Source organism: Dermacentor silvarum, chromosome 4 (assembly GCF_013339745.2).
Source record: "Dermacentor silvarum isolate Dsil-2018 chromosome 4, BIME_Dsil_1.4, whole genome shotgun sequence".
NCBI lineage: Eukaryota > Metazoa > Arthropoda > Arachnida > Ixodida > Ixodidae > Dermacentor > Dermacentor silvarum.
The window spans coordinates 83,755,426-83,963,388 of NC_051157.2; the positions used below are offsets into that span (position 1 = coordinate 83,755,426).

General features: G+C 47.9%; 1 protein-coding gene and 1 non-coding gene across 2 annotated transcripts; both read right to left on the bottom strand.

Annotated features, from left to right (window-relative positions):
- Positions 1-10,421: 10,421 nt before the first annotated feature.
- On the bottom strand, positions 10,422-10,503 carry Trnas-gcu (transfer RNA serine (anticodon GCU)). The gene has a single exon. It is a non-coding gene; the product is annotated as a tRNA-Ser (tRNA).
- Positions 10,504-23,228: 12,725 nt separating this feature from the next.
- Positions 23,229-142,425, bottom strand: LOC119450321 (histone-lysine N-methyltransferase SETDB1-like). The gene is given in 19 exon segments (XM_049665796.1): positions 23,229-23,609; positions 29,560-29,648; positions 31,669-31,835; positions 32,442-32,510; positions 35,323-35,561; positions 36,064-36,129; positions 38,889-39,016; positions 45,893-46,210; positions 46,923-47,066; positions 47,537-47,587; positions 47,589-47,763; positions 53,200-54,291; positions 55,088-55,212; positions 55,415-55,485; positions 56,828-56,889; positions 62,062-62,134; positions 67,710-68,032; positions 117,019-117,060; positions 142,392-142,425. Coding segments are annotated over 17 exon segments (3,252 nt in total). The 5' UTR covers positions 67,975-68,032; positions 117,019-117,060; positions 142,392-142,425; the 3' UTR covers positions 23,229-23,491.
- Positions 142,426-207,963: the final 65,538 nt, after the last annotated feature.

Consider the following 207,963-nt stretch of genomic DNA (forward strand, 5'->3'; position numbering starts at 1 on the left):
CGACGGCGCCGCTAATATAAGCGTGTTTTCTTCTTCGTGTACAATTATTGCGAATGCGAAGAGCGGTAACAACGGTAAGAAAATATTGCGGCTTGTGAGAGACGTGTAATTTCATTCCGAAGCGTCGTCCATTTTAGGTTTTAAGTGAGCCGGAAAAGGCCTAGAGACTAATCAGACCGCTAAGCACGACTGTGTTGGAACGGGAAACGATTTGGCACTTTCGTTGCGGCTGTAATTACCTATTCGCAAGGGCGCACACACGAGCAACACGACGAGAAGAGCAGAAAGCGCGCGTTGCCTGCTAGCAGACTAACCGGAGTCGTAGGTTCTTGTTCGACCAATGGGCATCGCCCGACGCTGACATCACCAGATTCCCCTGCTGACAATCGGTGATGACCGCTGGGCCATGCCGCTGGGGGATACCGGAAAGGGGAGGGGGAGGAGGATGGCATTGTTTTTTGTTGTTTTGTGGCGCTCCCCCGGCGGCCTAGCCGCTGCAGCGTTTGGCAGCGTTGATCGTGACCGCATTCTGAACTCGATGCGCGTGTTTACTTGAATGTTCAAAAAATATCTTAGGTGGTTTAGGGGCCCTTTAATGTTCAATTTTAAACTTTAATTTTAAATGCACGGTTGCACAGTTTACACCAGACTGTGGCGCATGCAAAGTAATCAGAAGATACCGACAAGTGAAAGAGCGGAAGATAGCTGAAGCGCAATTCACAAACCACTATAGATTCCTTTCGAAGAAGCAAACCGCGGGTTTTCTTTTGTTATTATTATTATTATTATTATTATTATTATTATTATTATTATTATTATTATTATTATTATTATTATTATTATTATTATTATTATTATTATTATTATTTCTATCGAATTGACACATTTTGTCATTGACGCTTTATCATTCGTTCACGATGAGATTGCACGCATGCGTTGGGCTGTGATCGCCGCTAGTTGTGGCAAGTGTTAGTTAGCGCTCGTGTTGTCTTCTGCCTGTCAGTCTTTGTCTCGTCAGTCTTGCTGCGCTGTCTCGCGCTTCACAAGACTGGAAGCTATTGTGCAGAAGTGAGTTTCTTCATAGGCTCTCTCGGAAACTATAGTGCGTTTACGTCACAATCGCGGTTGTCGTACAGCTGAATTATTCGCAAGAGACTCGACTTGCATCGTGTGGTGGTGGTGGTGGTGGTTTGTAGACAGGTGGGTTTAGCCCGGCGATCAAGGCCGGCAGTTGCTCCTCCCGATGCGTCAGTTACAACGTCACTTGCATCGCTCTTTCTCCCTGTATAGTGCAACTGCTGTCGCCACAACTGCAGCAACAATCATTTACAGTATTCGAACGGAAATGGATATCCGACAACTTCGAATAATGAATTAACGAATCGAATATACGAATTGAACAGCAAAGACTATTTTCCAGTGGCATTAGAAATTTCGAATAGCCGTGGCCCTTACGGATTTTAGCTGCTTTTATACCATGTGATCACGCTCCAGGACTACCAACTGCAGTAAACATGTCTTTTTTTTTTAACGACAGTATTTAGGTTGGGTTCCTTTAACAAATTTCTTGGGTCCAAAAAGTATTTACCGGGTAACTGTTTACCTGACTTGAAGGTAAATAAACTTTCAACTTAAGAAAAATGGCCGCAGTGTTCTACTCATGCACCTACAGCGCGTGCTAATGAAGTTATCATTCAGTTATCCCTGATAATAATCTAACAATCAATCAATGAATTTTGTTAACGTGACCAGGAACAACCTAGTGGTCCTAGTGCTGGCGCACGTGAGAAATGGCATAAGATACATACACATATATATACTATATACATCAACTAATAAGAATAAAAAGTGCACAATACATAACACATATAATATAGCACAACTAGCATAACATACCATAGCATAACAAAGCATAACATAGAACCTTAAAGAAAACAAGATTTCTAGAAGTCTGGACACCAAGCAGACGGTAATCGTCACATGGAACAAGGCGAGCACATACACCATCAAACAGGAATAAAGAATACAGATGCCACGCACCAACATTCCAGCACATAACATACAAAAAGAACTTAGGTATTTCTGGAAATAGGTCATGAAATGGATTCGAATGCTACTTGGAAAGTGGGCAAATGTCTGTGGAACATGTCAATTTCGTGTGAGTGTTTGTTGCAGGGCCGCAGAATCCCGACCAAGGGATCCCTTGAGGTGCCAGAAGTAGATAAACGAAAAGGCATTGAAAAGTGAGTTCATCATACAACATGATTATCTACAAATATAACAAACACAGAGGATGAACTCTGAAATATGTCAATGCAGGCAGAATACTTATTACATGTTTTTGTTGTCGAGTCATAGGACAGTCTCTAATGCAGCAAGGCAGCTCAGAAAACGCGGAATGCTGCTTGGTAAACCTTTGCGGCACGAGAAATTCTACAGAATCAAGAAGCTATGAGCAATGTATAATGCAATGGATCACCTTATAGAGCAGCAATGGTTCTGATTTATTGCATCTTAATTTATAGAGGTGTAGGTTGAGGCATAATTGAAAGGGCTGGACTATGGTCGTCAGAACGGCAAAAGTAGTGCTTGAAAATAGATATCAATTTATTCTGGACGCCTTCAATAAGGTCATAATTAGATTTACACGTTCCGCCCCAACTACAACTTAAAATCATAGTTTTTTAAGCATTTAAGAGTAGCTTATTGTCTCTGCACCAGTTTGAGAGTGAAAAAAAAATGTCTTTTTGGAGGTCAATGCAGTTGTGAACACAGTTCACCGACTTAAATAGCTTTATGTCGGCAGCATATATAAGGAATGAAGATTGCTAAATATCTCGTGAAATGTGATTTATAAACAGTAGGAAAAGAAGAGGGCCAAGAACGGATCATTGAGGAACTCCGCTAGTGCCATCATAACAGTGATCTGTCCATTAACGTCAACGAAGCGCGATTGGTAATTGATAACGGTAACGGTATTAACTGGTAACGAAGCTCAGGTAATTAGATACCAGGGCAGATATGGAAGAATTTGTGTCCATTTGCGTGAGCTTTGTAATGCGGAGCTCATGGCAAATTACATCAAGGGCTTTACTTAGGTCAAAGTAAACAGCGTCTAATTGACCCCTATACTGTGCATCACACTGGAAGCATGAGTCATAAATGTTATAAAGTTCATTGTTGTGGAGCGCCTTGATACAAAGCCACGCTGTTCATCTATCAAAATTTTCTTTGCACTAACAGAAAGCAGAGAAGGCAGTACAGATTCAAGCACTTCTGACACAACGCAGAGGATAGATATACTATACCGGTAGTTAGTAACTGTACTTCTATATCAACTGATTTGTATACGGGCATTGCCCATGCTACGTTCCAAGAGCTAGGAAACGTACTAGACATTAGAGAACTCTGGAAGATACGTGTGAGAAGAGAGGCAAGTATGTCTCCATACGTATTAAGCAGTGCGGGAGAGATACCATCAGCGCCACAAGAACGGGAAGGTTTGAGGCGCTTCATAAACTTGAAAACAAGATCTTCATTGGCTGAAAGCGTGCACACCGTACCAGACTGAGAAGGAAGGTTACCTGGAGGTAGAAGCACCTTTCGCACCAAATATAAAACAAATGTTCTGCAGAGGCCTCAGCATGCTGATGCAGTGTTCGAGACAACATCGCCATTTTCATGAACAGGACATACATCTTTGCCGCTCTTTTTAGAAGAGTGAAAGCGCACGTATAGCTCTAGAAATGTTGTGAATAATAATCAATCAATCAGTCTAATATTTATTTACCACTCTCAGGAGCAACCGTAAGGTACTGTGCAAGCATACATTTAAAAAAAAAACTGCAGGGGAATATAAGTGTAAGAAAACAATGAATAATAAGAAGAATTTTGAATAGAAGAGTGTACATACAACAAGGCGCAAGGTGAATACAGAAGAAAAAGGAGAAGGGCAGTTGAACAATGTGTGAAACTATGACACAACAGTGCAAAGCTCGGAAAAGAACAATGACAGCGAGTTATGAAAAATATCGTGATCATGAAAATAAGCGTTATAAAGACTCGGTATTCTGTGGACGGTTGAGGGTTGGTGATGACAGGCAGGAACATGGAAAGGTCTAGTTCTCTGGTGATCTTGCGTGGAATACGAGACATGATACAATTGAGTAGTTCGGGGCAGGTGAGGATATGTATACCGTGAAGGAGTTTGAAAAGAAACAGATCGAAGGACAGCGCGGTTACGTCGGCAACGAGGTAAGGACAATGAAAATAATCCAACAGTTCCAGAGCAAGGTCCAGTGTCCGTCTTAGCAAAGCGGTGATTATATATGCTAGGAATCTTTTTCTGGGCCCGATAATAATGATAACAATAATAAGAAGTAAAAGGAGAATAGTAAACAGTTTTATTCGCGACATTAAGAATCTTCATAATTCTGGATGACCGCAAGAAAAGCTTTCAGATCAAATGCTTGACAAAGCAACAAATAAAGAATGCGCGAATGCGTGCGCAATTTACAATAAACTCATACCAGGTGTCTTGAGTAAACATTGTATGAGTGCGTACAACAGCTTAGGCCTACACTATATACTGAAAGAAAATTCGACGCTCTCGTGAATAAAGAGATAAAAGCAATTATGCAGGCCCAACGCACATCTTGGAATCTATGTGAAGCGAAGCTTTCGTGAAGCGGTTAATCGAATGCTATAAATTTGCCCATATTTCATTCCTGAGTCTTCGGCGTAAAGGAAACTGGCGCGCGCGCATGCGTACTCGCGCACCCATGCTACGCATCTGCGGTGGACACACGCAGCGCTCATCTCCAACAGCCAGTTGGCATAACACGATAGAAGCCAGCCGCGCGACTGTCCGCTTGAGGCACTTTGCGTGTATTCGCGGCCTTCTTTCACGCTCGAAAAAAAAAAAAAACGCTTTTATGTATAGCACGTATATTGAGCAACAGGAAGCTGTATCGGGAGTTTTTTCATTTTGCTCTACATTTCTTTCATTTACACTTTTCATCTAACTATAATAATTGAGAATTTGATTAATGAATTAAGACTAATTATGTAATTAGGCGGAATGCAAAAAATAATCTGAGTATCTCCAAGCGACGGCAAGCAACATTACATTTGGTTCTTTCCACCTAGTGGCGGGGTTGCCAGGTTGGGCTATAAATAGCCAAATTGGGCTACATTTTTTGGAGCTAGCCGGATTTTTTGAAGTTGGCTATTTGGCTACCTTTGGGCTATTTCCTACCTTCGGTTACAGTGTACTACAGTGTATAGAAGGGGCAGTGCAGCGCGCGGAGCCAGCGACCCATAGGGCGCCTGACGCCGCCGGTGGCGAAAGAAGCGGCAGCGCTGCAATCGCCCACTCTTGAATGCGGTTGCTTGCTTCGTGGCTTGGAAGCGCTTGCTATGGCGCTTGTTACAGTGGCGCACCGACGGAGGGGGGGGGGGGGTTCGGGGGTTGTAACCCCCCCCCCCCCCCCCCCCCCGCTGAGGCCGACTTAACCCCCCTCTTGTTTAACCCTTTTTCTTTCCTAGCGCATTTGAGTACTGCAACTTGTAAGACGCGCAATCGTCTGCACAATCGCAAAAAGCTCATATTTTGACAATTTCTCCTGAATAAATTGAAATTAGTGCTGTTTAGATGGTATTGGCAAACTGTCAACCCCCCCCCCCCCCCCCCCCCCCCCGGGAGAGATCCTGCGCTACTGGCTTGTTAGGTGCTGTTTCTCCCGCTTTTCTCTAAATGTGTGGTGCTAAAGCGCGCGAATGGCTCCTAAGTAACGCTTAAACCATTGTTTCGCCACTGGATGCAGAGCAGGGTACTCGCGAAGCAAAGAAACGGCGAAGTTTTCACTGTTTAAAGCGTCCGCAGACCCGGAGCGAAGAAGCGTTTCGGAACGTAATTGGCACAGATGCGATAAGAGGCTTACACATGATTCCGCAGTGTGTGAGCTACATTTTGAGCATTGCTTCATCGTTAGAGGTTCTTTATTCTATGGTTAGAGACTATGTGCATTGGTCAATGGCGCGGAGATACGGATTCTGCGGGGGACGCCAACGATCACTCGGATGCTGTTCCCACCATCTTGCCTATATAACGTTGCCCCACATTTAAGCAAGCGCTTGCCTCCAAAGAGAAACGTGAGCAAGAGGAGGTCCGAAGGTGTGTTTACCAACTGCTTCAGTGGGAGCAAATTTCACAGCGAATATATGATGGATGTTTTGCACATGATACATCATGCTTCCCCCTTGCAGGTCGGTTGCGAAGACCATGAAAAGAGCCTAACCTATGGCCGGGTTTTATGTTATCATGAGACTGCACTTATTTGTGAAAGGCGAAAACAAATCCAAACTGCTGAGGAAGCGTAATTCAGCCAAACACCTTAAGCTAAGCAGGTTAAACTAGGTGCAGTGTAACTATCATATCGCGTGTTTTATTTTTGTCTCCCTAACCTGCTCTGTTATTTTTTTTTTTTTTTTTGCACTTCACCTTGCTAATTGTGCGGATTTGCTGAAGCAAAGCAAGCAGCTGCACATTTGTAGTTCATTTGCTTCCCATTACCACGGCAATGCTGTCACTGCATTAGTGTGGAAAGCTATTCCAGATATCAGTGTTCTGTGCCCTACCTCGTATATGTGTTCTCATACTCTGTGATGCCTCATTGTTAGCATTTAGTTGCAGATTGCACAGACCATGAGCTTGCGCCCCTTTTGTGAAATTCTGTAGCTCGTTTAGCTGCTTTGCCATTTCACTGAAATTGCCATTTGGCTTCCTGCATCATTGCTGTGCTAGTCTTCTTCTGTTAATTTGTGTTTACTTTGCCGGTGGGACATGGTTTAACAGCTGAACTTCAGTGATTTTTTCAGAATAAATTGCTTCTGTGGATGTATATGAGTTTTTCAATTCGTGCATGAATGCTTCCAGTGTAGCTTTTTAATTCGTGAAAATTTCAGCTCGCGTCAACAGCAACGAGTCCAGCTGATTCTGCGCGACGTTATTCATTGGCGTAGTTTTTTTTTTTTTTTCTCTTTTTCCAGAACGTCACCTAACGTGTCATTGAAAGATGTAGCCAAGGAGATAACGAGTGTACAATGTACCTGCTTAATTTAAACTTACTTTTGTTGTTGCGGGGACTAGCTACGTTTAATTCCCCTGTCACGCGGCCAGCCGATTGCGATTATGTACAGTCCGAATCTGCTCGCTCGCGATCGTAGACTCGTCTATGCCCTCAAGCTCTGTAAGCTTAACAAACTCGATCCTGATTGCTGAACGTGTTGAAAAAGTTCGTTTGGATGGGACTCAAATGCGATCGACACTGCCCGTATTCTCAAGAGCGTGCCAAGATTCAAGCGGCGAGGATATAGATGCGCTGTAGTCATTTCAGAGACCGCTTTGTTTCTGTGGAAAAAAAAAAGAGACTAAAAAGCAGTACGCATTGTATTTTCTGATAATAAGCAGACAATACAGACTAAATAAACTAAGTGCTTACGGGCAAAAATCTGAACAATGTTTCCAGCGTGCGCCAAGCATATACGAGCGTCGCAGTAGATGCGGGTGTGTCGTCTGCTTCTCTTCAAGAGTGGTCGATCGCAGCGCCGCCGCTACTGACGAAGCCGCCGGAGCACACTGTACTTCGGTTCAAAAGTCTGTTTTCCAGCGCCTTTTCTCCCCCGTAGTGGTAGTTCTATCTCAATGTCGTTGTGAATAAAATGCATACATATGTAAACAGTTCTTTACTATATCCTCTCTGCCTGTCTTTTTACATGATTTTACTCATACGATGCACTGTTAACTACGGTTCATGTGTCAGCAGCTTGTGCTAGACAGTTACGGCAGTCAGTAATAACGAATTCCTTCCCTTCCTATTAAAACGAAACTTTCATTATCTACTTTGCCGGGTTTCGCATGGCTGCTGAGTCGGTGCCTGTCTTGGCAAGTAAATTTGTGGATTTAAATGCAAAGGATAAATGAAAGTACCCGCAATGTGGCTTAATAAGCCTTGTATGCTACCCAAGTATATGCATAACACCTGCACATATAACGTTGGCTAAAGCACATCGATCTGGTAATGGAATTATGAATTACATTTCAGATCCTTTGAGTTACTTTACTGTCCTTGTTTTAAAATGTATATGTGACATTGGGGTTGTGCCCGTTCTCGGCCAGTCTTCCAGAACAGATATGTCCCCCTGTCGCAAACAGCTAGGTTCAGTATTCCTAAAGGCTGATTCACACTACGCCTTAAATGTTGCTTTATACGTGTCGTACTTATTTTTCTGCGCCTACGCCTGTCATTACCAAATTGTACGCATCGCCGTTAGTTGTAAAGCATTTAGTCTACCGCTTCACTTAAGTCTCGCTTGACATAGATTCCGACATGTGCAATTTAATCTTGCTTGATTTGTTCATTTGCATCGTCTTGTATCATCTTGCATGGTCTTTTCATGTCGTTCATGCCGCGCGACAAATTTGTACATGTAACCACGTTATTAGGTCATCCAATTGTTTTGGTTGTACTTGTTTTAATATTGTTTGATTTCTTTGTTAATGCATCGCATTCTCATTTCTTTCGTGTATAAACTTTAATAAATAATAAATAAAAAGTTTTTTTTTCTCTCGATTTATTGTCTTTGACTATTTTGGGCTATTTTCATGGGTTGCGTTTGGCTACTTTTGGGCTATTAGTGAGCCAAAATTTGGTGGGTCGTTCTGCGAACACCTGGCAACCCTATTACGTGGCATTTCCATATTTTTAAATCTTGGTTAGGGTGGCTAGAATCTTGGTGCATGATAGTTGGGACACCTTGTACACGCGCGATTATGGCCTAATGGCCTTTTTAGCGTTCGTTGTAGCAGGTAAAAGAAGGCCCATTAGGCCACAATCGAGTGCACGTACTACATACACTATGGTATATAGTGCACTATATTCCATATTTAATTATTTTCTGTGGTTTCCGCTCTATAAGGTTCGATCTTTTTCGGCGTTAATGAGGTGTTCTAACATATGTCGCTCCTAATCTACAAATTCTCAGAAAACTTTATTTCCTGGTTCGTATTGTTTGCAGAAGCGATAACCGTAAGTTCTGGCCGTGACACGTTGTACTTTGGAAATATATACTATTCAGAGCGATGGCGATAGGGGACGTTGATGAGGGCTCACAGAAACGTTTTTGTTGTGGAAAATTTTTACTGATGTACTCTCGTTTAGTAGAGGTCCCGACTATAAATGAAATGGATATAATGTACGTGTTATGCATACACTAACATATTATAACATTGATATAATGATGTTACCATATACGAGGCCAAAGACTTCAGGCAGCTTGCTTAATAGTTATTGATGTATGAATACTAAATGGTTTTCTAGAATAGAGGTCGTAGAATAGGCTGGGTTGTAGTGTTAGGGTGTATCGTGAAATAAAACTGATTTTGTCTTTAATGCATCTATGATTAAAACATTTTCGTTAAGTAGACTTTTTAGAACCGAGCGATCGAGCCATCGAGCGTCAAAATTAAACGAACGATCCGGGACGGCATGTTTCATTATAGTGTACTAGATTAGGGGCTATAGTTTCATCGCTCAAATTAAGTCACTCGTCGCTGTCGCGCACAAAATTGTTCACATATGGCGTTACATTTAAAAATCTGACATATTTTAAGTAAAGTAAACCTCACATCGCAAATTTTGCGGCAATTTTCAATCATGTTTGAAGATTCCACTTTGTTTTTATCTTTCGAAAACCGTGTCGGTGTTCTGAGACGATTATACTCGATCACTGAAAAGGTAAAATATTCCCTCCAAATCAAAGGCAACCATCACTGTCCGAATAAATAGTATACTACTAGGGTGGATAGTAGTACGCATCAGACGTTCGTTTCCAAATGCATGCTTAAATTTGCAGTCGAAATTATTATCGCTCACACACACTCGCACGCACACGTTTGTTTAAGGGGCCGTGTTTGCATCACAGCGTCTAAACAAGGCACCAGCGTATTGTCAAAATTTTAAAGGACTATATTCAGGGGGCTCCACAGCATCTGATGTTCTGTAGAATTCACAGGTGGCTAGCCGTGATAGGTAAGGAGCTTTTTAACATGAGCTATAGGCAAGGTACCGATCGAGGAGCATGTGGAAATAGTGTCGAAGTTTAAAAGAAGTAATATGACCCTAAATGAAATACGGAATATAAGTATAAAAATATATCGGCAAATAATCCTGTAAATGCTACCCACTTCCGCGATCTTTTCTCTGTATCATCGTCATTGGAGCCTCGTCCGGTTTGGTGCGCTTTAACACTGGTAGCCTGTGTTCGGTGGCACCATTTTCCGAGGCAATAATAAAGGATACTTTCCAACCGCCAACGATCTTTAAAAAAAAAAAAAGTAGGAAAGAAAAAAAAATTAATTGCGACGAGGATGGGATTCGAACCCACGCGGGCAGAGCCCAATGGATTAGCAGTCCATCGCCTTAACCACTCGGCCACCTCGTCTAACGAAAGTGGGTGATAATATAAGGCAATATAATGCTTTGGTAGCCAATAAATTGCTCGGAGGAAAATTTTGCATTTGGTTGATAAGTTGAAACTTTTAATGCTACGACCTGTACAGCTTTTACACTCGTTAATTTCTAAGTGCGACTGACAGGCATTCGACAGCAAGAAGCGTCGGTACGTTGAAATAAAGATGTCACGACAACGGCGATGCGTTTCGCTTTCGTAAAAACATGTATAAGAGGTTAAAATTATAATGGCAAAATTACTTTTGTCAATATCTTTTGCCGTATTTCACATGTCCCATGTCATTTGGGACAAGTACCATAAGGTCAAACCACGGGCGTACACGGTACAAGTAAAAGAAACAAGAACAAAAATGAGTGACATTGCTGGGTTTATTTGAATCTTCCTGGGGTGTCAGAACCACTAGTCAGAACTCTAGTCAGAACCACGGTGGTGGTCACAACATAACAGTGCGCAAACACAAGGAACGAAACCACCAAACACTGACACAGCTTTGGTTTGTAGTTGCGTCTTTCTTCTTTTAGTCACACAAAGGGTATGTCTTATTCCCGTTTCTATGCGAATGAAGTGTTTTCAAGTATGTTCAGATTATAAGCTGAAGCTGTTCCACCTGTAGTTCATGTGCGCATTATCCTTTGCTATACATTCATAAAATCGTCTTCAAAACCTTTAGTTATAGGAACATTCCCTTTGTACTACGTGGAACGTCAAGACGAATCGAGTTAGTCCACCCTACCATTTGCTTCATTCCATGTACAGCGTCCTGGGGTTGCTGTACTTTGCGTAGTGTTTTTGATCGCCTGTTGCTGAAGTTATACCTGTTATACAGCAAGTGCACCTACGTGAAGGTTGGCGTGCTGGTAACGAAGCAGACAAAAATGAGTGGTCATTTAGCGGTAAATGCGACATTGGCAACATTACGCTGATCCACGATTTAAACCGCATTCACCGCACTGCTGTTGTTAAGGAGCTCACTCGACCCACTTCCTAGCTGCCTCTTCGAGGAGCTAAGTGCAACTATGGCATCTGGCCACCATAGTGCAACTGTCGGTGGCTGATCATAGTTGACGGTGGTCCGGTGCAGATAAGTGTCAGTTGCACTATGTATATATAGGCACTTGTAGGTTGAGGATGCACGTACTTTCAAGAAACGATGCTTTATCGTTTCTTTCGTACGTGCGTCCTCAACCTACAAATGCCTATTCAATTACGGGGTCGCGGCAGACTCTCACTCACTTTATATACACACACACACACACACACACACACACACACACACACACGCGCGCGCGCTCTTCTAAGCTCTCCAATCCCCTCTCTACCTCTACCTGACCGGCAGTGGCGCACCGACGGGGGGGGGGGGGGGGGGTTGTTGTAACCCCCCTCCTCGCGCCCAACCCCACCAGTCCAACGTATACCTTCACCGCTTTGTTGACTTTGTCATCACAATTCAGGAGGTGGCTTGCTCGAGGTCGAATTTTCCTGATTAACAAAAGCACTCTATCACTGTCTTGTATTTATTCATTCACTCTTAAATTACTTTGAGTAAAACGCTGAAGAAATAAACATTGTCATCGTCCTTGGTGTCATTATTATAATTATTAGGCATTTTATTTGCTGTTGGATTCCTCGTGCTAAAGCAAGGAAATTGCATATTATGCAAAGTGATTCCCCCACCCCCATACACAAAAATATAACCCCCCCGGCAGAGATCCTGGGTGCGCTAGTGCTGACCGGCTACCCACACTTCACACAGCACAGTCGGCGCACAGTCGCCGTAGTAGTCTAGCTGTAATCATTGAAATGTAATAATCAGTGGTTATGACCCGTAATTTGTTTCTCGTGTCGCATTTTACCGGATCAACCTTGGAGATCAGCTACGAGGGGCCAAATTAAATCGACCAAGTGGTTGGCAGATACTGCGAGTATTTAGTCTGCGCTAAGTCTGGGCCCTGTTTATGTTATCGACCTGGTGTAATTGTGCCACCTATGTGACTCGGTGTTCGTATCGTCTTTTATTGAAATAAACATTTTCTAAACAAAATCATGCGTAGATTTCAAGCAATGGCGGAGAACCTCGCAGGCACCTGAAGTGAACGGACGTTGAGAACGTTAAAGTGTCGGCGGCGCGCTACGAAACCATCTGGCGAATCACCGGAGCGTGCCAAGGCACAGTAGCCGGCTTCCTGCCTTTTCACCATGCCTCCACGCTGTGTGATAGACAACGAAGGGTGGTCTATGGCGGCTCCTCGACGACCAAGATGTAAGCCAACGGAAATTTGCCTAATTCTACACCCCTCTCCCAGTCTGCAACTTGCCACAATGTATGGCCCCATGTGCTCCACTCTGCCGCGAGTCATGCGGCTCGCCTTACGGACACTGAAACCCTACTGCAATTCAGGCCCCAACGAAACTCTTAACCCTCCACATCACGGACTTGAACATCCTCCTTAAGCTATCTGTCATCCAATCAGTAAACATTTCCAATCAACTCTTCTCTATTAAGATATACAAGCTGCCTCCCCATGACTCCACAAGGGTGTCATAAATCAGGTTGGACCCCACACCTCAAGGATGATACCTGCGACATCTTGTCTGCTCGCATGATGGGCAAGACCAGCACAGCCCTCATTACATTTCCCGACTCCCATGTCCTGTACACAGTCTACTTGCAAGAACAGAGCGCAGCAATGGGCACAGTTCTGTCACACATTTCTGGCCATCAGTTATCACCAAGACGTTTGTCCATGCCATGATCTACCCACTGCAAAATTTGTGGCACTGACATCCCATATCCTGAAATACCGCACGAGTGCAAGCCAGCTGTCCAAATTGCAGCAAAAATCACACCGCGATGACCCCAGGTGCGAAGTTCGTCATAAGGCTGATCTTACCATCTGCAAGGCCTACTATCTCAAACAGCTCAGCCTACACGAAGACCGATCAACCGTCCGCTTCTCTGACAACATCACCTCCACTCTGCATTCTCAACAGCCCTTTCAGGACTCTGCTGCACCGTCCAAACTGAAGAAACAAGCCCTCTTGTTACGTAATGCCTCTAGAACAACCAGACACACTATTAAATGCAGCCGCAGCAGCCCCCCCCCCCCCCCCAACTCCGCTCCCAGCCTTCAAGGACTCGCTGGTAAATAAACCACCCCTCCCTATCTTCTCTCATCTACCTCTCTGCCTACTCTAGTAAACAACCCCATCTTGATGATAGCTCTTCTTCCTTCCTCAAACAGACTCCCGATCCCCCAGGCCATTAATTCCAATTCTGGCGCTCCTTGGCCAGAACTGGCTTTTGCGCCAATAAAGCCCATTAATTAGTTCCAACGCTGACGATGCGCATATCGAAGCTGGTATCACTGCCACCGAAACCTGCTTCGATAGCAAGTTTGCAACTATTACTTCATCCTTTAACGCCAAATTCGAAGTTAGCATAACCTCACTCACTTCCAAATCCAAAACATCGCTTGAAGCAAAACTGGCCCGCACACTTGATCAAGTAGTTGACACCTTGAGTTCCAACATGGCATCACTCGTAGCGAAGTTAAATTCCTCTCCCTCCACTTCGCTATAATTGAAGAAGCTCACATGGCTCCACAAACCATCTGGGAGCGCTCGCGCCCCTGCAGCACTGTCAGTTCACCATCGTGAGTGATACACCACACGTTTGGCAGTGGAACTGCATAGGTCTCGCCTGCAAGTGTGGCCTCTAGACAAAGTACATTGCCACTCAGCCAGACAAACCAGACTCCATTCTCATACAAGAACCCGGCTCGCCAATCTCCATCCCCGGATACAATACGCACCACACCAGAATCTGAACACACTCTCCTTACTCTCACACGAAAGGGTCTCACCATCCACCCTATCCAACACACATCGTACAGCCACACTGTTAAACTCTCTCCCTTTTGCAAAGTATTCCGCTCGTCAATCAAGTCTGCATAACAAACGTGCACAGTCTACCATAACAGTCCCTCCAATTCCTCGAATCAATGGCACGTCTCCGATCCTCGCGAATCTTCACTCATCTCATAGCCGGAGATTTCAGTGCACCTCACACAGCATGGGAATACAAAAAATAGTGCTCAAGGCACCAAACTCCTAACTATTACCCAGCAGGAATGTCTCACCCTTCCTAACAATCCTGACTTGCCCACCCATCACAGGAACTCTGTGGAACAGGACACTACACCAGATTTCCCCCTCCTCAATGGTCCAACGAAGTAGCGATCACATTCAGTAGCGATCACACACTCATCAAGATCACCCTCCAGGCGCCCAACTATAGAAGATCTTCCCACCTTCATTCACTTACTGACTGAAATAACTTTCGTAAGGACTCTGATTCAGACAATCTTTCCACCCCTGCTGACTATGACAATTGGATGCAACAAATTCATCATCGCACTTAGCTTCATACCCATGTCTTAAAACAATCAGAGGATGTGCCGGCGGACACACATCTTCTTTACCATTGGGAGGCTCATCACGGCCTTATTCACAGGTGGAAGGGAAACAAGTGTAACTGCTGCCTGCACAAACGCATCTATCTGCTCAATGATGAAATTGCCACTTATTCAGACTCTCTTACATGAGAGTACTGGTACAGCATTTGCAATAAACTCGGCATAACCCTGTGCCTTGCGTCTATGTGGCGTCTAGTCTGTGGACTACTTAATCCTTCTCAAACTAAAGCCGCCACACACCCAACTCTAAGCAAATTCTGGACGAATACACATCACCCGACCACCTTTATCGTGCCATACAGGAAAAGTATATTGCCACTCCTAAGCAACCCACGTATAAAGGCTACACCGGGCATGAACCTAACAACACCTCCCGGGCTGCGGACATCACATTAACTGAAACCAAACAGGCTGCGGCAGAAACCCTTCTAAGTACGGCGTCGGACCGCGACAATCTCACTGTGCGCCGACTTCGCAACCTAGCAGACCAGGATTATGAGCACATACTTGAACTTATGAATAGTGCTTGGCATTCTGGCACACTACTGAGAGAGTGGAAGACAGCCACAATCACTTTCGTCCATTTCCCTCACTTCTTGTGTGGGAAAACTTGAAGAGCGAGTAATCGTCCACCAACTGCACACACACCTGGACGCTACACAACACCTCCCACACTCCCTCATTGGGTACCGACGACACATTTCAACTCGGGATGTGCTCCTCCAGCTCTAGGAAGCAATATTCACCACTCCCAGCACCGCTCAGCTGAAGGCCATTCTTACAGTTGCACTCAAAAAGGCTTTTGACAACATCCGTCATGACAGCATGTTAGAGGAGGTCCAAGCAAAGAACTGTGGAGCCAGGCTATATAACTATGTCCACTGTGTTCTTCGCAGCCATACATAATGTCTCCGCTTGGGTGGCGTCACATCCCCAAACTACGGCCATCCCCCAACGTGGCATTTCACAGGGGTCCGTACTATCGCAAACTCTTTTTAACTTCGCCAGCGCTGGTCACCATGCCAACATTTACACTACACTATATACACTGATGATATCATCTTTTGGATGAATCACGGCTCAGCAAGACACATACAAGGCACTCTGCAGCACACTCTAAATAACATACACCATGCTGCTACCGACATCGGTTTGAGAAGTTCCTCCACCAAATCAGTACTGCTACTGGTCCAAAACCAGCGATGCCAATCACCACATATAAAACTCGGACATAATGGCTTCCCTATACCACAGCCTAAAAACGTTTCGCCTCTTGGGACTCCACATCCAGTAAGATTGCGGTGGCTCTACCACTGTTAATCATATCCCAAAACAGGGCGAGCAGGTTCTCCGGCATGCTCCGTCGTATTTTCAGTTCGTCACGTGGGCTGAAGGAAATGGATATTTTCAGACTGTGATGGCCCTGTTAATATCCCGCCTCTGCTACCATCTCCCATACGCTCGACTTACACAGCAGCAGAAAAGTAAGTTGGACAGGCTGATATATAAAGGCGCCAAGGTGGCTATGGGCCTTCCCCTCAATGCCAGAACTAGCGCCTGCTTGAAATGTGGTGTCACAACACAGTTGATGAACTAGTGGCCATCCACAGACGTTGTCGGGAAATCCGCCTTCTCACTCGATAGGGACGAACATTCTCATGCAACTTTCAATATGCAAAGCCGTTAAACTGGTGAACAGTGCTCTAATATTACACATATTAGCTTCTTCAATGAATGCAATATTCGTAAGTGCATGCAGTGACATGCAGTTCCTTTGTTTCATTACTTTCATTGTCATGGTGCACCAGATTTTATTACATTTCAGTTGTTTCTCATTTACAAGTTCCTCAGTTGACCGGACGTCTAGCTGTGAATGGATTGAATTTATCAAATAATATAAATAAACCTATCCTTTTGTATTGTGAAATGCACCCTACGAAACAGTTATATTCCACTTCATTCGAAATTAGAAAATATTCATTATTTGATTTGATATTAAAAAATTGTTTTTCTCAAAAGTTCGTTTCAAATTGCGAAATTTCACTATCTGAACACGCCCATTGTTACAATATGTTACAATGTTACAATGGCTGAGCGAGTACAGCAAGCTCCCTATTCTTGTGTGAATTCTTGCTACAGGCACATGAGCCTTTATTACTTCACTCCCTTGAGTATTCAAATTTTCAGCACCCGTTGCACAAATCATGGCAGCAGTCAGGCAGGGCAAACTGTACAACTTGGCTGTGTAGGCTGTTCTTTAGCAGGTGGAGTCAGGTGGTCACATTATGTACTGCATAGTGGCTGCAATCACAATGAGCGTCCCTTTAGAATGCACGAAATATTGCATGCTGATACGAGGCCCTGTATGGGTCTATGGTCATACTGTAAAAGAACCAAAACCTGGTGAATTCGGTATAGTACATTCATCTTCAGAACAAAGTGCCAACAGACAAGAGACAAAGTGAAGGTTTTTTAATGTGATAGTATTAATAGTGTCAAAGTGGAAAAAAAGTGTGTGTGTGAAGTGTCGGAAGCCGGTCACCTAGTAGAGGTACCTGGGGTGCGATCAGAGATCTTTGTTCGAAACGCGTTCTGTTCAGTTGCTGCAGCGTCACGAAGTGGCAGTATACAAAATTTGTGAGAACGGGAGGGATGGAGCAGCAAATTGGCAAGTGGTGAACTCCCTGGACGACGAACGTCCGGGGAGTTCATCGTTTTTGGTGACGTCAAAATGACGACACGCTCCTGTCAATCCTTTTGATTATGAGCACGTCGTCTGCTAGGAGCAGAATGCGACGAGATGTGAAGTCCGAGCAGTCATCCGCTCGCTACTAGGCCGGCTTCGCATGGCACGTCTGGTGGATTGGTATGGATCCAAATGGCGGCTGTGGCTACTAAATGGTTCACTGCTTGCTGAGTGGCTGCTCTCTCCCTCTCGTTCTCGCAAATTTTGCATAGTGCCATATATATATATATATATTTATATGTATACATGCAAATTGGAATCAGCTAGCGCAAGACAGGGGTAATTGGAGATTGCAGGGAGGGCTTCGTCCTGCAGTGGACATAAATATAGGCTGATGATGACACATACACACTCTTCTAAGCTCGCCCATCCTCTAACTCTACTAGGTGACAGGCTTCATATATATATAGTGTAACTGATGGTGGTCTGCTCCGGACCGCCGTCAGTTGCACTTCGCTCCTCGAAGAGGCAGGACACATGTTGAGTGAACTCGTGAACAGTTTGGAATAGGGTGAACACGGTTTAAATCATGGCTCTGAGAATTCAAAGAGGTGTGACATAAGGCTCATGCATTTCTCTCACATTTACTGCTAAATTGGCACCGAATTTTTATTTTAAGCTTACCTTTCTTTGCCTCTTTCCCCCACTTTACAGGCGCTGCTGTCTCGCCGAGTAAACTTGAGCCAATGGTTGTGTGCCCTCGAGTATGTGAGCAAATAGGCAACTTGGTGGATGGCCGACATCCCGCAGAGTAGAAGGTGCAACTTGGGCCCCTGGGCATGCGCCCATTCTTTGCCGATCCCCCATCCTTCCTTCACCAACCTCCTAGAATTGGTATGTGTCACTATGACATAAAGGGGATAGAAGCCTTAAATTTATCTACATGTTTGTTGCGCTGCTTTCTGCATACACCTCTCATCAACATTCTTCCCGCGGTGGGCATCATAGATTCCCTTCATCCTCACGACAGAGAAAGTTAACAGCTACAGGTGATGAGGCTGTGCTCGTCTCTGCTACTGCTGCTACCTCGGTAACTCAAACTTCAATCATATAAATTTCAACATTGCATTGGCTCAGAGTTATTTTTTTAAGTTTGTCCTGAATGCACACCTTTTGTGGTATACACGTCCACTTTATCATCAACAATGATTTACCTTTAGACGCAACACACAAGCAGCGGAAAACTTGCAGCAGCCAAGACTGACAAGCAACACGTTTTTAGATCAGCGATCTTTTCAGTGGTTTTTCCGTTGCCAATTTTTCCAGCTATAGGAACTTGTCTGACTAAACTTACTTGAAGCAGGTGCTCAAGCTCACCATCGAAAGATTTTAATTTAAAGAGTATATAGTCGTAGACCAAAGAGCAAATCTTTTTCACAAACAGAATGTTTCGTACAGGTTCGCACATTTGTAAAATCGTAGAACGAGCCCAAATTTGTAAATATTACGAAAAATTCAGGCCCAAAATATTATCAACTACAAGATTGCCTGTATGACTGCTTGAACCTTTTATTGCAATAGCAATTATATGGACACTCCAAGCAGATTTCTGCCGTCGTTGTCGTCGCCGCCGTGAGGTTCCGTATAAAGTTCAAGGGCGATAAAATCGTGGCCATATGCTGTATGTGGGAGTGAAAGTGCTAGAGGGACCCACACTTTCACGGACAGCACACGCACGGCTGAGAGGGGCAATTAAATCGTAGCCACACATGGTATGTGCGAGTGAAAGCGAGCGAGGGATGCACGCTTTCATGGAGAGCAAACGCACGGCGGAGAGCACACACGATGTCTTCCATCGTGCAAAAGGTCGTGGGGGGATGGGAGGTGACGTTTAGCTGCGGCACCAAATGCGTATCTTGCGACCGGGCGCAAGGGGAACTGGCGACGCGGAAGGAGGAAAGCGGGACGGGAGGGGGTGTTGCTTCTACTTTGCCAGCAACTGCGTACTTGTACTTTGCGCGGCTTCGGGCTGTTCCGCGCACCGCATCTTGAAAGCGATCTCCACACGGCTCTGACCTTTGTATGCGCCGAGCCCCCCTCCCTTTTGGCGCTCAGCTTTCCGTTGAAGCGATAATCCGCACGAACCTTCGCTCGCTGCAGCCACGCTTGCTCACGCCAGCATTTTGACAGTGGTTGTCTGCGGTCATCAAGTGTGATTTATTGAAGTTCGCTTGTGCGCGCTGACACCATGCTAGTTAATTCAGTTAGTAAGCGAATGTGCCCAATTCTATGCAGCCGATAAAACTACTATACTTACTCCGTATAGCTCTACTAATTTGCTATCGCAATTGATGCTTCTCCGTTCGGGTGAAACTGAGACTTTTTTGACAGACGCCCTATGACTGAGCAAAGTGCTTTAACCGAGGCTGTGCCTTGTTAAGCAGAGGCGTGCTGTCAACTTCCTAGCGGACACCTATCTCATGGACTCATCATATCATATTGGCGAAGCAGCGCACTGACCAGGACAAAGTGCTGCTTTTAACATTGCTGAATCTCATGGAATGTCTCCGAGTGCCAATTCCATGCGAGGTTTGGTGTTGAGTACAAAGTTTCTGGCATTTGAAATGTCTTCGGGCAACACTGAATGGTGCAGCAAGCATGATTTCTTGGTTTATAGGAGGAACACAGGACAAGGTAGAAGTTTGGCATGCAACTTGCTTTCTCTTGAAGGCATGGTCAAAGGAGACAGACCGATGCAAGATCTCCAGCTGCAATGGTGTCACACACGATGTTAACACATGAAAGGGACACCTATGGTTCACATATGAAGAGAGCTGTCCGAATAAATTCCAAACGAAGCATTAGGTGGCTTGAAGTGAAGCCCACTTCCAGTTTTTTGCCTGGGGTTTCCCCCCTATTGCTGAAAAAGTTCCCACAAAAGTTCAGTTAAAAAAAGTACAGAGAGCAATGTAAAGAAAGGATCACCAGACATGTCTTGATTTGTTTTGTTAACGTGGTTTCTTTTAAAGAAAAAATATATTTTCGTCTGTATCAGTAAGTTACCCTTTATAATATCAAAAATACCATTCTTACAACATAAGACGCTTGGTAAGCCAGAAAAAGCGAGATAAAATATTGCAGCCCAAGCACTCCGTACAGATGGTTAACCAGCGAAGCTGAAACACACAGCCCCGGTGTTTATCACTGGGTTAATCCAGACGGTTCATTGAAGTCTTTCTGAATTATAGGTTACGTCTGCGCATTTCTTAATGAGGTTACACGTTCTGCTGTAGCCTCTAATAGTTCTGCTGCGACGGAGAGAATGACATCACTGACGGTATGCCCGCAGTCCGCCGTTGTCGCTTGCGTTCGATGTCTCCAGTTTGCTCAGCAGCGCGGTTAGCAGCATTCGCCCGCCATTGCCGCTTGCGATTCTTCAAAATTACATGTCCGTCACGTAAGACAATGAATGGCTCATACACCCGTAAACGTGGCCTCCCCAATACGACGACAGAAAAGTGAAATTCTATGCTGGAATGATGAGCAGCAACGAAGCCAGCTGTGCAAGATGACTATGAAAGCAAGAGTAGTGGCACGAGTGCTGTTGTGATGAGGGACGCCAATGAGCCAGCTGTAGAAGATGCCGCCGCTTGAGCCATTGCTGATGATAATTTCTGCGCACATCGGACGACCGGATTTCGGTTTCGCCTAGCGATATACAGCTTCGCTGTTCGAGACTGGTGGCAACGCCTCAAAAGTTCCCACAACCAGCTCGCTACGACGTCGTGGATTTTGACAGCAGCTCCTAGGGCATAGTTAATTCTTTAGCGGTAAAAATGGACTACATTGTGCTTTAAAGGAGCCAAAGATTGAGCATGGAGAGTTTCAAGAACTTTTGCCGAGCCAACACATCCTAAATACACACAAAAAAAAATACTTTGAAATCCGCAACGTCACGGTGACATACTACTAGTGTTGGGGATTCAGCGCGAAATTCAAAAGCTGAAACTTCGGCCATGTTCTAATAATGAACCTGCTCTTTTGAAATCAATGACAATGGAGTTTTCCAAGACAACACTTTACACCCGTCTAAACTGATTTAGTGTTTTGCTTTAGTGTCTCTCTAAATGTATTAATAATGCCTGAAGAGGTTTGTAGAGATGAATTATTTGTGATTACATCTTCTGTGAGGGTTTTCGCTTGTTAATATATGTTTAGAATATTGCTCGTGTGTGTTATTAGCTTGCAACAGTTACCAGAAAAATTCCAAACTTTTGGCTGCCCGACAACAAATCCCCAATTTTATCCCTTGTTTTCATGCCAGACCACAAAGTCCCAAATTTCTCACCGGTATTTTGAATTATAGTAGCACCCTATTTTTACCCCTGAATTTCAAATATCTATAACCAAAGAACGAAGGACCCTAAATATGCAACAAATTGACAGCTATATTTACACTTCTGCAAGGGATTGAGGTTGCTGCATGGAATCGCAAGGTCTTCAGAGTGCAGTTTTGCAGCTGGAGCTGAACACTGCTGCTATGTAGCGTGTATAGTTGCATCCCACGACAGCCATGTCATCATATTAAAAAAGATCACATTAGAGAGTTTTAGTTTCACGTACGTGGAAGAGTTCGCGTATGTGGAGCTCCTACGTGACTGAAATGCGCAGAACGTGGAGGCCGCCCGCGCGTCTTGCGGACGCGCGTGAAAACTTCGCGCTTGCGTTGCGTGCTCTATGTACGTGGCGGTCCGACGGGGCGCTCTCGCGAGTTACGAAACTATCGAGAGAACAGGTTTCAAGATGGCGGCAGACCAAGCGAACGCTCCGAGCAGTGCTCCGCGCCTAAGATTTTCAAAAAGTGACGACTTAGATCTACTTCATGATGTTCGAGAGTGCAACCCATTCGAAGACATGATGCAGCATCTAATGAGATGGACTGAAATCGCCGTGCGGCTGTCGGCGGCCAGGGGAAAAGTGTTCAGTGCTCGAACTGTGCACGATCACGCAGACCTCCTGCTCACGCAGTACGCTGACAAGGACAGCAAAAGCCTCTGCACCTTGCTGCTTCAGTTGTGTGTAGCGCAAATAGATAGACGGTAAAGGTCAGTATATTTTTCGCATGCGGAAGCATCCATCGTATGTATGCGAGGGCTCCACGCAGGGACTTCTGGTGCTGCTTCTGCGTACGTGAAACTATAAACGTAGCGGACGCATGCTGCGGAACATACGCAGAGTTCTCACGTTTGCGTACGCAAAGCATCCACGTACGTGAAACTAAAACTCTCTATTATCCCAATAGGAGCGTGACAATTAAAGCACTGAGTTTTTCGCTTGTAGGCCATTTAAAAATACCATTGAGATTAGGCATTACTGCCATGTTTATTGTGAGGCACTTCAATATAATACTTGTCATAGTCATCACAGAAATGTTTGCTGCAGCTGCAGAAATATCTGCTTGCAAACGGTCCATGCCATGCAAAGTCCATGCAAACGGTAAGCAGACGAATGAAGCACCACATTGTACATGAAAATGTTGAATTTATTTATGTACAACACATTTCCTTCTTGGAACTCAAAGTCAAATACACTTAACAATGATGAATGAAAGCCTCAGGACAAGAAACATAATGGCAGTTGAACGAGGTGCAAACAACAACAAAGTCATGTGCAAACGTAGTGTTGTACACACGCACCCACCCACACACACACACACCCACACACACGCACCAGAACACCGGCGGCCACACTGCTGTCTTTTCACATAGGTCGCCGGCAGTTTGTGTGAACACTTGGCTCATATCAACCGTCCTCGGCATTCGTCTGACCCACACTGGCAGTACATCACACGTTCAGGCACACTTCCAACATCATAGTTGTAGTCCCAGGTAAGTTCCACACCAGCTCTGATGTACCTGCAAACAAATATAAAAAAAAATTAAATGCTGTTGCAGCTTCCCGTAGTACGGTAGGTAGACTTCCATCAATTCAACTCCTGTTAATTCAATTTTTCGGTTAATTCAATCCCGACCAAAGGTCCCCGCCGGTGCCCATAAATTTATATGGGCCTACACTTCCGTTATTTCGATCTCAATATTGGCCTTCGCCGGATGATTCAAACTTAACTGGTCTGCTTTGCCGCGATACAGCCATATTATGCGGTGAAGCATATGCAAATTATTGCGGAAAAGCAAATTAAGAATGGAAAGGGGCCACAGTCACGGGGCATTGTACGTGTTTCTAAATTATGCAGGTGTGCACACGCCATCTGCAGTCACAGAACAAACACCTAGATGCTTAATAAGCACACTGGCAGCCATTCAGAGCTGTTTCTGGGATTGCTGCGGCAATTTGAGCCCTTGTTTCGCCTGCCACGCACGCGTGTCTTGTATATGAGATCGTTAACAGCGCCTAGTACGCATTCCTTAATTATACACGTGCGCATGCGCCGTGCGTCGAGAAGCAGAGAAAAACCAGCTGTGTTTTGGGAAAGCTAGCGAAAAGCAAGGCGGTAAGATTAAAAAACTCGTTGAGGCGATGTTTAAAGCCAACAAATGGTTGGTGGTCTATCTAAAGCACTGAAGGCTTGCCAGTAAACTTATTAGGCATCTTGGTGCATGTGCTTGTCTAAATTAGGGACACGTGCTGTGGTCCTGTAACAGTGGCAGTGTTCCCGAGCTTTGTATGCTTCACACCATAACATGACTGTGTTGACAACACTATCAAGTGAATCAACGTGTTTCGGCATTCTTTCTGCCTTATAATTTCACCAACTTCATTGATATAACGAAGAAGGGTATAACAAGTTAACAGATACAGCCGAGCGCCTCTACAATGAACGCCTCTATAGCGAAGCCTGTATAACGAAGGAATAATTCTGTCACGATTCAACTGCGAGTGGTGCTGTGTGTGACCTTTACAATGAAGTGACCTGTATAACGAATGATTTCGGAAGCTCCAAGTGCTCTCGAAGTAAACCTACATGTTTCGTGGCAATATCAGGGTGTAACCAATATAGCACTGTGCTTATAATGAAAATTGGATATACACATATTTTCAAGTCAGATGCAACATCATTATAAACAGAGTTCAGCTGTATATGATTTGCTCAATGCAGTCGACTTCTGTTAATTTGACCCGGACGACACCCAACGAAATGTACCTAATTATTTGGTGATCGTTTTAAACAATATGCAGAAAATACACCAATACACTGCTTATTCATTTGGAAGTATTTGCCTGAATTTAACATGCACCAGACGTTTTAGCTAGAAAATGGTGACAAGAATATGTGTTGCACAATTGCGGCCGTATTTTTAATGTCAGCTTTGCCGCACAGATTTTTAAGGCTTGTTCATAGTCTGGCGCAGCCTGCACGCCAGGGAGCATCAGTCGAAGTCAGCCACATGACGCGCTGCTCTGCATGCTGTTCAAATGCGCCGTTTTTATAGTCTAGTGTTACTTGACAGCAATGAACATCGAGTGTCAGAATACGGCAGCAGTAAATGAACAGATGCAAGGCGCGCTCCTGTGAATACTAAAGCCCCTCCATACGCGTTTTCGCAGACCGGTTAAGTACCGCCAACCTACCCTCCTCCTCCACGCTCCTCCCTCGGTCACCCCCTCAGTTTCCGGAGTCAAGCGGAACTTACGTAGTCCCAGCTTCCATTTTTAACGGAAGCGACGTCACTGCTGCGTAGAGGTGCGAGCGTGCAACAAGCGAAAATTCAGGAACCAGAAATCACGGAAGAAGAAAAACCGGAAACGGAAACCCCGGAAGCGGAAACTGCGGAAGCGGAACTGGTTTGAGTGACGAATCAGGGAACAGCGGCGCACATGAAAGGTTGGCGCTACTTAGCAAAAGCAGCGGCAGCGCGTGGATGGAGGGGCTTTAGTGAATACGTGTGTCTGTGCCACGCGTAACCATGATGCGCAAGCTCACCTATCTAGCCTGTTTTGCCCACAATCGTGCTTTGCGCTCACTGCTGCTGCCTTCGCTGCCGTGACTCCGATCCCGCCGATACAAAAGGCTTCTGCTCATACACGCAGAGAATTCTGGGTAAAGTGAGCATCGGACTCCCCGAGATAAAGCATGTTGTATCTCAATGTCAGCGCCGATGGACACCAGTTACGACAACCACCATTAGTGTGCCGGACTATAAAGAGTTCACCTCTTCCCAACGTAATGCCATGTCCGTGCACGCGCACCAACGTTACGCCGGACTAAAGCTGGCCTTTAAAATCATCTTTGCCACAATACCCCATGTTATGCAGTTAAGCATACAAACATCACAGAAAACAGCTTTAGTTTTGCATTGGATTATACCGCACAGAAAATTTACGGCTCAATTTTCCTGAGAAAAAAAAAAGGAGCGCATGAGATTCTGGCAAATACTGTGATCCGACACTCTGAACTATTGTCTTGACACTCTGAATAGAATTATGCAGCAAAGCAAATTCTAGGATCAAAATAAGGAAAGTTTGGGCCCATAGAAATGCATGGGTACCAGCTGGGACCTTTGGTAGGGATCAAATTAAGCAAAAAGTCGAATGACCTGGAGTCGAATAAACAGAAGTTTACCGTACAAGCATGACTAAGCATTGCATGTGCACTGCAGAAAAACAGCAGCGATTTACTATATTTGGACACAGTCTCTAGTAACAAAACTGATTTTGTGGGTCCCAATCTTCTTATTCTCTAGTTTGACAATGGCTCTCCCTTCCACATGACTCTCCCATGGCATTACTTAACTTCAAATGCGAGTTTGTGAGTCCAAAGAGAAGATAGTGCACTTGACAACTGTCCCCTTACAGAAAGTAAAATCCTTCAACCTTGGTCCCAGCTGACATCGGACTGAGTTGCTGCCAATGCCACTGGCTGCCAATGCCAGCGAATCGCCAGGCATAAAAACGAGTGCCATGTCCTCAAAGCCAATGATTCGCCAGGAAGGAGGTACTGTTGGTTTAAAAAGCTATTCATAGATGCTGCACCAGCCAATATACACTGGACAAGAGCTCAGAAATGTTGTCCCTATGTGACCCTATGTGTCTACTTCAGGGGTGAGTTGTTTTAATTTCTTTTTTTATTGATAATTGTAGAATGTTTACGCGCACATTCAGACATCTAAATGCTTTGAGCAGAGCAGTGGGTGCATTTCCAACATCAGATTGTGCCGAACCCTGGCAAACAAAATCCGTCACGACAGTGCAAAAAAAAAAAAAAAAAGGTACAGCCAACAAGAGTAAAAAGTGCAGCACTGCTCTCTACATGCCCGAATGCTTCAACCTTTTCCACAGAGAAATCAGTAACGGGCAGTTAAGGCTCTGAACTGAAGAGTGCTGCTTCATATTGTATATAAAACTTGTTTGCATGATTTTTTTTTAGTATTTATTACTGCAGGGAATTATGTAACAAAACGCAACAGTGGAAGTTTGCTTAGGGCACGTAGGAGGCAAAAATAAATGTATCGGAGGGCCAAGTGGTGCACATACAATTTTGACAGCCAATGGAATAAAAGTAATTTTCTTATTAGGCGTGCATAGTCATGACAGACTAATCGTTGTCGGGCGCATTGTCAGGGGTGAAACTGTCCAAAGTCATTTTGGTGCAATTTCTGGAGCAGATCAAAATACGTTTTAGAGCAGACAAAATAGCATATTGGAGCAATTTGGAGGAAATAAAATTTCATTTTGAAGCAGTTTGGAGCACGTCAATCTGAATTTTGGTGGAATAATGTAATACGGCAGTGTACTTCGAAACCACGACGAGACACAGAATAAACAAACGTGAAGCGAGTAGTAGAAGCGCGCTTTGTATACTTTAGCTGTACTAGAATATGGAATGGTGGGTCGAGCGGCGGCTCGGCGCATGCTTTCCTCTAAAGCCGGAAACATCGGTTGCACAACGATCAAACTATATATTCCCGCGCTTACGCTCAAGACGATAGCGGAAAATGTTCTCAAATTATGCGGTCCAATCGATGCTGTAACATAACTTCTAGGTCAACAAATGTCACCGCAGACCAAGAGAGCCTCAATCAACCCTGGGCTGGTATAATGTAAAACTACTGCAGTCTGTTTTGTTCCGATAGCAATTATATGGACACTACAAGCGCATTTCTGGTGTCGCCGTCGCCATATGGTTCCATACAAAGTCCAGAGGCGATAACATCATCACCACGTGCCGTATACTGCATGTGCGAGTGAAAGCATGAGGGTGAGCCGACGATGGCGGCTCAATCTCGCGCATGCGAGGGACGAAGCACACCGTCTTCCATCGCGTGCACGACACTGGGGGGAACGGTCGTTCTACTCCGGCGGCTGCTGCGTATGGTGCGGCCGCGCGGGCTCTATCTAGAAAGCGATATACGATAGGGACCTAGGGCGAGTGCTGATAGCTTTGTGTGCGCTGTTTTTCGTCGCTTAGTTCACGTTGAAGCGAGGCAGCAAGCACAAAGGTGAATTCGCTGACTGCTGCAGTCACGCTTGCTCACTCAGAGTTTTCACAGAGAGTTTCTACGGTAATCGAGTGAGATGTGTTCATGTTTGCTTGTGCGCGCGTGACACCATGCTTGCTAATTTAGTTAGTGTGCCAATGCTTACAAGTTTATACGGCCGACAAAACTATTATTCTTACTTTGTATAGCTGTCCACTAATTTGCTTTCGCAATCGATGCTTCGCCTTTCGGGCGATACTGCGACTTTTTATTCCAAATCCACCTTTAGCCCTTCGTGATAGGCCAAAATGGCTCACGTCTCACCCATATGGGCATAAAAACAGATTGGAATAGTTTTATGTTATACCGGCCTTGGGGGACAGAGACGCCCGCCAGCTTCACCCGCTGCAGTGCATGCATCCAAAAAATCTAGTTCGCTCGCAGCGCTCTCAGCCTGCTTTTTTGTTGTCTTGCACCTCAACTAGGGAGCGCTAGCTGCGCCGCTCAGCCCACTCAACCGTACCCTAGTACTTTCTAAACACAGCTGCCCTAGCCGTCCCGACAGCATCAACAACAGCCGGCAGTGGCCGCGCGCGCGCTAGCCGAAAGCGCCGAAAAGTCCATTGTTATAAGCGCGAAAATTACGAGAAATTCTGCGGGAGGTGCCATCACACGGTGTGCGTAATGTGAATGGCTGCGCTCTTCTTCGGAGAACGAATCCGCTCGCTGTTCGCGGCCACTGACGAAGCCGTTCTGGCGCAGCAAGGCACAATTTTGGTCAATTTTCTGTGTTTGGCGCAGGATTATGCGTCTGTATCAAAAATGCGCAATTGGCACAGGAGTCCCACCCCTGATTGTGTATGCCCATTGTATGCGCTAAGTCATTTTCATATGCTCACATCTCCTTATTTTTTTCTACGATTTCCGCTTTCGTACAGTGTAGAGTATACAACCAGACAGGAACCGGACAATTACTCTGGTTAACCTCAGCCTTTCGTCGCATATATTTCTCCTCTACGAACATTTTATTGCATCCATATCTTCGTGGGCACAATACAGTTTAATCAAAAATAAGAATGCTATACACACAATACAGAAATACAGGACACTGCTTCCAGAGGAATACTTCTTTGAGTATAAAAGGAAGTTCATCAGATTCAAGTTTTTTACAATTTGAGCACTTCAGTTAACAGTGTCAACGTTTCAACATGCTATTTTCAGCTCGAAAACATGGCAAGAAAAGTTGAGATGATGCACAATGTGCATGCTTTCACTTCGTTTTACTTCATTAAATCCACAATTCTTAGCATCAGGAAACATCTCTACGTAAAAATGACACTTGACAGTGATAGTGTCCCATAGTAATATGTAATTGGAGCCATCTGTAGTGGGCTGAAAGTTTGAATGGAATGTACATGCTTGTGCTTACCTGGCAGCAAAGAATGCAACCCAGGGGAACCTCAAGTCATGGGTGTCAACAAACACATTCTGGACATAGACGTTTGGGGAGCAGCTATGCTGTAAAAAAGAAAAAAGAGAGTAACTGAAGTAGACCCACAGCCACTCACTTGAACGCAAGCTTTCTAATGAAATAACACTTGTCATCTACGTGCACATATCAATCACCCAGATGTATGCGAATGCATCAGAATTCAGAATTTCAATCGCAGAATAGTTAAACATGCTCACATGGCCATCAACTTCATATATGCTTGGAATGCAAATCTCTGAGGTTTAATGTTAAACTGAGTTGATATGTTTACCTGAACTACATATTTCTTTCACATGAACACTGGCTATGTGGAGCATGTTTCTCTGCCAAGGCAGAAACAGACAGTTCAGAAACTCGCCTTTTCAAAGACACACCGTTACAGTGGGCACGGATCAGGAATTGCGCAAGCATGCCCAGAGTGTTCGCCTATTTGCATTGAGAGTCAACTAGACAGACACAGCTTGATTTGGCCGTGGTTGTCACCTTGCAGAACCTCCAATTTATTTGCCGTCATTCATTCCATACGCCTGCCACAAGCAAATGAAACATGCCCTATGCAGGCATTTATGTGTGTCCACATATAGCACAGCTATGCATCTTTCATGTCGATTCTGCATGGGTCTTCCTCACCAAGACTGTCAAAATACACGGCTTCTTTTCTTCCAAACTGTAGTATGTAAATTTAATTATTTAAATTGCAAAAGTGCAGAAATTGAGGTGGAGAAGGGGTTTACATTCAGTGTGGCTGCATGTGTAACCCCTGGGAAGACAGTTTGGGAGTGCCTGAGTAGACGTTGACACCTCTTTGGACTGACAGGCATTCGCAATGCAACGAAAATCTATGCAACATGGAATGAGCACTGACAGAATGCACTGTTCCTTTTGCTGCATCTGCTTCTGCTGAATTGAAGGTGGACCAATAAAGGTGGATTGAAGTGATATCCCCAAAAGTGATCAGTCAATGCTTCTGGCACTGATAATTTTGACAGTAGGCAGTTGGAAAGGTATTTTGTATTGTTAGTCTATACAGCCACTGAGCAATTTTTCTGGACAGCACTATCACTTGCCACACCAGTACAGTTTCCAATCAACCAATCAACCATATAACGGCAACCGAAATTTCAAATGCTGTACAATGCCTTGGTTCATTTTTCAGACATGATCCCTGCAAAAGGCGTTGCAAACATATGGCTGTCAACAAAGTTGCCTCCGTATTAGGGCTGTCAGCCATACCCTTGCTCTTGTTGGCAAGGCAGTTTATCAGCTTTACAGGAGCTGTTCAGCCACTGCCAAGAGATCGAAACTGTCTCTGCCGAAAACAGCAACTTTCAGTCATTTAATTATAAATTACTACTAGGGGTGTGCGAATATAAAAATTTCAATTTCGAAGTAAATTTGAATAACGAAAACCAAGTGCAAATCAAATCAAATATTTCTCGAATGTGAATACCATTTGTTTTTCAAAAATGCAATTTTTTTCACCAACCAGACTGGCATCACAATTATATGTGACGAACAAACATGGAATACCCCTTCGGCCTTGGCTATCATGAAACTTAAAGTATATATTTCACTAAAGCACAACACTGCGAATAAGTCTGTTAGCAATTCTTCTTTCTGGCACTGTACAAAGCAACAGAATTATTTCTTCCCTTGAAACATTCTTTTTAAACTGCCAGATTATTTAAAACATTTTCACAATCTCCTCCATGCCTGAAGAATTGGTCAGCAACAGTATAAATTTTCTTGCTTGCATAGTTTGAACAAGGATACCGCAGCAGTGCTGACTGGCAATCTAAATAATAATGTAATAGCCAGCAGCTCATTTTTTATCAGTTTCATGCAGGAACCCCTTTTGTGGAACATCCATTGAAATTGCCACATCAAGCATGTGGTCAGGATGGGCAGCAGAAATGCTACAAGATGTGAACACAGAGCTGACAGCAAGTGTGGCAGCCTGCCCGTTTTATTTTTTCATCATGTTCAGAGCCAGGATGTTATTGATCAAGAATGCAATTCAAGGCAAGAAGCTTTCATTCGACTCACGTTTAGGTAGCGGCCTATGTTGCCACAGTTCTTTGCATCCATGATGTAGCAGAACTCCTCATTGAAAAAGCTACGTGTTGATGGGAGTTTTGGAGGCTGAGAATCTCCCCCGCTGCTAGGGCCGTCTAGAGGTCCCGCAGTAGGCTTGGCAATGACGCCTTTGTTGCCTGATGTCAAGATAAAAGACAACAAAACCAAGTAAGACAATTGGAAGGAATTTAAATGAAGTGAAGCACATCATAGAGAAGTACTGACACAAAATTTTTGTCTTGCTTTTTTTTTTAGCTTTATTGGATAGCTGTCGACTCCAGCTGCTAGGCTAGGTCTAGGCATAAACATTCTCTATCAATGTTACTCCCACGTTACACAGTTGTTGAATACATAAAGTATCAACAGGACAGACAGCAGGGAAGTTGTGGTACCAAACAATGCTGTTCTTGCTTGAAAGTGCCATGTTTGACATTGCATTGCACAAAAGCAAGAGTACTGCCAAAAGTGCCATCTGAGGACATTAGTAGTGCCTCACGTATACTGCCTCTCTGCATATACGCTAAGATGCTTTTAGCAAATCCATGCGCACGATAAAGTAGCAAACATACAGCGGAATAGCAATCGTAAGCTATGATAATCTATACATAATTCATTTATTGCTAAACGTTTCATGAATTATTTGATGAATGTAATGTAATGGTAGATATGTCAAATAAAAAACCCCCAAGTCCTTAAACCAGCATGTATGTTACTGTTCTACATTTGCTGCCATAAAAACTCACCTGTCTGTTTCTTTTGCTTCTTTGTAGGCTTTCCGTTTTCAGACTTTGTGCTGGACTGACTTTCCTCACCTGGAGAAAATTAAACAGTGATGTGGTTCAGTCAATACTTGCATACCCTACAAGAGAAACTCAACATAAAGAAACATTGTATGTAATGATGTAAGTGTAAATAAATCAAAATGCTTCAATATTTTCCACAATATAGACGCATGTGCTTATAACGAATATCGAATATTGTAATCACATTCGATGGCGTATGGCAACAGCACAAAAACTCCTGGACATCTCAAGCCCTGAAGAACTAACGAACAAGCACATTTATGCTTCTTCACACATGGGTGAACTGACGGTACCTTAGAGCAGGGAGGACACGCACTTAATACCTAGCTTGGCAAGCATGCTGGAAGTGTAATTTAGCTTATCAGATCGTCTAATGTACTTTAAGAAGTTTCCAAAGTGTGCATCAGCAGCACCGACCTTGCTTGTATGAAACAATCAAAATACTGATACAGATAACTTGCATTAATTCGACCCTGATGAGACTAACAAAATTGATAGAATTATCTGGCAAGTTGGATTAAACAACAGCCAGAAAAAAACGCCAATGCACGCTGCTGATTCATTTGGCAATATCTTCTCAATTCTAAGATGCCCCTCAGTTGAAGCAGCACCCACTTTCTTTCTGTTCAAAGTAGAAAAATAGAGTAGAAATTACATTAAAGCTCGTAAACAAAGTAAAAATTTAACGCGCACACATTTTTTATCAAGAAAAGTGTTGAATGCTCTGATTCTGGCACTAACAAAAGGGTGAAACCAGCTAACTTTACCTTCATGATCATCATCATCAGCCTATATTTTATGTCCACTGCAGGACGAAGGCCTCTCCCTGCGATCTCCAATTACCCCTGTCTTGCGCTAGCGTATTCCAACTTGTGCCTGCAAATTTCCTAACTTCATCATCCCATCTGGTTTTCTGCCGACCTCGACTGCGCTTCCCTTCTCTTGGTATCCATTCTGTAACCCTAATGGTCCACCGGTTATCCATCCTACGCATTACATGGCCTGCCCAGCTCCATTTCTTCCGCTTAATGTCAACTAGAATATTGGCTATCCCCGTTTGTTCTCTGATCCACACCGCTCTCTTCCCGTCTCTTAACGTTAGTCCTAAGATTTTTCGTTCCATCGCTCTTTGTGCGGTCCTTAACTTGTTCTCGAGCTTCTTTGTTAACCTCCAAGTTTCTGCCCCATATGTAAGCGCCGGTAGAATGCAATGATTGTACACTTTTCTTTTCAACGACAGTGGTAAGCTCCCAGTCAGGATTTGGTAATGCCTGCCGTATGCACTCAACCCAATTTTATTCTTCTGTAAATTTCTTTCTCGTGATCAGGGTCCCCTGTGAGTAATTGACCTAGATAAACATACTCCTTTACAGACTCTAGAGGCTGACTGGCGATCCTGAATTCTTGTTCCCTTGCCAGGCTATTGAACATTATCTTTGTCTTCTGCATATTCATCTTCAACCCAATTCTTACACTTTCTTGATTAAGGTCCTCAATCATTTCTTGTAATTCGTCTCCATTGTTGCTCAATAGAACAATGTCATCTGCAAACCGAAGGTTGCTGAGATATTCGCCGTTTATCCTCACTCCTAAGCCTTCCCAGTCTAAGGGCTTGAATACTTCTTCTAAGCATGCAGTGAATAGCATTGGAGAGATTGTGTCTCCTTGCCTGACCCCTTTCTTGATAAGCAACTTTCTACTTTTCTTGTGGAGAAACTTTACCTTCACAAAATCGATATTGGCATTTGATGTCCATCGACACCTCTCAAAGAGCACTTTATTGCTGTATATGAACCACAACATGTTCTCTGTACGCTCCATTGCATTTTTAATATTTTGATATTCTGGATTTATCAAAGGACTTTGCAACAGTCTTAAACGAGATGGTGGCCTACGCCTAGACTAACCACTCAGTTAGTTCATCCTGTGACTCATGACAGTTCTCTGAAATGCCAGAAACGTGATGCAATTTGTTGTCGCTAGCACAACATGTAAAATAACTTATCGTTTGAATGAGCTCTTCTAAGCGAAGACTGAAAGCGTTGCGTCGTCATCATTGCACTACACGAGAACTACTTCTGCTGCCATTTTGTGATGGTAATGGTGATGGCACTGGCTATGCTGGCTTTGGTGATAGGCTGTTGCGAATGCAGTTTTGGTTTCCTATACAGCTGCACTGTGCAGGCAATTTTCTGACTGATGTCCTGGGGGAAAAAAGCGTGCATTAGTATCGGGTAAATACTGTGATCCTTCATTCGAAACTTTGGTCCCATAGGCACTGGCCAGGAACTTTGGTTGGAATCGAATTAACTGTAGACGAGTTATTGGCAGTCTACTGCAGCATTGCTCAAATATTTCTGCAGAAGTTTACTGACTGATTGGTTTCAATGTCAAAACCTAACACAGGGGCTACGAGAGATATTGCAGTGGAGGGCTTCTGGTTAACTGAAACCACCCAGAGTTCATTCATAATGTGCACATAAATTTAAGTAGTGCACGAGTGCCTTTGCGTTCCAGGTCTATCGGAATGCAGCCAGTAGGGTGAACCAAACCTGTTACCGGGTGCTCGACAGGAGAATGGAATAGTCAATGAGTTACCACGGTGACTGCAAATTTTTTTTCCTCTCCCCCTTTTCCTTCTATAAAATGTTTCATGAGACTTACCCCGAAGCAGTTCAGAACATTTTTGAGAAAACACAACCCTGCACATTATCACACTGATTACTGGTAATACAAATTCACTGAAAATGACCACACACAGGTACCATTTGTCATTTTGCACAAAGAGCATGTGCGTTCAAAGAATGATTTGCGCACAAACCTGCTGCATCAGATGGCTTGTCTTCTGTGCTCTTCGAGTCACTTGACTCGTCATCTCCAGACTTCTCAGGTGAGTTTTGCCGACTTGTTTTTCTCTTTGCATCCTCCTCTTTCTCGGTGCCATTAACTTTCTGCGCTTCATCATTACTTGTGCTGTCTTCATCATCATTCGCCTTGCTGTCAGAGGAGTCCTCAGCCAGCGGTGGCACCCTCTGCTTTCGTACCCTTGTACTTCGTTTCCTGGAGTGACACAAAACAAATGGAGCACACATGGAACAATGTATAAAGAAATACCGACTACAAAGATGTGTCACATTGGTACTGATTGATTAATTGATTGACTGATTGGATTTAGCATCTCAAAGTGGCATGAGGGCAATGCGAGTGGCAGCTGAGAAATGAACTCTGAACTTCGTACTCGGCAGGAGAAGACCATTACAACCGTTCATCATTTCTAGCCACCAATGCTTGTTTACAAGATGCTAGCTAAGAACTGTTTTACAATGACCCAGAGAACGCCACAAGAGATACAATTTAGCTTTTCAGAAACACATAAAGCCACAGTCTGAACAGTGTGAACTGGTAGCTCAACAATGCTGGCAATTTTAACAATTGTTTCTTTGTAAAGGAATATTTCTTCCAATCAACACTCACCCTATGTTGCAATTCAAAGAGTAATACCACCTGCATGCTTAAGACACGAGATAATTAAGATGATACTGCATGAGGTCACAACACTTACCTAGGAATGTCAGCACCACCAGAGTCGTAGTCAGAATCAGATAAGCCTTCAAGGGCCTCTTCCTCACTGAAAGTATAGGAGGTAAAGTTATAAAGAATGTAAGAAATGTTCAACCAACAAGCACAGCAATAAATAAGCAGCTGTGCTGACCCATTTCGCAATGAAAGCAAAGAGCTGAGACAATGTTTTAAGATGACTTAAGCTGCAGGCGCCAACCGATATTTTGGACAACTTTGCAGCACCATCACTCTCACCCAATGGAGTGTGTATAAGGATGACAGATATTTCGGATGCCTTACAGCAAGTCATTCTATATTTTGGACTCCGCTTTCACGACTGCATGCTAATTCGGCCACTAAGATGTGCAAAATGTTTACATTTTTGCCGTAGCCTACTGACTCCATGTTTATGAGAAGCAAACGCCTTTGCAAATTCTTGCTGTTAACCCTTTGAGGTCCGAAACTTTTACCCAATTTCCGGCCGTTCCAGTCCAAAACTATATCACTAGTTTTGGGAACCACCGTGCAAGAAAAACTTGTAGGATCTATATTATTGCAGTTGCTTTCTGTGCCCAAGACTCTCAGCAATATTTGGGCAGCGTGTGGAAGCGTTCAAAGCACTTTCCTGGGTGCAGTCCTTGATTATTGTAGCAAATTTTGCAGAAAAAAACTTTCTTTCCTGCCCCCTTTGGTTTTGTGGTCACTGCAAACAGCGCAGTCTTTGCCGCTTCGGCCGGGGATCTTGTAGATGAAATGGGGCTTTCCATCCAGCCTTTCTTCGCAGTCCAAACATGCAGATGGGCCCCGCTTCTTAGCGCAAGCCCTTACATCACCCACCAGATGCTCGATCAGGTTCCGGCGGTACTGAAGGTGTCGCTGCTCTTTCTGTCCCTGCTTCAGCTGCTGGATCCTCATCAAAATTAAACTGTGTACAATTGAAACTTCAAGAAGCCAAAAAAAAAAAAAAAAGATTTCTCCACTATTTCATCAACTTGCGGAAAAATGCATAGCTTGCACAGTAGTGATCAGCCCTGTCAACTGCACCCATACTTTCGGTGTATAGTCCCATATCACCACGAGCTTCTTCATTGCCGATGTCTTTCTTCCCACTTGCTTCTTTCGTAGACTGATACTTGTTCAACCAGGCAAGCGTCACGTACGAGATTCCTTGTCGATAAGCAGCCACATCACCTTTTTTTTTTTTTTTTAGCTTTTTCTTGAGCTGCTGTAGCATTTGTTTTCTATTCGTTATCCCGGTCCTAGCTAGCAATACCCACTGCGATAGAACTCTTCAGCAAGCACTGGGAACGTGTAAAATCTGTCCGCATAAAGATGATAGCCACTACCCCGCACAGCTTGCTGCACTTTCTGCAGCAGGTGAAGAACAATCCTGCATGTGAAAGGGGGCTCGGGACGGCAGAGGCTATCAGTCGTTGTGTTACCGTAATAAGGCTCAAATGCAGAAATGTAGCCTGTTAGGCAGTCAGCAAGTGCATAAACGTGCATGCCCCATTTTGTTACCTTCTGAGGATTGAACACTCGAATGAGACTCTGGCCTTGAAGCCTACGGCGCTTTCACCTATGCAAATTTTGGGGCCAGCGATGAAATGCTCTCCGATTTTTGCATCAATGTAAAGCACAACATCCCTGACCTTGTTTCCACGAGTTGGCCGACCTGAAGAGGCATCTGAACTTGGAGCAACGTGTAGCATCCATAAGATTTGAAGAAACATATTCTGTTGGATAACGTGCTGGCAGAAATGAGTCTTCTTGAGGAGGTCCTTGCTGAAGTACTTCTTCAGTTCAGGCTTGGGATTCAAGGCCATGCTGATGATTACCCCTAGGAAGGCTTTGAATTCTTCTAAAGACAACTTCCCAGTCCTTCCAAATCGAGCACTTTGGAACGATGCCAGCACTCGAGATTTTTTCACATGTATAGCGGTTTGTTCCACGCTCTATTTCCTCAATCAACTGGTCTGTGAAGAACAGCTGAAAGTAGTCCAACTCACAGTTTAGATTGGAAGCGCTTGCTTGAGATCCCAGGTTCCTGACAGTGAAGAAAAGAAGGGCAAAGTCTGGAAAATTATCCATGTAGGCTTGCCAGCCTGTTGCACGTGGTCGTGTGTTACGAGAGCCGCCGTCTCCAGCGTAGTCTTCTTTGTTGCTGGCTTCTGTAGAATCACTATCTCCATCACCTGACGGAGGCACATAGTTCTCTTCCTCACTAAAATTGTCTTCACTTTAGCTAAAAGCTTTGGAATTATCGCCGTAGAAGACACTCGGCTAAAAGGCGGCCATGATTTGCTGCAAGCGGCGCGAAAACAGAGCCACTGAGCACTCGAATAATCCAAGGCTCTGAACTGCGTAAGCACTGCCATCTAGGTAAAAAAAAAGCGAAGCTCAAGTAAAAGAAGTTCACCTACTCTTTAAGAGATGGTGCATCATGCATAGTGAGAGAAAACATGGGCAATTCAACCACAGAAAAAAGCTTGTCGGGCAGTGCCAGACAGCAGGCCGGTACGGCCGTGTTGCATTGTCCGGAGGGGCTTGACAATGGACCGCAAAGGGTTAAGTTTTAGCAGCAGATGCTGCAAGTGATTGTATGCAGTGCCACTCCACAGCCCCTCGAAAAACAAAAATAAATGCAGCGACTTAATATCAGACAAGCAAGTACACAAGCTATACAACTATAATGACGAGATAACATTTACAGCACCAAAGTTTACAGGCCGCACACTTGCAACAAGTAGGGTAGTGCTGCTCACTTACAAGTGTCAACATAATAAACCAAGGAGATAACCTGCACTGCAAGTGCCTCAGACTTACTCTACACTCTTGTCGGAGTCATCATCTGAAGCTGGGACGACATCGCTTTCGTAGCCCTCCTTCTGCTTTTCCACAACTTCAATGTGGTCTAGTTCAGCCAGGTACTCATCTCCATACTGGTTGCCATCCTGCACAAGGCATCCAAACATACATGATTATCTAGTGCCTAACCTCAAATGGGGTCCACACACCCTTTCCTGTCTAAGAGAACCATGGGGCCACATTTAGTAACCCTCTCTGTTGCAGCTGAGTGATTGGAAGGCCAGGTAAATACATCTGCTCCAAATACGCTGTGAAGCATGCCTCTCTAGGAATTGTTTTAAAAATTTCCCGATGCATTATAACAGCTGCAAACACTGATGACCTAAAGAAATGCAGTAATGCCACGCTGTTTTTAGTTCACATTTAAAATCGGTTCCAATTCAGTTTGCCTGTTAACCTATGCAGAAATACTTTAAGGGCTCCTCAGAATGTCCTGTGAAAAATTTTATTCTGTACATTGGAAGGCATAACCATCCTCTTTGCATTCTAATGAAAGAATTTTTCAAAAAGTTTTAATAATAGCAGCGTTAGAAGAAGCAAATGAAGTGTTGCAAGGTGATGGTTCAAGAAAGCGAGCTACCCTCTCTGCAGCAAAAGCTCTAACTGCCTTGACCAGAGAGAGAGAAACGAGAAGGGAAAGGTAGGGAGGTTAACCAAGGACGTGCCCGGTTGGCCACCCTACGCTTGGGGAGAGGGAAGGGGGAAGAATACATAAGGAGCGAGAATATAAATAATCATAAAGAGTCAGTCATTCACACAGTCAGTCGCAGAGGAGGGTTCACTGTCACAAGCGTTCACACAGTCCAGTGTCCTTCAAGAAGTGAAGAAGAGCTTTTGTGGCCTTTCGCATGCAAGAATGCATTCCTCTGACAGCACTCTGCTATCTAACATGCTGAGTTGAGCTTGAAGAATCCGTCGTTGGGTGTCAAAAGCTGGGCAATGACACAGAAGGTGCTCCAGCGTCTCATTGCACCCACATGAATTGCATGCCACAATGTTAGCCATTCCTATTAGGAATGAATAGGAATCTGTAAACGCGACGCCCAACCACATGCGACACAGTAAAGTTGCTTCGCTACAGGAGAGTCCATGTGGCAGGCGAAGTTGCAATTTAGGGTCAAGAGAATGCAAGTGTGAGTTGCTGAAACCTGGTGAATTCCATCTTAGAAGTGTAATGTGGCGAGCAAGTGATTGAAGTTGCCGCGCAGCATCCATCCTTGAGAGTGGTATAGGCACTCGCTGATGTTTTTGATGAGCCGAGCGAGCGGCTTCATCGGCGCTGTCGTTGCCACCAATTCCGCAGTGGCTCGGCAACCACTGAAATACGATGTCGTGTCCTTTCTCGATCGCGTGGTGATGAGCTTGCCGTATTTCGTACACTAGCTGTTCGTGTAACTCGTGACGTAGGGCAAACTGCAGAATTTGTAGGGCTGCTTTCGAATTGCAGAAAATGGCCCAACGATTTGGTGGTTGCTGGAGCACGTAATGGATTGCACCTTGAAGAGCCGCAAGTTCTGCTGCTGTCGACGTGGTGTTGTGAGAGTATTTAAATTGCAAAGAGACGGCGTCCGATGGAACAACCACTGCTCCGGTAGAGCTGTTGGAATTGGTGGAACCGTCCGTGTAAATATGTATTCGGTCAAGATAAGACTCGTGTAGGCAAAGCAGGGACAACTGCTTCAGGGGTAAGGGTGACAGGTCTGATTTCTTTGCAATCTCAGGAACAGAGAGGCACACGTGAATTTGCCGGAGACACGACAATGCCGATGTTGGGTGTTTTACAGGCTTGAAGCCAGAAGGTATCGACTCGTGTTGCCTCGTCACAATACTACAGTACGTTGCCTGTGGTCGTTGCGCTGGCAAACCGGCTAAATGGTGGGATAGCAGTCGTGAAAGGTGTCGAATGTGCGTTCTTAGCGTCTCTGCGACGATATGGGTGGTGATCGGGTGCGCCCGTGCAATGACAATGTCCCGAGATGTTCTTCGACAGCTGCGACATCTCGGGAGGCCAAGACATGTCCGAAGTGCTTGGGCTTGTACGCTCTGTAGTGCAAGGAGATTAGTCTTGCATGTGTTCGACAAGACTGGAAGACTGTAGCGAAGAAATCCGGGAAATAGTGCCGTGTATAGCTGTAACATAGAGCGCACGGATGGTCCCCACGATTTTCCAGCTATGAGCTCAAACATATTCTCAATACAAATGAGTTTTTTCTTCATGTAGGAGACATGGGGACTCCAGGTGAGGTTTCGATCCACAATAACGCCTAAAAATCTGTGAGTTTTCTTATATGCAATTGAGCGGCCCTCGATGTACACCGGGTAGAAATACATCGGTTTTCGTGTAAATGCCACTAGTGCACATTTTTCCGTAGATATTGTCAGACCTTTTCGGCGAAGGTATGCCACTGTCAGGGTTGCTGCTTTCTGTATTCTAGCGCGCACTTGTGGTTGTGTCACGCCGGACGCCCAGATGCAAATATCGTCTGCGTAGAGCGAGATATTTGCGGTCTGTGGTAGCGTTTCGGTAAGCCCCACTAGAACGAGGTTGAAAAGAGTCGGACTCAACACTCCGCCTTGTGGGACACCACGACTGGAAATATATCTATTTGTCGGGCCATCTTCTGTAAGAACAAACACCGATCTCCTTGAGAGATAGCTCCTAATCCATCTGAAAACGTGGCCTCCAAGTTCTGCAGCCTCAAGAGCTTGTAGAATGACTTCGTGGGTTACGTTGTCGTAGGCACTTTTTACGTCTAAGAAGAGTGCCACAGAGAGACGCTTCATAGCTTTTTGTTGCTGCACGGAGGTCACAAGATCAATGACGTCTATTGAAGACCGTCCACGTCGAAAACCAGCCATAGCATCAGGGTAGATGTTATAGTATTCAAGGTACCACTCCAGACCTATCAGCAACATCCTCTCCATGACTTTACCGATGCAACTCGCAAGTGCAATCGGTCGGTGCCTTGACCAGCACCCCCAATGATCCTTCATCCTATCTTCTTCCACGTCAGAGCAGACCAACACCCCCAATGATCATTCTTCCCATCTTCCACGTCAGAGCAGAGAGCCAGCGTCACAATAGCGCAGCTCTTAGGCGGCCGTTGCTGCAGCGAGTGTGGGCGGCATCCCTCGGCGTGAAGGATAAAGAGCGTACAAGGAGTGCAGCAGGGATGAAAGACGGCGATAGCGAAGAGAGCGCGAGGAGGAAAGCGAAGAAGGAGAGTGCAGCGGAACCATGAGGTAGGTAGCGGAAGAGGAGGGCATGGCGAAAGCGTGAGAAGAAAAACGTAGTGCCACACAAGACTGGCTCTGTGGCGACGACCGCTACGAGATAGATGGTGCCAGAGTAGTGCACCGTCGTCTGTTCACCGATGGCATGCGGCGAGCACGTCTACCGATAACATATATGAAACAAAAGCGCTACATAAGCGGAGTCTGTCTGTGGCAGCTGCTGTGAACCGCGCCCATGCATCACCCCCACGCTGCCTCTCGCGACCTCTCGATTAGCGAAGCAGTCGCGCCACACTTTGCTCTGTCTGCAATGTGCTGCACGAGACAAGATTGTCCACGCCAGCCAATATATCACCAAATGAAGACGCGTATATAGCTGCACTGAAATTTCACATTAGGAGGTATCGTAATCATCGCCGAATTTTTTTTATTGTGTGCTTTGCATTTCATGAGAAACCAGAGTAGATGCACCCAGATCTCTGATGATCTGCAACATGGTAGATGAGAACTGCTACATTGTTTTAGTAAGCAAAGAGATTAGCTGCTTTAAGAAAAAGGATGTGCAGGTACTAATTTGAATTTTCAGCTGTCTTTACAGAGCATGTATGTGCAATGTGTTGAAGTCACAATAGTCACTGCAAGATGTCGATGGCATTCATGCTGACCTCAAGGAGCTACGCACGGACATTGCATTGATTCCTGGGGGTCTGACGTCACTGCTACAGCCTCTCGACGTGTCACTGAACAAACCATTCAAGGACAATGTCCAAAAACTGTACACAGAGTGCATGGCGGCAGGCCAACATGATTTGACGCCGAGCGGCAAAATCAGAAGACAGTTTGTGGAGGTGCTTTGCTCCTGGATCATCGAAGCTTGGAGCGGTATCTCCGACGAGGTAGTGGCCAAGAGCTTTAAGCAGACCGGCATATCCAACACACTGGACAGGACAGAAGATGACTTTCTGTGGGACTGCGAAAATGCCCCCATCAATGAGACAGCCAGTTCCGACAAGGAATCTTGCAGTGATGACAGCGAAGATTCAGACTCGGAATAATTCAAAGTGAGGGGTCCTTAATGTGCAATTCATGTAGTGCCTACGTAATATGTTTGTTATTATGAAGGTAAGCCTTAATGAACTTTTATTTATGGTTATGTTCATGATAGCTATCGTAAGAATTTTGACCCACAACTTGTTTGTGCTTTTGGTGCTCAATATTATTTATCTGTGAAAAGCTTATCCTGTGTAATTATTGCACCCCTAAATTTGCATCAATTTTTCTGACAAAAAATGCTATCATTATGCGTGTAAATACGGTAGTTACAATTCAGCAGCACCTTGGTCCGAAAACCAGATTTTCAGTATCATTTTTGTTCCCGATGCATTCCCACACCTAGCTGTAGATTTCCGTTTGAAACGTCCATATGAAGAATGAAATGTGGCATTGTATAGCCGTCTTAAAATGGCACCCGATTCCGATCACCTGTAATTTCGAAACTTCAAGCGCAGCGAGCATTTTTTATTCGGGAAGTTGTGATATATTTTAATGCCAGCGGGACATGACCGTATTTTGCATAAGAGGTTGAGGCATTCTAGTTGGCCGGAAGCATAACTTTGGAAACTACTGCGACAGGCGGCGATGCTGTGAAGGTCTCGAACATCGTGATATCAGCTTACGACTGTGCGTCAGCCACACAAGAGCTGTAAAATGACGTTATCTATGTCACTTTGGACAAAAAAAAAAATAAATTTATGTTCGAACGGTATAATGTTACCGCTAACCATTACCAGCAATTGGCAACGCATAAATGATGCACTGCCGAACTGTGATCTCCTGATTACAGCGTAGTAACCGCCGATCATTGCGTGGCAGCTATGTGCCGACTCGGTCCGCGTCAATATCGACAGTAATGACACGAACACTAGAGCGACCGTTGTTCCTATGGTGGAAGGACATAGATGGTCGTTCCAAATTGCTGAAACAGGCGTAAATCAAGTGATGCCGCACGGACAATTGTGAGTGCCGTCGTTGTGACATCCGTTATCGCACCGGCACATGCGCTAGTGCAAATCCCGCGCCATGTTGTTTATGCTTTACGCGTCCTCCTCCTCCCGGAGGCATGCCTAAAAGCGAGTGACCTTTTTGGTTGCTCGCTCATCTTGAAGGCCGTATCATTGTAGCGATTTGAATGGAGCAGGGCGTGCACTGCTGTGCACCAATTGGTTGGGCTTCCGCACTTAGGTAATACGCGTACGCCCTCTTTTTACCACGACCGAGTTCAAAGTGTTCGCTGTAGAAGTACAGCGATTTAAATAAAAATGTCTGTCATATCTGGAAGCAGTTTCAAAAGGCAGGGTCAGAAAATCGTAAATGCACTGAAATGTGGTCGTTATAACCAATAGATCGTTATATCTGGGATCGTTATAAGTGGTTTCGACTGTACCCATAAAATGGTGCGTTTTGTGAGTGCATTCAGTTTTTCAGACTGTCCTATTTTACAGACGTAGACTGTCACAATTTCTAGCAAAATCCTGGTATTATACCTTGGAGGCTCATCCAGAGCCACAGCACAAGTGCTTGAGAGGCCAATTCAGTATGGCATTCAAACATGAAATGTGCCACAAATGGCATGTGGGTTACCAAGATTGATTTGTGCTGGATCCTCAAAACAACGGAACCTATGCTCAACACCGATTGCCTGAGTGCACATCAAATGTGAGCAATGGCTGCTTCATGGTATATCACAACTCGTACCGTATTCACAAAACTTTTCGGTGTGTTGCCCATAATTGGCCACGCCTGTTGCAATGTTCTTGGTATCATGCAAACTATTGCCGTGATTAATGGGCACTCAAACGGCAGTACATTCAAACCTCAATATAATGAACACGAATATAGCGAAATATCAGATATATAATGAATCTAAAATGTTGCTGTACATTCTCGTTTTGGTGTGTGGTTTAGAACCTGAAAAAAAGACGGAGCACAGACAGTGAAGACCCTCACTTCACTGTGCTTCACTGTCCCTCTTCTGTCCTTTTTTCTCGTTCTAAACCACACGCCAAGACAACAATGTACAGCCCACCTAAGCACCCAAGTTCTTTTGGTAAATTCAAAATGTTTTTCTAACGATATCAGCATGTAACAAATGCATGCTTATAACAGAGATTAGATAAATAAAAGTATTTTCGTGTTGGATGAGACTTTGTTATAGCAAGGTTCGACTGTTCTTTTTTTCTTTCTGGGGTTTTACATGCCAAAACCAGTTCTGATTATGAGGCACGCTGTAGTGGAGGGCTCCGGATTAATTTTGACCACCTGGGGTTCTTTAACGTGCACTACAACGCAAGCACACGGGCATTTTTGCATTTTCGCCTCCTCGAAATGTGGCCGCCGTGGCCGGGATTTGATCCCGTGACCAAGCGCCCAGCAGCACAACGCCTTAGCCACCGAGCCACCGCGGCGGGTAAGGTTTGACTGTGCTCATTGAAAGATACCAATGAAAGAGTGCATGTAGCATCAAGCTAGGCAAAAAGATGCTTTGGGTTTTCACCAGAAACTTTTCTGACACCTGAGCTAACGTATTGGCACAGCAACCAGCCTGATATCAAGCACTGATATCAAGGAACACTTATCTTGCATCAACTGGACAAGCGGACTATTTGCACCATGCCTAAGTGCTACTCCCGCCTGGCAGCCTTCGACCAACATAATGAAATACTACACACCTCGTTGGCGGCCTGCTCATTCAGTAGCTGGCCGGAATAGACACAGATGAAGCTTCCCTGGGGCAAGTCATCGAGGCACCGGATGCCCCAGCCACGCTTCTCCGTCTTGAAGATTTGCAGACGGGCGCGCAGGCCATTCTGCACCACGCGGTTGTAGCAGCGGCGTGAGCAGTGGCACTGCGAGTTGCACTCATACACGCCAGTAATTAGTGGCTCCTGCAGCCGGCGGTAGTGGTAGCCCGCAGTTGGGTTCCTGCCACTTGGCAGAGCCTCAGTCGCTGCAACGGTGAGCTGCTGGCAGCTGCATTTCTCCCGGTCCTGCATGCAGTGCATTGTGGTACATGTGCATTCTGTCCAAATAGCACAGCTAAGAAGAAAAAAGGTCTTTATTGTGACACCAACACTATTTTTCCAACTTTGGCCGTAGTCCCACCTTGCACCATGGGACTGCCATTTCTGTGTTCCTGATAAGTTACTTGCTTAATTAGTTGCAAGTGGTTGTTACAAATTTTAGTCACTCTTTTGCAGCTGTAGCTCTCTGGCTCGCTTAATTAAGCATGAAAATCATCTTAGCCCCTCCTTGAAAACCGTGGAGCAGTTTTCAGAGTTTTCCAATATGGCCCTCACCCAAATCTTGAGCACATTCAAGGGGCAATGCAAGGTCTGCAGGAAATTTAACAGAATAGCTGCAAACCTGGCGTTGACCAGCAAAATCACAGATGCCCAGGACTTGTACACGTTCCAAATAAAAAATTCAAGGACTTTTCAAGGCCCTTTTAAGGAATCTTCAAGAATACTATGGCATACAACCCGACATAGTTTATTGCACTTCTCCAAGAAATTCTCCAATTATCCAAAGAATTCAAGAGCTTTTGGGAGAGGGGGATTCCAGGACTTTGACGGCCTTGACAATGCAATTTTCAATTTTAATTCAAGGGCTTCCAAGGACCTGTTTGCCAAGTGCCGTTGGGTAAGTAAGTACTATTGGGTAATGTTTACAAGGCATTGTCTACCAGAAAATAGCACTCACCTGGCAGTCATCTTCGCAGTCACAGCCACAAAGGAAATTGGGGTCCAAGTTGAGCTGCACGCCTTTCCCAGGGTATCGTTTAGACGAATACTCAACAAATGTAGGATACACATCATCAACACTATTTACACTCGTCACAGGCACCTGCAAGAGTGAAAAAAACAACAAAAAAAAAACATTTTACTGTGGTTTTAACATTGAAGCAGTGTAGTGACACGCCATATTGCCAATGCCAAAACGCACCCCTTTCCAGTTTATGAATGCATACAACCAATCAAATAGCATGGACAAGCGTGTGCAGCGACAGCACTTAGACTACCACACGAACAACACCTCAATTGTACAGCAACACTGATTTACAGCGCATTTTTCATGGATGCTGTTTATCACTTGTAGTGATGCACAAAGTGAATGCACCTCACTATAAGCAGAAGCCGAGTGCAGGATCTGTGTTGTGCGACAGCACTGCAATGCAGTCTGGTTGCTGCAGTAGTTGCCGATTTTGAAAATTGAACAATGCATCTGTTTTGCAAATGAATAGACTTTCTACACCATGCAACTGCTCCGCTATAATTTATCAGTTATAGTCGATAACAAGTGTGATGGAAACGTACCTGCTCCTTGCCATAGGTGATGTCTTCAACATAGGTCCTCACTGTCTCAGGGCACAAATTCACAAAAAACATTGACAAGGCTGTCAAAGCAGAAGAGATCAACAGTGAGGAGGGACTTGCACAGGTTCAAGTAGTGAGCAACTTCAGTGATGTCCCTTAACCGCCTCCCGCAGGGTGCAACGTAGGCAACTCTCCGCTTGCTTTTCTTGCTCTGCTTCACGATTTGCCTGTGGTGGACAAAATTAACATATATTAATAGCCATGCCATCAAGGCAGAGTTGATGGCATAGTGACCATCTACAGCCTTAACTTTTCTTAACCCCTTCAGGGATCCGGATGACCTCAGCCATCACAAGCGACTGCCACTTTTTGGGCTACGACAAGCTCACCTTGTCATGGGTATTTCACCACTTTCTGAATGGCTCCCGATGAAAAGAGGCCATCATAAGGAGTTTTTTATACTTCAACATAGATGGCAGTAGCTGCATTATTGTCAGCACTTTTACTGAAAAGGGTTTTTCACACTATTTTTTGCTCTATTTTTTGACATAATCGACATCTTTTTCTATGCATTTTTGTAGACAGTGCTCCAATTTCAGTATTCCAATGTTGTAGAACTCCGCCGCCAACCCATTGAGGAAGCGTTTCACCTCTTCTTTGACTTCGTCGCTCTAGAAGCGTTGGCCACTCAAGTGTTCGTTCCTTTAACTTGGGGAACAAGTGATAATCGCTAGGCGCGAAGTCTGGACTGCACACGGTAGGTGGGGCATGACAGTCCACTCAAAGTTTGTCAAAAGGTCCTGGGTTTGATGGGAGATGTGAGGTCGGGCATTGTCGTGAAGCAGCATTATACCGGCTGTCAGTTGTCCTCGTCGGCAGTTCTAGATAGCTCGCCTGAGTTTTCTTATTGTTGCACAATAACTGTCCGAGTTGATTGTTGTCCCAGGTTCCATGAAATCGATTAGCAGTATCTCCTTGCGATCCCAAAACACGCTGGCCATGACATTGCCAGCAGATGGAGTTTGTTTGAACTTCTTTGTGACTGGTGACCCGGAGTGACGCCATTGTTTGGACTTTTGCTTAGTTTCGGGAGTGAAATGAAACACCCACGCTTCGTCTCCCGTAACAATGAAGTACAACAATCCTTCCTTATCTTCTTGACACTGTTGAAGAAACTGGCCAGCACAGGCAAGGCGTTTCTCCTTGTGTTCTGCTGTCAACAGACGCGGTACCTATTGAGCACAACACTTGTGATACCCCAATTTTTCAGTCAAAGCTCTTTCCACTGTACCGTAAGAACTCCCAGGAATCCGCGCAATAAGTTCACGGACGGTGATCCTCCTGTTTTGAAGCACTTCGTGTTGGACCATCTCGATAATCGCTTCCAAAACTGAGGGTCTTCCACACCGTTCTTTCATCGTGGACGTCCTTCCGACCGGCACTAAACTCCCTGCAAAACTTTCGGAGGTGTTGAACGGACATATACTTGTCGCCATACATCTCTGTCAACTGACAATGAATATCCATGGGTGAAGTACCTTTGGCGTGCAAAAAGCGAATTACGGAACAAATCTCGCACTTGGCGGGAGCAACAATGGGCACCTCCATCTCGGACGGCTGCTGAGCCAAGACTGAGCGGCGCAGGAAAGCGCGGCCGTGCGAAATCGAGAGTGGGGGAGCAGCCGCGCACAGCAGTGTTGCCGGATTTTGCCTCGCACCTTCCTGTGCGGCTGGAGTTCTTTGGGAACCTCATTTCTCGATCGACCCTCGTAGTTCCGAGCTCAACTGTCCGATTACTGGCAGAATTAGGGAGCTTTGTTTTAGCTTAGTACGTGATACGTTACAGCGATACGTCACATGTTAGGACTTTTGTGCATGCGCATCGCATACCACACATTCAGCAGCCGCTGAGCAGACGGCGCGCCGCCGATGAAGACATCTCGATAAGCATTCGGCCTTCTTATTGGCTGAGGGATACTGCAGCTTCCACAGTGCGTTAGCTAGTGAGATGGAATATAGTGACCCCATTTCACCATTGTGTCTACTATCATGTGTAACACTTCCTTTTGATGCTGTAAGGCAAACTAACACAATAAAAAAATAAAAGGAAAAAAAAAAGGAAAAGCAACAGGAAGAACATTTGCAAGGAAATCAGAATATGCTGTAGGTGATGTGAGAAAGCCCTACGGAGAGTGGAATGTGTTGAGTGCTATAATACAGCTGGTAGTGTGCAGTAGTTTACATAGCACCAGCTTTGCAACGAAAGTGTTACCGTGTTCGTCAAAGATATGACGCACCTCTTCAGACGAGCAGGCCCTGGAATGACCGAGGACAAGAAGTTGCGTCACCTGATGCGAGGGGTGAAGGAGCAGCTCTTCGCTGGTCTGATGCGCAATCCTCTGGAATTTCTATCCGAGCCTGTCAGTATGGAGAAGATGCTTCAGCAGCGCAACTTTTACGAGCGGCAAGTGAACGCGACAACGGACATGTCCACGGCCATCGGAAGCCTCAATGACAACCTTCGAGACCTCATCCGCACCGTTGTGCGCGAAGAGATCCTGAAGGTTTACGGTAGCCCACAAGCCACAGTGAGCTCCATTGAGAGTGTTATAAGAGATGAAGTGCACCAAGTGCTCCAGCCCACCGTTCGTTCCTTTTGAGACAGCCTGCTTCGTCCCCGCCGCTGTTTGTTCAGGCCGCTCATGCGGTTGCACTCCCACCAGCCCAACCGGTGCCGTACATCGAGGAACGATGCACGCCTCCACCATTTCCCCATGCTGCTCCTCCGGTTGTGCTTACGCAAGAGCAACCGGTACATTACGCCGACGATCGACGCATGTCCCCTCGGAAGTCAGACGTTTGGCGCACTCCGGATCGTCGTCCTCTGTGCTTCCACTGTGGTGAGGCAGATCATTTGTACTGCCAGTCCCCATACCGACGCCTCGGGTTGCAGGGCTTTTCCGCCTACTCGCCGCCACCCCGACTGGGCCAACGCCCTCGCAACATTGAAGATTATCTTGCTCGGCAAAGCATGCCACCGCCTACCGGGCGGCAGTCGCACTCGCCGTCGCCAAGGCGATTTTCACCATCGCCCCGCTCGACAGTTCGCTCTCGCCGCCGTTTTCTCCAGAGCCCCGCTGCTCTCAATAAACGTCGTCAGCCCCCCTTTGAAGGCGCGTGACAATATTTGTATCTGCAATAGATCTTTTTTTGAGCGCACGATAAAGAAGAGTGGTATTTTTTGTTGTTTCTTTGATTATGTTATAACCAAGTAGACGAACACCATGACAATACGGTTAGTTTGTGAAACAAGTCAGATTGAAAAAAACAAATGGCATTCATTTGCTAGAGCTGCGAACACTAGTATCATCAAAGGCAGTGATTAAAACATTTCAAGCAGTTGGCATTTTTGAAACTTTCATGCAAGCATGTATGTGTTTGTGTGTTGGTAAGTGGGCATATCAAATGCAGTGAAATCAGAAGCTGAAAGAAGCAATAGCATCAAAATGGTACCTCCGACTTCAAGGACGTCAAAGACATGCCAACCATAATGCCATTGTGCTGCTCAATACAAACATTTTGAGCAAATGCACTGTCATAACAAATGTTCAAAGTGGATATAAGGGCTAATGAATTAGGAACTTAATGTGGCACCAATATAAAGGAACTTATAGCAAAATGTAATACAGATTGCAGAATTTAAATTCACTTGTGAAAAGAGCATTCATAGTGGGAGCTGCAAGCCTGTTTTTTTTTTATGTTTATAAGTAGGGTTATAAGTATTGAACAGTATTTTATTTCTAAAAACAGTGAACTATAAGAGTTGTCTTGTTTAAAAAAAAAGAGGCTTATTAACATTAATAACATGTTTTTTGTTTTGCATATTTAAATGCATGTAAAGCCGCTCGCAAAGAAACATCTGGTCAACATATGAGCTTGTAAATGAGAAACCACTTCTTTAAATTATCTGGTGCACTATGACAATGACAGTAATGAAAAGAAAAAAGAATAGCCTTTCACCAAATGCACGTATAGTGTTGAGTTAGTTCAAGGAGAGACTTGATATTACAGCACCTGACATTGTTTTAAAGGGTTTGAAACATGGTGTGAATGGCCAAACAATAAATTGCTTTTCCTAAATTGAGACAACCAATTTGCATAGCCTAAAAAGTGAGGCATTCATAATGAATGATTGAACATTACTGAGTAGATGCTATCAACCCTATGCGTTATCTCAGGACCTGGTGCCCATGTGCATCAACAGCAACAGAATCATTTGGAACAGTCCGCATTTCCCTTATTTTCTCTTCTCAGAGACTCCAATGTGTGTTGTTATCCCTTAAATATTCTAAAGAAACCAATGTTCAACAATATAAAATTACAGTGAATTCTCAAATCAAATACAAATTGAAGAGCAAATATTCGATTTGTATTAAAAAAATTGAACATTTGCACAACCCTAGTATAAAGGTGTGGATATTCAATTACATGTGCAGTGTACAAGCAGTGATAAAATTGTAAAACGAGACTGTTTTCTCCATGTAACTTGAAACTTCATGGCATGCAAAAACCAGTTTACTTATATGAATAAGACCACAAATACAAAGCAGAAGCCCAGTTTTTAGCCTACAAAAATTAGAAATCGGAGATTATTAGTACCATAATGCGATCTGACATTACACACAGGTTCGACCATGAGTTCAGAAAAACTCTGAAAAAGACTCAAGTGTCATGAAAAATTTTTAATTAAATTCTTGGGTTATATATGCTAAAACCAGGATATCATTATGAGGCATGCCATGGTGGGGAACTCTGGAATAACTTTTACCACCTGGGGTTCTTTCAAAGTGCACTCAATGCATGGCACAGGCATTTTCGCATTTCGCCCCCCTCGAAATGCGGTCGCCGCGGCAGGTATCTCATGCCACACCCTCAGGCTTAGCAGCGCAACGCCAAATCCACTAGGCTACCACAGCAGGTCAACGTTTTTCAAACGAGTGCCTACGAACTTTGTATTAAAAATATACATCGTCTCTGCTTAGCTCCTCTTGATCACCAGTAAGTATTGCCACTAAGGCACCATGCTGCACCACATTGCACCCAAGGTGCGTGGGGAAGTAAAGTTGTGAAAACACTGCTTAAGGCCTATATATGGCTACCTCCCATAGGTTATCAGCTTGGCGGCGCAAGGTGCAGTGCATAAAAAAGTGTGTGTGCATGTGTGCATGCATGCGATAGGGTTTCCATCTTGCAGCAGCTTTTTTTTTTTTTTTTTTTTTAGTGCAGGCTGCCTGCTCAACCCACACCACAGCATGTCATTTGCTGGTATTGCAGTTCTTAATAAATTTGCGCATTATGGGCTTCATCGCAAACACTCTCTCGGGCAATCATACATACCAGACAACTGATATGTTGCTACACACACACGCGCTCACGCACACACTTTGGTGCCCCTCTCTCTCTCAATTTTTCTCTCGGCCAAGGTGGTAGACCTACTAAGCCTGCGTATGTGTATATCCACTGTGCCTGGGTGCATTCTTTAATTATAATGTAAGGCTCGTATTTTACGTCGGAAATTATGAATTAAGAAAAAAGGAGCTCACAACATATTCATGCAAATGCGGCAACTACAGAGCACTCGCTCAGATATTAGGGACACACACCTTTGCCAGCCAAGCAAGCATGGGATGGAGAAGGGATTCTTTCCTAGGTAGGCTTCCGGATCATCTTCCTTCAGGCAACCCGGTGCACACTGGTGTGTTTTGTACAATTTGGGCTTGTACACGGCACCATCCTTGGCATTCGGTAGGCGTAACTCTCGCGTGCCAGCCTGAGACAAGAGAACACCGAATGCATTCCTCACGGCATCGTCCTCCTCACCGACCTTGCGGTCATGGGTAGTTGACTTGCGCGCAACATTGCGCGCCGACACCTTCTTGGACGAGTCCTCTCCGCTGTCATTGCCGCCGCTCTTAGCTGGCTCATCCTCCAGCGTACTCCACTGGACGAACGGTCGGTGCTGCTTGTTTGCGACTGGAACAAGGTTGTGGCGGCGCACGCGGCCCCCTGCGGCAGCAGTGTTCTGCACTGGCTGGTTGAGCGCTGTGTAGAGAGGCGCAAACCTTGTTGAGCCACGGTAGATCCATTCAGTGCGGTTATCTGCCTCGAACGACATCTTAACCAAACTGGAATCCACCGTGAGCACTCGCGCCATCCACCAGCTGCCATTCCACTCAGTCTTGACCGTCTGGCCCTTGCGCAGCCGGAGCATCGGTCTCTCTGGGTACTTCTCGAGGTAGCTACGCACAAAGTCGCGCACATCGCGGTACATGTCCTCCCACACGTCCCGAGAGGAACCACACATTACAAAAACCTTGTCGATATCCACGTACTGTGCGTAGCCATCGTCGAAGAACACAAGGTACCGGTACCGGTTCAAAGGTTTCGGCGGCTCTGCAATCAGTCCTGCATACAAAGACTGCCGAGGAGGCACTGATTCATCAGAGTAAGTGGCCACCACTCGCGTTCCCACAGGCAGAATGACAGCGGCTCGCTCGGCGTATGCCATTTCTCGCCTAGGGTACCACTTGAGGGCACGTGCACTCGCATTTGCCTTGCGGGTTTCAAACTTCACCCGATATGTCGGCTCAGAGCCGGCTTCTTTGGTGTCCTGAATCTGGATGATGCGTGCCTTGTAAAAGACTCCAAGTGGAAAATTGCGCGTGGCCAGGACCTTCGATGAGATATCCAGTTCCCTAGAAGTAACCAAATGACAAGAAACATAAGCAAGTCTTCAGCTTGTTTTTCGCAAACCACTCTTTACAGTATTGCTCTCTCCAAGGAAGGCACAAACTCACACGAACTCGCAGCACAAAAAGCCGCACACATCCATTTGCAGATCGTGTGGGGCTCAGTGCCACCCACGTGGTCAAGCAGCAATTTCGCAATTTCCTATTCCGGCCTCCTCAGTTGTCATAAGCTTGGTTATCAACCAACAAAGCCACAGTTCAAAATACACAGAAAAATCATCACTGTATGAACCAAATATTATGCTGCTATAAGAAGCTGAGATAACGAAAACAGAATGTTGGACATTCATGACTGGTGTGGTGGTGTTCAGCAATGAGTGCACCTGGCCTCCCTCAACATACATGCACAGGCATAGTCATCCTTTCCTGTTATTTTTACAATATATGCCTGTCACAACAAAACAGTAAAGTCGCTTAGAAGGCACCACTTTCCCAGATGTTGATCAGTTTGCAGAGCCACACAGCACTGACGCCCCCTTAATTTCAACATGTCACCACTTCTCATAGTGCTACACGTGTAAGTGAAGAGTGGCAGCAGTGTACAGCCAATGTTTACACACTCAGGTGACAACAGGCATAACACGCTTGTGAAGTTGGCACGGCCACATGGACCCTTGATTCCCACACATTCCGAAGCAACTGAGCAGGCATACTAAATGATACAGAAGGCTACGGTACAGCACATGCAGGTCACGTCACAGTAAAAGCCTCTATACACACAAATTAATGATCAAGGACATACTTGCGAACAATTGGACCCTCTGGAGGTAGGTTGTGGGGTGCTGGTGTGTACTTGCCAACAGGACCAACAGAAATTATCTCATCCGAACTAGTGGGAGTCCTAGATGTGGTAGCAGAATTCCTTGGCTAGAATTAAATATAGAATGAGGGCATGTCACGATGATGCTGGATGGGAAAGTCTCACAATACACACGAGAACAAGTTAGGCACACAATCAATTGAGACACTATATTAAGCTGGACTTGCTGCCATACCTTGACTATGCCTGACTATACACAATGGCCAAAAAGAATTTCACTCCATTGTCAAATGATAACACCATCCTCACCGAATGAGTTGTCAAAGATGGAGCTGGCCTCCTGGGAGACGTGGCGTCTGGCTTCTTGAAGCTGCGGTCAGCTAAGAAGTAAAGAAAAACTCATCTAAGACATTGTTACCGCTAATTTAAAACACTCTCGAGAACAAAAAACTAAAAGTATTTTGAGACAGTGCAGGTGAGGCTACAGCAGGCAGTTTGAATTTAAATAAATTAGTCTGATGCATGCACTAAAGGTTTGACTGCGTTTCCTTGGTTCAGGATACTCAATATGCAGCCACAAATTGAAAATCGCATCAAGAAATCCATCAATGCAGAATGATGAAATGACAGGGCTAACCGGTTAGCGGTCTACATCACTAACAGCACACTCAAATGCACTAGGAAAACAAACAGGACATGTGCCCAGTATGTCTCTCTTTCATCCCATCGTCCGCACTGTTCGCCATGTTGGATGGACACCAGCCAACTAGGTCAATTTCATACTCTCCTGTAGTACAATTCGTAGCACACAGCATTACATGGCTGCAATAATGTTAAAACACTTAACATGCTGCAACATTGCAAATGCTATGTCAATAACCAACAAAATGATGGTGGAACATACACTTTATAACAGCCACTTTATAACAGCCATTATTTGCATAAATGTAGCAGGAGATGGAAGTTCTGGCCTTCCAACACAATATGACATAAATTGTATAGTATCTATCATTTCAAAGTTAACTTAAGGCCATGCCTCAGAGAAGACATGTACAAAACGTGACCTCTAATTTAATCGTCATTTACAGTCTTGCTTAAATAAAGTATACTGTGCTAGCTGAACCTAAACATATTTATTTATTTATTCAAAGATACCTTACAGGCCCCTAGAGGCATTGTGTAAGGGGGGAGAGTACAATAAAGAATTATTACTTATACAATAGTTAATACATATGTGAATACATATGCAAAACATATAGGGTGAGAAATGTGCTGATACTAATACAGTGTTACAATATGACCTAGGAAACAAACCGAATGCTTTGGACGCGACAGCTCATTTAACAATAAGATATCACACAGTAAAACATAGTCAACAGAATTACAGAGCAGGCGCGACACAATTAGGCTATAACAGAACAGTATGAAGGCGTAGTTGCACATTAATAACGGGAAAGGCAATGACAAAGAATTATATGTCAGGTTATGTAGAGTTATTTGAAAAATGCGTTGTTAGAAGAAGCCGGAAATTTTCTTGGTCACTTTCATAAACTATGATGTCAGGAAGTTCGTTCCAAAGACGAATGGCTCTAGGAAGAGCGGAGTAGTTAAATGAATTAGTCCTTCCGTAGATGCGCATGAAATTGAACCGATTGTACAACCGCTGTGACCTGTAATGAGGAGTTTCAAGAGGCATATGTTGCCTGAGGCAAGAGTGCTTACCATTGACAAACACATCAAAAAAGTGAAGTTCAGGAGGGGACAACATTGCTTTTTCTTCAAGACTGAAAAAAACAAAACCCATAAGAACATCGACACCTCATTTAAAATTAACATTTATTCACAAGCTCTGATACTTGTAGAGAGGATCACACACAGCTTTTTGATGGCTTACAGCTTATTGCAACAGCGCTGTCCCTAAATGTGATCTGAACCTTAGATTACCATCTTGAACTTGGTGCCAGCACGAAATCTGATTGTCTCCATCCTCTTTCCTTGTCCGTTGTGTTCTCTGATGCTGTTTGCCACTGAGAGCCATGATGATTAATAGCATATGCAATAATGAATGCTTGCAGCTTGAATCTCCTTCAGCACTGTTATTCGGGCAAGCTGTACATTTTCGTTGTTGCTGATTAAGGTGAACAAACTCAAAAGAAAATGCAGCCAGAATGCCATTACATTTCTATGTAATGGCATTTGTATGTAATGTTCCCCTTTAATGGCACATCACTGTCAATCTGAAGTTAGGCTTTACATAGACCATTTTGCTGTTTGGGAGCTGAGACCTTAAACAGGTTCCGGTATTGCCCACAGAAATAGCCCACTAAATTTAACAGGTAAGACAATAAGCCAGTGTCGTACGCCAGAAAAGAAGCTAGGACAATTTCAGCACTTTTATAGCTAATCACAATTTCACAAATCTTGTTGCAAGTTACAAAAAAATTACCTATTTGCTCTTCAGGCATGTTGCACATCAACTTAATTTGAATATGTAAAAAGTGATGTCTCGTACATTGAACCAATTTAAAAATATAGTTGCTTTTCTAGCATAGTAAATTGACAGGACACACCACCAGTCCTTGGGGCACAGGCTCACTACTGCTCTGGCATTCGCAACAACATCTATACACTGCTTGCCTGGCATGTCTGATATAAAATAAGCACAGCCCAATGCACTGCTTTCATGTCACTTCAAGAACATGGGGAAGAACTCAACACATACATACTATCATTGTCACCAGAGGGTCCAGAAGTGTATTTTGAGTGTGAGGACATGAGCTGAGGCTCATTTTACCTCCACAATCTTTTTTTCCTTGTTTCTTTTAAAGTGTAAAACCAAGGTTCAATTTACCACAGTAGAGAATGGTCGGCTCTTAGGCTAGCGGGGCAGTGACCCTCTGCAATGGAACTTGTGGGGGCACTCGCCGTTCACAGCTTGCCCTTCACAGTAGCATAGTCTCGCCTAATGCCACGGACTATTTAATGGACATATCAGCATGATGCAAGTGTACAAACTTGTTCACTACTAGTGTCTTGAACACAATATCACCCAAAGTGCCGTCATATCAACTGCTACAGCACTGATTTGCTTATTGCGAACTTTTAAAGCACACACTCGTAAATTTGTATCCCAATTTAGAAATTTATAAAGTGTGCTGGCGTCCAAAAAAAAAAAAATAATTGGGACAGAAGCACCAAAGCACTCTCTTTATGTACTATAGACTGGTTTCATCCAGCGCCACCGCGCTCTGGCAACGCTGTGCGCCGGCATCCGGCGCCCTTAGGAAACTTCCAGTAGCCATTCCTTTTGCTCGTTTTTGGTGGTATTTATTCGCTCGCGCGCTCGTCCTGCGCATAATCTGTGTTATTTTTCGGGTATATCGATATAAGTGCGACTTGTGGCATTCAGCGTGTTGCGTGACGGCAAGTAGCTCTTGGAGCATCGACTGTTTTCACTACGTTTACTCGTCAACGGTGTTTTCAAATCGGGGAGCCTACCAAGAGCTCCCAGATTTGCTCTGCTCACTTCATCCAAGGTACGTTTCTACTGTGGAGTAGCCGGACTGCTATAATGCTGAATAATAAAAGCGCTACTGCATGATTGTTCTGGCCGTATGTCGTTTAACTCACGCGAGAGCAGCTCGACTCTCGCCCCGAGTTTGCCCGCTCGTCCAGTTTCTTGCCTCGGCATGGATCGCCATGCTACGAACATGAGTTAGAATTATTGTTTAGCGGGTGCCATGCTGCCGCCGTTTTATTTTAATGTTTTTCGTATCTGGGGCACAAGTGCACTTCTGCAGCTTTACTACCCTAGATACATGTGCGCATTGGTTTGTCATGTTTAACATCCCAAAGCGACTCGGGCTATGACGGACACCGCAGTGGAGGGCTCCAGATAATTTTGACCACCTGTGGTTCTTTAACGTGCACTGACATCGCACAGTACGCAGACCTCTAGCATTTCGCCTCGATCGAAATGCGACAGCCGGGGCCCAAACGGCATCCTTTCGGGTCAGCGACCGGGCACCGTAACCACTGAGCCACCGCGGCGGCATGTGAGCATTCGTATCGGTATCGCAGAGCAGAATCGCAGAAAAGTTAGCGATTTCCGTGCATGCATGTGGGAAGTTTCGCGACTAAAAGCATTTACAAATTTACGGAGGCCAATTATGGATTGCAATCTCGTGCTCAACACTACAGGTTTCATTTTGTTAGAAGTCTGGTAAATTCGTGAGCATTTAAGTTAGTCGCATTTCAGTCGACCTAGGCTTCTTGCACTAAATTACTTTTGAGAATGTACAGTTATTTGTGAATGCATATTGAAAACAGAAACAAGGCATATGACGCAGAAAACATGTGCATGTACTGCATGCACAGCTTACCACTTCATCCTCCATCTTGCAGCAATAAAAGTTCCATTGCGAAATGCAAGAACGCCCGTGTGCTTGTGTTGTAGGGCACATTAACGAACCCCAGGTGGTCAAAATTAATCCGGAACCCTCCACTACAGCGAGCCTCATAATCAGAACTGGTTTTGGCACGTAAAACCCCAGAAAGAAGAAAAAAGTGCTATTAAAGTTTTTCTAGTTTTCGGCAGTCCCATTACCTGCCTTGAAGACAACAGTCTGCATTCATTGCATGTCCTCACTAAGATGCTCCGCTTGTTGCTCCGGGGTTGTAACTGAGGGAAGGTGTTTGGAGTCTGGCGAAAACGAAAATTGCACGACATCATCGTCCGGCGGATCGGGCAGCTCTCTGCCTCTAAACATCAGCTTTTGGCGATACTGATCTTTTGCTTCGGTGCTAAGCGCCTTAAAGTAGTCGCTCGTCATATCGACAATATTCACGATGTAGAATCAGCTCATTACAGATTCCACCAAGCAGTGCAAACATTGACACGCCGGCCTCACGTCGCGCATGCCTTCAAACAACATAGCCGGAAGTGCTTCTAGCTCTCCTGCCGGAAGTTCCGATGGGGCAACCAATCATCGGCAAGCGAGGTTTGTTTGTAAACACTGAAACCGTCTATACTTGTCAACCATTCACTCTGGCATTAACTTCTGCAACCTTATGCTACTTCCAAATCTGCAATCTTACTGCCAAGTACCAAAGACACATGAGTGAGTGCAACCAGGGGCTTTTGACAGGAGCCTAATAAGTGTCGAAGGTATTCATCAACATGAGAGCTATAGGCCTTTTCCTTACCAGCTTTGTAAAGTAAGCCTGAGCTTATTTAAGTGTGTTAGTGACACAATGGGTAACACAAGCACTTTTATATTAAGTGCTTCTGCTGTCTGGCGTAATCGTGGCTCGTACGCTAGCCCGATAAATACTCACAGCCCCGGCAGGAGAGGGCCACACAATTAACTCAGGAACTGTCTCAATCTTGCTAATGCAGAAGCACAGAGATTGGAAGTTTAAAAGCTCATCAGTGTGAAGCAAGTGCCCAACATGCTAGCTCCAGTGTTGCAGGAAACTAGCTGTTTTTGTCAGCTCCACAGTCCTAAATGTCAGACACAGAGCATTCCTTCCAGTGGTCGTCAGTCAAAACAATATGACGAACATCATTACAGCACGAAAAACTGCTCAGCCTAACAAGATTGCCTGCTCATTTTTAATGTTGTCGTCATTGGTGTCGGGCCAATGCCACGACGCGGCTGTACCAGCCAGAGTTGGCGTGCAAATAGAAAAGTGTAAGCAGTTTTGCTAAAAGTGCAAAGCATTGAAAGCTAGACTGCAACGCCAGAGAACCAGCACTCGTGGTGGTTCTTCTTGAATTTTTTTATTTCGCTTTCTTCCTCAAGACACACTGTTGAAACAGTGCACCATGCCAGGGTTTTGCCCACTTCCTCTTCATGCTTCTGATTGCAGCAGCCTTCTCATTCTTTCTTGTCAACAGACATTTTTCCACACAGCCCAATTAAAATGCAATTTTTTTGCCAGAGAGGTGCTTGGACAGCACAATTGTGAGACTTGACAAGGCATTATTTCTAGCTTTGTAACATGGCATACAAAGACGCAGTTTTTGTAACACAACTTGACTCTGTGGTAGTGGTGATGAATTGATGATGATGCTTGCGGCCGCATCTCTTTGAAGGAGGAGATTAACAGTGTAATGCAGGGCGGCCAAAAAGTAAATCAAGAAAAAAAAAAAGAAAGAAATTCAAAAGAGTTGAAATCCTTCTAAAATACAAAGAGGTGGCTAGAACATTGGTGGAGAGAACAAGCCCTGCGGTGGCCATAGTCTGAAAAAACGTAAAGTCTACAGCAAATCTTTAGTGCCCATGGTCAAATCTTGAGGTAGAGTGGAATTTTTTTTTTTTTTTTTCAACCTGCACCTTATACTCATTATGTGCACAGTCCATTCATCAGTTTGGGTCTGGAGAGAGCTCATTGAAGCTAAAGCTGTATAAACGCAATGCTTGTCCATCAAGTGTCGCTGCATTTTCTGGTGTTGCTCTAGTAACATGATGGCCACTTATGCTCTTGGCAATCCAAAGGAAAATTGGTCACAAGTGATTATTTCTATGTGACATGCTGAAGCTACACAGCTGCATACCAGACCGTTGGATCGCCGACTGATTGTAAAAGCAGACACGCAGCACGAAACATTCACCCCAGCATCCCTTTATCCTCTGAAGTGTTTTGGATGAACTCAGCTTGTCAACAAGGTCCTGCTTAATTTTGCACTGGACAAGCTCAGCTCATTAATGGCAAAAATCCTGTTGGATGAACTCAGCACGTCCACAGCATGTCCAAAACGTGAAGCAAATTGGTTGAAGAAGCTTTAGAAGGGTTTTCGATGGACTGAAGTTTGAAAATAAGCCATGACAAAAAAAAAAAAAGCAGAATAAGTGCACTTTTGGTCAAAATAAATAAACACTTAAGGGGTTAATTCACCCACACACACCAATATCGCAGTGACAGAATGGCAGGATCACACTTGGGCATTATACCTTTTTTTTTCCTTTAACTTCTGCAGGTCGCGCTCCATCTTGTCGAATGCAATGTCTACGTGAATGAAGTCACCTAGATGGAAAGAATAAAACATGCGCCCATTACTGGCAATAACAGAATGTGGATTCAAGCGAGGGCATTAGACAGACTACTGCAGTAAAGAAATACATAATGTAGTAATGGTTAACGGTGGTAAATTACTTCATTATTACACTCCCCGGTCGACAGTAGGACATTTAGAAGTGGACTCTTGCATTTCTTAACAAAACTACAGCTTTGTTCAGCTTCCACAAAAGTGAGATATATGCAAATGTCATACCTACCAACCTGTGAACTTTAAAATTCATAAAATCCCACTGGCCAAAAGGTGTGAAGGTTAGGTGCCCTTAGCACACACCTTTTCTGGGATACATAATAGCTTCATTGTGGATGATTTAACTTTAGATACACCACTCAAGTAGCAACAATCTTGGCACATCAAATAGTGACACACCTTTCCTGGGATACATAATAACTTCATTGTGGATGATATGATTTAACTTTAGATACACCACGCAAGTAGCAACAATCTCACATCAAATAGCGACAAGCAACACATTGCTTTTAGATCACAGCGACTGCTTCAGGAACTTGTCTGTATAAGCTTGCTCAAGGCAAATAAAACAAATACCCCTGTATTTGTGTGTGTGTGTCACGTGTGTATGTGTGTGTGTAACAAAACGTGATGAAATGTATCCCGATTTTTTTTTAAATTGACCATATGATCAGTGGCGATGGGAGAGACACCTAAGAGGAAGGTTTAGCTCGGATGCTCCTATCTAAATACATGTAAAAGGAGAATTCGTTTTTCTCAGCAACCACTGCATCAATTTTGACGAGGTTTGTTGCATTTAAAAGAAAAACTTAAAATCTGGTGACTGTTGGTTTCTTATTTTTGATTTAGATCATCAATTATTTTAATTAAAAATTGGCATGAATCGCAAATTTTCAGAAAACGAAACTATCAAGTTTACAACTCTGGAAGTAATGAAAAATGGCATCACAATTCTGTGCATATAATAGTACATCTAAAGCGGACAAATTTTAATATGTTACACATGAATTTAAACAAATCTAATAATATGTAAATACAGCTTTTGCATCACAACATAACAATACCCTTGTAGAAAAAATAACAAATTCACACAAGATATAAATTGATGTATCGAATTTGGCTTTGAATGGTCTAATGGATGCCGTTTACAGAACCACGACATCTCTTCTTGATGCAGAGATATTAATTTGTAACTTCGTGCTATTTTTTCCGAACTTTTGAATTTTTGAAAATTCTTGTTAAATAATTCAGGCCCTAAATCGAAATTCCACTTCCAACCGTCACTAGAATTTAACTTTCTCTCTCAAATGCAACAAATTTAATTAAAATCGGTCTAGGGGTTATCTCAGAAAAGCGTTTCTGTGTTTTACATGTATTTGAATAGGCCGCGTCGCAGTTGGGCACGAGCTACTAAAGCTTCCTCTTTATGGTGCAGGACATTTGTGACAGCGTATTGCCACACATACAGCCTTAAAGGATGTGTAAGCACATACAAGATTTATGATAAATATTGTTACGCCAACAAAAGGCGTTTATTCATAAGCCAAGCAGAGTGAGTCGCGACGGCCTTGATCAGCTGAGTGCAGATTGATATTCAGCTAGCTAGCCGCACGTCGTCCTCTTCCTCCACCCTTCTTGGATGCCCCACATACTGTTGAGGCGTAAACCCAGAACGCATGTAAGAGTGTCACATTTCCCTCCACGCAGAAGAAGCCCACTGGGCAAATCAAACAGGTTGTCTAGAGATAAAGGGCTTCAAACGGGCGACATGCAAAAGTTCAGTCTTTGCTGACCGACGGCCATATGATGTGAGGCGTGCTATGCAGTAGGTCAATTCACTGATACGATCAGTAATAACATAGGGTCCAACATAGTGGGCCAGCAGTTTTTCACATAAACCACTTTTTCTTGTTGGTTTCCACAGCCACACTAAGTCACCGGGGTCATGCATCACGTGTCGGCGTCGGCGGTCGTAGCGTTCCTTCGAGCGTTCTTGGGAAACAAGAGTGCGTAAAGAAGCAAGTCGTCGGGCCTCTTCAGCAAGAGAGACGGTCTCAGATATACAAAGATTATCGTGGCTTGAAAACGGCAAGATAGTGCCTAGCGTGTAATGAGGCGGACGAGCGTATAGAAGAAAGAAGGGACTGGAGCCCGTAGTTTCGTGCCGTGAGGTATTAAATGCATAAGTAATGAAAGGTAGCACGCTGTCCCAGTTCTTATGATCTGACGCAGCATACATGGACAGCATGTTAGTAAGCGTTCTGTTGGTGCGTTCCGTCAGGCCATTTGTTTGGGGATGATACGGCGTGGAATATCGAAAATCCGAAGCACATAGACGAAGCATCTCTTCGACCACGTCTGCAGTGAACTGCCGTCCACGATCGCTGATGATGACTCTGGGAGGCCCGTGTCGGAGAATGAGGAAACGCAGCAGGAAAATACACACTTCGGTTGCAGTAGCCGATGGTATAGCAGCTGTCTCACAGTAGCGCGTCAAGTGATCGGCACACACAACAATACAGCGATTCCCATCAGATGACTGCGGGAAAAGGACCGAGAAGGTCAATGCCGACTTGCTCGAACGGAGTGCTTGGGGGTGGCACTGGATGTAGTCGGGAAGGAGGACGCTTGTGGTGTTGATGCTCGTTGCAGCTAGACACGTACTGGTCGGTCGTCTGACGCAGTTTAGGCCAGTAGAACCTTTCTTGTACACCGGTAGAGTGTTCGCACAGATCCCAAATGACCAGACGTAGGGTCGTCATGCATAGCGCGCAAGATGGATACACGGAGGCTCTCCGGGACCACCAGGAGATATCGTGGGCCTGTAGTATAATAGTTCTTTTTGTACAGAACCCCATCACGAACACAGAAACGAGAGGATGGTGCCAATTTCCTTGCGGCAACGAGCAGTGGCTCTAAAGTTCTGTCTTTTTGTTGCTCGATCTTGAAGGTATGAATATCACAAAATCCTGGCTCCAGTGATGCGATATAGCGATCAAAGTTGTCCGCGTCGCAGTCCGTCGTTGGAAGCGGCATGCGCGAGAGGCAGTCAACGTCGGCGTGCCGTCGGCCGCTTTTATAAAAAACGGTAAAATCATACTCCTGTAAGCGAAGTGTCCAACGTGCAAGCCGGCCTGATGGATCACAGAGGTTAACCAGCCAGCATAAAGAATGATGGTCTGTCACCACAGTGAAGAGGCGCCCATGCAGGTAACACTGGAAGCGTTGTACTGCGAAAATCACTGCACGGCATTCTTGCTCTGCGACTGTGTAGTTGCGCTCAGACTTGCTTAAGGAGTGACTCGCAAAGGTGACGACGTGTTCTTTGGTGTCGACGCGTTGAATAAGGACTGCACCGATGCCAATACCGCTAGCGTCCGTATGAACTTCTGTGGGAGCCGCATGGTCGAAGTGTCGGAGAATGGGATGGGAGTCATGGGACGTCAGACGAAACTTCAGCTCACGAAAACTGGCTTCACATTCAGGGGTCCATTCGAAGGGAACACCCTTTTGGAGGAGGCATGTCATTGGATACGCGATGTTGGCAAACCCATGAATAAACCGGTGGAAGTATGAGCAAAGGCCCAGGAAACTGCATAGCTCTGTTACAGAGCGAGGTTGTTTGAAGGCTTCAACAGCAGCAGTCTTCACTAGATCGGGTCGTATGCCGTCCTTGTCCACTAGATGGCCCAGAACCAGCGTTTGGCACTCTCCAAAATGGCATTTCTTCAAGTTGAGCACCAAGCCCGCTTTTTCCAAGCAGTCTAACACAAGGTCGAGACAGGCGTTGTGCTCACTGAACGTGCGCCCGAAAATCACTACATCGTCTAGATAGCACATGCACACTTCCCACTTCAGACCACGCAGGATGTTGTCCATGAAGCGCTCGAAAGTCGCAGGCGCATTACATAGCCCCCCAAACGGCATCACATTAAATTCAAAAAGTCCGTCTGGTGTTACAAATGCCATTTTCTCCTTGTCTGCCTTGTGCACAGGAATCTACCAGTACCCCGACCTCAAGTCAACAGACGAAAAGTAAGATGCTGATGAAAGGCAGTCGATGGCATCATGAATACGTGGAAGTGGATACACGTCCTTTTTGGTGATGGTGTTGAGGCGACGGTAGTCAACACAAAATCGCCATGTACCATCTTTCTTTTTAACTAGGATCACTGGCGCTGCCCACAGACTACAAGATTCTTGGATAACATTCTTATTTAGCATTTCGCGGACTTGATCGTTGATCACCTTGCGTTCTGACGGTGAGACTCTGTATGGCTTCTGTCGCAGTGGTTGGGCAGATCCCGTATCTATGCGATGGTGTATCCGAGAAGGGGGAAACGATGGTGGCCCCTGTTGCTGTGAAAAGTCAAGCAGTCCGGCGTGTTTTACCAGAATATTCGCCACTTCTTGACGCAGGTTAGTGCCGAGTGACTTGTTCACCATAGTTAGAATGGAAGAGTCCGCTGCAGGGCATGCTATAACGAAATGGCGTTCATCCGAAGAATCAGGGGCTTCTGTAAGAATGGCGAGTGACAGCACTTGATCTTCATGGTAGGTGGCAAGTTTCAGACCCTGTGGTAGTATTGCAGGTTCACTGGAACAGTTTACGGTCCATAAGCCTGTGCGTCCGTGAACAACTGACAGCATGCAATACGGTATCAGCACATTTATCTTGATGCAGCTCAGATGAATGGGCTCCACGGTAGCGTCAAACGTTCCGTCGGTGGTAGGGAAACAGGTGACTGAAACACACGCTGCACATAACGGAGGCACTACTGCATCACTGGATACACAAAGCACACTTTCGTGATTCGGTGGGCCTTCCGTAAACGCAGCCGAAAAGCTCGTATCTACACTAATTTCTCCCATTCTGCAGTCGACAGTGGCACCACACAGTTTCAAAAAATCAAGGCCCAGGATTATGTAATGCGTAGAAGAGGCAGAACTGCGAACTCTGCGTTAAATATTTGACCCACCCAAGATAACGTCCACATTGCAAACCCCGACAGGATGTAACAACTCCCCACTCACTCCACGAAACGTATCAGCACGGTCCCAGTGAAACATCACTTTTCGTCCGAGGAGGCCCTCTTCCTCCAAGAGGGGTGGAGGAAGAAGACGACGTGCGGCTAGCTAGCTGAATCTTGATCAGCTGAGTGCAGAACGAGAGTCATCTAGCTAGCCCACACACCGTCTTCTTCCTCCACCCCTCTTGGATGCCCCACATCCTGTTGAGGCGTAAACCCAGAACGCACATTAAGAGTGTCACAATATTGTTGTCTGGCAACATTACACCCTCAAGAGTGCACAATAAGGCTTGCTACACAGCCGCCAGGTGCTTAAAAAAAATGGGTGCCGAAAAACAAACAATAAGAGTTCCCTACTTAGTAATGTACTGTTAGCTACAAATAACACCAGACCTACAGCCAGCTTTACATATAAGCCTTGCATATCTGTGTATTTGGCCACTCTTGAGAGACTCTCTTGCATTCCTACTCATTAGAGTATTGTGATGGAAAGGGGGGCAAGCAGACAGAATGGCACACTCACGCTCTAGTTTGTCGATGTTGCACAGGCCATTGGAGAATTTTCGGACCTCCTCCTTCCAAACGTCCTCCTTGAACATCTGCTCAACATTAAGTGCGCTCACAACACTATCAATGGTGCCCAGGATGTCGCAGTCACACACAAAGTACTGCTCATTGTCGTCCAAGCGCATGCGCTTAGCCTCAGGGAGTCCATCACCATTGATGTCCTCAGCACGGTGGCCACCAGCCACCTCCTTCTCCTCGCAGTTCTGCATGGCAAGTGTCATGCTGCCGCCACAGCAGCTTGTTCTTGCCAGCACCTCAACGGTGTTATGAAGACTCTTCCTGCACCAAGAAAGACAGAAAAAGTCATGGTGAGAAAAAAAAAATACAGATCCCATGTGCTGCGAGAATTGATGCCCCACAAAGCGTATTACAGGTCTTAAAGCGTAATGGTACAATCGCCTTGCGGGACGCAAGGTGACAATATTTAGGAGATTTAGCACGCATCAACGGCCTACGCACAATCGAAGCAGGTAATATACAACTGTCCCTGTAAATAATAGTGTACACAAATGCCACATACAAGGAAAGACGTTGAGTGTCGCTGCACTGTGAAAAGTAATTCACGGGAACGGGATAACACAGCAGAGCAGCATATAATGAAAAAAAAAAAAAAAACGTCAGTAGAACATCACAAAAAATCCATCTGATAAACACCATCAAGAATGTTAGTAGAACACAGGGGAGGGCAGACAACAATCAACACCTTGCACGTTAGCTCGATCGCAGAATGAGGCAGATGGCCCCGACTTAAATGTGGCAGTGACCTCAGTAGGTGCTGAAGCTACGCAGCTAGAGTACACTCTTTAAACAAATTCGTCAGCCATTCCACTCTGTGAAAGTGGTTGACCAGCGCAGCTGTATACAATCACCGTAGGTTATATTTAGAGAGACACTTTATATATTTTGACCCCTTTAGCAGCGATCCCATGGGCGCTGCCATGTATTATCATGTGGCGACGCGTCCATTGCTTGCCTCAGCTGCCTCCGTTGCCTTTGTGTTTACAATAGGTGTACATGGTGCCCTGTGCGGCTCAAGAAATCTTTTTTGGGAGATATCGTAGATCCTGACTGGGTGGACGACACGAATCTTTGGCCACAGCTTCAGAGGACATGTAAAAGGGCTTTCGGAGCTCATTAAGAGAGAGAGAGAAAAGTCATAAGAGAAAGGCAGGGAGGTTAACCAGGCTGAGCCCGGTAGGCTACCCTGCACTGGGGAAGGGGGAGAAGGGATCGAAAGAGGAGAAGGAAGAGAGAAGTTCACAGTTCACACCTTGCACATTTACAGTCAAGCGTTCATCGCTAAGTTTCGTCACAGGCGGTCGTACAGGCTTGTGCACTTCAAAAAGCGCAGCAGCGCCTTTGTAGCCCTGTACATAGAAGACGCACGAGGCCACGGGCCCAAGATCTTCTCCTCCGTAAAAGGCCTGGCTTTTGGTGCCTATATGGATCTTCTCCTATATATAGCAGCCTATATGGTGCTTGTGTTTTCCAAGCTATCCAAACTTTCCACTTATGAATTGAATTGGGATCAGCGTGTATTGCTCTTCCTTCTTTATTTGGCAAATGCTTTGAAGCAGCGGCTTGTCACATTTTTGAATCAGTGAAGTTTGTCTGTGCGGTCACTATCTGAATGTTTTCTGCCTAATCACTCGCGGGTGTGCTCAGTTGCAATAGATTTGTTTTTGCTGCACACAAGGCTTCGAACGTAGCCATTCTGTACTTTCTAATATCTTGTAATAGTAACTCGGTTACTCCTGTGAACCGTCACAAAATGTTCAGCTTCGACCATTCGTGTACTGACGGTGTAGTCCCTTTCACCCATGCTTTGGCGCACTGAGTCAAGTGTGCGCCCATTCACATATTCTTAATACATTGGCGATAGAGTGTGCGTAAGATTGCATGCAGTTTGGGTAGATGTGTGTAGATAACATGCACGCAACTTACTATGCCAGGAAGCGGCGCTACTCCCTTTGTCATTGTTCTACGAGCGATACTCACTCTTGCCGACGTTCGGGGTTGAAGTCAATTCTTTGGAGGTTAGCGAAACAACGCTCACAGATAAGTGGAATTGTTTGTTTTTTTTTTTATCAACGAGGAAAGTCGTGCATCGGGAGCAACACAGGCTCTCCATATGCAGCAACGGTCCGTGAACTTGGTCCCACCTATTTATTTCATTCCTTAATATGCCAGTCACTATTTTTGCAGCCAACTACTGCACACGTCTACAGTCCACCGCTCCACATTTTGCAGCGGGAATAGAGTACACTGTGTGAGCGGAAGCCCAGCTGCATTTCCGACAGTTGATTGCACAGAAACAGGACAAAAGCAGTAATGGTTTCGCATTCGTGCGTTTTCATTGAGGCAACGTGTGGCGAAAGCGCCATCTCATTTCTCAAGAATAATGCTCCGCAAGAAGGGTCAATATAACATAGTTTTCTCTCTTGACATCTCTTTTTTTTTTCGTAACACACGTGACGATGTCTTTATGGTCACTTTGATATCCGGCCATAGGCTCTGCGACTACACTAGACACTAGAAACGACACTGGTGAGGTCGTTATCAAGCCACAGTCTGTCGCACAAGCTGCAGCTCGAGCCGAAATGACAATCAAGAAAGTCTCTTTGGAAACTGGCGTATGCGCCCTTGAAATCTTCCCAGTTTGCACCTTGGCACCGAAGGTGCTTTGCGGCATTCTCCGACTCACGATATGCATTGTTGGTTCTCGCTCGTCGCTTACGTGAGCAGTGGCATGAGCGTGTTCGCGCGGTTGCGTCACGGTGGCACCAACCTTTTCCCCTTGGTTACCTTATCGGGCCGCACACTATGTCATACATTCACAGACACACATCATTTTAGGCACAGGTAGCCATTAAACCGAGCTCCAAAGCAAGCAGCGATATGCGTTTGCTTTTGTTGTTGGCCCTTTCACGTTCACTTTTTAGGGGAGATATTTGGGGGAGAGGTTTTCCACACAGACGGTTACTTTTTCTGTGCGGACGCCATAGAAATCCATTATCCTACCCATAGACAGTTTAGCTGTAAAGGTTTGCACCCTTTGAGGCTTATCTTGTCACAAAATAATAATCGTCATCTGCATTGCTTGTGTTTCCTTTCTTAAAAAGTCTGCACTTGCTACTTTCCTGTCAAGAATGCTATGTCACGCGGACGACGCGCATGCTGTTCATGGCCGGGAAGTACCGAGCGTGCAGCGTTAAGGAAAGGCGCGCAAGATATATGACGATTACTGTTGCAGGACAAGATAAGCCATAAAGGGTGCAAACTTTTTATTGCGAAAGCATTTATATGGACACTCCAGGCGGATTTCTGTCGTCGGCATCGCCGTGAGGTTCCGTATAAAGTCCACGGTCGATAATCGTCGCCGCGCGCCGTATGCTGATGTGCGAGTGTGAGTCGGCGATCACAGCTCACGCGCCCACACAAGAGAGGGAAGCTGACAGAAAACGCGCGTCTTCTGTGTGCGAAAGGCCGTGGGGAATGGGAGGGAGGACGGGGCGTCGTTGTTCGCCCACAGCAACTGTGCATTTCGCGACCGCGCGCATTGGGAACCGCCGATCGCGGCTCACTCTCGCACGCGCAGGGGGGGGGGGGGGGGGGGAGTTGACGCCGGCACCAACTGCGTCCTTGGCACAGTCGCGCGCACCTTATCTTGAAAGCAATCTGAGGCGGATCATACCTTTATGCGTGCGGTGTTCTCGTCGCTCAGTTTGCATTGAAGCGATACACAGCACGGTCACTTCGCTTGCTGCTGTTGCCACGCTTCCTGACGGCAGCGTTTTGACAGCGAGTGTCCGCGGTCAGCGAGTGTGATGTGTTCATGTTTGCCAATGCGCGCTGACACCATGCTTGTTAATTTCGTTAGTAACCCAATATTTACAACTTTACACGGCCGATAGAACTACTATTCTTACTTCGTATATATGTCTACTAATTTGCTATCGCAATCGATGCGTCTTGACTGAATTATTCCTCAGAAGTTTTGAGAATTGCAGCGCGCAAACAAAAGTAATAAGATATTTTATTCGCAAAGCGTGCCTATTGTAAGTATTCCCAGTCTATTAAAAAGTGCAAAACAATATTCGTGCTCACAATCTCGAAGCCACGGTGCTGCTCTTTCCAGGCAGCGCCGTGGCGCATGTGCGACGCAACTAAAGGCCTACATTGCGTGTTAAAAACTTTCCACGTTTTGGCACCACCCGCGTACGTTGTATCCTCATGTAGTCGCACCTGCACGTAGAGTTACCGCTGTCCGTGATTGGCTCTTCGAGCGAGACTTCCAATCGATCGAGTGTGGAGTTTAAGGGGCTAGATAGCAGACAGTAGCAGCACATACTAAAGTGGGTGACGTAGGATAAGCATGCTTTAATCGCATTAAAATTGGCAGTTACACCCGAAGGGCGAAGCATTCTCAGCGATAGAAGCAATACTTTTCATCGCGTTGCGTTTGAACTCCTCGGACGATGTTCTAACCATACGTGGTTAATGTGGGTGCTACACGTTGGTACGACGCAGTACGCAAGGCAGCTGCTGCTGGGCAGAACGAACAGCGCCCTGGCAGCTAACAGGCGTCTCACAACGCTGATGTTATGAGGAGCGTCGTCAGTGGCGTGCATTGCAGCCGTCGCACCTCGATAGTGCACGAGGTGAGTCTGGAGGCACTAGTCTGACGCGCTCGGTACACTGTGGTCAGACGGGAAACCGTTAGTGTCGGTCAACGCCCAGTGGAACGCCAGCTGGAACGCTATCCTCCTAGCCATCGAGCAGATTGGGTGGTGCGCTGACTGCGTGCACTCCGCCGCTTCTGCAGCCAAACGCACCTCTAGAATGCGCGCGAGCGACGCAGGCGCCGTCGATAGCGGGACAGCCTGACAACGCCGACGACGGCAGAGCGTCCGTATGTATAATTGCTATAACTTCTTTTTAGGGGCGAAGCTCCTTAGGGTGTGGGTCGTTCCCTCCTCTGTAGTAGTAGTAGTAGTAGTAGTAGTAGTAGTAGTAGTAGTAGTAGTAGTAGTAGTAGTAGTAGTATGTAGCCACCTCTAGTTTATGAATTGCTCAATAGATGGCGTTGTGTGTCCGTACGCGAAAGAGACGCCGCATGTAGTTTTATGAAGTGTTCACTAGAAGTCCGTAGCTCTGGTTGGTATGGAGACCGCTATGTATGTATGTATGTATACGCATATATACATATATATGTATAGTATAACCAGAAGCCGACTTCCACTTCCGGTTCCGCTTCCGGTTCCGGAAGCCAGCTTCCGGCTTCCGGAGAACGCTTCCGGCGTTTTTCTCTCTCGTCCGTAGCTAGGTGCGCTGCGGTGCACAAGGGCGTTCGCTCCCGACGCGCGCTCTCTTTCTTTCTCGTCCGTAGCTAGGGGCGCTGCGGTGCACAAGGGCGTTCATTCCCGACGCGCGCTCTCTTTCTCGTCCGTAGCTAGGGGCGCTGCATTTCACAAGGGCGTTCGTTCCCGATGTGCGCTCTCTTTCTCTCTCGTTCCCGATGCGCGCTCTCTTTATCTCTCGTCCGTAGCTGTGGTTTACCCCGAATGATCCCCCGGTGCTTCGCCCACTGATCATCATTCACTTCGTGGATATGCTGTGATTTTTTTTCTTTTTGCTAGAGCTAGCATCTGTCAGAAACACCTTGCCAGAATCAATGCCGTCAATGCTATTCTGAGCCAGGCCAGCCTTGATGAGCCCCTGGTAACGCTCAAGCATTGCTTTAGACACCAGGTGCTTTTCAATAGTCTGCTTTTCCTCGTAAACCTGAAGCCTCTGCTCAGCAATTGGCTGATTCACAACTCGGTGTTGCGCTGCTAAGCACGAGGTCGCGGGATCAAATCCCGGCCGCGGTGGCCGCATTTCTATGGGGGCGAAATGCAAAAAAAAAGCCCGAGTCCCGCGCAATGGGGGCACGTTAAAGATCCCCTGGTGGTCAAAATTATTCCGGAGAATTATTTACCCACTACGCCTTCTAATCAAATCACGTTTTTATTATATGCGAAGCAGCTTATGGTCGGGGCTATGTCACTCCCTCCCTCCATCCATCCGCCGTGCGTCCACACCCGCTCTGCGCATCCTCCTCCCCCTCCTCCTCTCGGCATTCCTCCTCTCCTCTCCGGATTGCGCAACGAATGGCAACACCTGCGGCTCCGCGCGCGATAATGCGAAGCAGCTTAGGTTAGAGGCGCGACGGAAGGCGCTGCATACTCCGCTGGGGGGCGCCACAACGCGCAGAACTCTCTCGAGTGAAGCCGAACAGGACGGTCGTGGCCGAGTGGAGCTCAGTGCAGCAGGAGTAGCATACCAATGAACAAGTTCAATTTTTGTTTATTTTTATTTGGTTGATAGAAGTGTTAGGGTACCCGAGCTATCTATATATATTCTTTTTCATGCTTTTTTAGTTTCTTGGTTAGTTTGGTAGGACGTTAGTAGGTAGCGAATAGTTCTATTTTTTTATTTTTTTTGGAAGCGGGTTGTGGCGCACGTGTGTCATGGTGAAAGCAGTGTAAAGCGGCAGTTTTAAACCGCGTTAGGGAAGCTAGCGGAGGTAGCCGGATAGCGAGTTTGCCGTACGGCTTACCGTGGAGCTTTGTTCAGGTATTTTGGTGGGCTTTCTCGTTAGGTGGTCGGGTGGACAATGGTGCGGCAGGCTAGGAAGGACAGGGGGGATGACGAGCTGGTGCAGTGCGAGGAGTGCAAACGTTGGTGTTATTTGGACGAGACGCACTTCGCCAGTTTAGCCGACGCTGAGGAGGCTAGCTTCGCGTGCAGGTCGTGTGAAGGATTTAAGGGGGCTGTGCGGCGGATGGAAGGGGAATGGGCAGCCAGTGTGGAAGAGCTCAAAGGGAAGCTGAAGGTGGAGCGAGAGCGGCGAATTGAGCTCGAAACTCGGATCGGCGAGTTGGTTCACAGGGAGGGGGCCGAGGCCGTCCTGGTAAAGCGAATAGCTGGCGAGCTACAAGAAGAACGGGAAAAGCGGGCCGTGCTGGAAGAGCGGGTGGAGGCGCTAATGGCACATGCGGCGCGTAATCCCGGGTCAGCTCAGGCGGACGGCGGGGACAGCGCGGAGACTCAGGCAGAGGCATGCCATGAGAGCAGGGAGGGACGCCTAGGGGCCGTTGAACAGCAGGCGAAAGCCGGCGGCAACACGGCGGTTCCACAACTCTACAGCGAGGTAGTGCGGCAGGCTTCGGGTGGGAAGGGACGAACGGCAGAGAGCACATCGTCACGTGTCAGTGGCGCACGGCGGGTGGAGAACCAGCCAGCGCGAACTGAAGGACGACAATCGCAGGCGGGAGGCAAACGCGTAGAGCGAAGGGTCCTAGTGGTGGGGGACTCCAACGTAGCTAGGGTTGAGGAGGGCGTCCTTACAACAGTGAAGGCAGACGGGCGGGTGAGGGTGGAGGCCCAGTCAGGGAAGTGCATGGTTGACGCAATGGCAAAAGCTCAGAAGGTGGTATCGGACAACCTGGAGCATGAACATCTGGTCGTTATCCATGCTGGTCTCAACGATGTGCTGAAGGGAAGGAGCCAGAACCTAAACAGACAGTTAGAGGTTGGGTTGCGTAAACTCAGAGAAATTACTGCGAATGTGCATGTGACCATATGCACAATCCCACAGGTCCGGGGCCAGGCTAGCGGGATGGAACGGAGTGTGCTTGAGGCTGACCGGGTCATTAGAGTTCTGAGCCGACCACTTGGGTACGGCATAATGGAGGTAAACCGGGAAGTGTACGAGTCTGGCTCCCACCCTTTTGCACAGGATGGCATTCACTACAGTGGTGCCACGGGCAGGAGGGTAGGTAGGTAGTAGGATAGGGCGCCAAGCTACGGCTTTTTTGGGGGGACCCAGAGCCCTAAGACCACCAGTGTAGACGAAGACGCACCCAGAGAGGCCCCAAGATTCAAGAAACGTAGAATCGGTAGCAGAAGAAATAGACGTAAGCACCAGAGGCAAGGTCATTCTGACATAGGGTACATTAACATGCAAGGTGGCAGGAATAGGTTGAAGTGGGAGGAGATAGACGAGCAACTAAGGCAGGAAAAGCTGATGGTATACGGGTTTGTGGAGACACATCTTAGGGACATGGAGCAACCTCCCTGTAATCCAGACTATGGATGGGAATATTGCAATAGAACAGAGGGCAGTAGAAAAGGGGGTGGAATTGGTGAATTCATTCATGAAAGTATGAATTGGCAAAGGGTCAAACAGGAATGCAAGGAGCATTTATGGCTAAAAGGGAAAGTTGCAGGGGAGCAGACACTCCTTGGCTTTGTATACCTGTGGACAGGAGCAAATGCCAAAGAGGAAAACAAAAAATGCTGGAATGCATATCAAGTGACATTAATGAGCTAGGAGAAGGGTGCGAGATTATTATACTAGGAGATATGAACGCACACATAGAAGACATGGACGGGTACACAGACTCAACAGGCAACATGATGCTGGATATGTGTGAAATGCATGACTTAGTTGTATGCAACAGTACTGAGAAGTGTGAAGGGCACATAACATGGGAGGTAGGGAGCCTGCAGTCGACGATAGATTATGCACTAATGTCACATAGGATGCACGATAGGCTAAATGTAATGAGCATAGATGAATATGGCTCCAGAAGTCTAGGTAGTGATCACAAACGTATTAAGGTGAGTTTTAGAAGGGAAATGAAAGTAGGTAGGAGGCAAGATGAACAACCAGGTGGAATATTTTACTCGGAAAAGCAGCTTGAAATAGCAACCCAGCAAATTGAGGAAGTAATTTCAGAGGATACAAAAACAGAATGGACATATGCAAATTTAACAGGACTATTTGAGCTAGAGCTTACTAAGGTACGAGTCAGGACAAAAGGGAACAGAAGACGTAAACCCAAGAGCTGGTGGGATGAGGAGGTTAAGAAGGCCATAGAGAAACGTCAGGAAGCATCCAGGGAACACAGATATTCAAAGCAGAGGGGTGAACCAGAAGCTGATGTAGGCAGAAAATCGAATAACTTCTTAAACTGTAGAAGGGAAGCATCCAATTTGATCAATGAGAAGATCAGAAGAAAGGGGAGCCAATGGTTGTCAGAAGTAAACAAAAAGGATAGAAAAGCAGCAAAGAAATTTTGGAAACATCTCAACTCCTTGAGTAATAAGACTAGCCTAGAGCAGAGGTTTATAGTTACAGCTCAAGGTGTTCGACTAGAGGGAGATGAGGCAATGGAGCATATAAGAACAATGATGACAGAAAAATTTAAAGAACGAAACATAGCATGTGCTCAATCAGGTGAGGATAGACTAGTCAGTGCAGTGGCTCCACTGGCACAAAGCGAGTGGGAAAGGGCAGAGAAGAAGGTTCCTAGTAGCACGTCGACAGGTCCTGATGGCATCCCAATTATGTTGATAAAGACATTGGGCCCAAAATCTAAGGAAGCATTAAGAGAGGCAGTGAGCAAAATGATAATGGACGGTAAAGCCCCCGACGGGTGGAGACTGAGCAGGATGAGCATGATATATAAGGGAAAGGGGGACAAAGCCGACATAAACAACTACCGTCCCATAACAGTGACGTCAGTGGTTTACAGGGTGGTGATGCAGATTATAAAGGACAGACTGCAGGCATGGGTGGAGAGCGAGGAGGTGCTGGGGAACCACAAAATGGCTTCCGGAAACAAAGAAGGTTAGAAGATAATCTGTTCTCATTGACACAGTGTATTGAAATAGCAGAAAAGGAACACAGGCCCCTATGGCTTGCATTTCTGGATATCAAGGGAGCCTATGACAGTGTAATCCAAAAGGATTTGTGGGACATACTGGGCACTCTAGATGTGGAAGATGGAGTAAGAAATCTTTTAAAAGATATCTATAAAAGTAACAAGGTGCTTATAAAATGGGAAAACAAGGTATCTGGGCCTATAGAGATACAGCAGGGGCTTAGGCAGGGGTGCCCTCTGTCACCTCTGTTGCTCATGCTGTATGCAAGACCCCTCCTAAACTTGCTGCCGGTCCCTTGCAGCCTTTACCATGCCCCGCTCGAGCGTTCGACCGCGTCGGCGTTGACCTATACGGTCCGCTTCCCAGCACTCCCAGCGGCAACCGCTGGGTTATTGTTGCTATCGACCACCTTACGCGGTACGCTGAAACTTCAGCCCTGTCATCTGCCACGGCAAAAGACGTTGCTCGTTTTATCCTTCAGAACCTGGTATTACGGCATGGAGCACCTCGAGAATTACTGAGCGACCGCGGTCGCGTTTTCCTCTCTGACGCCATTACAGCGTTGCTAAAGGAGTGTCGCATCATTCACCGCACTACCACGGCATACCATCCCCAAACTAATGGCATGACAGAGCGTTTTAATCGCACCCTTGGCGACATGTTGGCCATGTATGTTTCCTCTGACCACTCGAATTGGGATCGGATTCTGCCTTTCGTAACGTACGCATATAATACTGCAACGCAAAGCACCACTGGATTTTCACCTTTCTTTCTTCTTTACGGACACGAACCTTCCTGCACAATGGACACAATTCTACCCTACCGGCCGGATGCTTCGGAGTCGACGACTGTTTCACGAGCGGCTGCATACGCGGAAGAATGTCGCCAGCTCGCTCGCTCGTTCACATCCCAGGACCAGTGGCGCCAAAAGCATCGCCACGACACGTCCACTACAGCTACGTCCTTTACTCCCGGCTAGCTGGTCTGGTTGTGGGTGCCGTCTACTCCACCGGGCCTTTCCTCCAAACTGCATTCCAAGTACCATGGTCCCTATCGGGTACTGCGACAAACATCCGCAGTCAACTACCTCATCGAGCCGAAGGACGCGTCTTCCGACCAGCGTCGTCGCGGCCAGGAAATTGTCCACGTCTCCCGCCTAAAGCAGTGCCACGACCCCCCTGTCTTCTCCTGCCCCTAGGTCGCCAGGATGGCTCCTCTTTTGGTGGGGAGTGATTGTACTGAAGGGACTGGGCCATGGTGCTGGTGAAGGAAGAAGAAGACAAGCAACGCTTGCTCGCCCGCTTCGCCATAGTTGTTCATGCTGTATTTACAAGGATTAGAGAAAAAATTAGAGAGGAGCGGACTTGGCTTCAACCTTTCCTATTTCAAGCCAGGAGAATGGATTTAAACGGTCATTGCCAGGACTGATGTATGCGGATGACATTGTACTTATGGCTGACAGCAAGGAAGACTTCCAGAGATTAATGGACATCTGTGGTAAAGAGGGAGATAGCTTAGGTTTGAAGTTTAGTAAAGAAAAATCGGCATTCATGACTTTTAATGATAATCAGGGCAGCGAGCATAGGATACAGGAGGTTACGCTGGAGGTGGTGGATAAGTACAAATATCTTGGAGTGTGGATAAACAATGGGGCTGAGTACCTAACGGAACATGAAAAATATGTAACGGCTAAAGGTAGCAGAAATGCAGCTGTGATGAAAAATAGGGCACTGTGGAATTACAATAGGTACGAAGTGGTGAGAGGGATTTGGAAAGGGGTGATGGTCCCTAGTTTGACTTTCGGCAATGCGGTCCTGTGCATGAGATCAGAGGTTCGAACAAGGTTGGAAGTTAAGCAGCGAGGGGTAGGTAGACTGGCTCTGGGAGCACACGGAAATACACCTAATCAGGGGGTACAGGGTGACATGGGATGGACGTCATTCGAGGGCAGGGAAGCCAGCAGCAAGATAGAATTTGAGGAGCGATTGAGAGAAATGGCAGAAAAGCGGTGGGCAAGCAGAGTTTTCAGTTATTTGTACATGAGGAATGTTGATACAAAATGGAGGAAGCTGACCAGAAAACTTTCAATCGAATATTTGGACTGCAGGAGGGGTGCAAACCAGGAAACAGCGGTTAAGGAAACAGAGAGGGGTCTGTGGAAACAGTTTCGCCCTAAGGGCGAAGCAATGAATACGATAGCAACACAGCAATGTCATACGAAGTAAGGTGAGCGGCTTTGGTAGCAATATGAATTGTAGTAAACATGAGCTGATTAAGTAAGCAGGTGTCCTGCGGCGTAAGTAGACCGACATGAAGCGAGACTCGATGACCACGAGAAGGCGCGTGTGAAACGGTGGTGTTGATGAGAAGCGCTGCCCGTGGGCAGCGCGTGCGAAGGGACACACCTGTAGCGCTGCACTGCCGATCCGGGCAGCATTGCATGTGTAGCGTGCGTTGGAAAATGTGGCCCGACTATTACTAACTGTGGTGTGAGCGCGCACAAACAAACATGAATAGATCACACTGAATGACTGCAGACAACACTGTCAAAACGCTGGCAGCAAGCGCATATACGCCGCAGCGGGCGAAGGTACGTGCGGTCTATCGCTTCAACGGAAACTGAGCGGCGAATGCACAGCCGGTCAGAGCCGTGTGGAGATAAGAGACGGTGCGAGCGAGCGACGAGCGCGGTTGTTGGCAGAGTAGAAATGCGCCCCCCCCCCCCCCCCTGCTCCCTCCGGCGCTCGCTCTCCGTGACAGCGTGCGTCCCCGCACGCTTCCGCTCGGGCATACGGCGCGCGGCAAACATTTTATCTATACGGAACCTCACGGCGACGACGACGGCAGAAATACGGTGGAAGTTTCCATATAATTGCTATCGCAATAAAACAGGGATGCAGACGAAATCAGCACTGGGAACATACCGAACTTTCAAGAAAGAAATTGCCAAAGAAAATATCTACGATAATTCTAGGGGAAGCTCTTTGTTGTTTGAAGCCAGGACGGGAGTATTGCGGACTAAGATGTACCGAGTCAAGTACCAAGGTATAGACACGTTGTGCTGTGCGTGTGGAGAAGAAGAGGAAACGGCTGAACACCTCATACTTTTCTGTAAAGGGCTTAACCCTACAGTGCAAAGCAACGGGGCTGATTTTTCCAAAGCATTGGGGTTTAGGGACAGTGAAGGCAAAATAGACTTTAAGCGGGTAGAAATAACCAAACAGAGGTTATCTGATTGGTGGATAAAATCAAGGCAGGGGTGAAATTTCACCCACCACAAAGTACAAAATATGTTAATAGTCATGGCTAGGTGGCGTATGCCGCGGCCCGGTTTAAAGGGTTCAGCCTCATCCATCCATCCTGTTGTCGACGCCGTCGGCGTTTTATCCGCGTTCGCACCGAATGTGCGTGGCGTTCGTGATTGTTGCCGGTGCCTCTGGGGGCGGCTCAGAGGTTTTCGACGAGATCAGCCATTCTCGTCGAGCAGCGTCGGAAATCTTACCTACGCAACGCCGCGATGAGTGCCACGGACAGCGCCAACGCGTGTCAGCGCCGTGGTCGACCCCATGGCTGCTTCGCATACTACTCAGGGTTCCCCTACGGGAAGATGGTGTAATTTTTATTGCGACAGCAATTATATGGACACTGAAAAGCAGATTTCTGCCGTCGGCGTCGCCGTCGCCGTGAGGTTCCGTATGACGTCAATGGAGATGAAATCGTCGCCGCGCGCCGAACGCTGTATGTGCGAGTGAAAGGGCGCGAGGGACGCGCGCTTTCACGGGGAGTGAACGCACGGCGGAGAATAAACGCGCGTTCTGCGCCGTGCTCCCTTCAGATGATAAGTGGTTCTTGAGGGAAAGGGAAAGGTTGGCGCTATCTTCTGCAGCCCTTGAGGGAGCACGGCTCAGCGCCAAAAGGGGCTGCAGAACTAGGCGTCTCTTTCCTCCTTTACAATCACTATATATGTAGAGCAAACGCGCCTTCTTCCGACGCGTGAAAGGCCGTGGGGGAGGGAAGGGAGGCGATGTTTAGCTGCGGCACCAAGTGCCTATTTATATCAGAGGCTCCGGCAACAGTCACCAACGCCGCACGCATTTTGAGCGAACGCGGGCAAAACGCCGACGGCGTCGACAACAGTTCTGCGTGTTGCCGGTGCTGCTGCATGTCCAAGTTTATACAGCTGATAAAGCTGCTATCATTACTCCGTATAGCTCTCTTCAAATTTGCTATCGCAATTGATGCTTCACCTTTCAGGTGAAACTGCGACAACTTTTTTTATCAGGATGGCGCAGGAAATCTTGTTTGGCGTAATTCGGCGCAGTAGTAAGAACACTGCGCGTGTGTGATAATATCCGGCGTCCTTTAGATGCATCAACACACAACACACCACCATGTACTCGTTAATGAAGACGCAGTGTGCTAATACCATGACATATCGTCCAACGCAGAAAAATACACTGACCCTCAAGCGGTGCGACACGTAACATATGCGGCAAATCAAGCAGTTTGACAACACCCGTTCTATAGCACCCAATAAGCAGTAAAGCCATCGCCTTCCCTTTCCTTCAGGGTGATGTGTAATGTGACAGACGGCTAAACTGTATACCCCATTAGCGAGCAAAATTAAGGTTGCCTTCCAATCTTCGAGTTGCTAGCCTTGAAGAGCCGATACAACAGTCGGTGACTCGAAACACTGTCAAGCAATTTATAACATCAGAAACTATAAACGCCAATAAGAACATTGCATGACATAAATGGTTGAGATGACCATGTGCGGTGTACAAACCCTGCATGACGTTACATGAATAAAATTGCACGCATCGCATTTAGTTGCACATATTTTAACAGATTCAGGAAAACTTCGCTTCACATAGCTTCCAACATGTGCATTGGATCCGCCTAACTTTTGTGAACCACAACTACCAACAACAATTTGCTGTCGATATATGTAGCCAAACTAATGGCCGATACCTGAATCGGATAAGAGTTTGTTACGTGAGAACAACGTCTAAGTCCAGCGTCGGAAACACGCGAGTAATTCTACACACACGGCAGTCTCGTATCTTGTGTGCCAAAAGGGATTAAATATGCTACCAAAGATACTGGTAAACTTGACCGACTCGGCATTTGACGGTGAAGCAACTAGAGCGAGGACTCGGAAACGGCGAATTCAGTTCGCTGCATTCCGCAAGTTGACTGACTGAACGCGATGTGTAACAGTGCTGTTCCCTCTTAAAAGAACACTAACGTGCGGCTCTAATTTTGCTAGCGCTCTAGCCCAAGTGTCCGCTGATGTCATGTACAGCACAGGCGTGTAAAACGGAGCTAGTACCGCCAACCTTCTGCGGCACTGCCGTTCGCTTTAACAGTGAACCGCACTGTACAAATGCCCCCTGTGCAGTCGCCACGTAACACGTACAAAGACCGGAGAAAGCAAGGCCCAAAGTCCCTCCATTACATGTGGCTCCTACAATTTTACAAAATTCGATCAAAAGAGGGGCAACATCGTGCTAACAATGCAGCCCTCTATGGCATACGTTAATAAGCGCGAATAATTTTTAGAAACGTGACAAAATGGCTCCTCTCGTAACGTCAATCCGTGCTTCAAACTGAATGTTCCAACGTCACGGTGGTGGAGTGCTAGTATGTCACAATGCGATATATCGGCCAGAGATAATGCAGCCCACCGGCCAAAGTGAGTGTGAAACGCGGACAACACCATGGATATATCGTTATCAAAAGAGTCACGTCAGCGTCACATTTACAGCGGAAGTCATCTTCAGGCGTAAAGATCCCAGACCTATCTCAGCGTCACCTTTACAGCGGGAGTCACGTTTAGGCGTAAATATCACAAGTGACGAAGTTGAAAGCTTCGCAAACCATGGTTCGAGCACAGCCGAATTCCGTCCAACTGGGCGACAGACAAAAAGGTCACACGAGAAACGCGAGGAGTGTGTACTCTTTCCTCATGTGCACTTTCCCAGCGACCAATATTCTATAGTAGGTATAGAAACAGAAGACTGAAATAAATAAATAAAACGTTTTCCAGCGTGTACCACTTCCCATACTGCCACTCCAACGCGTGAGCGATAAGGCGCAACCTCGGCTACCTTGTCAGCATTTTCAAAGCTAAAACTGCCTCAGTAAAATAATAATGGAGTACATCAACTTTCCCCTATTTCTGCCAACGCGTCGCACATGCGCAAGTTTCTACAACCAAACGCTCAATAACAACGCGAAAACCACATGGCAAAGCAAGCAGTGACAATTGCTTCACAGGCACAATAGCGTATGAGGCAGTACTAATGTCGAAATGGCGGGACATTATCAATAAGGACAAGAACGGAACAACAACAACGTGTAGGAGAGTTATCAACTTCCGCTCAAGGACTCCGCCCATAAGGCAGAGGAGGAGAGGGCGCGAGAGGAAACCCCGAACGAAGCGGATCAAGCCGGTTTCTCGCCCATGCGGTTCTCCTCACCGTCCAAAGATGGCGTCACGAGCGTCGACTCGGCGGCGGTGGCCTGTCGTCACCCGCACACTCCCGGCCGCTGCTTGCTGCCGCTACACTGCCGCGTCATGTAGCACGAGCCGTTTTTCTCAACCGAAGGCGGGCAAGTAGAAGCACTCCGGAATCGTTAATAAGTTCAAATAAGAAACGCCAGTTCAATTCACATACACCCCTGCGCACATGATAACTGCGCACCAATGGCTGCCGCCATGGCTCAGCATCGCGGGTTGAATGAGCTACACGGTGCGCCGTCCGCGCTACCCTCCCTCCCTCGCGTGGACGCGCCTGGTCGGACTATTTTCTTTCGCGCATGCAGCCCGCGCGATGTAGCTCAGCAGCTGGCAACACTCGGGCGCATGTACGTGCCTTCGTGGATCTTCGCTAGTTAGCCTGCAAGCAATTGGTGCCGTATTTTTTTGTTCTTTCATGAACGATCATTATGAACCTACCTCACACACCAAACAAAAGTAATGTTTTTAGCTTGGACTACAATTACCCGACTCAAGCAACCTTCAGTTGCAATAGACGGTCACCAACACAGCGTCGGCAGTGTTCCCACTGGAATCATGGCGACAATTACAAGTTAAGGTTTTAATATAACTACGGCGGCGGTAGCATAGTCGCGCAACAACATCTCAGACGACGCTGCGTCCTGATTAAGGAAGTGCCTATGCAACATCGTGTCGTCTCGTGTCCCAACACCGACGCGTCATGGCAACAAATGTGACGCTTAATAATGAGGTGAAAGTGAATACACACGTTTGTGAAGATTACACGTTGACCAGTTCGCGCGATAAGACTGCAGATGTTAAATAAGTAGCTTCGGTAAGCTACGTCGAATTCCTCCACGCAGTCGCCGATTTCGCCGTTCCATGCACTTCGCTCCAACCCGCTCCTGCTTCTAGATGTTGGAACCTTTATCAATTTACATGTCATCGCTGGGTTATAACTCGCAGATATCAGATGTCACTACTTACAGAGCAAGTGCATTGCTTAAGAAAAAAAGTTTTAAAAAAACTTACCAGTACACAACTTTGCAGAACCGTTCATTAAAGCCTAGCGATGTCGATTAGATAACGCGTACGTGGGCAGGTTCGCCGTAAGTTCACTAAATTGAGCACCTCGATCGGCGGCTCTTTGATCGACTGCCTTGCACGAGCTTCACGCACGCCAAGTGGAGTTTTCGAGCAGGGCTCGTGCCAACCCTCCACCCCCCCCCCCCCCCCCAAAAAAAAAAATTAGTATGCGGCCTGCCCAGCCTCTCTCTCCCCTCCCCTACCCCGAAAGAAATTTCTAGATAAGCCACTGGTTTTGAAATGAAATGTCCTTTCATCAACTTGCGCTGCTTTTGCACTAAGTAGCTTTCCTCTCAGCTTGATAGGACTTCGTGCGCGCTGTACGTCATGCGAAGTGCATCTCGAGCTCCTCCTTCATCGAAGTCGTGTATGCTTCATTAGCCGAACTGTACTACGCGTATCCTCCATGTAGGGAGCCTACATGCAACGCAAACAGCGCTTGAATGTAGGCTCCCTACCTACATGGCGCCTTTCGCGCCCTCCCTGAGCATCGGCAGTGACGGCATCGGAGGAACGCAGCGCTTCTTTTAGCCTCGGCGATCCTACGTCACAATTTCCCGCCACGCAGGATCACGCCACCGTGGCGCGCCGCGCTTTGTGCTACCGCGACACGCGCGCTACTCACGTGACCTCTCCGCCGCCAGTGCTCGGTGCATCTATAGTTCCAACTAAAGAGGGTGTCATTTTAGTCTCCATGATTTGAAAAGGAAGCTGTGAAGTAGTGCAACCTCTATATATCCTTCAGTATTTTCTACAAATACAAATTCTTACTTCAATTCTTCATTGCGATCAGACGCAGCAACAGTTTAAAACGTCCTCGGTGGGTCTTATTCGCAATTACCGAGAATTTAATGACGTCCCGTAGCCCCCACGACAACGCAGGTTTTTACACTTGACCTACAGGGGAAATTGTGATGTCCCCCTTCTCCGCGACCCCGATCAGACTTTCAGGACCCTTCCAATAGGGTGATTCTAGTAACATTAACAGCTAGCTTCGTCATAATACATAGATTAGGTGCGACAAGGAAGGGGAACCGAGGAACCCAGTTTTCTTAAGTCACAGTTGTCGCTTTATGCGTTTATAGATTAAGTGCGGCACAATTCCAATCTCCGCCAATTGCTAGCCAGGAAGAGCCGATACAACTGTCGGTGACCCTAAACAACGTCAAACAATGCTACAACACCAGAAACTATAGACGCCAACAAGAACTCTGGATGATATAAATGGTTGTGATGCCCCTCTGCGGTGTACAAATACATGACATTACATTTTGCACAGGGCGTATATCAATAAAATTCTACGCATCGCATTTAGTTGCACAGATTTTAATTAACAGCTTCAGGAAAACTTCGCTTCATATAGCTTCCAACATGTGCGTTAGATCAGCTTAACTTTTGTAAACGACAACTACCAACAATTTGCTGTCGATATACGCAGCCTAACTAATGGCCGATACCTGAATCGGATAAGAGTTTGTTACGTGAGAACAACATCTAGGTCCAGCGTCGGAAACAAGCGAGTAATTCTACACACACGGCAGTCTGTTACATTGTTGTGTGCCACAAGGGATTAAATAAGCTACCAAAGATACCAGTAAACTTGACCGACTCGGCGTTTGACGGTGAAGCAACTAGTTAGTGCGAAGACTCCACGGACAAGGCGATTTAGTTCGCTGCGTAACGCGAGTTGACTGAACGCGATGTACACAGTGCTGTTCACTCTTAAAGAACACTAACGTGCGGCTCTAATTTTGCTAGCGCTCTAGCCCAAGTGCCCGCTGAAGTCATGTACAGCACAGGCGTGTAAAACGGAGCTAGTACGGCCAACCTTCTGCAGCACTGCCGTTCGCTTTAACAGTGAACCGCACTGTACAAATGCCCCCTGTGCAGTCGCCACGTAACACGTACAAAGACCGGAGAAAGCAAGGCCCAAAGCCCCTCAATTACATGTGGCTCCTACATATTTACAAAATTCGATCAGATGAGGGGCAACATCGTGCCAGCAATGCAGCCCTCTATGGCATACGTTAATAAGCGCGAATAATCTTTAGAAACGTGACAAAATGGCTCCTCTCGAAACGTCAATCCGTGCTTCAAATTTAACGTTCCAACGTCACAGGTGGAGTGCTAGTATGTCACACTGCGGTATCTCAGCCAGAGACAATGCCAAAGTGAGTCCGAAACGCGGACGACACCATGGAGATACATTATCAAAAGAGCCACGTCAGCGTCACATTTACAGCGGAAGTTTAGGCGTAAAGATCACAAGTGACGAAGTTAAAAGCTTCGCAAATCATGGTTCGAGCACCGCCAAATTCCGTCTAACTGGGCGCCAGACAAAAACGTCACACGAGAAACTCGAGGAGTGTGTACTCTTTCCCCATGTGCACTTTCCAAGCGACCAATATTATAGAAACAGTGAAGACTGAAATAAACAAATAAAATGTTTTCCAGCGCCTACCACTTCCCATACTGCCACTCCAGCGTTTGAGCGATAAGGCACAACCTCGACTACCCTGTCAGCATTTTCAAGCGAAAACTGCCTCAGTAAAATAATTCCCCTATTTGTGCTATCGTCGCATATACGCAAGTTTCTACAGCCAAACGCTCAATGACAACGCGAAAACCACATGGCAAAGCAAGCAGTGACAATTGCTTCACAGGCACAATAGCGTATGAGGCAGTACTAATGTCGAAATGGCGGGACATTATCAATAAGGACAAGAACGGAACAACAACGTGTAGGAGAGTTATCAACTTCCGCTCAAGGACTCCGCCCACATGACAGAGGAGGAGAGGGCGCGAGAGGAAAACCCGAACGAAGCGGATCAAGCCGGTTTCTCGCCCATGCAGTTCTCCTCACCGTCCAAAGATGGCGTCACGAGCGTCGACTTGGCGGCGGCGGCGGCCTGTCGTCACCCGCGCACTCCCGGCCGCTGCTTGCTGCCGCTACACTGCCGCTTTATGTAGCACAAGCCGTTTTTCTCAACCGAAGGCGGGCAAGTAGAAGCACCCGGAAATAAGTTCAAAAAGAAACTCCAGTTCAATTCACATACACCCCTGCGCACTTGATAACTGCGCACCAATGGCTGCCGCCATGGCTCAGCATCGCGGGTTGAATGAGCTACACGTTGCGCCGTCCGCACTACCCTCCCTCGTGTGGACGCGTCCGGTCGGACTATTTTATTTCGCGCATGTAGCCCGCGCGATGTGGCTCAGCAGCTGGCAACGCTCGGGCGCATGTACGTGCCTTCGTGGATTTAGCCTGCCAGCAATCGGTGCCGTATTTTTTGTTCTTTCATGAACGATTATTATGACCCTACCTCACACACCAAACAAAAGTTCTGTAATGTTTTTAGCTTGGACTAGAATTACACGACTGAAGAAACCTTCAGTTGCAACAGACGGTCACCAACACAGCGTCGACAGTGTTTCCAGTGGAAGCATGGCGACGATTGCAAGGTTTTGATATAACTACGGCGGCGGTAGCATAGTCGCGCAACCCCATCTCAGACGACGCTGCATCCTGATTAAGGAAGTCCCTATGCAACATCGTGTCGTCTCGTGTCCCAACACCGACGCGTCATGGCAACAAATGTGACGCTTCATCATGAGGTGAAAGTGAATACACAGGTTTGTGAAGTTTACACGTTGACCAGTTCACGCGATAAGACTGCAGATGTTAACTAAGTAGCTTTGGTAAGCTATGTCGAATTCCTCCACGCAGTCGCCGATTTCGCCGTTCCATGCACTTCGCTCCAACCCGCTCCTGCTTCTAGATGTTGGAACCTCTATCAATTGACATGTCATCGCTGGGTTTTAGCTCGCAGATCTATCCGATGTCACACCACTTACACAGCAGGTGCTTTGCTTAAGCAAGAAAAAATTGGCAGTACACAACTTTGCAGAATCATTTATCAAAGCCCAGCGATGTCGATTAGATAACGCGTACTTTAAGTTCTGAGCAAGTTACCCGTAAGGTCACCAAATTGAGCAGCTCGGTCGGCGGCGCTTTGATAGACTTTCTTGCACGAGCTCCACGCACACCAAGTAGTGTTCTTAGCAGGGCTCGTGCCATTCCCCCCCCCCCCCCCCCACAGAAAAAAAGTAACAAACTGTGTTAGTATACAGCCTCCTCCTCCCCCCCCCCCTCTCCCCCGCAAGAAATTTCTAGATAAGCCACTGGTTCCGATATATCCTTTCGGTAACTTGCGCTGCTTTTGCAGTAAGTAGCTTTCAGCTTAATAGGACTTCGTACGCGCTGTACGCATGCCAAGGGCGTGTCGAGCTCCTCTTTCCTCGAGTCGAGTCCGCTTCGTCAGCCGAGCAGTACGCGTAGCCTCCGTGCCCTCCTTCGCGTCTTCCTTGGGCATCGGAAGTGACGGCTCTCCGCGTAGCGCTTCTTTTAGCCTCGGCGCTCCTACGTCACCATTTCCCGCCACGCAGGATCACGCCACCGTGGCGCGCCGCGCCTTGTGCCATTTCGTTCCCGCGCTGCTCACGTGATCTCTCCGCCGCCAGCGCTATAGATGCCAGGAAGGTAATAAAACAATTTGCCGGTTCGGGCTAGTTGGTACTTCATTGTAACATATTAACAGTCCTATTGCTTTCTTTGTCCTCGTCTTTTACATGCACTGCCAATTCGTTATTTTGCAATGTTCCCCGTAATCCTGCCAAGTTCCATTCCGATTCGACTAATAGTTATTAGCAAGGCTGTCGTTTTAGTCTCCGTGATTCGTGCGAGATGCTGTGAAGTAGTGCAACCCTTGATATGTCCTTAAGTATTTTCAGCAAAACACAAATTCTTATAAAAGTTCAATTGCGATCAAACGCAGCCATCGTCTAAAACGTCTCGGTGGGTCTTCTTTGCAATTAGAGAAATTTAATAACGCCGCGTAGCCTCCACGATAACGTACATCTTTACAATAGCTCCTGTAGATCACATGTAATGTCCCCCTATTTCTGCAAACCCGATCCGACCTTTAGGTCCCTTCCAATAGGGGGATGATAGTAACATTAACACCTAGCGTCGTTATAATACATAAAGTGCAAGAACAAAGGGGGACCGAGGAACCCGGTTTTCTAAGTCAAGTTTGCGCTTTATGTGTTTAGAGAATCAGTTCTATATTTTGCAGCGAAGCTGCTACTATTCGCACTGCAATATGCGGTCCATCACAGGCAAACAACCTTGTTTACTGAAGAACAAATATATACACCACTCTGAATTATTCCGAGAATCGGTATCGATCAATCCTGTTCTCACATTAACTTTCTCCGGTAAGAATATACAATGTGAAGGCTTCTAGCTTTTCAAAATGACGTGCCTTCTCAACATTTCGGTGTGCAGCCCCACTCTATGTAACCAGTAACTATAACATTAAAAGCTCAGAGATTGCCGGCAATCTTGAATGGCAGCCATTCTATTTGCAAACAAATATTCAGCGATTAAAATTGTCACACGAAATATACAATAACGAAAATGTCATCGATAAAGACATGTATTTAAAATCACCTTAGTATGTATCAGTAAGGAAAGAACGAGCCGAAAGGGTAAGGCCTTATTTATGCCGCATTAACATTTTTAAATGCTCTTTCCTAATACAATAGAAGACGGGAATAAGCTGCCAATTGATCTTGTTCGTTCACAGGATTTTCTAAATGTTGCTAAAAACTGCCTTCTAATGAACTATTTGCCTTGTGCCGATTATATACAGTGTCGCTTGTGGTACGAAAAACTGTACACAACGAACGTTTCCTTTTATAAGTGCTTGTTGATTATTATTTTTATGGGTGTTGAACGGTTACTTAATATTTATTCCTCTTTGTATTACTATTTTAACAATGTGCCAATTTCATGTAGTAACTAAACCCGCCTACAATAGCGCTTTATGGCCGATGTAGGTATGTATAATAAATCAATACATGAAGTTAGTGTAATAAATATCACCACGTCATTGCCTCTAGCTTGAGTAGACATACCAAGAGCATGGCACGCGATTGGCAACGTCACGGCATACAGAAAACAAGGGCTCGCGCTCCGGCTTCGTCCCCTCGACGCTGACGGCGCAGTACAATATCACCAGGGGGCGCGACGGCTAAACTTGCGCTGGATCGATTTGAAAGGCGTTCCAGTGCGGTTTCCTGGCAAACACCACCGGCAGTTCTTTGTGCAGTACTTTAAAGGTGTACGAATGGATCGTGACTAGCATTATGATGAAAAACAAACGCGCCAGTTGGCGCTTTCATCCTCATGTACCGAGCTATTGGGACACAGACATGACTTATGAAGTTCGGCAAACTTGGAGAACATTATACACCTGCTACCTTAACAGCAGTAGCCAAACGCAGGGGTGACGGGGAAAAAAAAAACGCCGAACTGCGTCTGCTTTACGAGCAGCTTGCACGACGCGTGTGCAACCGACACTTATTGGAACACAGCGCAGTGGCACATTGCGCATCGCTAGCGCTATACAGCGATTCTAAAACGTTTACGTCACTTTCAGAGATACGACGGAGGAAACCTATTTGCTAATACAAAAGTAATGTCTATCAACTTAGACTACACTCGTTTAAAAAAGAAAGAGAGAACACGCCATAGAGTTTCTCACAATATTACCTAGAGGGAAACCTGGCGCCACCGTCTATCTATGGGTGTTTCCTAACGGTCGCTGTACCGCCATGGGAATTACGGTATATGCTTGTATTAGCTGGTGTTGAGCAGCTAGAGTGCGCTAGATAGGGGAGTGGGTCCGGCGCTGGCACACGTGTGTGTGTGTGTGTGTGTGTGTGTGTGTGTGTGTGTGTGTGTGTGTGTGTGTGTGTGTGTGTGTGTGTGTGTGTGCGTGCGTGTGTGCGTGCGTGTGTGCGCGCGTGTGTGTGCGCGCGTGTGTGTGCGCGTGCGTGTGTGCGAGCGTGCGAGCGTGCGTGTGTGCGTGCGTGCGTGCGTGCGTGCGTGCGTGCGTGCGTGCGAGCGAGCGTGCGTGCGTGCGAGCGTGCGTGCGTGCGAGCGTGGGTGGCGCCACCGTCGCCTTCACCTGAATGAGTGGCCCCACGCTCAAGCATGGAGCGTGGACACGCGTTCCACTCTATCTAGTTCTGATACTCGGTGGCGGAAACAGTGATTTTATTCACTACCGACTTGCTGGCAAAGAAAATGGAGGTAGTGCCACGGTAGCGACGCAAGAACGACGGTGCGTCGAGCAGACGACAGCGACCCAGCCGAAACAGCTGCAGCTTCAAGACAAGGCTATGGCAGCGCCGCCGCAATTTCAGCATATTTTGCATCACTCTCGCCGCTTGCCATGGCGTCCCCTGGACCCCATTTCCCATTCTACTACACTCTAATACGGCTGCACAAATAATTCGGATTTCATTCACCCGTATTACATTTTTAGGGGCGAAGCTCCTTATAGCGGCACCCGTTCCGTCCCCGTCGTCGTAGTAGTAGTGTGTAACCAGTCTGAGAAAAATGAGAAAAAAAATTCCGAAGTTGTGTCCGTAGCGCGGAATCGAACCAGGGACCCCTCGCTTCCGAGCGTGCGGCGTTAGCCCACTACGCCACGAAGCGGACATGGACACACGCACCACGATGGCAATAAATACCCAACATTAACGAAAGGCCGCGTTTCTAGCGCGTTTCTAACGCGTTTGTGCTAGCGCGTTACGGCCCGTGTAAGAAGCTGGTGTAAGACGCTGTGGCCTCTCCGCCTTACCTTCAACGCGTTTCGAACGCGCTGCCCAAAGCGGTGGCAAGTCAAGTCGAGGAGCGTTTATGAATACGGGGGAGGGGGGGGGGGGTATACTCTCTCAGCAGTCATGTGATGGCGTCGGCAAACGCGGTGCACGTTCCGGCATGTGTAAATGGCTGCGTAAGACGCTGTGGCCGCTCCCCCTTACTAGAGAGTACTGCACGTTTATAACGCGTTTGTGCTAGCGTCCCCTTAAGCGCGAGATCCTGATTCCCTCCGGAGCTTCGCCCACTCATCATCATTCACCCCGTGGATATGCTGTGATTTTTTTCAATGAAGTTCACTCACCTGCAGTGCATAACCAAGCGAAGAAAAGCAAGAACAGACAACAAACAGTCGCAAAGCGAGCACGGTCCTTGTCGTGTGTCCTAACTCTAGCGGGCCGCCGACACTTTTTACATTTCACATATAATTATACATACAAGCATATAAGTCGTCATAATTAATATGTTTTTTGTGAAATAATGAAGTTAGAACAGCTCGGTTACGTGCTGCTTTAGTAGGAAATTGATCATTGTGACAGACGGAACGGTGCTAGCCAAGCGAGTCTTCAATGTTTTCTTGTCCAGTCCTGGCTCTCCAAGAACGATGCCAATCCGAAACCACCATATCCCGGCATTCCCATGCATATAACAGCGCAGCAGTGTGAGATTTTCCTTTACGTGATATAGCAAAAAAACTCTATGGTACACGCCATGTATACTTACATGCATTTCCTTTCTTCAGAAGACTTGCCCTCGCTAGTTTCCAGTCAGTAACGCTACGGGACACTGATACGCGCCTCAAGGTACACTCTAAAAACATTTGCACCCTTTGGGGTGCATTTTTGCCGCACAACAATATCGTCATCTGTCTTGCTTGCGTTTCCTATCTTGAAAACTCTGCACTTGCTACTTTCCTGTCGAGAACGCTTGTCACGCTGATAACGCTTTTGTCGTTCGTGACCGAGAAGTGCCGGGCGCACAGCGTTAAAGAAAGGAAAGCCACGCAAGTCAGATGACGATTATTGTTCTGTGGCAAAAATACGCCCCAAAGGGTGCAACTGTTCTTAGAGTGTACGTACAGTGTACTAGAATGCACTGTAAGTGTACGGTAGCGCAGTTATTAAATGCACCACATAGGTGGCTATTGTTTGAGGACAAGATAAGCACCAAAGGGTAGAACTTTTTTTTTTTAGAGTGTAGCAATTTTTTTTTTTTTTTTTGCTTTAGTGTCTCTTCCTAGAATTTCCTTTGACCTCACCGACAGTTGGTGCAATTTTCATCGGCTCATTTCTCCCGAGTTTCTTGACACAATTCGAAGGAGCAGCATCAGTTCCCCCCTCTTTTTTTTTTCTTATTTTTTCCTACGTTCTGCTTACCTCTGAGAAAGGACGGACTCCCTCCTAGAACAGAGGGCGCTCTCGTCGTCGACTAGAGCGCTCACACTTTCTCGCTCTGGGGTGCTCGGCGTAGACGTTTGCCTTGGCATCGCCCAGATGGTCGCACCCGAACCGACACGCTACTGCAACCTGTGGGAAGCAGAAAGGCGACGCAAATGAGCTAGACCAGAGGTCTCTAAGCGCTGAGCGATAGCAGCTCGGAACACCTACGTTCCTGTTATCTAATTATTGCAGGTCTAACGTGCGTGCAGAGGCCAACTACACGCTTACTCGCAGCGCATCATGGCGTTGCGCGCGGGCAACGCGTAGGCTCCCAGCGACGTGCAACTGTCTCGTCGCGTAGGGGTTGTACTGCGCGACCTTTGTCGCAAGTTCAAACTCAGCGCGTTTCCTTAAAATCAACAAAAATGGCACAGTTTCAACCGAAAGGCGAAGCATCAATTGCGATAGCAAATTAGGAGAGAGCTATAAGGAGTAAGGATAGTAGTTTTATCAGCTGTATAAACTTGGACATGTAGCAGCACCAGCAACGCGCAGAACCGTTGCCGACGCCGTCGGCGTTTTGCCCGCGTTCGCGCCGAACGCGCGCGGCGTTGGTGACTGTTGCCGGTGCCTCTGGCGGCAGATCGGAGGTTTTCGACGAGATCAGAACGGGACACTCGTCGAGCAGCGTCGGAACTCTTCACCACATTCTCGCCTCGCAAAGTTTTTATATAAGTACGCATTTGGTGCCACAGCTAAACGTCGCCTCCCCCCCGTCCCCCACGGCCTTTCGCGCGACGTAAGAAGCCGCGTTTGCTCTCCGCCGTGCGTTCGCTCCCCGTGAAAGCGCGCGTTCCTCGCGCGCTTTCACTCGCACATACGGCGCACGGCGACGATTTCATCGCTGTTGGACTTCATACGGAACCTCACGGCGACGGCGGCGGCAGAAATCCGCTTGGAGTGTCCATATATAATTGCTATCGCAATAAAAACCCAACCGCACCCACCTTCTCAACGCAAATGCCCGCTACGTGTGCGCATTTGTTTCTAGAATGCGTGAACCTTGCCGGCGCAGCACATGCAACGCGATGCGAACGCTGGTGGACCAAAGGACGCGCTACAGTGCACGTGAAATCAACGCTCCGGGCACCGCGTCCCATACATATGTCATACATTGTCAATTTTTTGTCTGTATTGGATGATACAGACAAAAAATTGACAGTCACTTTAGCATACGCCAAAGAGGGTGAAGGCGATAGCCTGCGCGCTCGAGACATTAATTAAATTACTTGGTATTCCCATTCAAATGCGTTGTTACTTATTACTTGCTTTTTCCGACCAAAGGTCGCGGGTTGACGATACATTTGTTATTATTTGTTTATTTGATATATTTGTGACGACACAATTGACGATACCTTAATTAACTTCGCCCTAATTAACACCAAAGGTTGTGGGTCCGAGTGTGTTAATTAACTCTATATTAATTAACTGCGCCTTAACTTCGCCCTAACGCCATAGGTCGTGGGTTCGACTCCTACCGAAGGTCGTGGGTTCGAGTGCCTGAATTAACTCAATCTTAACACGACGACGACGGTGACCCGCGCACCATCAAAACCCATCTGACCTATATGCACGCGTGAGCGTTTGCATATAGGTCAGACACGATGCCGGGTTGGTGCAGTAACTTACTACACCGAGTCGGCATCGTGTACGATTTCGCGTCGACGCGGTCTTCGCTCAAGGACGTTGAAGGTCGACCCAACGATAAGACATGTCAGACTTTCGCCTTAAAAAAGTGACAGTGACGATTCACTTCGTGAACACGGGTTAGGCACAAGCGTATAGACGTCGCGAACATGCACAGCGAACACCGCGGCGCCATCGAAGCACAAACGGAAAGGGCGCGAACGCGGCGATTCTCTTCGCCACCTCCAGGCGCCGTCCTCCGGCGCTCGCTTCCTTCGCGGCGACAAACATAATTTCGCCGATTTCACAGACGGTGGGCACCTACGCTTGCGCGTAAAAATTGGCTATCGCCCGAAATTGGCTATCGCCCGAAATTGGCTATCGCCCGAAGGGCGAAGCACTGACAGCAAGCTACATCGCTATAGCATTGCGCTTACAAGTCCTTGGAGGGTAGAAGCACGGCCGCTGGATAAAAAAAAATGTCACAGTTTCGCCCTAAGGGCGAAGCAATGAATGCGATAGCAACACAGCAATGTCATACGAAGTAAGGTGAGTGGCTTTGATAGCAATATGAATTGTAGTAAACATGAGCTGATTAAGTAAGCAGGTGTGCTGCGGCGTAAGTAGACCGACATGAAGAGAGACTCGATGACCACGAGAAGGCGCGTGTGAAACAGTGGTGTTGATGAGAAACGCTTCCCGTGGGCAGCGCGTGCGAAGGGACACACCTGTAGTGCTGCACTGCCGATCTGGGCAGCATTGCATGTGTAGCGTGCGTTGGAAAATGTGGCCCGACTATTACTAACTGAATGAACAAGCGTGGTGTGAGCGCGCACAAACAAACATGAATAGATCACACTGAATTACTGCAGCCAACGACTGTCAAAACGCTGGCAGCGAGCGCATACGCCGCGCAGCGGGCGAAGGTACGTGCGGTCTATCGCTTCAACGGAAACTGAGCGGCGAATGCACGGCGCATAAAGGTCAGAGCCGTGTGGAGATAAGAGACTATGCGGGCGAGCGAACGACGAGTGCGGTTGTTGGCAGAGTAGAAGTGCGCCCCCCCCCCCCCCCCGCGCTCCCTCCGGCGCTGGCTTCCCGCTTCCTTGCTTGCGCGTGGGTGATTGAGTGCGTTCGCTCTCCGTGATAGCGCGCGTACCTGCACGCTTCCGCTCGGGCATACGGCGCGCGGCGAAGATTTTATCTATAGGGAACCTCACGGCGACGGCGACGGCAGAAATCCGGTTGAAGTGTCCATATAATTGCTATCGCAATAAAAGGTGCGGCCTGTCGCGTCGGGCGCGTTGCAATGTGAGCGAATGTGACAGCCGTAGTTGCATTGTCCTCCGCTTGGCTGGGCCGAACGGCGCTAGTCATCGGCGATGGAACGCGCCGTCGGCTGGCAGGCGCGACGGCGTTCCAAGCGCGTTCCTGACGCATTTGCTATGCCGATGCCAGACAACAGGCCCCGACGTGTGGCGCCGCGGCGGATCACGCCGTTTTCGATGCACGCGGCAGGCCGCACCTTTTTTTTTTTTTTTTTTATCCAGCGGCACAGTGCCCTGGCAGCCACCAGGCGTCTCACAATGCTAGTGGGATGAGGAGCGCCGTCAGTGACGTTGCAAGCGTCGCCCCTCGTGCGATGGTGCACGAGATGAGTCTGACGGGTCGGCGTTAGTCAAGGGCCATGTGAAATACCAGCAAAATGGAGACAATTTCGAAGGGGCTACTCCGGTGGTGTGGACAGCCAGCCGCCCGGGCATTGAACACTTGTTGTGGGAGTGTTAAGGCCTCGACAGAATCCGGGATCAATACAAGCCAGAGACAGCGCGGACCCTTAAGGACTGGCTATACCCTGCAGTCGACATACACGAAGCGTTTCCCGAAGCTACCTACCACGAGGAAATGCGCGTGTGTAGGACTTACCGCGAGTCTCTGCTCAGATGGAAACTGCCATAGTTCAGCACGACTAACCCCAACATGCCTGCATCGCTTCCTCGACTGCCGCCGCGACGGCGGCAGAACTCTCGTTGACTCAGTGGCTAGCACATGTAGCCTTGACATGGGACGACCAAAGAAGATCCGGGCACCCGAAGAAGAAGCCGCTTTCTTGAAGCGCGTCGCGCGGCCAAGCGAGAATCTGCGCGTCGACGGCGAGCCGATTCGGACGGAATACCGTGCCTAGCAGCACTTAGCATTTCCTAGCAAAACTTCTAAACCTAGTAAAACCTGGAAGCGGAAGCAGCTAGATCGATCACCAGCTCCGCTATTTACTCCTGCCTTGCACCACTAGTGCAAGCTGCCCACGTAGTTTTTTTGTTTCCTTTTTCTCTACCCCCCCCCCCCCTTTTTTTTTTCCAGTCAAACGCACCCCGCGTCGCTTGAGACCCTCTGCGCGTGTGCCGCGAATGCGCCGTCGCGCGATAAGGGAACGTATAAAGTGATTGGCGCTATCGCATCATAAGATCGCCGACGTTCCCGGCGATGGAAAAGCATTCGCAACAAGAAAAACAAAGTAACCGAGAAATAGCGTTGCAAAGTATTAGCAGCCAACAAATCGCGTTGTCCTCACTGAACATGCTCCGTACGCTATTGAGTGTATGGCTTACATAACTAACGTTGCGTTAACTAACTTACTCGGCGAAGTTAACGTACGCAGTGTTTGCATATGCCAAGAATTTACAGCGTTGCCATACATCGCGCCACTCGTGACTCTCGCTACAGTGCGAGCTATCACAACGGCAGCGCTCTCACTATCGTTGATCGCCAATAAATGGTGAGAAAAACATTCACTTCCATTCAACTCACCTGAAACACTAGTTTATGGGCGCCAGAGCATCCACTTTGTGATATCTTTCGGCCACTCTGGCGTCCGTAGACCTGATGAGACGCGTCTATACACAAGGAGCATCGGAGTCGACTACGTACACCGCTACGACAGCTTCGATCGTAAGTAGTGGAACGCGTATGGAACTATCCGAAATACGACGATGATAATTCATTGGCATCCCCTTTAATACGGGGCGGTGACAAATAGTCACCTAACCTGCTTGTGAACACGTCTCCGCGATGCGACGCCACCTCGCATCGACAAGAAAAAAAAATAATATATATTGCAGGGTTTTACGTGCCAAAGCCACAATATGATGACACACGCCGTAGTTGGGGCCTCCGGATTATTTTTGGCCACCTGGCGTTCTTTAACACGCACCCATTGCATGTACAGGAGCATTTTCGCATTTCGCCCCCATCGGAATGCGGCCATCGCGGCCGGAAATCGAACCCACGACCTGGTGCTTGGCAGCGCAACGCCATAGCTAAAGCAGAAAAAACACACATGATCTCTGTATTTTAATTCTTTGCATGTGCGAACCTATAAAAAACTGTGGCTCCAATCCACGCTGTGAAGGTGGGTGGACAGCGAAGCTGTAAAGGACACCCACAACGATTACCCATTGTGACGTCACTTGAATTCACACACGTGGCTCTACAGAAAGTGAAACCAGAGACAAGTGAAATGTACTTAAGCACACCCTTTATTCACAACATTATATTCACGCTGTTCTTCTGGCGTCTTTACTTTCCGTTGTCTACCCATGGTAGCCGGGTATGAACTGAATGAGTTGCTAGACCGTGGTGGCGTCACTACGTGATTTATATGCTGTTGGGTACTTTTCCACTCGGAGTAGCTTACGCAACCGTAATCTTTACCGGGAAACACAGGCGGGAGAAAGAAAGCTGTAAACGACACCCACAACGATTACCCATTGTGATGTCACTTGAATTCACACAAGTGGCTCTACAAAGAGTGAAACCAGAGGCACTGGTTTCACGAGGGTTTTGAATGGCGTCAACCCCTTAGAAAGCAGCTGCAAACCTAATCTTTACCAGAACGCGTCGGAGGGTGTTCCCATTGTTCACAAGCACCTTATCATCTATCATGTAGTTTTGATGCTTGTTTTGTGGTTTTTCTTTTGAAAACGAGTGCTGAGCTGTATGCTTGATTTCAAAGGAGATATGCTGTTTGTATTAAATTTTTAGCCTGGCGTTTTTTTATTACGCCGACACGAAAATTTCCTCGGCTGGTAGAGGTATACAGCTTCGCTGTACAACACAACGTATAGCGTTGTTGCGATCGGGCGTTGACCGGCGGAACCAGTCGTTCACGGCCGGAGAACGCGACAATGGTAAACGAGCGAACGCCCTCGTCAGAGCCAGTTCCAACTGTTGTGATTCATGGCAACCAGTTGGTCACCGCCAAACGGGCTTGGGCGATTTGCGAAGTCACACACGACTTCGAAGTCACACATTCCTTCAAACGACCTCGTGGCACCCTTCTCTCCCGTAGATGGCATGTGTGCCTTTGTCGTTTACCTCCCACCCCGGGGCGACTAATGGTATCTTCGACTGGTCACCTCCATCCCCCAAAGCAGAGTCGGGCAGATCCGGCGAACTCAGAGGTAGAGCACAAGTATAGTGCCTAGAATATATTCTAGGCACTATAGCACAAGCGCGCAAGCCGAACGTGCGACTCGCTCTCGGAGGAGGAAATGGCAAAACCACGTGACTACTGCCAACGTCCGATGTTTCGCCTATCCAAAGGTCCTGGCGCTGCCGCGAAACCGGCGGACGCGCCGGTGGGATGAGCGTTCGTTGAGACGCCAGCATGCAGTGGCTTAGGTTGCCTAGGTTACGGTGGACCGTCGCCAACAGCGGCGACGCTGTCTTGCGATGACGTTACTGGCACGGCCACTGGATAAAAAAAAAAAGGCCGCACGGCCGCTGGATAAAAAAAAAAGTTGTCGCAGTTTCACCTGAAAGGCGAAGCATCAATTGCGATAGCAAGTTTGTAGAGAGCTATACGGAGTAATGATAGTAGCTTTGTCAGCTGTATAAACTTGGACATGCAGCAGCACCGGCAACACGCAGAACTGTTGTCGACGCCATCGGCGTTTTGCCCGCGTTCGCACAAAATGCGTGCGGCGTTGGTGACTGTTGCCGGAGCCTCTGATATAAATAGGCACTTGGTGATGATAAGTGGTTCTTGAGGGAAAGGGAAAGGTTGGCGCTATCTTCTGCAGCCCTTGAAGCACTTGGTGCCGCAGCTAAACATCCCCTCCCGTCCCCCCCCCTCCCCCCCCCCCCCCCACGGCCTTTCGTGCGTCAGAAGAAGGCGCGTTTGCTCTACATATATGGTGATTGTAAAGGAGGAAAGAAACGCCTACTTCTGCAGCCCTTAAGGGAGCACGGCACAGAACGCGCGTTTGTTCTCCGCCGTGCGTTCATTCCCCGTGAAAGCGCGCGTCCCTCGCACCCTTTCACTCGCACATACAGCGTTCGGCGGCGCGCGGCGATGATTTCATCTCCATTGACGTCATACGGAACCTCACGGCGACGGCGACGCCGACGGCAGAAATCTGCTTTGGAGTGTCCATATAATTGCTATCGCAATAAAAAGTGCGGCCTGCCACGTGCATCGAAAACGGTGTGATCCGTCGCGGCGCCACACATCGGGGGCTGTTGTCTGGCATCGGCATAGCAAATGCGTGCGGAACGCGCTTGGAACGCCGTCGCACGTGCCAGCCGACGGCGCGTTCCATCGCCGATGACTAGCTACTTGGAACGCCGTCGCAGGTGCCAGCCGACGGCGCGTTCCATCGCCGATGACTAGCGCCGTTCGGCCCAGCCAAGCGGCCGACAATGCAACTACGGCTGTCACATTCGCTCCCATTGCAACGCGCGCGACGCGGCGGGCCGCACCTTTTTTTATCCAGCGGCCGTGTTACTGGAAACGCTCTCAATTTCGACGACTGCTCCGACGACAGGGGTCGGAGCGCCTCAGAGCACTCGAAGATAGAGGAGAGCGATCGAAAAGAACCAGCGGAACGCAAGGCGCGCACCCTCTTTCAACTTGCCCAAGACAACGCCGCTCGCGAGAGCGCGCCGAAACGGCCACCCGAAGATGCCATAAGCATAGAGCGAACCGGATGCACACGCCCTTCTGGAATACCAACGGACCCAAACTGCCACGTCAGTGTCGGAGAGGGGGTCATTGTGTTTTCAGGTGCAAAGCACCTTATCCGCTCGGGCTGTCGGCGTCTCCTGTCGTCGCCGTCACGGCAAGCAAGCGACACGCGCTCGGGCTGTCGGCGTCTCCTGTCGTCGTCATCACGGTAAGCAAGCGGCACGCGCTCGGCGCGTGCCGAGAGTCCCGCGTGCCACTGCTCCCGCGTTCGTCGTCGTTGTCTTCCACAACTGTCTGCGTTGCCGCGCATCATCGCAGCGTAGAATTTCACTTCTGTCGTCGTAATCAGTGCTTTAGGTAAGGGGGGAGGGGGGGGGGGGGGCGGCCCCACCTTCATGTTTTAAGGAGGGGCCCGGCCACTCCTTGGCAGGTCAACTGTAGCACTGCGGCACCCATTCAGCACGCGCTGGTGGTGATTGTATTATCGGTAGTGCCTTGCGCGAGGCAATTCTAATTCTCCACTTAAATTTTTCGATTAATGATTTAATCGAAATAATCTGTTGATGTGGCATAACCAAAAAAAGTTGTCGCAGTTTCACCCGAAAGGCGAAGCATCAATTGCGATAGCAAATTTGTAGAGAGCTATACGGAGTAAGCATAGTAGTTTTATCAGCTGTACAAACTTGGACATGCAGCAGCACCGGCAACACACAGAACTGTTGTCGACGCCGTCGGCGTTTTGCCCGCGTTCGCACAAAACGCGCGCGGCGTTGGTGACTGTTGCCGGAGCCTCTGGGGGCGGCTCGGAGGTTTTCGACGACATCAGAACGGGACACTCGTCGAGCAGCGTCGGAAGTCTTTACCACCTTCTCGCCTCACAACGTTTTAATATAAATAGGCATTTTGTGCCGCAGCTAAACGTCGCCTCCCTTTCCTCCCCCCCCCCCCCCCCCCCACGGCCTTTCGCCTGTCTGAAGTCGCGTTTGCTCACATATACGGTAATTGTAAAGGAGGAAGGAGACGCTTAATTCTAGAAGCAGCCCTTAAGGGAGCACGGCGCAGAACACGCGTTTGTTCTCCGCCGTGCGTTCACTCCCCGTGAAAGCGCGCGTCCCTCGCACCCTTTCACTTGCACATACAGCGTTCGGCGCGTGGCGAAAATTTCATCGCCTATGACGTCATACGGAACCTTACGGAGACGACGACGCCGACGGCAGAAATCTGCTTTGGAGTGTCCATATAATTGCTATCGCAATAAAACCAGGAAAGCAGGTATTGTACTGCTGTATGCATTTCCCAGAGGCACTGCACGTGACGGTCACCACCCTTGTCCAACTAAGATTATTGGCACAGCGTACTGTTTCACGAGTCAACTGAGCGGGAGGCTACTGGTCGTGAATCACTGAAAGTTCACATTGGCTTCTTTAGTTTACCAGTTAATTTTCACTTGTTTAGTTATGCATTATGGGTGCTGTGTTATGCCAAAGACGCATACATTTCGTCAACTTGTGTAGGTAAGTAGGTGTGAAAGCGTAAATTGCTGCATACTGCCTGACGTTGTCGATGAAGCAAGGCAACTAATATCCTATGGTGCAGCTAGACTTACTGTGAGTTCACATACCTTTTAACCCTTTACCTCCCGAGTCATTACGGAAAAAAAAGGAAAGAAAACGTTTCCAAAATGCAAATTTGTTCCTAGTGCTTGACTGAATCGGCTCATTAAATAAATGCCCGAAACATACCCAGAATAATATGTATATTTGCAGACACCCATAAATATTTAATTCCAGAGAAAGTTGGCTACAGTACACTACATTGTCGGAAGTTGGCGTTTTCCGTGCCACTTAAGTAAAAAAAAAAAAAACATTACACGCAGAATCTCCTGCGGGAGTAATGTAAATTATGCCTAAGTATTTGCATTCTACCGGTGCTAACATATGGGGCAGAAACTTGGAGGTTAACAAAGAAGCTCGAGAACAAGTTAAGGACCGCACAAAGAGCGATGGAACGAAAAATCTTAGGAGTAACGTTAAGAGACAGGAAGAGAGCAGTGCGGATCAGAGAACAAACGGGGATAGCCGATATTCTAGTTGACATAAAGTGGAAGAAATGGAGCTGGGCAGGCCATGTAATGCGTAGGATGGATAACCGATGGACCATTAGGGTTACAGAATGGATACCAAGAGAAAGGAAGCGCAGTCGAGGTCGGCAGAAAACCAGATGGGATGATGAAGTTAGGAAATTTGCAGGCGCAAGTTGGAATACGCTAGCGCAAGACAGGGGTAATTGGAGATCGCAGGGAGAGGCCTTCGTCCTGCAGTGGACATAATATATAGGCTGATGATGATGATGATGATGATGATGATGATGATTTGCTACTCATGCCCTGCTGCTTCGTCGTCGTATACTCCATGACGACGAAACAGCGTGAGACAAGAGGCAAGTTCTAGCAATGTCCACTCATGATATATGATGATGCATTTCGATGATGCCGCTTCTTCGTGTAAAGTGAGCACTGGTCGATGCGTGCTGTTGTAGTAGGTGATGTAATATAACAGTGTCACGTTTGGTAGACCTCGTACGTAGGCGTGGTCGATGACGCTGCCTCCTCTCGATGCGGACTATTACCAACCGTACTCCGGCATCCGCCGCGGTGGCTTAGCGGCTATGGTGTTGCGCTACTAAGCACGAGGTTGCGGGATCGAATCCCGGCCCCGGCGGCCGCATTTCGATGGAGGCGAAATGCAAAAACGCCCGTGTGCTTGCGTTGTAGTGCACGTTAAAGAACCCCAGGTGGTCGAAATTAATCCGGAGCCCTCCACTACGGCGTGCCTCATAATCAGAACTGGTTTTGGCACGTAAAACCCCAGAAAGAAGAAGAAGAACCGTACTCCGGCGGCGGCTGCGTATGGCACGGCCGCGCGGACCCTATCTTGATAGCGATCTGCGATGAGGACAGAGCGCCGAGTGCTGATAGCTTCGTATGCGCTGTGCTCTCTGATCAAGCGTACTCCGGCGGCGGCTGCGTACGGCGCGGCCGCGCGGGCCATATCTTGAAAGCGATCTGCGATGAGGACAGAGCGCCGAGTGCTGATAGCTTTGTTATGGCATCTTCGGCTGGTCGTGTTAGAGCGCTCTGGTAGCGCTACAAAGGCCGTGTAAAACGGTTACGAAGCGTTACCGTTTGCAGAAACGGGTCCCACTGATGATTACGAAGCAGGAGCATCACTTCCATACCAGGTTATTGTCGTAATACAGCTTTAAAGTCGTTTTTCACCACTTTTGTAGCACGGCCAGAGCGCTCAGAAACGACCACTCGAAGATGCCATTAGAGTACGTGGCACACGGAACAGCCGACAAAAGCTCGAGACTCAGACAGGCGTTTATTAGCGTCCACCTCAGCCCAGAACGTCCAAGATGGCAGCTAGTCCCTTCGAACGCGTTCACGCGCTCCCTGGCCCGATCCTCGTCCTCTTATTTCTTGTAGGAAGGACGCGGGAAATTCAACACATTCCCGGCCGCGAAGTGTGGTCATGCCTGTAGTTCAAGCGGAAACAGTCTTTGGATGGCCCTTGTCACGAGGCCGTCTTGTCGCTTTATCTTGCAAGAGCAAACGTGTCCATCTTCTCCTGCGTAGACTTCAATCACCCTTGCATATTGCTCAATGATGACTTGTTGCTTTAGTTGCTCCACTGCATGCTCAAACTCTGACAGCTTGCTTCTGAGAAAACTGTCCTCTTCATTTTGGGCTGCCCTGCTCGTGGCTCCTGCTTGCACCTCCTGCTTCATGTTTTCCATCTCGGTAGAGAGCCTTTCGAGGGCAATGTCTGTCTGGCAGCGCTGCTACCAAGATGTGGCAAGCAAGCGCTCCAGACTGGTTGCGTCGGAGCGAGCCGCAGCTGTTTCGGTACGTGCCAGAGAAATATCCTCTAGGCGCCTCAAGTGCTCAGTTTGTTCTTTGGCGAGCTGGTCCTGAAGCGATTCCACGTGCTCGACGAGCCTTGCGCGCATGTCTGAGCTCTTCTGAAGTTCCTCCTTCAGCCGACTTCCCTCGGCAGCGCTGCGCTGCAGGGACTCTTGCAAGGCTGCCATAGTTGCTCCCAGTGAAGCCAGCTTCTGCTCCTGCTCTGTCGTCACACTCATGTGTCGTGCAAGCTGCTGACGCAGGCTATTGAGTGTGGCATCACTGCTGTCTTGTTCTTTCTGGCTCTGCTCGGCCTGAGTCAGCAGATCAGCGTTGGCCGAGATAAGGGACCGGTACTGGTCCAAAAGATATTCTTTCTCTCGGTCCCTTGTACGCAGCAGCTCTTCCATTTTGGCCACTTTAATCACATACTCCTGGATTTGAAGTTCAAAGTATATCTTCTGTTGTACAGCATTCTCCAAGTCAGATACCATGTTCTTGTGCACTTTCGCCACAACTGTAAAGTTCTCATGAAGCCTCTGGTTTTCTTGCAGGAGGTGGTGGGAATGGGACTCGGCTACTGATGCAGCTTCTGCTTCCAACTCTCTCACTCGACATGTGAGCCTCACAACATCACTCTCCTCTCCTTGCTGTTTAGGTTGTCTTGCAGCTTGTCAATGTGTGATTCTGTAGCTCGGCATGTGAAGTGGGCAGTCTGTGTATCTTTATCCTTTTCCTTGAGTTTTTCAGTGAGCAGGGCAAGCTGGCGAGCCTGGCTGTACCTCTCCACAAGCAAGTGATCATGCTGCTTGGACAGGTTCTCCACTGTGGCTGTCAGCTTGTCGACTTCCCTCTGGAGCAACTCCAGCCGACTCAACAACTGCTCATCTTCTGCAGACGGCTGGCTTGCTTGCAGATTCATGACTCGTGAGTTGATTGGCTTTGACGACAAGTGCTCGGTGCTCCCTTGAAAGATCCATCCGAACTTTGAGTTCATAGCGATGAGTGTTTCCTCGTTTCCCGGTCTGGAGAGTTCACCTGTCATCACCGCCCACATCTGGTCTGAGCCAATTAGTACACTTACTCCGTTTTCTCTTTCAATGGACGGGTGGATCAGTTCATCTGCGATATCGTGCCAGGGTTTTTTTTAATGATGTGACGAACGAAGGAGTCATCGTGTTGGCTGATATGTCTCGGCAAATGTGGGGTCTCTCGATGGCTCTCAATGCAACTTCAACGTCGGAATGCTGACTTCGGAGGTGAAGCTCGACGATGCGAAATCTTTTCGGTGTGCAACTGCTCACACTGGCGAAAGTGTTTATTGCTATGGTATCAAAAACAAGACAACTCAACTTTAACCGCCTTGAGAGAGCTTCTGTTACGAACGTACGTTCACTTCCTCCGTCGAACACGCCTCTGATGTAACGGCATGAATAATCTGTCACTGTCCATGCTCGGAAAGTCTGTAGGAGCACGCACGTGAAAGTGTCACTTCTTTCGTTGCTCTTAGTTGTAGCTGCGCATACAGTCGTACTGCTGCCTTTCACGTCTTCATGGGCCTTTCGGTTTAGTTTATCTGGGTCGCAAATACTTAACGCATGACGACCTCTGCAGCCGGAGCACGCAATTCTCCGTCTGCAATACCTTGCACGGTGGCCTTTAATGGTGCATCGAAAGCACCGCATGACAGCGGCGAGAAGTTTCTTCTCTGACAGCGATAGGTCTGTACGGCAAGACTCCGTCAAATGCTGCGTTGACTTGCAGAAAATGCAGCCCGTATCCGGAGGTGTTTTTGAAGCTTGGTTATGAAGCACTGATGACGTTGGGATCGCACTGTCAAACCGGCGGTTCTCATTGTCTCTAGGATGAGTCGCCTCGTCGTATACCTTTTGCTCCCCAAAGTCACTCTTTTCTAGGCTTTCCAGTTCAATAGAGACGAAACTGCAGCTCCGTGGCTTGCTGAACGTTGACATTGGCGGAACTTGCAGCTTGTGTAGCGCAAGATCTGTGATACGCTAAGACAATATCATGTGGCAGTGCCCTGAGCAGAACGTCGCATAGCATCGACGAGAAAGACGACTTGCTCACGCCAAGCGCCTCCAGTCCCCGCGTGTTAATGAGCACCTGGTCGTACAACTTGCGAAGTTTTGTTACTTCATTAGAAGAACGCACAGGAGTGAGCCTTCGAAGCATTGAGAAATACTCCTGCTCCAATCGCTTCTTGTCCCCGAAACGTCTTTTTAGCATGTCCAGGGCGTCAACGTAACACGCTTCGGTGGTAGGCAGCCCCGCTATAGCTGTCGCCGCGTCTCCTTTCAAAAATAACCTCAGGTAGTTGAATTTGTCGGTAGCTGTAAGAGTTCCGTTCTGGTTGATGATCTGGTCGAATTGCTCCTAGAACGCGTTCCACTTGCACAGATCACCATCGAAAGCATTAATTACCAGCTTCGGCAACTTGACTCCTGGCCTTTCAGAATGCCCCGTGGCCACCGGCATGTCGCGAACATCGACTGGCGATGACAATGAAGTGGTTTCGGACTGCTGGCGGCGTTTGCTCTGGAGCTAGGCTAAGATGCGGGTCGCCTTGTTCTCATACTCAATTACGGTTGCGTAATCCGCCTCGAATGCCTCTTCACTTATGTGGCTTTCTAATTCATCATTAATCTTCAATTCATCGTTATTGTTCTTGAGCCGCTCGTAAATACAGTCGATCTGCCGCAATGTCGCGGCATTGTTTTCTAGCACCACACTTGCCTCTTGAATGATCCTGGTGTTTTGGGCCCTTCTTGTGGCTCGCTTCAACTTGAGCTTATCCATGGCGGTCAGCTGATCCGTCTACCTCCGTGGTTCGTGGCAGTGGTTCCAGTCGGTAGCCACCAGCGAAGTCCCTTGACGGTAGCATCCCAGCTGTCGCCTCCCGGGTTCTTCGGCACCAAATATTAGAGTACGTGGCACACGGAACAGCCGACAAAAACTGGAGACTCAGAGAGGCGTTTATTAGCGTCCACCTCAGCCCAGAACACCCAAGATGTCAGCTAGTCCCTTCGAACGCGCTCACGCGCTCCCTGGCCCGATCCTCGTCCTCTTCTTTCTTGTAGGAAGGACGCGGGAAATTCAACAGCTTCGTATGCGCTGTGTTCTCTGATCAAGCGTACTCCGGCGGCGGCTGCGTACGCCATATCTTGAAAGCGATCTGCGATGACGACAGAGCGCCGAGTGCTGATAGCTTCGTATGCGCTGTGTTCTCTGATCAAGCGTACTCCGGCGGCGGCTGCGGTACGCGCCGACGTACACTTTACTGCGTTGTTTGCCTTAGCGGCCGCGCGGGCCATATCTTGAAAGCGATCTGCGATGAGGACAGAGCGCCGAGTGCTGATAGCTTCGTATTCGCTGTGTTCTCTGATCAGGCGTACTCTGGCGGCGGCTGCGTAGCGGGCCATATCTTGAAAGCGATCTGCGATGAGCGCCGTACACTTTTGCAATATTGAATTCCGCACAGACACCTTACGTACACTTTACTGCGTTGTTTGCCTTAGCGGCCGCGCGGGCCATATCTTGAAAGCGATCTGCGATGAGGACAGAGCGCCGAGTGCTGATAGCTTCGTATTCGCTGTGTTCTCTGATCAGGCGTACTCTGGCGGCGGCTGCGTACGGCGCGGCCGCGCGGGCCATATCTTGAAAGCGATCTGCGATGAAGACACGGAGCGCCGAGGTACACTTTTGCAATATTGAATTCCGCACAGACACCTTACGTACACTTTACTGCGTTGTTTGCCTTAGCGGCCGCGCGGGCCAGGCCGCGCGGGCCATATCTTGAAAGCGATCTGCGATGATGACACGGAGCACCGAGGTACACTTTTGCAATATTGAATTCCGCACAGACACCTTACGTACACTTTACTGCGTTGTTTGCCTTAGCAAAAACAGCAGGTGCTGAAAGCGCTTTAGTCCAAAGCCCTTCTACAATGGCACTTTACGACGGCAAAGGCGCGTCGATCAAAGGGCTTGACTCATAACTACGCGGAAACGACCGTCACATATCCGCACATAGGCAGCACACATGACGAAAACCGGTTTTACAGGCAGCTTACAGGAAGCGCCGCCGTCGGTGCTTTCGACCACGTCGCACCGCGGATAGGCATGTCGAGTTACGTGAAGCGCTGCAGAGGGGTTGTCGCTTTCGCTACTACTTAAACTCGGGCATCTCCTGTTGCTGCGTCATCTATAATCACGTCATTCACATCTACTGTACGAAATATAGAGTGCGTCGCAATGAAATTATTTTCCCTAAGACAAACAATTAACGACCAAATTCCGTAGTTCATACGCCCAATTCTCACCACCAACCCGTTTATAGGAAGGCACCGCCTTTTATCGACGTCAACTAGAGGTTGAATAGCCTTACAACTGTTTTGTTTTCTAAGCTGATTACTTACAATAACACCACCTCAACTCTCGGACCCAAGACAATTTCTTACAACTGTCGCCATCGTGAACCTTCCATATGAGAATCCACACACAATGCGGCAGCACCTTCGTATACTGCTTTATGGTGGAGGCAGCTGCACAGTAGTTTGTTTATCCAAGAAACTCAGTGGCGTTGATCATTTCCCCCACACGAAGGTCACGTGATCCTGGAAGCGATCCACAACGAAAAGGTGCAACGGACATTCGGTGAAGTTGGCGAGCAGCACGCTGGGAAAGACGGGGGCCGATCCCTCACTTCGCTCGTATGCTACAACAAACACGCACGTGACCATGCTAAAAGAAAGGCACATCAGAAAGCAAGGTGAAATACTACTCTGCACATTTGTTACGCTGAAGTTGCCGAGGCCTACGGGACTATACATAATAGACTTAAGAACGCAGCCCGGTGCCGCAGGATAGTGTACGCGGTTAACTTCAATTGGTGCTTCTCTCTCTCTCTTTATTCCCTTACCCACTTCCCCGGCCCCGTGCAGGGCAACCAACTAGAACTACCTCTGGTGAATCTCTTGGCCTTTCTATAACACCAGTCCGTTCTTTTCCGCCCATTTTTACTCAAGCGGATAAGATGTGATAGCTATACGGCAATAGCGAAGGAGCAACAATAAAAATGCAACGCAACACAGGCAATACAAAACCATCACGTCCAAATGCACACACACACACACACACACACACACACACACCACACACCACACACACACACACCACACACACACACACACACACACACATATATATATATATATATATATATATATATATATATCGGCTGCAATTTTCTGCAGTTCCGGATTTGGCGAGCAGGAAATCGACCAAATAGTCGCGTAAGTACGATGGCATGCTGCTACAATTTCGCGCATAAGTTGCATCACTCTGGTCCTCCTACGGCGTCACCGGCACTGGGACATGAAAAGTGTGATGAGGAGGAGCACAAATTTAACCATCTTACAGTATTTATTCTTGCATTCGAAATGACCGTGGGCTGCTTAAATTTGTTATGATTTCAAGGTCAGAGTGCAATCAAGGTCCATTCTAGTGATGATGTCGCTTCGGCAATTTCGGTCCTTTAGTGGCCAACGCCACTGGTGAGCTCTACATATAGCTGCGTGGCATTTCAGACAAGGTCGAACAATGAGAAGGCCGTAGCCGACAACCGCAGGTAACTAGCATATCAGCTGGTCCTCTCACACGACGCCACAGTGGCCGGCCGACAGCGTCGCGAGATACCGCCAGACGTGTTTCTCGATAAGGCTGGACGCGCGTCAAGCGCGCCTCCTACGATATAACCAAGGGGTTTCTGAAGCGCTTATCGCAAGAGGAACATCGACGAGTGATAGCGCGTAGCTCAGATAAGCGAGAGAGAAGACAAGCCAGCGCTGTTCTTTCACTCGCCTCGCACCTCGGATAACAGTGGGTACATTGCCCGGTCAGAAGACTCAGATTCTGCAAGCAAGGTCACTCAGTCATAGATTAAAATTTATAGTGCTGCAACATGTGATCTGATATTTAAGGGACACTAGAGGCAAATGTTAAGTCATGCTAAAGCGATAGATTAATGGTCGAGAAAGTCAGAGCTTTGGTAATCGAAAAATTAAGGTAAATGCAGGACACGGTTAGACTCCCCCGGGACATTATCAAGTACTAGACCGGTGACGAAGGCACTCATAATTCTGTCACTAGTACTCAACCACTCCTAATAAAAAGATCACTGTATGGTATTATAAGACGAAATAACGATATAGATATGCATTTGTCTAGTTAGATATTTTTTTAGAAAGAACTCATTCACGTTACCCTTGGCAACGATGTGGGCGGTCGAAAGACTTCCATTTTTTCCATCATGCACCGCCCGCGCTTTCGCGTTTCGGTAGTTTCGTTATCGCGCAGTGCTGGGCTGGTTTTGCTTGCTCGCGAAACTTGCACAAACTGCAAGTAGCAGAGAATGCCACGTGCATGTGATTTCGCGCGTTTGCGTTTTGAGCAGAAAACCGTAGCGCCATCTGTCGGGCGCCGTTTTACTTACCGACTGCAGTAAAGGGCGGTGGTGGTGTATGCAACGTCACCACTCCCAGCTCGGGGCGGGTGATTTGAATTCCGCTTAAGGTATGCGTATTCTTCAGGCGCAATTTTCTCGTAAAATAAGTGCATTCTTTGCACGAAACAAACGCTGCGACGTTTCTGGAATGGTATTTTAACAGTCCACGCCGACTTAGTGTTCGCGTTTAGTGTCCCCTTTAAGAAGTGATGCACATTGTCATTACAAAAAGAGGGATCTTCAAACTCTTTGGCGCATACTTCGCAGTTTGTCTACTCTGCCGTGTGTTTATCTTTCTAGCTTATGAGTAACACGAGAACAAGGTGAGAGCAGGAGCTTATGTAAGACAGCAAAAAACAGCTCCTTATCTAACAACTGCAGTAGTACACACATTGCTTATATTATACTCTATGCCAAAATGTACGCAGAGGGAAATGTTGATAGTATGTGCAGCACCGGAAGCGTTCGACAGAGCGTTTGTCACTAACGCTACAAAGGTATAAGTTCTAATCATAAGGACTACCCGGCATAAAATTCGGATCACTGAACCGTCTGGCCAAGGCATTAGCCTGCCGTCACGCGATGCACTCCTCCTGCAATACTCCGTGGCCCGAAAGGAGAGCGTGCCTAGTCTTAGGCTCTTCTGTTGTGCTGTGATGCAGATCCGTGAACTACTAGCTACCTAATTAGTAATTTTCTTCGCCACCACAACAGGAAAAGCCACGGGAAAATCCAAGCATTCCAACACGCTATGCAGCGCCAGTATACTATATGCGGTGTTAGTTGCGGAGAAAACTCGCCCAACAGACGCCAAACGCGCGCTGTGCACTGGGGTGTCCCTACGCGTGGCCTTTGAGATCGCAACGGCACAACGTTGGTCAGTCGGTGTGATCTCGGGAGGCCGCACCCCACGCATTCTTTGATTGACCCTCTGAGAAGCATAAACGGCGCGTTCTCTTCAGCACTGCCGGCTAACACGCACAGCATGTTGTGCACATGAACTGGAGAAATGATAACGTTGGCTTATCACATCACATCTAAGATAACACCCGATTCTTTCTCATGGAAATTGAAAGTTCGACCAAGCCTCTGGTGGGTAGCAATGATAATTACCACACCGCAGTCACACAGTCAGGCAACGAAAAGCGGTCGGTGAAACATCTTGCTGCTTTCGCCGTAAAATACAAGAACAAAAGTCATGAGCGTCGCCACCGTGAGCTGTAGGAACCCAGCAGAGAGGGTGCTTGGCACTGGAATTTTGATAATTCTTCAGGACCGGAGTACGCGAGAATGCTGTCAGCATATGCAGGGTCGGAAAAGCAGATCCGCACATACATTATGGAAACACTGCTCACTACACATACACGACGAGGCGCGCATTCAAATCCCACCGCTGCCACCAGGTTGTAACGAAGGCAGGGGCTGCGAACTTGGTGAAGGTTACAAATGGGTCTTTATTTCACTAATGTAGCTTAACAACGATGGTACAAAGGTCCTTTGAAGATGACCGCGGTTTCCTTCGTGCTGCTTGCCTCGTCTGCTGCCAGAGGAAGACTCCCCTGCCCGTCGGCTTGCTGCCTCTGTGTCGGACCCCTCGGTGATCACGGTGCCCGAGCCAGCTACCTCTAATAAGCGAGCTGTGGTTGTGTTCGAAGCCCAGCGACGGGAAGTCGAATGCGAGAGGCGCTGTGACAGCCGTGCCTCTCGCACACCGTTGTTGTGATCGGCCGTTCAACCTTCAAAACAGTCGCTCACGGAGATAATGAATGAGCCACCGTGAACGAGCCGACGACCCCGTCCGAGCCATCCTGACCATGACGAATCATGGCCGGCAGTTGGGCTCTGCCGGGAGGGGACCTTCCTTCAGGTCCCTCGTCATCCGCCCGCACTGCCGCGCCGGAGACGGGGTCAGTGTGTCTCCCTCATCCTCCGTTCGGGCCGTGAGGCGCCCGTGTTGGTCATAAAGCTCTCTTCGGAGAAAACGTGCAACCCACCTCCGGATTGGCGGGACATGGTGACATCCGTCTACTGACGCCGGATTGGGGGAAGGCGACGGGATAAAGAGAACGAAGGTGTTATTAGAGCTTGGAGAACTTCTTCGACAGCTGGAACTTGAACGAAAACCTCATATCTTCAGCATTTCTTGAAATACTCTTGTAAATATGTAATATAAACGTGTGTATTTAAACGGCTTGGATGTCGGGCCCAGCACCACATTTCCTTACTCCGCCCTGCTGAAGGGAAAACCCAAATCCTCGGACCCCCGGTCGCAACACCGTACACATCGTTTCCTCCACGCGAGAAGAGCGGCGCGTGCACTTCTAAGTTAACACATAGGCTCCATTTCGGGAGCGAGCCTATACAGTAACTCTATGCACTGCTAAACCTCAACGACCTCTGCGGTGGTTCCCGACCCGAGTTGCGCACGGAACCCGGGAGAGAGACCGATTGGAAAATGGAGTCCGCGATGATGATGTCACGCAACAACGATTCCTGCGTCACTTTCCTACAGAGGAACCAAACTCGAACGAACGGTGCAGAGGAAGACTGGCTGATTGATTCACGAGTGAAAATCTAGAAGCAACACTGATGCTATAACTACGACCACCTGGAGTCGTTGACGTGCACCTATATAATGTAAATACAGGAGCGCTGTTCCGTTTTGCTCCCATCGAAATGCGATTGCCGCGGCAACGAATCCAACATGCGAACCCGTGCGCAACAGCAGAACGCCACGCAGGTCCAAATAGAAGATAACGAACACGTCATTCGTCCTTTTCCTTTCTTCTGGGGTGTGCGCGCGAGTTTGCGCACTTCCTTGCAATGCGAAGTATTCACTAACTAGGCCCTCGGCAAGTCTTTCTTGGCGCCGTACTACTTACTACTTTTGGTGCCGTAAAGTATACGGGGCCTCCGTGTAAACGGGGTGGATGCAGATGGTTCACTCTGCTCGACACAGCCTTGAAGCTTTTATTCAAGGCCGTTTTCTTGCCTCGGGTCTCAACCAGCTCTTATGTGTTGCGGTAAGCGGCCGAGCCGCAAAAGCAACATAAAAGAGAAAAGGCGGGGGACCTCGAAAAAACGAGCCGCACCACGGAGTCGGAGCAGCGCGGCCACCTGCACAGCCGTCCCGCGCGCCGTCCGAGAGGTGGTGGTAGAAATGGACCACCTATAAAGAGGAGACGCGCGCCAGGAAGCAAGGGACGCGAGACGAACGGACGCGTTGTGTGATGTGCGTGTGTAGTGTACCGAAGAAATTACTGTTAACCCTGACCAGTTTTACTTGGTTAACAACATCGATAAATACGACTGGAATTATCGCGCCGGACGACTACATTTAGTGCATATATTTTCCTTTTATTGTTCCTCTGTGAACACTTCCCTAACGCCCAGCCGGACACGGGAGACGCCTGTGCAAAGAGTACAAGATTTTTGCCGAAAATAAGTACTGAAAAGCAAACGGCCCACAACGCAGAAGAAAGCGCGAAACCGGTTCTGGGTCAGGCTGAGCGCGGTCACAAGCGGAGAACCGTTCTGCGCCAGATACCGATCGGGCGTCCCTGTATAGACAAATGTCGGCACGGACGTTTTTCTCGGCCGACGGCAACCTCCAGTTCTTTTCATTACTACATAGCTAGCACGAAAAAAAAAAAGAAAGAAAGAAGCAAGGGGGGGAAAAGGTGGGGAGGGCAACAAAAGCGTCAAAAAGGTGTAAGCTAAGATGAAAATTTTAGGCCTGGGCCGGTACGCTTCTCTTAATGCACAGAACATGCGACAAAAGAGGTCGCATGTTCAAGACTGCGGAGATGACTTGTCCACCGAAGCGAATAAGAGAGGAAACGTGCATGTAATCACCCTAACGAGCGGATGGGTTGTGGAGGGGAGACAAGGCTTAGGAAAATACCTTCTTGGTATCTCGTCGCGGCGGTTCTGCTTTCACTGAAAGTAATTAAGCTCGTCTTGTCAATGACCTGTCGTACTTCCAGTCCCTGCCAAGGTCGCGGAAACCAAATACCGCGAAGATGGCAGGAAGTACGGTAGAAGCTACAACGAGCCCGAGATAGGGTAGCTAGAGATTACACTGAAGTGTGCGGACCGTTAGACAGAAGCGAGCGAGCCTGTGGAGAAGTGACCCCACCACTTCCGCTTCCGACAGTTGGTCAGTCGCGGGCTCCTTCGACGGTTCAAAGGCCGTTTAACTATTGATGCAGAAGGGCGGAGAATCAGAAACTTTTGAACTTAGATGTTTCTGTGAAGTTCTGTGTGGGCGTGTAGTAGGAGTTTAGTGGAGCAACGGCAGCTGCGGCCCAAACTGTGAAGTTGCTGCAAATACCGCAAACTTCTCACTGCTGGTCCCTCCGTCCGTCCTGTCGGCTATAGACACTGTGGCCAAAATTCTCCCCACTCCTCCTTTCGTTCATCTGCCGAGCATAAATACGATATTACCGAGAAGGCGCTTGTACGTTGGTTACATTGCCGCGCGCCCTCACTACGTGCGAAAACCGGGGAGAGCCCGACTCCTGAGAAGCTTCCCCGATATGCGAGAAGACTGGGGAAACCCACCAAGTTCTCCGGCCTAAGCCCAAAAAGAAAAGAGGCGAGACGTAAAATAAACACGTAAGCAGGGATGCGCCCGAGGGAGAGCAATTAAGTCGCCGAGCAGACGCCGCGATACCTGAAGCATCATCAGAAATGTGCAAATTCGTTCTCGCGTAATTCAAACCCGTTAGGCAGTTGCCTTCGGGCCGGATGACAAAATGGCTGCCTTACTCACGTGGTACCCGCAAGAACAATCGTCGTAGCAGCGCTTCCAAGCCTACAGAGAAAGGGCGGGTGACTGTGTTGAGCCACTTTCATTCACTACAAAAAAAAAAGAAATTAAATTATGGGGTTTTATGTGCCAAAACCACGATCTGATTATGAGGCACGCCGTAGTGGGGGACTCCGGAAATTTGGACCACCTAGGGTTCTTTGACGTGCACCTAAATATAAGTACACGGGTGTTTTCACTACAGCTGTTTACAGCCGGACATCGACAGTTCCGACTGAACAGCGCTATATCCGAGCACATGTTACATAAGCCCGCCTACACTGAAGGACCGCTCCCCGCCCTCCCGGTAAAAAAAAGAAAAATAATAAAAAACTCAGCAATGATAAATGATATCACAATTCCGTTAATTGCGTCGACACAGTACATCTAAAGTGGACAAGGTTGATGTTTTATACGTGGCTCTTAAGTACACCACTAATATGTGAGTAGGATATTTCGCAAACCCATTGTAAACATTGTAACAAACGGACGTAAGATATCAATTAATATAGCAAACTTGTCCGATCCGGATGTTCTAACGCATGCAGTTTATGCAGAACTGCGATATCTCTTCTTGGTGCAGAGTTAAGAATTTCTGAACCTTGTAATTTTTTTTTAATTAGCAATTTCCTAGAATTTTCCGAATAAGTTCTAGAACTGAAGTGAAATTCCGCTTGGTACGTTCACTAGAGCGTAACATTCTCTCTCAAATGAAACATATATTATTCAAATCGGTCAAGCGGTTATCTCGGAAAAGCCTTCTGCGTTTTACATGTATTTGAATAGGCGAACATGAATGGGCCCCTCAAGAGGGCCCCTCAAGAGGAAGATTTAGCTCGGGCGCTGCCTATCTAAATACATATATGGGAACAGAGAAATCGATTTTCTCGGCAACCGCAACACAAACCCCATCGAGGAAGTTTGTTACATTTAAAAGAAAAGGTTAAAATCTATAGTGACTCTTGGAAGCCAAATTCAGACTTAGGCTGTCAATATTTTAAATCAAAATTGTTGCGCAAACCTTCAAAAAACAAAACTATCACTTTTACAGCTCTAACTCTGCAATGAAAAACGATATCACAATTCTGTAAATTTCGTATATTAGTACATCTAGAACGGACAAAATTGATGTTTTATCACCGTTATTAAATGTACCATTACTATTTGAGTCGGACTCTTCCAAGACCCTCGTAAACATTCTAACCAATTCACGTAAGCAGCAAGTTATAACAAATTTGTCCGCTTTAGATGCTCTAACGAATTCACTTTACAGAACTGCGAAACCTGCTTTTGGTGCAGTTACAGATTGGTAAATTTTGTGCATCTATTTCTTTTACCTTAACAAATTTCTGAAATTTTTCGAAATTCGATGCCTAAATTGAAATTCCGCTTCCTACATTCACTAGAATCTAACATTTCTCTCTCAAATTCAACACTTAATGCAAATAGCTCGAGGGTTTCTTTCATAAAAGCACTTCTGCGCTTTATTGCGATAGCAATAATTATATGGATACTCCAAGCTATCTCTTGGCGCCGTCGGCGTCGCCGTGAGGTTCCGCATATATTTAGGCATATGTATGCTACATGCCGCCCCATGCTATATGACGTGCGGTATATCCGGGTTATATTGCCACACCTTTCTATCACTAAAATTGCTCCTACCAGGTCTTAGTTTGGCAGAAGTATTCCTCAGAATTTTGAGCTTGGCAGCCAACAAGGAAATGTCGTGAAACAAAACACCGACAGCGCATGTCTTTTACCTTAAATCTTTTCAGACTTAAATATTAAAAGTGCGAAAAAGAACAGCTCAAACCTAAAAATGATGTAATTTTATTGGCGCAGCTGTGCACTACCTCTGGGATTGGCCCAGGATAGAGGTTTGAAACATACCCGATACAGAAAAGTGGTGGTAAAGTCGCTAAGAAAGACGTTGGCTTTAATTATTAATCTTAATTTAATGTTATGCTTATTAACTGAAACACCACAGTGAAACACGCAAATGTCAGGAAAAAAGATAAGGCTGTAACAGCACGCGCTTAAAACGGCTTGCTCCAAATTCTGTTTTGCAACATAATTTACATGTTTTATCATTGACTGCTTTTTGAAAAAAAAAAGCTACAGTTATTTCCAGCACCATTTTACACATCAGTGCTATGCTACAAGTAGTTTACAAGGTGACTATAGTTCTGACCGTCGCCCTAACCTGTCGCTCGGGTCTGTCTCTCAGACGCTTCAGGACCTCCATGTAGAAAGCTGTGTTGACAGTTTGACCTTCGAGTACAAATTCGCAGTGCACAATTTCATGGTAGCCTAAAAAACACGATCAACGTAACTTATTTCCGCTTTATTAATTCCTTCCGCGTACTCTTTTCATTCTCTCTCTCGTTGTTTGTTTATGGATCGTCCTTCGTTTCTCACTTCTTGCTCCTGCGACTTCAGCTCGATGTCGTATTCGTAAATCATGTTTCGTCGCCGGTGACGACCCTTTGCAAGGATTTATCGCTGTCGTCCGAAGGTTTCTGATCAATGAAACATCCTTTTCGACGAAACTTTTGCTCAGGAGTCAGCAGTTTCGGCTCCATCTTAACTCAAGGCTTCTCATTTTCAACATTTCAAACAAAATACGATGAATAGACGAATTTCCCAAACTAAGTGTTTTTGATATCACCGTCATTCGGCGGACGCAAGAGAACGCACACGATCGACGTTTCTTTTTTCTTTTTATCCTCGCACGAGATGGAGGGGCATCCTGATCTTGCATAGGCCCCCTGAATAAAATAAAGGTAGCGACATTCCTCTAATTCCTGGCCTCTACTTCTCCTGGTACCCTCACCACACGCGCCTTCCCTCCGTCGCTCGCCCTCTCAGTTCACTCGTGATGGCAGCGATCACGGTGCGAACAACAAGAGCAAGTGCCATGGCGCCGGCGTAAGCAAACACAAAAACAACAAAACTAAAGCCCCGCTGGGTTGGCAGCGCGCGTTACGTTCGCGCGCTAAAGGCGGTCGCACAGAAACGGTGCGAGCGCAACCACGTGACTCCGCTCCACCAGCAGGGAGGCGCGAAAAAAGCGCGGGGCTCTTCGCGTGCCCTCGCTCGCCGGCTCCGGCGGCAAGATAAAAGAGGGTCGCTACAATCTTCAATTTTCCTTGTGGTCTTCACGCTCTTCCCGAAAACGCTGCTCGACCCACTTGAACACATCAGCATTCCTTGTCATACTCCCGGCACTGAATCTATCTATCTATCTATCTATCTATCTATCTATCTATCTATCTATCTATCTATCTATCTATCTATCTAATCTAGATTCTGCCGCCGAGCCAGTTACCCAAGTTGACTAATCACTCGGGCCACTCACTAGGTGTGTGCTCGTGGTAGTCACTATGCGCGTATATGCGCGTAATCATCCAAGCTTAGTCATCCGGTTCTTGTGATACAGCTCGTCCTCCCGCTGTCGTACCATCGTCTCATTTCAGAAACGTCCAATTGTCGTCATACCGCCTTCGTTGATCCATCGATGTCATCCCTTCTTCGTCATTGCAGATCGCAATCGTGCTGTCGTCATCAATAGTAATTGTGCCGCCGTTGTCATGTCATGGTAGTTATTGCGTCGTGGTCGTTTGATCGCCGTCATTCCAGATTTGCCATCCGATTCTCGCGTTACCATCGCCGTCACGCCATCGTCACGCCATCGCCGTCTTCCATCCATCGTCATGCCATCGCCATCATACAGCCTTAGTCGTTTCATCACCACCATGGTCAAGGCTGATCCTGGCGAGCGAGTGTTTCAGCAATGTGGACCGATCCCGGAGACAAAGTATGTAGCATGTAGTCGAAGCAAGGGAAATCTTAGAATGACTACTACAGATTGTAAATAAAGGCATCTTCAGCACTGCGATGTGTCAATCGCTACATTGCTCGAAAGTTGATCGCACTAACGAGAGTCATCGTGAGATGGGTTCTGCAGGATTTTTTTTTTTCCTAAAGGCGTTCTTTCCATACGCCTTTTGCAACATTTGATGAACTTGTGCACTATTTTTGCCCAATTTCGCAAGAAATGCGATATTGATTGCTTGCGCTATTCGTTGATCTCCATTTCGACAAAGACTAAAGATAGGTTGCAGAAAAGTGCACGCATAGAGGTTTGTTTGTCTTGTCATACAGAAGAGGTCAACAGGATCCTTTCGAGTGGAAAACAAGAGCGGCGCCGCCACATCCTCTCCCACGTTTTTTGCTGACTCACGGCATGAAATTTTGGGATATAACGCGTGTATATACACAAATTATGTTGCCTTCTAAGGCTAGTACAGTGCAAGTCGCTACTGGTTTCCATTTAATTTCTTTATTCCTTGTTAAATCGCGCTGAATAAGGTGCAGCAGCTATAAAGCCTATAGTTACTCCAACATAGTTGAACTTTCACTTACAAGTGTTAAAAGATAAATAATTCAAAGCAACGCGGATGCTACCAAAAAGGGAAATGATGTGTCAAGTAAAACCAATATAGAAAAAAATAATTTCTCAATTCCATCTTTGTTAATGAAATTTTGACATGGTTAATAGCACGGCCCTGGTGTTCTCATGGCGTAGTATTCATTTTCTGGCACAACGCAGGTTCGCTAGGAATAGCGTGATTAAAGTATGAGTCCTGAACTCCACGGAAAAAAATAAAACCACCTTGTCCAAGCTGTACACTGGCTGTGCTTAACACTCTGCATAATAAAACAAAAGTACACAGAGCCGGAATTCACTCAGATTACGAAATGCGAATAAGTACTTGAATTACTGACGCAAAAATTTACATTTACCAGATAAAGCAACAAAGATGCCTTGTTGAATGTGACAATATGGCCGCATGTGAGCATTAATTTGCGTGTAACCTGTTTGTATATAACTACAAGAGCTACCAGCGGCGGCGTATTACTTAATTCTAAAAGCTCACGGAACAGCGTAATTAAACTTAGGTTCCCGCCAATTTTGTTGGCTCGAATTTTAGCTTTGTACACAACAGAGGTTTTTCAAGATTCAAGAGAAACTGTGAAATGGAATAGCGGTGTGTACATTAGCAGTCACCTATGCTTTCGCTTTATGTTGTCGCCAACCATTCGGCAAATGTAGCACTTGCGTTCATATGTAACCACTGTTAGGATTCACTTAGAGCGGCTATGCCCGGACCACGTGCAAACGCATGGGAAACGGCGTGCCTAACCAGCCTAACGATCTCGCTCGTCAACATGAAAAGACGTGTCCGTCGCGAGGGTCAGATACACGTCAGAGACGAAACCTGCCGAGCCACCTTGAGACCATCTCACCCCCGCTGGGGACGTTCACCCCGCTACAGTCACCCACCCTCACTACTTCGTCTGGTTTGCCCTCTCCTGCAGTGGGGGCAGGAGGGAGGAAGAGTGCCCGGATGGTGGAGGGTATAAGAAAGCCAGCAAGCAGCCACGTGGAGAACAAACACTTTTGCCCCAGAGTGCAGGTGCATGCACGCTGAACGTTTTTTTTTTTAAATGTTTTCTTTGGAGGACACCGCTCACTCGAAACCATGTACGTAATAAACTTGTGTTATTTGTTTTTACGTCGCCTCGTCTTCCCTGCCGCACCCTCGCCGATGGTCAACCTGGTTCGAGCTCCAAGCAGACGCTGTTGAAGGTTTACCAAACCCCGGCTCGTAACACCACTCTAACACACGAGCATAATGAACAGAGGATGTAATTTCTTGTTACTTTTACCAGCTCATTTGTCAGTAGCTACTCCACTGGAAAACCTGAAACAGTCATATCTGTCCCTAGCAAGGAATCCTTGTGCGGCTTGTATCTTCATAACAACCGAGAACTGGACTATGTTTCGTTCAGGCTCAAGTGTTAGTGGGCTGAACCGGGACGGGCCTGCATCAATCGGGCCTGGGCCGGATAGGGGCGAGTCTTGAAGCCACCCAGCCGGGCTCGAGCGAGCCAGCGCATGACACTTTCAGGGTAGGGCCGGTACCTGGCCAGAAAAACTTGGATGTATCACTTCATCCTCATACTGTTCGGTTTCATGGCCCTGTAGTGAAAATTACTAGGAGTCCCTTTTGCTACAACCAAGATGACTTGAAGGCGAAAGCCCTAGCGACGCTAATTCAATGACACGACGACCACTTTTTACGCTTTGCGAAATTTCTTTTGACATTTTCTTTCGTTTCTTTATCCGCCTTTTTTTACACATTTTGCAGTCATTTTTGCAAGTTATCCTTACTTCACCAAGCTCGGACCGTGACTCATCACCTTTTCTTGCTAAGTCATCACTGTGAAACCACAATTTAAAGTAATTTTTGCGTCATCATGTTTTTTTGCAAGTCATCCTTCCTACGATTCCCCAAACTCGAACTGTGACTCAGCACTTTTTTGCTGAGTCACTTTCACATGCACCCTCAAATCTCACATATTTTTTCAAGTCACTACCCCACTCCATAAATCCTTGATTCACTCTTGATTCCCCCTATCACTACTTGGTTCACCTTCATTCACTCTATCCCCCCCCCCCATCTTGGTTTTACTTCCATCACACTTGGTTTGCTCTATTACTCCCAATTTCCAATTTTCATCACTCTTGATTCACCCTATCACCGCTTGATTCACCTTCATTCACTCTTATTTATTGTTCATTGTGTTAGCTCATTCGATCTCATTACCTTACGTTTGGCTCCCATCACAGAAATAAACCCCTTTAATTCACCATGAATTCACTCTTAATTCGTCACTATGTATACCCAATATAACTTCACTTGCTTTATCATTCTTCCGCGCTTAATAGCGGTTTTGTGCGCAAAGTCACCCCTTGTCCTAAGAGGACCATTTCGTGTCGACAACGCGGTTTTGAAACGGAGACCTCACCATGAGACATATAAGGCTTTCGCCTTTAAACCGGCCGGGAATTGCCCGCGTCCAAGTCCACAGCAAGCGCAAAACAACCCGGCGAATCGCGGCAAAAGCAGCAGCATAGTAAAAAGCAGCGCAAGGCGACACAGCCGGCGAGAAGGGTAGCAAGGGCAGCCGCGCCGTGCGGAAAGGCGGCGCATGCGCGTCGATCCGGTCGGGTCACGTGGCGTCGGGACATGTCGAGCGAGGCGCGACCACACCCCAAACCGAGCTACGCCGGTGCCGCCTGGCGCGCACCTGCGGCATCGCTCTAGAAGCCGATGCAATCGACAACTCATCTGGCCGCCACTAAAATCGAGCTCAAAAGTAAAAAACCCGCGCCAACCGTAGCGAGCAGCGTTCACAGTAAGCTTGAAGCCACGATTCTTGAAGACAGAAGAGAGAAAACATTTCTAACACCTGCCGCCTGAATACCCGATCACAACGAAGGTGCTGCGACGAGATCAGACAGAGCAATTACCAAACCAGAAGATCGATTAGTCACGCGTACTTGTGGATTGCGTCGATGTCTTACAAATTCGGCAAGAATGAGCCACGTGTGCACCAGACTTATTTATTTTTATTTTATTTTCCTGTCTGGCTCGGCTCCACTTCTTGACCACTGCTCCTCTTCTTGAAACAGCTATCAACATATGAGGGGCCATATTTTCTAACGCTGGAAATTCCATTTTCCATTCGTTTCGCCCTTCGTCATTGGAAAGTTTTCGGTTAAGGGACGCAGTCCGCACCCATCGTTGCGGGACACAAACCGCCGGGTGTACAAATGAACCCAAAGCGAGCACAAAAGAGGGCGAAGGGCCCACCACGGAGTTTGCGTCCCCCAACGCTTGGGTGTGGCTTGCGCCCCCTAACCTAAATCTCTCTAACGGATCGGACATGGCCCTGACACAGTCGCGCAGTTATCGTTGGGATCAACCAATCGGCGTGCCGCGTGATAAGAAAAGAAAATACAATGGAACGTTACAAAATAGGGGCCCAAGACACCTTGCGAGAGTAGACCGGAATGGTCAATTCTTCACGACGTTGCGATGGCACGCCATGCCGTTATCGCATTCCCTGTTCTGCTTATCTCAGCAAAACATGTTTAGCCGGACAAAATGCGCAATGAAGCAGCGATGAAAGCATGCGTCGGCAAAGTCTAGCAAAAAAAAAAAGAAAAATAGACCAGGCTTCAAAAGTAATCTTGGAAATGACTCCAGCTCGATTACTATACGGTATGGCTACTACGCCAAAACTGTTCACGTCAAAGCTCCCGCATCACGCGAGACATGCAAACATGTAAATACCAAAAGCGGACCCACTCAGGAGCAGTTCACAATACCAAGTACTGCTTAAATAAGTGCTTAAAACTGCCGTGTCACCAAAACTTACTCATAAACCCCATAATTGTAATTCTTGCGGCATTAAGCACCTATATATAGCCGAGGAAAACTACGAGGTTGTCTGAGCGCTTCAGTACAAGTTAACATCGTGTTCTACAACGTTAAGTATAACGCAGTCGCGAAACCCACGAGAACAGTGGCTACCCAAAGATAAAGTCATTACAGTGATTGCGCGGGACAATGATATCGCCAAAGTGGGGACAAGACTATCGAGAACGCATCGGTGGAACGCTGCTTTCGTAGATTACGTCACGATTCACCGAACACAGCTGCTCTCGGATGCGTGGATGAGAACCGAGTTACCTCAGCGACAAAGCGTCGGAAGCAAGCAGCACTGAATAGCTTTGTTACGCTTACGTCGCGCTTTTCTCATGCGGCCGTTCTAATGCTCAGACGGTGTCTGGAGAGGAGTCATCCACAACACGCCTTTCGAGGCCTTCCGTAACGATTGCAACACGTCCATTTAGCGCCTGGCGCTGGCAAGGTTTATCGAAAGCGCGACGTGACCTCATTTCCGGAATGGATGCCGCAGGCCGCCTTCCTACTCTGAGAGTTAAATGGCACGTCATAAAACTTAATCTGTCAATATGGCTGCCCTTTCCCGTGAGAGTGCATCTGCCGAACAGCAAACGAAGCTTTATGTATTAATCCACAAGTATACCACTGGCGTAAGAAGCGCAACCATAACCACGGCACAGCTGTCGACGCACACAGACAAAAGTATTATATTAGGGAACGCAAGAGGGTTGCGTTTCGCTTTCCTACGGAAGCCGAGTGGGTCCTAGCAAAACCCAATCAAACTTTGGGTTCTTGGGCTCGCACGCGGTTCGAGTCCCCTAACCTAAAGCTTAACCGAGGCGTACGTAGTAGGTGCTAGGCTGTGTGTTGTCAGCCATCCTCGAGCGCAATTGGGATTCGATGTGCGCCTCCACATCGAACCCCAACTGCGCTCGAGGATGCGGCTGACAACACACAATACTGAAAGCTGCACATAGCCAAGGTCAATGAACTTATTCACCGACAGATGCTATTTCCATACGTACACCTGTTCGAACACAATTTCCGCAATGCTCGAAACATACGGCCAATGACTTTCGGTGCGTGCCGATTGGCTAACTAGCAGAAGCGAACGTGATGAACAAAATCGCCGGACAGGCGAAGTTCGTGTCACGTTCAGGAATCGCCATTACTCGAATGCAGTGAGCAAGAACTTCAGTGACACATCGCGTTGCATATCACGCCGTGCCAGTGAAAACTGAAAAGGATTCACCATATTAGAGGGCATCAAGTATAAAATTTGTATTTGAGCTGAGAAAAGTCTCACGCTCTTACAGCGTACGTAGTGAGTAGCAGGAAATAAAGAAAGTTATACAGAAATGTACTATTCACCCTATAGGTATAATCTCATTGCTCAGACTTTCGGATCCACTGAATTGCGAAGACTACTAAATCTACCGGACATTTAATACAAAGAGATAATGTATTGCCATGTGCACGGGGTTAGACGGTGAAAATATACAATATTACTGACAACTCCACTGACGAAGTATATCGCATAAAAGCTGGCAGCTTGTTGTAGATAATTTTAACATCCGACATGTCGTGAGCATGTTATCCACCGCTACTCTAAACTAGAATGACAAGTGCAACTAAAAAAATAAAGCATTCCGGATAGCTGAACGTTTCCTTTTTTTATTTTATTTCATTCCAAGTTAGCAACAATACCCGTATACGTATTCTGCGAGCATCAACCAGCTAAACATGAGCATCATACGCTGACGCGCGCCATACAACAGCGCAAGCGCGGTCCATTACAGCGCCAGAGGGGCGCGAACGCGATACGCTTTCACAGCGCGCACAAAATGGCCGCCAACAGGCTACCAGCGAGTCGGCCTCCCTCCCCAGCGTCGAAAGAGCCGGACTACTTTTCTGCCGTCACGTGAGACGCAGGCGCCGCTCCAAGCGAGCGTCACCGGCGGCTGCGGAGACGATCCGCCCTTTACGCTCGCCAGTGCCTTTCCGGGTGCACAAAGCCCGTTTGACGACATGATTGCGGCCCTGAAAGCCAAGCCGCAAAGTAAAATAAATTTTACCAGTTGTTTTAATGACTGGCGTGTATCACCTGCTTACGCTGTTGACAGTCTACAATGACACTGGTTGGTGACAACGTTTCTAGAAATATGTACTTCAGTTAATGTAAGTGTTGATGCCATTTTCGGCACATTCTGCTTGTAAAAGCTGTACACGCTCAAATACGAGCAGATACATCTTGCGCTGGAAAGAAACATGTGGTGGCACAAACAGCCAAACCGAGTTTCAAAACTGTTCAGTGGACGGATTATGCAATAACTACTCCAAATACATAAACCAGCAGTTGTACCCCACAGTCTCTATTCATGGCTGAACAAAAAATTCGCAAACTAGCCAGCCCCTCAAAACAAATTGCAGTGGGAAACACCGCAAAGGTCGTGGAGTTTTCCCAACAGCTGACGCCTGCGCCTCGAAAACTGGCGCCATCTGTCGGTCTCTACCCTAACGACGAGCACCTCGCAACATTCCACTCGCCTCGTCTTTTCGCGCCAGTTAAGCAGCGCCGCAGCGGTCGGGTCAGACCAGTCGACAGCGGTGGTGAGGCGAGGCCGCGTGCAAACTCGTGTGCGAGATACGCGGCGGGAGAACCTCGTCCAAAACCGCGCTGTGTACGAAATGTCAAGTAGGCCAGTTTCATTTCAGCGACGTTGGTTCAACACTAAAGGTGCGTTTCATGCCCTGATTCGCCGTCTACGGTTTCACTGAATGTTTTGTCCATGCTGTACTACCGTAAAGAAAAGCACTTTGCCGGATGGTAGCTATTTCCGTCCGGCAAAAACGGAGACAACGGGTTACCTACCGTTCAGCCATCCGAGTGTCTCTGCGATAATACGTTACTGCTAAACCTACACAGACACCAAAACGTCCTTTCCCTTTGATTACAACGTGACGGAGTACGCCACATTAGCGTGAAACTTTACGGATATTGAAAGCGTCACGCAACAAGTAAGGCTTGAAACAGAGCATAGTACGCCAGATTAGCGCGGAGCTTTACCAATGTTCAAAGCGCCACGCATAACGATAAGGCCTGAAAAAGCAGTAATATGGGACGTGTGGGTTACTGACCTTTTTTTGCACGTGGTGGCGAAGGTTGCGGCGTGCGGTGGGGAGAGAGCGGCGAGGAGCATTCAGCGTCTCCCCATGACGACAGTACAACACACGAGAAAAAACTATCCACAAGAGCGAACGAACGCAGACGACTCCGCGTGCCGCTCCACTCACTACCGGTACGTCGCTTCACAGAAATGGGGGAGAGGAAAGCGAGAGACCGCGGAGCGACACGGAACGGGGGAGCTGCGGTGGTTGTTCTCGCGCGCAATAAAGTAGTGCCTCACGGTGACGCTTTCCTGTTTCGCCACAGAAGATTTTGTTGTCGTGCAAATAAAAACATTGCTTGTTTCCACATCTACATTACTTGACTACATTTATTACTAGACCTGCTGCGATATCGTTATGGTAATGGATCATACGCATTCCGACGTCGCACGTGGAAAGCATAAATACAAACCCAACGAAAAACAACCCAAGTCTTAGCGTAAAAGGCAAAAATGATGCGTGACTAGACTACTAAAAACAATAAATGACAGACTACAAGCAAACCTCACAGGTTGCCATGTAGGCTTCAACCGCCGGAACCGCAAACAAACTTTATCTACAGACCTTACTGCCCTGTAATTCAATAAATAAAAGCACCAATACAAAGATCTGCGCTATATTTGATACGTGAGCTTATAGAGATTAAACATCGTACTAGCACCAGAGGTGGAAAGCCCAGTAAGCCGTGTAATCGCCTCTCAAACAGCACCCCTGTTGGCACGCTTCCCCACATTGTCACAACGCTCATAGCGGTTAGAAGGAAACGAAAGACACGGCAACTCCACCTGAACTGCTCTTCACAGAGGGTACCGAGGACGGATCACATGTGACAACATTAGTTATGATGAATCCAGCTCGCTGCACAAAACTTCCACCGCGTTTCCCTTAGACCAGGGGTCTCTAAACTACCATCCGAAGAGGCCTGCAGACCGGCCCACGGGAGGGCCGTTTTTTCCCCAAACAGGTTTTTTTCTTTCAAAGCCTCCTCTGCGCTTCCGACCGAGTGACGGGCTTCCCAGTAAAACCTTCCGCTATTGCGTTTCAGCCTGGCAGCCAGCTTGACTGCAGTCGCGCGACCACGCCACCTCATCGGACGCAGCGCCGACGAATCAAAAGCCGCATGTGACCATCACGTGGGAAGCGCGCGACGCTATGATTGGCCGGCCCCGGCCACCACGCCAGGACGCGCCGAAGCTTGCTCGATAAGCCTGGACGCGCTGGTTATTTCTATCATTTTTCTAAATGGACACGCAAGCAGCGAACGTAATTAAAATTATAGTTTGATAAAGCACCTCCATTAATTGGAATAAAATGGTCAGTCCTACGCCCAGTCCCCATAGTTGTGTTTACTAATATCTTGCACTGTTCACAACGAAACCACAATAAATGTTTCCAAGTAATACTTGCCAGAAAATGCATTTACGGTTGTCGCTTATTTCACCCTTGAAGAGAGTAAGCACAATGCCCTGTTTCAAAGAGCGCAAACATATCAACATACTTCATTCATTTAGGAAAGCAATGTTTGTAGCATTTTCACATCAGCGTAGAGTACATGCCCTGCATTCAGGCCACGTGTGCGCGCGAAGTGACTGCTACATCGTCAAATGTCAATGACAAAGAAAAAAAAAAAAGATCACCTGAAACTAGGTGCAGTTGTAATCTCTACTTTGGTAACTCGTAAAACCCCAGTTCTCACTAGGAAAAAAAAGTTCTTGGTATGACGTTGGTGGTACACCCAATTTAGCTGCTGGAAACCACTCCATGACTCTTTGTCCACCTCACAATATTCCGCTAATGTGTCCATTACGACTGAGATCAATATTAAAGTAGATTTTCCTGTGCAAGTAAATTGAATGCATCGATTTACAAACATCAATATCGGACCTTCATTGCGCGGTGGATTGAAGCGCTTTGCGATCCGTACAGCGACTCTGAAGTATTTTCCACGATATTTCGCCGCAACCTTGAACCTTGCTCTGTCTCGTTGCACATTGACAAAATAGGAGACACCAGTTTAGTGCCAATAATATGGCGTAAATCACGTGATTTAGCACGTGATTTAGGGACATTACACCGCAGCCCCTTAAGCCTCAGGAAGATCTTAGGTCCTTGGCCAACATATTCGTTGGAAAGACGAGCGTTATGGGCACTCCAAAGATTTCTAGAAGCGAGCAATATTCTATGAAACTATTGAGTGTTAATTTGTGATAAACACACTCTATGTTTTTTTTTTTAATCTGAATTTGGTCAATTCAACACCTGGGTTCAATCTTATGTGCCGTGATTTTAGTACAGTTACGTGACCGGACTTTGTGTCTACTTTAGTGCACTTATGTGACTGAACTTTGTGTTGTGTTTCTGAGTTGACTTTAAGTATTAGTGTGGTATTAGTGTACTTATGTGACTGGACTTTGTGTGAGTTCTCAGGGTGAGTTTTAGTTGTAAAACATAAATACCCCAGAAAGTGGATGGGAAAACGGCTCCGCGGTAGCTCAATGGTGAGAGCATCGCACGCGCAATGCGAAGACGTGGGTTCGTTCTCTACCTGCGGACAGTTGTTTTTTCATCCACTTCAACTTCTGTTAATCTATCATTTTTTTCCTATGTTGTCCTTGGTGTCATTGTTTATTGGATTCTTATGATATGATTAATAAAAATCGGGCCCCTCGGTTCCCTTTCTTCTCGTTCATTACATAACGAGGTCTCGAATCCGCCAACATTGATGCCTTCAGGTAGCATATGTGGGTTTATTGACCAGTTGCCATCACCCAAAAAGATCACGTGCTCTTGACGCCTGTGGCAGAAAGGATGTTCCACATCCGCCCCTCGGTTTGTGAGTGGTGCGCTGGCTAACACTCCCAGGGTGAGTTCTAGTTGTAAAACATAAATACCCCAGAAAGTGGATGGGAAAACGGCTCCGCGGTAGCTCCATGGTGAGAGCATCGCACGCGTAATGCGAAGACGTGGGTTCGTTCCCCACCTGCAGACAGTTGTTATTACATCCACTTTAATTTCTGGTAATTGATCGTTTTCTTTTATTGAATTAGTAAGTACAAGTGATTTCCCCTATGTTGTCCTTGATGTCATTGTTTGTTGGCTTCTTATGATATGATTAATAAAAATCGGGCCCCTCGGTTCCCTTTTTTCTCGTTCATTACATAACGAGGGCTCGAATCCGCCAACATTGATGCCTTGAGGTAGCGTATGTGGGTTTATTGACCAGTTGCCATCACCCAAAAAGATCACGTGCTCGTGACGCCTGTGGCAGAAAGGATGCTCCACATCCGCCCCTCGGTTTGTGAGTGGTGCGCTGGCTAACACTCCCAGGGTGAGTTCTAGTTGTAAAACATAAATACCCCAGAAAGTGGATGGGAAAACGGCTCCGCGGTAGCTCAATGGTGAGAGCATCGCACGCGTAATGCGAAGACGTGGGTTCGTTCCCCACCTGCAGACAGTTGTTTTTACATCCACTTTAATTTCTGGTAATTTATCGTTTTCTTTTATTGAATTAGTAAGTACAAGTGATTTCCCCTATGTTGTCCTTGGTGTCATTGTTTGTTGGCTTCTTATGATATGATTAATAAAAATCTGGCCCCTCGGTTCCCTTTCTTCTCGTGGACTTTGTGCTATTGTGATTTGGAGTCGACATTTGATTTTAATGTGTAGGTTTTTTTTTTCTTCCATATCTCTATATGAAAAGGTGTAGCCGGCGCCAATTGAAGGCAAAAACATCTCCTAAATACCATATAATAACAAAAAATATGGCATATTCTAAACACACAGTCTGCAAAGGTTCGCATTGCTAACCACGCAAATATAAACGGCCAATATCACGCTGTTTCCTTGCCCCCAATATATCGCATATCCTTTTTATCACTGGTTCCGTATGTCAGTTTTGGCGATGGTTACCGCTGGCTTCGCTTTCTCAAACTAAACCGGAGTACGCCGCGATTTCGAGTAATATAGCCCAAGCTACCAATCTAATTTGCAAGGATACATAATGCAGATCGAAACTTACGCATACACGACGGTTGCGGATGTGCCTAGTTTGTGCACGACCGTCCTTTTCATTCCTATTGCAGCATTTCATACTATTCCATACTGGGGCCCGCTTACTTTATTTCACTCACGGGCAACACACTTCCCGTGAGTGACACACAATAAGTGGCTGCGTGATAGAGGCAGAAAGAAACTCCCTGTCCCTTCGTCATTAGACAGTTTTCAATACGACAATGAACTGTCGCAGAAATACGTTTATCAATGGTGCAAACGTTTACCCATGGTAAAATGCATACTGCAAGCGGCCCCAGATGCCGCTTCACACGATACAGTGTGTTTGAACTGGCAGAGTTTGCTTCATCCCTAAAAACACCACCCTGCCGACAGCTTTGAAAACAGCTCAGAAACGTCGTAAGACAATACGTAGTTCTCCCCTGCCGTTGGCTCTGAAAACTACTCGGGAACAGGATTTCCGTAGCACAACCCACTAAGCAACGACGCATGGAAATCACGGGGAATAAGTCCCACAAGGATGGCTTGGTGGGCTAGTTGGTAATTAAGAGTGAAGTTAACAGGACATAGCGCAAGACTACAATTCATCAGTTGTAGTCTAGCGATGTGTCCTCTTGTTTCTTCACTCTGTCCCCGTCTGGGTGCGCCGTTACATCCTTAAGAATAAATCCCGCCAGGTGAGCAGCATTTCGTAATGCACAGATTCCACTAGAAATCGCCTAGGCGCACTTCAAGGAACGACCCGCACGGAGTATCACGCAGCCACGTTATCACGCGAACCGGCGCATGACCGTCAAGATTACGCCGTTACTGGCACTAAAAGCGCCACCTACAACTGCCGCCACAACGTAGATCGGGCGCGGTATTATATAACCCGAGCATCCGTTGCAGCGCGTCCCTTACGAGGGCGAGTACAAGCGAGTGAAAGGAGACAGCTCTTAAAGGAATCGCAATTCAGCAAAATTCAACGCGCTTGATCTGTACAGATAAAACACCTGCCAACTCAACTGACCTTAGCGACATTAGACGCAGGCCTTGCTCACGGCATGCCACGGAGCGACGAATGTTGTCGGCCCCTCGACGACCCCCAGTAGGCGGCGCGACGCAAATCTCGCCGAGAAACCATGTGGAGGAAAGAACGACCGGCGAACGAGAGCTGCAGCCGCACACGCGTGCCAAGCGGTTTCGCTCCCTACGCGCCGGTAGAGAGAGAAAGATTGAGAGCACGAACAAAAAAGAAAACAAAGATACGACGGCTGCGCTGCGCCCGCGACACAAAGTAGTTCGCGCTTCGGGCGCCTCTCGGGGTAAAAAAATACAATACCCTGACCGTAAGCGTACGCCGCGGGGTACCAAGTTGGCAAGACAGACATGAAGAAGCTCGACGCCATGTTTTGCTACTACTTCACTGACAGTGATATAATGGTCCGACTTTCTCACGTTCCGTGCAACAGCGGGTGCCGCACGAAACGCCTACACACAAAAAAAAAAAAAAAAAAAAAAAAAAAATAGTTATCTGTGTGGTCAGGCAGAACGTCTTGTGCGCACGCAACAAAGCGTCTTGCACACCTCACCGATTCATGTTACGTATTCACTCAAGTTGCTCACAGACCGAACGGTAATCAATGCAAAAGAAAGGCGTCCTTTCACAGCGAATAAGAGGCAGCAATAAGACTGTCCTGCAGGCGGAAAGCTGCCTTCTCAAACTGCCGAGAGAGAGCGACACTGCAAGGTGGACGTCCTTCGCACTTCTCATACGTTGCATTATCGATCGTTTTTCATTTGTTTGGCTTTGTCAATATTGAATACCTTCTGTAATCACCATGTGAAACGTACGCTTTATTTCATTCCCTTGGAGCAGTAAGTTACAATGCCTAAATTACAGCGGCTACATCAGCACGAAATGAGCCGGGCGAAAAGGTGCTCTAGACACTAACAAAGAACCGGGTAGTGATAAGGGGAGGGAGCGTAATCACGCGTCGCTTAAACACCAGTTCAGGTAAGCATTCACCGAACAAAGCTCTCCCATAATCACTGACTGGTTACCGGGCGACACTTATGTGCGCCTTATACAAGAGTGCGTACTCGCAAGCACTAAATGAGACTGCACATACGGCATCAAATTTTCTGTAGGCGGTCATTAATACGCCAAACGAATCGCGTAGTCTATTAAATGTTCAAAAACGGTCATTAGCAAGCAAGAAAGCACGCAACGCAAGCGTTTTGGAAGAATGAATCAATGGATTCTAGAAAATCGATGAGTCTTTGACACGGCAGAGGCGAGGCAGCACTCGCCACACTTGCACCGGCAGATGCGTGGAACCGTCCCAAAAAGACGCCGCCAGCGTCAGGTAAGTGTCAAGTAAGCCTATCACTGAAACAAAATTCTACAACCTTTGGTTGAAACTGCCGTCAAAGGACGCCGCTACCAGCTCTGTCGCTAGCGTCTACGCCTGCCGGTATTCGTTGTGCCACTTCCGCAGTGCTAAACCAGCGCGCTTGCCAGCGAGGTATGCACACTTGAACAGGTTTGAAATGCTCCGGCCACGCGGTTCCCACTATTGTCTGATATGCCATGAAGTAAACATGCCTTTGCATTTGTGTATTGATATCACCCTGCCTCTCAGTGTTGTTATTTAACTCCTACCCTCACACCCGTACCACTCCGTATTACTCGCTGACTGGCCCGCGCTTCGGTGCTGTTCTTCGGCTACCGCTTCGACCCGCCACTCCGAGTAGCCGACCTCTAACCTTTTCACCTGCATGTCGATTGGCCCACTGAGCGTAACAGATTATGAGCAGACATCAAAGGAGAAATAAAGTCGTTAAGGAATCCAGCCCCTGGACTTGGAAAAGACTCGTACACCTCAGCAGACAGAAGGGTAACTTGGAAAGCACTGACAATACTGCATCTTTAGCCTTAATTGATGAGCCGATTCCGCCGTTAAGGCACCAAATATTCGTAATCGCAAACGCTTCGACGAAAATTTTTAGCCGCCGCCTACTTCAAGTTACAAAAGAAAATTTTCCTAAGCTTTCGTCATAATCGGCATCAACCATGCCCACTGCAGGTCGATGGCCTCTCTCCCAGCGGCCTCCATTTACCATGCACTATGGTATTAGATAGACCCAAACAGCGCTACAATTCGCCTCACACATAGTGCACACTGCGGGGTACTCATAAAATAGCATGACCGACTACTTTCTCGTGCCGCCACAAGTGTATACGGTAAACCGCCAAAGAGCGACGGTATACGGTGCATCGTACGAAAAGCAGCTAGAGCTGAATTTTCAACGCTGGTATACACCGGTATTGTGGCGTATACGGTATTGGCATCACCCGACGCCTGCGTAACCGTAACGCGTGATTCGCAGATCAGTGAGCACGTGCTCAGCTGCGGTAGTCCACAAGCACGTAAACAGTTGGCCCACGACAATGCAACCTTTCTGCAGTATTTCTCTATCCATCGGATTGAAATAGCGTGCAATAATTTCAGTCCGCGTCTTTGAGCAACAAAATTCCATTAGCTTATAACTCTACATATAAGCGCTCACTGTAGTCACAAAGCGTGACCTGCTGTGACGGTGATTCTTATCGCGTTGCTTTTACATGCGTGGGCCTCCATACATATGAGCAATGTTCCCAATTTCTTTTTGAACGTGTCGCTTAAGTCAGACAAAAAATCCGCCAAACTTTCCCTAAATTTTGCTGCAAGGTCACTGAAATGGCCGCTAAAGGTGTTGAGTCAATTTTAGGTTACGTATAGGCATTTTGGAACACTTTAATATAAGTTAACGTGGCGTAAGAATCATCTACAACAACATTGTAAAATTGTTTATACCTTTAATATGAGTATTTGCTTGTCCCATGCATGGGTTAGGACTTTAAAATTTTGATAGCGCACGACAAAGAGCTCTAACTAGATGCGCAATGAGAAAAAGCGCGGTTGAAAACTTGAATTCTGACAGCCTTAGGCGCACAAAAATATCCGACAGAAAATTTTGACAGCGATAGCTTTGAAAGTTTATTTAATGCACTTTTCCTGTCATCTGTCATCATTTTTGCTTGGCAGAAAGAGTCGACAAACAAGACACCTTCATTGGTCCCCACCAACGATTCAATCTTACCCCTTAAACGTGAGGGTGTTAGCCATGGGACAACCGAACACTCCTTATACACTCATAAATGTGTAAAAATGCTTTAGAGTTCAAGGTCTGTGCGGGTGTGGAATAAAAAGTGCAATTACTAGCGGGCTTTCTTTTACTTTACTAATATACTTACATAAACGAACGATCACAGCTGCAATTCGGTGTTTACCTCCACACGTTAAGGTTTCAAACGCAGCATGATTCGAAAGAACACGAGTAATCAGATTTTTCTAGCACGCAAAGGCTTTTGTAAATTCGACCTGTCAGTATTCACCTATCCCGTTCTAAATTCCACCATAAAATTTGCTACAGGTATGGTAAATTTATTTACTGCTACTCTTGCAAATGTCCACCAATCGAACGCATTAAACGAAAGTGCAGAACTGCATTTTGTGGTCACACTGTGAAGCACAGTGTAAAGACCGCCGATGCGAAGGCAACCTTTGCTTCATCATGGTCACAAACAAAGCTCAGGCGCCGTCAGCCACTTTCGGTCGCTTACGTGTAGCTTTTGAATAATAAAGTGCGCTGTAGAAGGCCATTTTCGAAGCAAAGTTTCTATAACGTATCTTGTAGTTCCTTGCAGCACTGTGGACGCTACACAAATTCTTAGCCAATAGGAAGGCCGAATGCCCCTCGAGATGTGCTCATCCGCGCCGCGTCGTCTGCTCAGCGTCTGCTTGCCATCCTGTTACAAGTCCATGGTTGGTGGATAGAAGCAAAAAAATGTTTTGACGCCGTAACCGTGCATAATCTGCGTTTACATGCATGCAACAGCGGGGTGTCCCTTCACTTGTACGCTTTCCCAGTAGTTAACCTTGCAGCCTCCTTAACAAGTAGTAAGGGCGAACGCCCTGTTAGGATTGACATGTCACGCCCCGTGTCAAAAAGGATTACGATTGACGTATGACAGCCCCGTTGTTACGATTAACATGTGATGCCCCGTGCAGGGGGAATTATCGGAGGCCCATGCCTAAACCAACAGAGGGTGAATTCCTGATTTGCTATGGTTGTCTCGAGTGGTCCTCAATCTGGCGGGCGAGTAGCAGTGATTAATGGCCCCCTTTGTGTGTGTGCGCCCTGCAGGCGAGGGGTTCCGCCTTCCCCGAACTGTGTACCACCAGGGCCTCGTGTCGCATTGCTTACCAGGCACTTTGCGTACGTGCCCAGAGAGCGAACGATGCACGAAAGAAGTAGTAAGTGGTTCGTTGGGAAAGGGAAAGGTTGACGCTATCTTCTGCAGCCCTTGTGGGAGCAAGGCTCAGCGCCAAACACGAAAGAAGCCTCAAGTCACCGCTATCGGAGGCAAGCCCCCGAAACGTCGCCTATGAGAGAGGGAACAGCTGCCGCACCCCCGACTGGACTCAGTACCTGTCACGTGACGTTGACGTGAGCGAAATCCCGCCTACGATGTTGGCGGGCCTATTTAAGCGGCCCCACCATGTATTTATCATTCATTCTCTTCTTTTTATCCTTCATCAACCATGAAATAAACTGTGCAAGTTTCGCACTAAGAATCGTCTTGCCCCTGCCTGGTCGCTATGGTCTACCGAACGCCTGCAGCCTGCCGAGAACGCCACGCTACCCAGACGTAACGCCGGTCGAGCTTGAAGCCCAAACCGCATTCACGCGATTTTGTGCGCGACGGCGACGAGCGACGGCTTCGAGCGACGAAACGGGCCGTCGCGCGAACAGATCGCTTGGTCTTTTCGCTCAATCGCTCGGTTCTAGAAATCTAGAATTCGTCGCTCGTCGCCCGGAAGTGCTATGAGCGACTAGCCAATAGCGCGAAGCCGGAACTGGATATACATCAGTCAAGTACTACCGATTGTCGCACGGAACGAGCAAACGACTAGATTTTGATACGTGCAAGGATAATAACGTAGTGCAAGACCTTTAGAAATATTTATGCTGCTCTTTACACAACACATCAACTTAAATTAATAAAGCAAGCGTCACGCCAGTTTCGGCGAGTATTTGCTGCCCTCATACCGGCAACACCGGGGAGACGTCGCTCGCATGCGGTGCGACTTGTAGGCGACGAGCGACCGCGACAGCCATCTGCATCGCGTCGCTTGTCGCTGTCGCGCGCAAGATCGCGTGAATGCGGTTTATACTTGAAAGAACCGGCGTCGCAACAGCCCTCATAAATGTTCATATGCGCCACAGCGGCTGCTCGGTGTCTACTTGGCATTTGCTCGCTACCGTCATCACGTACAATGCTTGAGCGGGGTAGTAAATTAATGATGTATTGAACAATTAAGCCTTTATAGCGTTCCACAACGTCTACGCATCACCAATGCTAATCTGCTAACTAGAAATCAAACCAGTTTTAAGGCTCGGCGCGTGTCTGTAGTCCTATGCTGCAGCGTGAAAAGAAACAGCCGATCTCAATAATTACGACAAAACATACCTAATGGATTTGACCTCAGCTTGAGATGAGGATTATCGGTGACGGATTTTGCCGCTTGTTCCTTGCTGACAGGGCGGAGAGCCTATAACAAGCGTGAATTCGAAGCGAAGCGGGTGGTCGCGGCGCTGTATGGGCGCTGCCATGATGCTGTGATCACGGTTAAGGCGGTTAAAGCCCCTCCATCAGCTCACGACTTACGACGGTAGTACTATGGAGGGGCTATGGACGGTTACCGGCCGTAAGTGCCACAGTAATTCTTGGTATAACACGTGCATGCGCAAAGGTCCTAACATGTCACGTATCGCTGTACCGTGTCCATGCAGCGAGCAAAAATAAAACCCTGCAGCCAATAATCAGCCAGTTACGCCGGGAACCATATATTCCGCTGCGCAAGGATATTGCCTGTGTACGCCTCGTACATGCTACAAGGTACTTGTGAGATGGAGTATATGCTTCGAAGTGGCTAAAATGCCGCCAACTGTTCTGTCACACCGGTAAATAACGTCACCGGTCGCTAAAGTGAATTAATCGTAGCATTCGGGGCAATGCATAGACCGAACAGGCAGGAAAGGGAGGCATATAGTCCGTGACATTTTTCTGGCTTGAACTTTGCATAGGCTTTATTTTAAAAACGTGGGGGGGGGGGGGGGGGGATTGCAAAAGGATCGGGGGAGAGTTTATCCATGACATATAGCGTTCGGCCATCTTCCTTTTCATTTGGCTAGGTCCTCAGTCGGCTGCATCTCAGTGTGTTGCGACGCGAGCACACTTCTTCGCGTGCAACTTCGATGAGTTGGTCATCAGCTTTAGCTTGCGGCCAGTTCAAAACTGTTCAGTCTTCATGCCAGCACATGTTCGTTAAGCGAATGTCCCTCAGCGCTTCTCGACGATGATTTTCTGCACACGTGCGACATTCCACTGCAGTGACCCCGGTCCGACGAAACATTACCGTGCGATTCGTTTAACACTGCTTCTCGTTCTGATAAAACCAACCGCACCACGTGTGCGTTTTTTTAACATTGCTTATCCAAGCCTGCAACCCTCGCAAAAATTTAGGCTGTTTCGAGTTTGCCAGAGATATCGAAACTCACGTTCGAAATCATATATTACAGCGAAGCTGTTAGCCTCTACTTGTTCGGGATTTTGTGTCCGCGTGCGCGATCTTTACTCGCACAAAAATGTGGGCCGATACCGACGACTGTGCAAAGAAGCGGAAAGCGCACAATGTGCTGCTTCTCCAAGAGGCATCACATGACGTCACCGGACATCACTTGACGATGACGTCATCGCGTGACGTTACGCTTGACGTGTAACGTCATCAGGCGATATCGTGACGACGCCGTTATCTCGTAACGTTTGACGTGATGATGTCATCATGCAACCTTTGGTGTGGTGACGTCATCACGCGAAGTTAAGGTGATGACGTAATCACGCTTCATCATGTCAAACGTGACGTCACCACTTGGTCACATGGGTTTTGGTACCATCGGATGTCAACGCCGGATATTTCGCATCATTGCATAACGATTTCTTATTTACAAATACCTCCATCATCAGCAGCTGCAGTGGCGGTTTTCCACAGCTTCACTGGACACCCGCTTTCGCAGGGCCAGGATGGCGAGTCATTTATGTGTGTGTATGTAGCGAAATATATATATATATATATATATATATATATATATATATATATATATATGCTTTCGATCCAACTTTATGTAAAGGCATTTTCGTCATCATCATCACACTGCACCACGCCATCAATTTCTACGTGACTTCCCCAAGGCTTTCATCATTGCACTGTTTTTCACAGCCGTTTTGATTCTCTCTCTAAGGACAACCGAGACGACCTTGAACGACCTCGTTATTCTTCCGGAGGAGTACTGAATTGAAGACGCACAGAGGTACAACAACTACCTCAGCAACAAATTTTCGTTCGCCACTTCAGCTTCAAACCAACGGACGTGACGTCACGCGTCACCCGTCTCCAGTTGTGGACTCTAACTGCGGGAAGAACTCTCGCGCCCGCTCGCGCTTGAAAGAGGAAACTGACAAAGGCCTATTTTCTTCGGGCGTATCGCCGCCTCGACCCGTTTGCGTTCGGCAGGCGACGCTGGCTGCCGCATGAGTGGAGCGAAAAGAGGAGGAGGAGGAAGCTCTTCGTGTACTCTCGCCACTCCGGAAGGCGTTGGCACAACGCCGCAGCAAGAGTGAAAGAACCCGCTCCCCCGCTCCTTAGGTGACTTCCCAACAGACGAAGGGTGCCAGCGCAGATACGGGGAAATAGCCGCACCAGCAAGCCGGTGCCGGGCAGCTTCTCATAGATTGCCAGAAAAATGCCTGGTGCGTACAGCGAGATTTTGCTTTTTCTGATCCGCCATGTTCTGGGCCATGCCCCCGAAATTGGATAAAGTTTCTTTCAACTGTCTGTAAGTGGTACGCGAACATAAATGCAAAATCAGAAGGTATCGGAATCTAATCCTCTAATGCAAAAAACTGTCGGACAGGCCGATATCAACGATTTTAGGTGCAACAGTGACGCAAGCTAAGGGATGCGCCATCCCAGCAATCAACGAAAGCGTTCATTCAATGCACCAAAACAAGGATATCGCAGTGTACCTAGATACGCGCCACTTTTCAGCTCTATGGAACGACCAGAAAGACCCGCAGCACAACGCGCGTGCGTCGATTATCATGTGACCACACGGAGCGGCTTGTTCGCTAAAACCACTCCGTACTTACGAATGTGAACTTGCATGATCGACCGTACGGTGGAGCCACCCACTGCCACGTTCGGGCGCCACAAATAGGTAATATAGGCTTTAATTATTGTTTTTCTTTGTAGCTGTCTTGTGCCAAGAGGAGTGGTAGCAGTTCACCCAACTGACTTGAGGACTTACAAGCGCCAAACGATCAACGAGCGCTAAGTTATAACGATTATCCCTAACATATTGGGATGGCCTCCATGAATTCAGGAACAACATATTCCAAGCTCTCGAGGTGAACCTGGCTGATGCACAAAAAAATGATTCGCTGCCGGCAACTGCTGCGCCACCTAGACCGCGTGACGGTTCTGCAGGAAGCTAAGCGCGAAACTCGAACTTCCAGGCATATAACGTTAGCGCAAAACCTTACTGCATTTCACATCAGCGGTCGCACCCCCGCGATCCGAGGTCGACGACCAAGCTTAACCTCATTTAATCAAACAAACAGCCTTACCGAGACGTAACGACTACTTTCAAGACAGCGACGTAGCAAATATGACGCGCTCTACTAACCTGGGCGTGTTCAGCGCACCGTCCCCGAGATAACGTCACGAGCACAGAAATGAGCGTATGGGTAGGCGGTCCGGACCGCCAGCGTGCTTGCTTGCACGCCGCACCACTTCCGGCCAAAGCGCCGCACTATAGGCGAACTGCGGGCTCAACGTCCTTCCACTCACACTCGGTCGATGGGGGAAACCGACGCCACTGGTTTCTAGCCAGCTGCCGGAGCCGCCACCGCCGCCGGCGGAGGTACACCGACACGCGCGCTCGTGTGCGGCCCCTCGCAGTCGAGCGCTCCACAATATAGTCCCCAAGATTTCACGTACCAAAACCGCGGATGGCTTAAGCAAATCCTGAAGACGTGCACAGTTGTGTATAGGCAGCTCTCCGAAGAAAACAACGGGGCTGGCACATTCAACAGAAGCGCGATTTATGAACGACGACGACAGAGCTGACTGGTCGCCGCATTGTTCGGTGCATTTCCGTCACTCATCCTGACTCCTATGCGTTTGCTGCACGGAGAAAGGGGGGAAATTTTCGAAGAATGAAGGAACAGGACCGATGCGAAACGACAACACCTTCATGATAATGCTTTTGTGTTAAGACCTTGTGTTAAGCACGCTAGAAAACCGCGATATACATGCAGTAAAGAACGCCAGACTGATCTATGTGTCGACTTCCAGTACATTTTGCACAGCGGAACTTTAACAGGAGGCCCTCGTGATGTGCCCAAGGAACGACCACACAGTGTGCGCGGTCGTATTTGATCAAATGATCAAACATGACAAAATATTGGCCCAACAGGCCATCAAGTAGATATGTAGTTCCTAAAAACATGTCACGACGCTGTCAGTTCGCAGATGATGCGCACTCAAGCTTTAAAGGCACTTTAAAAGCTAAAAGGTAGGTAAGCTACAATTCTTTTTTTTTTTTTCTTTTTTGATCCCATTCAATTCTACATTTTGCACTTATTCTCTGTCGTTTAATGAACAAAAACCTTGCAGCTTTCTTTTGTCTGCATGACTAACAAGTACATCGATTTCACACTTTACGAGTGAAAATGGTGGCAATGGTGACAACGCGTGCAGAAATCACCGTAACGAATTTCCGCCGACTGAATTACTTCAGATGCTTGGAACACTCGCTTCAACGATATTGTTAGACAGCCAATAGTTCATTCGGCTGCTATAGGAATAAACCAAGTATGTCAGCCAAGCCAAGTTCTTACGGGCACTGAAGCCAAGCAATCAGCCAAGCGCTTCTGGGCAGTGAGAACACGGTGCTATGGTGGCTAGCGGTGTTTTGAAAGTGTGTAGCGTCTTGGGAGTGGAAGTGGATAAATGTTCTCGTTATCACTTCTCCGACTTCGCGTTTAGAACCTCTTCGACCGTCGCTCACTCTACAACTTCAAAATTTCTGCCATATAGTTTCGTGATCAAGCACTGAGATGGGGAGAGAGACAGCAAGGAGAAGAAGGGCGGGGAGGTCAACCAGACGAGCGTCCGGTTTGCTACCCTACACTGGGGGCAAGGAAATGGGGAGGAACGTTTCTTGAGCAGCTCCTGATACGAGCTGGCCATATGTATTGTAATGTGACGCGAAGGAGCTCGTCATTTTCGGCAGGTTCAGTCGCCTGTTGCAGAATTCGTGTGCTAGCCACAAGCGTGCTACATCATGCCGTCTGAATCGTGGTCATCCTCACCAAGAGAATGACTGAGTATAGTAGAGACCATGGATAGCGCAAGCCATTTTGACTAGCTGCATGTCAGAAAGTAACATTGCAAGCAGCGAAGAAGGTGGACATCAACGTCTGGATTAGCCACGCAGGATGGCCATGTTATTCCACACGTCTCTCCGAAAGATTCGCTCGTCCTGACACGTTCGGAACTTCTTAGTGTGACCATTCCGCCTTTCCACCCTGGAACAGGTAACAAACCACAGCAAAATGAGGTACATGTAACAGGCCCCTGCATCCAGTCCTTGCACCCGATGTTGTGAAGGGACTCGAGCAGCAGTTGTCGTTAGCCTCCTCCGTGGGGACAAAGAACGAAATGCAATGGTTTCTAAGGCGAATATCCCTTTGCTCCGATGGACACAGTTGTACCGCGTACCGGTGCTCCGTCACAGCATTGTTTTCAGACGGCTACCTAAACGCGAAAAACTGTCAGTCTGTCACTCGATTCAACATCCCGGGGCAAAACCAAGCAAGAGGAGGTGCAGAGATAGAAAGAGAGCCAGACAGAGAGCGAGAGTAATAAATAAATAAAATTTCTTGGCGAGGCGGGATTCGAGCCCGGGTGCCCACGGTCCGAAGGCGAGCGTCATAACCACTAGGCTATACACCCACGCTTGAAGAATGTACTTTTATGGGAAACATATGATTGCGTTGTACCAACGATTGTAACAGAACTTGCTATGGGCGAGAGAGAGAAAATGAGAGTGCGCGCGCGAGAGAGAGAGAGAGAGGAAGAGGGAGGGAGGGGCGAGAGAGAGAGATTTAAAGAAATAGAGATATAACTAAAGAGAAACACGGACAGAGAGAAAGAGAGAAACATAAAGAAATGAAAAATGAAACGCTGCAAATGAAAAAAAAAAAATCAACGCGTTAGCAATTGTGCCGAAGAGACGCAGCGCGTTGAAAACAATCCGACTGAAGCCGCGGCTCTGTAGCCGGCTTTAAGCCAACAGTAATAAAAGGTCCCAACAGATGGTACAGTGGCCCATTCTAGCCACTGTACAGATGGCACGAGAGCAGGGCGAACGCGGGAAATTTGAATTGAATTCAGCAAAACCTCCATTACATCCATCATGGGAGGAGTGAGAAGGGAGGGGAAGAACGTGAGGGTCGGGAGGGGGGAGAAGAGAGGGTGTTACGTATCAGGGGCGGCAAAAGACTATCGTCTTTCGACGTCATTTGCAGCGAAGCAAGCAGATATGCGGCCAATTTTTACTTGCGGCGCACACGGGATACCGAAGAGCTGACGCAAGGAGGCGAGCGTCCCGGTAGAGAATAGCGTCTTTTCCCGTCGTACACCGCGCAAGCAACCTTATCAGTAACGCCAACAGTCTTCGCTTAACTGTAATAACAGAACGCTTCATGTTGATGCCAATGTCGCTAGGTGCTGCACCTTGTAATCAGTAGCCCGCATGGTCATTGAATTCATATTAGAGAGTCTTGGCGATGCTGTATTACCGGTAGTACAGAAAAAACGCTTTGCAGCATGGTAGGTCCGGCAATACGAATCAGTCGTTTGACAGAAGACTACCGTATTACCGTATACTGCTTACACGGAAACGCGAAAAAACTAAAGCTCACTACTAAAATATGCTTTCCGGAACGTTCGCCATTATTAATCGGTCAGAGATATCCATATGCACAGAAGTATCTAACAGCACGAACACCTCAGACTTGAAAATGTTTGCCAGTACACAGCCACAACGGGAACAACGCAAGAATCACAGGTTCGAAACTTTGTGCCAGTACTCCGCTTAAAATATCTTATCGGCCCTGCCACTTTTTCACGTATCGAATCAATTAAATGCTAAAGTTCAGTCGTACTGAAATCTAATACGGTGTTTCTCCTTAGGTGAGGAGGCGCAAAAACACACAGAGAGAGAGAAACAACTTTATTTAAGTGAAAAAAAAAAAAAAAACACAGAGACAGCGACGCCTGCAGCAAGCGGCCATCCCACGAGCCCTCACGCGTACACGGTACGGACGCCGATGCCCGCCGTGCGCGACAACAGCGGCAAGCGGGTGCCTACGTCAACCACTCGCGGCACATGCGCAGCGCGGCCGTCGCGAAGCATCACCAAGGGCGGCGTGGCCTGCTGCCGCCGGACAGAATCGAGTGAAAGAGAGCGAAAGGGGGAGGGGGAAGCGCAAAGCCAGGCTAGACCGCGCTGCCACGCAGGAGTCGTCGCCGCTGCTGTTGCGCGTGCGGGATTCTGCAACGACGAGCGGCGCTTGTAATGCCTTTTGCAAATATTTTCGGGATAGCTATAGCTATCGCTCTGAACACACGTCGCTCTGAACCTGCCTCTTTCTATGGTTTTATTGTGTTCCTCAACAGTAGCAGCGACACCGCTTGTTCCGAGGCATATCTAATCGAATATGTCGCAATTCTGCACCACTCTGCGAGTTAACTTTTTGCTGCCGTGTCGAGACGCAGGCCGTCACATTGCCGTCTCCGAAGGACTCGCGCAAGTGATGCATTCTGTGTCCTCCAATCGCCTCACGGTTGGACTTTGCCGCTTCTCTGTGCGTGGCGAATTCCGGCCCAGGCTGGTCATCAAAACGGCCACTGTGGACGCGGCACCACAGCAGCACTATATGTCGCGCCGCGATGTTCGTGACGCATTTCGGCGCGCCTGGGCTTTTGTTACAGTTATCCCTTCAACAACGGAAAGCCTCCGTGGAAACACTGAATACTCCTGGACGCAGCGCACTCGGAAGTAGGGCCGATACGAAAACATGTCCACCATTCCGTGCCACAGACAAAGATCCTCACTGCTATTGCCAATGTCTGTAGAACTATCTGCTGAACAACATCCGCTTCTATTCTCATTTTCTTTAATTAAGCCAAGCTTTCTTCGCATCTTCCTTCGATTTTCCCGCTGCTGCCGCCCTGCCCATTGGCCGGTACCGGATACGTGCAAACAAACACCGGATATAGTACAAACAGAGGTGACCCGTGGGGCAGGTGCGGCACTTAAACGTGCACGTGAGCTTTAACACAAACAGCCGTCGTCATTACGTCTTCGTTATTTCATCACCTTCAATCCATTAGGATCGCTCCTTTCATGCCGTCGTCAGTGCGTTGTCACGAAGTAGTCAGAAAGCAGCCCGTCACAAACATTCTGTCCTCATTCCGCAGCCATCATTCTGTCGTCGCCGCGCCATCCTGGTCATGCACTCGTCGCTATTCCGCAGCCATATTATACTGTCACCGTCATCACGCCGTTGTCATTCTATCGTTATCATCATTCCGTCTTCGCCATGCGATCGTCGTCAATGCGTGCTCATGCATGTGTGGCCGTCATGGTCGTATACCACCATCAGTTCACTTCGTCACGGCATCGTCGTCATGCCGCCGTGGTCGTTTTATTGTCACCATCCCATTTTCATCGTGTCGTCATTGTAACTCCACTGTCAACATGCTGGCGTCGTCACGCCGTCATCAACACTCCATCGTCATCGTACCTTCCTTGTCACTGTGCTGTCGTCATACATTCGTCGACATTGTTGCGAACGGTCAGCGGGGACAGCGACCTTCAACCCTCTCCCCTGCTTTCCTGCGACGAATCGCCTCGTGGAGTTGAAAATACGGCCCACGGGAAAGACCTGCGGCGACACCGTGGTACAGTGTACTAGTACACTGTAACCGTGGCGAGACACGTTTCGACGAATACATGGCTGCTGGATGCCCCTTCCTCGCCGACCTTGACCCTGGGACCGAGAAACTCTCGGGAAAGTGTGCGTTCTACGCCGAATGGTTATGCCCGCTGCTGCTAGCCACCATGGCAGTCGACAGACGAAGCGGCCATCCTAGGAGCCAAGACGCGCCAGATTGGGTCAAGCGTGACACCTCCCGTCTACGAGCGTCCCCTGTGACAGTGAGCCGTGTGCGCCCGAGGCTATACTTTTCCAGGTGCGTTCAGGGAACAATGGCGCCCGAATGTTTATGCGCACCCTTTCCCTCGAGGCACAGCCTTCGGCGACTTTGGACGCTCCGGTTGGAGGAAGGTGTGTCCTAGGGAGGCCAGGAGGCTTTTAAGCGGACGTTTGCGGTTCATCCAGAGTGCTCTCCCATCTGTTCTGAGATGTAGCTGGTGCTCTGCGAGAACGATGTAGTCTGCTCAGGTGTAGTAGCGCTGACATGCCACGATGCACTGCGCTCCGTACTCCGGCCAGTACGATGGTCCCTTGTTCTGTAAGTAAGTTTGCCTTTCCGATGTAAATAAACCCCCTGTTCTGTTTACCCTACCTCTCGACCTCGTAATCTTCACGAAAGAAACAATCCTCGTCAAGTCTGCTCGGACGACGGCGTGGGCCCGCTAAGCCTCCGTATGACACCCCGGTATGCGTAGGCCAGCTACTCGTTACGAGACGCACCGGCGGCGTAGGCTAGAGAGCGACCCTCTGTTTGACGTCAGACGCCGAGGCCACGACTCCCGACTCCTACAACATATGTTGTTATGGTTATTCCGTCGTTGTCATCGTTGCCACTGCTTCGTCACGCAGTCATCGTGTCATCGTAGTATTTCCGTCGTCGACATTCCAGTGCTACCATCCCACTGTCAGGCTGTCATTCAGTCATCGTCATGCGTGGGATCCGCATGTTCGAGCGCCATAAGTGTAGGGTGACCGAAGCGCTTATCTGCGAAAAGGTGCCCAACTTGGTAGTCTGCTTTATATGACAAATGACCGCAATAAACAGCGTTCTTCGCTAATCAGCAACGTCAGCTTCGCTTAAACCGATTCCCAAAGCGCATGGGATGCCCAATTTTAAAAGGAAGCGTTCTTGCATACCCGGCTGGGTTTGGCGTGGCTGCTATCTGGGTCGCTCATAATCTCGGCGAATATATTTGTGTAGGTACATACATACAAAGGTTACAGTGTAGTGAACAAAAAAAAAAAAGGTACAGCGTTCGTGCAGAACATTCGATTCAAAATTCAAGATCAATTAAAGCATTTCGAGGATGTCAAAAAATTCAAGGAGGGGGAAACAAGCCTTATTCGTACACAAACACTGGAAAAAAAGTTAATTATTTTCCTTAGCTGTAATTTCTTGCAGCTAAGCAGCTGCTGAGTTGTACGGAAGCTTCAAGTTACTCAGGTGCCTTTTCAAAGTTGACTTTCCCATTGTAACGATGCCAATCGCCTCCTAGCATGATAATTATAGTAGTGTGCGGCTTCAGCCAAAGATACTCGTCGCGTTAAAGCGAAATGACCGAAACTTAAGTTGCGCTAGGCATTTATAGAACCTAAGGCTCGAAAATGGAGCCACGATGGCTGCTGCCTGAACCAACTCACAAAACAACAAAAATAGTGGTACGGCTTGGTCGCTTGATCTGGCTTCGTCTAGCTCCACGCGACGACAATGGTAATTAGACAAGCCTGTCGTCGGTGGCTGTGGACACGTAACATTGCATCGCTTACGCGCGACACTCTAAGAATAACAAGGATTGTTACCCGATAGACAGTGTCCATGGCATATATAGCTTTGTTTGAATGTTCGAAGGTCGCCCCCAACCCCAGTTTTAAAGGAATTGAAGGAGCACATTTATTTTTAAGGAGTCAGGCTGCTAGCCCAGGGCAATAATCTCTTGAACACGCCCTGCCATCGTACTTTATTCACACCGCATAGCTCATCCACCGTTTACATAATTTGCGTATTCCAAGAGTGTATCACACGGAAACTGTAATATCAAATTGTAATTGAAAATCCAAGCGTGCTGGTGAGAAAACAATTAACGATGGGTGGGGAGGTCAGCCGAGAAAATCGTATCGCATGCTGCCACGGGTTTAAGATAGAGTATAACAAGAGACCAATGACGAGAAAGAAATAAAGAAAAATGCTCGCGTTATCCACTCGGACAAAAACTCGGAAAGGGACGCAAGCACCATGAAAAGAACAAAGTGGAAAGTGGAGCTTTATTGGGCCGTAAATGCTATCCATCTCGGTCCTTTTGACTGCACCATGTAGATGGATTAACATAGAGGTCGGGTGGAGAGACTATCACTACCCTGCAACACCGCACTGGTATATATATAACGAAAGAGAGCATGGTCTATTGAGACGTTTCCTCCCTCGACGTTTCGGCCTTTATTGCGGATATCTTGGTAAAGGCCGATCCTCTGGCCGAAACATCGAGTAAGTTCACGGCCCAATTGAGCATGCTCTTTCTTTAAATATAAGTTGTGCAGCAAACAAGGACCCGTTGAATTTATGACTATATTGGGCGCTCATTTTTAAGTTCTGTGGAAGTAAAGAAAAAAGTAACAGTTTCGAAACACAACGTAGGGCGGACTCTGTCCCCACCGCAGATGGCTTTCAAGACAGCGGCCCGAGCGGGCGCGCCACGCAGCCCGGAGTAGAACGCCAACCCCCCTCGGAACCTCGAACGCGATAGCAGACGATGTGCTTCCCCCCCCGTATCCCACTCTCGCACAAACAGCAAATGGCGCGGCGTCGATTTTATCGCCCCTGGACTTTCTACGGAACCTCACGGCGACTGCAGAAAGGCGCATGGAGTGTCTATAGTAAATGGCCTGTAGCAAACAGCGTATTTCTAGTCCTTCAGCTGGATTATTCAGAGAGGCGGACATGCACGAGAAATCCGAACACATATTCAACTAATTAACAAACATACACTAATTATCTTTTGAATTTTACTTTATGAATTGTAGCAGGTGAGCTTCCAAGGCGTTTCCACTTGGAATGAATTTACAGAATAACGCCAGCTTGGATATATATATATATATATATATATATATATATATATATATATATATATATATGCGCCATCAAACTTGCCCTAAGAATGCACGCACTGTATGTTCCACGTACTTTTTACAGCGAAGCTGTTGGCCTCTAGTTGGTCGGGATTTTTCGTCGGCTCGTGCTCACCCAAAAACTGTACCGCCACCTAACGGCCGCGGCCACTCAGTCAAGACCTCAAACGGCAGCTGGAAAAGGGCTTTGTCTTTGATTTCCCGCGTAACAGAGCTTTGCTTTCTCGTATATTCGAATCACAACCCGGAGCTATCATATCTGCAGCTTGTGTGGGAGTCGTACTCTACGAATTTGCTGACGCAATTTACTTTGAAAAAATTCCATTAGTTCAATAAGGCACTTCGCACATATGCGTGCGCGCTTAACGTACGTGTGCCCACAAGGTATCTGCGCTCTGCCAACACCACCTACATAGCACAGGCCTACGCTCTCCGATCTATGACGTCATGCTACCTGGCCAGAAAATTTCCATTGCCAAGGCTGGCGTGACGAAAGCGGTGACGTCAAAATCACTGTTGCTTACGCGGGAGCATCCCCGTTAGATTCTATGGCAGTCGGGCCAGGTAGCATGACGTCATGATCGGAGTGCGTAGGCTTGCGCTGTCTATATCTAGGTGGTGGTGGCTCTGCCTGTTGCACCAGTCGCACAGCGTGGGCTGCGACCGTAATCGACATTATGCCAAACAATGTCCAAATAAAGGTATATTACATCAGCAGTCTGTGGTTGTCCAACGTCGGTTGTGGTGGTGGTACTTGTCTAACGTCGGCAACAGTTTCGCTGTACATACACTTCCACAGAATGGAATGGAAGCGGATGTAAAAAAAAAAAAAAAAACGCTTTTTTTATGCATTGAAGCACAAAAGTAACAGGAGCGCCCATGTATTCCGTTGCACACTTTGGGAAATATTATTTCGAAACTGGTGTCATCCTATAAATTCATGAAGAACTTAATTAGGTGAACATGTGTTTCGATGTCTCGTGCTTGTAATGTCCGCCACTTCGAAAAATCCAGCTCAAGGACAAGAATTACGCCATCTGCCACGGGCGATTTTTAAAAATTACATGAAACTTTAAAATGATGACTCTGTATATATATATATATATATATATATATATATATGTGTGTGTGTGTGTGTGTGTGTGTGTGTGTGTGTGTGTGTGTGTGTGTGTGTGTGTGTGTGTGTGTGTGTGTGTGTTAGAACAAGGTTTGAGGCGAACATTGCAGCAAGTACGAAACCGCTGGATGACACTAATCGAGGACTGATCACACCACATACAGCAAGAGCAACTACTAGCAGTGAGCACCTCAAGTGGAAGTGGGTTGGACATGCTGTTGTAGGAACCATTTCCAGCGCTGGATTTATGTTTTCATATGCGTCTAGTAAGCTCTCTTTTCTTTTTAAGAGATTAATCTACCCCAAGATTCGCGACTCCACACATTTTAATGCTTCCAAAACTTGAAGGAAAACTATATGTTTACATTTAGATTGCACGGCACGAGCTAACTTCCACCTCGAACGTCTGAAGAACTTATGTTCCAACGGTGGTTTCAGTAGGCGAAAAATGAACATCTGCATGCATCAGTACTAACGAGCGCGCAGCCGCGGTCGCTAAAAAGAAACACAAGCAAGAAATTATGCGGAAAACATGTACATCGACGATGATTGTCAATGTTCTTCTACTTCTTCTTTCTGGGGTTTTACGTGCCAAAAACCAATTCTGATTATGAGGCACGCAGTAGTGGAGGGCTCCGGATTAATTTCGACCACCTGGGGTTCTTCAACGTGCACTACAACGCAAGCACACGGGCGTTTTTGGATTTAGATGGAGGCGAAATGCGGCCGCCGGGGCCGGGATTCGATCCCACGACCTCGTGCTCAGCAGCGCAACGCCTTAGCTGACTGAGCCACCACGGCGTGTATGATTGTCAATGTTGGAGATTAGCCCAAGAACGCACGAACGAACAAAGGAGCGAGCAAGCGAACGACCGAACGTTTTCATTGCAGAGTCCGACCACCGACCAACCACGAAAGCGGCCGAAAGAGCCAAAGAAAAACATTCCCTTAAAAAAAATGTGTTGCAACTATACGGTTTGCTTCCTCGTCACTGGGCTGCCATTATGAAAAAAACGAACGAAACAGGAGAATTCGAGGCGTTCGTAAAGCTGCGATGCAAGCGCGCGCTTGAGAACAGCGCGAGAAATACGCAGCGCGGAGGCCGCCTAGACTGCGTAAACACGATCCGCATTCGCGGGGTACACAAGATGGCCGCCAAAGGCTGCCAACATGCCGCCCTCCCACCCCAACGCCGAGGAGCCAGCGGCGGCCGGACTACTTTTTTTACTGTCACGTGCGCGGCCGCCGCGCCGCCCCAAGCGCTATCGCTGATTGCAGAGATGCGCTCAGTGACCGCTATCTGCAACTACGCCAGAGCTTTTGTGCGTACACCAGAAACGTTCCCCACAAAGGTTTTCGTTCCATAAAAACGGCAATTGAAACAAGGCATTTTAAAAAAAAGTTTAGCAAGAAATAAAGCTTCTTCTTTTTTTTTCTTTTTTTTTTTTTTTTGCACGCTGATTTTGAAGCCTGGCTGCTCGTTGTTCAGAGGTGATCATGTACAGTACTTTCAAAGAGCCCGCTTTGAGCAAGAATTCTCGTTGCTGTGCCTCCGATTTCTTAACGTTTTAACTTCCTCAGCTTAAAACGGTAGCCCCAAGGGCGTAAGAAAAATAGCTCAGTTGGCGCACTGCTGCGCCGGCCGGGTAGGTTAGTCTGTTCGTTCCGCCCCGAGAAAGCGAAAGAATCTAGTTACAAAAATGCCAACGAAAAAAATTCGAAAGACAGCACAATAATTTAACCAGCAGCTTCACCCCCCCCCCCCCCCCCTCCCCCTACACTCAAGTAGACGTCTCAGGCGCCCGAACAACGCTTCAGCTGGCATTGCGGAAAAGGAATTTTCACGCCCAGGTCAACTTTAAACGCACAAACCTACCTATGGATACAACAGTGTGAGTACTGCGATTAAACATAACTCCACCGTCAGGTATTTGCTAATAAAACCAACTTAAAGAAAACATAATAATACCTCGAAGGACAACGCAAAGGTCAAGGACGTTGCGTGCTGCAGGCAAAGCGACAGCATCTGACACCAAACCAGCGCTCCGATGGCTGGCGCCATCTCTCGGGCTCACCGCTAAGTACTACATTCCTGCGCTGCGTTTCCCCAAAGGAGTGAGCAGCCAGTCGACAAACGTCAGGCGGCGGCCCTGGCGTTCGCGGGCGTGCGCGAAACTCTCGATAAAAACGCGTAGTTTGTGAACGATCTTCGTCCAAAACCGTGCGGCGAGGCATCAGTAATCTCAGCGAGTAAACAACTAAAAAGTGTGTAATTCTTTTAACATCAAAGGTGCAACAAAGGGTTGAAAAGAGGTTGTCTGGGCTTGCTGACCTCCTTTACATGTGACATGTGACGAAGGCTCTCTCTCTCTCTCTCTCTCTCTCTGGTAACGTAGTCCTACGGCGGGCGGAGAGATAACGGCGAGGCTACGCGAGCGTCTCACGTGACAACCGGCACAGGACGTCAGAAGTGCTTTCGCGAAGGAACGAGCGAACGGCCAACCACGACTACGCGTGCACCCACTTTGCCGAAAAAAAAAAGAAAAAAAAAAGTAGACGGAGAAAGAGGGAAATGCGGCAGCGGAACGGTACACCTAAAGCCCCTTGATACACCATGAGCGCAGGGGTGCTGGAACATCCGTTGGCACGCACAATTAAATAGTCCCAGAAAACGATACATTCGCTCGCTCTCGTATTGCGCGATTGAAATCCGCCCCCATCCTCATCGAATAAATAATGTGCATCCTTGTTTGCTAGTGTCTGGCGTGGATACACTTTCGGCGACTTGTCCGCGTTTATGCAAGAGAAAAGGCATGCCAGCTGCCCTGATGAAGCTGCTCTCAACTCCGCTTTTCGAACGCGTATAAGTTAGTGGCCCTTCGAAGATCACTTTTCGTCATGACTAAAGCCCCTCCACATGCGTACTGACACGACCTGGGCCGCGATTTTGTAGCGATGCCTTATGACTTATTTTACACTGGTCTTATCATCCACCGCTAACGGCCGGCTGATCCCGTTGATAACGCTGACAAAGCGCGATAAGCGCGAAAAGGCATTATTACCGGAAAGGCATCGCTACAAAATACCGGCCCTGGTGATGCGGGCTTCACCGCAGGATTCATGAGACGACGACAAAGGCGTCATCACGAGAAAGAAACAGAAATATGTTGAAATGTTATTTACATGGAAAGAGTCTCTCGAGTCATTCTGATCTAACAGTTGGACTGTCACGGTCTTAAATAGCGTCCCGTGCGTAGCAGGAATAATTAGCGAAGAGGTCCGAAAGGCGGGTCATCAAGAGGTGTAGGTCAGCGACGCCCATGGCCGGCTCCTTTGTTTTACTCATCTGTTGCTTATCTCGTGAGGCTTTGGTTCTGCACAATGGCAGAGCTACACCGTCAGCGTCGTTCTGCTGATACGTAAACATCGTACTGATTCCAGAATCGCCCCGGTATAGACGATTTCGCTCGCGCGATAACAGCAGCGATAGTGCGCTCCCAAGAAACTTCCGGTCACGGGCCTTATCAGTCTACTGTGCCGGATCACAAAGCGCAATCCTGGGCCGCGATGTTGTAGCGATTGCTTATCCGATTATATTCCTTTTCGCACTTTTCGCGCTTTGTCAGTGGTCAGAGCGATGTCCCGCCCGCGTTATCAAAGCGATCAGCCGGCCGTGAACGGTGGATGATAAGAGTGGCATATAATCGAGCGGAAGGCATCGCTACAAAATCGCGGCCCTGCTAATCTATATCACCGCCATTGCCTTTCTTACTCGCTATATTTAGCGGACTACGTCACTGAGCCAAACCGGAAGCGGTCTATATAGGGCGCATGTTTGTAAACAGCTAAAAGGTCTATGCGGACCGCGTTCTGCGCCGTGCGCGCCCACCCGAGCGGCTGTATCTTGAAAGCCATCAGCGACGGGAACAGTCCTCCCTGCGCAATGTTTTCGCGGCTGATGCGAGCAGCGGGACGAAGGTGAATTCGCTCGCTGCTGTGGCGCGCTTACTCACTATACAGCGTTTTGACAGCGCGTTTCCGCGGTCATCGAGTGAGATGCGTTCATGTTTGCTTGTGCGCGCGTGACACCATGCTTGTTAGTTTAGTTAATATGCCTACGTTTACAAGTTTAAGCGGCGGATAAACCTACTATCCTTACTTCGTATAGCTGTCCACTAGTTTTCTATCGCAATCGATGTTTCGCATTTCGGGCGAAACTACGACTCCCCCCCCCCCCCCCCCCCTTATTTTAGAAAAGGCAGAAACGCACCTACGTACCTTGAACTTAAATTTATCCAGTTTGTCCGCGACCGCTTATCATCCCTAGAGATCAGTAGTAGTGTTTGCTCGCCTTCTCAGGTTGCCTTTTCTCTCCTCCGCCCTCCCCCACGTATGGGAACTGCGAGCGAAGAGTGGCAAGGCTCATTCCCTAATTTCGTGACTGATTCGGTTCTACCTAGTCTCTGCCTCCTCTCCCGACCTTCTCTACCTCCCCTCTGTAGTGTTTCACGTTATAAAACCCTGCAGTCTCTGGAACGCGTTTGCGGGGGTCACGGATAATTAGACCCGTCAAGAGACTATTGCGGCGACGCCCAGGGATCTCTAGAGGGAATTGTGCACATGCGACCTGGTGCAAAGGTCCAAACGAGTTTGTCCCGTCCCCTTTCCTCTCTGCCACGCTCTGAGCCCGGTGCGGCGTGCAAGACAGCAGCAGCAGTGGGAAAAGACGACGGAACCTTGCGAGAAAGAAATGAGGGAAAACCTGTTTGATAACGCAAAGGGCTATGCCTTGTTATGAGGCCAGCGCTGGCTCCCTGAGGACAAAGACATACCGCAGCAAATATGCGCCACAAGATGAGGCACGCGAGTGCTGCGAAAAAAAAAAAAAAGAAAAGCCCGGAAACGACTCGGCACATCGCAATGGACTGCCAAGATCTTCACCCAGCGAAACCCGTAGGGAGTGTCCACCTTCCAGAAGAGTTGGGATTGAAAGAGAGTGGAAAGATTAGAGAGTTTTAGATTAGAGGGACGCAAGCGTTGGGGCCCCTAGCGTGTAGGGCCACGGTACTGCGCATGTGCGTAGGCGTCCGCGAATGCGCAGTACCGTGGCCCCAAACGCTAGGGGCCCCAACGCTTGCGTCCCCCTAATCTAAAACTCTCTATTAAGTGCACGGAACATTTGGCTACAAAAACAACGAACCCAAGTGGGCGCGCCGTCCCGCTTCCTTCAATTGGCTCTGCCTGCAGCGGAGTTAAAGGCAGCGCTTCCCTCGCCTTCCGCTGTTCACATGGGCATTGTGCGCACGAACGCTAGCGTTTCTACAGTGCAGCCATGTGCGTTGTTGCGACGGGGGGTCCGAAGACACGGAATTTCAGGCATCATGAAGTAGAAGGGACCGCAGGCCTTAGCCTGACATTCAGGACTTTTTAAAACAAACGCATATTTATATTATTTACAATTAATGCTTGGGAGACAGATAAGATGAAGTGAGTTTCGTAGTTCAAACTGCCGCTCTCCCCAACAAAGCGACCGCCCGGTCTTAAATCCCCGCCTACCCTGCCGGTGATATCTTCCTCCTTAAGGTGGTCCGAAGACGAAGATGATCAACAGCCCCCTAGAACAAGTTTCTAGAGGCCTTGAACCAATGCCGAAGCATTGCTTGAACGCACAACGGAGAGCAAACGCGACTTCTTCCGTCGCGCGAAAGGCCGTGGGGGTACGGGAGGGAGGGAGGGAGGGAAGGCGACGTTTAGCTGCGGCACAAAATGCGTTTTATTGCGATAGCAATTCTATGGACACTCCAAAGCGGATTTCTGGCGTCGCCGTCGTCATCGCCATCGCCGTGAGGTTCTGTATGACGTCAACGGCGATGAAATCGTCGCCGCGCTCCGGACGCTGTATGTGCGAGTGAAAGGGTGCGAGGGACGCGCGCTTTCAGAGGGAGCGAACGCACGTCGGAGAGCAAACGCGCGTTCTGCGCCGTGCTCCCTGAAGGGCTGCAGTCTCTTTCCTCCTTTCCATATATAGAGAGCAAACGCGACTTTTTTCCGTCGCGCGAAACGCTGTGCGGGGACGGGAGGGAGAGAGGGAGGGGAGGTGACGTTTAGCTGCGGCACCAAATGCGTATTTATATAAAAACGTCCCGCGCGTTCAGTGCGAACGCGGGCAAAACGCCGACGGCGTCGACAACAGTTCTGCGCGTTGCTGGTGCTGCTGCATGTCCAAGTTTATACAGCTGATAAAACTACTATCCTTACTTCGTATAGCTGTCTACTAATTCGCTATCGCAATTGATGCTTCGCCTTTCGGGTGAAACTGCGACAATTTTTTTTTATTTAAAAACATTGCGAGCCGAGAAGGTGGTAAAGACTTCCGACGCTGCTCGACGAGTGTACCGTTCTGATCTCGTCGAAAACCTCACAGCCGCCCCCAGAGGCACCAGGCAACAGTCACCAACGCCGCGCACGTTCGGTGCGAACGCGGGCAAAAAGCCGACGGCGTCGACAACCGTTCTGCGCGTTACTGGTGCTCCTTCATGTCCAAGTTGATACAGCTGATAAAACTACTATCCTTACTCCGTATAGCTCTCTACTAATTTGCTATCGCAATTGATACTTCGCTTTTCGGGTGAAACTGCGAGATTTTTAAAGATCATTTTGCTTCTCCTTGTTTTTGTGTTCGTGTTTATTATTTGCAGCCCATCGCGGCTGCCTGACGTATGTTCGCGGGAGCGAACGCCGCTGGCGCGCAGCGAAGCGTTCCAGGAACGCGCGGAGGGGTGGCATTCAAAACGGCGCAAATCAAAATGACGAATTATCGGAATGCCGAAATTTAAAACACCGAAAATTCGAAAGGCCGAAAATATGAAAAACCTAAAATTTTAAATGCCGAAACATCAAAATGCCGGCATCATCTAGATATATAGTGGAAGATAAATTTTCCCGGCAAGTTAAAGGTTCCGCCAGCCTTGTACGATGTGTACGCGCTTTCGCCCTCTTTTTAATAGCCATGAAAGGTTCGCTTCTCATCGTTCAAGCCTTCAGAAAAGGAAAAATATATTTCTGCACATCGCATAGCAGAGCGATTCCTTGTTTATTGCATTTTAAACAGATAAGTTGTGTACAATTCCTCGTAGAAAACTTTGAATGTCGACATTGTCCCGGTTGCCCAGAGCAGCTGCCAAACGATTTTCGCGTAACTTTTGCTTCTTGCTTTGTGAGCGGCGGGGTTGGTCTCTGATCGCTCCTTCGATGTCGTCTTCGACTCTAGCTTGCCCCCTTTTCATGGCGGTGATGAGCCGGAAGACGCTTACGTGGTGTCCGCCAACCAATATCTCCCATCGTCGGTGCCATGCCTCAACGGCGTTGTGGCCCCTTGGAAAACCGTTCTGAGCGAGGGCAAGCACATCCCAGAGGGATGGCGAGAATACCGGCGGACCTCGTATGATCACGGCGGTGTCACCTCCGGCAACATGGCGGCGTGATTTCCCAAGCAGGTAGTTGTCCTCCCACCATCGCAACGGGTCAGAGGCTTCTTGCGGGAAGAGTGGTTTCAAGGGCGTATAGGCATCTCGTACTTCTTTTGGTGGGCAAGAGCCAAAGGGCTGCAAGCTGCCTCACCTTGATGGCGAAGCCATCTACATCATTTTTGTAGAGCACTGCCAGTCCTAGGTGCCGAACTCTCCTCCATACAAATTTGTACAAGTGGAACAGACAACCGTGCACATCCGACAACGGGAGCAACGAGCGAATAGCGTTGATTGCTGCCAGTTCAAAGTCTGCACTCACGGTTTTTGGATTTAGCGCAAGTCCCATATCTGCGGCGAAGTTCAGCACTTCTTCGAAGAGCGCCTCGTACGCCATCTGGGTTCGTCGAGTCATTAGGCAGTAAACAAAAAGGAACACACGGCCATGAAGATAACCGTGAATTGTGTATAACTGTTAGAGGAGCGCCGACACAGTCTTAAATGTTTCGTCCATGAGCCACATCGGAGCGTCGTTCAATTTCCTCAAGTTTTCGTCCGTGAAAGAAATTAGGAGTCGAGCTCTATCTGCGCTGGTGCAGTCGCGCCGCAGAAACTCCCGGCCATATAAAGTTGTTCTGAACTCGCCCTCGATGATGAGCTCCTGCACGGCAGACGACTCGTGTGGGCAGTCCGCTTTCCTCTCCCTTCTCACAATCTGGCGCAATTGGGCTTCATCGCTTGGAAAGTGCTGCCTTGAAGATGCTAGTACATCTGCCGTGACCTGCTGCACGATCTTCACGGGGCCTCGCCCGAGGCCGCCGCCAGAGCTTTGATCCGTTCTTGAGTATACGAAGAACTGTAACTCTGCAGATATCCGGAGCATGACTTGCGAGGTTTACTGTCTTCGAGATGACCTTATGCGTACTTTCTACAGGACGATCAGTAATCTCTCTAGCGTTGCATTCGACTCGCTCCTCGCACCTCCAGTAGTGTCTAGAACCAACTTTCGTGTCCAGCACGTAAACCTAACCGTCTTTGCAGCGAAGTTTTGCTTTTCCCTTCTGGGAGCACACCACAACCGCGTCTTCGTCCATTTCCCTCCGAATCAATGAAATGATTACTGCCGCACATTGCTGCTGCTCTTGTACTCTGAACACTGGGCAACGCTAGTTGCTTTTTTTTTTCTTTTTTTTTTTCTGCCGACATATGAGAGCTGTCCTGTCCGACTGATATGACTAGCTTTACGACAGATAGAAAAATACGAAATTTTACATGAGTTTAATCTACTGATACTGGTGCCTTTGCAGAACGAGTTAAACAAGCTCATGTCAGTGGAAAGTAAGTGATATGGCGGAAAAGGAACAAGTGGTAGTCACAAAGCGCGTCATTTCTTTTTCACGTGGTTTTCGGCGTTATGTCTTTTCGGCATTTCGTTTCTTAGGCATTTCAATTTTTCGGCATTTCAATTTTTCAGCGGTCTGCATTCGGCCTTTTCATAATTCGGCCTCTTGATTTTCGGCGTTTTGATAGCGACCCCGCGCGGAGTGACTACATTTTGGTGACCGAACCTCTTGCGCAGCTTCCACAGTGTTGCACCTGATGTATGAAACGGATAATGGAGTGGTCGGTGGTGCCCTAATAGACAGTTTCAGAATAGCGTTTGTCGACTTACGTACGTTAAATGTAAGCACGTTTGTGGGACGTTATGGTGCGCGTTCTTTCAAGACTTTAATTGACCGTACGCGAACGCAAACGTAAGGAAGACGTTATAAAACAGGGCGCCGTCTGGTGCCTCGTGCCAAACATATTCAAGCCAAGACAATCCACTAGCAGCCATCCTGTTGTCGCTACGCGGACGTGTCTCGTTAGGTCTACTGGAGCAACCCAATAACGTTCGGAGCATGCGCAGTGAGGACGACGCTATTTCTTTGCGTACGTAATGCGGTTACGTTTGGTTACAAACGCTAAACTAAAACTGTCTAATATTCGATTGAATGGGCCCACGCCTCTCCCAGTTGACGCGCCTCGACCTCGGTGGCTTCCACTCACCTTTCCAGTTGGGTTGAATGACCTCTCCCGGGGGTGCCTCAATGCCCCCCCCCCCCCCCACACACACACACACACACGTCGTAAGGAGCGGCGGAGGAACGTGTCTCGTCGTTTCACGAAAGTCGTCAATCAACCACCGATTCACCATAACGTAGTCTTCGGCTGTTCCACAATGGGGGTGCATATTTGAGTCCCGTGAAGTTCGTCAGCGACTGATGCCGCAGGGTCAACGCACGATCATAACAGCGTACAGTTAATTGCCTGAGCGGAACAGACAGCAAACTTCAAGCTACAAACCGCGACGCTTTTCCTTCGGTCTCATCTTGTGCACCAATGAGGTACGTGTGACGTCTACAACGTCGCTGATGGCACTCGTCATCATGCCAGCACTGTGAGACGCCCGGTAGCCGTCATGGCGCTGTTTCTGCTGCGCCGCAGCAGTTGCCTCACGTGCTGCGTAGCGCCAACATGTCGTTCCCGCTAAACCTTGACATCACTTTCAATGTTTCGCTTTTCGGGCAAAACTGCGAAGCTTTCTTGTCGAGTTCAAGACACTTCTTTCGTACGTGTCTGGCCTCGGACGCCGAACGCCACGGACGCATGCGTCAACAAGCGGCACAGAACCCCTTTTCTCGCGGGCAAGCCAGCGCGTTGAGACGCTTCGCGCGTTGCGATCCGCAGTTGAACTCGGCAACTCCACGAGTACAACAAGACACTATGGATCACCTTTGAAAATTTGAACAAATAATATATGTAAGAAAAAAATATGTGTATGATGTACTGCATGTAAGTACGTGTATATAATGTCCAGCCTGTCTATAACTCACTCCAAATAAAATAATTTGGTTGTACAACATGCGGCTCTTTCATACCAACATGTAAACCTCTAAAACCACATTTCATATGCACACGCACATTGTTCGTGCGCCAATCACGCCAAGAATGCGTCGCCTTACGTGAATGTCAGATAAAGTTAAATCTGCCCCTTTCTTCTTTGTTGTTTTGCTCTTTGTGTGCTTGACAGCAGGGAAAATTTGTTGAAGAATCGTGATTACTTGCGCGGCACCAACGGTGGCGGATAAAGTAGCCTATCTGAATCATGGTCTGGACGGACACCTGACGCACCGCCATGTTGATTCTCACATTGCTTTTTTTTTAAATTTAACGGAAAGTTTGAAACCACTCTACAACAGGGCGTAAGCGTACGTACGAAGCTTCCATTAAAGCACAATAAAGGGGCTTTAGGTTGCATACGACAGCAGAGTTCATAGCGCCAATTAGACTTCCCGCACAACATCGAGACCAGACGCTAAAACCGGTATGCACCTTTTTCATACGAAGGTTCTCCCGCGCGTTCGGTGTCCCACTGACTCAACGCTCTTGGCGGCCTTTTGCAAACGGCCCGACAAACGACGCTTGGGAAATCTGTACGCTGGGTACAGCGTGCTTGCAGTCAAATGAAACAATGTATGCTCATTGAAATGGTGTCAGCAACGCGATGCGAAAATTGTGTAGTACTTGCGGACGCCGCCAATGGCGTCGATCGTTTGTTGTCGCACCCGCAACGACGTTCAGCAGACAGCGCGCACGAAGGAAACCTTCGAGGAGCAAGGAACAGGCGAACGCTGGCGGCAGCTCTACGCGCTCCGCCACGCAAAGAGCGAAGGAGAGAGAAAGAAAGAAAAAAGAAATTCAGAGCCCTTCCACTACTGTGAAGACGGAAGTCAGCGAAGCTGTGACTACGTTGGGCTCCATTGACGCTGCGCCCGAGGTGGCTCTCACTCTGTTCAACATCTTTATCTCCTTTTTCCCCTGACGCTGCGCCGTGCTCCCTATTGGGCAGCAGAAGTAAGCGTCATTTTCTTCTTCAATAAAATCACTACTACGGTGGGTCTGCTGTAGTGAATATTGCTATAGTGAATTTATGTATTACCATTATTGACTACATTGAGCATCTTCGGCGTGTTCGTCAAAGAACAAGGACACCGGCGTCTAGTTTTCGCCCCGCGTATATGAGCCAGCGTTCATAGCCGCGGCACACTGCACGGCAGCGTCAGGATCATGTGAGATCTCTCCCGCTCCTGGAGGCGTATTCTGTAAGAGTCCACCTAGTGGACTGTCCACTTCGGCTGTAGCGATTGGCTCCAGCAGCACGAGCGAGAAAGAGCCAGCCAGTCTCCCTCTCGCTCGTGCAGCTGGAGCCAATCGGCGACAGCCGAAATGGACAGTCCACTATAGGTGGACTATGGACTCTACAGAATATCTCCCCCCCCCCCCCCCCCCCCCTTTCTCGGCGGCTCATACCTACATATTCAACGCGGGTATGAGCCAGACGTAGGTGCTTAAGTGTGGCTAGCACTCTTACTTCAGCCGCAGCCTTCGACTGCGCCGATAGTGTTTCTTCGCTCTCTTTCGAAAGAAATCTAATTGTGCAGCTGTGCTCCACGGCTACGGAATAGCAGGTCGCCTTGAAGTTAAATGTGCGTCTGTGCATGCGCCAATACGTTATGCCGGGTGGCGAACACCAAATAACGATTACGCTACGTCATCCAGAAGTCTTAATCGTGCCGCCTCCTTCGAAATAGCTGAGCATAACAGTGCCTTTCAGCATTCATATCGAGCGTGGCAACAAAGTTTCGTGGAAGGAAGCAAGCCGTTATGGATTTCAAAGCAGCAAAACCAACCTGCAGTCATGTCCGACAGTATACCGTCCTTTTAAAAGCCTCTTACCCTACCAATTCCCTACCAATTCGGGGGAAAAAATTACAAAAAAAAAAAAAAATCACCGCCCAAGAGCTCCGTACGGATGGTTAACCAGCGAAGCTGAAGCGTGCGACCCCGCGGTGTTTATCACTGGGTTAATCCCGACGGTACATTAAAATCTTTCTCAATTTTTAGTTACGGCTGTGTTTTTAAGCGAAGCTTTATAGGCTCAGAAGTGTCCGCGGCGGTGGTGGTGGTGGCGGTGTCACGCTGAAAAGTGGGCCGATCCTGGCGATAGTGCAAAAAGGGTCCAAGCTCAATGGCACATACCAGGGGACAAAAAAGAGAGAGAAAGAAAAGCAAGAGAGAGAAAGAAATAAAGAGAGAAAAATAGAAAATCACCATGAAGGTCAGACAAAGAAAGAAAGAGAGATAAAGAGAAAAAGAAAATCAACACGAAGGTCAGAGAGAAAGGAAGGAAGAGAAATAGAAAGAGAGAAAGAAAGAAAATCACCACGAAGGTCAGATACACACACGACAAGCTTCGCTTACCCCCATTTTCTCGACAGGGGAAGGGCTGGTGAAATTTTTTAATGAGGTTACACACATGTTCGGCTGCGACGGAGAAAACGACGTCACTGACGGTATGCCCCCAGTCCGCCGTTGTCGCATTGCCGCTTGCGATTCTTCAAAATTAAATCTGTCGGTCACGTAAGACAATGAATGGCTCATATCCCCTTAAGCAATGGCTCATACCCCCGTAAACGCGGCGGCCTCCCCATTACGACGGCAGAAGCGAAATTCGACGCTGGAATGATGAGCGGCAACGCAGCTAGCTGTGGAAGACGACGACGTACGAGGGAGCAGTAGCACGAGCGAGTTCGCGCGGTTGCGCCGAGGGGCGCCAACGAGCCAGCTGTGGAAGAAGACGACGCTCGAGCTCGAGCCACTGCTGATGACGAAAGTGTCTGCGCACGTGCGACTGACGAATCGGCTCGCCATATACAGCTTCGCTGAAAAAAGGTAACTTCCTCCTGGCGACAGGCCGTTGCGAACCCCCAATTCTTCAACCGGAAGTGGCTGCGGGCTGTTAAACGAGCGAGGAGAGAGAATGTGAAGAAACGAGGGGGCCTCTGTCTCGCGCTCCCTGCGACTCCGGCAAGAGCGCAGCGCCGGCGAAACGTTCCAATGAACGATAAACGACGGGCGGCGCGCGTATATACGCGTAGTACTCCGCCGCCATAGCATTGCTCTGCCGTAGTTTTTCCAAGAGCTATACCTACTAGCAGAGTTGTTCTTCACACCTTACAGATTGGCAAAGCCGATCGCCGTGTATATGCTAACACGAAAGAACCACAGTAAGCGTACAGTCCAATTTCCGTTCTTCAGAAAGGAAACGGAGTGGCTCCACGTTGAGTACAAAAGGCCGTGTCCCCAGCGGGGAATCGCCTGCGCTTTTCTGACATGTAATGAACTTGTTATTTCTTTCAATTTTTGTAGGACACATCGCTTATTTACTGCCGTAATTTTTACTCTTGATATCTACAGATTGCACAAGTAGCTCAGCGGACCAAAATCATCCAGTTGTGACATTTACACGCAAGAAGAATGCGCGCAGCGCGGATGTTGGGGCAGATTCCTTGTAACGGGAGATTATGAGAACGAAACTAAACGGGAGCGTTGGGCTTTGCGGAGCCTCAGAAAAGGAGCAACATAAGGGGTGCTGAGTGTGTCTCCTTTATGTGGTCCTTGTTCAGACTCGCTGGAGAGCTTCTATTTTAACGATAAAACAGCGCAAGCTGCGCCGAAGTTCTGCCGCCGACCGCCGTCATTCCTCCTCCACCCTTCGCCCATGCAGCCGCACCTTCACGCTGCACCATGACCACAATATTAGCCGTGTCTTCATTCTCGGGCTGTCAGAGATATCTGGGTGAATAACATTACACATCTGAAACCTCCCACGACGGCAGAATGTCGCCATCCGTGACGACAAAAAGTAGTTCGTCGCGAAACCCGACCGCGGTAGGCAACGGCAGTGGCTTCGTAGCGCTCGCTATCAGTGCTCTAATCCTGCGGCGCTGCATTGACGACACTATGCACAACAGAATACATGCACCGAATACGTAGGAGTAATAGTCTGTGCGTGTGATGAATACGGCGCAAAAGTTAGGATTTTCTGCTGCATAGGGTGAAACTGACGCCACCACAGGCCTCGCGCATGCGTAGATAGGTAAACAGCAGATAAATGACATCTAAGGTTTATGACGAGACCGTGTGCTCCCCTCCTGCCGCGACAGAAATCTCCTTTATTAAAATTTAAATTAAATTCGGGAGTTTTACGTGTGAAAACCACGATATAATTATGAGGCAAGTGGGGGACTCCGGGTTAATTTAGACCACTTGGGGCTCTTTAACGTGCGCCCAATGCACGGGCACACATGTCCCTTTGCACTTCGTCCCCAGCAGCCGCGGCCGGGATTCGATCCCGCTGACCTCGTGCTTAGCTCGTTCGTGAGTCAAATATCGCATTATTCCAAGAATTACAAAGAAGACGATGACGTCGATTCAAGCACTACTCAACGGTGCAGCAGCAGTAAATGTTCACGCAGACCGAGATAACGATGTATTATGTGCGCGAGCGCTAAAATGAACGCTGATAACGATAGAAAACGGTATACTAGCGGTGCTAGCGACGATCTAGAGAACAAATAAATTGACGTTGCTCTCCAAAACGAAAACAGGTGCTACTCCGATGACGTACTCTGTTAGGTAACCGGCGCCATAAAAAGCGCGACGGGTCGCATTTTCAGCTCCCTGGTCCTGTCCCTGATTCGACCGGCTTGATCGGGGAATGCACATAGATATGTATAGAAGACGCTTACAAATACGTTCTTGCAAACCTGACACTGTCAGTAATGAAAGACTGCACTGAGAACACCATACATTGCATTACTGGTTGAAGATACCGCAACCTACGGTTACTGTATATCACAGTATACGCTCCACTTAGGCAGCAGAGTTGCGCGTGTGATTGAACGCGCCGCTCCCGCCCACTATACTCGCCAAATCTGGTCACATGCGCAAAAAGCATCCTTTTGAGGGAAAGCCAACTTCACAGCTGCGCCTGCACCATAGAGTTTTTATGGCGTATACAGTGCACTGCCGCCCGCCGCGCCACCGCCTTCGCGGAATGAAGGAGCTCGGCCGCTCCATGAAACGCACGTGCGTTCGAGCGGCCGTGGAAGGAGCCTGCATAGTCAGCAGCTGAGCCGCGCCGTATCCTGCATTCAAGAGTGGCTTTTCTGCTTAACACGGATGCGTCGGCGGGCAAGATGGCGGACCTATGCGCAACTCTGCTCTACGGTGTCTGCTCCCCAAGGAGAGCATATACAGTCCACGGTCGCACAGGTTCTTCCTTTTCTTTCTTCCCCTCCTCGTGCAGCGCAGTCCCGGGGCGTGCCAGGAGACACGGGAGCAACCCGCTGAAAGTCGCTGGTGTATACAGTTCAGGGGGGAGGGTGTTTCAATACTTCAATATTATAAGCGATCCCCGAGTTAAAGATATGACAGGAGAACATTTATGCGACGAGGAGCTTCGTGTCTTGAGAAGGCAGGCGAAGTTGTCCAGCAAAATCTTGGGAAGCGACCTCTCAGCCACTTCGCTACGCATACTACGCTACATGGGCACCCTGCACTGTTCAGAGGGCGCTACAACGTTTTTCATTTTTCACCCCAGCGTCGCCGACACCGGCAGCTAGAGAGATGATGAAAATGGTACGCCATTCCAAACGATAGCGGTCTTTTCGTCGCTCGTCTGAGTGTTATGCCCTGCGCATGCGCACTTCCGACGTTTTCACAACTCGGACACTCTTGCCCCGCGATAAGCGATCGAAAGTGTCACGGCGAATGTATGCAGCGTCCCTCCAGTGTTGCTTCCACCACTCGTTAGACTGTGTGTAATTCTGGCGCTGCTGTCTACTCTGCAAAGCTTTAGCGCAGGGTACCTATAGTCAAAGGCAGCGTGGGTGCATGGTTGTTCACTCCTGTCTTACGCACCGTCGCGCCACCTAGAACCACGTGACGACTCCGCAGAGCTTTTGAGCGCCACGCAGTAGCGCACCCAGGATCTCTGCCTGGGGCAGGGGTTGACAGTTTGCCTTAGTTTGCCAATACCATCTAAACAGCACTAATTTCAATTTCTTCACGGAAAATTGTCAAAAAATGCGCTTCTTGCGCAAGTTTGCGAGTGTGCAGACGATTGCGCGTCTGACATCTTAGTTGCAGTACTCAAAGGCGCAAGGAAAGAAAAGGGGTTAAACAAAAGGGGGGGGGGGGGTTAACTCGGCCTCAGGGGGAGGGTTACAACCCCCCCCCCCCCCCCCCGTCGGTGCGCCACTGGCGCCACGCTCAACTTCAAAATTATACTCACGGGTGTTAGTACAAATTTTCTTTGCACTAAATGTATCACGCTTTAAGACCGACAATCATGCTTACGCGTAGTTTATAGAATACACATCCATCAATTGCTATCGCCGTGATGGTAAAATACACACAGTACGGGCTACAGCACTAACCTGAGGGTAGCCAACGCTGCCACAGGCTTCGCCTTGCAAGAGATATCAGTGGCGATATGCAGACCTCAGCAGGACTCTTTAACACCACACATAGTCAGACAATGCCTCGCAAGTAAGCGAGCAGGAGAGCGTTCGAAAGCCCACAGCGACGACACGGGCAACACAGGAACTTCTGGCAGCCGCCGACAGCGGAGGCACACTGTCACGCGCATAAGCGCGCGGCGGCACGTCATGGGGCGCGCGAGAAAATAGTCCCACATATTTCAGTCTCGAACACCGTCGCGACCGTAGGTAGCTCACGCAAGCTTCTAAAATCGTGATCACAGGCCTCTAGGCAAATGTTTCTCAAAAGTATAGCACCATTAGACAGTCTCGGCAAGGACGATATATGGACGCCGATCGCGGCATATTCTGATTGGTCGCACGCCATGCCGAATTTTTCCATGTCCCGGCTGCCTCGAGATTTCTCCGCACGAAGAATGAGAGCTCCAGAAAACCATGCAGCCACATGATCACGTAGGTTCTTATCACCTCGTGTAAATCCCGCGTAACACGTAACGGCATGCTGCGACAAGAATAATCCACGCGAGATGCGAGTTCACTTCGGGAGGTTATTGCACCGAAATAAATTCACAGATGAATCCCTCGATCTAGCTCAGCCCCTACAGATTGCCTCTGCGCTACCGGTGCCCGCGCAAGGTAAGTTAACGAAATTAAACAGGATTGTTACAAAACACGAACCCAGAATGCGTTCAGGTTTCTAACCGTTTGGCATGAAAAGTCAAGCACCGAGTGGGTTCCTATACCACCATTACAAAAACTGCCAGCCCTTCCACTGGGGTGGAGATGGAAGACCAGCGAAGCTGTACTATGGTGGGAATTATGTATTTCCAATTATGACTATTAAGATGTGATGGTGTAATTGGTTATTTGAACTATTAAAGAACGAGAAATATATATGATCCGGTGGTTTTCATTTATTTGGTGACCACAGGGAGTATCGCCTTATCGTCGCTACGGTACACCGCCATAGGGTGTACGGCAAAGGCTGGCACGTTCTTCATAAACGTCACCAACGCCGAGCGCGTTCGGTGCGAACGCGGGCAAAACGCCGCCGCCGTCGACAACAGTTCTGCGCGTTGCTGGTGCTGCTACATGTCCAAGTTGATACAGCTCCTCAGAATTTTTAGAATGACAGCCCATAAAGGAATGTCATGAAACAAAACACCTGCAGCGCATGCCTTTTATGTTAAATCTTCTCAGACTGAAATATTAAAAAGTGCGAAACAAAACGCCCGGTCGCAAGATAGTAGTGGTGGTTTATTGAGGAAAATGACGCTTATTTCTGCTGCCCAATAGGGAGCACGGCGCAGCGTCGCATTTGGTGCCGCAGCTAAACGTCGCCTTCCCTCCCTCCCTCCCGTCCTCCTACGGCCTTTCGCGCGACGGAAGAAGTCAAAGGTGTATGAAAGGGGCTGAAAAGAGGTTGTTTGGGCTTACTGACCTCCCTTACATGTGACGAAGGCTCTCTCTCTGGTGACGCCGTCCAGCAGCGGGCGGAGAGATAACGGCGAGGCTACGCGAGCGTCTCACTGGACGACCGGCACAAGACGTCAGATGTGCTTTCGCGAAGGAACAAGCGAACGGCCAACCACGCGTGCACCCACTTCGTCGAAAAAGGATGCGGAACGGTACACCATGAGCGCAGGGGCCCTGGCGTCGCCGTTGGCACGCGCAGTAAAATAGTTCCAGAAAACGATACATTGGCTCGCGCTCGTATTGCGCGATTGAAATCTGCGCCCCCCCGCCCCCCTCCCCATCCTCATCGAATAAATAAAGCGCATCCTTGTTTGCTAGTGTCTGGCGTGGATACACTTTTGGCGACTTGTCCACGTTTATACAAGAGCAAAAGCCGGCAGGGCCGGTATTTTGTAGAGATGCCTTATTATATACTAGTCTTATCATCCACCGCTCACGGCCGGCTGATCCCGTTGACAACTTGAGCGGACCGTCACTTTGACCACTGACCAAGCGCGAAAAGGCATTAGCATCGGAAAGGCATCGCTATAAAATACCGGCCCAGATCCCACGCCCTGTGGGAATCGATGTTATGCGAAGCAATGTGCGGGGAGCCTACCAAGTTAACGAAACGACCACGAGAGCACCAAGACTTAGGCGGCTGTTTCATGACCTACATGACACGCATGTCCTGACATTCATGTCATGAGTCCTAAGGAGTCCCTTTAGCTAGGCCTAAGATACCTTAGGGCGAAAGCCCTAGTCATGCTCATGACTATAACTTCGACCATCAATCTTTAGCCTTTTCCTTCACTTAGTACCACATCCGAACCCATTACATTGGTTTTTGAGTTAATTTTCTTTCGCTGAGTCAGTCATTTTTGCTGAGTCATGGTCATGACTATGGCTTCTACCACCATCCTTAAGTGTTTCCCTCACTTAATACCCACGCGCGAACCCATTTCAGTGGCGTTTGAGTGTTCATTTTTTTTCCTGAGTCATTGTAACTTTTGCTGGGTCATGCTCATGACTATAACTTCTACCACGATCCTTTAGTGTTTCCTTCACTCAGTACCCACGTCCGAACCCATTTCAATAGTTTTTTAGTGTTAATCTTTTTTTTCTGAGTCATGCTCATGACTATCACTTCTACCATCATCATTTAGTGTTTCCTTCACTCAGTACCCACGTCAGAACTCATTTCGGTGGTTTTTGAGTGTGCTATGTAGCTTGGTGAGGGGCTTGTTTTGACTCTTCCTTCGACTTTTCCACTGCTGCTGTTGCCTTGCACACCGCGTCGGGGGGTGTGAGAGCTCACAGCAGGGGTGCAGGAGACGCGATAGGCGACGCCAACGGCGTTTCGGTGGAGCGCGGCCACAATGCCCTCTGAATCTCAGTGGGGGACGCAACAACGTCCTCTAGACGCCGTAACTAAGCGTGACCCCCCCGCAAAAGCAATGCAGGGGCTGCCGCGTTTACCTACGTGCTCACGCGCAAAACCAGACCGGCGAGGAGGTAGACAGGGCTTTAGGTACAACCGGATCCCGTACCGACGCAGTCAGGAAACGGGTGATTAACCTTAAACCCTCTGCGCTAGTGGCACTTCACCTAACATGACACGGGAGAAAGAAAATGCGTCGTCAGAAAGCATTGCTCAGTTGGGCTCTCTTCAGTAAAGTAATGAGTGATGAACGACACGTCTCTTTTGTGTTCTGTGTACTACGTGGTGCAGGCAAGGTAACATTTAACATCACATCACGACTGTCGTATGCCGTCAACAACACCGGCAAACGCCGTCAATAATGAACGCAAACAGCACACAAAGCTTCGCTTACATCGATTCCCACAGTGCGTGGGATGTGGCTTTCCTGCAAGGGAGTATTTCAACCGAAAACTCTCCTTCACAGAGTGCTTTTCTCGCTCTAAGTGCATTCACCCCTGCGCATTCCAGCGAAGGCGCACGAGCACAAAAAGGCTTTTCAAAAACTTTCTGCGGAATGTACTTCCTCATTGTAAGCTCCGCTTTGTGCAGAGAGAAAGGGAGAAAATAAAGGAAAGGCAGGGACGAGCGTTGAATGGAAACGGTTCGTTCTGCTAGCCTGTGGTCGGGGTTATTTGGCTGGAAAATATACTTGCTCGCGCATGCGCAGTAACATTTCTGCAAAGTGTCCTTCTTTCGATTATAAGCTTTTTCTAACTTACAATGTGGAGATAAGCTTTCGTTTGTAGTGAGTAGAAAAGTGCCGCTGTCTTCGTTTTCGGTGAGTTGGCTTGACCAACACCACCTAGATAGCACAAGGCCTACGCACTCCGATTCATGACGTCATGCTACCTGGGCCGAAATTTCCATTGCCAAGGCTGGCATGACGAAAGCGGTGATGTCAAAATCACTGTTGCTTGAAGGTGCATTCACACGACCGGACGGAGGAGGAATTTTCGCAGCTGATGGCGTATCACGTGACGCGCGTCATCAAAACGTGCCGCCCTCACCTAGTCCGGCCTTCTCCGCTCGCGATCCGGATTGAAAATGCTCGCCGGTATTTCCATTCGTCCGTTTGGCGGTCGTCTGACCTCAATCAGCGTAGTCAGCGTCAAATCTGTCAACATTGGACGCATTGTCGTGGCTACGATGGCGTTTTATCGGCTTGGAGCCATGCGTGATTTCGTTGTGCAGCAGTGGCCGCATGTATTTGTTGTGGTGCAGCGGGAAAGGCGAGTCGTGATTGGGCGCGCATTTCTTTTTACTCAGACCGCGCAGCCTGCATGACCTCATGAGTGAGGTGCACAAGAAAACGCTAAGTGACGAGGCAACTGTCACTTTTTTTTTGGCTCTTATTGAGGAATTCAGAGCGCTGTGGAATATAGAGCACGCCGAGTATGCAAACGTGCAGCTGCTAGTAAGCGTTGGAGTCGAGAGTAAGCACGCGGATTCCGCAAACGGTGCTCCGGCTGTGGGAATGCGACCGAACTCGGCTGCGCCGGATTCAAGTGATCACGTGACTGTTTGGCCCGCGGAGCAGGCGGGATTTTGCCCTCGCGTGTGTATCCGCCTTAACAGTCACGTGATCACTTGAATCCGGCGCAGCCGAGTTCGGTCGCATTCCCACAGCCGGAGTGCCATTTGCGGATTCTGCGTTCTTACTATCGACTCCAACGCTTAGCAGCTGCGCGTTTCATTTTCTATAGTGCTGTGAATCCCTCGACAAGAGCCAAAAAAGTGACGGTTGCCTCTTCACTTAGGCCCGGATTCAGAAATGCTCCAAACCTTAGACCGTTTCCCTACCTTACGCAAGGAGTCCTTCATGCTACCTAAACGTTAGGTGCCCTCAGAAGGCCATCGCGAATTCTAAAAGCTTCCTTTTACCTTCCCTGCGGAAGGAGCGCCTCACTAAAGTCCCTAGATATTTTTTTGCTTAAAATCTAGGGACTTTACGCCTCACCAAAGGAAGTGGAACGTTACAGGCTTCTGGTTTTGAGATTACTTACGAAAATATGCAAAATATTTCTAATGAATTGCCAAAGTAAACTTCCGGCGCTGTTAGAATTGCATTTCCACTTCTATATCAGGGCATAAATACCATTTCTTTCGTCAATGACGTAAAAATAACTAAAAAATGATGCACATGGCAGGAAAGTAAGCTCAGCCTAGCAACTTTGGCAGCATCTGACAGTTCGGTTGGTCAGGCGTCGCTTTCTTTTTCTTTTTGGCCTGCGTTTTGTTTCGTGCGTGTGTGTGTGTGTGTGTATTTGCCATGCCGGGCAAAATTTCACAGAGGAAGAAAAATTGGCTGTGGCTTAACTCAGTTATGCCTAGGCTAGAGGTACGGTTAATCTTAATTGTTTAGCTTGGTTCTCTCTCCGGTTACGTCTTTTTTATTAGCTTCGTACGTCTGAAATGGGTTTTTTTTTATGTTTGGTTGTTACCTCTCGTTACGTTATGGTTATATTTAAAGACTAGACCTTATTAATGGTAACGGTATTTAGTTGTGAAAGTCTTCATCTTGTGTTTCTCAATTGCCACAAAGACGGCCCCGATGGGTCGGTGAGGCGGCAGGAATAAGGGGTTGTCGGTCCAGTGAATTGAACACGTTTTCGGGTGCTATCCTCATCTGAATCCACTCGCCTGGCCACTCGTACTACGACGCTTCTCGAGGCGTGCGGCTCATTCTTCCTCCGTCTCTTCTGCGTCGTCATCTACACCGGGGCTTTAATGGGTATATAAGTACAATCTATGCACCCAGTAACCCCGGGGAATCCTCCAATGGCATATAACCTAGTCATGACTGACCTCGCTTCACTGGCGTTTGGCAGCCGAACGTACTTGGGATACAGACGTAGGCATACCAGCTGTGTCTTATCTCAAATGCATCGGCATATAGATGGTTGGGATACACACACAAGGTCCCCTACACCATTTTGCATGGCACCCGTTCCGTAAAAACGCAGTGCGATGAGCACCTTCAACAGAGCAGGTAGCGGCGCTCCTCTGTTGTCAGTGTTACAAAGCAGTTGCAGCTCTGTCAGTATGGTTGCAACAGCTCGCTTGGAAAAACGATACCGGGCTAGAAACTCCACTTCGTTGTAGTGTTCCAGTGGATAAGGCCTGTCAATCACATGCCAGACTGGAGTCAACGGCGGAGGCTTGTACACAGTCCCGTAAAGAAGTTCACTTGCACGCCAAAGAAAACTTGCATAGCTTTCGAAGCCATCGTCTTCGGATAAATATCGCAAGGCCGTCATTCTCGCCGCTCGCTTTTCACAGAAAAACGGAATCACAAAAGAAATGGCACAAAGCGCAGTCTGCGGAGCCAAACTGGACGTCAATGCACGGCGGCTGGCTGCCGCAGCGTTGGCTGCGCACGGCACCTATCCAAGCCGAGCGTACCGCGTGCAAAGTCCTGCGGAGAAGCATAGGTTCAGGTAGAGGAGCGCGGTTAGGAAGCATGAAGGTAGCATGCCGGCTTCCTAAGCGTGAGGAAGCACCAAGGAGGCCCTAACTTAGTGCCCCTTAGTAATTAAGGGACGTTCCAGAATTGACGCCAGGTCGCCTTACAGCGTGTAAGACGTCCTTAGTAAGGAAAGGAGCGTTTCAGAATCCGGGCCAAAGGCCCGGATTCTGAAACGCTCATGTTGAGGTCACATGTTGAGAAACACTCATGTTGAGGTCACGCAGGCTGCGCGGTCTGAGTAAATAGAAATGCGCGCAAAGCCACGATTCGCCTTTCCCGCTGCACCACAACAAAAGCACATGCAGTCACTGCTGCACAACAAAAACACACGTGTCTTCAAGCCAACAACACGCCATCGTAGCCACGCCAATCCGTCCAATGTAGATTTGACACTGACCACGCTAAATTGAGGTCAGACGACCGCCAAACGGACGGATGGAAATACCGGCGAGCATTTTCAATCCCCCACTGTGGGTATGCGCCACAACCACTCAGGTCAACAATAACAACAACAAGTGGTGCGAGGAACGCGCGAGCTGCAGCTGGGCGCCCTTGGGCGCGGCCGGCCGAGACTGGAGCTGCTGCCGTGGACCGCGGGACCGAGGCGTTTTCCCACATTGGCGCCCGTAACGTGGGGCCCCGGCTGCGTTCCGGGATGGACCATGGTCGTGGGGAAGGCTGGAGGTACCCGTTCCACGGTTAGTAGCGACTCCAACCCAGCCATGGCGCGTGACCATTTCCGCGGTGCGAGCTGCACCTCTGGCGTTCGATGACGTGCGATTCCGCCGGTTCCTCCTCCGTCGCCGTCATCGAGCCTGGCGTGTGTCCTGGTGGTGGCGTGGTCTTCTACGCGCTGCTGCAGCTCCCGGCGCCGCCGTTCGAGAAAGGCATCGCCAGCGCAAGTGACATCATGCGCGCGATCGCGCCAACACCACCTCAAGAGCGGCTCCGTCACTCGGTGCGTGGTTCTCTGGTTCTCTGCTGCGGTGCGGTGTGGTCTCTGGTGGCAAGGCATTGAGCAGGTGGCGGCTCCTTCCGGCGACCTGCTGTGTGCACTCGTCAGAACGAGGTCGGAGAAGGAAACTAGACCAGGTGAGCGCCAGGGGACGGTTTAAGGCCTTTGGTTCCTGCAAGACCGCAACTCCGAAGCTGCACCACCTGGTCTGCTCAATCTTCGCGAGGAGTCCATCATGGAAGCCAGTCAGGTTTAGGGCGTGCGGGTTCCTGGAAGACCTCGGTGACTCTGCCTTGACGGCTCCGCCGATCCTCGTTCGGTGCATTATCAGTCGCCAAGGTTCTCCCGCCGGAAGGAGTGTCATGCTCCTTGTGGCTGCCAGCCATCGTGGGCCAGTGCCGTCAACACCCTCGCAGCAGCTGCGGAGAAAAGCACTAGCCATGGAGGAAGGAATGGCGCTAGCGAATGCTTGCACCAGTTCATTGATTTTGCAACACGTAGCAACGGTGTGTGTGTGTGTGTGTGTGTGTGTGTGTGTGTGTGTGTGTGTGTGTGTGTGTGTGTGTGTGTGTGTGTGTGTGTGTGTGTGTGTGTGTGTGTGTGTGTGTGTGTGTGTGTGTGTGTGTGTGTGTGTGTGTGTGTCGACCACCGTGGGTCAGTGCCGTCAACGCCCTCGCAGAGGGAGGGGCAGTGTGGGAACGCTGACGTGAATAGGGGATAGGAGCCAACCGTGGACAAAGAATGGGGCGGACGGACGGACGGACGGACGCGCGAGCGGCGCCTCGATGCCAGCGGCGCTGGGCATCACCCTAGCCCTACCAGGAACCGTGCACGGTTCCGAGGCCCTTTTGGCGGCTTGCCTTCATGAAAAGTCAAGCGGAGAGAACGCGATTGCCGGTAACCAGACGCACCTGCGAACCGGCTTGCGCCGTGCATACTCGGGGAGCGCGTATCGGCGCGAACAGCCGCAGGACTAGGGGATGCGGCCATTAGTGAACAAAGCGGTCCTCAAGAAAAGTGACAATCGGCGCCGCGCCGCGCGCATCTTTCGTAAAAGGTCAGTGGGACGCCTCGCACTGGGCGCTCACAGGAAGACTACTAATGAAGCTGTGCAGGGTGATATGGGCTGGACAAATTTTGAAGTAAGGGAGGCTCAGAGTAAAATTGATTTTGAAGAACGACTGAGGAATATGGAAGAAAGTAGATGGGGTGCATGAGTGTTCAGGTATTTGTACAGGCAAAACATTGACTCACAGTGGAGGAAAAGAACTAAAAAGCTTACCAGCAAGTATGCGACCGGTATGGTCAGGAACACGGCAACAAAGAACGTCAAACGCAAATTAAGAGAGGCTGTAAAATAAATAAATAAATAAAGTAAAATAAAGGCTCTGAGACTGATCAACTGTTTACTGTTTTCATTCGATCATCATCTTCGTCGTCTCTCTCTTCACTTCCTCTTCTTTTTTGACCGGGACTTTACATCCTCCGGGTCTCTTATTGCCATCCTTCCGCGGATGGTAAGGCACTAGGTTACCTACAGTTGTAATTTCTGTCTTGCCTGCTGGTCCTTCAAAGTGCACCGACTTGAGTATACCTTGCTGCGTCACCGTTTTGAGGACAACATAATTAATGGCCTGTGAAAGCATTCTTCGAACGATCAAGACCTTTTCGTACTAGCACCATGTCTCCTGGTTGTATGTTGGGCATACGAGTTGCATGGCGCGAGTCGTAGTATTTCTTCATTGTACGTTTATACATATGGTATTCCTCTGACATCTTCTTGCGTTCTGGAATATGGATCTTCCCTACTATGCCAAGTTCGTATCTGCTGGTAACCACGTTGTCTTCTGAAAGGCAGCAAACTCAGGGCTACAGCCAAGTCCAGCTGTGTGAGATTGATTGTGATGCCTAACTGCTGCCTCAAAAGCACACTTCCATCCTCCACGAAATTCTGCGTATATAGAAATGAAGGTCTTCAAGTCACGTACGAGGCGTTCCGCTAGGGCATTTCCTTCCGGGTGATATGGTGCTGAAAATCTCAAAGTAATACCCTTTTCTGCTGCCCACCGACGAAGCCTCTCGCTGCGGAATGCAGGTTCATTATCAGAGACAATCACCTTGGTGTGTCTAAATGCCTCTTTTTCCATCAGTGCAATCACACTGTTTGCATCTTCTCTTCCGGGTTTGGCCGCTGCCATATGTGTGCACTGGTCAACACCTACTATAAAGGACTGAGTCCGGCGCACAACCTCCCCTTTCTTTTTGATTTCAGCGAAATCGAGATGGACGACTTCGAAGGGGACATCTGAATACAAAGGAATGACCATCTGGTTTCCTTTTGGACGGAACTTAGCTTTGATAGTCTGACATTTATGACAGGTCTTGACGTAATTCTCTACATCGGCTTTCATATTCTTCCACGTAAAACGTTTCTGAATCTTCCAGTAAGTCCGCCAAAAGCCATCATGCCCTCCTGAGTGTAGACTGTCATGATAGAGCCGCAATATTTTGGGTATGCAGCTTTGAGGTACAGCAAACTTGCGGTCGATTAATTTTAGTTCTTCAGTGTCTTCCCATACACCTGCGACGTGTGCCCCTTGGTCGTTGTTAATTGGCGGTATGCGCAACCTTGATAACGCGTCCACGTCAGGTAGCTTTTCACGAGGTTTGTGGCGAACATCAAACGTGAACTGCTGAATTTCGCTAATCCATCTTGCCACTCTTCCCTTTGGTTGTGTAAGGCTCAGAAGGTACGTCAAAGCCCGATTGTCCGTGAAAAGCTTGAACCGACGGCCCTCAAAGTAACTCCTGAAGTATCGTAACGCCAGCACGACTGCTATAAGGCCTCCTTTTCCGTGGTCGTGTAATTTACTTCCGCATTTGAAAAAGTGTAGGAGTAATAGCCAATTACCTTTAATTGGTGGCTTCTGTCTTGACTGTAATCTAGTTGGTATAACACTGCTCCTGTGCCATAATTGGTACGCGTCAGTGCAGAGCTCGAAGGGCTTGGCGAGATCGGGTATATCAGGATTGGATCTGAAGATATTGCGCGGCCAGTTCTTCATATGCACGGTCGCACTCGTCGCTCCACACAAAGGGAACTTCCTTTTGAGTGAGCCTTGTAAGACACCTGGATATCGCCGCAAAGTCTTTAATGAACGCCCGAAAATGTCCTGCCAATCCTAAGAACACATGCAGGGAGTGAACATCGTAGGGTTTATGCATTTCCTTGATTCGTTGGACGGACTGCTCCTTTGTCGTTTCGTGAAGCCGTCCAAGACTCTGCCAATGAACACCACCTATCTCTGAAAGAATTCACGTTTCTTCTTGTTTATTTTCAATTGTGATTTGCTCAATGCTTCTAGTATTTGAGAGACGTGGGAACAGTGCTCTTCCTCGATACGGGAGTAAATGATGATGTCATCGACATAAACATTGTAGAAATCCCCCGATGAAATCTTTAAGTACCCCGTTCATCATGCGCTGAAACCAAGCGCCTGAGTAGTTCTTCCAACCGAATGGCAGACGGTATTTGTATTCATATATATCAAATGGTGTTATAAATGCCGTGTACTTCTTCGATTTTTCCTGGAGAGGTATCTGCCAGTAACCTTTGCACAAATCGATTCGTGAGAACCATTGGCACCCTCCAGTATCATTAATGATGTCATCAATCAAAGGCATAGGGAATGGATACAGTTCTGTTTGGGTGTTGATTTGCCGATAATCAGTACAAAGTCGCAGTGAACCATGTTCTTTTGGAACAATAGTTGTAGGAGACGCAAAAGGTGACGTTGAGGGCCTTATTATTCCAGCATTCAGCATTTGTTGCAGCTCTTGTTTCAACCATACTTTCTTTTCATGAGAAATACTGTAAGCTCTCTTCCGTACAATAGTGTCGCAAAGTTCGAAAGGTACTTCGGGTACAGAAGCTGCAGGTGGGTATGTATCGATGCATAGAAGTTCGGGAAAAATTGTCCATACATCATTAGCGCATTTGGCAGTCCTCATCTGTGGTGGTGTCTGGACACTTGAAACCAGGGAGTCTAGAGTCCCTTCATCTTTCCAAGAAATGTTCATTCGTAGCTTCTTCATGTCGGGTCTTGACAGTATAAACAAGAATTCGACATCACGCATAACCAGCGCTTCTACTGTGAAGTCCTCCCCAGCCAAATGTATACTGACTTTTGTCCAGATATGCAGTGTTCGAGATGATCCATCGTGGCTCCTAACCGTTACCACTTTACCTTCTCGCATGTCATCTGCCTTCACCATGGTTTGATTAATCAGACTTACTGAAGCTCCTGTGTCGACTAGGGCACTTCTTTTCCGTTAACAAGCAGTGCCGTTTGCAAAACGTTTGATCAGATCAGGTAGACAGCCTCGTTTTGGTTACACGGGTGGGGCTGTGCACCCACGTTTATTCGTTTTTTGTCTCCTTGACGTCTCCGTAGCTAGGAGAATAGTCACAAGTTGCCCTTCTGGTGGAGGCTGTCATCGCTGTCGCTGTGTTATCCGGATGAACTTTGGGTGGATGGATCCAATTGTGCTGTGCAACGGGCCCAGGGGCTTTATGGCAAACGTCCTTAAGGCACCCCAGTAGGTCTTCAACTGTCTTGGGCGACCTTATCTGCACTTGCCTTTGGCATTCCTTTGTCATACCGTGGATGACTAACGGTACTATAGAAGACTCAGGCAAAGTAGAATCTGCTAACAGTAACAGCCGTCTCTTCTCGTAGAAATGGTCAATTAGTGAACTTGAACATTGTTTGAAAAATATAGCTTTGTCCCATCGGTCGACCGGGTTCTGATCAAAAGCCGAGATAAAACTTGCTCTCCAGTGATCCCAAGCGTCGTCCTGATGATCTGTTATGCGGAGACCATACCATTTCTTGGCATTGTGTACAAGAAACAGCCTCATATTTTGCACTTTATCCTGTGACGTCACCCAGCGGTTCTTTTCGCAAGCGTATTCAAAAAACTTCAGCCAAGTGGCTGCCAACGCGGTCATCCCATCGAACATGTCTGGCTTCACTAATTCAGCTTTGGGACAATTGTTAGCGTGCAGAGTCTCTGCTAGCATAGCAAGCAATTGTCCATGTTGCTCAGTTTGAGACGCCTGCACTTTCAACATCTGCTCCATAAGCATAGCAATGTCCTGGCTATTGTCATTTCGAAAGGGCTTGCTACTTGATAACTGTCTGAAGTGCTTTTCATAGTCGGACATTTCGATATTGATCTTCCACATACCTCGGCTGACGAGATCTGCCTCGGTGAGTTTAGCCTTACTTGCGATGAACTGGAGCAGGTCCGGTGACGTCGCTGTCTCCTGGACTTCGACTTGTTCTTCATCTTCGGGTTGGTATCACCTGAGGTACGGTTGTCCCGCTGTAGTAGTACCAAATCGTACTTCTATCCACATCCTGTCGGCTGCGCCAAATGTAAAATAAAGGCTCTGAGACTGATCAACTGTTTACTGTTTTCATTCGATCATCTTCTTCGTCTCTCTCTTCACTTCCTCTTCTTCTTTTGACCGGGACGTTACAAATGTCATGAGTTGCGGCAGTGGAAAAGAAACCTGCTATGACTTAACTACCTCAAGGGAATAAAAAAACTAAATCAGGAAAGAAACAATATATGGTAACTCAAAGGGAAGCTCCTTACTTTTCGAAGCTTTCGAAGCTCTACGCACGGGCCGTGCGTAGAGCTTGAAAAAAGTCACATAATTTACATACTGCGAATTTTACCGAAAATAATTACTGAAAAATAGGTGTTTTCCTCAAATAGTCAAGGCCTCTCCAGCAAGTGCCCCCCCCCCCCCCAAAAAAAAAAAAAGAAATTCCTGGCTATGGGCCTGCGTGTGGTCATTACTCATATCACCGCATATACGCGAGAGATGTGAAAAGGGATACCACCAGAGAAAAGGAACCGCAATGTGTGGGAATGAGCCGCGTCTACAACTAGCGCGGAACACGATACAGATATAGCATGCGAGCGCGGCGCGCTGTTCACGACCGGGAAGAACCTTTCACAGGACAGACACACACACACACACAAAAAAAAAAAGCTTCAAATTGTTCGCCGCCGCTCGTTTCGAACCGCCTCGCAAAGCGGAACGGTGCGTTAGAACCTTAGAAGACAACGCTAGAAGTAATGAAAATCGAGTATATGACCGTAGCCAGTTGACTGAGCAAGGTACGTGGTAAAGGTCCTCAAGCGCCCGCGTTGTTATCCGAGAAGTCCCCACAAAGATGGCGGTGAGCGCACATCGTCTCTTTTTGTCGTCTGCTAGCCAGAGAACTTCCAGAGAGCACAGCCAGACCAAAATCGTCCTGGCTGGTTGTGGCAGCCCGCGGGTAGCCAGAAGTGGAAAATCGAAGACGCCCACTGACACATAAGCAGTCAATGAGTTGATAAGGATGATGGGTTATATGGGCCCCATGGCAGTTGATAATGGTTCGACGCGGATGAATAAGGTGCTAAAAAGCGATAAGAGCTTATAATGGTCGGAAAAGTTCTGAGGTTAATAAGCACCGATAAGGGTTGATAAGGGGCGCATCGAGCCCGATAAGGTTGACAAGGACCGATAATAGTTGATAAGGGACCGGTCATGCCCGGTAAAGCTGATAAGGGCAGATAAGAGTTGACAAGGATCGGATAGATTGCGATAAGGTTGATAACGACCGATAAGGGTAGATAAAGATCGGATTTTGTCCCATGAGGTTGATAACGACCGATAACGAGTTGATGAGGGTTTATTTGGTCGGATAAGTATGGTAAGATTAATAATGACACGGGGATGCGTGGAGATGAGCAAGTGGCACAATGCGTATCGCACACTTAGACAACTCCAGTGGAGTTTCTGGCGATTTTTTTACGCGCAAGCGTAGGCCGCCGAGCTGGGACAGAGAAGCGAGCGCCGGAGGAGGAGGGCGCCCAGAGGTGGAGAGAAGGAGCGCGTGCCGGGAGAGGTACGGAGGAGCGCGCGGCGGTGGGGTGATGGAGCATAGGCGGAGGCGCGATCGTTCACTCCTCTGGTAGTTTCCTCGGACTCTGTGTGCGCTATGGAAGTACAGGTAGAGTGTACTAGGATGGGGGAGTGGGCCCAGCGGACGCCTTGGCAAGCGCCGAGGGTGAAGCAAAAAACGTTGAAATTGTGGCGGCGCTGCCGTCGCCTTATTCTGAATCTCCGGCCAATAAACGTTGGCTCCGGCTGTTTCGGCAGAGCTCATTGGCTGAGGCGAGCTCACGGGCTGAGTAGCTGTCGTCTGCTCGACACACCGTCGTTCTTCGTCGTTTGCATTCTTTCCGCCGCTCTTTTTCCATTTTATTTACAAAAGATCGGTGGGGAATAATATCAGTGTTACCGCCACCGAGTATCCGCCTGTCAAAGCTCCATGCATCTGCGGTAGGGTCTCCGACGCGACAAGCGTCCGGCCGGCGCACGGGGCCGCTCATTCGCGAGAAAGCGACGGTGGCGCCACCAACTTTTCAATAATAATAATAAAAAAAAGCCTCAACGGGGAGCCTGCATTGGACCCACTCCCCCAATTTAGTACACTCTAGCGTACGCCTCCATTCAGAAAGTAGTAGTATCAACTTTATTTCTCTCAGTGGTTTTGGGCGGTGGGTGGGTCCCGCAGTCCACGGCTTGACTAGTCTCTGCAGCTCGGTGGGCTAGATCGAGAAGAGCTCTCTGGCTAGAGAGATCGAGAGGCTGAGCGCGAGTCGGCTGACCCCGACTATGGGAATGCGGGTTACGCGCAAGAATATGCGAATAGCACTCATACGCTTGCGCGTAACCCGCGTTCACGAAGTGAAACGTCACTATAATTTTATGGCGCGCTTTTTAAACATAGTTGGTGCCGGCGGTTCATTCTCAAAAACACCCAGTGATGATTGGACCGAAATGTTTGGAGCGGGGCATCGAGACATAGAAAACGTGGCCCCACTGCCCCGATCAGTCGGCCTGGACTAAACTTGAAGTGCTATGCACCGTCGACTCTGCCGAGATAGGGACGCCCTAGATGTGTTCCAGTTTCATCTTGCATCACATGTTATTCCTTGTAAGACGTCCTTGTAAATACAAATTGTCTTCAAGCTTCATCTGTGTCTGCTTTCGTCCATCCGAAGTCTCCAGCGAACTTATCGCCGCTATCTTGAGTGGCGCTTCTCTTCACTTGCGTAGACCGTCTCTGGCGGTGCGTCTCGGACGCCCCAAGAGGGAAAGTGTAGCGCCCACCGACGCCGCAACGCGGGGCGATATGGTCGGCGCTCTCAGCCGGTGCCTTGGTGCCGGATGTCAAGCAAGTGAAAAATAAAGAAGCACAGCGCGTGCTCGAGGCGCAAGCTCGGCACGCGCAGTGTCGTATGGTGTCGTTCTAGAAGCTAGCCACGCTGGTCGTGGCAGCCTCCACGCTCGCCGCCTTCTGAGTAGGAACGACGGCACGGCTCGTACGGCCGCCGTTCCTACTCGTACGGCCGCCTCGTACGGCCGTACTCGTACCGGTTCGTACGGCTGCCGTTCATACCCATACGCTCGAGAGGGAAGAAGTAGAACCTGATTTTACTCGCGGTTTGTGTCGCTTTTTGCGCACACTATACTCCAATGTGTTGGCGCAACTGCAGCACGAAAACGGACTAACGTGAATTTCGTTGGGGTGTAGGGGCCACAAGGTATGAAATAGCATGTACGACTAAATATTGTTATCTGTATAATAGCAATATGCCACCATTTCATAAATTTGGACAAAATAGTTATATGCCTTGCAGTAGACGTGTGCGCAGTTCGGGGCAAGCCCGCAGATTTCATTTCAGTATAAAAATGGTTTCTCTCGCTCTGGGTTGAGAGCTGATCACCACACACACACACACACACACACACACACACACACACACACACACACACACACACACACACACACACACACACACACACACACACACACACACACACACACACACACACACACACACACACACACACACACACACACACACACACACACACACACACACGAACACACGAACAACACGCGCGCGCGCGCAAAGTAGCATCCATATTAGACTGCCACAACAGAATGCCTTCTCTATCTGGACAATCTTTCTCGAGGCTATCGCGTCCCAGCGGACGCTGATCGATGATCTGAGTATAGTAGGAAGTCACATCTCTCTTTACCGCGCCAGGGGCCAATTTTGGTCGTCCTTCAATGCCCCTCAAGCATGCATTCAAGCCGGACTTATGCACCTTACAGAAGAAAAAAAGTGACCGATTCCAGTAACTTCATTCAATAATGCAATTGACTACATTGACCAATTACTGCCTCACGAAAGTAAAGGATTACTAAAGCGTAATCGATTACTGCTACTTTATATTTTCCTCCCAAGCTTTACTGACATTGCACAAATACAGTAAATAGAAGGAGCTGACCTCTGCAGCCTTTCACCTTTGTTTACCTTCGCTGACAAGTGCATTTCAAAATTTTCGACGGTCATCGCCCCTCGTTTTCTTGTGAAGAGCACAGCCAGCGACACTTTAAATTCGCTAGATGGGCGCAATAGAAGGTAGGGCGGTGTTGTGACGTACGAACGCGTAATACTGTGGTTATTCAAGGCCACAATATCCGCGTATGGGTCATCTGTGCAAGCGCAGCGCTTCATCGTCGTTGAGGTTCGGAGAAGACGCCCCCGGTATGGGCCTATGAAAAGCTGACAAAAATCGTCCGTTTGTGATTTCCTGTCACTAACGTCCGAAGTGGCCACCGCTAGTGAGCCTTAGCAGCACCGGTTCAATTCATCGGCCAACCAGATTTGCCTGTCTGAACACGCGCGCCCGCGAGGCTGCTATGTAGCACAACCGCGGGCGTTCTACTGTAGTTCCCGCCAAAACTGCATGACCCGTTACAGCTTGTCCCTTCAATAAAGTAACTGCATGGTTATACATGTAATTGGTTACTGAAAAATGCAATTGAATTGCAGCGAGCGTTACAGAGTAAACACGTAATACTGCCAAAAATGTAATCGATTACAAGTAATAATGACATGTATTTGTTGCGTACAAGTCTGCTTCAAGGATACAATGCCCTTCCGCAGCTAGAGCGTGCTAGAAACCGTCGCGCACGGAACGGCCATCGATGCGCTGCCTGCAACGTCGAAGAGTTTTTGCAGGGCTCGGGCAGGTTGCCATGGTTACCGCCGCGGGAGAGAGAGCGAGTCAGACAGAGAGAAGGTGCAGGGGGAAGGGCAATGTGGCTTGGCGTTTAGCTTGGCGTGCTTGGCGGATTGTTTAGCTGTTGGCGCTCACGTGACTGCAGGCAGCGTACGCCTGTAGCGATTTGCGACGGCCAACATGTACTGTCGTCGATATTCCAGAATACTAACGGAATATCAAAACATGCAGCTACCCACGCTTATCGGGCCCGCAGCTCGGATTATGTCAGATCCTTGTTGGTGTCTTGAAAACAGTGTGCAAGCTTCGACGGTGCATAAAGCAAAAGACGATTTTAAAGACAACGGTCGGCATGGAAACCTTCGTGGACGCAGCTCAATATGGGTGCTGCGGTAAATTCGCGGTCACGGCGGTCAGCGAGAAGGGCGAGCTCCTATCTGCGGCCTCGGTAGGCGCTGTCACGGCCGACGTGGCAGAGCAGGTGGCGGTAGCGCTGGCGATGCAGGATTTTAAAAGGCCGTATATCTACACTGACTCACGCGCGGCCGTCAGGGCTTTCGCTTCGGGAATGGTTGCGAGACAGGCGGAGGCGCTTCTGAAGAGCAAGTCAAGAACTTCTTCTGACCCCGTGCATTACATTACGTGGTTCCCCGCTCACATGGGTGACAACGTGCTGCCGGGCCGTCCGAACCCCAATGAGATTGCTCACCGCCGTGCGCGAGAATTCACGCGCCGCGACGGCGGTGAGGCTTCATTGGATCCGGAGGAGCTCGGCCACAGCGACCCCTTATTAACATTTCATGAAATCGTCTCCCACTATAAAGAGGAACGCAGGCGCTTCCCGCCTCCACACCCAAATCTATGTAGAGCTCAATCGATCACGCTTAGGATGCTTCAGACGAGGTCATACCCCTCGCGAGGTTTCCTAAGCAGGATAAACATAGAAATTGACCCACAGTGCCCGGATTGTGGGGAGGAGTTTAGAACTATAGCACATATGCTCTGGCAGTGTCCTGCGTTACGGGATACGTCACTCACCAGCGAACAGGACTGGCACGAGGCCATCTCAAGTACGGAACTCAAGCTCCAGTCTATGGCCGTCCAGAGGGCCCGTGAAAGAGCGGAGAGGCTTGGCCTCCCGATTCCGACATGGGAGCAGCCAGCGGCGAGCCGGGGGCCCCAGCGGGTCTCCACCGGCTAGTCCCTCAGGACCTCAATAGAAGTTCATTGTTTGTTTGTTTGTTTGTTTGTCTGTCTGTCTGTCTGTCTGTCTGTCTGTCTGTCCTGTCTGTAGTCTGTCTGTCTGTCTGTCCTGTCTGTCTGTCTGTCTGTCTGTCTGTCTGTCTGTCTGTCTGTCTGTCTGTCTGTCTGTCTGTCTGTCTGTCTGTCTGTCTGTCTGTCTGTCTGTCTGTCTGTCTGTCTGTCTGTCTGTCTGTCTGTCTGTCTGTCTGTCTGTTTGATTTGTGTCCGATCGCAGAGCGCTGTTCCGCTATCATCTAGTGGAGCGTCGACGATTATTTTTATACGACGAGGTGTACAAGTATTCAACACCACTGGGCGTGCGCGTGTCGGTGGCAGCTGTAGCCGAAGCAGGGCAGTGACTCCGTCCGCCCTCCTGTAGAGCCGTGACCGAGCTCGCATAATCTGCCGCTATTGTGCTGCTGCGCTCCGGTCGTTGCTGGAGCTTGTTAGATAAAAGAGGAAAAGATAGCAAGACGGCCAACTGTGGCTCTATTTCTTGTGTTGGGATATTCTACAGGGAATAGCGCTGGAGGGAGCTAGCGAGTCAGGGGTAAAGTCCCTATATAAGAAAAGTACCGCCATCCTTTGATAAACGCCGCTTCTCTCTCTCCTGTCTCTCCGATTGGACGATGATAGCGCGCGCTTTTCACTTCTTTATATTTTCTTTTTTTCCGCCTCAGAGCCATGTTGAAAGTCCTCTGCGCAGCCGCAGTCGCTGGCGGAGGCGGCGGCGCGCGCCCGGCCTGAAAGCTTCAACGTGGACTTTCTAGGTGCGCCACCGTCGATTTGGCTTTCGCAAGCAAAAAGTAAAGAAAAAAGCGAGCGATTTAGGAGAGGAGGCGGCGGAGGAAAGAGTAGATGGCGGTACTTTTCTTATATAGGAACTTTAAGTCGGGTGGTTAAAGTCCAAAGTACCGCCATCTACTCTTTCCTTCGCCGCCTCCTCTCCTAAAGCGCGTGCTTTTTTCTTTACTTTTTGCTTGCGAAAGCCAAGTCGACGGTGGCGCACCTAGAAAGTCCATGTTGAAGCTTTGAGGCCGGGCGCGCGCCGCCGCCGCAGGCGGCTAAACATATTAGCGAAAAGCTCTCCGCGACGGTTTGCGGCCCGTTAACACAACGGCCGGCGGCGAATTTTCCTCACGGCCACACCACTGGCCACACTGTCAAACCCGTTAGGCCTAGCGGAGCTGCGTCGTCGAGTGTCGGCGACTAAAGTTACGGTTACCGAATCAGCGGAGATATATTCATCAACGGAGATATATTCACAGCTGCCGCATGAACTTGCCGTGGGCTTCCCGATTTGAGAACCTTTCACCGTCGGCGCCGACCGCGGTCGACGCGGGATGCGCTTTCCTGCTTTTGTCTGTCGCGCAGATCGGCCTTATAACGAGCTGATGATAACCCACAGAGACAAACCCTCCTTACCTGGTAAAATCACCCGTAGCATATGCAGCACAATTCTACTTCTTGAGCCAAATTATATCCTCAGAGGCAGACATTATTTGCGTCAGAATCCGTATTGAATACTTTACAAATAACAAATTTTCGCTATAATTAACCTCTCAACTAATTACTTTAAGGAAATATTGCAATCTACGAATTCTACCCGGTGACTTCAAAAGTCTGAGGATAACACCAGTATAGACACATACGTTCCCAAAATTTGCGACGAAATGCATTAGTGTTCCAGTAATTTGGCCTGGCGAAGCGAGGCGCATGTGGTTGCTAGGCGACGCGAAGTGACGTCATGGCTATAGACGGAGCATGTGCGCGGTCGTAGCAGCTCGGCGCGGATCGGCGGCGATGCGAGGCGCAGCTGTGCCAAGTGGTTGCAAGGCAACACGCGGTGACGTCACCGCCAGGCGCAGTTTCTGGTCTACGCTATAGACATTTTCGCGAGGGCGCTCCCGACGGTCTGGCGTGGAGAGTATGTGTCACTGTTGCCTGTTCGGTCTGGACTGTGAGCTTGCCTTGCGCTTGCATTGCGGAGTGGTAGCTTTCCTTCGATGTTTCCGTTTATTTTTGTCACGAATGACGTACGCTCGTAAATAATGGCATATATACTCATCAAAAGGCTACAGGCCAGCACTGTGCAGTTTATGGGTGCACAAACAACCAGCGGAAAATAACGATTTTAGGGACAAAGTGTGTCCACAACACAGCACTCCGCGAGACCACTGCCGCGATGTGGTATGTTCACGCTTCGCCGGTTTCCTGCATCACCTGAGGACTTGGCATTTTAGTCTAATGTGAACCAATGCACACACCAGTAAAATAACGCATTTTGGTAAACTCTTTCGGCACATTTCCCAACAGGTTGCGAGAATTGTCAGCTCTTCGATGCAATATTTTCTCGTATGTAGTGGCAGAGGCTACATTTGTTATTCTTTCAAACACTACTTCATTCCAGTGCCTAATACGCGGGTCACACGGCGCACTTTTGATCGTGATCGAGCCCGATATGGGTCGAATTTCTTGGTCGCGATTGGATTCTTTGCTCAATCTGCGGAAGGGAGCCAATCGCGGTCGAACATTCCGATCCAGGTCGGCCTCGATCGCTATCAAAAGTGGCCGTGTGACACCGGTATAAGATAAAGTGGAGCACTCTGCGAGAGAACTAGTCGGTAAATACACTTCGCAACGATCTGGAAAAATCGTGTCCTATGGAAGATGTATGCAGACCTTGTGTCCACCAAAACATTGTCTCTGCGTTCACACGAACCCTACGCGGCCCTGCCCATAAAGGTAATTAACTTCAACAGTGTGGTGCTGCATCGAGCTCACCCATCTTTGAGCGTTGTCTATGTGCTTGGGCAGCAAGAGAATGCAAAAACGAACGTGTCAACCTCATCAGTGCGGCCTAGCGCCAGTGTTTGAGTTCGGGAACCGTAATGCGCTAACTGTGCGTGGCGTAGAAATGCGCTAAATGAGCCCGCGCAAGTAAGAACGTAAAAAAACGGTATTCGCATGGGTACGCGGACAATAGCATCATGCTTGCAAGAATAACAGTAACGAAAAAAAATTCGCACAGTCGATCAAGTGAAATACCTACGTGCGTGCAGAGACTGCTTCGCTGACCACTAAGCGCTTTTCACTCACGGTCAGTAGTGGTTTACAGTCATATGCATATGTATTTATTCGACAATTGTTAAGACCCGACATTACTTTATTATGAACATAGCACAGTGAGACGGTGTAATGGAAACAAGAGAAAGAGCAGAGATGGCCCTAACGCTGCAATATCATTGGCTTATTTCGCTTCAGAGATAGCGCACACGAACAATTCTTGCCGTACGCGATATCTTCAATACAAACTTCGCGCACGATCTACGTTAAGGTTCACCGTGAGCGAAGCTTTTTCTAAATTCAGACATTCGAAAGAAAAGCCATCCCAGGTAAAGAAGCGTAAAATACATGTAAACAAATATATCTTTATAACAATTCCTGTTATAATCCCTATTGGGATTGACAGTATGTATAAATAAATAAATAAATAAATACTAAAAATAAAAATCTAGCACCTGGGCTGTATCAGTCACGCTGGCATCTGTGACCACTGCCTCGCGTCTGTTCGCTGCAGGTACCGCGCTGCTCGATCGCCACGCTTTATGCTTTGACATTTGGCTATAAGCACCCTGCACTGCACCACATCCAATAAAATTTGCATGATTGAGCTGTTCAGTTGCGTCGGAAGCGTATGGAGTAACCACCGCATATCTACCAACCACTGACACGCATCGTCGGGCCGCCGGCGCCTTGTTCTATATAAGCATTGCCCGACAGCTACGTACGCGCCTGCTTTCGCTAAATGAGGCAACCCTCAATCGCGAAACGTAATGGTGATCAGATTCAATCGACGATACGGTCACATGTGCCCAGCAATAACAATGACATATACCGCTGATTAGCACGCCAGGTCTCGACGAAGCAGACGCGGCTGCCGCCGCTACCGACGAAGAAACACCACATCTACTGGCTGGGCTTGCTGTTGCCATGGCACACTACACTGAGCGCTCACGCGAGCACGTGAAACATGTAACAAGTCAAGCGGCACAAGACAAGCGAAGCGGAAGAAAACAATCGAAATAATGCGCGGCGAAGATCACACAACCGAAGTGCGGCCGGCCGGCTCTCGCAAGGCGCACAGTCCAAAATGGCGGCGACGCTAGACGTCGCTCGTGTCGGTCAATGGCGCTGCTCAAACGTCGGTTTGTGAAAAGGTCTATACGGGCCAACCTCCGGCTTAAACAACTCCGCTGTTAAAAAACAATAGTGGGGGTCTCCGGAATAATTTGAACCACCTGGGGCTCTTTAACGTGCACCTAAATCTAAGTACACGGGTGTTTTCGCATTTCGCCCCCATCGAAATGCGGCCGCCGTGGCCGGGATTCGATCCCGCGACCTTGTGCTCAACAGCCCAACACCATAGCCATTGAGCAACCACGGGGGGTGAGCAGCACACTCTTCCCGCTTCTTTGCAGTGTCTCCGGGATCAGCCCACATTTTAGTGTGAGCAAAGGTCGAGCACGCGGGCACGAAAAATCCCGACGAACTAGAGGGTAACAGCTTCTCTCCAAATGCTTTTTTTTTTTTTTCGAGCGCGTCTCCATTGATCGAAGGATGTGCATTCGGGTCGCTGTCTGCGTGTACGATATGTGCTTGTTTGAATATGCGCGTGCGTTTAAGTGGGCTTTTGGAATCGCTGTGCTCCTGCACTGCGCACTTGAGCTGTCGGCCTCGTATGCCACCGTTAACGCCGCGCTGCCACTCCCCTTGCGCGCACGCGGCAGGCCTGAGAATTTCGTGGAGAGAGGAGGGAGGAGTTGAGACACCGGAAGACCCTCCCCTCTTCCTATGCAACTGAATCCTGTTTGGATAAAATAACAAAATCTCGCGGTCTTTGTTCTCCAACTTAACGCTATATTCTCCAACTTTGCTTTAAACAGGTGAGGACAGGATGTACATAAGAGCTATAGAACCTTCACTCAGATTATCCATGTTATTCTTAGCATCTTGATTTGTTTAAAGCAGAAAATTTCGCGGTCTTCGTTCTCCAACTTAACGTTATGTCGTCAGCTTCAGTTACCAATAGGTGTTATCGAAAGCAGATACAGTTTATGATGCCACGTCAAGTCCAGTCGCGTAGTGATATCGCTTGGTTTTCCCACAGGCACAGTAGTGACAGATATCGGAAAACGAGCGCGACGACTTCATAATATCTTTGGTGCTTGAGTCCTCTGATTTAGTCTGAGTATTACGCCATGATGGTTAAAACGCAGTTCTCGCTTTGTCTTTATATATATATATATATATATATATATATATATATATATATATATATATATATATATATGTGTGTGTGTGTGTGTGTGTGTGTGTGTGTGTGTGTGTGTGTGTGTGTGTGTGTGTGTGTGTGTGTGTGTGTGTGTGTGTGTGTGTGTGTGTGTGTGTGTGTGGAGTATTTTCAAATATGTTCGAAACACAGCCCGATAAGAAAAAGCAAATAAAGCGTGCCCGCCCTTAAGTTCAACAGTTGAACGGAACAAGAGCCTTCCTGCTATGAACTTGTTCGTTCCCGCTGTTTTCCTGGTGTCGCAGTTTCAGTATGAACATCGATTAAAGAACATCGAATCGCCACTGAAAACCGCTGCTGGCCACGGTATAATAAAAATGATCTTCATCCACATAACTAGCGTTGTCAACACAACATTTACGTGCAAGCACTGCGATGCGGTAACACTTTTCATGCCTCAATTCACACTCGGGAAGCGGCAAGCGGGCGGAAAGGCCAAAGCGGCCGGAAAATCTTTTCCGCGCATGTCCAAGTTGTTCACATTTGTTTTGCTATCGCCGTGGCCACCGCTGCCGCTTTCGCCCACATCCATCTAGTCTGCGTACGTTTGTCGGCGTGGTGGCGCTCATTATCGCACCATTTCGAGCGGTATGTTCATTCATTGTCCCACCCGTCATCAAAAGTGTTCATTTCGCGCAACTTTGAGTGTCATCTGCGACCTTCGGTAAATTCCTCGTAGGCGTTCCGTAATTCTCCTCATACGGGCATGGTATCGCTGAGTCAAAGGTTGGTGCCTAGGCGTGATTATATTTCTTTAATAGCTTTTATTTACAGGTTGTAATAACATTTCATCATTTCGTATTATTGGCGGCGCCTCCAGTACACCAAAGCTAAAACCCTGGCTGGCCCTCGTGTTGGGGCTCGCCGAAGCCTGCGCGTCCTACGTGAGACCTATGCTCCCAACCTATTGTCGCGACGAGAAAACCACCGCGCAACGAAAAAAGCGTCCTGCGACTTCTGCAACATACCGCGCCCGTGCGAAGAGAATTGCGGAGCGCCAACGAGGAATCTGCCCAACTTTTTTTCTGCCACAGAAGTGGGCGAAGAAATTGTTTTTTTATACTTCTACCTACTTGTTTCCTAGAAATGGACAATGAATAAACGGAAGGAGCGGACACCTCGGAAGCGGCTGTGGTGGATTCGCCCAGCTTTGCAAAAGCGCGAGAAGTTGGGTCACCCCAAGGCTTCGTTGCTGCACCTCCGGTCGCGCGACGTTGAATACTATCGCGAGTATTGCTGACAGTACGTTTTAGTACCACTGTTGTCGTAGAGAAAGTGGTGGATCTAGATCGCGTCGAGCACCATCGCAGCCTACACTTTTGGTGCCATGTACAATTTTACGACCGGATGTTTACATGCTAGTGGAGCTTCCGGTCGAGCGGAACGACTTTCCGCCGCGATTCCGCCTCGGCATGGCGAAAAAATCGGTCCGAGACCGATTTTGCTTTCCGCCTGGTTTTCCGCCCGCTTCGCCGCCTAGGCGGGCGGATTTTTAGAAGTTTTTGCCACTTCCGCCTGCTTCGAGACCATGTGTGAACGTAGCCTAACTGTTGAGGCATATCTATCCGAAAGGCACACCTCAAGAAAAATTCGGCATACTCAACCGTAGTTGACGTTACGTAATGCGAATCATTTACGATATGTAGAGGGCGGCTGTATAAATAATGTAGGCTGTTGTGTAGCGAACGGTTGCGTAGAGATTGTATGCTGTAGTATTTATAATAAGTGAGACAGAATGTTTCTAAAGCCATGATATAAGACTGAAAGCAAACGAAAACTCAGTGGCCCATACCGAGTGTCCCCAGTGCACATACTCGTACATAGTGCACATCCCCGTCGCGGGCGGCTAAAGTCAGCGGGGCCCTGGACTTTATAAAGGACTCCTATGATCTACTCCCCAAACCCTCTTTCCCTTTTCACCAATAAAGTTTCTGTCTATCTATCCCCGTCGCCCCAGTGGTACGTATACATAATTTTAGACTGAACATCACCGGGATCGGCCCACCAAAAACAACGAGATACCTCGCCTGCAAAATAAAGCGGCTGGTCTCGGAGAAAGATGCTTCGCACTAAAATATATTTATAGACACAGCAATCAGGACGTAGCAAAGGTACGAATGATGACTCATATCATGACTTTTTTTTTTTTTTTTACCTGTGCAACGGCGAAATAATCAGTCTAGCGAAGCGCGCAAATGCGCTTCCGAAAAACGCGGCTCGCTAGCAAGACGCAACCAACGTTGCGGCCCAACGGAATCAGCGCGGAAGTGTTCCGCGTCGGCTTCAAGATGGCCGCCTCAAGCTGGTTTCCCTCCCGGCCGCCTGTACCCCAGCTACTGTACCCCAGCCTCACTGCTGGAGCCGAACCGGCCGGACTACTTTATTGTTCCCGCCAAGCCACCGGGCGGCTCCCAGGGAGTTTCGCAAACGGACGGCACGCACATAGTCAAATGACTAAGCTACTGGCTGTCATCTCGACTCGCGGTTTTGTAAGATGCAGGTATACGTTCCTCATATAATTGCCAAAATGCTGCGTCAGCTGCGATTCGGCGCTCAGTTTTTCCGCGCTAGTGCAAGCATACATTGCAGTCGCGGGTGGGTGAGTGCAAAGAGAAATTACGTTTGGCGGTCTGACCAGTGTAGCTGTCGGAAATCGGGAGGCAGGTCTCGCAGGAATTCATCGCTTTTATCGTCGACGCGTTACGTGTGTCAGTGCATCGTCGTGTTTATGATAACACCCGTGGTTAGTGGGAAATGGAAAACGCGCTGAAAATGTCGAAAATACTGTGACGAAGGGTTTGCCACACCATTTGCATCATAAATGAAAAAAAAAATGAATCGATTTGCTACCCCCTTTGCGGCATAAACGAAAAAGATCTAATCGATTTTCGTTTCTACCAGTGGTCGCAATAAAGAGCGAAAAGTAGCACCACGTTGTGATATATATATCACATGAGTACGACTTTATACTACGTATTAATGATTTTTGCTGAAATTTCAGCACAATCTCTTGCGCCAGGGAAACCACGGCCACCCAACATGTATGGGCGATAGATTTAGCACGTAAATTTAATCGATAATTCGCAGTAACGCTCAAATATCTGTTAAGGCAGACAAGATTCCACGCACGAGCGAACCGCCTGTGCAACGTGTGCCGCTATCGCCATCTGTTAGCTGCATTTCACAACTGAACGGGGATGGCTCGTTGGCTTTGCGCCATGCAGATGGCGGCACCCGTATCGGTGTTCGGTGAACTTCGCAGCGTTTCCCCTGCCCGTGCTCAAAAGAACGCGCGCTTAGTAATAAAAACGGTGCTCAATCACTCCCTAGCGTAGCTTTCCAATATAATATGAGCATGCGAGTTTTCGAGTTTCAATTGGAATTAACAGGGCAAACGTTTTTCACGGTGAGCGTAGAAACGACGGCGCCACCTGGATAGCACGTGACATTTGCGCGCGAACGACTTCTGCATTCAGAGGATCGCTGTGAGTAAAGTTTAATGTTTTGTCAGTGTTGAAGGACTCCGAGTGTCGCTTAATCGTCTAAATTCCAAGCGTTGAGTAGCCTCGCGGTTCGAGCTGCTCGAGCTAGAATGCCATGCTCAGGCATGCTTGTTGAAATGAAAAAGCTTCTACTAACCTGTTCAAGCCGGCAACTGCTATGTTGTTTTCGCTGGCGCAGTGACAAGATTCCGTCAGGTTGGATCAATGCCTGGAGTTTTGGTTTCACATTAAAACAATGCAGCGAATAAAGGGCGAACGAAGGGAAGAGCGAGCGGGGAGCACGTCATGCGCGCACTACGTTCCTGGGCTTGTGCGGTGACTCCGGTGAGACAGCGCTCGTGCCACTGTGCCACCGTGCTTTGTCGACCCAGAGGGCGCGCAAGAATGTAGTGCATCTGAAAGTCATCCCTTTCGAACTTTGCCGAAACTTCTAGTAGTGGATGGAAGTGAGGATGTTATACCTCACTGCGGAGGTACAAGTGCGTGAGCTTCGACGGTACTTGATTCCAGTTGCCGGCACATGTGTGTCGTGGTATTGGTGGTAACGGTGCTGCTGTTACCGCCAATACAAATGATTGGTTGTAGAGCGACGGGAACTCCGAGACTCCAAGATCGCGAGAACTCTTATTAAAAAGCGGGGTTCCGATGACGCCAGATAGCCTGTTTTTCCGAACCAGCGTATTTTTTTATAAGCAGTGCAAAGAACGTTAAATTAAAAAAAAAGGGGGGGGGGGAGAAAAGAAACTCTCTCTGGAGGAGGTTGGTTAGAGGTAGCGCGAAAAACCGCATTGCTATTGATATATATATATATATATATATATATATATTGGTGTTTTGGTTTATCGTTAACAAATCCTTGCTTATTAACAAATTACTTTTTTACACTAATTACTTTACGCCGCATATATCCCATTTTACGAATTGTAGCCGGTGATATTTAAATTTAAGTCATATCCACTTGTTAATGATAAAACAAAACACCAATATGTATATATATATATATATATATATATATATATATATATATATTGGTGTTTTGTTTTATCGTTAACAAATCCTTGCTTATTAACTAATTACTTTACGCCACATATATCCCATTTTACGAATTGTAGCCGGTGACATTTAAATTTAAGTCATATCCACTTGGGACGGTTTCTGAGGATGATACCAGTTTCAAAATGTGATCCAAAATTTGAGCCATGCTTCGATAGTCACGTATGCGTTAGCATTAGGAGTTTCAAAGTGGAGAAAAAGTGCATGTGTGTGAAGTTTGGCAAGCAGGTTACATGGTTGAGATAGAGAGGGGATGGGAGAGGTTATAATATATATATATATATATATATATATATAGGGTGGTTTGTTTTATCGTTACCAAATCCTTGTTTATTAACTTTTAAACTAATTACTTTACGCCACATATTCTAATTTACGAATTGAAGCCGGTGATCTTTAATATATATATGGGGTGGTTTGTTTCATCGTTACCAAATCCTTGCTTATTAACTTTTAAACTAATTACTTTACGCCACATATTCCACTTTACGAATTGAAGCCGGTGACCTTTAAAGTCATATCCAATTGGGGCGTTTCCTGAGGATGACACCGATTTCAAGATATGCGTTCCCAAACTTTGCGACGAAATACATTGGTGTTTCAGCAACTCTTGAGCTTAAAGGGCAACTCCGGCGATTTTTCGATGTCAAAGGATGTCGATGAAATTCGCTGGGTCTGTTCCTCTGAATACCTCTGACTCAAGTGACGGTGGTCTGCTCTAGGGCACCGTCAGTTCCACTTCGCTTCACGAAGAGGCAGGACCTGTGTCGAGTGAGCTCCTGAACAACAATTCTCAATGTGGTGAACGCGGTTTAAACCATGGATCTGGGACCTCAAAGAGGTGCGGCACAATGCCTAACGCATTTCTCTCGCATTTACCGCTAAATCTACACTGAATTTTTGTTGAGCAGGCTACTGGCGCTGTCTATACCAAGCTATGCTTCGATCATTCAAAATTGGTCAAAACAATGTAGGCCTTTGCTTTAAGCAGATGAGGGCAGGATGTGTATAAGAGCTATAGAACCTTCACTCAGATTATCTATGTTATTCTGAGCATGTTGATTTGTTTAATGCAGAAAATTTTGCGGTCTGCGTTCTCCAACTTAACGTTATGTCGTCAGCTTAAGTTACCAATGAGTGTTGTCGAAAGGAGATGGAACATCAAATTTATGATGCCACGTCCAGTTCAGTCGCGTAGCGATATCGCTTGCTTTTCCCATGCACCACCACAGCAGTGACAGATACCTGCCACACTGACGATATCTGCCACAGCAGTGACAGATATCGGAAAACGAGCGTGACGATTTCATTTGTACTTTTGGTGCTTGTATTCTCTGATTTATAGTCTGAGTATTACACCATAATGGTTAAAACAAAGTTGTCTCTTTGCCGTAATATATATTTTCTTTTGTGCGTGTGTGCGTGGATGGAGTATTTTCCAAATATGTTCGACACACAGCCCGATAAGAAAAATCAAATAAAGCGTGTCCTTAAGTTCAACAGTTGAACGGAACAAGAGCCTTCCTGCTATGAACTTGTTCGTTTCCGCTGTTTTCCTGGTGTCTCAGTTTCAAAATGAACATCTATTAAAGAACATCGAATCGCCACTGAAAACCGCTGGCCACGGTATAAGAAAAATTATCTTCATCCACATAACTGGCATCGTCAACACAACATTTATGTGCAAGCACTGCGATGCGGTAACGCTTTTCATGTCTCAACAACTGCTGAGGCATATCTATCCGAAAGGCACACCTCAAGAAAAATTTGGCATACTCAACCGTAGTTGACGTCTACGTAATGCGAAGCATTTACGATATGTAGAGGACGGCTGTATAAATAATGTAGGCTGTTGTGTAACGAACGGTTGCGTAGAGATTATATGCTGTAGTGTTTATAATAAGTGAGACAGAATGCTTCTAATGCCATGATACATATAAGACTGAAAGCAAACGAAAACTCAGTGGCCCATACAGAGTGGCCCCAGTGCACATACTCGTACATAGTGCACATCCCCGTCGCGGGCGGCTAAAGTCAGCGGGGCCCTGGACTAGAGGACTCCGATCATCTACTCCCCAAACCCTCTTTCCGTTTTCACCAATAAAGATTCTATCTATCTATCCTCGTCACCCCAGTGGCACGTATACATAATTTTAGACTGAACATCACCGGGATCGGCCCACCAAAACGACGAGATACCCCGCCCGCAAAATAAAGTGGCTGCTCTCGGAGAAGGATGCTTCGCACTAAAATATATTTATACACACAGTAATCAGGACGTAGCAAACGTACGAATGATGACTTATATCATGACTTTTTTTTTTTATCTGTGCAACGGCGACGTAATTAGTCTAGCGAAGCGCGCAAATGCGCTTCCGAAAAACGCGGCGCGCTAGCACGGCGCAACCAACGTTGCGGCCCAACGGAATCAGCGCGGTAATTTTCCGCGTAGGCTTCAAGATGGCCGCCTCAAGCTGCTCTTCCCTCCCATGTTCCCTCCCCGCCCGCCCTAGCCTCACTGCCGGAGCCGAACCGGCCGGACTACTTTATCATTCCCGCCAAGCCACCGGGCGGCGCCCAGCGAGCGTCGGTCAAGTGCTCAAGTTGAGAGCTTCCCAAACGGACGGCACGCACAATCGCATAAAGTCAGACTCATCTACTGCCTGTAATCTCGCCTCGCGGTTTTGTAAGATGCAGGTACACATTCGTCATATCATTGCCAAAATGCTTCGTCATCTGCGATTCGACGCTCAGTTTTCCCGCACAAGCGCAAGCATACACACACTGCAGTCGAGGATGTGTGAGTGCCGTCTGACCAAAGTTGGTTCCTTATTCTATGGCCTTACCAGTCTGGCTGTCGGAAATCGGGAGGCCGGTCACGCAAGTCGCGCACGAATTTATCGCTTATCGTCGACGTGTTACGTGTGTCAGTGCCTGGTCTTTTACTGCGTGCGTTTATGATAACAGATGTGGTTAGTGGGAAATGAAAAACGCGCTGAAAATGGCGAAAATACTGTGTTGAAGGGCTTGCCACTCCGTTTACGTTATAAATGAAAAACAAGATTGAATCGATTTGTCACTTCCCTTGCGTCATAAACGAAAAAGATCGATTCGACTTTCATGTCTTTCAGTGGTCGCGAGAAAAGAGCGAAAAGTAGCACCACGTTGTGATAGCCAAGATATATATCACGTGTGTACGACTGTGTACGACTACGCATATAAATAATTTTTGCAGAAATTTCAGCACGATCTCTAGCGCCAGGGAAACCACGGCCACCCAACGTGTATGGGCGATAGATTTAGCACGTAAATTGAATCGCTAGTTCGCAGTAACGCTCAAATATCTGTTAAGGCAGTCAAGATTCCGTGCACGAGAGAACCGCTGCGAACCGCCTGTGCAACGTGTGCAGCTATCGCCATCTTTTAGCTGCATTTCACAACTGAACGGGGATGGCTCGTTGGCTTCGCGCCATGCAGATGGCGGCACCCGTATCGGTGTTCGGTGAACTTCGCAGCGTTTCCGCTGCCCGTGCTCAAAAGAACGCGCGCTTAGTAATAAAAACGGTGCTCAATCACTCCCTAGCGTAGCTTTCTAATATAGTATGAGCATGCGAGCTTTCGTGTTTCAACTGGAATTAACAGGACAAACGCTTTTCACGGTGAGTGTAGAAACGACGACGCCACCAGGATAGCACGTGACATTTGCGCGCGAACGACTTCTGCTTAGAAAGCATCGCTGTAAGTTAAGTCAAATGTTTTGTCAGTGTTGAAGGACTCTGAGTGTCGCTTAACTCTTGCGTTACCGTGCGAAAATGGCCATTTTTCATATGTCTCGGGAAAAATTTTTTTGCCAGTACAAATAATACCCCAGCACACATTGCAGCACACCAAATCGCACACAATAGAATACTCTTTCTAAAAACATAAGCTTCAAAAGAAAAAAAAATTATAGCAAACACAAAAATTCGACAAAAAGCGATTTTCGTGGCATGTTGATAAAAACAAGAATGAAAAAACACGATATCTACAAAAAAATATTAACAGAGAAAATTTAAAATATACATTTTGAAGATAAATGACCCTGGAATGCTATCACAAAAAAAAAAAAATTATCTGTACAACGCTTTTATTCCGATACGCAAAAAAAGCTACAGGCCAGTAACGGCTTCATCGCTCGTGCCATGCGGTGAAGCAGTTCCTGGTTTTCGTGATGCATAGGTGTACACCGCACTTCTCGCACAAAACGTTCGTTTTTAGTTGCACTTTGCGTTCCTCGTAGCACATTCTACAGTTTCGCCTTTGCGGCATCTTCTGAGGACGGTGCAGTTTTGGCACGGGATCTTCTCGCGGAACATCTTCATCGTCAAGCTCGAGCAGCTGTTGGGTGAGCTCCATCCAGAAGGAAAGTTGATCGAAGTTGGCGCCCCTTTGAAATTCCGGTGTCGAGAGGTGTTGCTGGCGGTGCTCTTGAAAAAGGATGAAACTATTCACAACAGCAATGTCTATGCAATGAAAGGAGAGAGTTTTCCACCACCTTACGCACTTCATCAAAACGTTGTAAGATGCAATCAGCTGATCTGACTTATCTACACCAAGCATCCCAGAATTGTATTCATTTATCAGCAGCGGCTTCTCGATTTGGGTCATACTCCACACGCCCCCTCTTCTCTCTTTTCTTGTGGCTGAAACATGCTTGTTGGCAGCGTGCGCAGTCGACATATCATATATGGACAACCTTCTTATCCTTCCACTGTAAATACAGGATGTTGTTTTGTCGTAGCCACCGAACATCACCTCTCTTTGCCTTCTTCTCCCAAGACGTGTCCTTCAATTCAGCTGGGAAACACCGACGATCTTTTCGCGTCGTTCCACAAGCGAGTGTTTTGTGCTCTAGCAGGTGAGCAAAGAGAGACGCAGACGTGTAAAAGTTATCCATGTAGATAACATATCCTTGTTCAAAGTATTTGTTGCACAGTTGCGTCACCACATCAAATGCTAGTCCACTGGCACTAGCTGTTTCACGTTTGCCCGCGTACACATAAAATTGAATAGAATATAGCCAGTCTGCGAATCAGCAAGTACCCACAATTTGTAACCCGGCCCATCTTCTTCTTTCTGGGGTTTTACGTGCCAAAACCAGTTCTGATTATGAGGCACGCCGTAGTGGAGGACTCCGGATTAATTTTGACCACCTGGGGTTCTTTAACGTGCACTACAACGCAAGCACGCGGGCGTTTTTGCATTTCGCCTCCATCGAAATGCGGCCGCCGCGGCCGGGATACAACCCGGCCCACTTTACAATGTTGTCCCGCATGTATTGCCGAATACCCGATCTTCCTTTTGACTTCACCATTCTTTCATCCACAGAGAGGTTCCGGGCAGGTTGAAAAAGTTCTGCTGATGTTGTGTTCATATGTTGCAGAAGCCATTTGCAATATGCGGTGCAGTTTGCCGTGCGAAGCTACCGTAGTCGCCTCCGGATCAGTGACACTTAGGAACTGGAGAAGGGCTGAAAACCGTCTCCTTGGTATAACGTTCCGCGGAACAAGCCCTGAAAAAAGCCTACTGGTGTTCCAGTATAGATGGATGCGTGGCACGTTCACAATCCCCATATAAATTAGAAGTCCAATGAACTTCACAAGTTCGTCGGGAGTCACCTCTTTCCACGATCCATCTCGCTCAGCGTAGCTTGGCAATTCCAAAATATACATCCAAGCATATTTGTTGGTATTTTTGCATATGGTACTGATCACTTCTGCCGTGAAGAATAAAAAAAAAAAAAAAAAAATCGCGCGCCGTCGTAAAATGTCTTGCGCTGCTCCGTAGTGCTGGGCCGAGATGTGCTCCGGGCGGCCTTTTTCCACGATCCATCTCGCTCAGCGTAGCTTGGCAATTCCAAAATATACATCCAAGCATATTTGTTGGTATTTTTGCATATGGTACTGATCACTTCTGCCGTGAAGAATAAAATTAAAAAAAAAATCGCGCGCCGTCGTAAAATGTCTTGCGCTGCTCCGTAGTGCTGGGCCGAGATGTGCTCCGGGCGGCCTTCTCGGCGTAAAGAGAAGTTTCTTCGCAGCCGGTGGCAGCACATCCTGGCCTAGCGAAGTACGGACCCTGCAGATAACAAGAATAACTCTAACATCGTGCACAAAGATCGGCAGATAAGCGCGCAAAACGCAGGAGAAGCCTCAAGGCCGTAAACGAAACTCACCGGTGAGCAGCTGCGGATGTCCCGGGCCGAGTCGAAACATCGTGGCCGGCCGAACTTGAAACTGATGTCACAGAACACCCATACATGCTCATCTTCAGACTCGTAGGTATGCGGCCCCCTGCCGGATTTATCAACTAGAAGCGAAACCGAAACTGCTGGAAACTGGTTGAAAATGCCAAGTACACAGGTTGGATATGCGGCGGACCTTCAGAAATGCGCTTTCGCAGAATAAAACTACCCGGACTCCGAACCAACGCTGACTAGTGAATAGGTGGAGTCGTTTTCGGGTAATTATCGCCCCTAAACACTGTCAGATAGTAAAACCGACAACATGATTTGATATTTGACTTGCTGGGAGTCCTCTGATCGCAAAAAAGTATGTTATTACAGCATAACCACGAGCGGCAGGCTTTTTTCTCAAGTGCGACAGCCACGCCCACTTTTGCAAAAACATACGCACATGAGTTCGCAAAAATCATGCAAAAAGGTCCGCGAAAAATCAAAACTTCGTGAGAGCGGGAAAATTTAAACTGATTCTAAAAGAGCCGTGCTTGGACTATCCACTGGATGGCGTTAGGTGCACGAGGAACGATTCCGGTGTTTCGAAATCGGCGATTTAAAGCGCCGGTCACCGGTGATAGATTTGAATAGGCGTGGTAACGAAAGAGTTAATCGTCTAAATGCCAAGCGTGGAGTAGCTTCGTGGTTCGAGCTGCTCGTGCGAGTATGCCATGCTCAGGCATGCTTGTTGAAACTGCTGTGTTGTTTTCGCTGGCGCAGCGACAAGATTCCGTTTCCGTCTGGTTGGGTCAACGCCTGGAGTTTTGGTTTCACATTGAAACAATGCAGCAAATAAAGTGCGAACGAAGCGAAGAGCGAGCGGAGAGCTCGTCGTGCATGCACTACGTTCCTGTGCCTGTAGCTCGGTGAGGCAGCGCTCGTGACACTGTGACCATAGAGAAAGAAATTCTGTGACACTGTGCTTTGTCTACACAGAGGGTGGCCAAGAATGTAGATATATAGTCACCCCTTTCAAACTTTGCCGAAACTTCTAGTAGTGGATGGAAGTGAGGATGTTATGCCTCATTGCGGAGGTACGTGAGCTTCGACGGTATTTAATTCCAGGTCCGGCCCCACGAGCAGCTTGCGTTATCTGCTTGCTCTCTACCGTCTCTACGGCGCTTGCAGTCGACGCTACAGACTGATATGGCGCCCTGCCTGCAGTAAGGAGCGGGGTTGGCGCTACAGCGCGACGTGGCGCCTGACGGAATGACGAAGTAAATTTGGCCACCCGCCGGCATTGAAGCGCTAGGCCAACGCCGCAGACAGCAAGGAGATAACGCAAGCTGCTCGCGCCAAAAAACGCTGGCTCGCGCGGCCAGACCAGCGGTGACCTCGGACACGTGACGAAAGGCGCAGGGGGGGGGGGGGGGGGGGGGGTGCGACATTGATGACTCAGACGCTCTTTTTGCGGCTAGTTTCGATTTCAAGGAGCCTGCCAAGGGGAACTAATTGTTCGCGTAGCTCCCACATGAATTCCGCTATTCAAAATCTGATCGTTGGGATAGGTAGTGTCGAGGACAGGCCCCAAAGTACTCATTTGCTGTGGCCACCTATTGTTGATAATTAGAAAGTTAATTACCGTAACTTCGCTAATTACGCACTTAAAGTGCGGAAATTGCTCTGGATCTAGAGGCCGCCAATCCGTACACTCAAATGGTAAACATAACGTGACCAAGATATATATTTTTTCTAATTTAAAGAAAATTGGTGCAGCTAAAAACAGACGCCCTGTATATTGGTGTTTTGTTTTATCGTTAACAAATCCTTGCTTATTAACGTTTAAACTAATTACTTTACGCCACATATTCCAACTTACGAATTGTATCCAGTGACATTTGAAGTCATGTCCACTTGGGACGTTTTCTGAGGATGACACCAGTTTCAAAATTTGTTCCAAGTGGATGTGACTTACGAAATCGCTTGCTTCAATTCGTGTATTGCAATATGTGCGCTATTGTAATTAGTTGCAAAAGTAATCAGCGAAAATGTGCTAATTAATCAATTATGCACATTGACTTTCACAGCATGTAATGTACAACTCTTCGAGTATTCCAACTCAATAAGTGCATTTGGGCTAAATGTCACAGGATATAGATATTATTTTTAAATCCTGTTAACGTTAAAGTAAAACAGTCGGTTGCCTGTAGCCAGGGGGGGGGGGGGGCTAGGAGTCCCCCCCCCCCCCCCCCCCCGCCTTCCCACGCGAAATTTTTATATTGCCGTGTGCCCATGTCCTACGGCGCTGAGTACATCGGCGGAGCGGGCCGCCGCGTAAGCGACCCGGAGCATCACAAAAGAGCAGAGGACGTCGCACCCGACTGTCGGCGCGGTTGTGCATGGCTGTCCTTCGTGACAAAGGATGCCTCACCGACAGGCGTGCAGCTGTGGAGGGCTGTTCACGATTCATCGTTTCCCAAGGCAGGGGAGCGTCGCCGTCACCTGGGGCTAATGGACGAGAAATTAGACCCCAGGCTGCAATGAGAAATCGGCCTCGTGCGTCGCTAAAACGGCAACGTCGCTCTTGGTGTGTTTCTGTGAAGCACCGGTACCCGCCCGGACTACGACGGGGCTCGGTGGTAGCTACTAGCTTCCGCGAAACGCCAGTCGCCTGAGTGACAAGCTGCCAGTCATGGAGAGGTCCAAGGTGCCAACGTCGAGCATTTCCGTGGGAACAGCTTAGACGTTTGTTTCCCAAGGTGTCACCCGTTGCCTGGTATGCGGGGCCTATCGAGCAACATTGGAGGCGGAGCCCGGCGGAACGGCGCCATATGATGGGCGGGATCTTGCCAACGGTCGACAACTGTAAATGGCCGAGAAGAACCACAGTGAAATCCCTCGACGACTGAAAAGGGGAAATCAACTGATACGTGCTCCCTCAAGGGGTACAGAAAACAGCACCAACCTTTCCTTTCTCATAACGAACCACTTAGTAGTGGAGTGTTGTGGAGACGCTCGGAGATGTAAACGCTCAGACATGCGAAGACGTTAGCATGTAGACGGCTCCAATATTATGGAGCCCTTCTTGTAAAATACCATGCAGTACATTTGTATATAAAACCCTTGTCTGATCTCTCTGGACCTCTCCTTCTCCCGGCACCTGGTACGGCACCATCCAAGGAACCTTCGTGGCCGCTCGGACCTTCGGACTTCGCAACAGCGCTCGATAAACAGAGAGCGGCGGCTGCGCTCCCGACTTTGCCGCCACTGCGACCCTTCCGCCGCCTCCCCCCCCCCCCCCCCCCCCCGCCCCCCGCCCCGCCTCTTCTTCAGCCACAAGTACATTGTACTAGTACCACAACTCTACGCACAGACCGCTTCACGCTGCCATGCTGGCCCTGCGCACGGGATTACTATTAATAGCGTAGTATTTAAAAAGTCACATAATATACATACTGAGATTTTTACCGAAAGTAATTAGTGAAAAATATATAGGTGCTTTCCTCAAATAGTCAAGGCCTTCAGCAAGTGCCACCCCCCCCCCCCCCCAAAAAAAAAAAAAAAAAAAAAAATCTGGACAGAACGAACGTAATGTTGTATGCCGTCGCTTGTGGTGATGCTCAGATTATTTTTTTACATTCCGCCTAATTACATAATTAGTCGTAATTAATTAATCAACTTCTCAAATATTTTAATTAGATGAAAAGTGCCAATGAGAAAATTGTAGGGCAACATGAAAAACTTCCGATACAGCTTTCAGTTGCTCAATACGTGATACATAAAAGCGTTTTTCCGAGCATGAAGAAAGCCCGCGAATACACGCAAAGTGCCTCGAGCGGCCAGTCGCGCGGCAATTCTTTTGAGGAGGTTGACAGACTCTTGTGCTCTTGTAATGGTTGAGCATTTCCGTGTATTTGTGCCGTGTTCCTTCGCCCACCTACCGCCCACCGCCTCTGGGCGGCCATCAATACCGCTCAAAAAAAAAAAAAAAAAAAAGGTAGAATTTTTTTTGTTTACCGTGTAACTCGGATATAAAATAATTCTGTAAACTGCACCTTTTGAGACATCTAAACCGGAAAAGAGAGAGAATTAGGGCTGAAAGGCAGAGAGGTTAACCACATTAACTGTCCGGTTGGCTACTCTGCAATGGAAAACGAACAGAAAAGGTGAGGAGAAAAAAACGGGCAGATATGAATAGAACA